This window comes from Scyliorhinus torazame, chromosome 4 (assembly GCF_047496885.1).
Source record: "Scyliorhinus torazame isolate Kashiwa2021f chromosome 4, sScyTor2.1, whole genome shotgun sequence".
NCBI classification, from domain to species: domain Eukaryota; kingdom Metazoa; phylum Chordata; class Chondrichthyes; order Carcharhiniformes; family Scyliorhinidae; genus Scyliorhinus; species Scyliorhinus torazame.
This window is the reverse complement of record NC_092710.1, coordinates 33,133,846-33,422,203: the sequence shown is the minus strand read 5'-3', so window position 1 is coordinate 33,422,203 and position 288,358 is coordinate 33,133,846. Positions and strand designations below refer to the sequence as shown.

At 44.8% G+C, this 288,358-nt stretch overlaps 1 protein-coding gene across 1 annotated transcript; it reads right to left on the bottom strand.

Moving 5' to 3' along the window:
* Positions 1-83,430: 83,430 nt before the first annotated feature.
* On the bottom strand, positions 83,431-282,192 carry LOC140410177 (uncharacterized). The gene is made up of 19 exons (XM_072498160.1): positions 282,065-282,192; positions 248,158-248,222; positions 238,417-238,604; positions 227,832-228,001; positions 218,017-218,215; positions 206,313-206,482; positions 201,089-201,260; positions 177,184-177,264; positions 173,004-173,173; positions 164,978-165,173; positions 153,807-153,976; positions 136,206-136,377; positions 125,767-125,958; positions 124,281-124,450; positions 104,383-104,554; positions 104,052-104,117; positions 99,664-101,386; positions 95,133-95,324; positions 83,431-84,331 (listed from the first exon to the last, which is right to left on the bottom strand). The coding sequence occupies exons 3-19, from the start codon at positions 238,574-238,576 to the stop codon at positions 84,289-84,291; spliced, it is 4,218 nt and encodes a 1,405-aa protein (XP_072354261.1). The 5' UTR covers positions 238,577-238,604; positions 248,158-248,222; positions 282,065-282,192; the 3' UTR covers positions 83,431-84,288.
* Between the last annotated feature and the right edge of the window lie 6,166 nt (positions 282,193-288,358).

Here is a 288,358-nt window from a genome sequence, read left to right as displayed (position 1 = left end):
ACCCAAACCTACGCAGCACCTCCCAGAGGTACTCCCACTCTACTCAGTCAAAGGCCTTCTCCGCGTCCATAGCTGCCACTATCTCCGCCTCCCCTTCCTCCGATGGCATCATTATCACGTTTAAGAGCCGCCGCACATTGGTGTTTAGTTGCTTGCCCTTTAAAAATCCCGTCTGGTCCTCGTGGATTACCCCTGGGACACAGTCCTCGATCCTCGTGGCCAGCACTTTTGACAGCAACTTTGCATCCACATTGAAGAGCGAGATCGGCCTGTACGATCCACATTGCAGTGGGTCCTTGTCCCGCTTTAGGGTCAAAGAAATTGTCGCTTCCGACATTGTCGGGGGCAGGGTCCCCTCCTCTCTTGCCTCCTTAAAGGTCCTCACCAGTAGTGGGGCCAACAGATCTGCATACTTCCTGTAGAACTCCACCGGGAATCCGTCCGGTCCCGGGGCCTTCCCCGCCTGCTCCCTAAACCCTTGCTCAGCTCCTCCAACCCAATTGGTGCCCCCAAACCAGCCACCTCTTGCTCCTCCACCCTCGGGAATCTCCGCTGATCGAGGAATAGTCTCATCCCCTCTTGCCCCGCTGGGGGCTGGGATCTGTACAGCTCTTCATAAAAGGCCTTGAATACCTTGTTTATTTTCGTCGCACTCCGAACCGTGGCTCCCCTTCCATCTTTGACTCCCCCTATTTCCCTCGCTGCCATCCTCTTACGGAGCTGGTGTGCCAGTATCCGACTAGCCTTTTCCCCATACTCGTCGGTCGCCCCCTGTGCTTTCCTCCACTGTGCGTCCGCCTTCCCTGTGGACAACAGGTCAAACTCCGTCTGGAGCCATTGTCTTTCCCCAAGTAATCTTTCCTCCGGGGCCTCTGCATATCTCCTGTCCACTCTCAAAATCTCCCCCACTAACCTCTCCCTTTCCATACCCTCTGTCTTCTCCCGATGAGCCCGAATGGAAATTAGCTCTCCCCTGATCACCGCCTTCAACGCCTCCCATACCACCCCCACCCGCACCTCCCCGTTGTCTTTGGCCTCCAAGTACCTTTCGATACACCCCCTCACCTTCCCACACACCACCTCGTCCGCCAGCAGTCCCACATCCAGCCACCACAACGGGCGTTGGTCCCTCTCCTCTCCCAGCTCCAGTTCCACCCAGTGCGGGGCATGGTCCGAAACGGCTATAGCCGAATACTCCGTCCCCTCCACCCTCGGGATGAGCGCCCTACCCAGGACAAAGAAATCTATCCGTGAGTAGGCTTGGTGTACATGGGAGAAGAAAGAAAATTCCCTGGCCTGCGGCCTTGCAAACCGCCATGGGTCCACTACCCCCATCTGATCCATCAACCCCCTAAGTACCTTGGCCGCTGCTGGGCTCTTTCCAGTCCTTGATTTGGAGTGGTCCAGTGCTGGTTCCAACACTGTATTGAAGTCCCCTCCCATTATCAGGCCTCCTATCTCCAGGTCCGGAATGCGCCCCAACATGCGCTTCATGAATCCTGCATCATCCCAGTTCGGGGTGTATACTTTTACCAACACCACGCACGTCCCTTGCAGCCTACCGCTCACCATTACATATTGCCGTCCATTGTCCGCTGCAGTAGTCTTGGCATCAAATGACACCCGCTTTCCCACCAATATTGCCACCCCTCTATTCTTCGCGTCCAGTCCCGAGTGGAATACCTGTCCTACCCATCCCTTTCTTAGCCTGACCTGGTCCGCCACCTTCAGGTGTGTCTCTTGGAGCATGGCCACGTCCGCCTCCAGTCCCTTTAAGTGCGCGAACACTCGGGCCCTCTTCACCGGCCCATTCGGGCCCCTCACATTCCACGTTATCAGCCGGGTTGGAGGGGCTCTCACCCCACCCCCCCCCCCACCCACGCCCCGCCGACTAGCCATCTCCTTTTCTGGGCCAGTCACGTGTCCACGCCTCCCTCACCCCCCAGTCCCCCAGAGGGAGGACCCCCGTCCCGACCACCTCTTCTGTGTCCCATTCTCTTTCGGCCAGTGCAGCAGCAACCCCCCCCCGCCCCCCTTCCCCCCCCCCCCCCGCTAGACCCGTCTAGCTTTTTTGCTCCCCCCATGTCACTCCCGTAAGTCAGCTGATGCCTGCTGACCCCGGCTCCCCCCCGCCCCCGCCGTCCCATTGACCTCCCCGCGTGGCTTTCTCCCAATTCATATGCATTCCTTCATTTCCCCTTCCCGCCTTTCCAAAGCCCGCTCCGGCGCAGCTCCTGTCGCGGCCTTGTCTCTCTCCCCCAGCCCATGTAACATTTCCTGCACGTGATTGACCCCCTATATACAACAACCATCACACATCAAACCCCAAAACATCCCCCCCACCCTCACAAACCCTCAGTTAGAGTCCAACTTTTCGGCTTGTACAAAGGTCGACGCCTCTTCAGGCATTTCGAAGTAATAGTGTTGGCACTTGTATGTGACCCACAGTCAGCGCGGCTGCAGCATTCCGAATTTCGCTTCTTTCCGGTACAACGCCGCTTTGGCCCGGTTGAAACGCGCTCTCCGCTTTGCAACCTCTGTGCTCCAGTCTGGGTATATTCGGATCTCTGCATTGTCCCACTTACTGCTCCGCTCCTTCTTGGCCCATCTCAGGACCCACTCTCTGTCCGTGAACCGGTGGAACCTCACCACCATCGCCCTTGGCGGCTCATTTGCCTGGGGCTTCTTCGCCAGCACCTGATGTGCCCCGTCCAACTCCAGCGGCCTCGAAGGGGCCTTCGTGCCCATCATCACCTCGAGCATCGTGCTCACGTATGCCCCGGCATCAGCCGCCTCCACTCCCTCAAGGAGACCCAGGATTCGCAGATTCTTTCTCCTCGACCTGTTCTCCAGGTCTTCGAGTCTTCCCGCCCACCTCTTGTGTAGCGCCTCGTTCTGCTCCACTCTCACCGCCAGGCCCATGAGCTCGTCCTCGTTCTGACTGACTCTTTTCTGTACCTCCTGGATCTTAGCTTCGTGGGCCTTCTGGGTGATCCCGAATCCTTCAATTGCCGAAAGCATAGGCGCCAACATCTCCTTGCGCATCTCCTCGCGCTGCTCCTCGAAGCAGCGCTTGCTGAACTCCTGCTGCTCCCCTTTGTCCCTGGCCGCCGCCATTTTGTTTCCTTCCCCTCGCTTCTCCCGTTGCTCCAGTGCCGCTCCTTTGGCCGTTACACTTCTGGTCCGTTTCATAGAAGTTGGAGGGGGACCTCTCTCTTCCCTTCCCCACGGGGTGCGTCAAATAAAAAATAAATAATAAAGTTCTGTTGGGGCTCCTCTAACAAGCCCGAAAGTCCGTGGTAGCGGGAGCTGACGAATCGTGCGGCTTAGCTCCGCATAGCCGCAACTTGAAGTCGAGAGGGAATCCTCGTGGCACTGTTCGCTTCACCAGTCTGCCCCAAAAACTCTATGGAAACTCCTAAAAAAGGTCTGGGAGTCCGTTCCAGACGGGAGCTGCTGAATGCGCGACCTACTCCTCCATGACCGCCACCGGAAGCCTCGTCCCTGCTTTTTCAATGGCCTTGGTCGATCTTTTCACAGTTGTTCCCTCTGCTGCTATAATTCACCTTTGATAGAGTCAAGTCAGATTGCAGCTTTAAGCTTGCCCTTCCCCCGCCTGCATGCTGGAAGAGGCCCTGTTTATCCTGTTGCAGCCAAATCTTTCACTGTTTCTGCCGGGTCTGGTAGCCAAAAGACATAACATTCCTGGGGGACACCGACAGGGGAATGCTACAGTCTTCTTCCCACACCGGCAAATGTCAAACAAATGCCGTGGGGGCCCTGTAAAAGAGCCCAAAAGTCCTTTCCAAGCGGGAGCTACCGAATATGCGACCTAGCTCTGCATAGCCGCACCCGGAGGTCCCCATGAAAACATTGTTAAAGTTACCAGAATTTCTAGAATGTACAATATATTTTTAAAATATTGTTATAGAAGTATTTGCAAAATTTTTATATAACAATAACAAACCAGAATAATAAGAATATAAACATCAACATGGCAAACTCAGCATTTCCTACCCAACCCCTTCTGTACATCCCTTAACCATATTGCACCTACCCTCGCCCTCGTCAGAATGCTGCTTCTGCTGACATTTTAATTTTCCTGAGAAAGTCGACGAAAGGCTGCCACCTCCGAGAGAACCCCAGCATTGACCCCCTTAAGGCAAACTTTATTTTCTCCAGCTTGAGAAACCCAGCCACTTCGCTGACCCAAGTCTCCACGCTCGGGGTTTTTGAATCCCTCCAAATTAAAAGGATCCGTCTCCGGGCTATCAGGGAGGCAAAGGCCAAATCGTCGGCCTCTATCACTCCCTGAACTCCTGGGACATCCAACACTCTGAAGATCGCCATCTCTGGACTCAGCACTATCCACGTACCTAGCACCTTGGACATTGCCTTGGCCAACCCCTGCCAGAATCCTCCATGCTTCGGGCATGCCCAAAACATGTGGACATGGTTTGCTGGGCTTCCTGTACACCTCGCACATCTATCATCTATCCCGCAAAGCTTGATCATCCTCGCCGCCGTCAGGTGTGCCCGGTGGCCCACGTTAAATTGTATTCGGCTAAGCCTGGCACATGAAAAGGAGGAATTAACCCTGCTTAGGGTGTCCAGCCACAGACCCGCCTCTAACCCCCCACCTAGCTCCTCCTCCCACTTGCCCTTCAGTTCCTCCAATATTTAAGTATATTTTTTTTAAAGACAAATGAGCAAAATATTAATCCAATCAATCACTTCTCTCTTTATGTTATGTTGAACTTCTTTTTTTCGTGGCACAATGATTTCTCTCTGGAGCTGAACGCTCCACGATTGGATATGCCAACGAGCATGTGGTTACCGCCACCATTGCCAGTTTCCGTCCTTTAATGTCGATGGTGGCTACTGCATCTGTTGTTGGTATGACCACGGCTAAACACCCACTCCCCCGCCCCATCCACCCACTGATACCATATCCGCCCTTCTTTTTTCACAATACTGACACTAACATCGTGCTATTCGGCGACATACACATCATTATGGAGAAAGCACGGTTAATGTAGAGTTATGGGAAATATGCGTTTGCAATTCATGGGGCTTAAGACGACTGTGACAGCAGGGGCTCTGTAAATGAACGTGGGTGGCACTCGACTGAGGGGAGGCAAAAGCATTCGGCTGGTAAGAAGAAAGGCAAACAATGGGAACCACAGAATAATTAATTGAACATTGCACAGAAATTATGAGTATTTCATGTTGTTCCTTGTGGGAAAACTCCTCTTTTCTTGATATCTCTCCAAATATCATAGCAGCAGTTCAGTGCAGAAGGAAGCTATTCGGCCAATCATCATGTCTGTGCTAATAGGGCATCACAGTGGCGCAGTGGGTTAGCTCTACAGTCTCACGGCGCCGAGGTCCTCGGTTTGCTCCCGGCTCTGGATCACTGTCTGTGTGGAGTTTGCACATTCTCCCCGTGTTTGCGTGGGTTTCGGCCCCACAACCCAAAAGATGAGCAGGCTAGGTGGATTGACCACGCAAAATTGCCCCTTAATTGGAAAAAAAAATAGAAGAAGAAAAAAAAAGTCTGTATCAACACTCCGAAAGAGCACTCTATCTCAGCCGCTTGCCCGTCCCCATATCCCATAACCCTGCAAAGGTCAATGCATCTAACCCGCGCATCTTTGGCTGATCAGAGGAAATTAGTGCACCCGGGAAATCCCAGGAAGATACGGGCGGGGAGACCGTGCAAACGCCACACAGACAGTCAACCAAGCCCGGAATTGAACCTGGTTCCCTGGCGCTGTGGGGCATCAGGATTAACTACTGTGCCACCTTGCTGTTTCAAAAGCTCCCCACTTGTTTCTTCGGGGAGAACTTTTGAAGTTCAACATGACGAAGTGCACCAGTGTCACTTCCACGTGTTTGGCCGATATAGAGATGACCATTCTTTTCTCTTGTTGTATAAGTCTTGGTGACTTACAATGTTATTTCAGAGGACAGGAAATCGTCGCAGGTACAGCAGACCATGTAACAGCGCCAGATTTCCCGAGTGAACCAGATGGCGACCAACATTGGTTTCTATTATCAGATTGATTAATTTAATTAAAATTGTGCAAGTTATCATGGTGGAATGTGGACCCCTGCCATAAGCATAGTAATTTTGTGCTGTACATTACTAACTTACTGATATTATCACTCTATCAACGCATCCCCATAGTTAAAGGAAACATGAGAAAATGAAGAAGTAACTTTTCTATTATGCGGTTTTTAAATCTGCAAGCTGAAGTGACTGAGAAAGTTTCAGCAGAATGTGCAGCACACTATTTGATTGACCAGCATTTTCTATTTCCGATTGATTAATAAGCTGAACACTCGGCCTAGTGTAATGTTCTGTGAATCTCCTGATTATTATCGAGCAGCAACACAAAATATAAAAATATTATGCAAAATTGCCAATACAAATTTGCAACGGGGCAAGGGGCACTGGTTGGAGTAGGCAACATATGGTGGGCTGTCGTGTTGCCCATTATGCTTTGTTACACCATGGCACAAAGTCTGACAACGTTGTGTCAATAATTGCAAGAACACAGTTTGAGGCCACGTTTGCGTATAAATTTATTAGCGTAGCTAATACATTTGCGGTGTTTCCAATGGCTTGCCTGTAAAACCATCCTCCTAAAAAAACTCCTCTCTCTCAAGGATCTACCTCTAATGCAAGGAAACAGGTCCTGTGAAGAAGCCAGGTCCTTTAATACATTTCAACAGACAAAATATTCATCTTCTGCAACAATTAAACAATGCATAGACTTTCGCCGGTGAGCGGTCCTGGAAATTATGTGGGCCTGGAAATTCTGTGGGCAAGATTCAATGTCTTATTTTTCTTTACCTTCCATAGTTAATTTGATTTTGTTGAATTTTGTGGGCTGAGTCTGCAATATTTTATTCAATATAAGAGTTTTTTTTCTGTTTTGGTTTCACAGAAGCTGAAGGTTCCTGGCTCGGTCAGAGTTATTGCCATCTAAAATTGAGAAAGTGGTGGCGAGCCCCGTTTATTAAGGCTGCAGGGATTCCATGTGTGAAACCCTAGTGACTTCTCTTTGCAGGTGGCAGAGAGCCTGCTTTGCAGGCTACGTTGGTGAGATGCCACATTTCATCTTCGGCTGCCACATTTTTTTCATCCTGGATGACTTGAAAGTCGAAGGTTTTGCATGGGGTGCTTTTCCCTGGATTTTGTCATGCTTTAGAGAATTGTTGAATCTGCATAAATCCAGACAGGCAAAGAGTATGTTATAAAATGTCTGCCCAGAGGCTTCTACTTCTTGGCTGGGCTTTGAGAGTCAGAGGATTCCCAGCTTCAGACCAACTCTTAAAATGCAAACCATTTATATAGCTGGCCCAATTCTGTTTCTGCTGAGTGGTAACATGGCAAATGTTGATAGCGCGGGATTTCACGTTCGTCATGCCACTGAATGCTAATGGTTGCATTATTCCATTACTTTGCCTTGTGTGGTCTAGATATTACTATTACAATTACCTGCTCTCATGGCATATGTAGGATAAATAATTATGTACCTGATGAGTGTTGACTATCATTGTGCAATTGTATGTGAAAATACAGACTTCTCGGGTATTGATCGAGTTCAGCTCATTTATTTTGCCGATGAATGAAAGTTGGCCCAAGGGCATTGGGAAATGAATTTTCTGCACTGATGTTTCAGGCAGAGATTGCTGGATTCTGAAAAGAAAACATCTTCCTTTGCGCTAGGCATGACTGCATTACCAAACAAACAACATTCAAATTGCACAGATCTATAAATTAAGTCCAGCTTATGATTACCACACAATACAGGGTTCATGATCAAGTGGGAGACATATTTTTGTGGTCTCTTAACAAATGACTCGGCTTTACATTCACATGGCATAACATCCGCAATTATGTTTTCTCTCCCGGCCACATTGGAGATTTTAAAGCTAAATAGTTGCGAAAGCAAATACCATCGGAATAATCAGCAGGTCGTACCTCGAAATATCTCCAAAAATATCAAAGGGTTGTGGTCGGTATGAACAATTGTCTCTCTTCGTTTGTTGGCAACTTAAACCTCAAAATCATGTAACTACACCGCCAAGCATAGTCAACACATTTTTTTATGTGGTCAAATACCGTTTGGCAGTCCTCTACCTAGTTAAAGTGTTTATTCTACTTTAGCTCTGTGCGTGTTGCTATCCGAATTGTAAATATTGACACAATCGTACGGAAAAAACATGCCCAGAAAAAAATACAATGAAATTTATTTGCTGTTGGTGAGTTCCAGGAAGTCTGTACCTTTGCATCATGTGTTACCATTTGACTATATCCCACTATATTTCCTAGATTTGGATTTGGGTCTTCTGAAATTCGTTGCTTTACGTTCACAGGATTGCATCTTCTAATATGCCGCAAAAAAACCTTCAGCTGGTGTAGATGTTCTTTCCGACTCTGGCTGAACATCACTAAGTCATCAATACATCCGACACAAAAATGCAAACGTCAAATCACTCCGTTCCTAACTGTTCTTCAACCTGAACACCCTAACTTTGAACTGATAAAGTCCTTGGGGCATCAGAAAAGTGGAGATCGTCTTTGCCTTCTCGGTCAAAGGTACTTGCAAGTAACACTTTAGCCTTCAGCAACTCTATTTTGGGGATGAATTTCCACCGTCCAACATTCCAATGTCGTATTCCAAACGCGGAACGGGAAACACAACACTCTTGCTATGGCATTCGCCCCTCTGTAGTCCACAAACTGTCTTTGGGTTCCATCCCGTTTTGTGCACCATAACAATATGGGGCCTTCAGTCACTCAATTTAATAGCGTCATTCTCGAGCACAAACTCGGTTTCCTTCTGTATCTGCACTAACATAGTTGCACCTAACCTATATAGATTTTTTAAAAATTCTAATGGTGTCCCCCAAGTGATGCTTCGCTAACCCTATTTTGCCTATTTATTCCCGAAAATACAGTTGTCCGCCGACAGTACCTATGTCAGTTCGCTCGGTTCTTATCGGGGACATCACATAATACTTCCTCATTGTCCAAACGAATTATATGGAAATCACTGTTTGCAATTGACGACTCGCCTGCCCCTGCTTCATTGCGAACAAGACCACCTGCTTATACTAATCTCCCAACCCTTTACTTCACTAAACTGCTCATGTGGCACACTGTTTTGCGACTATCAGGGGTACGTAACAGGTAGTGTACGTCTCTCAATTCACTTTCAATGTGATATGGCGAACTGAACATATCATTCAGTGGTTCGTTTGACAGGTAATAATACAAGCAGTGAAACCATTGTTGTAAAACCGAGTCTGGACTCTCCTATCAGCTGTTTTTTTTCATTCCCTACTGGGCTCTCATTATTATTTAAATCTTTGCGTGACTCTTCTGCAATTCAATCGACTTCTAGAAATTGATCGCATCAGTCTCGTTCTCTCTGTCGATCTCATTCCCCTTTAACTTGCTGAAAATGTGACCTGATCTGACTGGGCTTGCAACCCTCCCTCCTTTCTTTTAGCTATGAGCCTCTGATCGTGTGACTACGCAATTGAGAACTACACCAATCTGGTTTGTTTGTAATTAATCTGAAACGTGATTCTCTTATCGGTTGTTTGACTGCAGTAGGTCTCACTGCTATCTGGGATTCTGATTCCTTATGCCTCGAATTATTTGAATTACTGTACCAGATAAGGTCTCTGCCATATTTTCCATTACACCCCCATCATCAAGCCACTTTGTGAACTGATTTGTACAATTTTTTTTAATTTGTTTCACTGATCAGAACCTTTTCATTGAATATCCATGCCTGACTACAAATTATTTGATCTGGCAAAATTATGGATTGACTGACTTGTATTTGTGCCAGTTTACTATATTTCCCATCATATCCTGTCCACGTGGAAACATTTACAACTAAACAGAAAATATTGAAACAAATTCACCACCTTTGCTTACTTTATCCTGTGCACTTTGTACACCCATTATCATCCCGAGGGTCTGCCTTTGTTCTTGGTGTTCCAATGTAACAATGTAAGATGCTCCCCACTGAACTAAGTTCCATTTTCCAGATTTAAAATTGGTAACCCTAACCAGGCGTCTGTTTAATTTTCAGCATGATCATTTTGCGTCGCCCAGTTCATTACACTGAAAAAGCTATAATTTTTCATATCCCTGACACCTTCAGCAAACTCTGGATCGTTTTGAGTTGAAGCCTCCTTGGAACTTTCATCCAATCCGTTTCTTGCCTGTTCTCTGTCGCACATTCCCAATTTCTAGTTGTCACCATTTTAAAAGTGGGTCTAAATAAACTGTTTAGTCTCTGAACCAGCTCATAGTCTTTTTCAAACAGCACAACTTATCGGGCCGGTCTAAACTTTTGTTACTCATTGTCTTTTCATCATTGTAGGCAACGGATCTTTAAATTCCTGCAACACAATTACCGCTCTAAGGCTGTCATAGCTTTGCTCTGTTTTTAATGATTGCACCTATTTATCAAATAACTCTGTTTAATACTTAAGAATTCAATGTAATTTTGTCCACACCTTTTCTTAACATTCGGAATTTATGTCACCATGCCTCCGGTACCAGTTCATAAGCATCCAATATAGCTTTATTCACTGTCTCAAAAGAGCCCAGACCTTTCCGCTAACAAGTATGCATAAACTTCACCAGCTATGGCTACAGGTTTAGTCTCTTAAGAGGAGGTTCCAAACGTGTTGGAGTCATTTAATCTTTTCAGCCATTTTCTAAAAACATTCAGCACCTCTGTAATCGATTCTGGGAGAGCTTGTGCACATCTCAAAATTTCTACACTAGTTTTCCATCTTGAACCACCTGCCCACGCCGTCTGCTCTATCCTTCCTGTTGCTGCTGCCTGTGAGTGCTGTTGCGTGTCCCTTTCTCTTTCTCATTCTGTTTTGTTCTTCTGCTCTGACTTGCTCTATTTTCATTTTAAACTTATTCTCCTCTCATTCCCGTTGAACTGCATTCTCCCGTTCTGTTTCAACTATTTCCATTTCTCTCTTCTCTCGTTCCTTCTCTGTTTCCAGAATCTCAGACCTCAAAATTGCTATATCTCTTTGCAGTTGAATCCTCGCCAACTAAGTTTTCGCGCAATTCTCAAAATATTAGGTATGACTACCCCCTTTCGTATATTTAAATCTCTTGCTCAGCTTTTTAAATATTTCAGCCTTCTTAGCTGCCATGCATAAGACAGTTCCAATTGATCTCAGAATTCCATAAATTGGATTTTCGGCACGCTTTTCAAACTTGCTATTGTTATATTGTCTACTTCCAGATAAGATTGAGTTAGAGTTATCTTAAGTTAAATTACACTTTCTTACTTGGTTACACTTTGTCCTAGCTCTTGTTACAGTTGAACAATTAAAAAAATAACACCCAACATCCAAAGACTTACGATTTTTAACATCCTGCACTTCAGCCCTCAATTTTCTGTCATGAACCACGATGACATATTTTGTGGGCTATCCCAAATTATACACCGGTCGTGGGTTGTAAAGTTTTGTTTTCGCAATCGTGTGAAGAGTCAAGTAAAAGCCATTGAGAATAGACAACTCTTCCTCGTATAGTAATTATTGAAGACTATGTTTTGAATTAAATAAAGTATAAATATAATGAACTCTAAAGGCAATTGGGCACATGAACCATTAAACAAACAAACAGTATGTGTAGAATGTACATTTGTTCCAAGATGAGCTATGATCTTTGAACTGATCAAAGCAAGAGGGTAGCCAGGGAAAGGGTTGGCCCACTGAAGGATAGGCAAGGGAATCTATGTGTGGAGCCAGAGGAAATGGCCAAGGTACTAAATGAATACTTTGCATCAGTATTCACCAAAGAGAAGGAATTGGTAGACGTTGAGTCTGGAGAAGGGTGAGTCGATAGCCTGGGTCACATTGAGACCCAAAAAGACGAGGTGTTGGGCGTCTTAAAAAATATTAAGGTAGATAAGTCCCCAGGGCCTGATGGGATCCACCCCAGAATACTGAAGGAGACTGGAGAGGAAATTGCTGAGGCCTTGACAGAAATCTTTGGATCCTCACTGTCGTCAGGTGATGTCCCGGAGGACTGGAGATTAGCCAATATTGTTCCTCTGTTTAAGAAGGGTAGCAAGGATAATCCAGGGAACTACAGGCCGGTGAGCCTTACTTCAGTGGTAGGGAAATTACTGGAGAGAATTCTTCGAGACAGGATCTACTCCCATTTGGAAGCAAATGGACGTATTAGTGAGAGGCAGCATAGTTTTGTGAAGGGGAGGTCGTGTCTCACTAACTTGATAGAGTTTTTCGAGGAGGTCACTAAGATGATTGATGCAGGTAGGGCAGTAGATGTTGTCTATATGGACTTCAGTAAGGCCTTTGACAAGGTCCCTCGTCGTAGACTAGTACAAAAGGTGAAGTCACACGGGATCAGGGGTGAGCTGGCAAGGTGGATACAGAACTGGCTGGGTCATAGAAGGCACAGAGTAGGAATGGAAGGATGCTTTTCTAATTGGAGGGCTGTGACCAGTGGTGTTCCACAGGGATCAGTGCTGGGACGTTTGCTGTTTGTAGTATATATAAATGATTTGGAGGAAAATGTAACTGGTCTGATTAGTACGCTTGCAGACGACACACAGGTTGGTGGAATTGCGGGTAGTGATGAGGACTGTCAGAGGATACAGCAGGATTTAGAATGTTTGGAGACTTGGGTGGAGAGATGGCAGATGGAGTTTAATCCGGACAAATGTGAGGTAATGCATTTTGGAAGGTCTAATGCAGGTAGGGAATATACAGTGAATGGTAGAACCCTCAAGAGTATTGAAAGTCAGAGAGATCTAGGAGTACAGGTCCACAGGCCACTGAAAGGGGCAACACAGGTGGAGAAGGTAGTCAAGAAGGCATACGGCATGCTTGCCTTCATTGGCCGGGGCATTGAGTATAAGAATTGGCAAGTCATGTTGCAGCTGTATAGAACCTTAGTCAGGCCACACTTGGAGTATAGTGTTCAATTCTGGTCGCCACACTGCCAGAAGGATGTGGAGGCTTTCGAGAGGGCGCAGAAGAGATTTACCAAAATGTTGCCTGGTATGGAGGGCATTAACTATGAGGAGCGGTTGAATAAACTCGGTTTGTTCTCACTGGAACGACGCAGGTTGAGGGGCGAGCTGATAGACGTCTACAAAATTATGAGGGGCATAGACAGAGTGGATAGTCAGAGGCTTTTCCCCGGGGTAGAGGAGTCAATTACTAGGGGGCATAGTTTTAAGGTGAGAGGGGCAAAGTTTAGAGTAGATGTACGAGGCAAGTTTTTTACATAGAGGGTAGTGGCTGCCTGGAACTCGCTACCGGAGGAGGTGGTGGAAGCAGGGACGATAGTGACATTTAAGGGGCATCTTGACAAATACATGAATAGGATGGGAATAGAGGGATACGGACCCAGGAAGTGTCGAAGATTGTAGTTTAGTCGGGCAGCATGTTCGGCCCGGGCTTGGAGGGCCGAAGGGCCTGCTCCTGTGCTGTACATTTCTTTGTTCTTTGTTGTTTGATCAAGAGATCCCCTTTCCCCGAATTAAAAAAATCTATGCATTAAACCCAGCATATAATTATCGAACACAATGTTGATGATGAAGTCTAGGAAGGGTATTTCCCTTGTCCAGAGAAGATGCTTAAACTCCCTTTGCGACGATTCTGCACTGCCTTGGCTCTAGAACTTAGAAGCTATGAGATGAAAAACTAGCCTTCTCGTTTGTTAGATGTTAAGGTGGCCTCTGGGCTGTTAGAAGTAAACACGCCTGCCTCCTTCTGGGTGTGCTGGAAATTATACTGTATCTCCCTTTGATCATGCTGCCGCTTGGCAGATTTGCGCCCGTTGCTGGGCAGATGGAATCGTATTAGATCTTGCTAGATCCATGTTAATGATGTTACCAGGCCAGTCGATGAAACAGGGCACGTTGATGCCACACTTGGTCCAATTCAGCCTCTGTGTACTGGCAGTTACTCTGATCTCACAGCTTTTTAGTTCAGATTTTGTGTCTACATGTTAACCAAGGTTAGAACGCGTCTCATGCGCCACTGAACAGTTTGTGCTAAAAAGGTGTCTCTTGACTGCAAGTAGAGGTGACAGCATTCACAAAATTGTTTATTATCATGAGTAGGCTGCGGGACGTTGCGCCGAATGTCTTTTTCTTTAATTTTGTGGAGATGCACTATGATCCACTATCTGTTCAAACTACACGATGCACAGGGGATGTCAATATTACAGCTACCCTGGAGATATATTTTCAGTACACTTCGACTGCACAAGATTCATATTGCTGTCAGACCCTATTGCCTTTCGCATATTGACTATTTTTGATCCTAAATTCATATCCGGTGGACACAATTAATTTGCCTGAATATTGGAATTTGACCTGGGGGGGGGGGGGGGGAGTCCAATTTTTATAATGAAATTGACATGACTGGCCACTTATGGTTGTATATGCTTCAGTGTTCTGTTCTACCCAATTGTTTTGGGATGTTCCATTATTTCAGATGGTTGTAGAATCGTAGGAATCATTGAATTTGAAGTGCAGAAGGAGGGCATTTGATCCACCGCGTCTGCACCGGCCCTTGGAAAGAGCACCCTACCCAAGCCCACACCTCCAACGTATGGCCGTAGCCCAGTGTCCCATCTAACCTTTTTGGACACTAAGGGCAATTTAGAATGGCCAATCCACCTAACCTGCACATCTTTGGACTGTGGGAGGAAACCGGAGCACCCGGAGGAAACCCACGCATACACGTGGACAAGTCAACACAGACAGTGAACCAAGTCGGGACTCGAACCAGGGATCTTGGAGCTGTGAAGCAACTCTGCTGACCACTGCTACCGTACCACCCAATTCTGAATTGTAATTGTGAGAACTCCTCATTCACATTCTTGTGAAATTATCCAACACTATTCATGACTGGATTTGGCAGGACTTTTGGTCATATCCGATGGTTATGGAATTTCTTTGCCCTATCCATGACTCCTTGGAGCCATTTCTGGACATGGAAATATCCTGTTTATTCGGCGTCAGCAGTTGAATACATCAAATTGCAGAACGCCTGTACAGGGAATCTCCCCTTTCACTTTTTACTGAACCATGCTCCAAACCCCGCTTTGATGGCAAAGAGGAGTTGGACACGAGGCCTTGAGGTTACAGTTTGTGGTTGCACACAATTCTGCTTCTGCTTATGGCTAACCTAATCTGTCACTTCGGCAGATAAATGACCTTGCAGAACAATGTGCTCTCCACAAAAACTGCGTAATGTTCATTGCTATCTGTACCATTATGGATAGATAAATCTGCCAGTTGCAGTGCGTGCGCATATTTCAGACGAAGGGAGTTTGCATTCTGATGTCTGAAGATTCGGGGCAAAAATTATCCTGCCTGGCCCGCAGCCATTTAATACTCCGAAAACGTTAATTAACTTCAGGGGGTGACATTGACCAACAACTCAAAAAAATGTTTTGCCTAAAAGAGTTGCCACTCCATCCAATTGGCCATAATATAAACTATAGTGCAGAATATATTTTTGAACATGCAAGGTCCGATGCACGTAAAATGATTAACCAATTATGAATATTGTTTTTGCATTATTGCTTTTCTTTCAACATCAGTTTCCTGTTTAATGAAATTATATGTTTCAATTCAGTGAAAATTTCTATACAAATGAAACTTTTTTTTACGTAACAGCCAGGACAGCGGCACAAGAAAGTTCTGGAAATCGAGACGAGAAGAATTCGAGGAACCATCACTGGAGGAAAACAACAGTAAAGAAGATGTTTATTGGATGAGATGTACACCGACCTAATAATTACCCCGGTCAGTGAACAGGGAGTGATTGAATATCATTTGAAGTCCCTATGGAGAGAGTTTAAAAACACATCTCATGAAGATAATAGTTATTTCTTTGAATTATGAGGAAGCAAACCCATTAAAATAGATGCCGATGGAACAATAGAGCTAATTGGGACCGCCGGTATAGGGAAAAGTACTATGATTCAGAAAATAGCCCGTGACTGTGCCAAAGGGAACGGATACCAGCAGTTTAACTTTGTGTTTGATTTTAATTTGCCACAATTATCTTTTATTAAAGTCCGAACTAATCTAGCAACATTGATCCGGGATTTCTATCCTTATTTCGAAAACAAATTGAAAATTCTATGTAATGATCCCAGTAAAATATTATTCATATTTGATGACTTGGACAAATATGAACAAAAAATCGAATGCAGGAACGTTCTGAGCAACAAGGAAAATGTCAATCCGTGTTTCATTCCTGAGAGTTGTGGTTTAGTCTCGGATATCACGCGCTGGCTTATACAGGGAGAGCTCCTGAAAGGATGCGCAGTGCTGATTGCAACCCGACCATGGGGACTTGAGTATCTGGAAAAAGCAAATACAAAGATGATGATCCAAATCATGGGTTTCACCTTTGATAAAGCAAATGAATATTTTTGCCATTATTTTAGAGATGAACAGTTTGTGCTCGCTTTAACGGAGTGCCTGCAGCAGAATGAAACATTGAACAGCATGTGCTTTAATCCCTTGTTCTGCTCCACCCTGTCTTCATCAGTAAAGTCATACACTAAAGAACTCTTGGAGAAACCATCCTTCGCTCCAACCAGGACGCAAGTGGTGTCCAATGATGTTGCAAATCTTTTGCAAAGAGTCGGGTATGATACTGAAAGCTGCCGCAATGAAATGGTGCAACTAGGCCAGATGGCCTGCCAAAGAACTGGTAAAAATCTCATCAGGTTTCAAGCAGACCAAGTGGAGAACATCAGACATAAACTTTCCAATTTTAACTCTGTGTTTATGATGGAGGTTCACGACATGGATTCAAATTGCTTCTACACATTCATTGATGTCATTATGCAGAACTTTATTGGTGCACTTATGAAGCACCTAACGTCAACCAAAAATGAACTGAGAGGATTGCTTGATGAAATATACAGCGGTACAGATGACAGGCTAAACATATTTTTACGATTTTTGTTTTGCCTTTCAGCGCGGAATTCAATTAAAGAGCTTGAGTTGCAATTGGGAAAAATACCCCATGACATATCCAACATTCTGTCCCAGTGGCTGGGTGAAAATATTGTGAACCGTGGCGTGACCTTGGATGACGGACAAGCACAAAATAAGTTCTTAAAATTATTGTATTATCTTTATGAATTTGGAGACACAGAACTGATTACTTCCGCTTTAGCATCGATAAAGAAAATAGATTTCAGGGAGTGTTCTCTGAACCTTTCCGACTGTGTCGTTCTGTCTGCAACATTAAGCACTGCAGAAATGCTTGAAGAGCTGAATTTCGATACCGACAATGTGCAGGATGGAGGCATAAAACTGCTGGACCCAATACTGCAAAAATGTAAAACACTCTAAGTAATTCAAGAATATTGATCTGACACATTATAGCATTCTAAACATAGATCATAGTTACAGGAGTATATCATTGGGCACTTCACGCCTGCTCCAACATTTAATGATCATCCAACTCAAGAAACTCTTCCATCAGTACCCCCGTACCCTTTGACCTCTTTATAACCCTTTCTTGAAAACATTATGTTTTTATCCCAACTACATTCTGGGGTAGCGATTTCCACAGGCTCGCCACTCCCTCGGTGGATAAATTTCTCGTCATTTCAGAAGAAAAAAGGTTTACTCTGTACCCTTAGACGATGCTCCCTGGTTCTGAACGCACCTACCATCGGAAACATCGTTCCTCCATCTGCAACGTCTAGTTCAAATTGTAAAATTTTCTATGACATTCCCCTAATTCTTCCGATCTCCAGCAAATATCATAATAACCGACTCAATCTCCCTCTCATACATCAGTCACGCCATCGCACGAAACAGACTGGATACCTTTTCTGCACTCGCTCCACAGCAAGAACATCCCTCTTCAGATTATGAGACCAAAACTGAGGCAAGGCATACCTCAAATTGGCTCGCTATGGAGGCCAACATATAATTTGTCATCTTTACCACCTGCTTGACCTACATGCTGAACTTAAGCGACTGGTTTGTGAATATTTTCCTCTCTGTTTGTTTAGAGCAATTCAGTTAATAATCTCCCTTCCACTTGGATCGCCTGCCATGTATATGCATTGTACTGTATCTGTCATGCGTTTGCCCACTCACTGTTTGTCCATATAATATTGATGCATCTCTGCATCTTCCTTCACTTGCTCTTCCACACAGCCTTGTCATCTTCAAATTATAGTTATTGGTTAGTTCAATTGCGCATGAGTTAATATTAAATAGAGGCAAAATCACATTGCATTTTGTCAAATATTGGCGCATTCGTTTAAGTCTTTGCTGTAACACCTGTTATGCCAAGAGCTGTAATAAGATTGTCAAGAGCTGTAATATGATTGTCAAGATATGTAATAGGATTGTATTTCAGGGTAATGCAGCATTATTGAACTTTAGTCAGATAATTTGGAGGTTGGTCATGTAACATCCAAATTTAAAACGCGCTTCTCCCTGCACATCGTTATAATAATAATCTTTATTGTCACAAGTAGGCTTAAATTGACACTGCACTGAAGTTACTGTGAAACATAAGAACATAAGAACTACAAGCAGGAGTAGGCCATCTGGCCCCTCGAGCCTGCTCCACCATTCAATGAGATCATGGCTGATCTTTTGTGGACTCAGCTCCACTTTCCGGCCCGAACACCATAACCCTTAATCCCTTTATTCTTCAAGAACCTAACTTTAACTTAAAAACATTTAATGAAGGAGACTGTACTGCTTTAGTGGGCAAGGAATTCCATAGATTCACAACCCTTTGGGTGAAGAAGTTCCTCCTAGACTCAGTCCTAAATCTACTTCCCCTTATTTTGAGGCTATGCCCCCTAGTTCTGCTTTCACCCGCCAGTGGAAACAACCTGTCCGCATCTATCCTATCAATTCCCTTCATAATTTTATATGTTTCTATAAGATCCCCCCTCATCCTTCTAAATTCCAACGAGTACATCCCAGTCTACTCAACCTCTCCTCGTAATCCAACCCCTTCAACTCTGGGATTAACCTAATGAATCTCCTCTGCACACCCTCTCGTGCCATAGAACATAGAACATAGAACAATACAGCGCAGTACAGGCCCTTCGGCCCACGATGTTGCACCGAAACAAAGGCCATCTAACCTACACTATACCATTATCATCCATATGTTTATCCAATAAACTTTTAAATGCCCTCAATGTTGGCGAGTTCACTACTGTAGCAGGTAGGGCATTCCACGGGTCACTACTCTTTGCGTAAAGAGTACGTCCTTTCTCAAATAAGGAGACAGAACTGAACACAATACTCCAGGTGTGGCCTCACTAACACCTTATACAATTGCAGCATAACCTCCCTAGTCTTAAACTCCATCCCTCTAGCAATGAAGGACAAGATTCCATTTGCCTTCTTAATCACCTGTTGCACCTGTAAACCAACTTTTTGCGACTCATGCACTAGCACACACAGGTCTCTCTGCACAGCAGCATGTTTTAATATTTTATCATTTAAATAATAATCCCTTTTGCTGTTATTCCTACCAAAATGAATAACCTCACATTTGTCAACATTGTGTTCCATCTGCGAGACCGTAGGCCATTCACTTAGCCTATCCAAATCCCTCTGCAGACTTCCAGTATCCTCTGCACTTTTGCTTTACCACTTATCTTAGTGTCGTCTGCAAACGTGGACACATTGCCCTTGGTCCCCAACTCCAAATCACCTATGTAAATTGTGAACAGTTGTGGGCCCAACACTGATCCCTGAAGGACACCACTAGCAACTGATTGCCAACCAGAGAAACACCCATTAATCCCCACTCTTTGCTTTCTATTAATTAACCAATAATCTATCCATGCTACTACTTTCCCCTTAATGCCATGCATCTTTATCTTATGCAGCAACCTTTTGTGTGGCACCTTGTCAAAGGTTTTCTGGAAATCCAGATATACCACATCCATTGGCTCCCCGTTATCTACCGCACTGGCAATGTCCTCAAAAACTTCCACTAAATAGGTGGCACGATCTGCCCTTTATGAACCCATGCTGCGTCTGCCCAATGGGACAATTTCCATCCAGATGCCTCGCTATTTCTTCCTTGATGATAGATTCCAGCATCTTCCCTACTACCGAAGTTAAGCTCACTGCCCTATAATTACGCTTTCTGCTTACCTCCTTTTTTAAACAGTGGTGTCACGTTTGCTAATTTCCAATCCGCCGGAACCACCCCAGAGTCTAGTGAATTTTGATAAATTATCACTAGTGCATTTGCAATTTCCCTAGCCATCTCTTTTAGCACTCTGGGATGCATTCCATCAGGTCCAGGACACTTGTCTACCTTAGCCCCATTAGCTTGCCCATCACTCCCTCCTTGGTCATAACAATCCTCTCAAGGTCCTCACCTGTCACAGCCTCATTTCCATCAGTCACTGGCATGTTATTTGTGTCTTCCACTGTGAAGACCGACCCAAAAAAACCTGTTCAGTTCCTCAGCCGTTTCCTCATCTCCCATTATTAAATCTCCCTTCTTATCTTCGAAAGGACCAATATGTACCTCAGCCACGAGTCGCCACATTTCGGCGCCAGTTCGTGTACACGGAGAATTCAGAATGTCCAAATTACCTAACAGCACGTATTAAGCGAAATATGCATAAACTTTCTGAGTTACCATAATTTGAATCTCCATCGTGGAACTGAACGGGAGCAGCTTTACAAATACTGTTGCGCTGAAGCTGTTCAGACATGATTAATTCCATGGCCAGATACTTCACGCTGACTCCCAAAACCTCCGCACCTGCGGCTACACGTCACAATTCTCCACTAACCTTCAACTAAACATTCCCTTCCAGAGCCGAGACATTATCCTGACTTGATACGATATGGCTGTCTCTTCATTGTCGTGGGTAAAAATCCCGAAATTCACTTCCGAAGGGAGTACGTACACAACACGGAAACAGCCATTAACGATGTCATAGAATCATAGAATTTACAGTGCAGAAGGAGGCCATTTGGCCAGCGCCCTTCAAAAGAGCACCCCACTGAGCCCACGCCATTCCGGCAACCCAACAACCCCATCCCACCTTTTTGAACACTAAAGTCAATTTAGCATGACCAATCCATCTAACCTGCACATCTTTGGACAGTGGAGGGAAATTGGAGTACCCGGAAGAAACACACGCAGAACACAGGGAGAACATGCAGACTCCGCACAGACAGTGACCCAAGACAGGAATTGAACCTGGGACCTTGGAGCTGTGAAGCAAATGTGCTACCGTGCATCCCTGAAGAGACTGGCATTGCAGTGACGAATAGAGAAAACTAGTTTAAGAGCAAGCCGAAACCATCACAGTCTGTTTTCTTTGAAATTTGTTTATGCCTCAAAGCATTAATACATTTTCCAAGGATCAGCAAAGAAGTACTGATGTTTCCAGCTTCTTTCAATCTTTCCCCATCATTCTTGGATTTTGTATTCTGCTCTCATCCCGCATGATCAAAAACGGACAGCTCAGTGTCTCTGGTCACATGAAGCCCACCATTCCTCACTTGCAGAATTCTTACTGAAAAAGTACAATGGCTTCTACTTGAAAGATTGTTGATTTTTGTGGAAGCAATACATTGTTGTTTTCTCCCTTGTTTTAATATTTTATATAACTCTTAACTGGAAACCTGAATCCACCTTAGATCTTTCACAAAAGTGTTGCCATTTGCCGAAGTGCCTTTCTTTTTCTTTGTTTATGTGATACAAGATCAAGTAAATCATCAAGGGTTTTGTTGTATATTTCACAAAATGAAACGGAAACAGAATATCTGATCCTATCTGTTCCAGTCACAGCAACGTGCATCAATTCTTCAGCAAACTTTCACAGACTACCAAATGACTTCAACGAACTTCTTCCCTGAAACGTGTATGTTTTTCCTGTATTGGTGACACCATAAGTCAAAACCAAACAGTTCTGTCCATTCAAAACATCCTCAATAAGTGGTTTTACTGCTCCAAATAATTAAATTTGTTTGGTTTCTGGCCCATCAACACGAGTAAATGCAAAAAAATGAGCTATTTGGGCAATTCCTCGATCACTACATCAACACGGCATCACTACATCGGGAACCCGAAGAAATTTGTGGTTTTTTTCAGGACGAGTTTTCTATTGATACGCTGTCCTGTGATTTATTTTGTGCAACTTCAGCTTCAGTGAAAGGTCTAATACGAATATGAACACACAAACCATCCTGTGAACCTAAACATCTTCGTAGAAGAGCCACATGTGATGTCGGCTCACAGCTACATTTTCTAGAACAACTCTGGGTGGGCAGGAAATCCCGGCCAGCCAATCTGAGATCACATGATTTCTTTTCCACTTAGATGTTTTATTTCTGGGTCTTTTCCACTTAGATGTATTATTTTTGTGTCCCGTAGCCCGATTCCTTTCATGCATCTGCTGCAATATTTTGTTTTTAGTTTTAAAAACACGTTTTAACCTGAACGAGAATAATCCCGAAGTAGAGTCGTACGAACATTTGCCGTTTCGTGGAATAAAATACGAAAGTGCCTATACTGTTGCTCAAAGTGTCGAACAGTCCAACCAGTGTATCCTTAAGCAGTCAAATGCGTGAGCGGCATGTGGCGCAGTGGTTAGCACTGGGACTGCGGCGCTGAAAACCCGGGTTCGAATCCTGGTCCTGGGTCACTGTCCGTGTGGAATTTGCACATTCTCCCCATTTCTGCGTGGGTTTCACCCCGCAACCCAAAGATGTGCACGTTTGGTGGATTGGCCATGCTAAATTGCCCCTTAATTGGGAAAAGAAAAATTGGCTACTCTAAATTTATAGAAAAAAAAAATCAGTCAAAAATGTAATTGCTGTGGAAATTCAAAACAATTAGTCTCAGTCTTCAATATTCAGATACTTCAGGATAATATCGTTATTGCAAATTTTATTGCCTTGAATGGGTTTTGCCTTTAGTTTGCAATAATAGTTTTCTCGATTTAAACACTTCCATTTTGTACAGTCTATGTTGATATTTTTTTCCTGCACCGTAAGGCAATCATCTTTGTTAAATTTAGTTAAATTTTTGCATGCTGTCTCGGTGCAAGCCGCACATTGGTGGGAGCTGGGTCTCAGTAACGGTAATGAAGATTCTGATTCGGCTACCAGATTGACTGACTAAACTCTTCTCAACTCGAGAAACATGAATTTAAAGGAAATCGGCTCAATGCTATTTTAAAACATGCAATAACTGTATCTAATTCACAGAGCTTAATATCTTTTTGATTATATGTGGATGCCATATTTTTATACCTTGCATACAAACTTGGGGCAATAATCAGTGCTCACAATAAAAATTTAAAACAATCACTTGATCCGGCGTTAGAGTGGAAAGTTAATAAATGATCATTTGGATCAATGTTAAAATCACTTGGGAGGAAATGTGGATAAATATTGAAAGTGCTTTATGGTTATTTTAAGGGAACAGACGGTCTTAACTAAATGATTGAATCAGTGTAAACTACTGACAACTGACTACATACACAGGATCTGCTCAGACGAGGAGGAGCGTAACAGACATCTACAGACGATGAAAGATGCCCTCGTACGAACAGGATATGGCACTCGACTCATCGATCGACAGTTCCAACGTGCCACAGCGAAAAACCGCACCGACCTCCTCAGAAGAAAAACACGGGACGCAACCGACATAGTGTCCTTCGTCGTCGAGTACTTCCCCGGAGCGGAGAATCTACGTCATCTTCTTCACAGCCTTCAACACGTCATTGATGACGATGAACATCTTGCCAAGGTCATCCCCACACCCCCAGTACTTGCCTTCAAACAACTGCGCAACCTCAAACAAACCATTGTTTGCAGCAAACTACCCAGTCTTCAGAACAGTGACCACGACACCACACAACCCTGACATGGCAATCTCTGCAAGCCGTGCCAGATCATCGACATGGATACCGCTTTTACACGTGAGAACACCACCCACCAGGTACGCGGTACAGACTCGTGCGATTCGGCCAACGTTGTCTACCTCATACGCTGCAGGAAAGGATGTCCCGAAGCGTGGTACATTGGCGAGACCATGCAGACGCTGCGACAACGAATGAACAGACATTGCGCGACAATCACCAGGCAGGACTGTTCCCTTCCAATCGGAGAACACTTCAACAGTCAAGGGCATTCAGCATCTGATCTCTGGGTAAGCGTTCTCCAAGGCGGCCTTCAGGACACCCGACAACGCAGAATCGCCGAGCAGAAACTTATAGCCAAGTTCCGCACACATAAGTGCGGCCTCAACCGGGACCTGGGATTCATGTCGCATTACATTCATCCCCCACCATCTGGCCTGTGAAATCCAACCAATTGTCCTGGCTTGACACAATTCACACCTCTTTAACCTGGGGTTACCCCATCTCTGGATCTGTAAAGATTGAATCCCCTGCTTAATGGTCGCATTCCAAGCATTATCTGGCATCTTTGAATTTGTCTATATATATGTTACTGGAACATACCTCTTCATTCACCTGAGGAATGAGCAGCGCTCCGAAAGCTAGTGATTCGAAACAAACCTGTTGGACTTTAACTTGGTGTTGTACGACTTCGTACTGTGCTCACCCCAGTCCAACGCCGGCATCTCCACATCATGACAAGATTAATGGTAGTGAAAGAGGCTGGGCAGCTTTCACAAGCCAAAAAATAATGATTAAAAACAAGGATGCATAAATTAGACTACGAGAAAAACTAGCCTGAAATGTGAAACATTTTGGATTGTTTTAAAATCGTTGGATCGAGATTATTAGTTCCTGCGAGAGTAAATTAGGGATTGGATAAAGGTGGATTAAATAAACAAATGTGTGAGGCGTTGAACAGGAATTTTCTGCCTATTTTCACCACAGTCGATAAAATAGAAATTGAAAATCTAAGTGCAGATGATTAAAGTGTGTCTTTCGAAAACTCATTAGATTCCAAAAAGTTTTCATTGGATAGGAAAATTGCAAATGTAGCACTTCAACTCAAAAAAGAAGGGGCGCATAAAGCGTACAACCACATGAGTTAGTTTTGTAGCCGTTGCAATGACAATACCAGAATCAATTATTACGGACTCAATAGCAGAATATTAATGAAAGCAAAATGTTTACAGAAAAGGTCGGCTGGCTAGACCATTTGCTAGTGTCGGAATGGTTTCCTTTCCGCCACTTGTCAATGGGACTTCCTATTGAAGCCACCTCAGCCGCCCAGGTGGGCGTGCGCTCCTGGCGAGAAAGGGGATCGCAATGGCCGCAGTGATTTTGGGGGGAAATTGTAGTTTACTCAGCTATTTTAGTTGGTTGAGATAATAGCAAACCAAATAGATGAAGATGGACTTGCGGTTCCTGTGCAATTGCATTTCTAATATGTGTTTGGCAAGTAACTCCATTCTCTTTGGCAACAGGACAAGAAAAAAAACACACCATATTATATAACAAAGAGACTGCAGACCTCTGCGGTAAATACTGACTCTGGTATCCTGGTGCAGGAACCACAAAAATGTTGGTCTGCAGATACAGCTAGAGGTTGGGATGGCAAGTGGAATACTGGTGAACATGGAAAAGAGCATGACATTGAAAATTCCTGCTCCAATTGTTCATGGGCGAATTTAGCTCATACTTGGAGTACCATGCCTCGTTAGTATCACCTTATTTCAGGAAATACATTGTGGTTCCCCGGATAAGCAAATGAGCTTATGATGAAGAGTTTCGTAGATTAGGGCGACTGTAATTCGAAGTAAACAATGACAGTTGGTCTAAACTAATGATTTATGATTCAAAGGGGTCTTGACCGGAAATATGCTGAGACTGATGCCTCTTGCCGTGCAGTGTAAGTCTAGGAGAAACCGTATTAAAATTCGTTGCCTGAATGTAAGATGGAGATGAATAGTTGTTTATCTCTCTCAGGCAATAATCACTTTATGTTATTTCTATCCCAAAGCTAATTGGAGGCTGACTCATTGATTATGCTCAAGGATAAATTGGAAGGATGTTTGATGGTCAAGAGGTGGGCGATCCAAAGAACAAAGAACAAAGAAAGGTACAGCACAGGAACAGGCCCATCTGCCCCCCAAGTCCGTGCGGATCATGCTGCCCGACTAAATTAAAATCTTCTACACTTCCTCGGTCCGCATCCCTCTATTCCCATCATATTCATGTATTTGTCAAGATGCCCCTTAAATGTCACTATCGTCCCTGCTTCCACCACCTCCTCCGGCAGCGAAATCCAGGCACCCACCACTCTCTGGGTAAAAAACTTGCCTCGTACATCTCCTCTAAACCTTGCCCCTCGCACCTTAAACCAATGCCCCCTAGTAATTGACCCCTCTGCCCTGGGGAAAAGCCTCTGACTATCCACTCTGTCTATGTCCCTCATAATTTTGTAGACCTCTATCAGGTCGTCCTCAACCTCCGTCGTTCCAGTGAGAACAAACCAAGTTTTTTCAACCGCTCCTCATAGCGAATGACCTCCATACCAGGCAACATCCTGGTAAATCTCTTCTGCACCCTCTCGAAAGCCTCCACATCCTTTTGGTAGTGTGGCGACCAGAATTGAACACTATACTCCAAGTGTGGCCTAAATAAGGTTCTATACAGCTGCAACATGACTTGCCAATTCTTATACTCCATGCCCCGGCCAATGAAGGCAAGCATGCCGTATGCCTTCTTGACTACCTTCTCCACCTGTGTTGCCCCTTTCAGTGACCTGTGGACCTATACACCTATATCTCTCTGACTTTCAATACTCTTTAGGGTTCTACCATTCACTGTATATTCCCTACCTACATTAGACCTTCTAAAATGCATTACCTCACATTTGTCCGGATTGTACGCCACCTCTCATCTCTCCGCCCAAGTCTCCAAACGATCGAAATCCTGCTGTATTCTCTGACAGTTCTCATCACTATCCGCAATTTCACCAACCCTTGTGTCGTCTGCAAACTTACTAATCAGACCAGTTACATTTTCCTCCAAATCCCAACGGGCAGCAAAGGTCCCAGCACTGATCCCTGCGGAACACCACTAGTCACAGCCCTCCAATTAGAAAAGCACCCTGCCATTGCTACTCTCTGCCTTCGATGATCTAGCCTGTTCTGTATCCACCTTGCCAGCTCACTCCTGACCTCGTGTGACTTCACCTTCTGTACCAGTCGACCATGATGGACCTTGTCAAAGACCTTACCGAAGTCCATATAGAAGCCATCCACTGCCCTACCTACATCAATCATCATTGTCACCTCTTCGGAAAACTCCATCAAGTTAGTGAGACACGACCTCCCCTTCACAAAACCATGCTGCCTCTCACTAATCCGTCCATTTGCTTCCAAATGGGGATAGATACTGTCTCGAAGAATTCTCTCCAGCAATTTCCCTACCACTGACGTAAGGCTCACCGGCCTGCATTTTCCTGGACTATCCTTGCTACCCTACTTAAACAAAGGAACAACATTGGCTATTCTCCAGTCCTCCGAGACATCACCAAAAGACAGTGAAGATCCAAGGATTTCTGTCACGGCCTCAGCAATTTCGTCTCTAGCCTCCTTCAGTATTCTGTCGTAGATCCCATCAGGCCCTGGGGACTTATCTACCTTAATATTTTTCAAGACGCCCATCACCTCGTACTTGTGGATCTCAATGTGACCCATGCTATCTGCACACCCTTCTCCATACTCAACATCCACCAATTCCTTCTCCTTGGTGAACACTGATGCAAAGTATTCATTAGTAACTCGCCCATTTCCTCTGACTCCAAACAGATTCCCTTGCCTATCCTTCAGTGGGCCAACCCTTTCCCTGGCTACCCTCTTGCTTTTTATGTCCGTGTAAAATAACTTGGGATTTTCCTTAACCATATTTGCCAATGGCTTTTTGTGATCCCTTCTAGCCCTTCTGACTCTTTGCTTAAGTTCCTTCCTACTTTCCTTATATCCCAGAGAGACTTTGTCTGTTCCCAGCCTTCTAGCCCTGACAAATGCCTCCTTTTTCTTTTTGACGAGGCCTACAATATCTCTCGTTATCCAAGGTTGCTGCAATTTGCCGTATTATCCGTCTTCCTCACAGGAACATTTTTTTCCTGAATTCCTTTCAACTGACATCTCAAAGCCTCCCACGTGTCAGATGTTGATTTTCCCTCAAACATCCGCCCCCAATCAAGGTTATTCAGTTCATGCCTAATATTGTTATAATTAGCCTTCCCCCAATTTAGCACATTCACCCGAGTACCACTCTTATCCTTGCCCACCAGCACTTTAAAACATACTGAATTGTGGTCACTGTTCCCGAAATGCTCCCCAACTGAAACGTCTACCACCTGGCCAGGCTCATTCCCCAATACGAGGTCCATTACAGCCTCTTCCCTAGTTGGACTGACCACATATTGTTTTAAGAATCCCTCCTAGATGCTCCTTACAAGCCCCGTCTAAGCCCCTGGCACTAAGTGAGTCCCAGTCAATATTGGGGAAGTTGAAGTCTCCCATCACAACAACCCTGTTGTTTTTACTCTTTTGCAAAATCTGTCGACCTATCTGCTGTTGGGATGCCTGTAGTAAACCCCCAACATTATAACTGCACCATTATTCCTGATCTCTACCCATATAGCCTCGCTGCCCTCTGAGGTGTTCTCCCGTAGTACAGCTGTGATATTCTACCTAACTCGTAGCGTAACTCTGCCACCCCCTTTACACCCTCCTCTATCCCGCCTGAAACATCTAAATTCTGGATAGTTTATAGATCATAGATGATAGAATTTACAGTGCAGAAGGGGGCCATTCGGCCCATCGAGTCTGCACTGGCTCTTGGAAAGAGCACCCCACCCAACCCCACACCTCCACCCGATCCCCATTACCCAGTAGCCCCACCTATCCCCATTAACCAGTCACTCCACCCAACACTAAGGGACATTTTGGACACTAAGGGCAATTTAGCATGGCATATCCACCTAACCTGCACATATTTGGACTGTGGGAGGAAACCGGAGCACCCGTCGGAAACCCACGCATACACGGGGAGAACGTGCAGACTCCGCACAGACAGTGACCCAAGCCGGGAATCGAACTTGGGACCCTGGAGCTGTGAAGCAATTGTGCTAACCACAATGCTACCGTGCTGCCCATAATTTAGGTGCCACTCATGTCCTTCCCTCAAGCAGGTCTCTGCAATGGCAACAACATCATAGTTCCAAGTACTAATCCAAGCTCTAAGTTCATCTGCCTTACCCGTAATACTTCTTGCATTAAAACATATGCACTTCAGGCCACCGGACACGCTGTGTTCAGATACTTCCCTCTGTCTGCTCTACCTCAGAGCCTCACTGGCCCTATTCCCTAGTTCTCCCTCAATGCTTTCACCTTGTGAACTATTGCTCCGGTGCCCAACCTCCTGCCATACTAGTTTAAACCGCCCCGTGTGACACTAGCAAACCTCGGGCCAGGATATTTATGCCTCTCCAGTTTAGATGCAACCCGTCCTTCTTATACAGATCACACATGCCCCGGAAGAGCTCCCAGTGGTCCAGATAACGGACACCCTGCCTCCTACACCAGCTGTTTAGCCACGTGTTAAGCTGCCCTATCTTCCTATTTCTAGCCTCACTGGCACATGGCACAGGGAGTAATCCCGAGATTACAACCCTCGAGGTCCTGTCTTTTAACTTTTTGCCTAGCTCCCTGAACTCCTGCTGCAGGACCTCATGCCCCTTCCTGCCTATGTCGTTAGTACCAATATGTACAACAATCTCTGACTGTTTGCCCTCCCCCTTCAGGATGCCCGGTACCTGTTCGGAGACATCCTGGACCCTGGCACCAGGGAGGCAACATATCATCCTGGAGTCTCACGTCCACAGAAGTGCCTATCTGTGCCCCTGACTATAGAGCCCCCTATGATTATTGCTCTTCTGCGCTTTGACCCCCCCCTGCTGAACATCAGAGCCAGTCACAGTGGTGCCACTGCTCTGGCTGCTGCTGCTTTCCCCTGATAGGCTATTCCCCCGGACAGTGTCCAAAGGGTATACCTGTTCGAGATGCGGATTCCTGCACTGACTGCCTGCCCTTTCTGGAGGTCACCCATTTCTCTGCTTGCATCTTGGCTGTGACCACATTTATATAACTGCTATCTATGACGCTTTCCGCCAACTGCCTGCTCCTATGTGCATCCAACTGCTGCTCCAACCGAACCATGCGGTCTGTGAGGAGCTCTAGTTGGGTGCATGTTCTGCAAATGAAGCCATCCGGGACACTGGGAGCCTCCCGGACCTGCCGCATCTCACAGTCCGAGCCCTGAACCTCTCTAATTGACATTGCGTCCATTAATTAGTAAATTAAATTAAAAAATTTAAAAGAAGTTACTGTTAACTATATATTTCCTAGCACTAGATTTCTACTATAAATGCGAAAGCTAAATACAGTACTCTCCGATCTCTGACTTAGATCCACCTCTAAATTATAAATTAAGTAATTAATTTATAAGTAATTAAGTAATTATGTTTAATTAGTTTAACAATGCTTAATTTTTTTAATTTAGTGTTGCTTCCCAACCAGCCAATCAGGTCACAGCTTTACTGTGATGTCACTTCAGTCCGCCCCCCAATATGAAAAGATAATAAAAATAAATAAAAATCACTTACATTCCCAGGTTCTCAGATGCTCTCTGGTTCTCTCCCTGCAGATTAAAAGTTACAGGCCAGAAGAAAGAGAGAGAACAAAATAGTAGGGAAAAAGCACCTCCTCCCGCTCTGCACCGAATTACCTCACTGCACCAAATTACCAAGGTGCAATTCCCACTCTGGATGTGTCTCCCTGACCTGCGCAGAGCTTACTGAGTGCGCTTGGGTCTGTCTTTTATACAGACTTCAGCTAACCAGGGTGACTCACACTACTTAAGCTTCAAAGAGAAGAATACAATGTGCACCTTTGTTCCACTAAACAAGCCTCAGGTGACTGACAGATAACTGCCTCTCAGCAATTAGGGTGGGGGCAGTTACAGCCAATGAGACACTAATCTACACACTGCACTTTTAACTGAAAAACAGCAGAATTAGATGTACCACTTACCTTTCCTGATTATCTCACTGCACCAAATTAACAAGTTCCAATTCCCACTCTGGATGCGTCTCACTCCAGCTGTGTCTCCTTGACCTGCGCAGAGCATATCCAGGCAAGAAGTTAAAGTTGAGGTTGAATTAGGATCAGCAATTGTCACACTGAATGGCGACAATTCTAGGCACCAAAAGCCATAAACTGGTTCCTAATCATTGTGCTGGTTATCATCGCTGAATCCCCCACAATCAACATGAAGGGGGTTACCGTTGATTAGAAACGGAACTCGACTAGCCACATTAATACTGTGGCTACCACGGCAGTTTCATAGGTTAGGAAACCTACGGCAAGTAACTTGCCTCCTGACCCCCGCCAAAGCCTGTCCACAATCCACGAGGCACAATTCACGACTGTAGTGGAATACTCTCCACTTGCTTGGATGAGTGCAGCTCCAAAAACACTCAAGAAGCTCGACACCATCCAGCACAATGCAAGCAAATTGATTGCTCCCTCTTCCACAAACATTCAGACACTCCGCCACTATCGAGCAGTGGAAGCCATGTGTACCATCTACAAGATGCATGACAGCAACTCACCAAGGATCCTTTGACAGCACCTTCCAAACTCACCTCCACTACCATCTGGAAGGACAAGAGCATCAGGTACCTGGGTTCCCCACCTTAACTTAGAAATAGATCGCTGTTCGTTCGCTGTAACTGAGACAATATACTGGAATTCCCTCACAGCAGCACAGTGGATGTACCTACAACTGAAGAACTGCAGCGATTCAAGAAGGCAACTCACCATCATATTCTGAAGGCCAACTAGGGGTGGGCACTAAACGTTGGCCTACCCAGCGATACCCACATTCCATAAATGAATATAACAAATATTTGCTGATGGACAGAACATTAACTGCATTTGTTACCTGGAATGAATGTCAAGTGAGAGAAACAGAATGGAAGTTTCAAGTTTATTTCAGTCTTTTTAAGAGCTATTGAGAACAGCTTATGTTCAGATTTGAAGAACAAGTACATTATATCACTGTTTTAATAATAATTAATACCATATTGATATCCGCATGACACAGCTGTGGGACCGGATAATCTCACCCCACATGTCTTTGTTTGTTTCGTAACACGAAGACTAAAGAGCTTACTCAAAGCGATCGACCTTGCAAAACCCTCAGTAAATAAAAGTATCTATTGTTGGATCAGATTTTCTGATTGTGAGGAATTTGCTGAATGAAACTGAGTGGCCAATTATCAGACTAAAAAAAAGATAGCCGAATTCCTGAATTGGCTTTGTACCCATTAAAAGTCGTACAGATGTGGACATGCAATACTCGAGACAAACACATGTAATAAGTCGTATTTCAATTACTCACAGGATGAAGCGCCTTCGATAGGAACCCTTTGGCCAATGAAACTCTACTCGCCAAACAATTATCACAGGTTTAGTCTGTATTACTGATTGTTGCAATTGTTTGAAATTGCCTTGATTGCAATTACGATCATTACTGCAAGGTACATTTTGGCAACATTAGCTCCTTTCGTTATAAGCAGACATGTCATAGATGTTTACAGCATGGAAAGAGGCTCTTCGGCCCAACTTGTCCATGCCACCATGTTTCTATCACTCAGCTAGTACCTAGTTGCCCGCAATTGGCCCATATCCCTCTATATTCACCCTGCCCATGTAATTCTGCATTTTAAAAGACAATATCACACCCGCCTCTACCACTGCCTCTGGCAGCCTGTTTCAGATTTCTTAAGTTGTTATGAAGACTGCTGGGCCACAACTGTAGTCAATATATAGGGTTGGATACCAGGTTTTATAATCCCAGCGAGCGCTTCACAGAGGATGCTGAAAAAATATCGTGACAAGTTCGAGCTATGGAGAGGATCGAGAATATGACGTTTGTGTTATGTGATTTAGGAATAGTATTACAATAAATGAGGCCAGGACAGAGGAGATAGGGAGCAATAGGTTCAATTTCACGAAGGTTGAAGAGCCAGGAGAAACTGAAGTAATGCAATTCGCAAAGAAATAGTAGAGAGATGCGGGTTGATTCTCCCTCGCAGGAAGTGGTGAATATTCGGAATGCATACGCGTGAAGCTGTTGTAGGGAGGTTTAGTCATGTCTCAGGAAAGGAATAGGCACAATTTTCTGAAGAGAAATATTTGTGGTGATGGAGCAAAGCGTGTGTGTGTGTTCGACTAAGTGAATCCCTATAATGAATGCTGGCAGATACAAGTCAAGGATCTATTTTTTGCGTCCACTCTAAATTACAGTTTGGTATCGTTCATATTTCAATATCCTAAACCCGGTTCAATTACAATTATTTCTAAATATTAGAGTAACATGATGTTACACTCCTAATGGATTACCATATTTGTCGTGTTTATTTGTTGTAATGTTGCAACACAATTATTTGGCTAAGGAAGGACGTTAAAAACTGCAGTCAGTCGATGCATCCTATCGTTGAACAGTTATTACGGAGGGATGGGTCATGTCCTTGGATAAGTTGGAGGCAAATGTTTCAGAATAAAATATTTGTAGCACATGTAAGCAGGCGTAGAGTGAAAAATATATATAAGGGGAAGCAGTTATTCCAATCCCTCACGTCCATGGGTGATTTTAATCTTCACATAGATTGGGGAAATCAAATTAGTATTAATGTCGGAGAGAAGGAATTCCTGGAGTGAAAACGGGATGGTTTTCTTGACCAATATGTGGACGAACCAACTAGAGAGCAGGCCGTCTTAGACTGGGTACTGTGTAATGAGAAGGGAATCATTGCCAATCTGGCTGCACAAGACCCCTTGGGGATGGGCGACCATAACACGAAGAGTTTTTTTTATCAAGATGGAGAGTGAAGTAGTTGATTCGGAGACAAGGGTTCTGAATCTTAATAAAGGGAACTATGAAGATATGAGGCGTGTGTTGGCCTTGATAGATTGGGGAGTTACTTAAAGGGATGACAGTGGATAGGCAATGGTAAACATTCAAGAAACGCATGGGGGAACTACAGCAACTATTAATTCCTGTCTGCCAGAAAAGCACAGGGGGTAAAAGGGTCAATCCATGGCTTACAATGGTAATTGGAAATAGTATCCAATCCAAGGAAGAAGCATACAGATTGGCCGAGAAAAATAACAGGCCTGAGGATTGGGAGCAGTTTAGAATTCATCAAAGAAGGACAAAGGGATTGATTGAGAAGGGGAAAATGCAGTACGAAAGGAAGCTTGCAGGGAACATAAAGACTGACACTAAGAGTTGCTATAGATATGTGAAGAGAAAGAGATTTGTAAAGACAAATGTAGGCCCACTAGAGACAGAAACAGGGGAATGCATAATGAGGGACAAAGAAATGGCTCAGCAATTGAATACATACTTTGCTTCTGTCATCACAAAAGAGGACACATCAGATACCAGAAATGCTGGGAAATGAAAGGTTCAGTGAGAGGGAAGAACTGAGGATGATCAACATTAGTAGAGAAATGGTGCTGGGAAAATTGATGGGATTGAAGGCGGATAAATCCCCAGGGCCTGCGAATCTGCATCACAGAGTGCTTAAGGAGGTGGCTCTGGATATAGTGGACGCATTGATAATCATCTTCCGGGATTCTATAGACTCTGGAACTGTCCCTGCAGGTTGGAGGGTAGCTCATGTCGAAAAGGGTAGAGAGGAAGCAGGGAATTATAGACAAGTAAACCTAACATAGGTGGTGGGGAAAATGCTTGAATCCATTATCAAGGACTTTATGGCGAAACATTTCGAAAGCAGTGACAGGATCAATCAGAGTCAGCATGGATTTGTAAAGGGAAAATCATGCTTGACAAATCTGTTGGAATTCTTTGAAGATGTAACCAGGACAGTTAACAAGGGGGAGCCAGTCGATGTGGTATTTTTGGACTTTCAGAAGGCGTTTGACAAAGTCCCGCATAAGAGATTATTGTGCAAAAGTAAAGTGCATATGATTGGGGGGAATGTATTGAGGTGGATAGAAAACTGGTTGGCGGAGAGGAAACAAAGAGTAGGGATGAATGAGTCCTTTTCAAATTGGCAGGCAGTAACTAGTGGGGTACAACAGGGATCGGTGCTGGGACCCCAGCTATTCACAATATGTATTAATGACTTCGATGAGGGAACAAAATGTGACATCTCAAAGTTTGTAGATGATATCAAGTTAGGTGGGAGGGTGAATTGTGACGAGGATGCAGCGATCCTACAGCATGATCTGGACAGGTTGAGCGAGTGGGCAAATCAATGGCAGATGCAGTTTAATTTGAATGAGTGTGAGGTTAGTCACTTTGGAAGCAAAAACAGGAAAGCAGATTATACCTGAATGGTTGTAAATTGGGAGAGGGAAATGTGCAGCGGGACGTGGGTGTGGGAGATTCACACGGATGATCCCAGGAATGGTAGGCCTAACATATGATGGACGTCTGAGGATCCTGGGATTATATTCATTGGAGTTTAGGAGGTTGAGGGGAGATCTAATAGAAACTTACAAGATAATGAATGGCTTAGATAGGGTGGACGTAGGGAAGTTGTTTCCATTAGCAGGGGAGACTAGGACCCGGGGGCACAGCCGTGGAATAAAAGGGAGTCACTTTAGAACAGAGATGAGGAGAAATTTCTTCAGCCAGAGAGTGGTGGGTCTGTGGAATTCATTGCCACAGAGGGCGGTGGAGGCCGGGACGTTGAGTGTCTTTAAGACAGAAGTTGATAAATTCTTGATTTCTCGAGGAATTAAGGGCTATGGAGAGAGGGCGGGTAAATGGAGTTGAAATCAGCCATGATTGAATGGCGGAGTGGACTCGATGGGCCGAATGGCCTTACTTCCGCTCCTATGTCTTATGGTCTTATGGTCTTTCTGCACCATTCGCTGAAGGTAAGCACGCAGTTGCAGCAGACAGTAAAGAAGCGAATGGTATGTTGGCCTTTATTGCATGAGGGTTCGAGTATAGAAGTAGGGACGTGTTGCTGCAATTATACAGAGCCTTGGTAAGGCCACACCTGGATTATTGTGTGCAGTTTTGGTCTCCTTCTCTGAGGAAGGATGTTCTTGCTCTCAAAGGAGTGCAGCAAAGGTTTACCAGACTGATTCCAGGGACGACGGGACTGTCACATGAAGAGAGATTGACTAGGTTGGGATTGTTCTCGCTGGAGTTCAGAAGGAATGGGGGGGGGGGGGGGGGGCGGTCTCATAGAGACTTATAAAATTTCAATGGGATTAGACAGGGTAGATGCAGGGAAGATGTTACCAATGATGGGTGTGTCCAGAACCAGGGGTCACAGTCTGAGGATTCAGGGAACCATTTCGGACAGAAAAAGGAGACATTTCTTCACAGAAAGAGTGGTGAGCCTGTAGAATTCATTACCACAGGACGTAGTTGTTGCTAAAACTTTGAATATATTCAAGAGGCGGCTAGATATAGCACTTGGGGAGAATGGGATCAAAGGTTTTGGGGAGAAAGCAGGATTAGGCTATGGAGTTGGGTGATCAGTCATGATCGTGATGAATGGCAGAGCAGGCTCGAAAGGCTAAAATACCTCCTCCTGCTCCTCTATTCTATGTATCTATGTAACTAACCAGATTCACGTCGTCATTTTAAATTTTAAAGCGATTTGCATGTACTTCCTTTAATTTATTCCAGGGCATTCACTGCTGCCGATGTTATGTTGGGAACCATGGCTGGCATTGCTGCGCTGCTCGGCAGGAAGAAGAATGGCAGGGCTATAGTGATACAGGACTCAATCGTAAGTGGAATAGACAGGCGGTTCTGCGGACGCAATCGAGACTCCGGGATGGCATGTTGCCTCCCTGGTGCAAGGGTCAAGGATGTCTCGGAACGGCTGCAAGACATTCTGGGGGGCGGGGGGGGGGGGGGGGAGGGGTGGTGGTGGGGGGGAGGGTGAACAGCCAGCTGTCGTGGTCCACATGGGCACCAACGATATAGGTTAAAAAAACGGGACGAGGTCCTACAAGCTGAATTCAGGGAGTTAGGAGTTAAACTAAAAAGTAGGACCTCAAATGTAGTAATCTCAGGATTGCTACCAGTGCCACGAGCTAGTCAGAGTAGGAATGTGAGGATAGATAGGGTGAATGCGCTGCTCGAGAGATGGTGCAAGAGGGAGGAATTCAAATTCCTGGGCATTGGAACCGGTTCTGAGGGAGGTGGGACCAGTACAAACCGAAATGTCTGCATCTGGGCAGATGGCCTAGCGGGGGTGGTTGCTAGAGCTGATGGGGAGAGTTTCAACTAAAGTGGCAGGGGGATGGGATCCGATGCAGGACGTTGAAAGGTAGTAAAACAGGGACAGAAACAAAAGGCAGTAAGGGGGGAAGTGTAAGGCAGAGAAGCCATCGTCAAAAATTAAAAAGGGCGACAGTACAAGGTACAGTGACTGAGAGGAGCTCAGTGAATAGGACCAGTAATACTAAAAGGAATAAAACGGGAAGTAAAAACATAAATTGTAAGTGACGCGGCAGGTTGTTACATGAAGATATGGGTTCAACGACAAGGAAAATTAGGAGACATGTTAAGAAGAAATATAACTTAGGAGAGGTTACTGATCGAGGTGTTAAGATTCAAAACAGAGGTAAAAAAGCCAACATAAGTGTACTTTACCTGAATGCTCGTAGTTTTCAGAATAAGGTAAATGAGTTCATGGCGAAAATCATCGTCAATGACTATGATTTAGTGGCCGTTACTGAAACATGGTTAAAGAATGGTCACGACTGGGAGTTAAATATCCAAGGGTATCAAATTATTCGGAAGGACAGGGTGGATGGTAAGGAAGCTGGTGTCGCTCTGTTAGTTAAGGATGACATCGGTGCTATGGAGGATAAGGTTGAATCCATTTGGGTGGAAATCAGGAATAGTAAGGCGAAAAAGTCACTGATAGGAGTAGTCTATAGGCCACCAAATAGTAACATTATGGTGGGGCAGGCAATAAACAAAGAAATAACGGATGCATGTAGAAATGGCACAGAACTTATCATGGGGGACTTTAATCTTCATGTCGATTGGTTTAACGAGGTTGGTCAAGGCAGCCTTGAGGAGGAGTTTATAGAATGTATCCGTGATAGTTTCCTAGAACAGCATGTAATGGAGCCAACGAGGGAACAAGCGGTCCTACATCTGGTCCTGTGTAATGAGACAGGTTTGATTCATGATTTCAAAGTTAGGGATCCTCTCGGAATGAGCAATCACAATATGGTGGAATTTAAAACACAGATGGAGGGTGAGAAGGTAAAATAAAACACTTGTGTTTTGTGCTTAAACAAAGGAGATTACAATGGGATGAGAGAAGAACTAGCTAAGGTAGACTGGGAGGAAAGACATTACGGTGAAACAGTCGAGGAACAGTGGAGAACCATCCAAGCGATTTTTCACAGTGCTCAACAAAGGTTTATACCAACAAAAAGGAAGGACGGTAGAAAAAGGGAAATCGACCGTGGATATCTAAGGGAATAAGGGAGAGTATCAAATTGAAAGAAAACGCATACAAAGTGGCAAAGATTAGTGGGAGACTAGAGGACTGGGAAATCTTTAGGGGGCACAGAAAGCTACTAAAAAAGCTATGAAGAAGAGTAAGATAGATTATGAGAGTAAACTTGCTCAGAATATAAAAACATATAGTAAAAGTTTCGACAAAAAAAAAAAAGAGTGGCTCAGGTAAATATTGGTCTTTTAGAGGATGAGATGGGAGATTTAATAATGGGAGATGAGGAAATGGCTGAGGTACTGAACATGTTTTCTGGGTCGGTTTTCACAGTGGAAGACACAAATAACATGTCAGTGATTGATAGAAATGTGGCAATGACAAGTGAGGACCTTGAGAGGACTGTTATCACTAAGGAGATGATTTACATAGATGATTTGGAGTTGGGGACCAAGGGCATGTGTCAACATTTGCAGATGAGTGGTAAAGCAAAAAGTGCAGAGGATACTGGAAGTCTGCAGAGGGATTTGGATAGGCTAAGTGAATGGGCTAGGGTCTGGCAGATCGAATACAATGTTGACAAATGTGAGGTTATCCATTTTGGTAGGAATAACAGCCAAAGGGATTATTACTTAAATGATAAAATATTAAAACATGCTGCTCTGCAGAGACCTGCGTGTGCTAGTGCATGAGTCGCAAGAAAGTTGGTTTACAGATGCAACAGGTAATTAAGAAGGCGAATGGAATTTTGTCCTTCATTGCTCGAGGGATGGAGTTTAAGACTCGGGAGATTATGCTGCAATTGTATAAGGTGTTAGTGAGGCCACGCCTGGAGTATTGTGTTCAGTTTTGGTCTCGTTACTTGAGAAAGAGCGTACTAGCACTGGAGTGTGTGCAGAGGAGATTCACTAGGTTAATCCCAGAGCAGAAGGGGTTGGCTTACGAGGAGACGTTGAGTAGACTGGGACTGTACTCGTTGGAATTTAGAGCGATGAGGGGGGATCTTATAGAAACATATAAAATTATGAAGGGAATAGATAGGATAGATGCGGGCGGGTGAAAGCAGAACTAGGGGGCATAGCCTCAAAATAAGGTGAAGTAGATTTAGGACTGAGTTTAGGAGGAACTTCTTCACCCAAAGGGTTGTGAATCTATGGAATTACTTGCCCAGTGAAGCAGTAGAGGCTCCTTCATTAAATGTTTTAAAGATAAAGATAGATAGTTTTTTCAAGTATAAAGGGGTTAAAGGTTATGGTGTTCAGGCAGGAAAGTGGAGCTGAGTCCACAAACGATCAACCATGATCTCATTGAATGGTGGAGCAGGCTCGAGGGGCCAGATGGCCTACTCCTGCGCCTAGTTCTTATGTTCTTTTGTAAACAGGGGTAAAATACTGAGTATGAAAATCCTGTCATGGGTTCAGGCCAAGGAGGGTGGCCATTCGTGGAGAGGAGTAATAGTTTTGTTTTTTTCTGCATACCATAATAAATCATATGTTCATTTATTCCTACCATAGATTTCTTTGTCTCTCTCTTCGGGTTCTACACTGGCGATCCGGGTAAAGTGGAGCTACCGCAGCATGTTATACTGCCAAACCACTTCGTCCTCGCCCACATGGGCCTCCGCTCCTAATGGTGAGATGCCGCACATTGGGAAACTTGAACAGTTCAATGCTGGTACCGATGATTGGATTCAGTAGGTAGAAGGTGTGCAGTATTTATTTCAATCTAATCAACCGGTTCTTCATTACTACCCTACCCTGTGTTCCTGCTGTCTCTCCCATTGGGTTCTAGAGTCCATTTGTTCCTCAGAACTTCCCAGTGTCATGGCATCCATTCAATGCTTCCTTCTCACATTACTCCTTCCAAAGGGTATCACCTCACACTTTTCAGGGTTAAATTCCATCATCCACTTTTCTGCCCACGTGACCATCCCATTTACATCTTCCTCCAAGATACTCAACCTCACTGTTGACCACTGGCCAATCTTTATGTCACCCACAAACGTAATGGCCATACCCCCACATAGTCATCTCTGTCGTTTCTCTGAATGATAAACAATAACACAGGCCCATGTGGTACGCCACTGGCTTCCAGTCACTAAATCAGCTGTCTGTCATCACCCTCTCTCCTACAACAAAGCCAATTTTGAATCCACCTGATCAAATCACCTGTATCCCATACGCATCTGACTTCTTTATAGGTCTCCTATGTGGGACCTTGTCAAAGGCTTTGCTGAATCTATGTAAACGACATCAATTATATTACCCTCATCGACATGCCTGGTCACATGCTCAAGAAATGCAATTAAGTTTGTGAGAAATTACCTCCCTCTGACAAAGCCATACTGACTATCCCTGATCAAAAGATCGGTTTTCTCCTTCAGCATTTTCTCCAATAGTGATGTGCGACACACTGGTCTGTAGTTCCCTGGCTTATTTCTACAACCTTTCTTAAATAGAGAAACACATTAGCTCTTCTCCAGTCCTCTGGCACCTCTCCCGAGACCAGAGAAGAATTAATTTAAAAAATGGATCTGAGCCCCTGCAATCTCCCTCCTCACTTCCCTCAGCATTCTGGGACACAACTCATGTAGATCTGGAGATATGTTCCACTTTTAAGCCTACCAGCATCCCCAATACCTTGTCAGTCCCTCTGGAAATTTGCTCAAGAACCTCCCGCAGTTCTATATCTGCCTCCTCATTTGCTTAGGTGAAGACAGATGTGAAATATTCATTCAACACCCTACCAATGTCCTCTGGGTCCACCCAGAGATTTCCCTGTTAGTCCATAATGGGCCCTACTATTTCCGTGGTTATCCTCTTCTTATCGATGTACTTACAGAATATCTTGTGAATGTTCCTACTTTTACCAATCGAGCTTTCTGATATGCCCTCATTACTCGCCAAATTGCTTTCTCAAACTCCTTCCTGCACTTTCTGCACACCGCTAATTCCTCCATTGATTTGCTCCCCTTGTCCTTGCTAAAAGTCTCTCTTTTCCTTCTCATCATATCCTGAATGTATCTGGTCATCCATAGTTCTTTCATAGAATTTACAGAGCAGAAGGAGGCCATTCGGCCCATCGAGTCTGCACCGGCTCTTGGAAAGAGCACCCTACCCAAGGTCAACACCGCCACCCTATCCCCATAACCCAGTAACCCCACCCAACACTAAGGGCAATTTTGGACAGTAAGGGCAATTTATCATGGCCAATCCACCTAACCCGCACATCTTTGGACTGTGGGAGGAAACCGGAGCACCCGGAGGAAACCCACGCACACACGGGGAGGATGTGCAGACTCCGCACAGACAGTGACCCAAGCCAGAATCGAACCTGGGACCCTGGAGCTGTGAAGCAATTGTGCTATCCACAAGGCTACCGTGCTGCCCCATGGGCTTGTTATTCCTTCCTATTACCCTGGAGGGAACATGTTGAGCCTGTACCTCACCCATTTCCTTTTTAACACCCCAACTGTTCATCTGTACATTTCCACAGAAGTAACTCTTTCCAGTCTACCTTGGCCAGATTATGCCTTTCTTTACTAAAATCCACTATCCCCCAATCAGCAACCTTTTTTGTCAACTTGTCCAGTTCTTTGTCCATAACAAACTTAAATTGTAGCATTGTGTGGTTGCAATCACCAAAATACTCCTCACCAACACACCAACCACCTGTCCGGCTTCATTATCCAGAATGAGCACTGCACCACCCCCTGTTGACCCTCTACATATTGAGCTAAAAAGTATAAATTTGAAGAACTCCATTCCATCTAAGCCCTTAACACAGTGACAATCCCAATTAAAGCGGGTAATTTTAAAATCACCTAATATAATTTTCATATTATTATTTTTACTCACCTCTCTGAATTGCACACATATTAGATCCTCAACTTCCCGCTGACTATCTGGGGTCAATTATAAACATCTAGCAATGTGGTTGTACCTTTTTTGTTGCTCAGCTCTACCCACAGAGCATTATTTCATATCGCCTCCAAGATATCATCTCTCCACGTTAATATTGAACAAAAAATAAGACAGGTCTGGACGAGCATATCGGCAGCACGGCAGCATAGTGATTGGCACAATTGCTTCACACCTTCAGGGTCCCAGGTTCAATTCCAGGCTTGGGTCACTGTCTGTGCGGAGTCTGCACGTTCTCCCCGTGTGTGCGTGGCTTTCTCTCCGGGTGCTCCACTTTCCTCCCACAGTTCAAAGATGTGCAGGTTAGGTGGATTGGCCATAATGAATTGCCCTTAGTGTCCAAAATTGCCCTTAGTGTTGGGTGGGGTTACTGGGTTATGGGGAGACGGTGGAGGTATACGGTTGGGAAGGGTGCTCTTTCCAAGAGCCGGTGCAGACTCGATTGGCCGAATGGCCTCCTTCTGCACTGTAAATTATATGAATCAATTCTATGAGCATGCTACGGATCTTGATTTCCTGTTCAACTGTGGGCGCAGGTTGACACTCCGTCTCGTTCTTCTACCCTGTGAACAACAAGTCCTGCAAATTTCATTGTCAAAATTGTTGTGTGCTGTGTGCCTTGGTCAGCAAGGGCTCTTTTCCATTAAGTAGTTGCAAGCCACAACCGAAAGCATATTACATAATGTTATAACATTCTGGTTAGCCGAAATGATGCAAGGCTAATTCCTTATTTGCTTTGGGTTGTATGATCAGTCACTGATTTGTTCAGGCAGTGCTTAATTGATTTTTATTTGGTTTCTCAATAGTAATGGTAATCCAGTAATTATATTTCCCTTTCCCGCCAGTCGGACACACTGAATTACTCGTGGTGCAACTACTCTCATTATTGTTGCTGTTAGTTTGCCTATTTCTTGCTAAGATTAAACAATTATTTGAGCTGCTTTACTTTCCAATTTAATAAACACAGGGACAATATGCTGTCATGCCCCCATAAATGATACCTTTAACCCGTTGTCCCAGATGTGTCAGGATCCTCATTAAATCAGAACTTTATCTGTAACACGAGATTGTACCGACTATTGCCTGCGTGATGTTCGTTATCTCTTGGAATATGTAAGCATACTGTTCATTCAAAGAAGAGTGGCAAAGTTTATTATAGTTTTGTTTTGCTTGAGGGGAAAAGTAGTAGTAGTCTGACTTGCGGTGATGGGGGATTGAGAGTTGTCGGGCGGGAAGGGGTGCGATGGGGATGGTGAGTTGTTAGTTTTGTTAAGTGTTGCCATTTTGTACATATGGAAATTGCCTTAAATAAAAATATTTAAGGCAGTTAGCTGTGGGAGTCAGTGGCATCTCTGAATACTGCTGCAGAGTCGATCCACTAAATTGGAGGCACAGTCATGGTGCGGAGATGTCGGCGTTGGACCGGGGTGAGCACATTAAGAGGTTTTACAAGACCAGGTCCAACAGGTTTGTTTCGAATCACTAGCTTTCGGAGCACAGCTCCTTCGAAGGATTTTTCTTTTGTTTCGTGTTTTGCACAGTTAGCTAAATTCTATGATCCTGGGATCACGTTTGACTTTGGAAAATGTTTACCCCTGACTTTGAACACACCGGGCAAAGCATTCTAGAAAATATAATCCCTCACATAGCTGCCTTTGCGGGGCCTGTATTTTGATCACTTGGAACCCTTTTCTGCTGTCCTGTACTTTACTCGTATAGTTCTGCCTCTATGCACCTATAATTCCCATTGTTTATGAACAATTCAACTTGAAGTAATTGATATCAATCATTATCAGTTTTATGTATTCATTGTTACCAGTTAAATATTGCCAATATAGTTGTTAGGCTGCTAAACATCCAGTTGTGAAAGTTTAATTGATATTGATGTCTAACCATTCATATCCTACTGTAGTCTAATCAATTATATTTTCTAGTTCCAACAATCACAATTGCAATCACATTTTGGGGTCCAATCATTTCCTTTTCTTGCTTTCGTTTTCTCTTCTTCAGTTGCACCTTGTACTGTGGAAGACTTGAGTACCCAGTTTTTATCCTCTGTAAAGCTAGGTCTGTGTTATAAGGATAACATAATATTGCCGTACATGTCTCCCCAAAAATAGATATGTTTTTTCGTATGCTAACATTAATAGCATCTTAGTTTTCTCTTCTGAATTTAACCCCGAAAAGTACCTTATTCAATTGAACTATTACGGGATCAGTTTCTGCATTTCACCTCCTTACCTTGGCTCAAAATGTCAAGTCCCCCCTCCCCCTCCCGACAAAGATGACTGGCTTTAGTGGGGTGGGGTGGGATTGTGTTTGGGGTGAAATTTGTAGAATGGTTTCAGGGTCTGTTCTGACCTACCCCGCCAACTGTGCCATTGCCTTTGGTTCGAATGGGTGACGCCCTTGACCAATTGTTGACCATTTCAGGATTGCTTTCTGCCCAGCCTTTTTAGGCTTCCAGGAGTTTAGGGCAATGTAGGAACTCAAAAAATATCATTAAAGCATCCACTCCTTCTTGACGTGTCCTTCCGAAATGTCAAAATACTTTGAATATGCGGTTCTCAGACTTGATCACCGTGTACCTTTTCTGGTTGATGTGATACTTTGTCAATTTCCTTCTGTAAAAATCAGAAGATTCTAACAGCTGGATCCATTTCATCCATTTTCGGTGTTACTTCATCAAATAAGTAATCATTTAGCAAAATTCCCTTTTCAAAAAATATTATGAACGTTTTTCTTATTTGAATTAAGACATTGGTCCGAATACTACGGTTGTTGGATTCTTCTTCTCTGTTGCCAGCACCCCCGCCAGGGAAACCCCATTGGCGAGAGTAGAACATTCCGCCGCAGCAAACGGCGCGTTACAGAGAAAGACTTGCCCTGAAATGGAGCCCTGACCTATGTAAACTCTGACCCACGTGTTTCGAACATTTTCCCAGGAAGGATGTTTCTTTGATCTGCCCGCTCCTGTCTTGAGCTGAACAATAACAATCGCCCTTTGCCAAACTGTTGCGGCCATTCTAGAATCTAGAATCTATGTAGAATTTTGGAACTTTAAAACCAATACGTCTGCTATCTCAGTGGCCACTTATTTCAACAGAGGAGGAGGAAGTCCTTTAGGATCTGGGGATTTCGTAAAATTTATAGTCCAACATATTTGACCACTATCCTTCCTCCCTTTCGCCTCCTGGTGCACGCTTGTTTGGAGACTGTTATTTACATTCCCTCCACTGAAGCAGCATATATCATATCCGTTATTTTAATCCATAAAGTCTATTTATTCATGCATTGATCCACTGTGCTCTGTAGCTGAATACACATTGTCCTTTTTAATGCACTTCGAAGCTCTTGTTGCCGTTCTGCAAGTCCTGATGAAATATTCCTGGCCATTTACAGATGATGGATAATGGCACATTTTATTTATCTTTTGAATAGTGAGTTACCAATCCCGCCATCTGAATCGTTGACAGGGAGCATATTTCCACAGAGGATGCCTGCTACAAATTGATTTCACTCAACGAGCGTTGCTTGGCTGTTGATGGGACTTCACCTCCCTCCCGACACAGGCGCACTCAAGCGCAAGCACAAACATTGTTTCTGCTTTGGATAACTGCTGGCAAATTTGTTGGGCCTGCAATTCCCTGGGCCTGCTGCGGCATACGCTTAGGTGAGTAGGACGGTTAAAGCAATTAGTCCATTCATTCTGGGTAATAGGTTTCCAGAAATATTTTAAAAATAAATTTAGAGAACCCAATTCATTTTTTCCAAATATGGGGCAATTTAGCGTGCCCAATCTACCAAGCCTGCACATCTTTGGGTTGTGTGGACGTAACTCACGCAAACGCGGGGAGAATGTACAAACTCCACACGGACCGTCACCCAGAGCCTGGATCGAACCTGAAATGTCGGCGCTGTGAGGCAGCAGGGCTAACCCACTGCGCTAATGTGCTGCCTTGGATGTCCAGAAACATGTCATTTTATGGGGTTCTCAGGTCATGATGCCCTGCGCAGGCTTGGAAGCAGAGAAGTGAGGGGTTGACGCGGAGTCAAGAGTTGGGTTGGAGTGAGGTCTTGCGGGAAGCATTCTTTAGATGGGTGGGAGGAATGAGGTGAGGGGGGGGGCAAGGATAAAAGAACAAATAACAAAGAAATGTACAGCACAGGAACAGGCCCTTCGGCCCTACAAGCCGGTGCCGAACATTCTACCCGACTAAACTACAATCTTCTACACTTCCTGGGTCCGTATCCCTCTATTCCCATCATATTCATGTATTTGTCAAGATGCCCCTTAAATGTCACTATCGACCCTGCTTCCACCACCTCCTCCGGTAGCGAGTTCCAGGCACCCACTACGCTCTGTGTAAAAAACTTGCCTCGTACATCTACTCTAAACCTTGCCCCTCTCACCTTAAACCTATGCCCCCTAGTAATTGATCCCGCTACCCTGGGGAAAGGTCTCTGACTATCCACTCTGTCTATGCCCATCATAATTTTGTAGACCTCTATCAGGTCGCCCCTCAACCTCCGTCGTTCCAGTGAGAACAAACCGAGTTTATTCAACCGTTCCTCATAGCTAATGCCCTCCATACAAGGCAACATTCTGGTAAATCTCTTCTGCACCCTCTCTAAAGCCTCCACATCCTTCTGGTAGTGTGGCGACCAGAATTGAACACTGTACTCCAAGTATGGCCTAACTAAGGTTCTATACAGCTGCAACATGACTTGCCAATTCTTATACTCAATGCCCCGGCAAATGAAGGCAAGCATGCCATATGCCTTCTTGACTACCTTCTCCACCTGTGTTGCCCCTTGGAGTGACCTGTGGACCTGTACTCCTAGATCTCTCTGACTTTCAATACTCATGAGGGTTCTACCATTCACTGTATATTCCCTACCTGCATTAGACCTTCCAAAACGCATTACCTCACATTTGTCCGGATTAAACTCCATCTGCCATCTCTCCGCCCAAGTCTCCAAACAATCTAAATCCTGCTGTATCCTCTGACAGTCCTTATCGCTATCCGCAATTCCACCAACCTTTGTGTCGTCTGCAAACTTACTAATCAGACCAGTTACATTTTCCTCCAAATCATTTATATATACTACAAACAGCAAAGGTCCCAGCACTGATCCCTGTGGAACACCACTGGGCACAGCCCTCCAATTAGAAAAGCATCCTTCCATTGCTACTCTCTGCTTCTATGACCTAGCCAGTTCTGTATCCACTTTGCCAGCTCACCCCTGATCCCGTGTGACTTCACGTTTTCTACTTGTCTACCATGAGGGGCCTTGTCAAAGTCCTTACTGAAGTCCATATAGACAACATCCACTGCCCTACCTGCATCAATCATCTTTGTGACCTCCTCAAAAAACTCTATCAAGTTAGTGAGACACGACCTCTGCTTCACAAAACCATGCTGCCTCTCACTAATACGTCCATTTGCTTCCAAATGGGAGTAGATCCTGTCTCGAAGAATTCTCTCCAGTAATTTCCCTACCACTGAAGTAAGGCTCACCGGCCTGTAGTTCCCTGGATTATCCTTGCTACCCTTCTTAAACAGAGGAACAACACTGGCTATTCTGCAGTCCTCCGGGACATCACCTGAAGACAGTGAGGATCCAAAGATTTCTGTCAAGGCCTCCGCAATTTCCTCTCCAGCCTCCTTCAGTATTCTGGGGTAGATCCCATCAGGCCCTGGGGACTTATCTACCTTAATATTTTTTAAGACGCCAACACCTCGTCTTTTTGGATCTCAATGTGACCCAGGCTATCTACACACCCTTCTCCAGACTCAACATCTACCAATTCCTTCTCTTTGGTGAATACTGATGCAAAGTATTCATTTAGTACCTCGCCCATTTCCTCTGGCTCCACACATAGATTCCCTTGCCTATCCTTCAGTGGGCCAACCCTTTCCCTGGCTACCCTCTTGCTTTTTATGTACGTGTAAAAAGCCTTGGGATTTTCCTTAACCCTATTTGCCAATGACTTTTCGTAACCCCTTCTAGCACTCCTGACTCCTTGCTTAAGTTCCTTCCTACTTTCCTTATATTGCACACAGGCTTCGCCTGTTCCCAGACTTTTAGCCCTGACAAATGCCTCCTTTTTCTTTTTGACGAGGGCTACAATATCTCTCGTTATCCAAGGTTCCCGAAAATTGCCGTATTTATCCTTCTTCCTCACAGGAACATGCCGGTCCTGAATTCCTTTCAACTGACACTTGAAAGCCTCCCACATGTCAGATGTTGATTTGCTCTCAAACAGCCGCCCCCAATCTAGGTTCTTCAGTTCCCGCCTAATATTGTTATAATTAACCTTCCCCCAATTTAGCACATTCATCCTAGGACCATTCTTATCCTTGTCCACGAGCACTTTAAAACTTACTGAATTGTGGTCACTGTTCCCGAAATGCTCCCCGACTGAAACTTCTACCACCTGGCCGTGCTCATTCCCCAATACCAGGTCATGTACCGCCCCTTCCCTAGTTGGACTGTCGACAAATTGTTTTAAGAAGCCCTCCTGGATGCTCCTTACAAACTCTGCCCCCGTCTAAGCCCCTGGCACTAAGTGAGTCCCAGTCAATATTGGGGAAGTTGAAGTCTCCCACCACCACAACCCTGTTGTTTTTACTCTTTTCCAAAATCTGTCTACCTATCTGCTCCTCTATCTCCCGCTGGCTGTTGGGAGGCCTGTAGTAAACCCCCAACATTGTGACTGCACCGTTCATATTCCTGATCTCTACCCAGAGAGCCTCACTGCCCTCTGAGGTGTCCTCCCGTAGTGCAGCTGTGATATTCTCCATAACCAGTAGCGCAAGTCCGCCACACCTTTTACATCCCCCTCTATCCCGCCTGAAACATCTAAATCCTGGAACGTTTAGCTGCCAATCCTGCCCTTCCCTCAACCAGGTCTCTGTAATGGCAACAACATCATAGTTACAAGTACTAATCCAAGCTCTAAGTTCATCTGCCTTACCCGTAATACTTCTTGCATTAAAACATATGCACTTCAGGCCACCTGACCCGTTGTATTCAGCAACTTCTCCCTGTCTGCTCTGCCTCAGAACCACACTGTCCATATTCCCTTGTTCACCCTCAATGCTCTCACTTCTGACCTATTGCTCCCATGCCCAACCCCTGCCATACTGGTTTAAACCCTCCCGTGTGACACTAGCAAAGATCGCGGCCAGGATATTTATGCCTCTCCAGTTTAGATGCAACCCGTCCTTCTTATATAGGTCACACCTGCCCCGGAAGAGCTCCCAGTCGTCCAGATAACGGAAACCCTCCCTCCTACACCAGCTGTTTAGCCACGTGTTAAGCTGCTCTATCTTCCTATTTCTAGCCTCACTGGCACGTGGCACAGGGAGTAATCCCGAGATTACAATCCTAGAGGTCCTGTCTTTTAACTTTTTGCCTAGCTCCCTGAACTCCTGCTGCAGGACCTCATGCCCCTTCCTGCCTATGTTGTTAGTACCAATATGTACAACAATCTCTGCCTGTTTGCCCCCCCCCCCCCCCCTTTCAGGATGCTCGGTACCTGTTCGGAGACATCCTGGACCCTGGCACCAGGGAGGCAACATACCGTCTTGGGGTCTCTTTCACGTCCAGAGAAGCGCCTATCTGTGCCCCTGACTATTGCTCTTCTGTGCTTTGGCCCTCCCTTCTGAACATCAGAGCCAGCCGTGGTGCCACTGCTCTGGCTGCTGCTGTTTACCCCTGATAGGCTATCCCCCCAACAGTATCCAATGGGGTATACCTGTTCGACAGGGGGACAACCACAGGGGATTCCTGCACTGACTGCCTGCCCTTTCTGGTGGTCACCCATTTCTCTGCCTGCACCTTGGATGTGACCACATTTATATAACTGCGATCTATGACGCTTTCCGCCACCTGCATGCTCCGAAGTGCATCCAATTGCTGCTCCAACGGAACCATGCGGTCTGTGAGGAGCTCCAGTTGGGTGCACTTTCTGCAGATGAAGCCATCCGGGACGCTGGAAGCCTCCCGGACCTGCCAAATCTCACAGTCAGAGCACTGCACCCCTCTAACTGACATGGCGTCAATTAATTAGTAAATTAAAATTAAAAGTTAAAACATTTAAAAAAAAAAGTTACTGTTAACTATCTGTTTCCTACCACTAGATTTCTACTATAAATGTGAAAGCTAAATATAGTACTCTCCGATCTCTGGCTTAGATACCCCTCTAATTTATAATTAAGTAATTATGTTTAATTAGTTACCAATGCTTAATTGTTTAAATTTAGTGTAGATTCCCAACCAGCCACTCAAGTCACAGCTTTTCTGTGATGTCACTTCAGTCCCCCCGCTCTCACACACACAATTTGAAAAAGTAATAAAAGTAAAAATGAGTAAAAATCACTTACTTACCTTCTTAAGTTCTGAGGGTCTTAGATGTTCTCAGGTTCTCTCCCTAACAGAGACTGCTCCTCCTCCTCCGAACGGCTCCCGAAACTAGGCCGCAATCTTTTTAAATCTCCGTTCTGACTCGCAGCTCCCGCGCTTTTTAAGTCTCCGCCCCGACTCACAGCTCCCGCTCTTTTTAAATCTCCGCTCCGACTCGCAACTCCCGCGCTTTTTAAATTTCCGCTCCGAAAGGTTGCTTCTAATTGAGGCGCACTTTCTACTCTAACACCTGAAAGTGAGTTATGATTTGGCTTCTCCACTATCCCGAATCTCATTCTGCGAGACGATTAATTTTGGCTGACCGGTAAACAGCCCTTAAATCAAAATATGCTCAGTTGCAAAGACGGGCGGACGATTGGGCTGAGTCCAACCGAGTCACAGCGTTATTGACCATAAATTCTAAGTAATATGTTTCCAGAAAAATGTAACTTTGTGGGCTGGTTTAGCTCAGTGGGCTAGACAGCTGGTTTGTGATGCAGAATAAGGCCAGCAGCGCGGATTCAATTCCCATACCAGCTGAGAATTCTGAATTATTCCTCTGTGTACCCGAACAGGCGCCGGAATGTGGCGACTCGGGTCTTTTCACAGTAACTTCATTGCAGTGTTAATATAAGCCTACTTGTGACAATAAAGATTATTTTTATTTTTTATTTATATTGCAGAGATGGAAGACCATATGAAGAAGGCGATGCTCAGAACCCAAATTACAAATCCGCCACCGCGGGTGTTGAAAATCCTGCCTTGCGACTTTTCTTGATTATTTGTACAACTTATAAATTTGCAGCAACAGCTTAAATATTGGAAGGTTTCCTGGTGTTGTGTTTCATTCGGGTCTGTTCAATACATGCATTACCATTTCAACAGATGATAGACACTACGAAATCACTATGTGGGCTGTTGCAGTCTCACATAAAACCTACAAGTGCCAGATCCTCATGCTACACTAGTCCAGCATGCTCTCAGTTATATTAGTTTATTTCATGACATGCATTTTTATTACTATCACCTTGATTGACATTGCTACATTATCGCTGACGCATCTATTGCCCTCAGGTGATTGATTTCACAGGTTAAGGTGATATGGATGTCTCTTGCACAACGCTTGGAGGTGTGGCAGGCTCTGCGTGTAAGATTTCTCTCAGTGGTGTTTGAGGTTTTTCGGTGTCTTTTTATCCTGTACGAATTGAAGCATGCCTTACCCAATTAGCTGTTGCAACAATGAGTGGCTGTTTGCATAATTTGGTTCTGGAGCGGTTCCAGAAAGCAGTGATGCATGATTGAAATGAAAATCGCTTATTGTCACAAGTAGGATTCAAAAAAGTTACTGTGAAAAGCCCCTAGTCCCCACATTCCGGCGCCTGTTCGGGGAGGCTGGTACGGGAATTGAACCCTGCTGCTGGCCTGCCTTGGTCTGCTTTCAAAGCCAGCGATTTAGCCCTGTGCTAAACACCCCTCTTCAGCTTCGAATTCAACTTTTTCCCCTTCAACCGTGTCAAAATCAGCATCTGAGGAATTTTCTTCTACAATTCCTTTTTAATCGTTCCAATTCACTTTCAAATTTTTCACAATATTCCATTTTCCTCATTTTTGCTCACTCATCCTTTACAATCTCAACTGCAGTGTAGACGAATTGATTGTTCTGTTTTCATTATGTAGAGCATGAATCTGACTTAAATGCTAATGTGCTTTTTTTCAGTTCTTTTAAAAAAAAAAATTTAGAGTACCCAATTCATTTTTCCAATCAAGGGGCGATTTAGCGTGGCTGATCCACCTACGCTGTACATCTTTCGGTTGTGGGGCGAAACCCATGGAAACACGGGGAGAATGTGCAAACTCCACATGGACAGTGACCCAGAGCCGGGATCGAACCTGGGACCACGGCGCTGTGAGGCAGCAGTGCTAAGTACTTCACCACCGTGCTGCCCTTTTTGTTTGCAGTTCTGTGCGCTGCATTCCCAGACTCTTCACACACTTTCGGCGAAGGTTGTACTTTTCTTGACACTCTCATCTTCATTATCATTTATTCATTTATATCCTTTGATTTGTCATGTTTTGTGGGATTGTTTTGTTGGATTTCTTCCAATGTACAAAGTGTTTCCTTCATTCTTCCAGTAACTCTCCGGTGTACCTCCTGGCTGACTTCTGCATAAAGAACATAAGTGTGTTCTGCAATTTGGTCCGTCAATCCATACTGAATGACATTAAATGAATTTGTGTTCACTTCATTACTTTTCCCTAACGTATATGTATAAATTATGAGGCACCATCAACGGGTTTCCCTTTTTTGCGAAACTCAATTCATCGCCCTGTGTCTTCATTCAATTTAGCAGAGACAACTGTGCTGTTCTTCTTGATCCTTGATTATGTGAGTAAAAGGAGTGTGCATCATGATACTTCGCTGTGCATTATTTTCAATTCGACATTGAACAGCAAATAGCTGTCCTTTCATGTGATTAGTTTCACACAGAGAAAGATGGGCATGCATAGAAAATAGAAGCAGGAGGAGGCCAATCGACCCTTCGAGCATGCTCCGCCATTCATTATGATCATGGTTGATCATCAAGTTCAATACTCTGATACCGCCTTCCTCCCATATCCCTTCATCCTTTTAGCCTCAAGTTTTTTTGTGGCACTGAATTACACAGATTCAGTACTCACTGGATGAAGTAAGTTCCCCTCACCACCGTCTGAAAAGGTTTCCCCTGTATTGTCAAATTATGACCCCGAGTTCTGGACTCTCCATCCACAGGGTACATTCTTTTTGAATCTATCCTGCCTAATTCTGTTACAATTTTATACGTTCCTCTGAGATCCCCTCTCACTCTTCGAAACTCCAATGAATATTAGCCAAAGCGATTTAGTATTTCCTCATATGACAGTCCCGCAACCCTAGGAATAAAGATAGTGAAGCTTTGCTGCGCTCTTATAGCAAGGACATCTTTCCTCTGATAAGGACACCAAAACTGCACACAATACTCCATTTATGGCTTCATCAATGCCCTATACAATTTCTATAAAACATCCCTATTTCTATACTCATATCCTCTCACTATGAAGGCCAACATACCATTTGCCTTCTTTACTGCCTGCAATACCTGCCTGATTACTTTGAGTGACTGATAGACAACGACACCAAGGTCTCGCTGAGTATCCATCTCTCTCAATTTACATCCATTCAATAAATAATCTGCCTTCCTAGTTTACTATCGAGAGAAATAACCTCATATTTATCCGCAACTTACTCCATCTGCACGCATATTCCCACCACTCACTCAGTCTCTCCAAATCCCACTGAAGCATGTCTGCATCCTCACACTTCACCCCATCACTCAACATTGTATTCTCTGCAGATTTGGAGAGACTAATTTAGTACCCTCGTCCAAATTATTAACATATACTGTGAACAGTTGGGGTCCTAGTAGAGATCCCTAATCCCTATGGTACCCCACCAGTCACTACCTGCCAATCGGTAAAAGACCCATTTCCAACTTTTTAGCTATGTCTGCTAATCAGCTTTCTGTCCATCTAAATACAGTGGCCGCAATCCCATGCACTTTAACTTAATTTCCTAGGCGAGACCTTATTGAAAGCCATCACCCCGTCAAAATGAAGCACATCCATCGAGTCACCTTCGTCAACTCTACTAGTTACCCCAAAGAATTCCAGTAAATTTGTCAAACATAATTTCCTTTTGTAAATCCATGCTGAATGCATCAGATTATAACACTGCTTTTCAAATTTTGTGCTATGAAATCCTTGATAATGGACTCATCAACATCCCAACTACTGCCGTTAGGCTTACTGGTCTATAGTTTTCTGTTTTGTCTCTACCTCCTTTTCTGAATAAGCGGGGTTATATTCATTGCCCTCCAACCTGAACAAGCTGTTCCAGAGTCTAAATAATTTTGGAAAATGACTGTCGATGGATCTACAATTTAGAGGGCTACTTCCTAAAATGCACTGGGATGAAGATTATCAGGCCCTGGAGGTTTATCTGCCTTCAATCTCATTAGTTTCCCTTAAACCATTTCTGTACTATACAACTTCAGCTTCTCATTAAAACATGTGTCGCAGAACTTTCAGTACATTATTCATGTTTTCATTTGTGAAGTCAGAAGCAAAGTAACGCATTTTGTTCCTCTGCCATTTCTTCATTCCCCGTTATGAGTTCCCCCGTTTCTGACTTCAAGGGGCCTACATTTGTTTTTATCTATCTTTTTTGCTTTACGTAACCACAGAAATGTTCACAGTCAGTGTTCATGTTGCCTCCCAGCTTACATTTATGTTGTATTTTCACATTTTTAGTCAAGGCCTTCATCCGCCTTTGCTGAATTTTGAACTGTTCCCAATCCTCAGGTCTATTGCATTTTGTTGCTAATTTGTATGCCTCTTTTTTTTTGCTAATTGGTATGCCTCTTCTTTGAATCTAGTACTATCTCTAATTGTCCGTGTAAGCCATGGTTTGGTCACAGTTCCCTTTCTTCTGTTGCACCAAATAGGAATAAACAACTTTTGGAGTCCTTCTATGAGTTGCTTGAATGCCTGCCACTGCCTATTCACACTCCTTCCTTTCAGTAATGTTTCCCAGTCCGTCAACGCCAGGTCATGCCTTATTCCCTCATAGTTATCATTATTGTGTTTCAGGACGCTGCTCTCAGTATCAATTACCTCACTATCCACCATGATAAATCATTCTATCCCCAAGGGTTCCCCCGTACAACTAGATTGCCAATCTTTTCTTGTTGCACAACACCCAGTCCAAGTTGACCAGTTCCTTTGTTGGTTCTTCAATGTATTGGCCCAGAAACACATCCCGTATACACTCCAGAAACGTTTCCTCTATTGTACTTGGCTAATATAACTCACCCGCTCCTTTTGCAGATTAAAATAGCCCATAATCACAGATGTTCCTTTATCGCATACATCTCAGATTCCCTGTCTAATACTATTCCCAACATTACCACTACAGTTTGGTTGCCTATATACTCCGCACACAAATATTTTCTTCCCTGCTAGGGTTTAAATCATTCCATAGCCGATTCCACATCGTCTTGTGCTAATATGTTTCCATAACATAATGATAATCTTTATTGCCACAAGTCGGCTTACATTAACACTGCAATGATGTTACTGTGAAAAGCCTCTAGTCGCCACATTCCGGCGTCTGTTCGAGTACACTGAGGGAGAATTTAGAATATCCAAATTACTTAACAGCATGTCTTTTGGGACTTGTAGGAGGAAACCGGAGCACTCTGAGGAAATCCACGCAGACACAGGGAGAGCGTGCAGACTCCGCTCTGACAGTGACCCAAGCCGAGAATTGAACCTGGGACCCTGGAGCTCTGAAGGAACAGTGCTACCCACTGCTGCAATATTGCATCAATATTTCCTTTAATTAACAAAGCAAATCCACCAACATTTCGTTTCTGTCTGTCCTACCTAAAAATTGAAGAGTCCTCGATGTTTTGTTCCCATTATTGGTCATTTTGGAGCCACATCTCCGTAATTCCAAAATATACATCATACCCCATTACATCTCCCTGCGTAAACAATTTGTCCATTTTATTTCGAATAATCCGATCATTCAGGTACAAAACATTAAAGATTGTCCATATAACTTGATCCGTCTCTACCATTTTTAAAAAAGTGTCATTATCTGATTCTCCCACTACCCCTGCCCCCGCCGTTCAGTTTGTCTAGGTCCCACCCCTCTCAGAGCCGGTCCCCATGCCCCAGGAATCTGACCCCGCCCCCCTTAACATCATCTCTTCAGTCACGTATTTATCTGATAATTCCTGTCATGCCGACTCTGACTCGCATGTTTCCTAATCAGTTCGTGCCTTTTAATTCTGCGTTCAGTGCATTGATATCACAAATGAAGTCGTAATTGTGATTAATAGTTTTTATTTTTGTTTTCAAATTGCTGATCAATTTAGTGAGTCTTCTGTCAGGATCCGGGACCAGGCTGCAACAGTTGCTCGGATATTGGACAGAAACCACTATTTTAATTAGTATTATATGACGATGAGAAAGGGTATTTTTCTCCAAGAATGATATCATGCAAAGATATGGATTTTGTATATTAAAATAAACTTTATTACTAACATTGAATGACTAGCTTTAGCATCACTAAGAAAAGAAGCCGTGATTGATACTACAATGAAACCGTTATCTTTCTGCTTTCTCAAACAAACCCACCTCGGGTCAAAACCCACTGAAATACACTTAGCAGACCCAGGCATAATTGTAAATAATTGTTATTTGAAATTGTTTTAAGAGATAAGACCAGAAGACCAGAAGACATAGGAGCGGAGGTAAGGCCATTCGGCCCATCGGGTCTACTCCACCATTCAATCATGGCTGATTTCAACTCCATTTACCCGCTCTCTCTCCATGGCCCTTAATTCCTCGAGAAATCAATAATTTATCAACTTCTGTCTTAAAGACACTCAATGTCCTGGCCTCCACCGCCCTCTGTGGCAATGAATTCCACAGACCCACCACTCTCTGGCTGAAGAAATTTCTCCTCATCTCTGTTCTAAAGCCTTATTCTAAGGCTGTGCCCCCGGGTCCTAGTTTTCCCTGCTAATAGAAACAACTTCCCTACGCCCACCCTATCTAAGCCATTCATTATCTTGTAAGTTTCCATTAGATCTCCCCTCAACCTCCTAAACTCCAATGAATATAATCCCAGGATCCTCAGACGTTCATCGTATGTTAGGCCTACCATTCCTGGGATCATCCGTGTGAATCTCCGCTGGACCCGCTCCAGTGCCAGTATGTCCTTCCTGAGGTGTGGGGCCCAAAATTGCTCACAGTATTCTAAATGGGGCCTAACTAATGCTTTATAAAGCTTCAGAAGTACATCCCTGCTTTTATATTCCAAGCCTCTTGAAATGAATGACAACATTGCATTTGCTTTCTTAATTACGGACTCAACCTGCATGTTTACCTTTAGAGAATCCTGGACTAGGACTCCCAAGTCCCTTTGCACTTCAGCATTATGAATTTTGTCACCGTTTAGAAAATAGTCCATGCCTCTATTCTTTTTTCCAAAGTGCAAGACCTCGCACTTGCCCACGTTGAATTTCATCAGCCATTCCTTGGACCACTCTCCTAAACTGTCTAAATCCTTCTGGAGCCTCCCCACCTCCTCAATACTACCTGTCCCTCCACCTATCTTTGTATCATCGGCAAACTTAGCCAGAATTACCCCAGTCCCGTCATCTAGATCGTTAATATAGAAAGAGAACAGCTGTGGCCCCAAAACTGAACCCTGCGGGTCACCACTCGTCACCGGTTGCCATTCCGAAAAAGAACCTTTTATCCCAACTCTCTGCCTTCTGCCTGACAGCCAATCGTCAATCCATGTTAGTAGCTTGCCTCGAATACCATGGGCCCTTATTTTACTCAGCAGTCTCCCGTGAGGCACCTTATCAAAGGCCTTTTGGAAGTCAAGATAGATAACATTCATTGGCTCTCCTTGGTCTAATCTATTTGTTATCTCTTCAAAGAACTCTAACAGGTTTGTCAGGCATGACCTCCCCTTACTAAATCCATGCTGACTTGTCCTAATCCGACCCTGCAATTCCAAGAATTTAGAAATCTCATCCTTAACAATGGATTCGAGAATCTTGCCAACAACCGAGGTTAGGCTAATTGGCCTATAATTTTCCATCTTTTTCCTTGTTCCCTTCTTGAACAGGGGGGGTTACAACAGCGATTTTCCAATCCTCTGGGACTTTCCCTGACTCCAGTGACTTTTGAAAGATCATAACTAACGCCTCCACTATTTCTTCAGCTATCTCCTTTAGAACTCTAGGATGTAGCCCATCTGGGCCCGGAGATTTATCAATTTTTAGACCTCATACTTTCTCTCGCACTTCCTCCTTTGTGATGGCTACCATATTCAACTCTGCCCCCTGACTCTCCGGAATTGTTGGGATATTACTCATGTCTTCTACTGTGAAGACTGACGCAAAGTACTTATTTAGTTCCTCAGCTATTTCATTGTCTCCCATCACTAGATTACCAGCGTCATTTTGGAGCGGCCCAATGTCAACTTTTGCCTCCCGTTTGTTTTTAATGTATTTTAATAAACGTTTATTATCATTCCTAATGTTACTGGCTAGCCTACCTTCATATTTCATCCTCTCTTTCCTTATTTCTCTCTTTGTTATCCTCTTTTTGTTTTTGTAGCCTTCCCAATCTTCTGACTTCCCACTACTCTTTGCCACATTATAGGCTTTCTCTTTTGCTTTGATGCATTCCCTAACTTCCTTTGTCAGCCATGGCTGCTTAATCCCCCTCTGATAACCTTTCTTTTCTTTGGGGTGAACCTCTGTACTGTGTCCTCAATAACTCCCAGAAACTCCTGCCATTGCTGTTCTACTGTCTTTCCCACTAGGCTCTGCTCCCAGTCGATTTTCGTCAGTTCCTCCCTCATGCCCCTGCAGTTACCTTTATTTAACTGTAACACCTTTACATCTGATTCTACCTTCTTTCTTTCAAATTGGAGATTGAATTCTACCATATTATGATCACTGCCTCCTAAGTGCTCCCTTACATTAAGATCTTTAATCAAATCTGGCTCATTACATAACACTAAGTCCAGTATGGCCTGTTCCCTCGTGGGCTCCATCACAAGCTGTTCCAAAAAGCGCTCCTGTAAGCATTCAATGAATTCCCTTTCCTTGGGTCCACTGGCAGCTTTATTTACCCAGTCAACCTGCATATTGAAGTCCCCCATGATCACTGTGACCTTGCCTTTCTGACATGCACTTTCTATTTCGTGGTGCATTTTGTGCCCCCGGTCCTGACCACTGTTAGGAAGCCTGTATATAACTCCCATTATGATTTTTTTGCCTTTGTGGTTCCTCAACTCTACCCACACAGACTCCACTCCATGAATCTGACCCTATGTCGTTGAGTGCTATTGATTTAATTTCATTCCTAATTAACAAGGCAACCCCGCCCCCTCTGCCCACCTCTCTGTCTTTTCGATAGGTTGTGAATCCCTGGATGTTTCAATGCCAGTCCTGAACCCCCTGCAACCATGTCTCTGTGATGCCTACCACATTATACCTGCCAGTCACAATCTGGGCCACAAGCTCATCTACCTTGTTCCGTACACTGCGCGCTTTTAAATATAGCACCGTTAATTCTCTATTGACCGTCCCTTTTTGTTTTCTTAGTGTTGTGGACCTTGGTTTACTGAGCCTTTCCATACACTGTGCCATATTTTGTGGGATGGGTACTATCGTAACCTCTCCTGAGTTTTGTCTTTTCGTGCTTTTTTGTATTCCTAAGCAGCTACGATTCCCACTGATTACTTGACCTCTGGGTTCCCTGACGTCCCCCCCCCCCCCCCCCCCCGTCCCCCCCAATCTTTAGTTTAAAGTCCTATTGACCACCCTATTTACTCTTTTCGCCAGAACGGTTCAGGTGGAGACCATCCCAACGGTATAGGTCCCCCCTGTCCCAAAACTGATGCCAGTGTCCCATGAAAAGGAACCCCTCTTTCCCACACCACTCTTTCAGCCATGTGTTAACTTCCCTTATTCTTGCCTCCCTATGCCAATTTGCACGTGGCTCGGGCAGTAATCCGAAGATTATGACAGATGACCAGAACCCTTGCAGAAGAATGCCTCATCTGATCCTGAGTGTTATTGATGCCTGGTCACCTGTCAACCATGGCTCAGGAATTGCGTAACTTGTTAAACTGTTCTTAACATCATGCAGAAAGATCGATTTGTCCCAGGAGCGATCAAGTCAGAAATAGGGCTTGGTTATTTTACAAATAAACTTTATTACAAGAAAAAGCAAATCATATTTAAACTTTTAATCATCAACTCCAACACTAACAGATTACATTCAGTGTCTTAACCGTAACAAACTCGTCCCCAGTAAACACCATTTTACAGAACAGGCAGCTCTCATTCCAGTTACACAGTCAGGAAAGGCAACACTTGCATTTTGGAAGCAATGTTTCTTCAGGTAGGAAATGCGTTCTGAACCCTATTCCAAAGCTTGCCTCAGTGGAAACTTCCATAATCTATCTCGGTCGATTTTAAAAGCCTCCTGATCTATCGCAAGTTTCATGGCCTGTCTTCGATTATTGCTCACATCTTTCTCCCTTAAACCTGATCAAAAAGGATTTATTTCTCTCTCTCGATGAGCTCTGCCCTGAACCTCATACAAAGGTTCAATTCCCGTACCAGCCTCCCCGAACAGGCGCCGGGATGTGGCGACTAGGGGCCTTTTCACAGTAACTTCATTTGAAGCCTACTTGTGACAGTAAGCGATTTTCATTTCATTTGGTGCGCCCTGACACACATCAACCACAACTCCTGTTGTGGCTCCCCACCCGATTTAACTTGATGGAAAGCCACATCCATTGCGGTCCGCCGCCGCCCGTGCAAGTGCCTCACTCTCCTGTTTTTTAAAAATACATTTAGAGTACCCAATTATTTTTTTGTCCAATTGAGGGGCAATTTAGCGTGGCCAATCCACCTAACCGGTACATCTTATGGGTTGTGGGGGTGAAACCCACGCAGACACAGGGAGAATGTGCAAACTCCACACGGACAGTGACCCAGGGCCTGGCTTCGAACCCGGGTCCTCAGTGCCGTGGTCCCAGTGCTGCCCACTGTTCCACCATGCAGCTGTTCACTCTGCTGGTTTGTCAGCTCCCTCCAGGACTGAGCCCTCAGCCCTTTCCAGAGTGACACCACCACTGCACTGATCTTCCCGCGTGGATTGAAACACTCCTCATTTCCTACATCGCCACCACTGGCACCCGATGTCTGAACGCCACCCTAGAAGTGGGGGACGGAGGACGGGGGGACGACACAAAACCCTCTCCAGGTTGACCCAACTTCCTACGTTCCGACCCCTCGCTCACCCTCTTTTTGTGGTTCAATGTCACTTCTGGTTCTGTGGTCCAGCGTATGATCTGACGATTCCGTTCCTGTTAGCCCCCTGCCTGCTCCGAATCCCTCCCTCAGGTTCTACTCCGAATCCCTCCCTCAGGTTCTACCAAATATGTTGGGCCGCCCCTCTTTCTGTCCATCCGCCCCCCCCCCCCACACACACACACAAGTAGGGTGAACCCTTTAGTTCTCCTCCCTACTGATCTGACACCCACATTGGACATTACACCTTACACCCCTGCCCGATCTGACTCACCACTTTCCAGTTCTCTAGCGCCCTCCCTTCAGACAGCCCTCCCAGTCTGATGCTCCCTCAGGGTGCGAACATGAACACTCATTACTTCCCTTCAAGACTGAACCAACCCGCCCCCTCTTGTACCATGCTTCAATCCCCTGCCAACAACCTGCCCCCTTCCAGTTCTCTCCCATCCTTCAGTCAAACCCACCCACCCTGCTTCAGGTCCTCCCCCTTCTTCCTAGTCAGCCGCCTCCCCCCCCCAGACCCCACCCCCATTTGCGTCCTCTCTTTTCTGAACCGCTTATCTTTGTATCTTGCGCTCCTACTTTAAATTAAATCTTTATATGCCTCCTTTAAAGCAGCTGAGTTGTGTCTTTCCCCTCTGCCCCCCAGTTAATCCACGCCAATTCAGACGCCCTTCGATTCACCTTTTTTGCAAAGCCCGAGTGAGGAAGATTTGGTGAGATGGGGACGTTTAGGTTTATAATATGTAAATCCGTCAAGATTGGCAGTTCGCCAGGGATTTCCACTCTGGCGAAATTGTGGGCCTGATCTCTTCCTCACCTCATTTTACATCCTGCAATTAATAACCATTGTTATCTCTTTGTGCTAATGTCTCCCGGAACCAACCGAGCTAGCTCTCCACCGTTTCCAAGGTTCTTGTATTTAGAAAATATTATGCAACTAAAATAGTCAGGAATATTTGACATCGTGTATATATTTCTATCTAATATAAATTTAGAGTACCCAATTCTTTTTTTCCAATTAAGGCGCAATTTAGCGTGGCCAATCCATCTATCCTGCACACTTTGGTTTGTGAGGCGAAACCCACGCAAACACGGGGAGAATGTGCAAACTCCACACGGACAGTGACCCAAAGGCGGGATCGAACCTGGGACCTCAGCGCCATAAGGCAGCAGAGCTAACCACTGCGGCACCGTGCTGTCCTACGTCGCGTGTGTGTGTATATATATATATTATATATATTTACATTTGAACTGTCATTATTCTGTCTCGTCATCAATGCTATGTTCATTTTCTACCTTGCGATGAGCTGTCACTTTAATTATTTTTCACAAGACCGGAGATATCTTATGGTTTACTTGTCGGTTTGCATGCTCAATCAGTTACTGCCGCAGTAGGTTTATCAGGTATCTTATTGCTTCCTCTGTGACTTTCCTCATTATTTTGACATTAGTTGATAATGGGCTGAATTCTCCAGTCCCCCAGAGGCGTACTTATCGGTTGCACGCCGATTGTTGGTCAAGGGATTCTCACCTTCCGCCGTTTGTCAATGAGTTTTCCCATTGAGGTTACCCCGCGGCGCTGGGAAATCTGCAGGTGGAGGCGTGCCCCCGACTGGATAATATATCTTCTCACACTGCGTCCTTTCCACGTGGGATTTAGAGTCAATGTCTCTCTGCCGTTCGAATCACACCATTTGTCAGAACGCTAATTCCGTAAGAACATCGAAGTAGGCAATTCAACTCTTCGAGATCGCTCTGCCATTCATTACAATCATGGCTGATATCCCCGCGACATTAAGTCCGATTTCCTGCCAATTTTCCATCAACCCTTTACTAATTAAAAATCTGTCTATCTCTTCCTTAGATTTACTCAATGTCCCGGCATCCCCACACTCTGGGCTAGTGAATTCCAAAGCCTCATGACCGTCTGAGAGGCAATTTTGCCAAAACTATTGGAAATCTGCTTCACCTCAACTAAAACTATGACCCCCTCATTCTAGATTTGCCCACAGGAGGAGGAATCCGCTCAACGTCTACTTTTTCAATACCTTTTATCATCTTCGATATCTCAATTAGTTGCCCTCTCATTCTTCTAAACATGAGGCAGTACAAACGTCAATAGCTCTAATGTCCCTTCAAATTCCAAGCCTCTCATCTCTGGAAACAATCGGGTGAACCTCGACTAAACTACCTCTAATGCAACTACATTCCCTTCGAACAAGGATTCAAAAACTACATAATATTACACGTTTGGTCTCACCAATGCCCTATAGAGTTGTAGTAACGCGTTACTACTTTTATACGTTATTCTTGGGCAAAAATGGCCACAATGCAATTTGCCTCCCTGATCACCTGCTGGACCATGATACTATATCCCCTTCAAACAAGGATTCCAAAACTACATAATATTCCAGGTTTGGTCCCACCAACACCGTGTATATATAGTTGCAGTAACGCGTTACTACTTTTATACGCTGTTTCTTGGGCTAAAATGACCACAATTCCATTTGCCTCCCTGATCATCTGCTGCACCAAGATACTAGTTTTTTGCCATTCGTACACGGGGAGACACAGGCTTATTTGCAGCACTCTAACGTTTCTCTCCATTTAGATAATAAGCTGAATTTCAATTTATAAATATCACATTTATCCATGTAAAATTCCAACGGACAAATTGTGGCCCACTCAGCCAGCCTATCTCTAGCTGTTTGTAAACGTCTTATTTCCTTATTGCAATTTTCTTTCCCAGCTATTTTGGTGTCATCTGAAAATGTGACTAACATCTTCTATCCCTGTCATTAGTACAGATATTTTATATCTTTTTTAAAATTTTAAACGACCCAATTCATTTTTTGCAATTAACGGGCAGTTTTAGCGTGAGCAATCCGCCTACACTTCACCTCTTTGGGTTGTGGGAGTGAGACCCATGCAGACACTGGGAGAATGTGGAAACTCCACAGGAACAGTGACTCGCATCCGGGATCAAACGCGGGTCCTGGGTGTCGTGAGTCATTCGTGCTAATCACTGTGCCACCGTACCGTCCTAATATAGGTATTGTAAATAGTTTAAGTTCTTTACAAAAACATCTAAAGCTTACTAAAGTTATGCAAATTTCTCACATTGCAATAAGTAAAAATATATATTTTGAAGATAAATGAGCAAAATGTTTACCCAAGATTGAATACACTTCTGAACCATTATTTGGAAATTCCAGATAGCCTATTAACGAATCATAACCGTAATCTGTCTGAAATTCTGATAAGAATCAATGAGCAAAGCACAAATCTCAAGGGGCTAATTTCCCAGGAAATTCTGCTTTCCACTCAAAATTCTAACTGTTGCAGATGTAAAAGTTTCGGATGCTTTCGCGGTGGCGTCTAAACATTCTCCAGCAAATTTTAAATTATTATAACCTTAATGTATAACAGGATGACAGGCAGCAGGAGAGATATATAGATAGAGAGCGAGAGAGACTATTTCGCTAATTTTGTTGAGTGAAATAGAATGAGCAGTTGAAGGCAGAATTATTAAGCATTAGCGTAACTTTATTAAAATTAAGGGCAAAGCGTAGATCTGAAAATGGGAGTTCATGAAATTTAATAGAACAGAGGATGGGGTTCTGTCATTTAAGCCTTCCAACACTGCCTTTTCCCTCCCTACCTATCTTCTCTCCATCTGGTAACCTCAAGTGGAAAATGCACAGAAAAATACACTTTTCGAATCTGAACAATTCTCCTCAATGTGAATCATAAAACAGTCTTGATGAAGTGAATAATGCAATGGGTATCAAGGGGGCTAAGTCGAGGGAGGAGTGGAACGCGAAACAAATATGTTTTCAGCAGGACACTTTGGAATGTAGTATGGTATGAAACAAGAGTTGAAAACACCAACATCTACATAAACAGTGTTCCACCCACGCGGTCCTTCAGTTACAGGCGAATTTGATTACAGAACGGTCTCACGAGCTCTTAGCATCCTCCAGCGCTTCCCTTCCAATCCCATGATGCCTGTCTTCGCTGATTTAACTTAATCTCTGATGGTTCTGTCTTCAATCGTAGCTCGCAAGATGACAGTAGCACAGTGGTTAGCACTGTTGCTTCACAGCATCCCAGGTTCGATTCCCTGCTTGGGTCACTGTCTGTGCGGATTCTGCACGTTTTCCCTGTGAGCAGGGTTTCCTCCGGGTGTTCCGGTTTCCTCCCACAAGTTCCCAATGACGATTAATTGGACATTATGAATTCTCCCCCTGTGCACCTGCACAGGCGCCAGAGTGTGGCGACTAGGGAATTTTCACAGTAACTTCATTGCAGTGTTAATGTAAGCCTACTTGTGACAATATTAAAGATTATTATTTGACATAGGCTCGTTTAATTATGTTTATGGAAAAGTAAATATCTATTCCTTTACAAATATGCAAGCACATAGAATCTCCAAATACCCAAAAATGCTATAGTAAGGAAAGATTTCCTTACCCTTTCACTTTGCGTCATTTTGCTCAATCCACAAACGGAACCATGAGCGGTACAAACCACACGTTATATTTTTCTGAATTTTGACTTCCAGTGACGGGGATGTGCTGAGAAGTCGCACAGCAGGTGACTCGCCTCCCACGAATCTGAACAATCGTTTCTTTTCATCTGAAGTAGCCCGCTAACACAAAGGAAAAACATCCGCTCGCCTCTATCTGTAACATTACAAGAGGAAAATGCCAAACAGTAGCGAATCCAGAGGCCGCGTGGAAACCAAGAGCGGAAAAAGCGTAGAGAAACGCGACTGAGATGGATGACACATGAGGCGGCGTAGATCGGGCCTCGCAAGAGTGAGAAGGACCGGCCCGCCATGCAAGGAGCGTGCTCCATGCCAGAGGATGGGTGGAAGATATTTTTGGCAAGAGATTAGAGAGAACTTCAGGAAGAGATGAAAACAGATCTTCAAGTTGCGGTCAAGGGTGCTGTTGAAGGAGCTCTGCCTACTATGCAGGTGGTGCTGGACAAGCCAGAGAGGCGTCTGGAAGCTCAAGAAAATATAATTAAAGAGCTGGAAAAGGCCGCAACAGATGGTAGTGACTGGATCGTCGCCTTGGAGAAAGAGGTGGCAAGGCTGGTCGCGACTCAGAGGAGCATGAAGGGGAAACTCGATGACCAAGAGAACTGGTCGAGGCACCAAAATCTTCGGACCATGGTCCTGCCATAACGCAAGGAAGGTAGGAACCCTATGGAGTATGTGACCCAAGGGCTGGGCAACCTGATGGGAAGGGATAGCTTCCCCAACCCACCAGAAATTGACAGAGAACACCTATCGCTTTGCCCAAAATTCAGAGCCCGGCGAAAGCCGAGGGCAGTAATCACCAAAATGGCTGGGATTAGGTACAAATCCAGCGCTGGGCGAGCCAAACTAAGAATTGTAAACATCATCGGATTCAGATCTACCAGGACATTGGGGCTAGCCAAGCGTCAGGCAGAATTCAATAGAGTGAAGGCCACGTGTACAAAAGCGGCGTAAAGTTTGGTATGCTGTATCCAGCCATGCTCTGGGTCACATTCCAAGGCAGGGAACGGATTTTCACTGCCCCTGCGGATGCGGACAAGTTTGTTTCGGAAGACAGACTGGAGAAACAGCAGGGGCAGCCATGAAGAGAGAATAGGAAGAGAATTTGACTTTCTGAATTGGCAACTGTGAACCACCCTGTCGAACATTTTGTGCGGGATTGTACTGCCGGGATTGTATTGCCTCATTCTGGGGATGCGGGTGGAAACAGAGGAAGGTAGGAGTGAGGGCAGCAGAGCACAGGCGAGGGAAGCGGCAGATAAAATGCTCGGGGTTCGGGCAATGGGAGGATGCACATCTAGGCCCGGGAGATGGGCCACCACATTAGAGGGAAAGCTAATCGCGGGACACATGCAGGAGAGAGGCCGCGGTGCATCACCCGCAACGGGTGCGGTGCAGACATCGGTAACAGGGGGACGACAGGGGGGGGGGGAAGAAACAGCGGGAATGGAGGGGGTACAGCCACAGGGAGGGAGGGGGGAGAAGACTGGGTGAGGGTGGGAGGGGATAACACCACAGGTGGAACAGTGGAATAGAGTGAGCGAAGGCATTAGACTGGCGACAGCAGGCCACACATGGCGACTTGGAACAAAATGGCACTGCAAGCAACCACTTTTGATGGTGCCTGAGCAAAGGGAGACCACGGAGTGCAGGGGCTCACCCACATGCTATACTCCCAGTTGCCGGCCATGTTGTGTAGCCGCTGGACAATGGGAAACCCCGCAGCGCTGGGATCCGGCCTCTTGGGGAGAACGGTGACGGTAGCCATCTTGGATAGCCCCTTAACAAACAGGTTATGCACTTTGGAAGGGGGAATGGAGGCATAGACTATTTTCTAAATGGGGAAATGCTTAGGAAATCAGAAGCACAAAGGGCCTTGAGGAGGGAGGGGGTGGGGTTAGGCTTAGGGTACTGCACAGAGCGAGAACCATGGGGGCCCTACCCCTCCCAAATCTGCAATATTACCATAGGGAGGCAAACACGGTGAGGGTAAAGGTGTGTAGAAAGAGCCATTATCAGGGTGCTTATGGAGGAGGGCTCCTACAGAGGGACCTCCTTCCGGGCCCTAGCCACGGCGGCACTTCCACCCCTACCGAATACTCGATGTGACCAGTGGTGGTTGCAACACTCAGGTCATGAAACCAACGGCCATAGCACTTCAGGCTACCCAAAATGTCCAACAAGGCCCCAATCTGCAACACCTGTTGGTTCATGCTGGCGACAATGGACGCCACCTTCAAAAGGTGACAAGAGGACGGATACGCTGACAGAGACTTCTACACTGACAATGGACTTACAATGCCCGAGGAACTGACAGCGAAGTTTCACCTTATGGGGGTGGGGGGTAGGGAGAGCTAAGGTACATGCAGGTCAAAACCATCTTACGCAGAGAAATGAGGACATACCCACGACTACCACAACAATCACTGCAGGAGGACCTATTGCTGACATCCTAGGGAAAGGGAACTACAGCGACACGTATGGGAGACTGCTGGGATGGGCTAACACCCAACTGGATGACAGAGAATTGGGAGGACTTGGGGTTTGAAATATGGTGTGGACTCTGGAGCGAAGCACTGCACGGGGTCAACTCCACCTCCATATGCGCAAGAGGTATGTTCTGGTGGTGGGTTACTCCATCTCTGGATCTTTAAAGATTTAATCACCTGCTAATGGTCGCATTCCAAGCATTGTTTGGCATCTTTGAATTTGTCTATATATATGTTTCTGGAACATATCTCTTCATTCACCTGAGGAAGGAGCAGCGCTCCGAAAGCTAGTGACATCGAAACAAACCTGTTGGACTTTAACTTGGTGTTGTAAGACTTCGTATTGAAAAATAGAGACAGTGAAATTGTAATACAGTGTGGACTAGAATACTGACTTGAAAGCAGGCGGTAGACTTGAAGTAGATTTGAAAGTATAGTTAAGATCAAATTCGCTAACATTTAACGGATCAAAGGGTATCCTGTAGCATTCTGGGTATCAGTGAAAACACCTGCAAAGCCTATATGTTTAAAATACTGTGTATTAGCATAAGAATTGAGGGGGCAGCATAAACTGCTGTGGGCTGCAGTAATAAAGAGGATGTGCAGCTATGGAGTGAGCACGGAAGCTGAATGGGCAGTTATCTGATGCGAATCGTGGCTGTTACTGTGGCTTGCGTGGACAGTGATTGAACATACATCCCTGACTCATTCTCCGGAGAGAATTACGACCTCCTGAGAGAGACATGGCTCACAGAGCATGCGTGACTGAAAGACAACGATATGTTATTTCACGTCCTCTATGTACATGCCTGACAGTATGATTCAGTGCCAGCAAATCTGTATAAGAAGGAGAGACAAAGTAACGTGCAGAGCGATAAACTTCAGAAACAACCATCATACGCAGCAGTGCCCCTGACCTAGGGCACAAAGAGAACGCTGGAATGCAGCAAGAAGCAGATGAATCAACTTGTGGCTTAACGGGTGGTGTTTTAATCCAATCTGTACTCTTTGATAGCTTTGTGACAGTGTTTTGATACTTGATTTAACAGATATTTTGATATCCTTTATCGTGGAGTTTTAAGACTTCTATGGGAATTTAGTAAGGTGCCATTAGGAGATTGTTGCACAATGATTTACGAGTTTGAGTGTTTTCTTAATTTGAGTAGCAACACCAATTTCTTCTAGCAAGTCTGGTCTGTGTCAGTTCCTCAAATGCCTTACCATTTTCATGTACATGACATCAAGCGTATCGCCCTTTTTTGCCTTAGAAAGAAAAAAGCTCGACCAGTTATATTATTCATATTTGTGTCAGAAAGATCTACATTGTATCAAAGTCGACGTTATTTCACCCCTCGGTCATTTAATTGGATATGTTTTGCTCTAGATCTTCATCAGTAGAAGGTGGTCTATAGAATTAATGGAGAACTGCAATGATACAACCATTCTTTCTCAGCACTAACCAAACGGTTTTAATACTTGGCCCTCTAGATTACTTCATGTCTCTCCAGGTCATTAATGATACCCTTGAAACAATGTACTTCCCGTTCTCTGTTCCCTCAATGGAAAGAAGCTCAGGTAAGTGACTTGCACAACAATGCATCACAGCGTAACCTTAAATACATTCGGACTTCAAACAAAGCATCAACGTTTGTTCAAGTCATTTAATTTTGTTCGGTATTATCAAGAATACAAGGTTCCCACATCTGTGATTCTATTCACGGAGCGAAAGATGCAGTGCTTAGAGGTACTGATCTTTAAATCTGTTTCATAACGTCCGAAGTGTTAGAGAACTATGGCACCATCTCTTTATGTAACCCAGATAATAAACCGTGCCTCACACAGCTCCGGTATTCCGATGAGCCCCGATGCAGCACGTTTATCTAAAACCTCCCATGTCTCTCATGCAATGGCTCACCCATCTTTATTTTTTTACCATTGTTTCGGGTGCAACTTTACCCTTGGTGGGGAAAGCTGCTAAATACTTACTTCGTACCATACGAATACCAATATATTGATACACATGTCTCCGTTTCAATCGATAACGAGCCAATTCCTCAATTTTCCATTATTTTTATGTACTTATTCCTACCGTGTGCATTTACTTCACGTCTACGTTAGCTGCGAGCCTGATTTCATATTGTTCTGTGCTGCATTTATTCGTATTTTCTACGTTCGCTCTGAATTTACCATTCATGTTCAGGCATGTGCTAACTTTCAATTGTAATAATATATTTGTAACATGCATGTTAATTTTTCTCCTTACTCTTCTTATGGAGATGCGTGCTGTCTCCTTAAAAATCTCGGCTTCAACTCAAGACACTTTCCTATTCAACTTTTCTCCAGGCAAACTGTAATTGATTTTGACTTCGGCCAGATCCTTTGTCATCACTGTGAATTTTCCAATACCAATCTTAAGCTTCTGAAAATGTTACAATTGTGTCCTTAATGGTCCACTGCTAATATCTGATTCACTATATCCATGCCATTCCGAGGAGGAAATCTAATTCTTCATTTTTTCCTTCCAATAGAAACTTCATGGTGACGAAATTATCCTGACAGCACTGTACAAGTGGCGTCATCTCCACCAAATTGCTAATATTGTTATTCAAATCTACATCATTAACATCCACAGTTTAACTACGTACTCTCTATCCTAACCCCGACTATTCTTCCTGATCTTTCCCAGTTGCTCGTGGCCTATGGAATAAAAGTATGTTGCCATTATTGTTTCTCAGCACCACACAAATCGTACCAATTCTTCAACCTTAGATTAAAGCCTCACTCTCTGGATCGTTACTTATACCCTTGCAAAAATAATTTATGACCGAGTCTTCTTTTCTAATTCCCTATATTCTGAGCATCGTGAACCCCAGAATATTTAGATTCTGACTTACTCTCTTCAGGAGATAATTCTCAGTTATCACCACATTCGATTTCCACATGCTTATCTCGGTCTTTTCTTCACCACCCTAATTATCTGCACTTCACATTTTCTCATTGATGGATAAACAACGTACCTTGGATCAGTTGTGTATCATCTGCCGCCAATAAGCTCTAAGATCTACAGTCCTGTCACATCCAGCTGCTAATGGTGCCTTAATTCACTTGAGGTGGAGGTTCCGCACATATCCCCCTCCGTAATGATGGAGCAACTCAGCGTATGTGAGCAAAATACAAGACTGAAGCATTCGCAACAGTCTTCACCGAAAGTGCCATGTGAATTGTTCGATCTGGCCCCCTCTCGACGTTCCCAGCATCACAGTCTTCAGCCAATTCGAAAGCTCGTCGCGACATCAAAAAACGGCTCAAGACGCATTGGTACTGCAAAGGCTTTGGAGCCTGAAAATATTCCGGCAATGATCGTGACGTTTTGCGCTCCAGACTTCCCGTGCCTCTATCCAAGCTGTTTTAGTACAGATACACAATGGCATGTGCCCAGCAATGTGGAAATTTGTATAAATATGTCGGGCACACAAGATATTGGACAAATCTGACCCAGTGGATTACAACCTCATCAGTCTACTCTGGATCATCAGCATAGTGATGCAACGTGGTCAATAAAGCTACAAAGTTGCACTGAGCAGCAATAACCTGCTCTCTGTCGGCCAGTTATGGTTCGGACAGGGTCACCCTGCTCCTGACCTGAGTTCCAGATTAATTCAACCATGGACAACTGAGCTGAATGCCAGAGGAGATGTGAGAGTGTCTGTACTTTACATCAATGAAGCATCTGAAAATCTCGAGTCAATGGCAATCGAGGGAAATCTTTCCATTAGCTGTAGTGATACCTGGAGCTAATGATACCGACTATGGTGCTTGGAGATCAATCATATCAACTCTGGGACATCACTGGCTGAAATCCTTCCGACAGTGTGCTAGGCCCAAACATCTTCAGCTGTTTCATCAATGGTCTCCCTTCCTTCATAATGATAGAAGTGAGGTTGGTCGTGGGTAAATGCAATTTTTTCAGTCAGGTACTATCACAGTTCATGCCCAAATACATCAGGAGTTGGACAACATCGAGATTGATATGTGCCAAGTCAGGTAATGACTCTCTCCAACAAGAGGTGATCTAACCATCTTATATTGCCATTCAATGGAATTAGCATCTCTGAATCCCCCACTGTTCACATCTTTCGTGTTACTATTGACCAGGAATGGATCTGGACATGCCAGGTAAATAATCTGCTACCAGAGCAGGTCATAGGCTAGAATTCCTGCAGCGAGTAACTCACCTATTGACGTCCTAAAGCTTGCCCACAATTTGCAAGACAGAAATGAAATGAAATGAAATCAAAATCTCTTATCGCTTCAAATGAAATTACTGTGAAAAGCCCATTATTGCCATATTCCGGCGCCAGTTCGGGGAGACTGGTACGGGAATTGAACCGTGCTGCTGGCCTGCCTTGGTCTGCTTTAAAAGCCAGCTCGTTAGCCCAGTGCTCAACGAGCCCCTACCCCCTGCAAGTCAGGAGTCTGGTTCAATGCTTTCCACTGGTCAGAATGATTGTAGTCCAACAACTCTCAGGAAGCTGCACACCATGCAAGTCAAAGCAGCTCGCTTGATTGCTACCCCTTCGAGCAATATGTCGTCCCTCTACCATCGACCAACAGTGGCAGATGTGAGTGCCATCTGCAGGAACTCAACGAGTTTCCTCAAGGAAACACAGTCCAAATCTATAACCACTACCATCTAGATGAACAAGAGCAGCTGGCTCCGGGGAACTCTATCATCTTGACTTCGCCTGCATTTCTTTTTTTTTAAACTTTAGAGTATCCAATTCATTTTTTCCAATTAAGGGGCAATTTAGAGTGGCCAATCCACCTACCTGCACATCTTTGGGTTGAGGGGGCGAAACCCATGCAAACACGGGGAGAATGTGCAAACTCCACAGGGACAGTGACCCAGAGGCGGGATCGAACCTGGGACCCCAGCGCCGTGAGGCAGCTGTGCTCACCACTAGGCCACCGTGCTGCCCTTGACTTCCCCTCCATTTCGCTTATTATCCTGAATTGGAATTACATCGCCGTTCCTTCAGTGTCGCTTGTTGAAAACTCTGCACTTCCCTCGCTACCAGCTTTCTCGTGGTACTTGCATCTCATAGACTATAGTCGTTAAAGAAGACAGCTCACCACGACGTTCTGATGGGCAAGTCAGGACGTGCAATAAATGGAGGCCTAGCCCGCAATACCCCATCCCATAAATGAATAAAAGCACATCTGAAATGTTATTAAATTGTGTTCGAGTGCTGATAATTCTACCAATCACAATGTAACGTGGTTGCGCTTAACATATTCCTTATTGCTACAGTCCTGCTACCCCGAAACCTATCTCTAAAAATCACATTGCAAATATGAAACATTTAAGCCAATTTAAGTTACTAACATTGGGTATATGGGAAATGTACATTGGTGTCAGGTTACTCAAAGAAAGAAGGCAAAACCACTGCGCGTCAGGCAAAGACCGACACACTAATCGTCTAATTTTCTTTTGACCTCTGACAAATATATTCCTCTGTGCATCTCCAACCCACCTGTCCGCGTCACACACACGTGTAGTGCATGTTTTGGCGTTCAAACATTCCAGAACCTGATCTCAAGCCCCTTAGCTCCATCCGGTGGCGAATAGATCTGTCCATTATTCTCTCCTTAAAATGTGCGTTCTCATATTCTTCGATTTGACCCAAACCAGAAACTGGAAGCTCGGTTGAGATCAAAATGGCATTTGGATTAATTCAAGGCGTTCCCAATTTCCCTATACCGATCCACAAGGAAAATAAATCATGTTTCACCATTTCAAATCTCCTGGCTTGATCCAAATTCGCTGTTAAATAAAATGTGGCGGCCAGGTTACCTTATCCGAAGGCAACTAAAATGCCCAAACCATGTTCAAGAGTTGGGTAAAATAGAGACGAATCAATCAAAGCAAAATAGAGACCGGCACAGAACTAATCAATGTTATTAAAACATATACAACGTGTTTATTACTGTACAGGGACGAACATCAGCAAAAGTCTCCCCACCAAACCCAGCGGCCTTGGAATGTTGGTACCTAATATGTGGGGATAAAGTGAGATGAAAACTGTCAGCGTAAAGCCACCAACTCCAAATATCGAAAGATCTCCCTGCTTGGCGTAGTGAGCGAAGGGTTAGCAAGGGCATGGGTGCCCGGATATCTGGGATTTGTTTGCAAGTGTGGGTAGGTTTCCACATATCCTTGCATTGACCACGCCTCACAGAATATCAAGCAAATGTAAACATTCAGAAAAGCTGCTCCAACGCACAGTTAGAAGATTTCACCATTTAAAAGTCTAAATTGCTTCCAAACAAGGAGATAGAGCTCAATCTATTTTGTAAGAATCCACAGCAACCATAGAATTCCTCCAGTGCAGAATGAGGATATTCGGTTCATTGAGTTCACTTGGGCCGTAGGGGATCTGGGTGGAGACGGGGGGTGGGGGCAGTGGGGAATCAGGGATCAGGCGATTCAGTTGGATGATCATCCATGATCAAAATGAATGGCGGATCAGGCTCGAAGTGCTGAATGACCCTTTCCTGCTCCTCTTTCCATGTTTATATGACCTTCGGAAGAGCACTGCATTCGAACACATTGTCCCGCCCTATCATGGAATCCTGCGCGTTGATCATAACAGATCCACCGAAAAATGCGGATCTTTGGACTGCGGGAGGAAACCGGAGCATCCGGAGGAAACCCGCGCAGACACGAAGAGCATGTGCAACATCCACATAAGTCACGCATGGCCGGAATCAAAACATGTGCGGCACCGGTGTCAACCATTGTGCCACTCTGCCACACTGTCAATTGATACAGAATGTTTCTTCAAATAAAAATGTGAAACCTTGTTCTATCAAGTTTCAGCAAAAATGTCTGCTGTTAATTTAGTGGTTTCAAGGACATTTCAACATTTTCTCATTTCTGTTGAGTAACACTGCTCCGACCTGACCATTGTCGGCCAACCATCATGCAGTGTTCCTCGAAGAGGAGGCCCAGCATCAGTCACAAAGTGATGTATGGATGTTCCAGTTGATTGCTCCCTAAGAACAAGGACGGCACTGGGATATTCTTGAATACTCGTTTCACAGTTATCGCTGGAATATAATTGAACACATTTATAACCAATTTGAATGGAAACAATATTACGGGATGCCCGGGAAAGGCTGGGGAATGGTGCGAAGTAATGAATCTCATTTGGAGAGCCTTTGCAGATACGATAGGCCGAATGGCCATCTCCTGCGCTGTATCAATTCTGTGCTTTTATGATTCTGCGAGCTGAATATTCCATATGCCGCACATTTTAACGTCTATTGAGATTGTATTGTTTTCATCACGCTTCGTCTGCCTTTTGTTCATCAATTTCCGTTTGCTCTTTTCAGAGCAGCCATTTCCGCTCTTTGTGTATGTTACTATCCCAAACTCTCAGCCAAATGAGGCAACTGATTTATTTTTCCTTTTTATTTTTTCTTTCAGATCTATTGGAATCGTTATCATTTCTATAGTTGGCCATCGCATGGAACAACATTCTCGCAATCTATGCTGACGCCATTTTTCTATGACTCACATAACGATTAATTTCTAACTTGTATGCGCAGCATTGTCCCTGAGGTTTCAGCAATTGACAGTTGCTACAATTGCTGCGGCAATTACTAGGTTAGACGAGCGGGAAAACAGAAACACGGTGCAAAATGTTTAAAAATCCCATTATTGTTTTTCGCAGTCCATTCAACCAGGAACTCAGTTTAGCGTGGAAGTTTCCAGTGATAAAACCTTCACATGTTTACTAAATGACGATCAACTTTCTCGGCTGCAAGCTGGAACAGCTAATGGACATGACGGACGTTTGCACACATCCTGGTGTTTCTTTAATTTGCATGGACGGGTAAATCACCAATATTAGATTTCAATCTATTGTACCTGCTAGTAAGAGTTATTAATAGGAGCACATTGCTAAAGCGGCATTTGATAACATAAGTCTGCATAACACTGAGGGCGGCACGGTGGCGCAATGGTTAGCACTGCTGCCAACGGCGCTGAGGACGCGGGTTCGATCCCAGCCCCGGGTCACTGTCCGTGTGGAGTTTGTCTGCGTGGGTTTTACCCTGACAACCCAAAGATGTGCAGGTTAAATGCATCGTCAAACTAAATTTCCCCTTAATTGAAAAATAATAGTTAGGTACTCCAAATTTATTTAAACAAAAATAAGTCTGCATAATACACTATTTGGACTTCATCGATTATATTTCTGGGCACCAAAATCTAGGAATGGGTTTAAGCTACCAGAGAGCTTGCAGCGAAAGAAGTATGTTTGGAATAATGAGCCACTATAGTCATTTGTTTCAACAGCCTGGGGATATTTGTGAGGGAAGAATCTGTTCACAGGAGAGTGAATTGACTTAATAAATGATGAGCTGTCTATATTTATCTGATAGTGATAATATCTTCCGCAAGGACAAAGTAGCCGAAAGCCAAGGGGCACAGATTGTATGTGATTGCAAGTAGTAACGGACAGACAAAAAAATAGTAATTTAATATTTCATACCCTCTTCCTCTGCCAAACACCAATCTATGCTCAAACAAAGTTCTCCTTTCGCTTTCTCCAGGAAAGCTTTTTTCTGTATCTGAAAAGTTGCATCATGCGGTGCAGAATATTACCCAATAATATTGTCACAAGTAGGCTTCAATGAAGTTACTGTGAAAAAACCCTAGTCGCCACACTCCGCCGCCTGTTCGGGAGGCTGATACAGGAATTGAACGCGAGCTGCTGGCCTTGTTCTGCCTTCTAAGCCAGCTGTTTAGTCCACTGTGCTAAACCCGCCCCGACTCTTCTACTGAATTAGCAGACTCTTCTACTGAAGACATATAGATAGAACTCAAATAGAAAAATGGAACAATCACATTTCTGGGAGTGTTCAATAGTGCCTCGAGGACTGTTAGAGGACCTAGCAGTCCTCGAGGAATAAATGAACAGGTCTGTGGGCAACTTTCAGAGAAGGGTAAAAGTAATCTGGTTCAAATTGTGGGGAATTTCAACTTTTCCAACTTAAATGCGGTAGCCATATGTACAATGTTTAGAGGGAGCGGAATGCTTAAAATGCACACACGAGGGCGGCACGTGGTGAAGTGGTTTGCACTCGGACTGCGGCGCTGAGAATGCATGTTCGAATCCCGGCCTGCGCCGTTGTCCCTGTGGAGTTTGCATATTCTCGCGGTGTCTGCGTGGGTTTCACCACCCACAACCCGAATGTATAGGTTAGGTGGGTTGGCCACGCTAAAATGCCCCTTAATTGGAAAGAAAAAATAATTGGGTACTCTAAATTTATGTTAATATTTTGTTTTTTTAAATGCACTCATGAACTGCTTAATACGCCCGCACGTAGAAGGTCCTACAAGAGAGGGGGCAGTCCTGGACTGAGTTTTAGGTGACGGAGCAGTGCAAGAGGTTGAAGCATCAGTGAATTAGTGAGGGCCGGGAGGGGTGGGGGTGCATTTACTAGCTAGCTATATTAGATTCAAGGTTGTTATGGAGGAATTCTGGGTGAGAAACTGGAGTACCCCACTTTCGTTCTGGACCTAAACAAATGTAATTACGTGAGCATGAGGACAGATTTGGTCCTACTCGTCTGGACAGGAATACTATGAGGTAGGAGAGTTCATGAGCATTGGCTGTACTTTAAGTGGCTGCTCTTTAAAGAGCTATTAAATTCCTCCTAATTAACGTATATTCTAGACAGGAAGATGAACTAGGGGGGAGGAAACTTGCATTGCAAAGCAAGGAAGTTGAAGAATTAAGTAATGCAAAATTTAAGGCATACCATGCTGCCATTGGCAAGCTCGACGATTTGGAAGCTTTTAAAGATCAACAAAGGGTTAATAAGAAAGCAATACAAAGAGCAGTGGAAGATTATTAAAGAACGCAAGTGCAAAATATAAATCAACGATAGGTATAAGGAAGTGAAGACAGTAGTTAAAGTGAATGTTGGTCCCTTTGAGGATCAGACCGTGGAGTTAATAGTGCAGAACACAGAAATGGTAGAGACACTGAATCAATACTCAGTTTTCATACTGGAGGACACTCCCTACTGAAGGCCAGGAATGAGGCGTTCAAGGCAGGCGAACCTGAGCCATACAAAAGGCCAAGGTACGATCTCTGCAAAGGCATCGGGGAGGCCAAGACACGAAAGCAGACTAAGCTTGAGTCACAGACTAACGATGCAGACTCAAGGTCAGCTGTGGCAAGGCCTAAACAACATAATGGGCTACAAAGCAAAGCCGACTAGAAACTTTGACAACAGAGCACTCCTTCCCGCCAATCCCAATGCATTCTATTCTCGCTTCCAGCAGAGAATCAAGAAACCTGGGTCCCTGCCCCAATAGCCTCGGACACGCGCAAACCTACCATCAAAGATTCCGAAGTTAAATCTGCCTTCTTGAAAGTGACTCTTCTGAAATCAACGGGTCCCATTGGAGTCCCTGGTCGTGCACTCCGATCCTGCGTGAACCAACTGGCGTGTATGTTCGTGGACATCTTCAACTTCTCCCTAATCCGTTGCGAGGTTCCCACCTGCTTCAAACAGACCACCATCATACTGGTGTCACAGATGAACCAGGCAATGGGCCTCAACGTCTACCATCCAGTGGCCTTTGTATCTATCATTATGAAGTGCTTCCAGAGATTGGTCATGAGACATATCAACTCCATACACCCAGGATGCCTTGATCCACTGCAATATGCATGCTGCCACAACCGGTCCACAGAAGATGCTATCTGCCTTGCTCTAAACTCATCCCTGAAGCATCTCGACAACAAGGACTCCTATGTCAGACTCCTAATCGTTGACTACAGCTCTGCCTTCAACACCATAATCCCAGCCAAGCTCATATCAAAACTCCAAAACCTAGCTCATCCCTCTGCAACTGGATCATCGACCCTGACCAATAGACACAATATGTAAGCATAAACAATACCTGCTCCACGATAGTCCTGAATAACACGGCCCTGCAAGGCTGCGTAATTATTCCCCTACTATAAACCTATATACACACACGACTGTCTGTCAAAATTCAGCTAGAGCTTCATCTACAAGTTTGCTGATCACACGAGCATAGCGGTATGAATCTCAAAAACCGATGAGTCAGAACACAGGAGGGAGAGAGAGAACCTAGTGGAGTATTGTAACGACAACAAACTCTTATTCAATGTCTGCAAAACTAAGGAGCTGCTCATTGACTTCAGGAAACGAATTGTCTTACATACCCCTGTCTGCATCAATGGTGCCATTTGGAGATGGCACCAAATTCCTCGGTGAGCACATCACCAACAACCTGTCCTGGTCCAGCCACTTCGAAGCTACGACCAAGAAAGCAGGAAACTAAGGACATTCGCATATCCACATTTACGCTTACCAATTTTGATATATGCACCATAGAAAGCATCTTATCTGGCTGCATCACAGACTCGTATGGCAATGCTCGGCCTAAGACCGTAAGAAATCTCAAAGGGTCGGTAACACAACCCAGTCCATCACGCGAACCCGCTTCCTATCCATTCACTCTGTCTACACCTCCCGCTGACTTGGAAAAGGGAGCAGCATAATCAAAGACCCGGCCCACACGGGTATTTCTCCCTTCCAGCCTCTTCAATCGGGCAGCAGATAAAATGTCTGAGAACACGCAACTACAGATTCAAAAACAGCTTCTTTCCCACTCTTACCAGACTCCTGAACGACCCTCTTATGGAGTGAATTTATCTCTCCACGCATCTTCTCTATTGTGTAGTAATGCACTCCGTATCTTCACCCTATGTTTGATGTCTATGCATCTACATTGTGTATTTATCGTATGCCCTATGTTTTTCATGCATCGATCGACCGCCCTGGACACAGAACAATAGTTTTCACTGCACTTCGGTATAAGTGACAATAAATCTAAATCTAAATATTGCGGTTTCCTGGTTGGGAATTTTGATTTGGTAGTCCTTGGTGCCTCACAAAAGTGGAGATCTTCTTCGCCCTCTCGGTCAATGGTAGTTACCAGTAGTCCTTTAAGCAAGTCAATTTTGGTGATTAATTTCGACCGTCTATCGCTTCCAATGCAGTTACCAAATGTGGAATAGGAATCAAATCCCTCTTGACTGCGGCATTCATGCCCCTATAGCCCACGCACAGTGTCTGGATTCCATTATGTTTTGGCACCATGACGATTAACTCATGGTGAGTTCATGGTCTCTAGAACTCTAGTTCAATCATCACATTATTGAGCAAATAATCAATTTGCTTCTGTACATGTGATAACCCAGATGAACATAACCTATATGGACATTTTATGACTCGAACGGTGATCCTCATATCGAAGTCATGCGTCGCTCATCATTTCCTCCCAGTTAATTTATACAAATACATGTATAGGGCAGCAGTAACATTGTCACCTCGCTCCGTCTCTTTCCTGGGAGATTATTTAAGCAAAGGCTTAAATTTTCCACTACTTGCCCATTTTCCAAATTAATCATAGGGAAATCACTAAACGAATTTGACCCTGCATTATTAAGAACAAACTCTCATGTTTTTACGCGTCGCTTGTAACCCTCCAGATGTTATCATGTAACGCTAGGTGTGCTTTTAGTCTATCTGGGGAGCGCATCACACAGTTTACATTTCTTAAGTTTCTTTCAACGTTACACAGCCCAGTGAACCTAGCTTTCAGGCATGTTAGTAACAACATGAACACTCTTGGTCTGGTTGGAAAACTCCCGAACCTGATATTGCTTGTTAGCCCTTGCTTTCATTCTGGCAGGGCTGTCTTTAAATGTTTTACTTTCGAGTCATTCTGCTGGACATCAATCAACATATTTGAATTGAACTCATTTGTCTCGTTCTCGGTTTCAGTCTCATTCTCATTTAACTTGCTAAAGATGGTATATGTCTGTCTCATTTTCATTACCTAGCTAAAGATGGTATCTGACCACAAAATTTCACTTGCCTCGGGTTCGGCTCGCAACTCCTCCCTTCTTTTGTCCAAGGTTTCAAGCCTCTGATCGCATCACCGTGAAAGGCGGAAATACTCCATGGTGGTCTGTTTGCAATTTCTCTTTGGCAGGATTCTCTACACGCTGTTCTACTGCAGTATGCATCACTATCTTCTGGGACCCTGCTATATCATTCCCTACAATTGGCAGCACGGTGACGCGGTGGTTAGCACTGCTATCTCAAGGCACAGAACACCCAGGGTCGATCCCGGCCCCGGGTCGCTGTCCATGTGGAGGTAGAACATTCGCCCCGTGTGCGCGTGCGACTCAGCACCGCGACCCAAAGATGTGCAGAGTAGGTGGATTGGCCACCTAAATAGCCACTCAATTGAGAAAATAAAGAATTGGGTACTTTCAATGTATTAAAAAATAGAAACAAAATCGTTCCCTTGAATGAATTGAATACCTGCAGTGGGCAAGGTTTCCACCATGAATACCCTTATTTCCTCTGCCTTCAAGCTATTCTGTAAGCTTATTTATTTCCATTCACCTAAAAGCTGGCGACCAGCATATTTTCCTTCAATACCTCTTCTGGACAACGAATGACTTTCTCCCATTGTATTAAAAATTGACTTGGACCTGTATGTTAATATCATTTCCCATTGTGTTCTGTTCACAATGGTATAATTTGGCATGACACGCAGAAGTGTTAAACACGTCTTCCACCTGCTGGTCTCTCTGTCTCTTTACAAGTTAGACACACATGTCCAATCGATGGTAACCTCCTGATGTTAATGTTTTGAGATTCGATGATGTCACTACATGTCATGAGTTTTTTTTTAAAGATACTCCGTCGTTGCAGATGGTCATTGCCTCAGAATTGTTTGACGCGCGAATGAAACTTACTATGTGTCAGCCCTAGGCTGGGTATTACCTATTCCTTGCTGAAGTAGAATGTGGATTGATTAAGCATATGTAGAGTCGATCGTCATAGTGAGCATTGCGCAATTATCAGGGAACATACGCACTTTTGACCTCGTGATTTTGCAGGACTAGCTGAAAGTGTAACCCTGCGATTGATCATTTTAGCAGCAGCGCGGCTTCGTGGCTAAATGAAAGGTCTTTCGTTTCCATACTTGGACATTTAAAGACCTACAGGTATGAAACTGAAAAGATCTACAACGTTACATAATGATCGGGTGGATACAAATGCTGGTAAATGGTCAACACTAGAATGGCATCAGTTTTAAAAAGTTGAATCGAGGCCATTTGTGATTAGTTGATATTTTGAGAGGAAGGCACAAGACTGCCTGTTAAATCATCTTTATACCGTTTGCCTTCATTTTGAACATGTTTTACTTTGAAGTTTATAGTGATTGACTTTTCGGACAATTCTGCATGCATTCTACTACTCCTATCTCACTTATGCATTCAGGTAAGATAGTTCACAACCGCTCAGCAAAGTCAGTTATTTCCTTTGTTTGAAACGGGTTTCTGCAAATACCAGCTGAGACAGCACAATGCACATCAGGCACTGTAGCGAGAAGTCAGCAAATGAACCTAGCAATTCTACATAGCCATAGCTATCCGAAATCGATTTGTGTGCAAGATAGCTCACTATATCGTATTTTATTATGTAATTAAAATGAAAACATCAATTCAAAATAAGAACAGAATGCGCGATACAAAAGAAACAAAACAGAAATCAATTAACGACGTCCAGAATTGAAATTGGTCCCTCTTCAGATCATGTATGTATACTTCAGATACCCCTTTCGCCCTTGACTCTGACGGAGCAGAAGTTTTCACCAGGCACAGAGGTTTCCAATTGATCTTTGAATTATCTGTAACAAAGACTGGCATAGGTGTCTTGCCAATAATAATCATTGCCAGCGCTTCTGACTAAATATATGGGGTCAACTGTGACAATGCTAAATGTTTGAATTAAACGATCAGTAGATCAACGATGTGCCCGTCGCAATCGAGAATCTAAAAGACTTAATTAGCTTGACCGACAGAGGAGAGGGTAGGCTAAGTGTGATGGGTGATGACGTCGAGAAATATCAACTGGTGGACAGTTTGGAGGTCGATTTGGCGACAATGTTCAGACAGCCTTTAGCAGATTTGTTTCCCGAATATCGAGATCACTTCTTGACAACTGAACGCGCCATAATGAAGTGGAAAAAGTATAAATACTTTTTCTCAGAGAAGAAGCAGAATGTTTTGTCCCAAAGAACGGTGCAAGAGATGAACTGGAAGAGCCAATTTTGAAGCTGCGACATTCAATCGTCGTTCTCTCCCTCCACAATGCGTTTTATTTTATTTCTAATCCTGATTCAAGCGCGTCAAAAATGTAATTCAAAATGTAAACAAACTAATGACAATGTTTATGTAATAACAGTCAATCGATCTGATACATGGAGGAACTTCAAATTGTTCTGTCCTTTAGCAGACAATTATTGTGTGACATCCTGAAAAAAACAACAGAACAAAGAATTCATTAATAGTCACTATTTCTAGTTAATTTTTATAGCGGTAATGTTAACGTCAAAAATGCACGTTTTTCCCCACTTTTTAATCACCTTTTGTAAAATGTGACGTTTCAAAGGTGTTTTCTTCTTTTATTCATGTCTGGAATATGGCAGCCACTAGCAAAGGCAGCATTTATTGCACCTCGATATTTGAAACTTAGAACGTGATGGTGAGCTGACATATGAGAATGACGAGAGCGAGGGTAGGTCCGACCAAGGGCAGTAGCGGGAGATTGTGTATTGAGTCTGAAGAGATAGGAGAGGTCTTGAACGAGTACTTTTCTTTTGTATTTACAAATGAGAGGGGCCATAATGTTGGAGAGGACAGTGTGAAACAGACTGGTAAGCTCGAGGAAATACTTGTTAGGAAGGAAGATGTGTTGGGCATTTTGAAAAAATTGAGGATAGACAAGTTCCCCGGGCCTGACGGGATATATCCAGGGATTCTATGAGAAGCAAGAGATGAAATTGCAGAGCCGTTGGCAATGATCTTTTCGTCCTCACTGTCAACAGGGGTGGTATCAGGGGATTGGAGAGTGGCGAATGTCGTGCCCCTGTTCAAAAAAAGGGACTAGGGATAACCCTGGGAATTACAGGCCAGTTAGTCTTACTTCGGTGGTAGGAAAAGTCATGGAAAGGGTACTGAAGGATAGGATTTCTGAGCACCTGGAAAGACACTGCTTTATTAGGGGTAGTCAGCACAGGTTTGTGAGGGGTAGGTCTTGCCTTATAAGTCTTATTGAATTCTTTGAGGAGGTGACCAAGCATGTGGATGAAGGTAAAGCAGTGGATATAATGTACATGGATTTTAGTAAGGCATTTGATAAGGTTCCCCAAGGTAGGCTTCTGCAAAAAGTAAGGAGGCATGGGATAGTGGGAAATTTGGCCAGTTGGATAATGAACTGGCTAACCGATAGAAGTCAGAGAGTGGTGGTGGATGGCAACTATTCAGCCTGGATCCCAATTATCAGTGGCGTACCGCAGGGATCAGTTCTGGGTCCTCTGCTGTTTGTGATTTTAATTAATGACTTGGATGAGGGAGTTGAAGGGTGGGTCAGTACATTTGCAGACGATACGAAGATTGGTGGAGTTGTGGATAGCGAGGCGGGCTGTTGTCGGCTGCAAAGAGACATAGATAGGATGCAGAGCTGGGCTGAGAAGTGGCAGATGGAGTTTAACCCTGAAAAGGATAGCAAATGTGGTCCCTTTGTTCAAAAAGGGGAGCAGAGACAACCCCGACAACTATAGACCGGTGAGCCTCACGTCTGTAGTGGGTAAAGTCTTGGAGGGGATTATAAGAGACAAGATTTATAATCATCTAGATACGAATAATATGATCAGGGATAGTCAGCATGGCTTTGTGAAGGGTAGGTCATGCCTCACAAACCTTATCGAGTTCTTTGAGAAGGTGACTGAACAGGTAGACGAGGGTAGAGCAGTTGATGTGGTGTATATGGATTTCAGCAAAGCGTTTGATAAGGTTCCCCACGGTAGGCTATTGCAGAAAATACGGAGGCTGGGGATTGAGGGTGATTTAGAGATGTGGAACAGAAATTGGCTAGCTGAAAGAAGACAGAGGGTGGTGGTTGATGGGAAATGTTCAGAATGGAGTTCAGTCACAAGTGGAGTACCACAAGGATCTGTTCTGGGGCCGTTGCTGTTTGTCATTTTTATCAATGACCTAGAGGAAGGCGCAGAAGGGTGGGTGAGTAAATTTGCAGACGATACTAAAGTCGGTGGTGTTGTCGATAGTGTGGAAGGAAGTAGCAGGTTACAGAGGGATATAGATAAGCTGCAGAGCTGGGCTGAGAGGTGGCAAATGGAGTTTAATGTAGAGAAGTGTGAGGTGATTCACTTTGGAAGGAATAACAGGAATGCGGAATATTTGGCTAAAGGTAAAGTTCTTGGAAGTGTGGATGAGCAGAGGGATCTAGGTGTCCATGTACATAGATCCCTGAAAGTTGCCACCCAGGTTGATAGGGTGGTGAAGAAGGCCTATGGAGTGTTGGCCTTTATTGGTAGAGGGATTGAGTTCCGGAGTCAGGGGGCCATGTTGCAGCTGTACAGAACTCTGGTACGACCGCATTTGGAGTATTGCGTACAGTTCTGGTCACCGCATTATAGGAAGGACGTGGAGGCTTTGGAGCGGGTGCAGAGGAGATTTACCAGGATGTTGCCTGGTATGGAGGGAAAATCTTATGAGGAAAGGCTGATGGACTTGAGGTTGTTTTCGTTGGAGAGAAGAAGGTTAAGAGGAGACTTAATAGAGGCATACAAAATGTTCAGGGGGTTGGATAGGGTGGACAGTGAGAGCCTTCTCCCGCGGATGGAAATGGCTGGCACGAGGGGACATAACTTTAAACTGAGGGGTAATAGATATAGGACAGAGGTCAGAGGTAGGTTCTTTACGCAAAGAGTAGTGAGGCCGTGGAATGCCCTACATGCTACAGTAGTGAACTCGCCAACATTGAGGGCATTTAAAAGTTTATTGGATAAACATATGGATGATAATGGTATAGTGTAGGTTAGATGGCTTTTGTTTTGGTGCAACATCGTGGGCCGAAGGGCCTGTACTGCGCTGTATTGTTCTATGTACTAAGTGTGAGATTGTCCATTTTGGAAGGACAAATATGAATGCGGAATACAGGGTTAACGGCAGAGATCTTGACAATGTGGAGGAGCAGAGAGATCTTGGGGTCTATGTTCATACATCTTTGAAAGTTGCCACTCAAGTGGATAGAGCGGTGAAGAAGGCCGATGGTGTGCTAGCGTTCATTAACCGAGGGATTGAATTTAAGAGCATTGAGGTGATGATGCTGCTGTACAAAACTTTGGTAAGGCCACATTAGGAGTACTGTGTACAGTTCTGGTCGCCTCATTTTAGGAAGGATGTGGAAGCTTTGTAAAAGGTGCAAAGGAGGTTTACCATGATGTTGCCTGGAATGGAGAGTATGTTCATTACCCAGAGGTAGGTTCTTTACCCAGAGAGTAGTGGGGGCATGGAATGCACTGCCTGTGGAAGTAGTTGAGTCGGAAACATTAGGGACCTTCAAGCAGCAATTGGATAGGTACATGGATTACAGTAAAATGGTATAGTGTAGATGTATTCGTTCTTAAGGGCAGCACGGTAGCATTGTGCATAGCACAATTGCTTCACAGCTCCAGGGTCCCAGGTTCGATTCCAGCTTGGGTCACTGTCTGTGCGGAGTCTGCACATCCTCCCCGTGTGTGCGTGGGTATCTGCTGTTCCAATCCTTCTAAATGTCAATGGCTGGAAGGTGCTGGCTAAGCAACCTTTATGTTCTTGCAGTGCATCGTGGAGATGATACACATGACTGCCACTATTCGTCGGTGGTGCAGGGACTGGATGATGTAGGAATGGTTTGGTAGCATTCAAGCGGGCTCCTTTGTCCTGCATGCTGACGAGCTGCTTTCGTGTTGTTGGAGTTGCAACCATCCAGGCAAGTGGAGAGAATACTATTATATACTTGAGATGTACCTTGGTAATGGTCGACATGCTTTGGGGGACAGCAGGTGAGTTACCTACCACTCAATTCCCAGCCCGTAACCTGCTATGGCAGCAATAGTATTTATATGGCTAGTCCAGTTCACTTTATAGTCAAGTGTCGCTCCCATGATGGCGATACTGGTGGATTCAACGATTTAATGTCACTGAATGTCAAGGTGCCATGTTTCGAACCTCTCTTGGCGGAGGTAGTCATTGCCTGTGACTTGTGTGGCGCGAATACTACATGAGTCCCGCCGGCCCAACCCGGATATTTCTCATGTCCTGCTGTATTTGAACATGATTTTTTTCAGAATCTGAGGGGCCTTCACTGGTGCTGAACATTATGTAATGAGCAACGAACATCCGCACTTCTTACCTAATGACCGAAGGACGTCATTCATGAAGCAGCTGGTGATGATAGAAGTGAAATCACTACCCTGGGAACGTTTTGCAGTGATGTCTGAAGCTCCGCTGATTGAACTCCAAACACCACAGCCATCTTCGTTCGTGCCGCGTTAGACTTATCTTTTTTCTTGTGTACAGAACATACCTGGTCAATTTTCCATCCTGCCAGGCATATTCCCGTGTTGTAACAGTACTGGAACAGCTTGGCTAATGGTGAGGCATGTTCTGCAGCGCAATTCTTCAGGCAACTGCCAGAATATTTTCAGGGACCATAGCCTTTGCCGTATCCACTGCCTTCAATCGTTTCACCCCTATAGACTGGGACGATGCAGGGGAGGACCGAGGTGTTTTGAGATCATAATATAGTTGCGGCAATGGACCATCAACTCAGCACTTCTGAGTGACAATGATTGCAAATGATTCCAAACTCGATTCGGCATTTGCGCAGTCTGACACCAATTAATGACTCACCTGATGAAGGAGCAGTGCTCCGGAAGCCAGTGATTCGAAAAAAACAAGTTGTACTTTAACCTGGTGTTGTAAGGCTTCTTACTGTGGCCACCCCAGTCCAATACAGGCATCTACACATCCTGACCAATTAATAACAGCGAGGATCCTTGTAGAGGTACGTTAATTGATAATTTCTTACATGATTTACTAAGCCTCAGGAACCAGAATTTCTAATCGAAATAATGGATGTAGGATCGCATTGATCATTCAGTTGATTACGGCTTCAATTGTTTACTATTCATGGCGCTCTTGTAGGTTCAGCAGGTTGCAAAATTAAGATAAGTTACCCTTAGCCGTCGCATGCTTTGCTACATTCTTCAGTGATCCAAAATTAGTTCACGCCATTGTTGTTAATGCTCGCATGACTGAAATGTATTTATTTGTCTTCAGTGAATACATTTCTGTCGCCTCTGAGAGGACATGTTTCCTTCTGGATGCCGCGTATTTCGATGATAGATGTTATCAATTTGCCCCGTTTTGGACACCTGCACTTTAGCACACCCATTCGATGGTACCCAAGTGCGCTTTTTGTTTCAACAGTGCTGACCACGCTACCACTACATCGATGGAACAACATATTCCTTATACAACAGCTTGCTTGCTGGGAACCGAACATGTATTGTTTTCTCTCCAATTGCAATACATTGCTTTCTTCAGGGGACGCTTCTGAACTTTCTGCCAGGCAAAATCTGTCGGAATGGTGTTTCTGAAATCCACGTTGTCATCAACATTTACGTTCCTCACCTTGCATGAATTCGGTATTCTTGTTACCCTAAGTATATCTTCCATATTTTGGTGGGGCAATGATAACACACTCCATTGAGAAAAGACTGATTAAGCGTTCCTGTAGGAGGCTGTACACACATAACCTTTGTAATTACCCCAATTCTGTGCCACAGTCATTATGTGATTACATGAGAACATAAGAAAATAGGAGCAGGCCCTTCGAGCCATTCAATGAGATCATGGCTGATCTTTTGTGGACTCAGCTCCACTTTCCCGCGCGAACACCATAACCCTGTATTTCTTTATTCTTCAAAAGACTATCTATCTTTACCTTGAAAATATTTGATGAAGGAGCCTCAACTGCTCCAATGGGCAGAGAATTCCATAGATTCACAACACTTTGGGTGAAGAGGTTCCTCCTAAACTCAGTCCAAAATCCCTTATTTTCAGGGTATGCCCCCTAATTCTGCTTTGACCCGCCAGTGGAAACAGCTTACCCGCAACTATCCTATCTATTCCCTTCATAATTGTATATGTTTCTATAAGATCCCCCCCCCCCGCATCTTTCTAAATTCCAACGAATACAGTCCCAGTCTACTCAACCTCTCCTCGTAATCTAACCCCCTCAACTCTGGGATTAACCGAGTGAATCACCTCTGCACACCCTCCAGCTCCAGTACCTCCTTTCTCAGGTAAGGAGACCAAAACTGAACACAATACTCCAGGTGTGGCCTCACTAACAGCTTATACAGTTGCAGAATAACCCCCCTAGTTTAAAATTCATCCCTATAGCAATGAACGACAAAACTCCATTCGCCTTCTTAAATATCTATGTACCTGTAAACCAACTGTTTGCGACTCATGCACTAGGACACCCAGGTCCTTCTGCACAGCAGCTAGTTTTAATACTTTATCATTTAAATAACCATCGCTTTTGCTGTTCTTCCTACCAAAATGTATAACCTGACATTTGTACATGTTTTCCTTGTTTTTCTCCTCCTTGATTACTTTTTACTTCAAGGTGTGCGAGCATAATTTGGGAGAATCAAAGTCGCCCTCCATCCAATCAATATATTATTCTGTCGCAAAATCTAGCTTGCCTGGAAATTTTTGGAAAATCACGTATCCAGGAATGGGGATGAAATAATATTCAGCATTGGGTCTGTTTCAGTGAAAATTACTATCGTCCTGTTAATTAGTGGTCCATTTTTCAACTCTGCTGCTCCTTCTTTGCATAATTTCCAAGACGTTAATGAAGAGATTTAGATGGGTAACTGTAAGAGGGACGGGGAAAAAACAGTCAGTGCAGGGATCCCCTGCGGTCGTTCCCCTGAGAAACAAGTATACCGCTTTGGATACTTGTGGGGGGGACGACTTACCAGGGGTAAGCCATGGGGTACAGACCTCTGGCACAGAGTCTGTCCCTGTTGCTCAGAAGGGAAGGGGGGAGAGGAGCAGAGCATTAGTAATTGGGGACTCTATAGTCAGGGGCACAGATAGGAGATTTTGTGGGAGCGTGAGAGACTCACGTTTGGTATGTTGCCTCCCAGGTGCAAGGGTACGTGATGTCTCGGATCGTGTTTCCCGGGTCCTTAAGGGGGAGGGGGAGCAGCCCCAAGTCGTGGTCCACATTGGCACTAACGACATAGGTAGGAAAGGGGATAAGGATGTCAGGCAGGCTTTCAGGGAGCTAGGATGGAAGCTCAGAACTAGAACAAACAGAGTTGTTATCTCTGGGTTGTTGCCCGTGCCACGTGATAGTGAGATGAGGAATAGGGAGAGAGAGCAATTAAACACGTGGCTACAGGGATGGTGCAGGCGGGAGGGATTCAGATTTCTGGATAACTGGGGCGCTTTCTGGGGAAGGTGGGACCTCTACAGACAGGATGGTCTACATCTGAACCTGCGGGGCACAAATATCCTGGGGGGGAGATTTGTTAGTGCTCTTTGGGGGGGGTTTAAACTAATGCAGCAGGGGCATGGGAACCTGGATTGTAGTTTTAGGGTAAGGGAGAATGAGAGTATAGAGGTCAGGAGCTCAGATTTGACGTCGGAGGAGGGGGCCAGTGTTCAGGTAGGTGGTTTGAAGTGTGTCTACTTCAATGCCAGGAGTATACGAAATAAGGTAGGGGAACTGGCAGCATGGGTTGGTACCTGGGACTTCGATGTTGTGGCCATTTCGGAGACGTGGATAGAGCAGGGACAGGAATGGATGTTGCAGGTTCCGGGGTTTAGGTGTTTTAGTAAGCTCAGGGAAGGAGGCAAAAGAGGGGGAGGCGTGGCGCTGCTAGTCAAGAGCAGTATTACGGTGGCGGAGAGGATGCTAGATGGGGACTCATCTTCCGAGGTAGTATGGGCTGAGGTTAGAAACAGGAAAGGAGAGGTCACCCTGTTGGGAGTTTTCTATAGGCCTCCAAATAGTTCTAGGGATGTAGAGGAAAGGATGGCGAAGATGATCCTGGATATGAGCGAAAGTAACAGGGTAGTTATTATGGGAGACTTTAACTTTCCAAATATTGACTGGAAAAGATATAGTTCGAGTACATTAGATGGGTCGTTTTTTGTACAGTGTGTGCAGGAGGGTTTCCTGACACAGTTTGTTGACAGGCCAACAAGAGGTGAGGCCACATTGGATTTGGTTTTGGGTAATGAACCAGGCCAGGTGTTGGATTTGGAGGTAGGTGAGCACTTTGGGGACAGTGACCACAATTCGGTGATGTTTACGTTAAGGATGGAAAGGGATAAGTATACACCGCAGGGCAAGAGTTATAGCTGGGGGAAGGGAAATTATGATGCCATTAGACGTGACTTGGGGGGGATAAGGTGGAGAAGTAGGCTGCAAGTTTTGGACACACTGGATAAGTGGAGCTTGTTCAAGGATCAGCTATTGCGTGTTCTTGATAAGTATGTACCGGTCAGGCAGGGAGGAAGGTGCCGAGCGAGGGAACCGTGGTTTACCAAAGAAGTGGAATCTCTTGTTAAGAGGAAGAAGGAGGCCTATGTGAAGATGAGGTGTGAAGTTTCAGTTGGGGCGATGGATAGTTACAAGGTAGCGAGGAAGGATCTAAAGAGAGAGCTAAGACGAGCAAGGAGGGGACATGAGAAGTATTTGGCAGGAAGGATCAAGGAAAACCCAAAAGCTTTCTATAGGTATGTCAGGAATAAGCGAATGACTAGGGACAGAGTAGGACCAGTCAAGGACAGGGATGGGAAGTTGTGTGTAGAGTCTGAAGAGATAGGCGAGATACTAAATGAATATTTTTCGTCAGTATTCACTCAGGAAAAAGATAATGTTGTGGAGGAGAATGCTGAGCTCCAGGTAAATAGATTAGATGGCATTGAGGTAAGTAGGGAAGAGGTGTTGGCAATTCTGGACAGGCTGAAAATAGATAAGTCCCCGGGGCCTGATGGGATTTATCCTAGGATTCTCTGGGAGGCCAGGGAAGAGATTGCTGGACCATTGGCTTTGATTTTTATGTCATCATTGGATACAGGAATAGTGCCAGAGGACTGGAGGATAGCAAATGTGGTCCCTTTGTTCAAAAAGGGGAGCAGAGACAACCCCGGCAACTATAGACCGGTGAGCCTCACGTCTGTAGTGGGTAAAGTCTTGGAGGGCATTATAAGAGACAAGATTTATAATCATCTAGATAGGAATAATATGATCAGGGATAGTCAGCATGGCTTTGTGAAGGGTAGGTCATGCCTCACAAACCTTATCGAGTTCTTTGAGAAGGTGACTGAACAGGTAGACGAGGGTAGAGCAGTTGATGTGGTGTATATGGATTTCAGCAAAGCGTTTGATAAGGTTCCCCACGGTAGGCTATTGCAGAAAATACGGAGGCTGGGGATTGAGGGTGATTTAGAGATGTGGATCAGAAATTGGCTAGCTGAAAGAAGACAGAGGGTGGTGGTTGATGGGAAATGTTCAGAATGGAGTTCTGTCACAAGTGGAGTACCACAAGGATCTGTTCTGGGGCCGTTGCTGTTTGTCATTTTTATCAATGACCTAGAGGAAGGCGCAGAAGGGTGGGTGAGTAAATTTGCAGACGATACTAAAGTCGGTGGTGTTGTCGATAGTGAGCAAGGAAGTAGCAGGTTACAGAGGGATATAGATAAGCTGCAGTGCTGGGCTGAGAGGTGGCAAATGGAGTTTAATGTAGAGAAGTGTGAGGTGATTCACTTTGGAAGGAAAAACAGGAATGTGGAATATGTGGCTAATGGAAAAGTTCTTGAAAGTGTGGATGAGCAGAGGGATCTAGGTGTCCATGTACATAGATCCCTGAAAGTTGCCACCCAGGTTGATAGGGTGGTGAAGAAGGCCTATGGAGTGTTGGCCTTTATTGGTAGAGGGATTGAGTTCCGGAGTCAGGAGGTCATGTTGCAGCTGTACAGAACTCTGGTACGGCCGCATTTGGAGTATTGCGTACAGTTCTGGTCACCGCATTATAGGAAGGACGTGGAGGCTTTGGAACGGGTGCAGAGGAGATTTACCAGGATGTTGCCTGGTATGGAGGGAAAATCTTATGAGGAAAGGCTGATGGACTTGAGGTTGTTTTCGTTAGAGAGAAGAAGGTTAAGAGGAGACTTAATAGAGGCATACAAAATGATCAGAGGGTTAGATAGGGTGGACAGTGAGAGCCTTCTCCCGCGGATGGAAATGGCTAGCACGAGGGGACATAGCCTTAAACTGAGGGGTAATAGATATAGGACAGAGGTCAGGGGTAGGTTCTTTACGCAAAGAGTAGTGAGGCCGTGGAATGCCCTACCTGCTACAGTAGTGAACTCGCCAACATTAAGGGCATTTAAAAGTTTATTGGATAAACATATGGATGATAATGGTATAGTGTAGGTTAGATGGCTTTTGTTTCGGTGCAACATCGTGGGCCGAAGGGCCTGTACTGCGCTGTATTGTTCTATGTTCTATGTTCTATGAAGAGGAATTTTCAACTTCAGCTAGACGATTCGTGACTTGTCCTTCACGCTGGTATTTTTGCTGCTTCTGTTTTTAACTTTTTTATAGAACTGAATTGCTCGATGGATTATTTCTGGCAGGACGTAATATTCAACCACATCCCACTGGATCTGGACTCACATGCACATGAGACCTATTATGAAATTAGTTTTACTCTTTGATGGCAATTTCAAACAAGATGTTTCGTTTCTTTCCGTTTAACATATTCCCATTGTTCATGGAGGGAAGTTTTCTCAATTGCCTTGGCCTGTCGCAACTCAACATAATTGCACTAATGTAGACCTCTTTAATTATTACATTATACTCGTTAAGATACTCTTGCCACGAGTTTGAGGTGACATTTTCTGCACATGGAAATGCATTAATTTTCAGAAAAGAAATATTACAGCTTACTTACAAACAATATGGATTCCTCGTTCCGCGTTGCCCCACCGGCAGCGGAATTTTCCGTCACGCCAGCTGGCCAATGACATTTACCATTATGGTCAGCCCCCACGCAGTTGGGAAATCCCCGAGCATGGGTGAGCTGCTGGCGCAAGGGAGAATCCGAACAGCGGAGAATCCATATCCAAATATTAAATACGCTGTTAATCCATTAAAAAAAAAACGGAACTCACCTGATCTCCTTCAGATTAGCAGAACTCTGCAATAGACGCTTCAATGCGGTAACAGATTTGTCAGTCAGTCGGTTTGCCCGGTCTTCATACAAATCATCGTTACTCAGATCCAATTCCTCCAAAGTGCAGTTTCCCTTGAGAGATGAAATCAGCATTTCTACACAATCATCTGCCAAATTGTTGGATTTTAACCTGCAGTGACAAAACAAAGTGAGATAATATTCAGCTCGCTACATAAACTGAATAACATTGCAAATCATAGCTGCGAATTTTCTTAAATCAAGGTGTGGGACGGAGTGCAGCTAAACTTTCTAACCAAACATAAAGCCAAAATTGATATTCTATGATCATCAGTAATTTCATATTTAACAGCCTCCTAGATAGTGATTTGCAAATATTTGTTACTCACTCCGAACGTTGTATTTTGCAATCCCTTTTCCTCAGGATATCCAATTCAAATCCGAATCTCCCAATTTGTTATAATTGAGTCTGAACATTAATACCTTTCATTGGCCAGAAAATAATCATCAATATTATTAAATATATATATATATAGACACACGCTCACACACATATATATATTACGCATATATATATATATATATATGTCATTTATATATAAATCTTCATGGGTTTTCTACGTCCCTAGCAGAACCCACATCTGTTGCCTATACATTTCTCTAATTTCCCTTGAAAATAAGGTAACGGGTATTCGTCTTTGAACACTGAAAGTCATCTGATACAGGTACACATACAGCGATATTCATAGAATCATAGAATCCCAACCGTGCAGCAGGAGGCCATTCAGCCCATAGATTCTGCACCGAGATTCTGAATGAGCACCCTGCCAAGGCACCCCTGCCCTCCCATGTACACTCAGGTAACCTGATCATCCCTGGCCCCTAAGGGACAATGTAACATGGCCAATCCTCCTCACCTGCCCGTCTTTGGACTGTGGGGGCAATTCTGAGCCTCCGGAGGAAAGCCACGCAGACACGGGGAGAAAGTCCCAACTTCGCACAGAGAGTCCCTATGCCAGAATTGAACCCGGTCTCTGATGCTGTGAGGCAGCAGTACTAAACAGTGTGTCACCATGCCGCCAAATGAAAATGTCATTATACGCTATGGTGGGATTCAAACCCAGGTCCTGAGAAGATTATCCTGGATTACTAGTACAATGACAATACCTATGCCATCACTTCACTATATTAGCATGCTAAGAAGGAGGTCTCCAAAATGCTGACTGGCATTATTGAAGGTAGCACACGTGGTCCCAGGTGAGAATGGCTAGTGGTCTAGACGGAATTTTGCCGTGCCCTGGTGCTCCAAGGTCTAGTCTACGTCTTGTTTGAAGGTTTGTGTGATTTGGGAGACATTTTTGAAAACAAAATAAACTATTGCTCAGCAGCATGAGTGCAAAAATGTACTTGGTGCATACTGATACCACTCCATCGATGAATGCTTAATGTGATGGATGACGTGTCAGTTGATACTGTGTGCTGGGTTTGATGTTGTTATTGTGTGATGTTATGTAATGTCACTCAGGCACAATACATAGAGGCAGAAGTTCCGTCACACGTCAATAAAGCTCCCTGCCTCAGACGTGCTATTATATAAATTCATGTATCTCTCCGTCCATGTTAAGTTTCGGGTCAAATCTACTTTCACGTTATGCTAGTGTGGAATTTCGTCCGGGCATTATGTTGAAAATTAAAATGCAGAACATTAGTTGAACCGTATTTAAGGAGGACAACCTTTTGCCAGTTGTCTGACTGAATATTTACTTGCCACATATCAAGCAATCTCATATGGATTGCACGTATTTAGATCAATCTGATTTGATTTCAGATTTACTCAGTCTCAGAGAAGCAGCATGTGCTACTGAGCATTGTGTAATCATCTGCTGAGAAACCTAACTATACCTCATATTGCAGGAATGGTCGTTGATGAAGAAAATGAAATGTTTGGCTGAGTAACTGATTTTGAACAACACTACAGTAAGATTTTGTCCCTGACAAGCAGACAAAAATATCATAATTTGTTTTTCCTGTCATCTAACCTGGGCAAAAATCCGTCTGTTTGCAATTATTCCCACCAGAATATAAATCACTTGCTCGTGCAGACAACCAGGTGACGCAAAATGCGCTTGATTCTGAAATTATGTTTTCAACGTCCAAAGTGATCATACCGAAACATCAATTATAGCAAGTTCACGTTCTACCGGAGCAATTTGATGCTTTTGTTTCTAACTTTTCGATTTTGTGGAGTAGCGAGTTTTATAGCAGAATAGGTTCCTGAATTGGTTCCATAGAGGCGATACATTCAGATTCACGTAAACCATTATCAACCCACATATTGTCAAAATTAGTGTGTCTGTTCTTCCATTGGATTTGGGGCAGCATTTACTGCATATACATACTTTACCAGAGGTGATTGGCTTGGGAGGCAATTTCATGGAGCGTAAGAGTAAACCAATTTGCTGTGGGTCTGGAGTCACACGTAGGCTCGTTCACACACATTGGTAGTTGTCATTCTTTTAAAGACATCAGCAAAGCAGATGGTTTCATTTTCTAAACATAAATGGTGGTTTCATGGCTTTTATTCCGTTTGGATCGTATTCGGGGCCCAGAACCAATTACACTGTGTCTCTAGCGTTTCGGCAGTTGTGGTATAACCACTACACCACCTCCTCCACATTCTGTTATTGGCTGTAGTCATACAGCCATATAGTTTTACGACAAAGAAAGGCGCCTTTTGTCTCATCGTGTCGCCTCTGGCCTTCAGGCACCTATCTATTCTACTACCATTTTCCAGAACTTGGCCCGTAGCCTTGTATGCAAGGGCATTTCAATTGCTGATCTAAATGTTGTTTAATTGTTGTGAGAACCAGCCTTTCACTCAGTGAGTTCCAAATTCCCATCTTCGTCTGGTAGAAAATAGATTCATCAAATTCCAAATGAATTTCCCGCCCACTATTTTAAAATGATGCCCTCCCCCACCCTGGTTACCAACCTCACTACATTGTCTCTTCCTATCAACACTATTTATGTCGTTCATGATTTTGATGTGGAGATGCAGACGTGGGACAGGGGTGGGCACAGTAAGAAGTCTTACAACATCAGGTTAAAGTCCAACAGGTTTGTTTCGAATCATTAGCATTCGTCATCAGGTGATTCATGACTCACTGTCCTGTAATTATCTGTTTTTCCTGCTTCCCTTCCTGAATAATTGCACCACAATAGCTGTCGGTCATTCCTCTGGTACCATTGCTGTGGCAAGGCACGTTTCGAAAATTTGCGTCAACTCCCGTGGAACCATTTCCCTTGCCCCACACAACAGCCCGGATTAGATATAATTTGGGCAAGCGGATCTCTCCACTTTGAAACCCTCTAAACACTCTAATAACACCTCGACCGCATTGGTCAGATCTTCAGTTATATATAAACGCTTATTGTCACAATTAGGCTTCAATGAAGTGACTGCGAAAAGCCCCTCGTCGCCACATTCCGGCGCCTGTTCGAGGAGGCCGGTACGGGACTTGAACCCGCACTGCTGGCCTTATTCTGCATTACAAGCCAGCTTTTTAGCTTACTGTGCTAAACCAGGACCTGGTTTCTGCTGTATGGTTTATATTATTCCTCTTTTTGCTGCACAGTGAAACAAATACAAAATGCACCTTTAAAACTGAACCTCCGCCTTTCGCTTCCACACACAGTTGCAACATGTGTCCACAATGGGCCCTCCTATTTCCCTCTTCACCGGCCTAACTTAATCTACATATAAAACGACTTTGGGATGTCCATTTAGTTTGTCCGCCAACGCCACCCATCAATTTTTTTCAAAGTATCCCAGACAGGTTTTATGCATTTCTTCGACATCCATTGTTTTTACCTTCCACCGCCCCAACACCTCCCGCACAATGACTCTGTGAAAAGCATTATTTTGCCCTTACACAGTCCTGTATATGCTTTGACATCCAGATTTGGCTGAACTCAACCTTCCAGCTTTTACCTTTAAGGGACTATGTTGGTTTTGTGTCATCACTGTTTCCTTTTTGAATGACCCCGCCGCACTGGTCCACATCTTCTTACAAGTCGCTGTTTCCAGCCCACATTGGCCAGATTCGAACTTCTCCTATTAAAATCGGTCTCTTCCCAATATAGAAGCCTAATTTGTCCTTTTGTCCAGGGGTTGGTTTAGCACACTGGGCTAAATTGCTTGATTTTAAAGCAGACCAAGGCAGGCCAACAGCACGGTTCATTTCCCATACCAGCCTCCCCGAACAGGCGCCGGAATGTGGCGACTAAGGGTTTTTCACAGTAACTTCATTTGAAGCGTACTTGTGACAATAAGCGATTTTCCTTTTTCAAAACTATCTTTAATTTTGCCGCGTTATGTTGGTTATCACCGAAATTCTCCCCCGCTACCACATAATTTTGACAGTTCTCTGAGATATGTCTAAATAAATGCTTTTCTATCTCTCCGTGTCTGTTTGGGGGTCTACAGAACACATTCAATTACGGCGAATTACCTGAAAATTTTACATTTGGATAGTAAGCGTTTCAGCTGATGGATACCCTCAGCTTGGATGGTGCAAGCACTGAGATCCAGCTCTTCAATCCGCTCAGCGTTCATCATTGCAGCTGACAAAACGAAACAGTCAGTAGATGTAAGATGGCAATTTCTGAATTTTACTCTGCTTATCGGCGTTAATGCGGCCGTCATCAAACCTGAATCGCCGAGTTCAAAAATGTAATGTAATATGTTTAGAAGCTTTCTTTGACTGTTCCCGTCCTCCAAATTCTGAACATATGTTTTGACATTTTCTTTGAGCCAGTCTGTTACGTACTTTGATGCCTCAGTGCTAAATTTGAACATTTTGCCCTCAAATTGATCCGTTGAGTTTAGTGATGAGAGGCCAACAAGGAAACAGGAAGCTTTCGTAAATCTACCATCCCTGCACAAGTTCCATTCACTGAGCAATCGTATAAGTTCATTCCCTTGTGTCATTTTAGATTTAACAAATGCAGAGGCGAAGTGTTGCAAAATGGAATGGGTGAACATGCACACATTTCTATTTCTATCTCTGTCGCGAATCTCCATCATAAAGGCTGAGGTAATATTGGGAAAGTTGAGTTCATGCTGATTTAATTGTGGTCTCATAAAAACAAATTTTTGATTACAAATTCCCTGGAAGGCCATCTCACCGATTTTCAGCAAGGTAGGGGTAGCGTTTCCCCGATCACTGCCGTTTCTCGCTAAAAGGCTGGTCACATAAGCGCAGACGGCCTTTGTATTGGTTATCTCGGCAAAAGGTCTCCGTTCTGTGGCTTGTGGCAGGTATGACGCAAACAATAAAAAGAGAACTGAGCAATACAGAGGATTATAACACATGGTGTACAATGGTTCGTTGCGCTTAATATACTCGGTTACCTCTGCTGCAAACTGTTTATCCTCATAACATTGGCGAAAATATTGATCAATTTGTTCAACACCAAATCCCAGGATTTCGACAGTTCGTTTTTTGTTTGTTTTTTCAAGTAACTCCAGCTGCCAGGGCCGAGTTGTTATCAATACTGAACAGCCTGCTAGTAACTGTCCTTGGACAAGGCAACGCACGATCTCTGACACTTCACAATAGCACTCGGGATCTAAATAATCCTTTTGCTCTTCGTTGCTATTCTTATCATCAGTGAACTGGATTGCTTGTTCAACTCGGTCAAAATCATCAATTACAAACAATAACTTCGCTGGTTCCTGCCATAGATGCTGCAATACATTTGCCAAGTAAGGGTAGGAATCCGAAATTAAGTTCGTGAGATTTGTTCTGACTGTTATTAAATTTAATTCTAGAAACTTAAAATGGAAAACAAATGCAAACTGTTTGTAGATTTTCATTCTCGCCCACTCACGGATCATCTTCTGTATGAGGGTACTTTTTCCAATCCCTGCAGCGCCAATTATCACTGTTGTCTCAGTCGGCCTTTCTTTGCAGCAAGTGCTTGAGAAAAGCTCATCGAGTTGAAAAAGCTTAAGTTTCTGAATGTTTTCTTGTTGTATCTCGACACGCATTCTCCCTTGGGCCTGCGCTTCATATTCGACAAGTGACCGCTCACGCGGTGAGGCAGCAATGATTATGTTGGTAAAATTATCATCCAGGAGATAAGTTCCATGATATCCTTTTCTTCCATTTATAATGGCGGCCAGCCGCTTGGTCTGTCCAAGAATATGTTCTTTGTGCTTGAATTCTGCCTCTTAGGGGAGAAAAATATATGTTTAACACAAGGAACCTGATGCAGGTGCCAATAGATCACTCTATTGAATTTAAAATTAATTCTAAATGAAAAAAAGTAATCCTTGAATGTTAATGTTCTATGAATCACTCCCCGGTCCTGTTGCACTTTTTGCTTCGAATTTAGAAGAAAATATTACTTCATTGCTACTACATTTGACAAATGTAACTGAATTCCTGGAAGGTTCATTCCGGACTCCATGCAGTTTGCAGGGAAGTTTTAAAATAAAGGAGGACATACCTATCGAAACTAAAGCAAGTTTCAAATTTGTATTATAACCTTTTGCTCATCGCCAAATATTCATCTGGACGATAAGAAAATTAGTGGACTGGATTTACCCCTCCCAAGACGCGTGTTCCTCAGCAACGCGCCAAACATGAGGTGCATGGGCCGGAGATCTCGGTATTTGCGACTCATTTTTTCCGCTGGGAGCGCATCCTTACCCGCGGATTTCCTGGCGCATTGGAGCGATTACAGTCGGAAATCCAATTGACACGCACTGGAAAAATATAAATTCCCTGCCAGCGAACTGCGTGCCGCCGCGAAACATGCCACGCGGATCCGGGGCATCCCGTCCATGATCTCTTGTTCTGCTCTCATATTTCGAAGTCTTTCATTCTTGCAAATGTTTTTGTATTTTAGTACGTTTCCACAAAAGGTCCGACAATCATTAATATCTCCATTGAGGGGCAGCACGGTAGCATTGTGGATAGCACAACTGCTTCACAGCTCCAGGATCCCAGGTTCGATTCCGGCTTGGGTCACTGTCTGTGCGGAGTCTTCACATCCTCCCCGTGTGTGCGTGGGTTTCCTCCGGGTGCTCCGGTTTCCTCCCACAGTCCAAAGATGTGCAGGTTAGGTGGATTGGCCATGATAAATTGCCCTTAGTGTCCAAAATTGCCCTTAGTGTTGGGTGGGGTTACTGGGTTGTGGGGATAGGGTGTAAGTGTTGTCCTTGGGTAGGGTGCTCTTTCCAAGACCCGGTGAAGACTCGATGGGCCGAATGGCCTCCTTCTGCACTGTAAATTCTATGATAATCTGTGATGTATTTAATTTATTAGACATGGAAGTTCTACAGTGGAGAAGGAGGCCATTCGGCCCATTGAGTCTGCACAAACCCTCTGATAAAACATCCCACCTAGAAGGCTCACTCACACCCTATCTCCATAACCCCACCTAACCTATCTATCTTTGAAAGCCCCCGGATTTTTCTCCCCCGGAGGAAACCCAAACAGACATGGAGAGAACATGGAGACTCCGCACAGACAGCGACCCAAGCTGGGAATCGAACCTGCGACCCTGGAACTTGGAAGCAAGTCTACTAACCACTGTGCAATTGCACTGCAATGAAATTACTGTGAAACCCCTAGTCACCACGTGTTAAGGCCAGGACTGAATTTCATGTGGTTCACGTTCCCATTGGGGGCGCTACCTGTGAAGTAATGCAGGGCATGCAAATAGGCCAACACGTTGCTCGCGCGAATACTGAGCAATTCCTAGCCCAGCGAGGGAAGGTTAGCGTCAAAATGCCTTACAGCCGGAGCTGTGTGTAAGCTCCACTAGTAGTACACACTGCAGACAGCAAGATGCCTCAGAGAAGCCCGGCCCAATGAGATCTGAAGTCCAAGTTGGACCCAGAACTCCATGACAGTCAGGAGCGGAGCGACACCCTCTTCCACTGGGTGGGCAGCAGGGTGAAGTCTGCCATCCTTTAAGCTGCGTTGGAGATGTCGGTTGGGGAAGTCTGTTCAGCCATTCTCACCAGGACGATACATCTGGTATTGCGGAGGGCTGGGGGCAACTGGTCTGGTCACTTCCCTGAGAGGGGCAAAAACCATGGTGAGATGGAAAGGATGGGGCGCAGGTATCCTCTGGTCTGGATGGGCTGTGCTGACCTGCGTCCTCTGCAATTAAGCAGCACTCCTGAGGAGTGCGAACAACTGCTGGGATACTGATGGAGCTTGGCTCTTGATGAGAATACTGGGGAATGAAGAAATCTAGAGAGTCGGTGGGCGTGGGCACCCAGATGACCAGAGACCATCTGAGAATTTGAAGGACACAGGTAGCAATCAGCATTTTGAGGAGCCAAGAGCCTGTATGTAGCACCAAAGGGGTGTATCTAACTGACGGACTATAGCAATGGCGGCCTGAGGCAGGCCACCATCGATACCGAGGGGGAAGCCTCAAATCCACACTAAGTCATTAATCGCTTCTGAGCCATCCCCAGCACGCCCGACAGTTTTCAATGGTTTTCAGTGTGTTTATTTTTGCCTCGATGCGCTTCCACAGCATTATTCATACTGGTCGCAATTCACTCGAAGGAGACGTCCAGAATATCTCAGAAGAGTGGAGCATACTGCGTCCAACCCGCTAATCACATCTAAATCCATGTAAATGCCGCTTTTGCATGTCGGCGCAAACCTCCTTATCGCTGTCAGCCAGGAATCAGCGCCGGGCGTAGGTTTTGGCCGGACGCCCGATCCTCCGCTCGATCGCGGATCGCTTTTGTGGTTTCACAAGGTGGAGAATTTATGCACTTGCGAACTATCAAGCAATGACCAAGACTATTATAAAGTTTAACTGCTGACCGGAAGACGACATGAAGCAAATTACTTTGGAAACTTACCATGAATACGATTTACTACTTCTGGAGAAAATCTGTTCCACATCGATTCCGCTTGGAATTTGGAACCTGTTAACACACATGCCCGCACATTTTAGTACAATATCAGGCAATATATTGTTCCTAATATTTAAATGTATATTGGTCGAGATTGCCCCCCTGCTACTGCTGCTAGCGGTGGCCGAGTATTAGGCCGCAGCGTTTGCTGGCGACGGAATTCAGTACTGCCGCCACCACGCCGCCAAGAACCCTTCCGGCGTCGGCGCCTGCGTAGAGAATCCCGCCGCCAGCAAACCACCGAAAGATCCCTTTGATAAGCACACTTGATAGTCACCTTTATCGCCTATTTCAGATAATATATTTTTCAGTTCTCGTATGCTAGTCTGCATTTTTGTAAATATGTTCCACATCGTTCTTCCTCCTTTCGCTCCGCTTTCCAGCACAATATCGAAAATCATTTCGGTTGCATCACTTGTGAAGTTTTTTTCAGCCAGGTTGCAGATTTCCTAAAATTAAAAAAAATGTTGCAGTGTGGAGGACGTGATTTAATACACGTACTTAAACATTTATTACCTGCCCTTCCCCCATGTTTCATTTGTAGACTAAAAGCCATACAGTTGGGAATCCATTTTCCCAGCACACCTCAGCCTGTGTGTGTCTCGGCGGCGAGGAGTGACTTTAATGAAAAATCCCATTGATAATCATGGGGTGGATACAATCCGCTGTCAAAGAACTACGCACGGCGGGAAAAAACGCGGCTGGGGGCCGGGATAATTCAAACCTGATTTTGCATTGGTAAAAAATCGACTTACCTTAAATAACATATTATGTTCAGAGTTAGAAATCGTTCAAATCTTCACTAATTTCAGTTATGATTATGTATGCTTTCTGAAGGCAGGACTCGGAATGTGTTGTAGATCGAATTGGCATTTACGAAGCATGAAATAAACATACCCAATAAATCCAGTTCTGGCAAATGCGAAGTACTCAGCATTAAAGTTCAGTGGAACTAGCAGCAATGTTTTGGATGAGAATAATTCCCAAGGTAGATGTCTGATAATGTAATGCAAACGAACAACAAATGTAATTAAGTCCGAAATATCATTCGAATTTTGGAAACCTAATTAAGCCAAATAAACTAAAGTTTACACTTTTGTCGTCACACGTTGTGCGAGATGGCGAAGGATGGTTGGCAAATATCACGAAGCGACGCATAAAGGCAGTATTAGACTGTTTCTCCTGCCCTCCCTTCCTTCTACAGTCTTCTTGGATCCATTGAACATTGCAAATGTATCCATGTATCTGTTCCTCTAGTATGTTACCGTCATGTTGCTCATGATAAAATAGTTTTGACGATTCAGAAGTCATTCAGTATGTTGTAGCCATAATTGAGAGCGTTGTGAATTTCACGTTGCACATGTGTTACGTTTTCATGCTGCAATTGCTTTACGTGATGTAGGCATCGCTGACTTGACGAGTATTCATTTTCCAATGCCATTACCAAAAGCAATGGTGGTGGTGAACAACCTTCTTTCATTATTACAGACCCAATCGTGTGTGCGCAATATATACATATATATATACATATATTCAAGACAGGATTTGGGGTGCTTGGAATATAAATTCCACTTGGTCACCTTACATGTACCTGCGGTCTTTGTCCTCCTCTACGGTATTGCCCTTCCCAATGCAAAGTGTTTCCAAGAGATTCTTCTTTCAGTACATCTTACTAAGGGTGAATACTGCTGTTATTCTTTGTCAGTGTGGGAGGGAATTAACTTTTGTGGAAGAGGCACCGATAAAGTGGATTCGTATCCTGGATAGTGGCAAGATTATTAATTGTTGAAAAGAGCTGCAGCAATCCAGGTAGGCGAAGATTGTTTCACCACATTACTGACTTACCACTTGTAGCAGTTTGGCAAGCATTGGCGATTAAGGAGGTTTGGGATTCTCTCAGGATTTAAAACCTCTAATGTTCTTTTGTAGTCATTCTAGTTATACAGTTAGCCCAATTAATCTCATGCTCAATCGTCACGCCGAAGATGGTTATTGTGTGCAATTCAGCGATAAAAATTCCATTCAATCCCAAACGTCCATGGTTTAATTATTTGCTGGTGGTTGTGTTCATGACCTGGCACTTATGGGGCACGAATGTTCCTTTCCAAATTTCAGCCGGACCCTGGATATTGTTCCTGGTCTTCTCGAAAATGTATATGTTTCAGAAGTTCAGAAGTTGGGAATGGTGCTGAACAGAAGCAATCATCAACAGTCATCCTGATTTCCGACCTTGTGATGTGATGAGACTCATTAGTGAAGCATCTGAAAGCCGTTAGGATGCAGATCAGGGCATTTAGAAACACATAACATAATCAAGCTTCTTGAAGTGGAAATCGTGCCTGATAAATGTATTACAATTGTTTAAGGTGCAACCGAGCAGGATAAATAAAGGCAAAATACATGGATTTCCAACAAAAACACATCACCACGCAAAAGTCTACTGAAGGTGTTCAAGGAGAAGATTAGCATGGTTAGAGCACTCGTTACCTAATCGAAGACAGAAAATTAGGATATGAACGACAATATCAGGATGACAATCTGTAACAATGGAGAACCACAGCGATCCGTGCTGGGTCCACACATATTCACCATGTATACTAATGAATTTGAAGGTGGAAGTGAATATTTTATTGCTACGTTTCCACATAACATAAAGAGAAATGGGAAGTCAAGTGGGGAGGATGACACATAGAATCTCCAAAGGGATCAAGTTAAGAATTGTAGACATAGATTAAAAGTGAAATTGGTATCAAAGAAATTAAGACAGGGAGTTAATTACAGCTGCCCAATGAAGTGTTGTGATGCGAATTAGCATAGCAGTGCGAAAAGCAATCGTTTACCTACTTGACTATCGGAATACAGTGGCATAGTGAAGAGGTCATCTCGAAGTGGACGGATCAGGAAATTTTCTGGCCCATGCTAACAGCCGTTTCCCCAGGGTGGGGAACATCAAAGGAAAAATTATATAGCGTAGTACAATCGCTGGGAAAATGAACACAGTCAGACAGTGGAAGCTGTATTACAGCCTCAACCAGTTTCAGAAATAGTCTTCCCATCATTATTGACAAATTATGCCTTCACTGAAACTGAAGTTGTTTTTGTCCAAATGTAGACATACAGAGAATCCAAACGGATCGATTTAAGAATTGTAGAAATCGATTAAAAGTGAAATTGGGATCAAAGAAAACAAGGCAGGGAATTAAGTACAACTTAACTGTGCGTGGTTATACATTGCTGGATTTAGGTCAGGCAGTTAATAATATTGGATGTTTTTTCGGAACAAAGCGGTGTCTCAGTGTTCAGTCAACGTAGATAGTTAGGGGAAAAGGGCCAGTTCCATGAAATGCCCTCTCTGTATAGCCAAGGTGTACTGAGGTGTGGTAGTTCATTATAATCCTTTTGTCCTGCGTGTGCTTTTTACGTTCACAAATATTATTTATTAATTGTTCACACAATGACTGGACTATTACTTCTTTCTTCACCCCCACCCCCCGCAGTATACCAAATAGAAACTATACACCATGAAGTTCCAAGACCCTTGTCATATGAGAGTCCCTTTAAGAAAAGTGTGTTTTATTCAATAGCAGCAGCGATGTCATTGTGTAGGTGCAACTGGGCTCTGCTCTGCTTTTTACTTTCGTTTTGAGCTAGAAGCTGCTTTTTAGCAGTGTGTTTAGTTACGCTTTCATATGGAGAGCTGCATTCAAACCAAGCAGATGTGTGTATTGATCTCTCTCTCTGCATGAAAAAGAATGCCTCTAGATCACTTGATGATTTCAAAGTAATACCTGTTTCTGTAAGGAATACAAACCTACTGTCTTTGTTAAAAAGTGTTTTGGCTGATGGATGTTGTTAGGGAAGTTACTAAGGGTTACCTATTGAGTACTGTATCTTTTGGGGGGCTTATCAGGGTTGGTAGTTGATATGATGTTTACTGCGTGTTTCTAAAATGTTTACTGGATTCATAGAATACACATTGTTTTTGTTTTAAAATAGTTTTAGTTCCCTGTTGCATCACACCTGTAAAGTGGGCCCTTGTGCTCTCCATAACCAAAATCGATGAAAGGTTGTGGGTCAGGTGTACTCCATAATAGAATCTAGTGTTCTCTAAACCCAGGCCCATAATGCACTACTGTGCTTTGTTATAACCTTGATGTGGAGATGCCGGCGTTGGACTGGGGTGAGCACAGTAAGAAGAATTACAACACCAGGTTAAAGTCCAACAGGTTTGTTTCGACATCACTAGCTTTCAGAGCGCTGCTCCTTCCTCAGGTGAATGAAGAGGTATGTTCCAGAATCATATATATATAGACAAATTCAACGATGCCAGTCAATGCTTCGAATGCGAGCATTAGCAGGTGATTAAATCTTTACAGATCCAGAAATGGGGTAACCCCAGGTTGAAGAGGTGTGAATTGTGTCAAGCCAGGATAGTTGGTCGGATTTCGCAGGCCAGATGGTGGGGGATAAATGTAATGCGACATGAATCCCAGTTGAGGCCGCACTCATGTGTGCGGAACTTGGCTATAAGTTTCCGCTCGGCGATTCTGCGTTGCCGCGCGTCCTGAAGGCCGCCTTGAAGAATGCTTACCCGGAGATCAGAGGCTGAATGCCCTTGACTGCTGACGTGTTCCCCGACTGGAAGGGAACATTCCTGCCTGGTAATTGTCGCGCGATGTCCATTCATTCGTTGTCGCAGCATCTGCATGGCCTCGCCAATGTACCATGCTTCAGCACATCCTTTCCTGCAGCGTATGAGGTAGACAACGTTGGCCCAGTCGCACGAGTATGTATCGCGTACATGGTGGGTGGTGTTCTCACGTCTAATGGTGGTATGCATGTCGATGATCTGGCACGTCTTGCAGATATTGCCATGGCAGGGTTGTGTGGTGTCGTGGTCACTGTTCTGAAGACTGTTAGTTTGCTGCAAACAATGGTTTGTTTGAAGTTGCGCTGTTGTTTGAAGGCAAGTAGCGGGGGTGTGGGGATGAACTTGGCAAGATGTTCATCTTCATCGATGACGTGTTGAAGGCTGTGAAGAAGATATCGTAGTTTCTCCGCTCCGGGAAAGTACTGGACGACGAAGGGTAGTCTGTCGGTTGTGTCCCATATTTGTCTTCTGAGGAGGTTTTTGGTGTGGCGCGTTCGAACTGTCGATCGATGAGTCGAGCGCCATATCCCGTTCGTACTAGGGCATCTTTCAACATCTGTAGATGTCTGTTACGCTCCTCCTCCACTGAGCAGATCCTGTGCATACGGAGAGCTTGTCCATAGGGGATGGCTTCTTTAATGTGTTTCGGGTGGAAGCTGGAGAAGTGGAGCACCGTGAGGTCATCCCGTGGGTTTGCGGTAAAGCGAAGTGCTGAGGTGACCGTCCTTGATGGAGACGAGTGTGTCCAAGAATTCAACTGATTTTGGAGAGTAGTCCATGGTGAGTCTGATGGTTGGATGGAACTTATTGATGTCATCGTGTAGTCGTTTCAGTAATTCTTCGCCGTGGGTCCAAAGGAAAAAATTGTCATCGATGTATCTGGTGTATAACGTCAATTGAAGGTCCTGTGCGGTGAGTAGGTCTTGTTCAAACTTGTGCATGGAGATGTTGGCATATTGGGGTGCGAATTTTGTCCCCATGGCTGTTCCATGCGTCTGGATGAAGAACTTGTTGTCGAAGGTGAAGACGTTGTGATCCAGAATGAAGCGGATGAGTTGCAGAATTGCGTCTGGAGATTGGCAGTTGTCAGTGTTGAGTACTGGGGCTGTTGCAGTAATTCAGTCGTCATGGGGGATGCTGCTGTAGAGTGCCGAGACGTCCATTGTGACGAGGAATGTTCCTGGTTAAACTGGTCCATGGGTGCTGAGTTTCTGTAGGAAGTCCGTCGTGTCACGACAGAGGATGGTCGTACCTCGTACGGTGGGTTTCAAGATGCCTTTGATGTAGCCAGAGAGGTTCTCACTCAGGGTCCCATTGCCTGAAACGATAGGACGGCCTGGTGTGTTGGCCTTGTGTATTTTCGGGAGGCAGTAGAGATCTCCAATGCGGGGAGTACATGGGATGAAAGCACGTAGGGTGCTCTGAAGATCCAAGGTCTTGATCAGTCTGTTAATTTGGGGGATGTGTTCCTTGGTCGGATCTGCGGGTAACTGTCTGTAGTGTTCTTGGTTGTTGAGTTGTCGGTATACTTCTTTGCAGTAGTCCATTCTGTTCAGTATGACAGTGGCCCCTCCTTTGTCTGCTGGTTTGATAACGATGCTGCAGTTGGTCTTAAGAGCGTGGATGGCATTGCGTTGTGCTTGGGTGACGTTCGGGGCTGTCTTGTGAATGCGACTGATGAATCTGGCATTGCTGCGACTCCTGACGGCTTTGAGCATACATGTTGAGTCTAGGGCAGCGGCCTTCCGGAGGGGTCCAATTCGACTCTTTCCTCTTCGGTTTCCACACCGCAGATCTCTCGGTCTGCTGTTCCAGTTCATTGGTAGTCTGCTTGGGTTCGCTGTTGGCCTTTTGGGGTCTGTGTAAGAATTCCCGGAGCCCCATTCGCCTGATGAATTCCTCCGTGTCTGCCGCGCATTTGACATCAGCCGGGTACTTAACAGATTTGGAGCCTCTTTTGGATTGGTTTTAAAAATCTTAGCCCTTAGCTCTGGAGGAATTTGTGACACTTAATTGTAACACGAGTAGGGCAATTGTTGAACCAAGTGGAGGTGTGTGATTTAAAGTAGGTGACTGCAACGTGACTCCTACCATACCTAACGCTAGCTAAAGGTGGACGATGAAAATTGCCTTAGTTACAGAAAGACACAAAACGCCAGTTAACTGAATCAACCGTTACATTGGAATCAAGATAACCTGCAGGGGTTAAGAAAGGCGGGATAATTGGAATTATAGCGAAACCTATAAAATTGCAAGGTCTGCCTGATAGGCCATGTACTCCGTAAACTGAGGCAATTGAATTGGCTAAAATTCAATTTTTAAAAACGACAAAGAAATGAGGAAGTTTGAAATGCAGGAAAAAGAAAAATGTGAAAGGAATAGAAATGAGATAATCTAAATTAGAGATGCACGGAAAAGACAAATAGAGACCTTTTTCAAGGGACTTGGCAATAAAGAAGTTAAGAGTAGAACAAAGTGGGAGGGAAAAAGGGAAATCGATTTAACTTAAAACGTTGGAAGGCAAAAATAGACCTAGAGAAGGGTGAGAAACCAATTAGTTCCAGACACGAACATAGTCGGGAGATGTTTAGAAGTGTTTAGTCGTTTATATTATTTGACTAAAAGAGGTTCGAGGAATTTTCGAATTAATCTGAGAAGGTAGCGAGACAAGAAAATGGTCCCAAGATGTCTGGGCGCTGGTGTTATTAAGTAAACGTGTATGAAGAACTTGTGAAGTAGATATATCTTTGTAAGACGAAAGGTCTGGGGAGAATGATACCCTGAAGAATGCTGTATTGAGTGCTTCTGAGCTAGTACCAGAGGATTACAGCCAGAAGTTTCTAAATGTTAAAAGACAGTTTGGACGGGCTTATGTTGAATTTGAAAGTGTTAATCAAAAAATGTTGATAAGTGGGTGAGAGCGTTAACAATTGAATTAACCTATGTGGCTCTCAAATAAGTCATTCTGTTGGAATAATTCAAAATCCATAACCTGCAGTGACAAGAACTCATTTGAAGGATTGAAGAGGTAAAACTGGGAGGCAAGCCACGGAACTTGCAAATGATTTTGATCTTTCTTTGATCAAAGCCTTTCTTTAGACACGCTTTCAAATCTGAGGAATGTCGACTTTATATTAACGTAAACGTCAATGGTGCTGTAGGAACGAGAGATATGAGGAAAGTTAGATGACTTAACTTTAGTAAGCAGGGCTGCACCACCACATAGTCATGGGAAAACGCAGAAATAAGCTTGGTTGTAAGCCGTAAGAAAGAACATGTTAAATCAGTGCGGTAAAAGAGAAGGTAGCATTTGTACACAATAATTTAAAAAAAAAAGTGGGAATGAAGGAAGGTATGTATAACGGGCACAGAAGCAGAATTAACAGCAGGTGGATTATACGGTTAAGGATTTTGTATGTGTAGGCAAAGCTGTAGGAAGAGATTTGGAGTGGTGTATTAGCATGTCAGTCAGAAAATCATTGCAATGAGAGAAAACCAATGGAGTATAGACCAGGGACTATTATAGTGAAGAAATAAGGAAATTGACAAATATATGCTAAAAACACTCTACAAGATGGATAACATCAAATGGAAAGAATGATATATCTATCGCACAATTAATGGATAAAGGGACATAGCCGCAGTGTGGCTCCATCACGGCCACATCCTGCAGAAATGTACTCCCAAAGAAAATAGCAAATTTACCCTTTCCTGAAACTGAAGATGTTTTGTTTTCATAATGAACCAGTGTGCGGTAATTATTTGCTGAATTTTGCTCAGATCATTACATGACATTCGATGTAATTTGGGACCAATGTGGCGTTTCAGAACTCAGTGGAGGTGGCTGCTTGGGAACAAAAGGTTAGTATTGTAATCCTGCGCGTTTAGCCATCAGTGTAATTACGCGTTGTAGTTTATTATTGTCCTTTTGGTCCTGTGATTTTTACATATTATTTATTAATAGTTCACACGATGACTGGACTAATGGCAGCACGGTACCATTGCGGATAGCACAATTGCTTCACAGCTCTAGGGTCCCAGGTTCGATTCCGGCTTGGGTCACTGTCTGTGCGGAGTCTGCACATCCTCCGCATGTGTGCGTGGGTTTCCTCCGGGTGCTCCGGTTTCCTCCCACATTCCAAAGATGTGCAGGTTAGGTGGATTGGCCATGATAAATTGCCCTTAGTGTCCAAAATTGCCCTTAGTGGTGGGTGGGGTTACTGGGTTATGGGGATAGGGTGGAGGTGTTGACCTTGGGTAGAGTGCTCTTTCCAAGAGCCGGTGCAGACTCGATGGGCCGAATGGCCTCCTTCTGCACTGTAAATTCTATGATTCATTCTGATTCACGTTTATGTTTATCTCACACAGCACCAAATTTATATTATACACTACGAAGAGCCAGTTTTCGAAGTTACCCTTCCGGGTTTTGGGATATACTGGCATTCAACAGCAACCATGTTCTTGATATAAACTTTTAATTGCGTGAGCAAAAGCTTGACAGATGTAAAATAATGTAGGAAAATGTGAACTTATGCGTTTTGGTATGTAGAATAAAGGACTGTAATATCGTTTAAATCGAGAAAGACTGCCGAATGCTGCAGGTCAGGTAGATATCGGAAATTCGTCGATAACTCGAAAGCAGCAAACATGCAAATCCAGCAGGTAATGACGAAAGATGGGCATAATAGCCTACATTTGCTCCTATGTAAAAACGAAGGAAAATTGAACGTTTGCTTTTATTTAACAAGGAATGGAATATAAGAATTGGATGTTATGCTAACTCTTTACAAGGCACCAGTTGGACCACACCCTGAATATTCTGAGAACTTTTAGTCCCAACATTTATTGAAATAAATATCGGCATTGGAGGCCGTCCAGAAAATATTCACTACATTGATGTCAGATATGGAGGAATTGTCTTATGTGAAGAGACTGAGAGGTTGGAATTGTGTTCAGTGGAGTTGAAAAGAACGAGAGGCGAACTTATTGAGATGCAAAGAATTGTCAGTGGTGCTGCCAGGCTAGATGTTGAATAAGTGTTTGCTGCAGAGCAATATTCCAGGACCAGAGAGCACATTCTAGGGGAAGGGTCGTCCATTTTAGAAACAGATGAGGAGGAATTTACTCAGTTAGAGCGCAGCGTATCTTTGGATTTTCTTAACAGCAGGGGGCAGTCGAGGAGGAGTCATTAAGTATGTTCAATGTTTAGATTGTTTAAATTAGCAGTGGAATCAAGTGTTACGGGACAAGACTGGAAAGTAGAGCTGATGACTATGTTTTCAGGTCATTAACTCCATTAATGTCAGAGCAGACTCGATGGGCATAACAGCCTACATTTATTCCGAGGTCGATTGGTCTTATGTTCTATTATTTTGAGGAAAAACCGCATTGAAAACCTGGAAGAGTGTTGATTGACCTCAAACAACCACATCCATCTCATTGCTGTTAAGAATTACTCCAGCCAGTCTACAGATTCCCCACATTCCTATTGAACAGAATTGTGTTCCGGTTTCTTGTAACAACACTGGACAACTTTCTGCTTTGGCCGTAAGGACAGTCCTGTATTTGCTTTGTTTGGCCCCTTGCTCCGCACAGTAAACACTTACTGTTTGTCGATGTTCCATTTGTCAATGTACTGTCTTGATTATTCTTTTGTGTACTATGTACGTACTGTGTACGTTCCCTCGGCCGCTGCAAAATACTTTTCACTGTACTTCGGTACATGTGACAATACATCAAATCAATCAATCACGGTCGCCTCACCTCTGGAGATCATTTCGTCACTCCATGTTCGATTCAAGGCTAAGATGTGGTCAGAAGATCAGTCACGACTTCCGGGTGCGGCGATGACCAGCTGAATCGCACGTTTCGGCAGCTCCCGGTGAAACGGACTTTTGGGCTCTTGATAGGAGCCCCAACGGCAATTTTGACGGCTAAAAACACTGTGCGGTAAACCAGAAGGGAATCCCCCCTGGATACGGATGAAAAAAGGAGGAGAAAGTGGCCGGATTGCAGTGGATCCTTTAGAACAGCGGCAAGGAAGGCAAGCATAAACCAAGATGGCGTCGGAAGGTGGCAGTTTAACATGGGGCCCTGAACAACAAGAGTTCTTGAAATGCTGTGTAGAAGAGCACAAAAAGGAAATGAAGAAAGAGCTGTTGGCCCCGATACTACAGGCGATCGAAGGGCTTAAGGAGGAAAAAAAGACCCAGGAGCGGGAGCTTCGGGTCGTGAAGGCAAAGGCAGCCGAGAATGAGGACGACATACAGGGCCTGGTGGTGAAGACGGAGGTGCATGAGGCACATCAGAAACGATGTGTGGAAAGGTTGGAGGCACTGGAGAACAACGCAAGGAGGAACAACTTGAGGATTCTTGGTCTTCCTGAAGGTGCGGAGGGAGCGGACGTCGGGGCACATGTGAGCACGATGCTGCACTCGTTAATGGGAGCGGAGGCCCCGGCGGGTCCGTTGGAGGTGGAGGGAGCATACCGAGTGATGGCGCGAGGACCGAGAGCAGGAGAAATTCCCAGAGCCATAGTGGTGAGATTCCTCCGTTTTAAGGATAGAGAAATGGTCCTTAGATGGGCAAAGAAAACTCGGAGCAGTAAATGGGAGAACGCGGTGATCCGCATTTATCAAGACTGGAGTGCGGAGGTGGCGAGAAGGAGGATGAGCTTTAATCGGGCCAAGGCGGTGCTTCATAAAAAGAAGATAAAATTTGGAATGCTGCAACCGGCAAGACTGTGGGTCAAATATCGAGGGAGGCACCACTACTTTGAGACGGCGGATGAAGCGTGGACTTTTATTGTGGAAGAAAAACTGGAATGAGCGGGTTATAAAAAAGAACGTTTGAACAAAGTGGTGGGGCGAATGTGGGGGGCGAAGAGGGGGGTTAAAAAGGGGGGAAAGAGGAGTTTTATGTACTAATCCTGCGATGTGGTAACTTTTCTCTCTTCCACAGGTGGTGATGGGGGGAGGAGGGGAGGTGGAGGAGATGGGGCGTTGGCCATTGGGGGCGGGGCCAAGGGAGAAGCGCGGGCTTGGTTCCCACGCTATGATAATCATGGCGGGAATAGAGAAGCAGGAAGGAGGGGGCGTCGCACGGTGCGAGCCGAGGTCACGGGGGGAAGCTGAGGTCGGCCAGAGTTTGCTGACTTCTGGGAGCAACATGGGGGGAGTAATTACGCTAGCGGGGGATCTAGCGGGGGGGGGGGATCGGAGGGGGGAATTACTGGTTTGCTGCTGCTGGTGAGAGGGGGGAGCTGGTGTGGGAGGGGATGGGCGGGGGGGGGGGGGGGGCACCGCCTCGGGGAGATACAGCTGCGTGGGAACCGGGTGAGGAGCTGGAAAAAGGGGATGGCTAATCGACAGGGGTGGGGGGGGGGGGGTAGGAAGCTCCCCAACCCGGCTGATCACGTGGAACGTGAGAGGGCTGAACGGGCCGATAAAGAGGGCACGGGTACTCGCACACCTTAAGAAACTTAAGGCAGATGTGGTTATGTTACTGGAAACGCACCTGAAACTGATAGACCAGGTTAGGCTACGCAAAGGATGGGTGGGGCAGGTGTTCCATTCGGGGCTAGATGCGAAAAACAGGGGGGTGGCTATATTAGTGGGGAAGCGGGTAATGTTCGAGGCAAAGACTATAGTGGCGGATAACGGGGGCAGATACGTGATGGTGAGTGGCAAACTACAGGGGGAGACGGTGGTTTTGGTAAACGTATATGCCCCGAATTGGGATGATGCCAATTTTATGAGGCGGATGCTAGGACGCATTCCGGACCTAGAGATGGGAAAGCTGATAATGGGGGGAGATTTTAATACGGTGTTGGAACCAGGGCTGGATAGGTCGAAGTCCAGGACTGGAAGGAGGCCGGCAGCAGCCAAGGTACTTAAAGATTTTATGGAGCAGATGGGAGGTGTAGACCCGTGGAGATTTAGCAGACCTCGGAGTAAGGAGTTCTCGTTTTTCTCCTATGTCCATAAAGTCTACTCGCAAATAGACTTTTTTGTGCTGGGAAGGGCGTTGATCCCGAAGGTGAGGGGAACGGAGTATACGTCTATATCCATTTCGGATCACGCTCCACACTGGGTAGACTTGGAGATAGGGGAGGAAACAGGAGGGCGCCCACCCTGGAGAATGGACATGGGACTAATGGCAGATGAGGGGGTGTGTCTAAGGGTGAGGGGGTGCATTGAAAAGTACTTGGAACTCAATGATAATGGGGAGGTCCAGGTGGGAGTGGTCTGGAAGGCGCTGAAGGCGGTGGTTAGAGGGGAGCTGATATCAATAAGGGCACATAAAGGGAAGCAGGAGAGTGAGGAACTGGAGCGGTTGCTGCAAGAACTTTTGAGGGTGGACAGACAATATGCGGAAGCACTGGAGGAGGGACTGTACAGGGAAAGGCAAAGGCTACATGTAGAATTTGACTTGCTGACTACGGGCACTGCAGAGGCACAATGGAGGAAGGCACAGGGTGTACAGTACGAATATGGGGAGAAGGCGAGCAGGTTGCTGGCACACCAATTGAGGAAAAGGGGAGCAGCGAGGGAAATAGGGGGAGCGAGGGATGAGGAAGGAGAGATGGAGCGGGGAGCGGAGAGAGTGAATGGAGTGTTCAAGACATTTTATAAAATATTATATGAAGCTCAACCCCCGGATGGGAGGGAGAGAATGATGGGCTTTTTGGATCGGCTGAAATTTCCCAAGGTGGAAGAGCAGGAAAGGGTGGGACTGGAAGCACAGATCGAGGTAGAAGAAGTGGTGAAAGGAATCAGGAGCATGCAGGCGGGAAAGGCCCCGGGACCGGATGGATTCCCAGTCGAATTCTATAGAAAATATGTGGACTTGCTCGCCCCGGTATTGACGAGGACCTTTAATGAGGCAAAGGAAAGGGGACAACTGCCCCCGACTATGTCTGAAGCAACGATATCGCTTCTCTTAAAGAAGGAAAAGGACCCGCTACAATGCGGGTCCTACAGACCTATTTCCCTCCTAAATGTAGATGCCAAGATTCTGGCCAAGGTAATGGCAATGAGAATGGAGGAATGGTCCCGGGGGTGGTCCAGGAGGACCAAACTGGGTTTGTGAAGGGGAGACAGCTGAACACGAATATACGGAGGCTGTTAGGGGTAATGATGATGCCCCCACCAGAGGGGGAAACGGAGATAGTAGTGGCGATGGATGCCGAGAAAGCATTTGATAGAGTGGAGTGGGATTATTTGTGGGAGGTGTTGAGGAGATTTGGTTTTGGAGAGGGGTATGTTAGATGGGTGCAGCTGTTGTATCGGGCCCCGATGGCGAGCGTGGTCACGAATGGAAGGGGATCTGCATATTTTCGGCTCCATAGAGGGACAAGGCAGGGATGCCCTCTGTCCCCATTATTGTTTGCACTGGCGATTGAGCCCCTGGCGATAGCGTTGAGGGGTTCCAAGAAGTGGAGGGGAGTACTTAGAGGAGGAGAAGAACACCGGGTATCTTTGTATGCGGACGATTTGTTACTATATGTGGCAGACCCGGCGGAGGGGATGCCAGAAATAATGCGGATACTTGGGGAGTTTGGGGATTTTTCAGGGTATAAATTGAACATGGGGAAAAGTGAGTTGTTTGTGGTGCATCCAGGGGAGCAGAGTAGAGAAATAGAGGACCTACCGTTGAGGAAGGTAACAAGGGACTTTCGTTACCTGGGGATCCAGATAGCCAAGAATTGGGGCACATTGCATAGGTTAAATTTAACGCGGTTGGTGGAACAAATGGAGGAGGATTTCAAGAGATGGGATATGGTACCCCTGTCACTGGCAGGGAGGGTGCAGGCGGTTAAGATGGTGGTCCTCCCGAGATTCCTCTTTGTGTTTCAGTGCCTCCCGGTGGTGATCACGAAGGCTTTGTAAAAAAGGATTGAAAAGAGCATCATGGGTTTTGTGTGGGCCGGGAAGACCCCGAGAGTGAGGAAGGGATTCTTACAGCGTAGCAGGGATAGGGGGGGCTGGCACTACCGAGCCTAAGTGAGTATTATTGGGCAGCTAATATTTCAATGGTGATTAAGTGAATGGGAGAGGAGGAGGGAGCGGCGTGGAAGAGATTAGAGAGGGCGTCCTGTAGGGGGACTAGCCTACAGGCTATGGTGACAGCCCCATTGCTGTTCTCACCGAGGAACTACACCACAAGCCCGGTGGTGGTGGCTACACTGAAGACTTGGGGACAGTGGAGACGGCATAGTGGAAAGACTGGAGCCTTGGCGGGGGGGGGGGGGGGGTCCCCGATAAGAAACAACCATAGGTTTGCCCCGGGGGGAATGGATGGGGGATATGGAATGTGGCAAAGAGCAGGAATAACGCAACTGAAAGATCTGTTTGTGGATGGGAAGTTCGCGAGTCTGGGAGCGCTGACCGAAAAATATGGGTTGCCCCAAGGGAATGCATTCAGGTATATGCAACTGAGGGCTTTTGCGAGGCAACAGGTGAGGGAATTCCCGCAGCTCCCGACACAAGAGGTGCAGGACAGAGTGATCTCAAAGACATGGGTGGGGGATGGTAAGGTGTCAGATATATATAGGGAAATGAGGGACGAAGCGGAGACTATGGTAGATGATCTAAAAGGGAAATGGGAAGAAGAGCTCGGGGAGGAGATCGAGGAGGGGCTGTGGGCAGATGCCCTAAGCAGGGTAAACTCGTCGTCCTCGTGTGCCAGGCTAAGCCTGATTCAGTTTAAGGTACTACACAGGGCGCATATGACTGGAGCACGGCTCAGTAAATTTTTTGGGGTGGAGGATAGGTGTGCGAGGTGCTCGAGAAGCCCAGCGAATCATACCCATATGTTTTGGTCATGCCCGGCACTACAGGGGTTTTGGATGGGGGTGACAAAGGTGCTTTCAAAAGTAGTGGGGGTCCGGGTCGAACCAAGCTGGGGGTTGGCTATATTTGGGTTTGCACAAGAGCCGGGAGTGCAGGAGGCGAGAGAGGCTGATGTTTTGGCCTTTGCGTCCCCAGTAGCCCGGCGCAGGATATTGCTAATGTGGAAAAAGCCAAGCACCCGGGGGTGGAGACTTGGATAAATGACATAGCAGGGTTTGTAAAGCTAGAGCGGAATAAGTTCGTTCTAAGGGGGTCGGCTCAAGGGTTCACCAGGCGGTGGCAACCGTTCGTCGAATACCTCGCAGAAAGATAGATGGAATCGAAAAAAGAAGGCAGCAGCAGCAGCCCAGGATCGGGGGGGGGGGGGGGGGAGGGGGGGGGGGGGGAGGAACCAGAATGACTCTCAGTGTTGTTAATATATACTGTATAATATGTATAGGTCGTTGCTACAGATAATTATATATTGGACTGTTAAATTATATTTTTGGAGAGTGTTATTTGTGATAAGGCAGTTGCCAATTAGGGTTAGTTTTCATTTTTGTTATTTATTATTTATTCATTTTCTGTTTATAAAATATGTCATTGTTATTTGTGTTGTTATAATATTGTGTAAAGGATGCACAATGTACTGTGTTGGTTGACCAAAAATTTTCAATAAAATATTTTATAAAAAAAAAGATCAGTCACACCTGCAGAATTTAGGCATGACCGTGGGTGTTAGTAGGACCTTTGCGATCGTATTTATAAAACAGGACTTTCTACGAGTTAGTTCGCCCATAATTTTAACCGATAATTGTAAAGTTCTTGATTTACGCTGGGTCGCATTTACTGGCTACACCGATAAAGCGCAGGGAATTCCACTCGGAAGTTTCAATACAAGACAATTCCACAATTGCCCTAAAGAGCTAACTTCCTCTGGGCAACTTCGCGGAACTAGGAACCATCCGGCAAACCGGTTTAAATCGCTAACCTCGGGTTGTTGTTGCAGTTGTAATTTGATGGTCAATGTAAAAGTCATAGATGAAAAAAAAACAATTCCAGCTTCTAAGTAATTATTCATACACCTATACCGAGCTTCGCACGGGACACCCGCACACATACAACACCCAAGAACCCACCACACCACGCCCACACCCTATCCCCGCATTCCACAGCGGGCCCGAAACAAACATCCGTGGACTTCAATCGACTTCCCCCCCCCCCATCGGCCCCACAGGAACCCCGCTATACCCCATCCTCCATCTGACACCCCCCTCTCCCGCCGCCCATCTTCCGGCGGACCAGACCACATTCGGGCTTGCCAATTTGTTGGTTGATCAATGACGTGAAAGAGAAAATATCAGAGAGAGAGGCGGAAATGGCTAACATTCTCCGAATTTCACAGAAGGGAAGTGAATGCAACGATATGTATATGCTCGGTCGAAATTCCTCAAACTGTCTCCCACATGCACTGACACAAATCACTCGTACGGTTTAACGTTAATGCTGATCTTCTTTGAAATATACAAATTAAATTCAGATCGCAATGTCGGTGAATATGGGATGCCTGCATCGTACATTTACACGTACTTGTATATTTAAGTTTCATTTATGTTTTCCATTTGGATTAGACGTATATGGTTTGGGCAAGATTTAACTTGTTCGAGTTATGGTGCCAGTGATGTACAGATGGTGTATGACCGCAAGACGGCGAGATGATTCTTTTTAAATTAGTCATGTAAACTTCATAAAACATGGTAGGTATCGTGAAAATTCGAGACATTGCTTTGTTGTTTGCAATTCATTGAAGGTGGCTTTATGAAACTGAAATATAGAAAATCATTTGCAGCAGTTAGTTTACAGTGCGACGGGCAGCACGGTGGCGCAGTGATTAGCACCGCTGACTCACTGCGCCGAGTACCCGGGTTCCATTCCCGCCAAGCTCACTGTCCGTGCAGAGCTTGCACAATCTGCCAGTGCCTGCGTGGGTCTCACCCCGACAAAATAAGGTGTGCAAAGTAGGTGGATTGGCCACGCTATATTGCCCCTTATTGGGAAACAATGACTGGCGGCGAATCGGAAAAATAACATCCATGCAGTTTAATGGCTTAATCGCCATTGGCGAAGCAACGGGCTGCCAGACCGGAGGGAAGGACGGGGTGTGGGCGGAGGGTCTCTGAGGGAGGGTCTTCCTTACAATCCTAGGAGTTAAAATTAGTCATGTGGTTTCAATGTTACTTCTGGCATACAGCAATAAGGTGGGCCACAACTTACAATTAGCGTGCGAAAACCATGCCCCACCCCTCTTAATACAAGACTTCAAAACGTACTTGCTTGACTCTGAATACGTCCATTGGCTAGAGCGTCACGCATCCTGAATAGAAAAAGATCCCGCTGTCCTCAGAGTAGTCCAAATGCATCGCATTCGAACACCGTCCCCTTCATAACTGCATGAGTCGCCTTAAAGGACGTATCTTTAAAGGGCCCACCGAAATTGACAGGTCATGGAAATGGTGAATTTATAAGGTAAATGGTGGGAAGTGTAGGGGGTCGGTTTCATGGGGGAGGGTGCGGGTATCTGGCTGTTTGGCTTGTCAAATTTTGGGGGATGAGTTCCGACCCGAGGTCTGGGTTGTGTGCTGGTCGTTCTATAGCGATAGTGGTGGTTGGAGGTCTGGTGGGGATGGAGGGCGTGTAGGTGCAATTCCATAGATAGTGTCGTCGCAGGTAGTTTGACAAGGTAGAAGTTGTGGGAGGAGTGGTGGGGCTGAGACGTCAGAAGTGTTTTTTTCAGCTGTTGGGTGTTGGGGTACGAAGTTGGTTGGGTGTGGCTGGGCGATCAAAAGGGTGGACGAATGATGGGATTCGCATATTGTAAGGGTAGAACGATACGAGGTCCGATATGCTGCGGGCATTGAATCTTCGCAGTGTCTGTCAATGTGGGTCAGAATTTGAGGACTACGGTAGAATTGGGCGTTGTTCCTGATCGGGGTTGTGGATGGTGTAAGATTAGACGTCGGGGGCGTGCCGACTCGAACATCTAGGGGTTGGTTATAGAGGATGAAATCGGAGAGGGGGGAGGGGAGGGTAGGTGGGTGTCGTGTCGGAGGTCGGTTTGTATCGGCTCCAGCTGTCACGTATAGACCAAAATTTGAGTCGCGAGAACGAGTTGGGGGAGTTGGTTCGGAGTTCGGGGTGGAGGGAAGTTTGCGGGCGGACGTGGTGGAAGTTCGAAGATCGATGACGGAGGCCGCTGCTTGAACTTTCGGAGAGTGCCAAGTAGATAACCCCTTCGGCAGATAAATAGAAGTAGGAGTGAAGTTTTTCTGTCTTGTGAGGCTGGGTGGTCGTGTCGAGTTGGGAATGAGATTGAAATTTAAGTATGCGCGAGGCGCGTTTGGAAATGACGTAAATCACTTCTGCTGCCATTGTGCGGGGAAGTAAGTGGGCGCGAAGTTTACTTGGGTGGTGGATGAGAAGGAGTTCCCTGAGGGGTGGTAGCGTGTGGAGTGTCCAGCGCCGGTATCCGTTTAGCTTTTTCAAAATAGTTACGCAGAACTAAAAACAAGACTTTCAGCTGGATTCTCAGGTCCTTCGTCCACGTGTTAATCGATGGCGTGCAGCTTGCTGGCGGCGAGATTCTCTCTTCCCGATGCTAACCAGTAGAATTTCTCATTGAAGCCACCCACGCCACCGGGAAACACCCTGGCTACCCAGCGGGGGCAGAGAATGCCGGCCTTAGTGTATCCCTAACAGAACCCTCCCACCTTAATGATTGAAGTCGAGTTCCAGATGGTTCACAGCGCAGCGAAATTGCTCGAGGCCAGTACTTTTCGACTATAGCCTGCAAACGTTTATATAGGAGTTCCGAGAGGGATTCCCCAATTCGTCATTGGAGTACCTCTTGAATCCTACGATGGCTGGCCAGGAATTTAAGGCCCAATGTTTTATATTAGCGTTGTCTTGTTTCATCTGGGTGATTTATTGTCAGAGAACATCATGGAAAATTGTGATGTCAGCGATCAACCCCAATTGTGATCACCTGAAGGAAGATTGCCGATGAAAACAAATGTGAGACCATTTGCGTCCAATACACATGAATGGAGTTTTCATTATTATATCACGGTATGCAATCAGGCTATTAATTAATGCATGACTTGAAACATCGAAAACAAATAAGTTAATGTGTTCGATATCTCAAAAGAGCTGCCGAATTTTACTTTGGGAAGCAGTGGTCCATAAATTCAAAATACCGAATTAAATTAATCCGGTTCAAATTCATTTTTTAATTCATGTACGGGATGTGAGCATCGCTGGTTAGGCCAGTATTTATTGTCCATACCTAATTGACCTCCTGCAGATGGTGGTGAGTTGGTTTCTTGAACGGCTGCAGTCCGCATGTCCGCAGTCCGCACTGTGCTGTTAGGGAGGGAGTTCCACGATTTTCCCCAGCGACAGTGAAGGACAGCGTTTTTCCCAAGTTAAGGTGATGAGTGATCAGAAGGGGAACCTCCAGCTGACGGGGTTCCCAGGCATCTGCTGCGCTTGTCGTTCTCGATGGTAGTGGGCGTGGATTTGTAAGTATTGCCCTCTTCTGCGTCAATCATTTCAGTGGACAGAATATTGTAAAACTGGATATTCAACCGTAATACTAATCTAACTCTATCTGATTCTAACATAAATGTCACGTACCTTATGTTCTCTTTCAGTAAACACACAGGCATCTAAGAGCGATCGACTGACTGCCTCTACATGTTTTTCAATTGATTTCACCAGTTTGAAACGATGGTCATAAGTAAGTTTTCGTAATTCGGCATCCGTGTATGTCGGCAACATTAGCAAGACTGTTGTATTTGAAATACCTGTCAGGGTGTAATTGAAAGCAGTTTCAAATACCATACCCGATAGAAATATTGAATATGATATATCTATAATTAAATCTCCGGACGTCGGATGGGCCCATCACATTGAAACGCAAAAAACCCGATAATATGGCCCGCATCAAATGCTTCAGATGGTTCAGACGCTCTTTGCAGAATAGTTACCCAGAAGATGTCAGAAGAAGTAAAAACACTCACAAAGTTGGCTGTCTATACTATTGAACCCCCCACCCACCCCCCCCACCCTCCCCCCGCCCTCCTTCAATCATCCCCATCCATGTCCCCAACACTCATTAGAACCTCACGAATATAACCACTGCTCAATCCCATAAACACCCGAGCACCTTCACCGACTATCTCGCAAATTACACTCACAAATCCCCAATACCCTCCACGACCTGCTCTGGTCCGGCTCTCATACCGGATCACGGAGGATAGCCCACCTCGCGACTATCCCGCGAAAATGCAAATAAAAGCTTATCACTCGCCCACCACACACTTCTCCCAACGCTACTACCTTGCACTGAAATATCCTCGAGATGAGAATTTTCATATATTCTTATCTGGCTCAAAATAGAACGGTGGACTGCTGTTGTGCAGCTGCAGGCTGAACTGAGGACAACAATCGGAGTGACCAATTTACTTTTAATAAAACTTTACAAAAAATTGGTCTTTGCGAGGGCAGCACGGTGGCGCAGTGAGTAGCCCTGCTGCCTCACGGCGCCGAGGTCCCAGGTTCGATCCCGGCTCTGGGTGACTGACAGTGTGGAGTTTGCACATTCTCCCCGTATTTGCGTGTCTTTCGCCCCCACAACCCAAAGATGTGCAGATTAGGAGGATTGGCCACGCTAAATTGCCCCTTAATTGGAAAAAATGACTTGAGTATTCTCAATTTATTTACAAAAAGAATTGGTCTTTGCGTATTTCACGGCCGTTTTCCATTATCAACCCACGAGTTCAGAGCATCGAGGGGAAAAGTGCGAGAGGAAAAATATGACACACAAGAGCAACACCAACGGGTGACACCAGGCTAAAGGAAGCTGGTTTCCTCCCTTAACCCCCTTTCTCATCCCATTCCTTACTGCCTTCCTTCCTTCCCTTTAGAGGACTAAGCCTATGTACAGTCGATGCACAGACTGAATCAATTGCGTTTAAGCAGGGTTTATGTAGATTGAAATTATAATGTATCCCTCAACTATTTGCTTCAGAAAAGGCATGATGATGTTACCGGTGTTATTCAGTTTCTTGTCATGTGTTACATGAAATTCCTTTTCAACTTATGCACAGGTCATACTCACCTGCAGCTTTATTATTGTGCCGAATACGGTTGGCTATGTTTTCCCTCGTTTGCCAGAATTTGCCTTGGCTGCCCATTGGCCAAAGAAATAGCGTAATAACTTCCAGTAATGCTCCCAGTAGAAATGTAGCCATGATTGAATAAGCGAGGAGAGTTCTGCATTGTTCCCTCATTATTACTATATCTTCCAGCACTGTAAGTTATAGAAAGTATTTTGAGTAGTCGTCATCACAGCACTCACGTTACACATTATAATATGAATTACTTATAAACAACTCAAATTCAGTACCAATAATTAGTCGTTATGTCAGCGAATATTGCACCTTTTTTTTAGCGTCGTGCGCTTCCCTAACAGGCTATTTCTCATCATATGACCGCAATATGTTGCGTTTCTGTGCTTAGCGAAAATAATGAATTCATAAAGTGTAAACTGACAGTATTTCTGGGAAGAATGCATGGACTGGTTGAGTTGTTTGCCGATTTGTACGTGTTGTAATAATTCAACAAAATTTCAGAACATCCAGAATTGCACAAATACGTGTAACTGTCATTGTCCTTCTTCTGGATGTTTTCACTTTTTTCAGGGGAATTAGCCATAATGACCGCTTGCGTTGAGTTTTTCTGATTCCGTTAAAAAGTAACATACGCCCATAACTTATATTTGTAGAAAGGCAGAGCGGGATTCTAATGCTTCGTGTGCTTCTTCAAGTGTGACTCGTTAGCCCAGAATTGTAACTAGCTTTATTTAAATACCTACATATCCAAATAACTGGACTGTAGGCAGAACAGAGAAGCTGAAAGAGCTATGTCTGCAAATGTGCGTGTTAGGCGTGTGCATGTGAGAGAGGGAGAGAGTGAGAGTGACAGCGAGAGAGAGAGAGATTACAAGAGATCGTCCGTTGACATCTCTCAGGTATATTCTTATTTTGGCGAGCAGACAAAATCGTTAGTTGTTCTTCAATTCTTCAATCTGAGGAATTTACGAAATCTGACTCGAAATATAATTTTGATCTCTAAAGCCAATGCTGTCAACAGGGAGTCAAGCTTACGCAAATTAGTGTTAGGATTGAGGAACAGAGGGTAACATATTGACTCTCATTGTCAGATAATTTCAGAAGATCGTTATAAGTGCAGTCCCCAAAATAGAGAAAGTACACATAATAACACATAAAAGTCAGAATTGCAATACAGCAGCATTCCGAAGTTTACCTCGATTTTATGTTTTGTACTTTATAGTTTTATGCATAAATTTAAAACTGAAAGTAACACTCATTACGCTGAAAGACATTTTTATCAATGTCAATGGTATTACATTCTCTCGTCATTCTGCCGCAAACCTTACAATGTTCAGATATTCTCCTGTACTTCACTTTACTCGTCATTTGCTGCACTGTGCACCCCAACTGGCAGCCGATCAAGCCAATTTGAATTATTGATAAAATTGCCAACATTGTTTTCAGCGTTTTTTCCTCCTTTTGATCAATATTATCAATTTCTTCCCAGTTGTGCCCTAATCTGTTTCTCGAAAATTATAACTTCGCATGTCATGTCATCCCAGACGCAGTTCAAACCCGCATTATCGAATAAAAATCGATTTAGCTTCCTGCAGTCCTGTGTAAGCAACATGGATGGCTCAGCGATAGCATCGCAATGCTGAACGATGTATGGCCGTAATACACAACAACTCCACCTGTGAGCAATGACAGTTAATATCAATAATCTATTCATATCAAAAGTTAAATCGAATTCTGCGCTTTTCTAAACTATTGTTTTTGTTTTTGTCGAGGAAGTCGATCTTTCTGTCACACTGGACGTGAACATTTCCTAACTGAGCTCTTAAAAAATTGTTGTGGGTGTAATGTTAACTTCACCTGTTCTCGTTACGGTTTCGAATGGAATATAGCGCTTCCGTTTAATTCCCATCTAAAGAACCTGAATCGAAATTTAACCATTACAGAGAGTTGTCCAAACGAATTCATGGCTACTTTTTGAAATTCCTTGATTAAAAATAACCTTTCAGGAGCAGGTAACTCTGCAGTGTACGCATTCGCAGAACAATATATTAATTAGTAAATGCCATAACCTGATTGTACAGTGGCACGTTGTGATCGAAACAAGCGTTAATACTGCTTTAATAGTACGTGTTCAGTCCTCTGCTGTTCGCGTCTATTTAATTACATTTGTTCCGCTGACAATTCTAAATCGTCTTTCAATGTTGCCCGTAACGAATTGCGTCTTTGGGCCGAAAATCACTTTTAACCTCCACGCCTACTATTTTAAATATTCTAAGTAATGTAAAATGCTCGGGTGTGGCGTATGTTGTATTTGAGCTGAGTTGAGAGTTGCCTATCCTCTAATTCCTCTACTACAGTTTACCAATTCATTTATTCTTTCAAAGTATATTAATAATTTTCCCGAGGGATGAATGTCCCCTAAATCTTTTGTTTCGTCGGAAATATCTGGCCGGTTCTTTGTTATGAAATCGAAGGCGTCATCTCATTGAACTTCATTGGCAAATTATGCAATGATAACGTGAGGCGTAAAATTATTTTTTTAAACTTCAAGGCATAGGATAGGGAATGTGATGCCTTAAATTTTTATGGGGGTAGATTACATTCTGGTTTGTCAAACAGCATTGGATAATTAACGAGATGGCAAAATGTACGGCTTTACGGGGACAAGAAATATTTAGGGGACATCAATTGTGTTTTGCTCTGGTAGAGAGGCTACACTGAACCAGCTCATTGCAACAGACTGATTAGCCTCTTTACGTGTTATAACCATTTTATCATTCCCTTAATACAGCTAATGGCAGTGAATGGTTGAGCTGGCAACGTGCATTCTTGCTAGAATCAACGAACCACTTTCTTCCTATTTCAAAATTAGGCACTCTCTTAACGCTGTTTCTTCTGCTGTCTGAGAATCTGCCAACTAGATCAAATCAAATGCAAAGCATAAAAATGGGGTGCGGCAGCTGAATTTCTGAAAAGTAGCATACTAATATTGGGAAGAGGAGACACCGCCATCAAAATACAAACAGAGAGCGCTGCTGCATACACATAAAACATATGACAAATCACTCTGGATGTTGTAGAAGTAAAATTGGACAATTGTAAAAACTAGTGAAACACAAGGAAGTAATAGTCATGATCAACATAAGTTACCAGTACTTAAATTGTCAAAATAACAGATCTGGCAGCGTCTGTAGGGATAGAAGAGATCTGACGTTTCGAGTCCAGATGCCACTTTGTCAAGGCACGTCAGCTCTTTTCGCTCCATACAGATGCTCCAGACTGCTGGGATTTTCCAGCATTTTCTCTTTTTTTTATACACATATATAACGTTTGGATACTGTTGCGGGGATGACCTTCAGGGAAAAACAGCAGCAGCAGCCAGAGCAATGACAACACGTCTGGCCCTTTTGTTAAGCAGGAAGGGACAAAGCGCAGAAGAGCAATAGTTATAGGGGACTTTGAAGTTAGGGGCACAGAGAGGAGCTTCTGTGGACCTGAAAGACGCTCCAGGAGGTATTTTGCACCCCCTGATGCCTGGTCAGGATGTCTCTGAATGGGGAGGGGGGCATTCTGGAGAGAGTGTGAACAGCCGGACATTATGGCAAATATTGTTACTAATGACCTACGCAGGAGCAATGACGAGGTTCTTCAGCGAGTTAGGCAGGTTAAAAACCAGGACCTCTAGTTGTAATCTCGTGACTAATGTATTCCACGTGCCAGTGAGGTGAAAAATACGAAGATAGTACAGCTAAACACGTGGCATATCTCAACCATGTCTCTGTAATGGCAGTAACGCCATAATCCCAAGTACAGATCCAAGCTCCAAGTTCAACTGCCTTACTGTTTTACATCTCGCTTTGACACAAATGCACTTCAGACGCTCAGTCCCACTGTGTTCAGCAACATCTCCCTGCCTGCTCTTCCTCTGAGTCTTACTCAGCTGATGGCAAAATAGCTGATGTAGCAGGGACTGATTCAGATATGTGGACCGTTGGGATCTCCTCCGGGGCAGTGCGACATGTAAAAGAAGGACTCTTGCATCCAAACAGGAAGAGCATAAACACCCTGCCTGCACGGTTTGCTACTGTCACACGGGAGGTTTTAAATCAGTGTCGAGGGTGTAGGGAGCCTGAGAAATAGATCGCAAGGTGAAATTACTGAAGGGGAACGAGAGAATAGGGCCAGTAAGACACAGAGGAAGAGCAGGCAGGGAGATGTTGCTGAACACAGTGGGACTGAGCGTCTGAAGTGCATTTGTGTCAAAGCGAGAAGTATAACAGTAAGGCAGTTGATCTTGGAGCTTGGATGTATACTTGGGATTATGGCACTGCTGCCATTACATAAACATGGTTGAGGGAGGGACAGGATTTGTCAGCTAACCCTTCCAGGATTGAGATATTTCGGGCGCGATACAGCGGGATACAAAATGGGTGGGGGACGTTCACTACTGATTGAGGAGAATACCACAGTTGTACTGCGTGAGGACACTTCAGAGGGCTCATGCAGCCAGGCAATATCGGTGCAGCTCATAAATAGGAAGGGTGTAGTCAAAATGTTGCAGGCCTACAACAGGCCCTCTCAACAGCAGCGGGAGATATAGGAGCAGATGTGTAGGCAGAGTTTGGAAAGGTATTGACTGGTACTCGCTTATTGCTAGCGGCTTGGATGGGGCAGGACTTGTAGGAAGCATCCATGCTGGCTTCCAGAAACAATATGTAGATAGTCCAACAAAGGAACTGGATCTTGTATTGGAGAATGAGCAAGGCCAGGTGCTCGAATGTTGAGGGGGAAGCATGTTGGGATCAGTGACCGCAATCCAATAAGTTTTAATGTACTATTGGATGAACATAATAGTAGCCTTTGGGTGAATGTGATAAATTGGGGAAGGTTAATTTTATCAATATTAGGCAGGAACTGACGAATCTCAATTGAGGACGAATGTCTGAGGCTAAATCAATCTCTGGCATGCGGGAGGATTTGAAACGTCAGTTGATTGGAATTCAGGACCGGAATGTTCCTGTGAGGAAGAAGGATAAGTCTGGCAATACGAGGGATATTGTGAGTCTATCAAAAGAAAAAGGAAACATTTGTAAGGGCTAGATGGCTGGGAACAGACGAATCCCGTAAAGAATATAAGGAAAGTAGGAAGGATCTTAAGCAAGGATGTAGGAGGGCTAAAAGGGTTCAAGAAAAGTCATTGGCAAACCGGATTAAAGAAAACCCCAAGTTGTCTTTATACGAATATAAATAGCAAGAGGGTAGCCAGGGAAAGGGTTGCCCCACTCAAGGACAAGGGATAGAATCTGTACGTGGGGCCAGAGGAATAGCTCAGGTATTAAATAAGTACTTTGCATCATTATTCACCAAAGAGAAGGACTTTGTGGATGATGAGTCTGGGAAGGGTATGTAGATACTCTGGGTCACATTGAGATCAAAAAGGAGGAGGTGTTGGGTGTCTTGAAACACATTAGGGTAGACCAGTCCTCGGGGCCTCATAGGAGCTATTCTGGAATACGAGGGATGCAAGGCAGAAATTGATGGGGGCTTGACAGAAATCTTGGCATTCTCACTGTCTCCAGGTGAGGTCCCCGAGAACTAGAGAATAGCTAATGTTGTTCCTTTGTTTAAGAGGGATAGCAAGGATAATCCAGGAAATTACAGGCCGGTGAGCCTGAGGTCAGTGTAGGAAAATTATTGCGGGGATTCTTCGAGACAGGATTTACTCCCATGTAGATGTAAGTGGACGTATTAGCGAGAGGCAGCATGTTTCTGTGAAGGTGAGGCCATGTGTCACTAACTTGATCGAGTATTGACGACGATAATTGACCAAGGTAGGACAGTGTTTATTGTCTACCTGAATTTCAGTACGGCCTTTGACATGGCCCCTCATGGCGGACCGGCACAGAAGGTGAAGTCACATGGGACCAGAGGTGATCCAGCAAGATGGAAACATAATTGGCTCGGTCATGAAAAACGGACGGTAACAGTGGAAGGGTGCTTTTCTGACAGGAAGGTAGAGGCTAGTGGTGTTCCACAGGGATCAGTGCCGGGACCGCTGGACGACACAGAAGTTGGTGAAATTGCCGATCGTGGTGAGGACTATCTGAGAGTGCCACAATATATAGATTGGTTGCAGACTTGGGCGGAGAGATGGCAGATGGAATTTAATGGGGGCAAATGTGAGGTAATGCATTTTAGAAGGTCTAATGCAGGTGGGAAATATCCAGTAAATGACAGAACACTTCAGAGTATTGACAGACAGAGGGATCTGTGTGCACAGTTCCACAGGTAACTGGAAGTGGCAATGCAGGTGGAGAAGGTAGTCAAGAAGGCATACTGCATCCTTGCCTTCATCGGCCGGGGCATTGGGTATAACGATTGGTATGTCCTGCTGCTGTATAGACCGTAGTTAGGCCATATTAGGAATATAGTGCTCAATTATGGTCGCCGCACTACCAGAGGGCTGTGGAGGCTTTGGGGAGGGGACAGAAGTGTTTACCTGGATGTCGCCTAGTTTCGAGGTTTTTACATATAACGTGGGTTGGGTAAACTGCCTTTGTTCTCACTGAAACGACGGAGGTTCAGGGGCGACTTGAGAGAAGTCTAAGAATTATGAGAGGCATGGACAGAGTGGATAGTCAGATGCTTTTTCCAAGGTGGAAGAGTCAATTACTGGGGGACATAGGTTTAAGGTACGAGAGGCAAAATTTCGAGGAGATGTGCAAGGGAAGCCTTTTGCAGAGAGGATAGCGCAGACTTGGAATTCGCTGCTGGAGAAGGTGGTGAGAGCAGCTACAATAGCAACTTTTAACGTGCGTTTTGACAAATACCTGAATGGAATAGGAAAAGAGGGATACGGACCTCGGGAGTGTGGAAGGTTTTAGGTTCGACGTGTAGCATGGTCGGCGCAGGCTTGGAGGGCTGAAGGGGCTCTTCCTGTGCTAAACTTTTCTTTGTTACTTGCTCTTGTTATCCATTACTGTCATTAAACTTTAAATGCGCACGGTCCATTTTGATGGACAAAGGATTTTTATTTAATTACGTCATGTATTTAAATTGTGATGTGCTAATTCTCATTTTCTATGCACCTCTAATTTATAAATGTTGAAGAATCATTCGTCAGTTTTTCGTTGTCATATAAATATAGTGCTGATAATTAAAAAGTGATATGGAGGGGCAGGTGATCGTGAGTTTATCATGTAGATAACCGAGTATAACCTGAGTTAAAGACCCAGTTCCAATAAATTAAGCTGAACTGCTTTGTGAAAGGAGTCGGGAAAATAAAATTAGTCATCTGCGCGAGTCCCCACACAGACGCAATTCAGAAATGTATGTTAAAATTAAAGGAAATCGACCTAAATATTGAAAATATATTTTTATTCCACCAGATGATGCATGATCTGAACTCGATATGAACCCCCATTTCCGTTGTTGGGGGCAGTACGCCTCTGGGGGGTGCAGTAATAGGATTTTGATTGTGCGGAGGCTGGCCAATTAGCGACTCAGAGACTGCAGGGTGTTCTGCCAGGATGCGTGAGAAGCATATGATTCCGTGGCCAAAGCTGCTGTTGCAATATTGAACACCTGCCACAGAAGGTAAAATAAGAAGGCCTGTCAAGTAATCACAATTGATCCGCCATTGCTTTCAACAGCCAACGATTGTTTGTGGACGGGAAGAATAGGTCGTCTCCCAGACCCTGGAATCTGGCGGTTATGGCAGATGTGATCAGTATCTGTTGGGTCTCCCGAGAAGTAGTCTACTGTGCCACACGTGCTGAGGATTCTCGCGCAAACTGATTGCACCTCATTTAGCGTTGTTAAGGGTTTAGCTTTGGATACGCGCGAAACGTAAAAATTCTGGAACAGAAATATGAAGCACGTAATGGCCGTAGTGTCAGGCATCAGCATAGGTATCGTTTTACCATCGAGAGTAGCACAAGTCCGTCAGTGTTGGTATACGCACTGCATCTGCTAGGAGGTCAAAGTCAATCATGTGCCAATATCATGGAAGGTCAAGTTGTCTCCATCAGAGACCATTAGTCTGCCTTTGCCTTTGTCTTTGACAACCAATAGGAAGCTATATACATCGGCATTACCAAAAGGGCGGGTACAGCAATCGGTGGAATCTCGTACCTGGCAAGCCGGCCCCCATGTTAGGAAGCTTTGGAGGATTAGTGGTGCGCTGACTATACTGTTTCACTTGTGAACCGGATTGGCCGGAGAGTGCAATGGACGTGGGTTCACATTATAGACTGACCGGTGGTGGAACTAATATTCAGTTTCAAAAAGGAGTCTTGAACTGACAGATCTACTCAGGTTTTCGGACGATGATCTTATAACCAATTGTTCTAAACACGAAACATTTGTCCATTCACATCACTTAAGTTCGTTGACGACCAGGAACAACAGATTGGCAAAAAATGTTTTTTTTCTGAGTGGCATGAAGTGACTAGTGGAGCACCGCAGGCATCGGTGTTGGCCCCCAGCTGTTTATAAATAAATGCATGACCAGGGTGGGGGAGCCATATGTAACATGTCTAATTACCAAGGACACAGAAGTGGGCTGATTGAATGTTGTGAGGATGATGTAAAGAGTTTTTAATGCGATTTAGACAAGTTAAGTGAGAGTGCAAACACATGGCTAATGTAGTACAACATGGCTACCTGTAAAGGGAGGGTGTACGAAGGGATATTGGTTTCGTTGTCCACCATTCAGTGAACAGGGACAGAAGCTGCAGTAAGTAATTATGAAGGCAATCGGCATGTTGACCTTCTTTGCGAGAGGATATCAATTCAGAAGTACGGAGTCTTTCTGCTGTTATTCAGGGATTTCGTGAGACGACATTGGACTGCTGCGTGTAAATTTGGTCTCACTACATAGTAAATCATATACTTTCCACAGAACGAGTGCAGCAGATGTTCACTATACTTGCGAGACTGTCAAATGAGGAAAGATTAGTTCGAATGGGCGTGTATTCCATGCCATTTCGAAGGATGGGAGGAGATCTGATTGCTGGGTATAAGCTTCTGACATGGATGGACAGACTAGATGCCGTATCATGTTTTTCCTGGTTCGAAAGTCTAGAACCAGAGGACACAGTCTCAGGATACGGGGTACACCATTTAGGAACGAGATATGGAAAATTATTCACTCAAGGGTACTGCATCCGTGTAATTCTCTGCCACAGAAAGCTGCCGAGGCAAAGCCACTGCATGTATAAATAAAGAGATAAACTCTAAAAATGTTGGCATCAAGGTTATGGGAAGAGTGCATTAATATTGCTTTGAGACCGATGATCCCCATGATTCCACTGAACGGCGGAGTAGGTTGGAAGGTCCGAAAGCTCTATTTCTGCTCTTAATATCTATTCTCTATGAAATGTGTCCTCTGGTCTGGCCTACATGTTTTACCGGTTATGCAACATATTTCTGACTGTTGACTGTCCACAGACATGACAAAACAAGATCCTCCATTCCAGTCTAGTTAGGGATCCTCAAAAAGGGTAGTCTCGCCACCGTGCAAGTGCAGAGTAGAAGAAACGCAACAGGAACGTCAATAAGGAATCGTGCCGTTTGAGATGGTGAGATGAGATTATGGCTCCGAGAGAGTGTATTATTAAACCTATGGTCAAAATGAATCGTTTGGAGATAATGGAGCAACCTTCACTTGTCCACCTCTAGCCTCAGGATGCTCCACAACTAGAGCATTTTGAATGAAGTGACATGTTGGTCTTTTATCCTCGAATTAACTGTCCCCCTCACAAAGCTCAAAGAGAATAATCGACAGTTTTAGGGACTGTGGAATGCTAATAAACATTGGAGTGAGAGGATACAGAACACACATTCGGACCACTTTGGTGTTTAGTGACGTCCAAAACTTAGGTTGCTGGCATATCTCTGGAATCATAAGAAGATTATATATCTCTGGCAATATTAGGAATGCGAGAATAGCTACAAATAGTCTGAGCTGAGGAAAAATCTGGCGGAGTATTTAAAACGCATGCAGTCTGGCACGTACGATGAAAGTCTAATTACAGCACTTCCGCTCACTTTGTCTCCTGTTTTTGCACTCAACGATGCGCTGTGATTCACGCTGACAGCTCGCTGGGGCCAGAAATATATGACTCCCAGATGAAAGCCTTATACATGAATGAATTCGAAGCACTGTGATTCCTTTGCATTATTGAAAAATAAATAACACCTGAATGGCATTAAATTCGATTATTTGCCTAACATTCTCAAAATTATCTCTGCATGGAAGATACGGGAACGTAGCTTGTAACGTGCCCTTTAGAATACCTGGTAAGACGTACAGACGTCGTGTTCCCTAGTTTCGTGCACGGTAATATTCTGACTTCATCTTGGCCCCTGGTTTTCCAGAATATTCCTTTTCAGATAACATTCTGATACATTTCTGACAACGTACCTATGTTCTTTATCTTCGATAATGTCGCTTTAATCCTGGGTTTGACTTTCTGCAGTTGAAATAACGTGTTCCACATCACTCTTTCTCCAGGAGCTTTCTTTTCCAGCATAATATCTACAATGGCTTTGGAAACTTCGTTGCTTGAATGACTTTCGGCTATTTTTGTGATTCTCTAAGAAGAAAAAAATGTAAACATTTACATAGTTGCATGCCTAATGTATTGTGAAACCTGAAGGTGTTTTTCTGTATCTGATCCTGTCTATGAGAATGTACCTAGTGCACTTCAAAGTCCCCGTTAATAAGGGGAATGTGACATTTTCCCAACGCTCTGATTAAAACGGCACAGCTGGGAAGAATTTAGAACAATCAACAACGTGGACCTAATGATGTGTTAAGTTATGCATCTTAATGCATGCAATACAAAGGAGTTCAACCCCGGAGAAAATGTGCCACATAGCCGGAGGAAGAGATTTTATGCAGGAAATGAAACATTTGTTAGAAACAGGAGGTTTGCGAAAACAAAAGAGAAAGAGATAGAAAGCTGCAGGTCTGCAGTGAGTGCTGACCACAATTTGATATTTGGCATCTGGTTCCCACTTAAATTCATACCACTCCACTGAGAAGAGTAGCAAATAAGAAAAAAATACATTATCTTGTCGAGTATGGAATTTGACTTTTTCTCTTCTACCTTGTCCATTGTCATTGCTATTTCTGTAAGCCTCCAGATGTTCGTTATGCCAAACTTTAGCTCAGTTTCATGGCCTTAAATCTCCAAGCAATAATTAAGTAAGACTGTACACTATTCCACGTCGGTTTAAGTTATATTTAAGTAGCCACGAAGGCAACAGTTTATCGTTTGGTGTGCAGGTGTGTCAACAACCACTGGAAAGCGTTCACAGCGAAAATGTTTTAACAAAGTTCAGAGAATAGCAAAATTATAATTATAACTTGGGACGTTAATGAAAAGAAGACTGAGTGGATGGTAATGGACAGTGATGGGAAAATCCAGAGGATCATTGTGTGCGTCACTCCTTTTGCAATCCAGCAGAAATGAGGGTATTGCTAGCCTTGTTTATTGGGATTGAGGTGCACTATTTACTTCAAGGTACCATTGAGGATCAAGTGCAGAATACTCATTAATGTATAATAACATTTTATGGTCGGTATGGAAAATAACAAGGTGCAATGTAAAATGTAATTAATTGCGAATGGCAAAAATCAGTAGAGTGAGATCGAATCTGTTCCAGTTAAGTTGGAATCAAATAGTCACAGAGAACATTTGATAGTCGACAGTCTTAAAAGACTGGAGAGTTCATCCAATGCTGTGGTGCAGGGAGATGGGGAGTTATTGTCAACAACTCCAGGACACGCTGCCTGTAATTAGAGATAGATGATAACATGAAACCGAACGAAAAACTGCTTATCACAGACATCAGACGAAACATAGATAGGTTACGGAAAAAACTGATGAATAACATCAATGGAAATCCAAACATATTTCATATGTACACATATTGGAAAACTGGCCATGAAAGAGTGGCTGAGACTAGTGAACAAAAAAAGGAAATTTATGCCTGATGCAATAGCTGATTTTTGCATCTGTTTTTTCAAAAGGCAAGTTCCATGGCATCCTAAAACATTTTTGTTAATAATAAATTTAGAGTACCCAATTCATTTTTTTTTACCAATTAAGGGGCAATTTAGCGTGTTCAATCTACCTACCTTGCACATCTTTGGGTTGTGGGGGCGAAACCCACGCTAACACGGGGCGAATGTACAAACTCCTCACGGACAGTGATCCAGAGCCGGGATCGAACCTGGAACCTCGGCGCCGTGAGAGTGCAGTGCTGCCACTGCGCCGCCGTGCTGCCCTTACATCTGAAAACATAAGTTCATTGCGAATGATCTGTTAAATCAAACATCAATACATAACGGAACATACAGGTATTAGCTACATTGGCTAGACATAGACAATTGCTAATTGTCCAAGGCTCCAAAGATAGCCCTCAGCAGACTGTGGGAAATAGGATAGAAATTGGAGAGATCCTACCATGGATTCGTCTCATTGCAGCAGTGGTATAATGATAATTGACGATTGCAAATATTACACACATTCTGAGAAAAAAATTGCTTCCATAGCCGAGCACAAACAGGTTGAATGTTTAACACATTTGGTACAGGCAGCTTATGGAATCGCTGAATTAGTAGAATGTTCGCAGATGTTTTGAGAGACGTCAGTCGTTTTAGTAGTCCAAAGGCTCAAACTAATGTTCCACGGACAGGCGTTCAAATCACACCACGGCAGCTGAATTCAATTCATTCAACTGGAATTGAGAGCTCCCATTTTCATAGTGACAGTGATACGACCATGAATGCAGTACAAATCCATCTATTAAACCAATGTCCTTCGGTGAAGGGAATCTACCATCCATTCCAGGCCTGGTCGACTTGTAACTCCACACTGACAGCAATCTGGTACAATTTTGAACTTCCCAGCGACTGTTTTCGCAACTCAATCAGTTCAGCTAACAATAAGGATGGACAGAAATGACAGCTTTACCAGCGATGCCCGTATTCAATTTTTTCAAAACTGTGGAGTATTTTAGGAAAATTACCACAACTTTGCGGAGTTTCTCTGCGATTTTTGATGATCTAACAGATATGAGATGAAATTAAACGGATGTTTTGCGGTGCGTGTCGTACAATAGTATGGACAAAAGTACAGCTTTTGCGATAACAGAGATAGCCGCAACATGTAAACTGAATTGGCCGAGAGACAGTAGGCAAAGTCGTGAAGAAGTCTTTTGCTGGTCTCGAAGTTTATGACATACAACGTTGTTCGGACAAATTCTCGTCTTGCTCTGAATTGATGCTATAGTCCTTGGTGGACAAGCCACAGTTTCACAATTTGCGAATTACAGGAAACATGAAATTATTTGAAACTATTGTAAAGATAATGTTAAATTTAAGTACCCAGTTCGATGGCATCCGAGGTCAATTTTGTAATTAAATGTAATGAGGGGTAGTATGAAGCTATTCATTTCGGTAAGATGCAGGGCAGTCAATCTATCTTAAAAAGGACAATCTGAGCAGAAGAGCCTAGGTACAAATGTAAAAGAAAACATTGCGGTAACACTTGGATTGGGAGAGAGGTTAATGATGAACACCATTTCATTGACTTCATAAATAGGGGGATGAAGTAATCAATGAAGCTCCGGTAATCCTGCATAGAACACTGTTTCGGCCTCACATACAATATTTGACCAGTTCTACCCATGATGCCTTAGGCTGGTTTTATGAGATGGTCTTCAGAGAAACCTATTACTCAAATTTCTCCAGTAATCAGGAGTTGATGTTAGCAAGCTGACACTGGCGTGTGCCTTTGGACTGCAGTAGCAGTCATTAATATAATCTAAGGGTTACATAATATGTTAAGTTCTATTCGTTATTATTCAGTAAATTTGGCAAGTAACTAAAAAGCAATCTTTGGCATAGAAGAAGGTAAACGTTAGCTCAGCGTTAAAATAGGGATATGTTGGATCTGCATTCGGCTGCAACATTTTAATTGAATAATTGGCTTACGCAGCTTTCCAGAGGTTAGAGTTAGTTGAAGATCAAAAGTAAGTTACAATAAAATGTTCTCTTCGCCTGTCCTGGAGTGTGCCTTTGGACAGCAGCAGAGTACAAAATGTTGAAGTTTGGTCACCGAAGGATTTTGGTATGAGACGGGAGAAATTAGCCATTCCTTTCCCAACATTGCTCAGAAAGAAGAACGGCAGCTTCGGTAAGTAGGGTCTGATGAGTTTTTATAGCTTCCCTAATATAACCGAACATAGAGGAAGTTAAATAAACGTATTCCGTTAAGTATTAGACATGGCAGGGTAGCCCGGTCATTAGGAATATCCCTTGTGTGCAACGTTGGAAATCACGGAAGCTTCCAGTGTCCAGGGTTACCACGTATGAAGAAATGTATGCAGTTGCGGTTCGGTATTTCGGAAGTGGAGCTGTGCGGGATTCACTGTAGAACATCTTCATATATGTCTTTGTGATTATCACGGAAGGTATGGTTGTGACATTGCAGCTAAATGTACACGGCACCAAAGGCAATATGTGACACTCGGACAGGGTCCCTGTGGGTCAATTTACATATTTTCTGTTTCGATACTGTTAGTGAGACGGCTTCTCGGAGAAAACAGAAATAAACAGTTCCATGGGGGCACGAGCAGCTGAACTGCACAGTATGTGTGTGTGTGTGTTTGTGCAAATTGGGAGGACAGTACAGGGGGGCTGAGAAGGAAGCGTCGAAGACGAACGCTGATGCGAAATTCTATCGTGTTGCGTTTTCTGCGGTGACACCAGGATGAAATGTTGCGTCCCTGGTTCCAGATTCAGGGATGTCACTCAGCGGCTGCACGTCATTCTGATGGGAGAGGGCGAACAGTCCGCGGTTCTGTTTCAGATCGGTGCCACTGACGTACATATGAAGATAGATGAGGTGCTGAAATTAGATTATATGTAGCTGGGAAATGCAATTGAAAAGCAGGTACTCAAATCAATTAGTATCAGTATTACACTCTGTGCCACGTGTCAGCGAGTGCAGGAATAGGGAAATTGTCCAGCTGAATGCATAGCTGGGGAGATGGTGTAGGAGGGAACCATTTGGCTTTCTGAGGCATTGCGCACTATTTTGGTGAAGATAGAACCTCTCCAAGCTAAACACGTTGGACGCAAGCAGGACAGGAATCGCCATACTCATGTTTTCTAGTACTCTCTGGAGTGCTTAAACTTTACTGCCAGGAGGATGGATGCCTCAGCGTGGAGATACGAGAGAGGGAAAGAAACATATAAATGAAAGACAGAGGACTGGAAAGCAATAGTGGAAGGCAGAGGAGCAAATACTATCAGCAAGTAAAGTCATAGTACAGAAAACGCAGTGGGAAAGTGTCAACAAAGAAACGTCGACAGGGATTGTATCTTCATGCACAGAGAATTGGCAATAAGTTGGAAGATGTAAAACTTCAGTTTGGTATACAAAGGTACAATCTAATTGCGACAAAGAGACGTGTCTCCAGGCTACCAAAGGGTGAATATCCAAAAGGTACTCGATATTTGATGGTCAGGGAATACGGAAAATTAGTTGTTGTGTATACGTTAAGTATGAAAGACTTCATATCGGAAGAGAAAATACTGTCTCAGAAAATCATTATTGAGAGTAGTCTGCAAGCCTCCAACCTGTAGTAGTGTATAGTGTATTAGGGGATAGATTAAACATTGAAATGGCGATGCATATGACAAGGATGCTACAATAATCACGGGTGGTAACATCTATATAAAGATTGGACCATCCAAATTATCAGCAATACTGAGACGGAGGAATTCCTGGAGTGTATAAGTCTTAATTGAAAGCCAGCATGCCAAGCAAAAACGTGGGGACATTTTACACAGAATTGGTATTATGCAATGCACAGTTGATAAGTAATGATTTTTTTGGTTACAGAACTGTCAACATAACATCATATCATTATTCTTGCGAATGGTAAGTGAAGAAGTCTAATCTCAGTGAAAAAGTCCGGTTTGAAGCCCCGGCGGTTACGCAGTGGTACGTTTACTAGACTGGTGATCCAGAGACCTAAAGTATTAATTTGGGGACCAATCCTGATACGGCAGATGGTGGAAATTAAATCCAAACAGCTACAGTGTCAATAAAAGATAAAATAAACTGAACGGACCTCCTGGCCACCAGGCATTGGAAACGACATCGGAAAACCAACACTATCGACGCTTTAATACCCCCTTACTAATATTGGGGACTTGTACCAAAATTAGGAGAGCTATCTCACAGGCTAGTCACACCTGATGTAGTCACACCTGATAGATATTGTCACCATCCCTGTGTACGCCCTGTCCCTCCCGCTAGGAGAGACCCAGAAAAGGTGGCTGAACAGTGGTATACACCCTCAGAGAGCTGTCCAGGGAGTCTTCAACATTATTTCTGCATCCCATGAAGTTTCATGGCTTCAGGTCACAGATGGTTAAGGAAACCTCCTGCTTATTCCAACGTGCCGTCCACCATCAGCTGACGAATCAGTACTCCTCCATGTGCAACACCACTTGGGGGGAGCACTGAGGGTGGGAAGGGGACGGAACGTACTCTGAGTGAGGGACTACAATGGCCATCACCAAGCGTGGCTCGGTAATACCATTACTGACCGAGCTGGCCGAGTCCTAAAGGACATTACTGTTAAACGGTGTCAGTAGTGAGAGAACCAACAGAAGGGGACGACGTACTAGATTTAATCGTCACTGTCTGACTGCCACAGATGCATCTATTCATGCCAGTATCGGGAGGACTGACCGCTGTATATTACCTCAATTGTGAGGGAAGATACACTGAGGGGTAAGCATTCAGTGGAGACAGTGTGCGCGCAACTGAGGAACAATACAGCATTTAAAATCGTAATGCATGCTGTGTATCAACTCCCGGTAGCAGTTCTCAGGCGAAAGATTGTATCAATGCAGAAATAAGATAAGGGCGTGGCAAAGGCCAAGTACTATTAATGGGGTTTTTAACTTACATAGATTGGGAGAGGCAGACAAGTACCTGTCAGAAAGTTGGTGAATTTCTGGAATGTGTACGGGATAGTTACCTGCATCAATATGTTCTCGATGCAATATTAGGTTTTGTTATGAGCAATGAGTCAAATTCAATTAGTAGCCTAACTGTGCGGGAACATTTGTTGAATTGGATTCACAACATGGTTGAATTCAGTGTAGCCTTTGAAAGTGAAAAGCACGAATTAGATATTAGAATTTTAGACTTGCATGAGGCTAACTACAATGGAATGACCACAGTACGAAGTCTTAAAACACCAGGTTAAAGTCCAACAGGTTTGTTTCAAACACTAGCTTTCGGAGCACTGCTCCTTACTCAGGTGAATGAAGAGGTGAATGAAAATACCTCTTCATTCACCTGAGGAAGGAGCAGTGCTCCGAAAGCTAGTGTTGGACGTTAACCTGGTGTTGTAAGACTTCTTACTGTGCTCACCCCAGTCCAATGCCGGCATCTCTACATCAATGGAGTGAGACAGAGACTGTCCACTGTGAACTGAGATAATTGGTTAATGGGTCAAACGACTGCAGGTCAGTGGAGAATAATAAAAGAAAGGTTTAATAAGCTACAGAGCGAAATTGTAACTCTGAGGGGAAAAGGCCCAATTTTATTAAAACAAGCAGCGCTGGACAACTCAGGAAGTTTTTTTATTATAAAATTGGAGTACCCAATTATTTTATCCAATTAAGGGGCAAATTAGCGTAGCTAATCTACCTACCCTGTACATCTTTGGGTTGTGGGAACAAAACTCACGCAGACACTGGGAGAATGCGCAAACCCCACACGGACAGTGGCCCAGAGCCAGGGTTGGAACCCGTGTCTTCAGCACCCCAGACAGCAATGGTAACGAGTGTGCCGCCATGCTGCCCCACAACTAAAGAAGTTAGGGACAGCATAAAACTAAAAGAAAGAGCTTACAAAACGCAAAACATATGACAGATCTGGACGAATGGGATAGATACAAAAATCATGAATAGGTTCACAAAACAGCTTATACGAGCTACTAAAAATGATTTTAAAGGAAATTTACAATGGACATCAAGATCAATAAAATATATGGTGTAGTTATATAAAGGGAAAGCAGGTGGTGAAGAGCAATGTAAGCCCATTAAAAGCTGAATATTAAGATATTGTATTGATAATGTGGAAATGGCAGATATGTGAACTAAGTATTTTGCCTCCATATTTACGTTGAAATGGAGGATAACTGGCCGGGAGTCCCGAATAACTAATACTCGATAACGGATATGGACACAATACAAGTAATGTAAGTACAGTGTCAATAAGCAGGACATAAATAAAACTAAAGTGTGACAAATACCTAGGAGCTGACGGTTTCCATCTGTGGGTATTAAAGTAAGTAAATAAGTCATTGTAGATGCCCTAAATATAAACCTTCAGACTTCCCCACAATCATCTGTGGTCCCTCTCGATTGGAAAATTGAACATGTCGCTCCACCTTTTAATAAGGGTGAAAGGAGGAAAACAGGAAAAATAAACCAGTTAACCTAACATCTGGAGATGGGATTAAGTTAGTTGTCAGGGGAATACAGATGGGTGTTGTTTAGCAAACTTCCAGAAGGCATTTGAATAAGGCGCACATAAAATATTGTTAAAGAAGGAGGAACCCACTGATTTGGGGGCAAATTATTAACATGGTTAGGCAATTGGTTGAGTGGCAGGCCTCAGACAGTGGCGATGATGGGTGAATACTCTAATTGGAAGGATATGACTAGTGGTGAAACACAGGGATTTGTTTCGGGGCCTCAATTATTCATATTTTTCATTAACGACTGGGATGATGGCATAGAAATTCATGTGTCGAAATTTACTGATGATAAAATGTTAGTTTTCGTTGTAGACAGCCTACATGATGGAATTGAATTGCAAGGCGATATTGACAGGTTAATGAGCAAAATTGGAGCAAATGGAGTGCAATATAAGTGCGACCAAAAAACAATAGAGCAGAGTACTTCCTAAATGGAAAGGGGTTAGGTACAGTCTCAAAGGGGTTAGATTTAGATTTATTGACATGCGTGTCAAGGTGCCATGAAAAGTATTGATCTGCGCACAGATCGTTCCATATATAAAAAACATAGGACATATGCTAAACGCACAATGTAAATACATAGACATAGAAATTGGGTGAAGCATACGGAGTGTAGTGCTCCACATTAGAGAAGTTGCATGAAGTGATCAATTCAGTCCTTAAGAGCGTCATTCGGCACTCTGGTAACAGCGGGGATGAATCTGTTATTTAATCTGTTAGTGTCTGTTCTCAGACGTTTCTATTTACTGCCCGATGAAAGAGAGAATAACGCAGGTGGAATGGGTCATTGAATTTGCTGCCTGCTTTCCCAAGGCAGCGGAAATGTAGACCAAGTTAATGGATGGGTGGGACGTTCGTGTGATCGACTGGGCTGTACTTGCGACTCTCTGTAAGCTTCTTCCGGTCTTGGACCAAGTAATTGCCATACCAAGATGTGATGCAGCCAGGTAGAATGCTTTCTATTTTGTATCTGTAAAAATGGGAAAGAGTCAATGTGCTCATGCCGACTTTCCTTAGTTTCCTGAGGACGTATAGGCGCTGTTGGGCTTCCTTGGTTGCAGCGTGGACGTGGGTGGATCAGCTCATATTGTTGGTGACGTGTACACGTAAGAATTTGAAGTGGTCAACCATTTCTACCTTGTCACCATTCATGCAGACGATACTTCGCTTCCTGAACTCAGTGACCAGCTCTTTTGTTTTGCTGACAGAGGGGAGAGATTTTGTCGTTGCACCAAGCCACTAGGTTTTCTATCTCCCTCCCGTACTCTGACTAATCGTTGTTTGATATCCGACCCATTACGGCCTTTTCATCAGCAATATTTTACGTGGAGTTGAAGCCGCATTTTGCCGCACAGTCATGTGTGAATAGGGAGTACAGTGGTGCTGAGTACGTAGCCTTACGGGGCCCTCTATTGACGATTATCGTGGAGGAAGTGTCGGTGTTTATCCTTACTCATTGTGGTCTATGGGTCAAGAAGGCACAGATCCAGTTACAGAGGGCGGAGCCAAGTTCTCGGTTTTGGAGATGCGATATGAGCTTGGCTGGGATAATGGTGTTGAAGACGGAGCTGTAGTCAATCAATAGGAGTCTGACGTAGGATTCCTTGTTGTCGCGATGCTGCAGGGGCGAGTATAGGGCCAGAGGGGCATTGGCTGTGGATCGGTTGTGGTAGTATGTGAATTGCAGTAGATCGCGACAATCTGGGAGAATGGAGTTGATATATCTCATGACCAACCTCCCAAATCCCTTCTTAATGATAGATGTCACGGTCACCGGACGGTAGCGTTGATGCACGTTTCCTGATTCTTCTTTGGCATCCGTATCATGGTGGTCTTCCTGAAGTAGATGGGAACCTTGGAATGGAGAAGGGAGACGTTGAAGAGTGCCCGCAAGCACACCCGCCAGTCAGTCCACGCAGGATCTCAGTGCATGAGGAGGGACTCCTTCAAAAACCATTGCGTTCCGAACATTCCCTTTCAAGAAGTAGATCTAACCTCGGTGGCTGTAAAGGTAGGCATGTGTGTGTCCGTAGCTGTTGGAACAGTTGGCAATGTGTTTGGGTTTCCGGCTCGAAACGAGCATGGAGTGCCCTGAGTTCATCGGGGAGGGGTTCTCTGTTGGCAGAAATTACACACGGCTTTGCTCTTTATCCCATTACATTGTCACAACCTTGCCACAACCATCGAGAGCCCGTGTCGTTAGTCTATGGCTCTAGCGTAGTCTGCTTAGATTCAGCTGCATTCCTCCTTTATATGCCACAAACCAGTACACATAATAATCAAAAAGGCTAATGAAATGCTAGCCGTTATATCGAGAGACTTAGAGTATAAATGAACAGAAGTTATGCTGCAGCTATTTAACCCCTGCTTAGACCCTTCCTGGGGTACCGTGAGCAGTTCTGCGCACCACACCTCAGGATGGATATTTTGGCATTAGAGTAATGCAAGTACGTTTAGAAAAATGGTACCTGGACTACAAAGGTTAAGTTAAGAGAATAACTTGAAAACATTTGTTGTAGTTTAGAATGTTAAGACGTGGTCTGATCGAATTATTCAACATATTAATAGGGAAAGACAAGATAGATAAAGATAAACTATTTCCATTGGTTGGAGAGTCTAAAACTAGGGGACACAGTCTAGAAATTAGAACTAGACCGTTCAGGAGGGATGCCAGGAAGCATTTTTCACTCAAGGGATGAGAGACGTGTGGAACTCTCTCCTACCAACAGGAGTTGAATCTGGAACAGTTGTTAATTTTCAACCTAAGATGGATAGTTTTTGCCAAACAAAGATGGTAAGGTATATAGGCTAAAAGCAGTTATATGGAGCTAAGCTATAGAACTGCCAAAATCTCATTAAATGGGTTGACAGGCTGTAGAGCTGAATTTCCTACTCCTATTCCTATGTTCCTGAAACCAGGGTCCAAATTGAGGACAAGTGTTCTACGCAGTCAAAATTCTTGCATTTGCAAAAATAGACTGTGATTGCACAATAACGGGTATAGTGGTTGATGGCTCCTTTTAAAGCAACGAATGTAGGAATTGTAAACTGTTGCATTCCTTTCTGGCGTAAAACACCAGAAGAACAGCTAACCCATTCAATTAAGTCAGTGGGATTTCAATTGAAACCACCGAAAGCCGTCGGGAAACGTCGGGGCTGGGATGCGCTGCAAACTGAAAAAAAGAATTCCAAAAACCAGAGAATTTTGGCTAACCTTTTTTTACTCGTCCTGCTGAAGAAGGATATAAATCACATTTGCATATAAAACCTTTGAGCATCTCTCTACGTTTCCCTTTCGAAAATTCTCGGGTTGTTTGTGAACACATTCCCAACTCTCTGGCTACTACCGATTCGTCCGTGTCCCCCTTTACAACGGCGAGTCATCTGTCTTGCACAAGATCTAGGAAAGCACAGCGTTCCTTGCAGAGTTCTACTGACTTTCTATTACTGCAACGTGTGTTCCCTTTAAACTCCAAGTGTTTGAACTTGCATGTCGACCTTCCTTTCTTACAATACTAACATATTACGTTTCTTCCTTCACCTCTTCTTTGCACCATTCTATCTTTTGTCATCTTGTGCCCTTCAGATTGCACATTATTAGCAACGCTACAACGACCATTCGATGTCTTATATCGCAAATGTCCTTGCTCTATTTCCGTAACGCCAGTATCCTGCACTTAAATGCTTATTTATGATGTCATTATTATCGGCTAAAGCAGCAGCTTCCCTGATCTTAATAATTTATCTTCGATTTTAACATGACTTCACAGTTTCTGGAAAGCCATAGTGAAAACAATCTGTAAGCATCCCCTCTCGTACAATTCCAAAACCTTTATCTAATTTAACTTCTCCGAACAATTGTTCCCCGATTTGCTGTATTCCCTTGTAAGATTTCCAAATGGCTGATTTCGTTGTCTTCCTTATTGTCCTAAATTTCAATTGATGACCTTCAGAGATAAGCTCACCAACGTTTTATGTTTTCGTTTTTTTCAGGTCAAATTCTGAAAATTGTTCCTCTGTCAAAGTTCCATTCATACGTTTAATTATATCTGACTAAACAGTCTGTAACTTTACATTCTAACGAGCGCTGAGTACACAGTTCCAAAGCCACCCTTTCAAATGATGTGACATATCTTCAACGCCACCTTACAAAAATTCGTAGGTAAATCAAATAAAACCAAATGGAATCAATATCTCTACTGTCTATATTCATGTTATATATCTTTTTAACTCATCCGAATTATGTTGTTTTACATCCTGTCCTCTCAGATGTACGAGCAAAAGCTTTCTCGCGCAATTAATTTTAAAAAAGTTTGTTGCTCTTATTTTCTCTATTTAATCATTTTAATTTCTATTGATTTCAATCTATCGCTTTAGTTTTTCCCTATCTTTCTGAATTTAGATTTCTTTCCATTTATCTTTCCTTTTTAGCCTTTGAATTTCAATTTTATTCATACCTTTGTCTTGTCTCTTTCGCATTGTCATGTTTTTCCTTCAGTTTCGCTTTGTTTCCATTTTATCTTTATGCCTTCACCTATCTCATTCTGTATCAAGCTGCTTCATTTGCAAATTATGGCTTTCAATTTGCTGCTGTCAGACAGTAGATTAAGGTATCTGATACACTCTTCTTAAATTATGGATGAGAAATCTAACCGTACCAGCCTTACAGAATTTTGTTTGAATTTCCAGAAGCACTTTAGCTGCGGATGCGCTCAGCTTAATCTTTGTCAAATATTTCAAATATTCCATAATCATATACTCCATATGATGTGAAAAATCTCAGCAATTTCAAAATGTATTTTCCAATCCAACCGCCGTAAAATCTCCATCAACACAAAACTCCGATGTATTTTCCTCGCACCTTGTATACTCTTAATCCAAATTAACGAACGAGCTTTAATGTCCCTGGTCAAGTTCAAAACGTGTCACGACCACAGCAAGTGTTATTTGCACAGCATTTCAAATCATCGAGGCAAAGTTAAATTACTTATGGGTCCTGTTGTTATGTTTGGAAAACAAAGAGATAACTATTGTCCCACGGAAATGGAATTCCAGTCGCAGATAAATAGCATGTTTACTTCGAAGAGGAAAATACTATCTTCGAATATATTCGAAGTAATTACACGTTTATCATAATCACATAAAACATTGGGAGAGAAAAAATTAAATGAATTTGGAGAGGCAGGGTTTAATCGTAGAATTTGCAGTGCAGAAGGAAGCCATTTGGCCCATCAAGTCTGCGCCGGCCCTTGAAAAGAGCACCTTACTTAAGCCCACACTTGCACTCTATCCCCGGAAACCAAGTACCGGACCTAACCTTTTGGACACGAAGGGACAATTTAGCATGCCCAATTCGCCTAACCTGCACATTTTTGGACGAGAGGAGGAAACTGGAGCACCCAGATGAAACCCACGTAGACACGGGGAGAACGTGCAGACTCGACGCAGACAGTGGCCCGAGGCTGGAATTTAACCCGTGTCTCAGGAACTGTGAGGAGCAGTGCTAACGACTGTGCTACTGTGCCGCCGAGAGCACACGTTCGAGAACACGCAGCATGGTTTGCCATAGCGCAGGTCTTATCTGACCAACTTGATTGAATTTTTGGAAGAGGTGAGCAGGTGTGTAGATGGGATCAATGCATTTGACGTAGTGTACTTGGACTTTAGCAAGGCTCTTGATCAGGTCCCAAGGGCGGCACGGTGGCACAGTAGCTCGCAGTGTGTCTCACAGCTTCAGGGACCCGGGTTCAATTCCGGCCTCGGGTGACTGCCTGTGTGGAGTTTGCATTTTCTCCTTGTGTGCACATTGGTTTCTTCAGGTTTCCACCCACAGTCCAATGGTATGCAGGTTAGGTGGATTGGCGATGTATATTTGTCCCTTAGTGTCAAAACATTGAGGTGGGGTTATTGGGTTTCGGGGCTGAGATGGTGTGGTGGTCTGGGCTTAAGTCGGGTGCTCTTTCCAAAGGCCCGTACAGATTCTATGGGCTCAATGACATCCTTTTGCACAGTACGGATTCTATGTTGGAGATTATTAGCGAAGCTAAAACACCACGGGATCTAATTACATTTGGCAAACTGGGTACATAATTGGCTGAGTGACATCATCAGTGTATGATGGTCGAAGGGTGTTTTTCTGACTGGAAGCCTGTGCCCAGTTGTGTCCCGCAGGGTTGGGGATCTTGTTGTTTGAGGCTTATTTTAATGATTTGGACATGATTGTAGGAGGGATAATTTGTACGTTTGCAGACGATATTAAAGTTGGTGGGCTGATAAATCGTAGGATCATAGCCTTCAATGACAAGAGGATACAGATGACCTGGTCAGAGGATCTGTAAAGTTCCAAATAGTCTTCAATCTGGACAAGTGTGTGGTAATTCACTTGGTAGGACCAACAAGGTAAGGAAATACATGATGAACGGCTGGAGCGTGAGCCGCACTGAATATCAGAGGGACATTGTGTGCATGTAGATCCCTTACGTTAGCAGGGAAGATGGATACAGTGGTTAAAATGGATATGGTATACTTGCCTTTAGCTAAGGCATAGAGATAAAGAGAAGGCGGTTACGCTGGAACTGCAGAGAACATTGTTTACTCCACTGTTAGAGGACTGTGTGCAGTTCTGGAATCAACAGTATAAGAGGGATGTGATAGCACTGGAAAGTGTCCCAAGGAAATTTAGAAGGATGTTACCTGGGCTGAAGATTTTTAACTATGTAGAGTGATTGGATGGACAGGGGTTGTTTTCTTTGAAGCAGATGAGACTGAGGGAGTAAATGATTGAGGTGTATAAAATTATGAGGAGCACAGATGTAGGAAAAAGTAAGACGTCATTTTCCCTTGATGGAGGGATGAAGCCCCAGCAGACATAGATTTTTGGTAAGGGTCAGAACGTTTGGAGGTGATTGAGGCCAAACGTTTTCACCCACAGAGTGGTGGGAGTCTGCAACTAACTGCCTCAAAGTCAGAGATCCTCATACCATTTAACGAGTATTTAAATGTGCCTTGCTATACCACGGCATACACGGTTATGTTCCAAGTGCAGAAAAATAGAACTAGAATAGTTAGATTGTTGTTTCTAACCGCCACAGGCGCGCGATGGACTAAAGGGCCTTTTCTTTGCTGTAGATCTCGATGACCTTCGGTGTCTAAAATTAAACTTGGTCAGTGAAGATAATTAACATATGTTCGGCAACATTCCCTTACACTCGTTTAACAATGCAATTCCTGAAATGATAACCAAGGCAGAATTGCATTAACTACAATAACCGTATACCACAGACCTCTCAACCTGTCTTCCACAGCCATCGAATGCCAATACATTTCAGAGGAAGCCTACTATTAGAAACACAATGCACCATAGAAAGTATGGTATCTGGTTGCATCATAGCCTGGTATGCGAACTTCTCGACCAAGACCGTAAGAAACGAAAGATAATCGTGAACACAGCCTAGCCCATCCCGCAAACCGCCTCCCATCCATTGACTCTGCCGACACCTCACGCTGCCTACGGAAAACGGGCCCGTCCCGCCCGGATTGATCTCTCTTCCAACTTCTTCCATAGGGCAGAAGAAACAAAAGTCTAAGAACAGGCACTTACAGATTCAAAATCTGCTTCTTCCACGCTCTTACCACCATCAATGCCGCTTTTATGGACTAAACTGATCTCTCCACGCATCGTCTCTGCTGAGTAGTATTACACTCCGTATGTTTCACCCGATGTCTATGTAGTTACCTTGTTTGTCTATAACATGTCCTATGTTTTTCATGACTAGAACCATATGTCTGGACTGCACGCAGAACAATAATTTCCACCGTGCCTCGTTACACGTAACAATAAACCCAATTCTATCCAATACTTCCCTTCTTGTTTTGCATGGCTTATTAACACTTCGCACCTTTCTCAACACACAACTTTTTTTCTGGAAACCTACCCAAAACGGCCAACTCAATTCAACTCTGCGTTTCACCTCAACTATATATTTCCCTTTTCATCTATGATATAAATGCCTTCAACTGCTATTTGAAACAATATTTCCAATTCTGAAGTTTATGGCATGCTTCCATTCTGGCACTATTTCGGCTACAAACAATTTTTTGACAACCTCCCCTTGTAGCTCATAATGCATTCGTAAGTTCAAACGTTCTTTATTCCCCTTCAAAAGTTAATATCTGAGAAGTTAGCTGTTGTCCTATTGCAAACTTAACCTGGTCTATGTACCTTAAAACAGACTTTAACATGCTGTCTTATTCCAAATGTATGCATTTAGCATGTTGACACCTTTGGTTTCTTCACTCTTGCAAAAAGGTTGTCACTCATAGCCATTACCCAGCATTGGTAAATAAGGCATTCACAAATACACACAACTTCCTTGGCAGAATAACACAATACTCGTGCAAAATGATAATGAAATTAAATCAAGCATCACAGTCATCTTCATTCTATGAGCAAACTTCAAGTTGACTCATCACTGTGTCAATAGTATCAAATAATTCCAAATCCACCTTTATGAGGAAAAATTATTGATTGAATACCTCACGACAAGAGAGCCAGGAAAACAACCATAGATGTCCTAAGCAACAGACTGAAGTGCTAAGTCATAATTTTAAGAAGGACATAATGAATATGGTTTATATTTTACTGCTATTAGGGAAATAGCGACTGTAGATTATGAAAGGATATTTAAATACAATTACATCAAAAGGGACTTTGGAATCTCTGTAATTAACTAAAGGAGCTTTTAAAGGGGATTGGTAACGATATTTGATTTCATTTCAGTTATGTCACGTGTTCCGAGGTTCAATGAAAAGTATTGTTCTGCGTACAGTCCAGGCAGATCGTACCACACACCAAAAAATATGGGATATACATAAATACACAATTTAAATATATAGACACAGATATATGGTGATATTACGCAGTGTAGTACTATTCAGTCGGGAGGATGTGTGAAGAGACCAAAAGAGGAGCCTGGGAACAGCTGGGGAGAAGCTGTTTTGAACCTGTCAGTGCGTGTTCTCACACCTTTGTATCCCCTGCCTTAATACGTGTAATATGAAAGGTTGAAGTAATATTCCTTACAGGGTACAATATACCTAACCCGCTGATCTAACTAAGTTATAGCGGCAACACTTTTTGGATGCTTATGTGGATAAACAACAAATATGAGTAAACATCAGCAGTCCTTAGAGCCGGTATCAGTAATCTGTTGACCGTTGATTCCAAAAAGGCTGTGCCGCCCTTAACATTATTATGTTAATTAATCTATTGAAAGGTCCAGAGAGAATCAATTTAGCAGAAACCACGAATAGAGACGTTAATATAGCAAAGGGCAAAGTGTTTTTTTTAACTCTCTTTAGTTAACTGAATATATTTAACCTAAATCGTGACCCATACGGGTCTCTAAACATTTAACTCGGGTCCAGCAAATATATGGCATACCTTCTGATCTATTTTCGTGAACACATTTGCTCTTGATAAATGCCGCCTTACTTCCTCCACGTAATCTTCAATTGTCTCTTCTAGTGTGTGCCGGTAGAAATCCGTAAATCTGCGGAGCTGGTTATCCGTGTATCTCGCTACCATTTGTAAGATTATAGCATCTGAAGTTTCTGCAAATATTTACAAGGCAACAAATCAAAATGCAACTCATTTACAGTCACTCTAAAGTAAGCGTTATCATCAATTCATTTTCGAATACAAAAACGCAACTGGATGGCAGTGGCACGCTTTGGGCGAAAACAATTATGAGTAATGGCATTTCATTTTGTGGCATAGTGGAAACGGAATGGTGCACATATTGGGAGAGTTTTTGTTTACTTTAACGAATCATGGAGTCCAAACAGGGATGACAATATGAAGGCCATCAAGCTGGTTAACCTGACTGACATCATTGATTGCAGCTTGTGGTTAGGTGTCAAAAAACTTTAATACTGGCAGCATAATGGAGGTTGAAATAATCGAGCCTCATGCTCACAAAAGCAGCCGATAATGTTTTCACAGAAAGATATTAACATTGAACAATAATTGTTCCAGCCCATGATCTCGGGCTCTCTGTTTGGTTGAAGGGATTGGGTTTGCCGGATTAAGATTAAGAATATTCGTGACATTTGATGTTTTTTTTTGAGACCACAGCGGTGGATGCTTCATTGTTTTCATTGAGTGCATTCTTTGGATCGACTTTTCTGAAAAAAAATGATCGATCTGAACACCAAAAATGAAAGAAATCTTGTGAAACTAATAGTATTCAGACGACCATTATGGATACCAAAAGACCATGGAAACGAAAGCAACATTTGTAAATCCGTTATCGATGATAATGAGGTACAGCTATCCAAGAATAATTTAGTGTAATAATAGTTAACAATGAAATAACAAGCGTGAATGTTGATATTCTATTCTTTAAGGTCTATATGCATGCCACTCATGTGTTTATAGACTATAACTGCAAGTGTTACACCTGTTATGGAGAGAAACAACCTGTTTTCTGAGCAACAGAATTCCACGCACATGCGCCCTGGATGGAATGAGAAAGTATGCAGGCCTGGTGGGCTTGTTTAGCACACTGGGCGAAGCAGCTGGCTTCTAATGCTGAACAAGGCCAGCAGTGCGGGTTCAATTCCCATACCGGCCTCCCCGAACAGGCGCCGGAATGTGGCGACTAAGGGCATCTCACCATTACTTTATCAGAGCCTACTTGTGACAATAAGCGATTATTATTACTTCGGCTAATTCACTGAAATAAACAAGACCGGCATTTTCCATTACCACGGAAGAACGCCCCCGCCGCGGGGTTCCCAAGGTGCGCTACCGGGGGGCACAGAGAGTCCTTACTGCCGGCGAATTTGGCATGGGTACAGTTTACCGTTTAGGTGGTCGAATTTCAGGCGAAACTTTGGAAGAGACTCGCGGAGTAAGATGCACTTGTGAATGACACAGGTGCGAACGAGATGCAGCTTTGGATAGTTGATGCAGACACCGTCAGCCAAATTGGCTCCTTCTGCGCCTTGACAATTCTAAGTTTTTTCTCTTTTTCCACTTCAACTGAAATTGGTTTTACATGTGATAATAAGTGCTAATTAGATCAAATTTATGCGTTCATGCATATGCTCGTCTGACATTGCGTGGTATGTATTAGTGTGTTGTGGATTTAAAAAAGGAGGTTGTTGGGTCAGATTGCATGTAGAATCGAATGGATGAAACGTGAATAGTGGCATCTTCTGCTTTTTCTAATGCGGTCTTGCGCAGTGTTTTAACTTAAACGCAAACAGATTAGATCTGAAACTTGAGATTTTAATAAAATGAAAATCGTTGTCTATGTGATGCACACAAAAGGAGCTTTAAGGTCCAAGTGCTTTTTCCACGAGTAAACGGAGCGGGTGTTTCAAATTGAGTTGACTGAAAATATTGGTAAACCATGAAAACAATTGAGAGATTGTATGAAAGTGATGAAACGGTATTTATTAAAAAGTGTATTAAGCTCTTCATATTGACTGTAGGGAACTATCATTGCAAGCTCAATCTTGTGCTTTGGAAGTGTGATACAAATGTGATTGTTTCTTGTTTTACCTGACAGAAGCAACACAGTTCAGCGGTTTTACTGTAATGGACCGAAGAAAATGTTTTGAACAATAAGTACTGCAGCATGGATTTGTCCTGGGAATTCATGGATTACGTTTGTGGATTTTATTGTTTATCTATGAAAATGTAATTCGGATGTTATTTTACAATCTTTCGTTCTAACTCTGAATATTTTATCTTGTGTGCTTCGGATATATAAATATATATATACATACACATTCTTCCAATTGGTCAGCATTTATTAATTCAAATCTATAAAAGTTATCACTGAAACCATGTATTTTTGAGTTTGATAACTTCACCCTCGTTTCTATAATGTGTGCTCTAGCTTGCTCGGCCTTAATATCAGCTGCGGTCGGCACTGTAGAATTTTCTTGCATTAAAGAATTAACACAAGCGCGCAACTGCACATGGCAACTTTTGACTGCAGTTGGCCTGGACGGCGGCGGTGGGACAATGATAACGTCACCGACCACGAATCATGAAGCCCAGGGTAATTAGCTGCAGGCAACGTATGTATGTCGGAACGGAAGCTGTTGGAAATTAATGGTCCAGATGATGGCATACTGGCAATGCACCAGTTGGAAAATAAAGTGAGTATTAATCCGGCGTAACAGTCTTCTGCTCTTCGTGCACGGGTCCGAAATCCATTGTGACAAATGGTAGGTTTCAAATTCAACTAAACAAAAGCTTTTAGAAGAGAACTCAGCAGCAGCAAATACATACGAAGCTATATCTAACCCAATCCCCGCTGTGGACCAAGAATGGGTCAGCAGAGGTGCTCAATAATACAAAGAGAAACATCAAAGGGAAACCGGGCAATTATTGTTCAGTGAATATTGTGCTCCCCCTATCTACAAATATCGTATTATTTATTAGTAATTGTGAAGTTTCCTTAATTGTGGTGAAAATTACTTGCAAGAGTGAAGACTGTTGGGCTGTTTTTAGATTTTTATTTTTAGTTGTTAAAATTATAATTTAATTCAGAAAAGAAATTGATCGATCCTAATGATGGCAGGACAGTTGAAGTGTTTTGAGGGCAGATTGTGGAAATTTTTGAATACAGACATGACCGAGGGAAAACACCTCTGCAGTAAATATTTACAAATTGAAGATCTTTCACTCAGAGCCCTTGAACTGGCCTAGCTTCAGACAGTGCAAAGTCTCACAGAAGGGACGGCTCATTGGACAGTTTGTACCTGCAAAAATCTGCGTACTGGGGAATGACAACAAAATAACATGATAGTAAAAGCAGCTACAGCCATTCAACTCCAGGATTCCACCCTAAAGATTCATTTAGACCAAATCTGATCGTATGCTTTAACAACATTTTTTCTGCTATATCCGTGTATCCTTGACACTTCGAACATGTACACATGTTTCCATCTCTGTCTTGAGTGTACTGAACGAGTGATTTAGCGCTGGCCTCTGTGGGTGCGAAATACAAAAATTAATCACCGTCTGAGTAAAGAAATCCATATTTCCCTCATCTCACTTCTGACACCGTAACCATTGGTTCAATGTTTCAAAAAATACTTGACGTTTCAATAAAATCACTTTTTTTCAACTGCAGAGCGTAACAACCAGGTTCTTTTTTAAAGCGAATCCCTCCATCCCTGCAAGTAATTTCCTTACCCTTTGTCGCTTTAATCTGTAGTAATCACATCTTTTTCTTGTTATCATGCCAGCAAGCTGAGCACAATTCTTCACACTGCTGTTTCGCTGAGGGTTTTTTTACAATTGAAGTGAGGCATTTCTGCTCCTATGGTGAACTCCTGCTCCACTAAATGCCTTTTTTTTTTAGCAATTGTCTTCTCAATTGCTTGCTGTGACTTTTTGTTAACATTTAGTGACTCAGTGCCAAAGTTGAAGTTTGAAAATCGCCAATCGTCCAAATTTGTGGCCTTATGTTCGCCTCTCCAAAATATATTGTAGCGTCTTTCTCATACACATTTATTTTCACATCTAAACTAGTTCTCCGTCATCAGCAAACTTCGAAATATTTACTGCATCTTCCTGGCTCGCAAGTGTCGGATCGTGAGAGGGGGGGGGGGGTCTCCAAAAACTGCGTTCAGGACTCCCTCTCAGCATTTGACAGGAAATCATTTTTATGGCAATTGCCGGGAAACGTAAACCTCTCAGTAATTACCAGGCGATGTGAAGTATCCTAAAAGGTGGGAGAAATTGGAAAATTTGGAAAGAAATGCCAAGGTCAAACTAATGGTTACTCAGAAAAAGTCTGCAGAATAAAAACCTGTTGCAGCATCTGGTAAAATATTGTAAAGATTGTTTGCCCGAAACACGGAGACACATGGGATTCACCGATACCTTTGAGAGACGGCAAACATCCCCACTCCCTGTCACGAGTCTCAACACCTACTGGCCGGGTCATGCACCAAGCAAGCCCGTCCCTAATCTCTCCTCATTCGCAAACCTCCACCCTTCCCTCTCCTGCCCACCGATGACCGGACTCACCCACTCCCCAAACACAACACCTTTCCGTCTTGTTGGTGTAATAATTTCAATGGGATATTTAAGCTTAGCTGGTTACATAGAAACATGGAAAACGCAATGGGAGGAAGCAATTCTGCCCTTCGAGTCTGCTCCGCCATTCACTATGATCATGACTGATCATCAAGGATAATACCCTGATCACGCCTTCCCATCATATCTCTTTATCCCTTCATATGTGGCGCAGTGGCACGGTAGTTAGCACTGCTGCCTCACCGCCAAGGACCTGGGTTCGATTCTGAGCTTGTGTGACTGTGCGGAGTTTGCACGTTCTCACCGTGTCTGTGTGGGCCTCCTCCAAGTGCTCCGGTTTCCTCCCACAGTCCAAAAATGTGCAGATTAGGTGGATTGTCCACACTAAATTGTCCCTGTGTCCAAATGTTAGGTATGGTGACGGGAATAGGGCAGGGGATTGGGCCCTGTTGGGGTGCTCTCTCTGCAGGTCGCTGCAGATTCGATGGGCTGAATAGCATGCTGCTTCACGAATTCTATGATCCCTTCAGCCCCAAGAGCTACATCTAATTACTTCTTGAAATTAAACAACGTTTTGGCCTCGACGTCTTTCTGTGGTTGCAGCTTCAACAGACTCACCACTCTTTTGGTGAAGAAATTTCTCCTCACCTCAGTGCTATCCTCAAAGTATGACCCCTCGTTCTGGATACCCCACCACGGGACATTCTTTCCGAATCTATTCTCTGTAATCCTGTTATAATTCTGTACGTTTCACTGAGATGCCCTCTCACTCTTTTAAATTGGAATGAATATAGAAATATAGAGAAAAGAAGATGGTAGAGGACATTCTACCAGTCTATTCTACTCCGCCATTCATTATGATCAAAGTTGATCATCAAGTTCAATAATCTGATCCGGCTCACCCCCATATCCTTCGATCCCTTTGCATGAAGAGCTATATTTAATTCCTTCCTGAAATTGCACAACGTTTTGGCCTTAACTACTTTCTCTGTCAGCGAATTGCACAGACTCACCACTCCCTGTGTGAAGAAAATTCTCCTCACCTCAGTCCTAAAAGGTTTACTGTTTATCCTCCTACTATGACGCGTAGCTCTGGACTCCTCCACTATCGGGAACATTCTTTCTGAATCTTCCCTGTCTAATCCTGTTATAATTTTGTAACATTCTTTGAGATCCCCTTTCATTCTTCTCAACGACCATGAATATAATCCTAAACGACTTAGTGTCTTCTAATATGACAGTCGCCATCCCAGGAAACAGTCTTGTAAACATTTTCTGCTGCACCCCCCCCCCCCCCCCCCCCGCACCCCCATAGCAAGAACATTGTTCCTCAGATAAGGACACCACAACTGCACACGCAGTCCAGGTGCGACATCAGCAATGCCCAATGTAAGTTTAGTAAAACATTTATATTCCTAAACTTAAATCCTCTCACTATGTCGCGTAAAATACCATTTACCTTCCTTACTGCCTACTGTATCTGCACGCTTACTTTCAGGGTCTGACGCAAGGGGACATCAATGTCTCTCTGAGTATCCACCTCTCTCAATTTACACCCATTCAAATGGTAAATGCCTTCACATCTTTGATACCGAAGCGGATAATCTCACATTTGTCCACATTATACTGCATCTGCCATGCATGTGCAGACTCACGAAGCGTGTCCAACTTCCGCTAAAACATCTCTGCATTCTCCTTACAGCTCACCGTCCACCCAACTTTGTCTTTTTTCAAATTTGGAGATAATAAATTTAGTTCTCTCGTCCACATCGTTAGTATATAATGTGAAAGGTTGGGGTCCTGGCACAGATACGTGTAGTACCCCACTAGTTACTGCCTGCCAATCAGAAAAAGACCCTTTAATGCCAAATATTTTCTTCCTGTCTGCTAATCAGTTTTTTGTCCATCACAAGGCACTTTCCTTAAACTCATGCGCTTTAAAGGGGCTGTTTAGCACAGGGCTAAATCGTTGGCTTTGGAAGCAGACCAAGGAAGGCCAGCAGCACGGTTCAATTCCCGTAACAGCCTCCCAGAACAGGCGCCGGAATGTGGCGACTAGGGGCTTTTCACAGTAACTTCATTTGGAGCCTACTTGTGACAATAAGCGATTTTCATTTCATTTCATATTAATTTACTACGTGAGACCTTGTTGACAGTCTTCTGAAGGTCTCAATGAACCACATCCAGCGGTTCTCTCTGTTCAACACTACTAGTTACATCTTCAAAGAACTCCAATAGATTTGTCAACCATGATTTCTCTTTTGGACATCCATGCTGACTTTGTCTGATTACACTACTGCTTTCCAAATGCTGTGCTATGAAATCCTTGATAATGGACTGCAGCAACTTCCCTACTACCGATATGAGGAGTGCTGGTCTACAGTTACCTGTTTCTCGCTACCTCCCTTTTTCAATAGCAGGATTACATTCGCTATCCTCCAATCTGTAGGAACCGTCCAAACGATTTTAGAAAATTACGACCACTGGAACTACTATTTCTAGGGCCACTTCTTTTAGTACTCTGGGCAGAAGATTATCAGGCCCTGGACATTTATCTGACTTCAGTCCTATTAATATCCCCAAATGCATTAATTTACTAATACTAATATTCTTCAATTCCTCACTAACGGTTGCGTTTCTCAGAACATCCCATACGTTATTCATGTTTTCATTTGTGAAGACATAATTAAAGTACCAATTTAGTTCCTCAGCCATTGCTTGGTTCTCTATCAAGAATTCCCAGATTTCTTACTGTAAGGGTGCTCCGTTAGTTTTTATTAATCCTTTTCCCTTTACATACCAATAGAAACATTTACAGTCTGTTCTTATGTTACCCGCTAGTTTACTTCATAATGTATTTTCCCCTTCTTAACCATTCTGTTGATCTACCTTTGATGAATTTTAAACTATTTCCAATCCTCAGCTCTGTTACTTTTCCTCGCTAAGTTGCATGCCTTTTCACTGCATCTAATATTATCTCTAATTTCCCTTGTAAGCCATGGATTGGCCACAGTTCCATTTCTACTCTTGAGACAAATAGGAACAAACAACTTTTGGAGTTCACTTATTCATTGCTTGAATACATGTAATTTCCTATCCCCTGTCATTTCTTTCAGTCGTGTTCCCCAGTCCGGAATAGCCAACTTATGCCTCATACAATCATAATTACCTTTATTGAGCACAGTAAGAAGTCTTACAACACCAGCTTCACGTCCAACAGGTTTGTTTCGAAGCACTAACTTTCGGAACAGTGCTCCGAAAGCTAATGATTCGAAACAAACCTGTTGGACTTTAACCTGGTTTTATAAGACTTCTTAATGTGCTCACCACAGTCCAACACTGGCATCTCCACATCACCTCTATTGAGTTTCAGGACACTAGTATCAGAATTAACTACCTCACTATTCACCTTGATAATGAATTCTATAATAATATGATCATTAATCCCCAAGGGTTCTCTCAGAACTAGATTTCCAACTAATCCTTTCTCATTGCACAACACCCAGTCCAAGATGGCCTGTCCCTTGTTGGTTCCTCAACATACTGGTCCAGAAAACCATCCCGTATACGCTCTAGAACTTCCTCCTCTATTGTACTGTGACAAATTTGAGTCATGCAATCTACATATGCAATCTATATGGTTTACGGCACATATTACTTTAAAATGTTTAGCGGCATCATTAACCTAGACTCTCCTGCACTTGGAGGCTACGCTGCACAGACTTATGTCGTGTTGGGATCTCAGACAGCCTGATTCGAAATGTCGGGCGAGACTGGCACAGGTGAAATTTGGCGTAAACAAGTCGTGGAAGTCACTGTCCATGATATTAATATTCCATGAAAATAATTGATATATCTTCTAAATAGCTGGTGTCAAGCATTGAGTATCATATAATTCCTAGAGTCTCAGGCAGCCATTATGAAAGCGATCAATTTATTCCAGTTTCCCACTCCAGTTACCATGCACGTTAATCTCCTCCTTGATTAGAATGATGACGCCGGGCAGCCATTATCTCTCTTATCTGCAAATGAGAGGGTACATTCCTCTAAATAAACTGCCACGTAGTTCGACTCTATTCCGGTTAATTTATCCACTTAAATGACTTCATATAACGCAATACAGTGGTCAGTATTTCATGACCCAATATCGCCCACATTCGTGTCCAGACAGAAAAAAATGACAGTTATTCAGTTGCAATAGATGGACCTTCTCCACTCCCATGCACTCGATTCACTTAACTGCATGTTTCCTACTCAGTCGTCACTACTGACCAAATCAGACTAATATAACATTAGCTTTGTGAGTGTCTTCTTCAGGGAAGTATCTGGGTAAAGTTACCTTTCCTGGTGTCACTCTGCAGATCGGCCTTCCGCTCGTTAACTTTGAGCCTAAACTCCCCTACACTTTGCTATCGATATGGTTGACACGGATTACAGTGATACCTACAGTTCCCCAAAGCAGAGGTTGTGACACATCATCAGGCCGACCTTCGTTGTTGGGTTAATTGAATTACATTTTATAATTGATAGGTCATCTCCAAATTGAACTCCCTTATTCAACAAACTCGTTGCTCCATGTGCAATCGTGCAGAACTTAGTGCATAGAAGCAGCAATGAGATATTCCTATCATTATACTCCACGAATAATTATGATCCGTCAGTTCTGCTGAAGCTAAGGTACTGACTTCAGCCAATACCCAATTAAATTGCCATAGCTGCTCTTCGCCAGCTTGTATTGGAAATAACTTAAATGGTCTATGAAATTACCAGCATTTTAAACATTTATTTTCCAAATATAAAACAGATCATACTCGGAGAAGGAGAGTTGAACCCTTCAGGTTTTTTTCATTAGCCATCTGGTAACGTCATACACTGTGCGTGCAAGCAAGGTTCAGCGCAGTAATACACAGTTTTCTAGCAGATAGATCAAGTAACGTTAGCAGGTCATAATGCACAGCCAGCAATTGAATATCAAGGCACATGCAATTATATGCAATTATCAAACCCTCCACCAACGAGTAACAGTGGCAGCCATGTGTACGATCAACAAGATGCACTGGAGTAACTCACCAAGGTTCCTTAGACAGAACCTTCCAAATCCACGATCACTACATCTAGAGGGACAAGAGCAACATATACCTGGGGACCCGACCGCCTGGAGGTTCCCCTCCAAGTCAGTCACCACCCTGACTTGGAAATATGTCACAGTTCCTTCACTGTCTCTGGGGCAACATCCTGGAACTCCCTCCCTAACAACACAGTGAGGTAACTATACTTTAAGGACGGCAGCGGTTCAATAACTTTCTGAAGGGAGACTATGAGCGTGCAATAAATGCTGGTCTAACCAGAGACGCCCACATCCCGGAACAGAAATTTAGAAATGTATTTGATTTTTGACGGAAATGAAAGATGAGAGTATGGATATATTCTACTGTTGTACTGTCAATTGGCAGGACAATTTCTGGTGTATTGTGTGCAATTTTCTTGGCCTTAATACAAATGAATATAAATGCAATGCAAACAGCTCAGATAAGTATGACCCGATTGATCCCTGGGGTGGGGATCGGTGGGGTGGTGCGCTTTCTTACGAGGAAAGCATGGACAGCAAGGAATTTGGCCCTTGGATTTTATACGTCGTAGAGGTCATCTTATTGAAAAATGCACGGTCCTGACGTCGTTTGGCATTGTGGATTCAGAAAAGATGTTTGTCTTTTGAGCGAGATTAGAATCAAGGGACCGATTTTCAAAATTGTAACATCCTATTTAAAACGGAGATGCAAATATTGTTGTTTTGTTTCTCTCACAGTGTTGTTTTCCTTTGGAACTTTCTTCCCTGAACTATGTTTCTGGTAGGGAAACTAAATATTGCACGAAGATAGGTAGATCTTTGACTAACACGTGGGTAAATATCTAAGAGAGAATGTGGTTTCAAAGCCACAATGATATCTGACATGATCTGGATTAAATGTGAAGGTAGTACATCTGCTCCTTTCGTGTATGTTGGTAATTTTGAATCGTCCTAATGTAGACTGTTAAATTCATAAAGCATGTTCCAGACATCAATCCAATTACCAATAATTTTCCGGGTCTGCTAATTTTAGGGCATATGCGTGTGATTGTTCATTCCAGAAATATAAGCCTTTGCAGACACCAAACCGAAATTGATTGACACCTGAACTAGTTGCGAAGTTTAACACCAGAACAGCCAAGGAAATATAAGACCAGATAAAATAAATAAGCATAATCGAGAATATATTTGATGGGTAGAGGTGAATAAACTAGAGGAGAGTATGTTAAGAATTGAGGCCTGAGGTACGTCACATCTAATCAGCTACTATGGAACGAAAGATGACAGAGTTGGTGATCAATAGCTCTTTGACGAACACAAGAGTAAATATTTAAGAGAGAATGTGGTTTCAAAGCCACAATGAGGTCTGACGTGATCTGAATTAAATGTGAAAGGAGTACATCTGCTCCTTTCGTGATAATCGAATGTGTTGTTATGTCCCGGAAAAAGCATTTTAAACCGAATTTGGAACACCACCAACCTTTTAGATAATTTTCTATCAATATACTCCGACCAGTATCTGGTACTGTCCCCTTTTGCTTGTGGCTGGAATCCTGCAGTTTTGGAAGTAGAATCCAGAACTGTCTTTCTCCCTGGGCTCCCTTTCCCATCAACGTATCGAAAATCAGCCGGGAAGTGTCGCATCTTGCTTGAATTTGCGATTGAGCTTTGATAATCTTGAAACCAAATAAAATAGCGAAGAGTCACATGATGGATACAACATGTTTCCTTTTCTTTTTAGCGTATTAATAGTACCAAAATCAACGATCAGGTCATAATAATTAAAATACATACATGAGCTATTAATACTTTGGAGGACTACACATAAATCAACAAAGCAAAATAACAGATTGCCGTTGTACCATGCCTTAAAGGCATCAACATGTCGCCCAACGTTTCTTAAAAGAGATTAGCAAGAAAAGTGCCATCAGTAGAACCGCATAGGAGCTTATTAGGGCAGGAAAGCAAAGGATTAATCAAATGATAGGAACTGGGTAAGAGAGAACGTGTGCTGATAAATTGAAGATTTGGGACATGGATTTCTGAAGTTTGGTACATTGGAATTATGGAACATGCCTGGCAAAATTAAATTAATGATACTGGAAATGTTCAGCAGATGTATCAGTATCTGATGAAAGGAACATGGGTTAAAGTTTCAGTGATAATTTTTCAGAACTGTGAAAACATTTGCCATGACGAGACCGTCAACTTCCGAAATGTGTCGCTTGGGAGCTGAACACATTTACTGGTCCATAATTAAAAAGTGGCGAAGTGTTTATTATGGGTTGCTCGCATTTTGGAAAGATCCCTCAATGATTTCAGAAATTCATAAAAGCAGAATAAAATACACAAAATGAGCATGGTTCGACCAGATGTCCCATCGAGCCTGCTCGGGAATTCAATGCGACCATGGTGGATACTGGCTTCAACGTCCTGGCTTTCCGCCCAGCTGCTATATTCATTAATTTCCAGAGAGTTCACAAATCTTTAGATCCAAGCATTAAACGTGTTTAATGATGACTCACCAACCACCATCTGTAGAAGAGAATCCTAAACATTCAGAACCGTTTGCGTGAACGGCCTGCGATCCTGACAGTGTGTCCCGTCGTTTTAGAAGCCCCGAGCAGCAGCAGCTATCCCCATGAGACCATAAGACATAGGAGCAGAATTAGGCCACTTGGACCATCGAGTCTGCTCCACCATTCAATCATGGCTGCTTTCTTTCTCATCCCCATTCTCCTGCCTTCTCCCCATAACCCCTGATCCCGTTATTCATCAAGATTTATCTATCTCTGTCTAAAAGACACTCAGTGATTTGGTCTCCGCAGCCTTCTGCGGCAAAGAGTGTCACAGATTCGCCACCCTCCGGCTGAAGAAATTGCCCCTCATCTCTGTTTTGAAGTATCATCCCTTTAGTCTGAGGTTGTGTCCTCTCGTTCTAGTTTTGCAAGTGGAGACATCCTCTTCACGTCTACTCTATCCAGCCCTCTCAGTATCCAATAAGTTTCAAGAAGATCCACCCTCTTCCTTCTTAATTCCAACGTATCCAGACCCAGAGTCCTCAATCGATCCTCATACGACAAGCTTTTCATTTCAGGGATCAGTCTTCTGACCATCTTCTGGACCCTTCCCAAGGCCAGCACATCCTTCCTTAGATATGGGGCCCAAAACCGCTCACAATACTCCAAATTGAGTCTGACCAGAACCTTATACAGCATCAGAAATACATAATTTGTCTTGTATTCTAGTCCTCTCGACATGAATGCTAACATTGCATTTACCTTTGTAACTGCCGACTGAACCTCCACGTTAGCCTTAAGAGAATCTTGACTAAGGACTCCCAAGTCCCTTTTTGCTTTTGATTTCCTAAGCATTTACCCATTTAGAAAAGCGTCTGTGCATAATTCCTCCTTCTAAAGTGCATAACCTCACACCTTTCAACATTGTATTCCATCTGCCACTTCTTTGCCCACTCTTCCAGCCTGTCTAAGTCCTTCCGTAGCCCACTGCTTCTCTAGTACTACCTGCCCATCTGCAGATCTTTGTATCATCAGCAAAGTTAGCAACGGTGCCTTCAGTTCATTCTTCTACATCATTTATGCATATTGTGAAAAGTTGTGGTCGCAGCAACCCCCCCCCCCCCCCCACTCTCGAGGCACACCACTAGTTACCAGTTGCCTTCCTGAAAATACCCCTTTATCCCCACTCTCTGCCTTCTGTCAATCAGCCAATCCTTTATCCGTGCCAGAATCTTCCCCTAAACACAATGGGCTCTCAATTTATTTAACATTCTCCTATGCATCACCGAAGGCCTTCTGGAAATCTACGTAATTCATATCTACTGGTTCTCTTTTGTGTAACTTCCTTGTTGCCTCATCAAAGAACTCAAACAGATTTGTCAGACATGACCTCCCTTGACAAAGCCATACTGACTCAGTCCTATTTGATAATGCACCTCCAAGTACTTCGCAATCTCATCTTTAATAATGGACTCTGAAATCTTACCAGTGACAGAAGTCAGGCTAAGCGGCCTATACATTCCCGTCTTTTGCCTCCCTCACTTCTTAAACAGCAGTGTTACATTAACCACTTTCCAGTCCTCTGGGACCCTCACTGCCTCCATTGATTTCTGAAAGATCATCACCAATGCCTCCACAACCTGCTCAGCTATCTGTTTTGGAACCCTGGGGTGTAGTTCATCCAGTCCAGGTGATTTATCCACCTTCACACCTTCCAATTTGCCCAGAACCTTCTCCGCAGTGATGGCCACTACACGCACCTCTGAACCTGACTTTCCTGGAACTCTGGCACCCCACTGGTATATTCCACCGTGAAGACTGATGCAATGCAGCTATTCAGTTCCTCTCCCATTTCTTTGTTTCCTATTATTCCTTCTTCAGCCACATTTTCTAGTGGTTCAATGTTTATGTTTGCCTCTCTTTTACCTTTTATGTATATTGAAAAATCGCTTCCTGTCCTCTTTTATATTACTAGATATCTTGCACTCATGTTTCATCTTCTCCCCACTTCTTGCTTTTTTATTTGTTCTTTTCTCGCTTTTAAAGGCTTCCCAATCCTCTAGCTTCCCACTAATTCATGCCATTTTGTATGCTTTTCTTTTGCTTTATGAGTCTCTTAATTTCCCTCGTAAGCCATGGATGCCGGGTCCTCCCTTAGCATGTTTCCTACTCCTTGTGATGAATTTCTGGTGTGCCTCCCGAATTAACCCCCAAAACTCTGCCTGTGCTGTTCCACTGTCTTCCCTGGTAGGCTCCTTTTCCAGTCAACTCTGGCCAGGTCCTCCTTCATCTCTTTGTTGTTACCCTAATTTAATACCGTTACATCTGATACCAGCTTCTCTCCCTCAAACTGCAGGGTAAATTCTATCATATTATGGTCACTGTTGCCTCAGGGTTCCTTCACCTTAAGTTCCCCAATAAAGTCTGCCTGATTATACATCACCAAATCAGAATTGCCTGTTCCCTAGTAGGTTCTGTCACAAGCTGCTCCCAAAAAACATCTCTTAGACAGTCTACAAATTCTACAAATTCCCTTTCCTGGGACCCACTTCCAACCTGATTTTCCCAGACAATTTACATTTGGAGTCCACCATTATTATTGTAATATTGCCTTTTTAACACGGCTTTTCTATCTCCTGGTTTACTTTCTGCCCCACATCCTGACTACTGCTAGGGGGCCTGTACATAACTCCCATCAGGGTCTTTTTCGGGTTTCCACCCTCCTGACATAGTTGTGTAAATCTTCCTGAGTGTCTCTCGCAAATACCCCAGCCAGGATACTGGTGCCCCTTCAGTTTTGATGCAACCCGTCCTTCTTGTACAGGTCCCACCTGCTCCAGAAGAGATCCCAATGGTCCAGAGAGTTGAAAATCTCCCTCCAACACCACCAGTTTAGCCACGTATTTAGCTGCTATCTCTAGCCTCACTGGCACAGGGAGTAATCCTGAGATTACAACCCTAGAGGTCCTGCTTTTTAAATTACTGCCATCTCCCTGAACTCCTTCTGCAGGACCTCATCACTGTCCCTGTCTATGTCGTTAGTGCCTATGTGTAATATGGCCTCTGTCTGTTCACCCTCCCCCTTCAGGATGCCCTGTGTTCGTTCAGAGACATCCTTGACCGTGGCTCCAGGGAGGCAACATACCATCCTGTAGTCCCTTTCACGTCCACAGAAGTTTCTATCTATGCCATTTACTATCTATAGAGTCCCCTATACTATCGCTCTTCTGCACTTTGCTCTCCCCTGCTGAGCAACAGAACCAGTTGCGGTGCAACTGTTGTGGATGCTGTTGTTTTCCCCTGATAGGCTGTCCCACCACAACAGTATCCAAAACGGAATACCTGTTAGAGCGGGGGACAGCCACAAGAGATTCCAGCACTGCCTGCTGCTGAAGCACCGGAAAACACTGAATATTGTCGTTATTGGGATACAGGATGAGACAAATTGTTGTTCGCCAAGGGGCAAAAAGAAATTGTTCATTCATGCATCGGCATTGAAATTAGCTCCCATGCTATGGTAGAGAAAAGGACTCAGACATCATTTTGAGGATAATTGAACATAACGAGTGATCTCCTTTGCAGGCGGACCAAGAAAAATCAAAGAAACATGCCACCTGTGTTCTGCCTTAAGAATTAGACATCTCATCAGTTGGTTGTGTCTCCCGATAACTTCCTGGTGATAGGGGTAGCGCTATTCACGTGCAATTGATACACAATAACTTCAGTTAAATGTGGAAATTGCGTTAGAGATGCAAGGCGACCTGGACTGCACCGTGTAACTGTCTCTGTGATGTTTGCACATTCTCCCCGTGTCTGCGTCGGTTTCCCATGGTGCTCTGCTTTTCCAGGGCAGTCCAAAGATGTGCAGTTTAGGTGGATTGGCCATACTAAACTACCGCTTTGTGTCCAAAGGTTATGAGACGTTACGGGGATCGGACGGGCGATTCGGCCTGGGTTGTGGAGCCCAATCCGAGCGGCAAAGCAGACTCAATGAGTGGAATGGCCTCGTTCTGCATTGTAGAAATTCTCCATTAGAAGAGAAGCAGAACAACTAAATCACCTATTTCAGTAGAATCCTGTATAGACTCAGTCAATTGGCGTGTGCCAGAAATCATCAGACAAACATTGGTGATTTATTTAATGATTATTTTCGAGGCACATTGCTAGGTGCCTCTATTTAAAGTCAAATGTTTCAATGATGGGATGGCATATGTCTCGGCCTCAGAATTTGGAGCGCACAAAAAGGGTCACTGCGATTGTCTCCACTCAGAGGCATTTGAGAGTGTATAATTAGAGATGGATTGTGATTGGGGCTTCATCGAGGTATCTGTTGTCCGCATGTGTGCGAGAAAAAATGGGATTCGCTATATTTTCTGGTTCACCAATATTATGAAAAATAGCTACCGAACTTTTGGCACGACTTTCACATGGACATGGAAATCCTCTGATAATGGCTGCAAATAAATCATTAAACGTAATTCAGAGCGGTGGACATGGTTCATGACCATTAAAATTTGGCGGCTCACAACGTGTGGGCGACACAGTATCATTGTGCTTCACCACTCCAGGGACTCAAGTTCGATTCCCGGGTAGGGTCAGTGTCTGTGCGGAGTCTGGACGTTCTCCCCGTGTCTGCGTGGGTTTCGTTCGGGTGCTCCCGTTTCCTCCCACAGCCCAAAAGATGTGCAGGTTAGGTGGATTGGCCATGCCAAATCGCCCTTAGTGTCCAAAAACGTTAGGTTGGGTTACGGGAATAGGGTGGATGTGTGGGCTTGGGTAGAGTGCTCTTTTCAAGGGCCGGTGCCGACTCGATAGGCCGAATGGTCTCCTTCTGCACTGTAAATTCTACGATTCTATGAAAGAACACGGCGATAGTGAGGAGAAATGGTAAAGGTTACGATATGCAGGTGATGATTTGAAATATGAGAAGAGAGAATGCAAATCGAAAGGTCACACCAGCAAATTAGATAAACAAAGCAAGCACGGACACAAAATATACAAATAAAAACTATGAAGGTTTGTGCATGCAGCATTATCAATGATGGATAAATTGGTTGCATAAATGAGAATAAATGACGATGATATGATAGATGGAAAGTGGAATTGCAAAGCCGTTGCGATTTACTGTTCCTGCGTGTTTCCGGCGGCGCGAGTTGGCGTGAGGTGGTAAATAATGATGACATGAAAATAATCTACTTCTATAAGAACGTCAGTAGTGCTTGAAATTTAATTTCCCAGCGACCCATGGATGTTGGGGATTGAATGTATCAAAGGTGCAGTTAGGTACGTCATTTGGAAGGGCGAATAATGCTGTTAGTAACTGGCAGTAATGTGTCGTTCCAGCAAATGAGAACCATCATTGCCTTACTAATCGGCAAGGAAGGGTCGTGGGTGAGAACGGTTCACTTCCATTTCTTGGCAGTGATTCTCCATTGTGACTCCGTCGCGCCACGGCTTCTAGCAAGGTGTTTCGCGCTCAGCAAAAACTCCATCGGTGCAGCGGAAGCGGATAATCCTACTGGCGTGAACGGAAAATGGGCTGATTTAGCACAGTCGGCTAAACAGCTGGCTTATAATGCAGAACAATGTCAGCAGCGCGGGTTCAATTCCCATACCGGCCTCCCCGAACTGCCACAGGAATGTGGCGAGTAGGGGCTTTTCACAATAACTTCACTGAAGCCTACTTGTGACAATAAGCTATTATTATGAAGAACCCAGCCTCTTCTTTTATCCTATGTTTCCATGGTATAGCGTGAAATATATGCCCGGTTATTGTTTTTTTTTAAAAACAGGATATCGCAAAAAAATCTTCCTTTATCCAGACATGTTGGGCAGGATTCTCAGTTTCAGCGGCTAAGTGGTCGCTGAAACGGAGAATTCTCGGTCGTTTTACGACGCCAAAATCGGCTCCGAACCCTCATCGATTACAGGTCCTGTGAGGAGCTAGCAGCGGCACCTGGTAAAAATTCCGGCGATCAGCATGGCCGGGTCCATTGCCACGCATGCGCACGGCTACGACCTGCAGCGGTTGAGCCGTACAACATGGCGCCGGCCATATAAGTAACCGACCCGCGAAATTGTCCCTCACAGTACACCCTCGGGCCACCCTCAACAGTTCCCCCAGCCTCTGCGGCAACCACCCCCCCTCTCCCCAGTCAGCGGCTGGAAACCAGGCCGTGTGTGGCTACGCTGGACAGAGTCCGTAGCCGCCAGGTCGGGTTCCCGACCGTCCAGACGACGCGTCAAGTGGCGGTCTAGAACTCGGGTTGGAGCATCGCGGGAGGGCCATCCGATGATTCGCCAGCGCCGTTGCACTGGCGTACAGCGCGCCACGCAATTGCACCATTTCGGAGGGGGTGGGTCCCGATTTGGGCGTCGGAAGGAATTGCCGATTAAAATATCGGCGTCGGGCAATGTTGAATTCCGCACGTTGATTTTCCAACTGGCAGCGCACTGCACCAGTTGGTTTCCCGGCAGTGTGGGATTGCTTCAATGCGAAAACCTATTGACAATCGGCGGCAGTAAGAGAATCCCGCCGCCGGCAAACGACGTGAAGCGGAGAATGACGCTACTGGGAATCCAGCCAATTTTTGTCTCAGACACAGAGCCCAAAATGTGACCTCATGACGTAAGCGCTTTGAGGAGCTAGCTGGGAGTTATTCGTTCAGATCACTACCAGAGTGTGTCTACGTGCGTGACTGGGCGGGAGGGTTGGGGGGGGGGGGGGGCGGGTGGAGGGGGGGGGGTATATCACATGGTTACAGCAGAGCAGAATGTCGTGCAATCGTTCAATTAAGGAATTCACATTGTCAGATGAATTTTCCAACATTTAAACACAAGTACACGTTATGTTGCGTCAACAGCCACTTACCAACAATTTAAGGACATGGTTGCAGCTAAGACTGTATTGAGGTGATGTGCAGAATACCGTCATTGTAGTTTTAATCGAATGTCTCATTCAGTAATTCCATCAGGTATGTAACTCACCTCATAGTCTGATTTATTAAACACGTTTTCATTCCAAAGAAACGCATTAGCAGTGTCCCCGAATTCTTCAATCGCCTTTTGTAGTCTGTCACGGCTAAAATCTGTGATTCTTCGCAATTGTGCATCAGTGTTACTCGCCAGCATTTGCAATATTTCAGCATTGGTATTTCCTGGGAAAGCGAAAATGAAAACAGATTTAAACGCAGCGCTGTTAATAACAACATGTATATGATGAACTAACTACAATTATTGGAAGATTTATTTGTAAATTGCCAAACCAGGCAGAGACACCTCACCAGGCGTGGATCAATAATTTATACAGCTTTTTAATTGGAGCTAAAGGGTCCAAGATATAACTTGCATTTTTGGAAGTGTTTTCACCTCATGCTCACATAGAAAAATTGCATGACATTAGGAATAGATTTGCATAAAATCGAGATTTGGCTTTCAAGCGTCAGCAGCAGAGGGGCGATATGTCCCAAAATCTCAAAAGGGAGGGGTGGGAGGCTTATTTGCTCAGTTGGATGGCCAGAATTGGATGCAGAATTGGATTGGTGAGATTCAGTTCGCGTACTGGCTGAGGTTATTCCTTCAGGCCCGCCTACTCAGCGTTGCCCCTTGCTCAGATGTGCTGTTCCTCAGATTAATCAACACCAGTGAATCCTGCCCCTCGGCGAAGGTGGCCTATGGTCATCTGGGACGATGGCGACTTTACTTATATCTCAAAATGGATACCCGAAAAATTATTACAAATAAAATACGGAAAGAAAGTAGGAAGTGGTCAGGTGCGGGCGGCGACAAATCAAATATGTACTTAAAGAACAATTTAACAATGGATCAAATTATGCTCGATGTGTTCGAGATTATCGTGTCGTTTTCGAAAAAAAAAAGCGAATATTGATATTAGTGAATATAAATAGACCGAGCAAATGAAAATGGCGCCCGTGTTTCGGCAAATCAATAATAAATGACTCCAGTCGTGAAAATTGTCGCTAAAGCTGAAGTGCAAGTAGTGTAGAATCTGGACTAAAATAATTGTGAATATAATTAGAACAGAAGGACAATAATGCAATATGAAGGTGCAATAGATATAAACTTCCAAGTTCATCATTATTGGATTGTGTGGTGGCCCAAAAATGTGCTGCAAGATCCTTTGCGAAACTGCACAGATAAGTGCTGGCACCAGAATTGCCCAAAAAGGCTAGGTTCTTCCAGATTACTGCCCTGAGCTGGGTGCCGCCCGTAAATGTGATTTAAGTCGCTCAATTTGGACCGTCCCACCAATGTTTCAAAATTAGCTCAGTAAATAAAATGAACAATTAAAACTACCAACATCTGATCAAAGGTTAGAAACACTGTATTCCGCCGACCCACGGGCCACCATTCACATCCCCAAACTGACCCAAGTGAACTTCTCAATCACAGACAACCATATGAATTACGAGCAGTGGTAGGGCACTGGGTCCCACGAACCTGCGCCGCCAATCAATATCATGGCAGAGTTGCTTGTAACTTCAGTTATATACTATCTTCCCGGATAATATTTTACCCCCTGGGTACTCAAATATATATCCAACTCTGTCGTGAAAAGGTTCAAGGACCCTGCTTTCACTGCAATTTCAGAAAATAAAAGTTCCACAGATTCACGACTACCTGAGTGAAAAAATAAATCTCCTCATCATTGCCTTAAATGAAAGGCCCTTTATTTATAAAAATGAACTCTTGTCCGATATTCTCCAGTATAAGGAAACATCCTCTCCACCTTCAGCTTCTCGCTACTCTTGGGACCCTGAAGGTTTAGATCAAGTCGCCTCTTACTCTTCTACACATCAGTGGACACACACCCAGCATCTCTAACCTGTCCTTATACTACAACCCTCGCAGTCCTGGTATTCGTTTAGAAAACATTCCTTGTACTGTTTCTAAAGGTTCTATACATTTGATTAATTGAGGAGAAAAATGCTGCACGCAATACTCCAAATGTAGTCTCACTATTGGCCCGTAAAACTGCAACAGAACGTCCCTACGATTTAATCAACTCTCTTCACAGTGAACGAGAGCCTCCTCTAGCCTTTCATAATTACTTGCTCGACCTGTATACCAGCCGCTGTGATTAATGTACAACGATTCACAGGTTCTCCTGCACCTCAGAGCACCACAGTTTCTCACCATTCGGGTAAAACGCTTCATGTTATTATTCCTGCCAAAGTAGACTATTGCACATTTGCCGAAATCATAGTCTAGATTGATTTCTACCCACTTACGTAATCTATCTATATCCTTTTCTAACCTCCTTACGTCTGCTTCATAATTTACTTTCTACTTATATTTGAATCGTCAGCAATTTTAGACACCATAAATTCAGTTCATTATAAAAAGTACTGCACATAAATTGTAAAAAACTGGAGCTGTCGGCACTGATCCCTATGGCACACCGTTCGACATACCCATGATACCTTACCCCTCACATTTCAAAACATCAGTACAAATGGATTACCCACAACAAGTGGGCACGCACATCACCCGACCCATCCCCTCGCTTTAATCTCGAACCGACCCCGCGGGTTTCATCTGATCAGATAAATGCCCGAATCACGACCTGATCAGAGCACGCCCGCAATTACTCTAACCCGCCGAGCCCACAGCATCTGACATCTTAAACCCACATGCTCCCGATTTCAGAGCAGACCTAAGACCCCACCCATGAACTCGGACTTCCGTCACCCTTTCTGCCTACGAGGTTCTCGATCCTCCAGTCATCCGTTGCCACAACCCTTGCTGGTCACCACGACATAAGGGACACCTGACCATCACCGTAAACCCACCCGATATTAACCCCCTAAACCCCAATCACACCTGACCCCACAATACCCGATCCTACAGATTCCCGAAACCCGCGCTAAGCGAGGCCCCCACCAACTCTGACAAACACGCCAATCCGATCCTCGCAGCAACCAGACCTGTTGCGTCCCAACGACCGCCCAGAGCGTCCCTGCTTCCAATACTATTCGCACCCGATGTCGGACACCACCAACTGTGAGCTCGGAACGCTCACCCCGAACTGTGAAGCCTGTCCATCCTCTAAACACCGAGCCACCAGTTCAGGCGCGTGGCAAGTATTTCCGGTAGTCGGAGCTTTAAGCGCAGATTTCATAACAACTTAAGCGTGCATTAAATTCATCCAGTATATTCAGTGCTTCTCTTTACCACGATTGGCTGAAATTATATTAGAACATATCACTAAAAACTGCTTGAATTAATCCGCGACTTGGGCATGTTGAACGTGCCATTTTATCGATTTATTTGAAATATGCTGAAAACTGACAAATCGAATGATTGAGACGATTTTAACAGAATGGGCGACCTCTAATGCGGAAAAATCGTCAAAGAAATTACTCAAGCTATTTGAACGTAGAGTTACGAAACAATCCGAAATAAAATGTGTGGTCTAAGGTTGAAAACCGGAGCGGAAATATAGAATTAAGACCAGAATATTGTTAAGTCATATTAAGGGGGCGGGGGGGGGGGGGGGGGGGGAGGGTTTTGCAATGCCAAACAAGCTTGCACCTTAAGCAATCGAAACAAAGAACATAAACCAGAGATTGCCAGAGTTCTATTAGCAAATGGATATATGGACATGGAGAAAGATGTTTGGAGTCATAATATTGTTCACGAACTCAGTAAAACCTGGAACAGGCAAGATTGTGAACGGCAAAAATTAGAAACTCCTGATCTCTTATGCTGCAATCAAAAGCGCCATTGACGAGGCAAAATTAGTGCCATCCTGCAAACTGTGGAAACAGTAAACATTGAGGTCACCACACTTCATGCAAAGAGTATCCGAGACTCGGCTCTCTTGCAGTGAATGCTAAAATAATGAAGGGACCTGTACAAAAGTCTGAATTTGGAGAGGGAATCCATCGAATACGGCATGTGTTACATTCTCAAGCTGACCGTGAACCATTCCCTGTCTCGCAACCACATGTTTCTCGGAGGTGCGCCGTTCGCTGGCGACGGGATTCTCTATTGCCATAGCTTGTAAATGGGATTTCCAATGGTAGTCACCCCACGCCGCCGGGAAACCTGTGGATGGAGCCGCGCTTTCGGCGTGAAAAGTGAAGTGCAACGGCCGGATAAATCCGCTGACCTTTTTAAAATATTCACTCCTCATCATACTTACGCTTCACACTGGTGTCCCTCTTTTCTTCAGGTTGGCAGAAGTCACATTTCTCTTCTTGGGCATTCATAAACGTTCCTCGTTCTGGTCAAAATTAAAATGTAATAATGAGTTGACACAGGAGGAAGATTTCATCTTATCCCTTAACTATGGGAATATTACAATCACTATGAGTTCGAAATAATATTTAAGTTATTGTAATTGGAATATTCATTGCCAGGCAGTTCCATTTGACTCGATTGTAAAATATGTAAAAGCGTTCACATCTGCCATATCAAGGTATCCTATATTATCATCATACATTTTCAAATGATCTCCCGCTTTCACGGTCGAAATTGTTCATCATATTTCTGACGTGACCGTAATGTCGCGTATTTCTGAATGTGGACTTAATAACGGATCGGTAATTCGTCGATGAGACGACTATCAGACAAGATAAAATAGATGTACAGGGATGTGCAGAAGGATGATGTACATATAACAACTGAAAACATGCGTTGCTCTGGAGTATTGGTCTGGGGACATAGCTTTGAATACAACCATGGCAGAGGATGGAATTAAAATACAATACAATATCTGGAATTAAAAGTCTAACGATGACGATTAAACCATGTCGACTGTCGTAAAACCTCAACTGGTTCAAAAGTCCTTCAGGGAAGGAAACTTGGCATACTTATCTGGCCTTTTCTACATGTGAATCTAGACCCAGAGAAATGCGGTTCACTCTACAATGTCCTCTGAAATGGCCTCGCAAGCCATTCAGTTATATTCGACCGCTACGAAAACACCAAAATGGATTGCAATGGAATGGACCAGCCGGCAGCGAACCAGACACCGAAACGACAATGGCAAGCCCAGTCCTGTCGACTCTCAAAAGACCTCCTTTATCATCTAGTGACTTGTGCCAAAATTGGGAGAGCTGTCTCACAGATTAATTAAGCAACAGCCTGACATAGTCATACTCACGGAATCATTCCTTACAGACAATGTCCCAGGCACCACTATCACCATTCTTGTGTGTGGCTTGCCTCACCGGCAGGACAGACCCAGCAGAGGTAGGAGCACTGTGGTATACCGTCGGGAACGAGTTGCCCTGGGAGTCCTCAACATCGAATCGGGACCCCATGAAATCTCATGCCTTCAGGTTAAACATGAGCTAGGAAACATCCTGCTGATTACCACGTACCGGCCACCATTGGCTGATGAATCATGACTCCTCCATGATGACTGCCAATTGGAGGAGGCACTGGGGGTGGAAAGAGCGAAGGATATGCTCTGGATGGGGGTCGTCAATATCCATCACCAAGTGTGACTCAGGGGCACCACCACAGACAGAGTTGGACGGGCCCTAAAGGACATAGCTGCTAAATTGGGACTACGACTGGTGGTGAGGGAACGAACAAGAAGGAAAAATATACTTGACTCCACCCTCACCAATCTGACTGCTGCGGATGCACCTGCACATGACAGAAGATACAAGTGACAGCCACATAAGTCCCGGTGGAGACAAAGTCCCCTCTTCACCCTGAGTATACCCTCCATCGTGTTGTGTGGCACTACCAACAATCTAAACAAGATAGACTTCGAAAAAAATCTAGCACCTTAAGACTGGGCATCCATAAAAATAATTGAATAATCTATTTTTTTTTAAATGAAAAAAAAAAGACTGGGCATCCATGAGGCGCTATGGACCATCAGCAACAGCAGCAGCATTTTAATCAACAACAATCTACAACAGCATGGCCCGGCATATCCCCCACTCTACCAAAATCACCAAGCCAGGGGATCAACCCTCCTTCATTGAAGAGTCCAGGAGAGCATGCCAGGAGCAACATGACTCATACCGAAAAAGTGAGCTGTCAAACTGGTGAAGGAGCAACACAGGACTACTTGTGTGCCAAACCGCATAAGCAGCAAGTAATAGATAGAGTTAATCGATTGCACAACAAACGCGTCAGATCTAAGCTCTGTTGTCCATACACATGCAGCTGTGAATGGTGGTGGGCAATTAAACAACTCACTGGAGGAGGATTCTCCACAAATATCCCCATCCTCAATGATGCAGGAGCCCGGCACATATTTGCAAAAGACAAGCCTGACGAATTCGCAACAATCATCAGCCGGAAGTGCCGAGTGGATGATCCATCTCGGTCTCCTATGGAGGTCCCTAGCATCACACATGTCAGTCTTCTCCCAATACGATTCAGTCCACGTGATATCAAGATACAGCTGAAGGCACTGGATGCTGCAAAGGTTATGGGTCCAGAAAACATTCAGGCAATGTTACTGAAAGCTTGTGCTCCAGAACCGGCTGCACCCCTAGCCAAAATGTACGAGTACAGCTACAACACTGGCAATGTGGAAAATTGCCCAGGTGTGTGCTGCACACAAGAAACAGGACAAATCCAACCTAGCCAATTACTGCCTTGTCAGTATCCTCTGCATCATGCACAAAGTGATGAAATGAGTCATCTACAGTGCTATCAAGGGACACTTACTTAGCATTAACCTGCTCACAAACGCTCAGTTTGTGTCCTGCCAGGGTCACTCAGTTCCTGACCTAATAACAGCCTTGCTTCATACATGGTCAAAAGAACTGAATGCCAGAGGTGAGGTGAGAGTGACTGCCCTTGATTTCAAGGCAGTCTTTGAACATGTATGGCATGAAGGAGCCTTAGCTAAACTGGAGGCAGTGGGCATCAGGGACAAATCTCTCCACTGGTTGGAGTCATACCTGGTACAAAGGAAGATGGTTGTGGTGGTTGGATGTCAATCATTTCAGCTCTAGGACATCACTGCAAAAGTTTCTCAGGCGAGTCCTTGGGCCCAATCATCTTCAACTGCCTCATAAGTGACCTCCCTTCCATTATAAGGTCAGAGGTGGGGATGTTTGCAGATGACCACACAATGTTCAGCACCATTAGAGACACTTCAGATAATACAGCAGCCCATACCCAAATGAAGCAAGACGGACAATATTCAGGCTTGGACTGAGAAGTGGCAAGTTACATTCACGTCACACAAATGACAGGCAATGACCATCTACTACAAGAAAGTATCAAATCACCGCCCCTTTAATTCAGTGGCATTACTATCGCTGATTCCCCCACAATCAGCATCACGGAGTTACCATTGCTCAGAAACTGAACTGGAGTAGCCAGATAAACACGTTGGCTACCAGAACAGGTCAAAGGCTAGGAATCCTACGGCGAGTAACTCACCTCCTGACACCCCAACGCCTGGCCACCATCGACAAGGCACAAGTTGGGAGTGTGATGGAATACTCTCCACTTGCCTGGATATGTGCAGCTCCACTGGATTTGAGATCACCCAGGGAAAAGTAGGCCGTTTGATTGCTCCCCCTTCCGTAAACATTCAAACCCTCCAACACCAACGAACAGTAACAATCCTGTGTACCATTTGCAAGATGCATTGCATTAACTCACCAAGGTTCCTTAGACAGCACCTTCCAAACCCGCGACCAATACCATCTAGAAGGAAAAGAGCAGCAGAGACTTGGGAACCCCACCACCTGGAGGTCCCCCTCCAAGTCACTCATTACCTTAACTTGGAAATATATCGCCGTTCCTTTCCTGTCGCTCGGGTAACATCGTGGAACTCTCTCCTTAACAGCGCAATGGGCGTACCTACACCTCAACGACTGCAGCTGTTCAAGAAGGTAGCTCACCACCACCTTCTGAAGGGCAACTAGGGATGGGCAATAAATGCTGTCCTAACCAGCGACGAACACATCCCGCAAATGCTGTAGATTTAAAAAAAACAATCAGGAAAACAGCATAGTGGGATGAATCGGTATTCAGCACCTGCCTTGTCGTGTTTAAAGCGCTGGAGGCTGTTCTCCATGCGACGGCGGCGGTGTCTTCTGATGCCGCCGCTGTCAATTGGGGGACTGATGTTGTTACGCCCCACCGCGCCGAACCTGCAGCGCGTGTTGTCGTTGGCTGGATTGAAAGAGGCCACTGGCGGGAATAGCTGTAACATATCCCCAAGTGTTTAAAAAAAGACTCGAGAGAATTACACGTCAAGCTGCAAACAAACCTGATTTTATTTTTGTGCGAATATGATTGTTGGGTGAGTTAAAATTAAAACGCAGCGAATTAGTTTTCTCTTTTGCTTTTGGGTTAATGATGGTAAGATTTGAATTCGTTGTGTGCAATTTCTCAGGAAACAAATGTCGCAATTATAATGGGGGAGAAAAAAAATATCGTTTCACAAAGAGTAATAAAAAAAAAGTTCCGCAACATCGCTCCTTCAGCAGGATTCACTCGTCTCGCCCATACAGATCCACCGTTGGGACTGGCGTCGATATGGGGTGGGGGTGGGGGAGGGGGGGCTGCTGGGGGTTGGGGGGTGGGTGTCCTCGTCTGCGTAACATTCCCAAGCGTCGGCATTCATTAGGCTCGTCACTTATCAATGCATTTAATAACGACGCCAACCTACACTGCCAGCCGGAACAGTGAACCGCAACGGCGGAAGAATTCTGGCGGATGAAGAGGATATCAAAGTGGCTCAGCTCTCCAACCACCACCACCCCCCCCCCCCCCCCCCCGCCACACGCCTCTCAGCCGCGTGTTTCTGGGCTGCTGGCCTTTCGCAAGCTGCGCGATTCTCTCTTCCCACCGCTTGTCAATGGGATTTGCCATTGAAGACACCCTACACCGCCCTGAAACGCACGTGTCCACTATCCAGCAGAAAATCTAATAAAAACATATCCACACCACATCCAGTTATTTTTATTATTTCGGAGAATCGTTTCGTTTGAGAAAACTCCATTATAGACGCAAATAAAAAGGTCGAATGCAGATCTAGGGTGATTTTTTGTGTGGATATTGCACCATTGTCCTGTGACGGCGTGCGTGCTTATTGGAACTTTTAATGACAATGGCCGGGTTTCTCCATTGCGATTCTGGCCCACTGTTACCAAGGACGGATAATTTGGCGTGCCGTTTGCTGTGGGCGAGATTCTCAGCTCCCGCGGATTGCTATTGTCAGGGTGTCGAGGGTGGATTCTCGGGCCTTTGTAATTCACTGTTCCCGCCGGAAGCGGATCACTGGCCGCGAGCTTCTCGGCTGTGTGGGGGTGGCTTTAATCGGAAAACCTATTGCAAGCTGCCCGCTGCCGGGTAATGGTGCGCCGCCGAGAAACTCGGGGCTAGAGGGACCAAAGAATCTCGCCCCCCCACAAACTTCCGGTTGAAATCCCCCCCCCCCCCCCCCATCACGAAACCCCGAAACACGTGTGCTGCAGGAGAATCCCGGCCAATATGCAATTTAAAATCGAGACTTTAATTCGATAAATTGCTTTTCAGAAATTGTAATTTTATCTAAAATAAAGAATAATGAAGCTAATCCTACGGCCTGGAATGAGATACAAAACATTTTGATTTATATTCTAAAATATACCAAAGGCGATAATGTTCTGAACTGTAAACCTTCTCCAGAGCCCACAGTGTTGATATTGCATGCCTAAACAATATTAGGACATGGAAAGAAAACTGTAACAATTAATTTTGGGTGTTGTTCAATGTATGAATTTGCTATTGAAGTCCGGACCCGAGGAAATACATTTTAAATGCGACGTAACATACGCCTGTTGCAGATATTTGTGTAATTTGCAAGGTTTATTGCACAGGAAACTGAACTATATTGCCTGGCGGCAACATGAAACGCCGGTACAACAGAGAGTTGAGTAACGACTTCTATATCTTTAATACAAAGATCACCCGCGAGTCATAATTTGTTGGTGTAATATTGGGACAGTGCACGTGGATGGGTGAAGTAAGCAGCGGAACTTTCATGAACATAGAACATAGAAAATACAGCACAGAACAGGCCCTTCAGCCCACGATGTTGTGCCGAACCTTTGTCCTAGATTAATCATAGATTATCATTGAATTTGCAGTGCAGAAGGAGGCCATTCGGCCCTTTGAGTCTGCACCGGCTCTTGGAAAGAGCACCCTACCCAAACTCAACACCTCCACCCAACACCAAGGGCAATTTGGATATTAAGGGCAATTTATCATTGGCCAATTCACCTAACCCGCACATCTTTGGACTGTGGGAGGAAACCGGAGCACCCGGAGGAAACCCACGCAGACACGGGGAGGAAGTGCAGACTCCGCACAGACAATGACCCAAGCCTGAATCAAACCTGGGACCATGGAGCTGTGAAGCAATTGTACTATCCACAATGCTACCGTGCTGCCCTTAAGAACAAATAAATCTACACTATATCATTTTACCGTAATCCATGTACCTATCCAATAGCTGCTTGAAGGTCCCTAATGTTTCCGACTCAACTACTTCCAGGCAGTGCATTCCATGCCCCCCACTACTCTCTGGGTAAAGAACCTACCTCCGATATCCCTCCTAAATCTTCCACCTTTCACCTTAAATTTATGTCCCATTGTAATGGTTTGTTCCACCCGGGGAAAAAGTCTCTGACTGTCTACTCTACCTATTCCCCTGATCATCTTATAAACCTCTATCAAGTCGCCCCTCATCCTTCTCCGCTCTAATGAGAAAAGGCCTAGCACCCTCAACCTTTCCTCGTAAGACCTACTCTCCATTCCAGGCAACATCCTGGTAAATCTTTTTTGCACCTTTTCCAGAGCTTCCACATCCTTCCTAAAATGAGGCGACCAGAACGGTACACAGTACTCCAAATGTGGCCTTACCAAAGTTTTGTACAGCTGCATCATCACCTCACGGCTCTTAAATTCAATCCCTCTGTTAATGAACGCGAGCACGCCATAGGCCTTCTTCACAGCTCTATCCACTTGAGTGGCAACTTTCAAAGATGAATGAACATAGACCCCAAGATCTCTCTGCTCCTCCACATTGCCAAGAACTCTACCGTTAACCCTGTATTCCGCATTCATATTTGTCCTTCCAAAATGGACAACCTCACACTTTTCAGGGTTAAACTCCATCTGCCACTTCTCAGCCCAGCTCTGCATCCTATCTATGTCTCTTTGCAGCCGACAACAGCCCTCCTCACTATCCACAACTCCACCAATCTTCGTATCGTCTGCAAATTTACTGACCCTCCCTTCAACTCCCTCATCCAAGTCATTAATGAAAATCACAAACAGCAGAGGACCCAGAACTGATCCCTGCGGTACGCCACTGGTAACTGGGATCCAGGCTGAATATTTGCCATCCACCACCACTCTCTGACTTCTATCGGTTAGCCAGTTCGTTATCCAACTGGCCAAATTTCCCACTATCCCATGCCTCCTTACTTTCTGCATAAGCCTACCATGGGGAACTTTATCAAATGCCTTACTAAAATCCATGTACACTACATCCACTGCTTTACCTTCATCCACATGCTTGTTCACCTCCTCAAAGAATTCAATAAGATTTGTAAGGCAAGACCTACCCCTCACAAATCCGTGCTGACTATCCCTAATCAAGCAGTGTCATTCCAGATGCTCAGAAATCCTATCCTTCAGTACCCTTTCCATTACTTTGCCTACCACCGAAGTAAGACTAACTGGCCTGTAAGTCCCAGGGTTATCCCTAGTTCCTTTTTTGAACAGGGGCATGACATTCGCCACTCTCCAATCCCCTGGTACCACCCCTGTTGACAGTGAGGACGAAAAGATCATTGCCAACGGCTCTGCAATTTCATCTCTTGCTTCCCATAGAATCCTTGGATATATCCCGTCAGGCCCGGGGGACTTGTCTATCCTCAAGTTTTTCAAAATGCCCAACACATCTTCCTTCCTAACAAGTATTTCCTCGAGCTAACCAATCTGTTTCACACTGTCCTCTCCAACAATATCGCCCCTCTCATTTGTAAATACAGAAGAAAAGTACTCGTTCAAGACCTCTGCTATCTCTTCAGACTCAATACACAATCTCCCGCTACTGTCCTTGATCGGACCTACCCTCGCTCTAGTCATTCTCATATTTCTCACATATGTGTAAAAGGCCTTGGGGTTTTCCTTGATCCTACACGCCAAAGATTGTTCATGCCCTCTCTTAGCTCTCCTAATCCCTTTCTTCAGTTCCCTCCTGGTTAGCTTGTATCCCTCCAATGCCCTGTCTGAACCTTGTTTCCTCAGCCTTACATAAGCATCCAAAACGGTATACTTGTTTTGAAGGGGAACGGCCACGAGGGATCCCTGCACTGTCTGCCTGTTTGTTTTTTCCCCCTGACTGTAACCCAGCTATTCTTGTCCTGTACCTTGGGTGTGGTTACCTCCCTGTAACTCTTGTCAATCACCCCCTCTGCCTCCCGGATGATCCGAAGTTCATCCAGCTTCAGCTCCAGTTCCCTAACACGGTCTTTGAGGAGCTGAAGGTGGGTGCACTTCCCGCAGGTATAGTCAGTGGGGACACCGGTGGTATCCATCACCACCCACATCCTACAGGTGGAGCATGTAACTGGCCTAGCCTCCATCCCCTCTTACCTTACATAATATAGCTGCCGTGTGGACTAACTAGATCTCCGCCCTCCGACTCTGCTCCCAGTCAGCTGCACTTCCTGTAAACTCCTGGCTCTCTTCGCACTCTTTGCGGAAATGTCGGAAACAAAATGAAAGGAGCACCTTACTCCCTCCTCACCTAACTCCCTCGGTCACCAAACTCTCACTATCGCACTCAAAAAACACCAAATTCAGTACTCAGTGCAAACAAAGTCTGCACTGTAGGGGATCACTTTTATACTGTGAATCTAGCCTCTGAAAAACTGGCCTAATCCAATTAACTAATTAACAAGCTCCAGCTGCAAGTGCCTACAAGTAGAAGCCTGTTTAAAGCTGATTGAAAAGTCACCTTCTTCTAAACCAAACAGCAACTTTTAAGTTAATTAACTAAATAAAAGAAAGACTAAACTTTAGATAAAAATGAAGCCTTATACTCCCTCGGTCACCAAACTCTCACTATCGCACTCAAAAAGCACCAAATTCAGCACTCAGTGCAAACAAAGTCTGCACTGTAGGGGATCACTTTTATACTGTGAATCTAGCCTCTGAAAAACTGGCCTAATCCAATTAACTAATTAACAAGCTCCAGCTGCAAGTGCCTACAAGTAGAAGCCTGTTTAAAGCTGATTGAAAATTCACCTTCTTCTAAACCAAACAGCAACTTATAAGTTAATTAACTAAATAAAAGAAAGACTAAACATTAGATAAAAATGAAGCCTTATACTCCTTCGGTCACCAAACTCTCACTATCGCACTCAAAAAGCACCAAATTCAGCACTCAGTGCAAACTGAGTGAGCTCAAGTATTGGATTGATAATAGGCCAGGAGATAGTTAGGCAAATGCACTGAAAAAAGCCAAGGGATATACTTTTCCCGCTGGAAGCGCACCAACGCCAGCGGGTTTCACGCCGGCGTGAGGAGATTTCGATGGGAAATCACATGGACAAGAAATCAATGGATAGAATCACGCATCTACCGAACGGAGCGCGGCTGAGCAACATGTAACCAGGGGTCCGGAGAATCCCACCCCAGTTCTTAGTCATGTGGAACTACTTCAAAAACGGTAGCGTATGCTCAATATGTCCCGCAGAGTGAGCTTGCCTTCTGGAATAAACAAGGCACTGAAACATACTGCATAGATAAACTGATGGAAAAAACAGAATGGCAGCTTAAAGCGGTGCTTTTAAGGGAGTCAATATTAACAGTGAAACTAATTTTGGTTTATACCACAAGGCCATTGCATCACAAAATGTATGAGCAGGAGTAGCACATTCTGCCCATCAATTTATACGCTATTCAGTGAGATGAAGACTTTTCATACTAGATAGTTGTTATTTCTGAAAGAGAACCTCAAAATCTCTCTGCGCAGCAGCTTTTTGCAGTTTTCCTTCATTCAAATAATTGTCAGCTCCTATATTCTTCCCACCGAAGTGCATAGCTTTACATTCCATGAATTATATTCGATTTGCAAAGCTTTAGCTAACTCACCAACCTATGTATATCCCTCAGTAGACAGTTTGTCTTATCCTCTAGAATTTTCATCCCATTCATTTTTGTGCAATCTACAAATTTGTCTTTGCTAAATTCACTACCCGCGCCTGAGTCATTCATATATATGCACATATGGAAATAATTGGGACCACAGCACTGATCACTGTGGGAATCATTATTTACAGATAGCCATCCTGGAAATGCCCCAATTATGCAAATTATCTACCTTCTCTAGGTTCGCAAATCATATATCCAGGCCAACATAATACCCCCCAAAAGAATGGGCTCGTATCTTATGAAATAGACATTTGTGCGATAATTATTGAAGCCTTTTTGAAAATCAAAGTTCCCCTTATAACTTTCACCCTCGTTAATACCTCAAATAATTCCTTTAAATTTGTCATCCATGATTTCCCCTGCTTTAAGTCAGGCTCACTCTGTTTGATTCTATTATGTATTATTAAATGCCCTGCTAGTATCTCCTTTATAATAGAATCCAACGTTTTACCAATGAAAATTGTTAAGATACTTGGCCGATCGTTATCAAACATTTCGTGCCTTCCACCCCCCAAACCCCCCCCCCCCCCCCCCCATCTTGAACAATTGTGTTGCAAGAGAAGATTGCTATTTGTCTGGAAATTAGCACAATTAAAGGACTCTTAGAAGAGTACCATGAGTGAAGCCATTATCTCGGCAGCTAAATCCATTAATTATCTGTGATGAACCCATCAGCTCCCAAACATCGATGAGCCTTTAGCCCCATTAGTGTGCCAAGTACTTTATTCTCAAGTGACAGTTATTATATTGATTTCCTAACTCCCCAGCAGTTTTGCCCGTGCTCGTTTGTTATATTGGGAGCAATGCATAATTGTTCAACTCTCCTGCCATTTTCTGCTGCCACATTATTTTTCCCCAGTCCATCTTCTACAGTTCCGATGTGGCTTTTGGTTTCTCTTTTCTTCTTTTGAAAAACATTTAAAGAAACTCGTACTGTCCGTTTTCATATCACTTGCTAGTTTCCCCTCGTAGTTTATCTCTCCTTTATTTTTTGCCATCTTTTGCTGTTTTGTTTAATAACTTCCACAACCCTGTGACTTACCACTAATCTTTGTCACATTATAAGGTTATTTACTTCCAGGTTAATAAGATACTTAAGATCTTTGATTCACCAGTTCCTCCAATGCTTCTCCCCAGACGAAATATCTCATTATTGAGAGTCATAATCTATTTTCATGAATGTCTTCAACTGCGAATTAATTTTGTTTCTGCTATTCTCCTTTTCTAGTCCACTTAAGCCAACCGTAACCTCATTCACTTATTATTACCTGAGAAATTAAAAATTGGCAATTCGGTTGTGCGAGGCCACTTGGGGAAGAGCGACGGCAATATGATACCATTCTTAATCAAGGTGAACAGTGACATTGATCATTCTAAACCTCATGTCATGAACCCAAGTAAAATAAACTATGATGGCATGAAGCGAGAGTAGGCTATGATGAATTGGGAAACGTTACGTAAAGGGATGACGGTACAAAAGCTACGGCAAACATAGGAGGAGTGATGGATGAACCGCAACAATTGTTCTTTCCTGTCTGGCACAATAACAATTGGTAAAGGTGGCCAAACCATGGCTTACAAGGAAAAAGGAGACAGTATTAGATCCAAGGAAGAGATATACAGTTTGACCAGAAAATAACAGCAGTCCTCAGGATTGGGAGAAGTTTAGAATTCAAGCAAGTAGGAGCAAATGATTGATAAAGAAGGGGGAAATAGGGTACAAGAAAATGCTTCCGGGTTACATAAAACCTGACTGCAAACGCTTCTATAATTATGTGAAGAGAAGAAGGTTGGTGAACACAAATGAACGTCGCTTGCTTTCAAAAACAGGACAACGTGTGTTCGGTATCAAATAAATGGCTGACCAACTATAGACACACTTTGGTTCTGTTTTCACAAAGGAGCACACAAAGAAAGTTCCCGAAATTTTGGGGAGCACAGGTTTTACTGAGGGGGATGAACAGAAGGAAATTTGTATTCGTAGGAAAATGTTGTTCAGGAAATGAATGGGACTGAAGGGAGATAAAGACCACTGGCCTTATAATCTTCATTCCTTGGTACCTAAGGAAGTGAGCACAGAAATATTGGATGCACTGTTCGTCATCTTCCAAGTTTCCATAGACTACGGCACAGTGTCTACGAACTGTAGGGTAGCTAATGTAACCTAATACTTAGAAAAGGTGTGTATGTCAAGAGAACACAGGGAGTTATAGGCCAGTCAGTCTGAATCGGTAGTGGAGAACATGGGAGATCCCATCATGAATTATTTAATAGCAGAGGACTTGCAAAACTGTGGCAGAAACGAACAATGTCAGCGTTGATTTACGAAAGGGTAATCAAGCTTGAAACAACTTTTATTTGGAATACTTTGAGGTTATAACGTTGAGGGTAGAGTTGATTGGGTGGGGGGGGGGGGTTGTAGTGGTGGTGGTGGTGGTGGTTGGGGAGGGGGGGGGGGTTACGGAACCAATGGATGTGGTATATTTGTATGTTTAGAGGGCTTTCGTTGAGGTTAGAGATTAACGTCTAATATTAAATGCCAAAGTTGGATTGGCGATATTTTATTAGACGAAGAGACAATTGATTGTCAGACACGAAACAACGAGCAGGAAAAAACACGTATTTTGTAAACTATAGGCAGTGACAAGTTGGATGCCACGAAATCAGTGCTACGATTCCAGCTATTCGCAATAAATATGAATGAGTTTGTTAAGGGAACCAGATGTCATATCTCCAAATTTGTTGATGACACAAACGTCGGTGGAAGTGAGCTGTGAGGAACAAAGAACAAAGACCAAAGAAAAATTACAGCACAGGAACAGGCCCTTCGGCCCTCCCAGCCTGCGCCGATCCAGATCCTTTATCTAAACCTGTCACCTATTTTCCAAGGGTCTACTTCCCTCTGTTCCCCGCCCGTTCACATATCTGTCAAGATGCACCTTAAATGATGCTATCGTGCCCGCCTCTACCACCTCCGCTGGCAAAGCGTTCCAGGCACCCACCACCCTCTGCGTAAAAGACTTTCCACGCACATCTCCCTTAAACTTTCCCTCTCTCACCTTGAAATCGTGACCCCTTGTAATTGAAACACCCACACTTGAAACACGCTTGTTGCTTTCCACCCTGTCCATACCTCTCATAATTTTGTAGACCTCAATCAGGTCCCCCACAACTTCCGTCTTTCCAACGAAAATAATCCTAATCTACTCAACCTTTCTTCATAGCTAGCACCCTCCATACCAGGCAACATATTTGTGAACCTCCTCGGCACCCTCTCTAAAGCATCCACATCCTTCTGGTAATGTGGCGACCATAACTACACGCAGTATTCCAAATGTGGCCAAACCAAAGTCCTATACAACTGTAACATGACCTGCCGACTCTTGTACTCAATACCCCGTCTGATGAAGGCAAGCATGCTGTATCCTCTGATCATCTTGTATGCCTCAATTAAGTCACCTCTGAACCTTCTTCTTTCTAGCGAAAACAGCCTCAAGTCCCTCAGCCTTCCCTCATAAGATCTTCCCTCCATACCAGGCAACATTCTGGTAAATGTCCTCTGCACCCTATCCAATGCTTCTACATCCTTCCTATAATGCGGCGACCAGAATTGCACGCAATACTCGAAATGCGGCCGCACCAGAATTTTGTACAGCTGCAACATGACCTCATGGCTCCGAAACGCAATCCCTCTACCAATAAAAGCTAACACACCGTACACCTTCTTATCAACCCTCTCAACCTGGATGGCAACTTTCAGGGATATATGTGCATGGACACCGAGATATCTCTGCTCATCCACACTGCCAGAATCTTACCATTAGCCCAGTACTCTGTCTTCCTGTTATTCCTTCCAAAATGAATCACCTCACACTTTTATGCATTAAACTCAATTTGCCACCTCTCAGCCCAGCGCTGCAGCTTACCTATGTCCCTCTGTAACTTGTAACATCCTTCCGCACTGTCCACAACTCCACCGACTTTAGTGTAATCTGCAAATTTACTCACCCATCCTTCTACGCCCCCTGCAGGTCATTTATAAAAATGACAAACAGCAGTGGCCCTAAAACAGATCCTTGTGGTACACCACTAGTAACTGGACTCCAGGCTGAGCATTTCCCATCAACCACCACCCTTTGTCTTCTTCCAGCTAGCCAATGTATGATCCAAACTGCTAAATCACCCTGAATCCCATGCCTCCGTATTTTCTGCAGTAGCTCACCGTGGGGAACCTTATCCCGTGGGGCTGGTTTAGCACAGTGGGCTAAACAGCTGGTTTGTAATGCAGAACAAGGCCAGCAGCGCGGGTTCAATTCCCGTACCAGCCTCCCCGAACAGGCGCTGGAATGTGGCGACTAGGGGCTTTTCACAGTAACTTCATTGAAGCCTTCTTGTGACAATAAGCGATTATTATCATTATATTATTAAACGCTTTACTGAAATCCATATACACCATATCAACTGCTTTACCCTCACCCAACTGTTTGGTCACCTTCGCAAATAACTCAATAAGGTTTGTGAGGCCGACCTACCCTTCAAAAAACCGTGTTGACTATCTCTACTCAAATTATTCCTTTCCAGATGATGATACATCCTATCTCTTATAAACCTTTCCAAGATTTTGCCCACAACAGAAGTAAGGCTCACTGGTCTATTGTTACTGGGATTGTCTCTACTCCCCTTCTTGAACAAGGGAACAACATTTGCTATCCTCCAGTCTTCTGACACTATTCCTGTGGACAAAGGTGACTTAAAGATCAAAGCCAAAGGCTCACCAACCTCCTCCCTCGCTTCCCTGAGAATCCTAAGATAAATCCCATCCGGCCCAGGGAACTTATCTATTTTCACACTTTCCAGAATTGCTAACAGCTCCTCCTTATGAACCTCAAGCCCTTCTAGTCTAGTAGCCAGAATCACAATATTCTCCTGGACAACATTGTCTTTTTCTTGTGTGAAGACTGACGAAAAATATCCATTTAGCACCTCTCCTATCTCCTCGGACTCCAAGCACAACTTCCCACTACTGTCCTTGACCGGCCCTATTCTTACCCTAGTCATTCGTTTATTCCTGACATATCTGTAGAAAGCTTCAGGGTTATCCTTGATCCTACCTGCCAAAGAATTCTCACGTCCCCTCCTGGCTCTTCTTTGCTCTCTCTTTGGATCCTTCCTAGCTAACGTGTAACTCTCGAGCGCTCTAACTGAACCTTCATGTCTCATAACCCTCCTTCTTCCTCTTGACAAGTGTTTAGATTGCTTTAGTAACCACGGTTCCCTTGCTCGACCACTTCCTCCCTGTCTGACAGGTACATACTTATCAAGGACACGCGGTAGCTGTTCCTTGAACAAGCTCCACATTTCCATTGTGCCCATCCCCTGCAGTTTTCCTCTCCATCCGATGCATCCTAAGTCTTGCTTTATCGCATCATACTTGCCTTTCCCCCATATATAACTCTTCCCCTGCGGTAAATACCTATCCCTTTCCATCTCTAAAGTAAACGTAATCGAATTGTGGCCACTATCACCCAAGTGCTCAGCAATCTCCAAATCCACTGTCCTGGTTCATTACCCAGTACCAAATCCAATATGGCCTCGCCTCTCGTTGGCCGATCTACATACTGTGTCAGGAAACCCTCCTGCACACATTGGACAAAAACGGACCCATCTAAAGTACTCGAACTGAAGCGTTTCCAGTCAATATTTGGAAAGTTAATGTACCCCATTACAACTACTCTGTTGCTTTCGCTCCTGTCCTGCCGTGCGGTCGTGAAAAGAGAATCGTAACGGCCGGTGAATAAGTATTGGAGAAATTAATGGGTTTGAAATCGAATAAATCCTCAGGGCATAATCATCCACAGGGTGGTAACGGAAGTGACTATGCAAATAACGAATGCGTTCGTTGCCGTCTTCCAAAATTCTGTATTCTAGATCTATCTCAGTAGATTGCAGAAGTCCGAGTTTTACCCCACCATTAACCAGAAAACAAAAGCCGAAAGTTTAGAACATGCAATTCCAGCCCGGTTAGGCGAACTATAATAGTCTGGAACATGCTGCATTAGCTCAGGTATCTACGGTATTTATGTGGGAGGGAGGTGGCGTGATCGCAACTGTATTCGGCTCGTACCTCTTCGACCAGGGTTCACATTCGAGTACGATTTGAAATCCAAAGACTTAAAATTATGTTATTTGTCTTCTTTTTTTTAAATGGTCTCAGTAATGGTGACCATGAATCACTTCCTGGGTTGGTCAATGGAACGCAAATCTAATTAGCTGGTCTTGCTCACGTGAGACTGCAGACCCATAACAATGCTTCTGACACTGAAAATCTCTCTAAAATGCTGGAGCACGCTGCTTGACTGCGTCAGTAATGCATCAAATCGAGAAAGCAATTAAATTGGAACAACCACCCCCAATGTTCTGTGCACCTGAAAGTAAAAATACAACCCCAGCCTTGTTGAAGGTGAAAGTCAATTTACTTTCAGCTGGGATGTACATCCAAATCTAGAAAGTTGTTAAAAATTAAAGACTGCCGTATTCTTCTTGAGAAACAACCTCCTATTCAACGTTATCACCATATGCCGGTAAACTGGAGTACAATCGGTAGGAAGAGTCCCTGGGGGTCCACAACTTTGAAACCAGACCCCGTAAAGTCTCATGACATCACGTGCGAAATGAGGAAGTCACCTTCCGTTCATTACAACCGAGAGACTGCAATATGCACCTACGCAGCTTCAGAGTTATTATTCCTCCACTTTGAAAAACAGTGGAGGTTAGAGAGGTACATAAGTGGACAAAATATTCTGTTTTCGGGCATATATGTCATTTAAGGGAAAAATACGATAAAGGGATAGCTTTTCCGCTTGCCCAGCCATGAAACCCTCGGCGGTGTGACATTGTCTGGTGGCGGGATTCTATCGTCCCACTGCTTCTCAATGGGATTTCCGCTGAAGCCCACAGCACAGCACCAGGAAACCCACAGTTGGTGTGCCCTTGCGGCAGGAAAGGAGACTCGCAACGGCTGAAGATTCCGGCCCTGATGCTGCACTGGTCTCGGTAACATATAGGCCGGAGAAGTCCGAGGTAGCTGCAACATAAGAAGCGGAATCTCTGGCACTGCAAATCTCTTTTCCTGCCTGCGATGGACCTCAGCGAGTTGGAGTTAATCCCATTGACAAGCAGCGCGAGTAGATAACCCTGCACCAGCGATCAGCACACTGCCGAGAACCATGCTTCTGGGGGACTGTTAAACAAGCCATAATGCACATGTGTTTCTCGAGAGCACATCGCGCCACAACGTACAACGCTCTCTGCCGGCTGGATTCTCTGGGGCCTTTGTTTTCAAGTTTCCCATTGAAGCCACCTGAAGATGCTGGGAAACCTGAGGCGGGGATGCACTGTCGGCAGTTCCAGAGAATCCTGCGCCATCGAACGGCCGAAGAATCTCGGCCATTGGTCCGCCGGCAAAGGATCCTTGCTAATGTGTTTGCCGGCAGCATGGGGTGGCTTCAATGGAAAATCCCATTGACAAGGGATAGGAATGGAGAATTCTGCCACCAACGAATAGCACGCTGCCGAGAAACATGGGGTTGGGGCCCGGAGAATGCAACCTAATGTGTAATCTGTGCTAACCTTCAGATCTGTGCATATTTGTGAATCTCAGGGGGGAGTACGGGAGTATTGCATCATAGCAATACTTTTCTTGCTTAATAGATGCTTTCTTTCTCTTCTTGTTAAATCGAAATTACATTCTGTGCCTCTGTTCTTCCACGTTTTCCAAAATGAAAAATTTACTGGCTTGCCCGGCCAGCAGTGCACCCTGCGCCAGGGTTTTTTTTCGGCAGCGTGAGGTGACTTCAATGGGAAACCGACGGGAATATAGACTCACCTTGCCAGCAGAGAACCCTGCCGCCAACGAATGATGCGCCATCATGAAAAAGGTGAATCGGGGAATGTGGACTCACGCCCATTGGGCGCAATTTACGGAAAAGTTCGAAGTGCTGTATCGGGCACGCCTTAGCTGGTGCTCTTTCTGGCTGACCCAGAGAGACCGCGACTCATACTTAATGACATCTGGTCCCGAAAATGATTCCCATGAGCTTCACGGCACAACTGACTGTCCCGCCAGCTCCTCCCTATAAAGGGGGAGAGACTCATAAATGCTCCCTTTGAACAAACTCCAGTGAGCACAGAGCCATTCAACCACGTAGATCTGCTTCGCTTTCTGGGAATGCTGAGCTGGTAAAGGTGTTAGCTGTTGTGGAGGCGACATGGGACACCCTGTTCCTCTGAACGAGTTGGAGGACCAGCCACAGGGACGCCGAAGCCGCCTGGGAGGCAATGACCGTCGGTTCAGGAAGCGTGAGCCGAGGACCTCTGTCCAGTGCAGTAGGAGCAATGGCTTTCGTCGAGCCGCAAGTGTAAGTTAACACCTGACGCATTGGCATCGGGCTCGCCTGCCACCATGCTGATCGCCACATCCACCCACAAAATATCAGTGGCTGGCAACATATCCCACCCACCAACATACCAACAACCACGATTGTGCCCAAGTAGACGCTGGCACAAACCAGCACACGTAACAGCCTCCCTGAACAGGCGCCGGAATGTGGCGACTAGGGGCTTTTCACAGTAACTTCATTTGAAGCCTACTTGTGACAATTAAGCGATTTTCATTTTCATTTTATACTCCTTCATGCCCAAGAGTGTCCCCACGCCCGTACATTCAACTGTCATAGGCCGCACCCCTCCCCCCTGTTGGATCTAACGTGTTGCGCACAATGCCCTCTTTGTCCCGGCAGCAGAAGTTAGCCCATAATAGGCGGCACAGGGTCCAGGCGGCCGTCGAATTTCCAGACAGAGTCCTCACCACGTCTGGGGAACGGACCTTGGAGATGGGGGGGGGGGGGGGGGGGGGGGGGGGCGGATGGGGGCGGGGATTTACAGGGGAGAGATAAGTCACTGACCGCGAGTTTGGCCTGTGCTGCAAACGTGAGGATCCACTGCCTACTTGCTCGTGAGAGGTTCAACTCAGACAAAATGATCCTGTGCTCTCACTGATCACATCTATTCTCTTGCAGCATCTCCAACTGATGGGATCGTGCCATCAGGGGTCACCGCTCCTGCGCCCAAGAAAATAGCTCGAGGGAGAGTTCCAAGAATGGCACTATTGATTTTCAGCCCCACGCTCCACAGTGCAGAGACAGAAACCTTGGTGGGCAGCAGTATTGGACAGGCTTCAGGGGCACAATCCGCTGAGGACCACCCAGTTGCTGAAGCACATGATGTGGAGGCAGGAACATCCAATGAGTCTAGCTCTGCTGCATCCCAGGACTAAGCTGACTCCCAGACAGAAGCCGAGCATGTGGACAATGCAATCCCAGAACTGATGCTAAACCGAGCGTACAGACTTGAGCAGGATTGAATATCAAAGTCACTCTGGCGAGTACACAGCCTATTGGAGGAATTTCAAAGCCTACTGGAGCAGCAGATGATGCTGACTATGCATGGCACCGACTCCAGCACTGCTCGGTGGAGACCGCAGTGGAAAGCCTGCAGTGCAAGGTCAGCGTGCTGAGTGGGGTATGCAAGGTGTGGCTCAGTTAGTGACGATCATAGCTCAGTATCTCGATTGCATGGCCAATGCTGGAGAACGTATCCCAGACCCAGCTTGACATCGCCCAGGCATTCCAGAGCATATCCCAGGTGCAGCTGGACATTGCTAGAGAACGCCAGCGCGTGGCCGAGACGCAGGTGGACTTCGCACAGGGACTCCAGAGCATTGCCCAGACTCAGAGGGTCATCGTCAACACTATGATACATTCAACGCGGAGGCGCCACAACTCACTCCTTCAGCCTCTCTGTCCCATGGAGACAAGCAGGCCCCGAGGGGCAGTGTCCCGAACGCCGGATCAAAGGAGCGCGACCCGGGTCCTGCAGCCAGGGAAACTACGTCATTCTCACCCTCACCCGAATCCCGCCCCCTTACACTAGCCATCTTAAGATCAGAGGGTAGAGCAGCATGATGCCAGTGACATTGGTAAGTCGGTAGTGGACCTCTGGAGGACCTTCACGATGGGCATCAAAGGCCACAGGCCATGACAAGCAGCAGGCTAATCCCACCTGTGATTTGCATTCTGGAGAGACACTTAGACGCAGCGGTGGATAATGAAAGCTGAAGAAGATTGAGAGTCACTGAGTGCGCTCTGGGGTGTGGGAGGGCAGTCTCTGTAGCTAAGGGCCGTGAGGATTTCGATTGTTCAAATTAAAACATGTTAAACCTGATGAATATAGAGCCCATGGAACATTATTCTTCACAGCATGTTGACCCGCACCCCACCCCCTGTTGCGCTGCCCCCCACCCACTTCCACACGGGCAGTGTTCATGCAGCAAGAGACGAGATGTGTGTGAGTGTGCGGCCGGTAGCAAGACATGAGTTAGAATATGCCATAAAATGAGGTACACATGGCTTACCTGACAGTGGTTTACCATCACTCTGCTGCCTCATTGATTCACCTGCTAAACGTGCAGCCACAGGCGCAACACGTTGGGATGATAGTAGCCAGACGCTCGGAAGTTGCAACAAGGTAGTCGGGGATAGGGATGTGTGGAAAGGTCAATGAATTGGGGGGAGGGAGGGGCGACATTGATAAGAGGTTTTGTGATGTCACTGAGGGTGGTCAATGGGGGTAGGGCTTATTCACGGCATTTGGTGAGAGGGGATGGGGAAGGAGGGATAGCGAAGGGAGTATTGAGGGGTAGAGATGATAAGCTGACATGAATAGAAGTGGGTGTGGATGAAGGCCTCCCTCGCACTGCGGGAAAGCTGAATCATCGCCGCCGCCTGCACCCCTTCCTCCGCCTGCTACCGTGCGTCCTCCCCAGGCTCGTCCTCCAGCCCCTCCTGGTTCATCCTCCTCCACCTCAGACGAGGCCGCGATTCCCTCTTCCTTCTCCGCCTCCAGCATTTCGCCCCGCTGCTGTGTCAGGTTGTGGAGACCACAGCAGGCTATCACAACGCGGGAGACGTTCTGGGGGTGTACTACAGTGCACCACCAAAGTGGTCCAGTCATCCGAACTGCATTTTGAGCAATCCGATTAAAGCTCAATGCCAGCATGTATGACAGCAGGGGCGGTTGTTGTATCTGATCTCTGGCGCGGTCTCTGGATTCCGCACTTGTTCTATCATCCAGGAGCTCAGCGGGTGCCCCTGATGCCCCAAGAGACAATCCGGCATTTTGGGTTGATCTCAAGACGTCGGGGATCTCTAAGTGGCAAAGGGTGTAGCTGCCATGCACGCTCCTTGGGAAACATGCACACATGTGCATGATGTGGAGGGGTGGTCACGCGGACGTTGAACATTCAGGGAGTAGAACCTCCTTGCGTTAATGAAGGGCACTTTCTGATGCCACGGTTCGCACAGGACTATATACGTGCCATCCAGTACCGTCTGAATCTGGGGCATACGGGTGACGGTGCAGATAACTGGTTCCCGGTCACCTTGATGAGCTTACCTCTGCTGACATGTAATATAGTCAGCTGCTCGGCACACAGGGTGTCTGGGATTTTACATTGTGTGGGCTCTTGCTTTACCAATGATGCACAAGTCGCCGCTTGAGCCCTGCAATCCAGTGGCTTAAAGGTTAAGGGCTGTGGTGGCCTCCATGGCTATCAGGAGAGGATGATACACGCCTCCGCCAGCTACCACGTCCACACGGGTAGGCCACAGGTGGCACACAATCTTCATGTTGAGAGAGGGGCATCCTGCAGCATATGCTGACCGTCAACATCTCAAACGACCAACCATGGCTCTACACCTTCGCCGATTATCACCACCCGCCTCTGGGTCCCTCCGCGGTCTGACGGGTGCCAGGGTCTGCCGGGTGTGCAGTGGCCCAATGCCTATGCGTCGTGCCTCAGTCCACATTGTTCTCAGCTTTTCCTCTGTCTGGCCACCTGGGCTGCCTTGAGCACCATGGCGGCTGCCACTACAGGGTCAGCAACACCATGCATAGCGTTATATCTGTGAGGAATTGCGAAGGAGAGAGACTGACAATCAGTAAGAGCTTCCACCCCGTGAACCTCAAATTTCCGAAGCCACACCGATCGATACGTACCCGTCTTCTCTCGGTAAAACCAACCAACCACCCTCTGCACACACACTCCCACAGCCACATCTCGAGACACCTGCGGGAAACCACTCGGGGGGGGGGGGGGGGGCATTCACGGGTACTCTTCTCCAATCCATACCTATTACCTGATTGGCGGGATAGCCTCAGTGCTCAAATCCTGCTCGAGGGTGTTTGATCGTTGGCTGCTGCCTCTGTGTCGCTGACGTCCCCAGGATTCAAGCAAATGCCCATGCCTCACTGTCTGATTTGAATGCTAGGCAATAAAGCCCGTTGGTAACATGGCACCTGAATATTCGAGAATGCGCTTGAGAGCTGTGTCGTGCTGACATAATAATGGTGCCAATCTGTGATAAGCAATAGCCTGCAGCTGTGCAGCTGGAGTCTGTTCACCGTCAGAGGGAGTTAAAGTGACGTTCAGCTTAGAGCCGAGTACAGGGCTTTATCCTGGAAGTGTTTGGTTTGAGAGGCAGGCAGCACAGAGGCAGTCATCACTGCTATGAGTTTACACAGCCAGGTGCTGAGCGCAGGGCCATCTCCCCCAGACCAGGGGTGTCCCTCGACAAATGATGTACAGCCCCCTGCCCAGGATCGACCCCTCGAGGGGGGGGGGGGGCTCCCCCCAGCATTGCTGAAGCAGCTCCAGTGGCCCCTGGATGCATGAAAATGAATATGTCATATATCGAGCAACCATTGTGGCAGCCTCACGTTTTTCAATCGGAATGCTGAACGGCGCCCATATACCTCTCACTGGGGAGTCGGTTAGTTCCCGAGAAGCCGTTAGATTAGACTTCGGTATAGCTAATGAAATAGCAATTACCATTTATTGGTGTCCAACCACGTCTGAGCACAATCCGCAATGGAGACCCCGCCAACGGGAGAGCGCCGGTTAGATAGCGGACCAATTTGTGTCCAGCAGGGATGTAGATTTCGTGTTCTCCCGCGATTTAACCGCTGCACGGATCAACAACAGTTGCGACAAGGCTGCTAAATCGTGCCCTTTTGTCTGTTGCGCTAGGGAGCGGTATTCACCATTTCCGCAGGTGTGTCTTTCTCTGCGGCGCATCGTTTGCTGACTACGGGAAGCTGCTTACCAATGGGAGGTGAGCTGCAGATGGGAAAAGCGTATCCCACCGTTCGGAGAATTCCAGCCAAGATTATGCGTTCTTCCCGTCCAGTTACAGCACCAACTGGGATTGGAGGTGCAATGTCATGATGTCCGTTAGAAATGAATGTACGAGAACATAATAAAAACGGGACACGACTAAAGCTGCCCTGTATAGCCGTGTTGATGCGTATGACAGATGGCCAATGCACACCATCCGTCTGGCACTTAGGATTTTCAATTGCCATCAAAATCGTTTTAGGACTGTGCTGTATGTGTTTCTTTTACAGATCCATGGTCCATCCGAGCATTCAGTATTTCCAAGGGAGCGACGGTAGTCACGCATCAAATGATGACATTTCAATATATTTGACTTTTAAATTGCGCCATGTCAAGGTTTTTTGTATTATGCCTAAAGTTTAGCTTTAACTTGCAGTGATAGTTTTGAAAAAAATATCGAGCTATCTGGGACAGCACGCACCCAATATTCAGTTCAAGTTGCCGAACTGAACCCAATGATACGCCTATTTGAAACAACTGCATTGGACAAAAACAATAAGGTATTTTTTACAATTCGCTTGTTCCAAAAATGAAATTTGCCAGAAGCAGGATATTTTGTAACTTTAATTTTGACATCACCTTGGTATGGTTTACATTATTTTCTACCACCTACCTTCGGTTTGTAACTCTACGAATGCTGCCTTTAGCTTGGGCTTTATGTTCTGCAGTTGAAATAGTTCTTGCCAAAGCATCCTTTCACTATGTGCTCCCTTGATAAGCAATATATCCAAAAATGCTTGTGAAGCATCATTCGTGCGGTTCCTATCAGTAAGCATTCCGATTTTCTAAAAAAAAAATGCAAACATATTGATACAATTCCTGACCATAATTATTCAAGAAATGCATACCCCATTTCGCCCGCAGTTTACGGATTTTGGAAAGGAAATTATAGAATTTTCTTTCAACAAAATAAACACTTAAAACATCAAATAATGAATCTGATAATCGCGTCAAATAAACATTATCACCTCCCGCAACGATGGGGCGGGGTTGGTGGTAGGTTTGGAGAGGGCGGAGGAAATAAATGGGGTGGCGTCCAGCATTTCAGTGCAAAAGACAAGACTATAGATGTTAGTTGACCTCGGCCGCCTCTTGTGTTTCTTAAATTAATAGATGTGTGTTCTCGGCCAATTCGATTCCCTACAGGCGATATCAAGGAAAGTTTCGTTTTTTTAAGTGGCAATTTAGCGTGGCCAGTCCACCTACCCGACACCTCTTTGGGTTGTGGGGGTGGGACCCATGTAGACACGGGGAGAATGTGCTATCTCCACACTGACAGTGATTCAGGTCCGGTATTTAACCCCTGTCCTCGGCGCTATGAGGCAGCAGTGCTAACAAGTGCCCACCGTACAGCGCAACGAAACGATGTTTCACGACGTTTTCTTTTGCCCTGACAGCACCCAACTGACGAATTCTCTTCTAGAATTTGCTGATACGGGAACCAGATTGCTCCAGTAAAACTACAAATATGTCTGGACAATTTTACAGCAATATCCTGTTCACAGGAGAGACATATATGGCCATTATTCGTCATCAGTCTATCTTCAATTATGAGAGAATGATAACGGACATGTTTTCCACAGTGTTATCAATCGTTAATTAAGCCTCAATAACTTGCATACCAAAGTTCCGTTTTGGTTCCACTTGTTCCACACTTCAGTAGAGACTTCGTAAAGGTGTAAAACGTGTTTTCTCCTCGAAAGTAAAATCAGATTATTGTCCTTCAGTTCCATACAGCATTTTACCAAGCGTGATAACAAATGTCCACAAGAAAGTTAAGTTAAGATGAATTCTCGAGCTGCAGTCCACTGCCTGGAGCGCAACGTCAGATTTTTGCGATTTTTGTTGCTGGTTAACTCAACTCCAATGCATCACTGCAGACATTTCTCACGTTTCAACTGAGGCTAATAACCTCATCTGGCTCACAAATCGACATTCACCCGTTCTACGTTTGTTAGTTTCAATGTACAGGGATGATTCTGCAGTGTTCCGCAAAATGTAGGTGCAGGGCGGCCATATACAGCAACACGTGATAACCAGTCAGGTCTGTGCTGATATATGGAACTGGAATGCAGAACTCAGAAGGGCTAAGGCAATTGCTGTATGCATGCAAGGAAAACGGAACATCTGCTTCTTATGTTAAAAGCATTTGGCAATTGAGTTTCAACAGCCACCGCTGGGTACTACAATTCGCATTAACTGAACTCTACATGCCACATACATCGTATGGGGATAGGAACAGGTCGTGTGAATCCTTTACAAGACATATTGCTGGAGGCCACCAAATGTCCTTCGGCCATCATAAAACAAACCATTGTTCTCCAGAAGGATAAGTGCAGCAGGTATATGCGAACACTACCAGCCGGAATTTCCCCTATGGTCGTACTGCAAGAACGCAGAAATTCACTGTTACTTCGCATTCGGGGGCCGCAAACTATGCTCAATATGATTCCCCGAATTTACCTCTGAGTATGAACTCCCGTGGTAATTGGGTGTTATTTTCCCCTCAGCAAGAGGGGGCCTTTCAGCATAAAAATCCCGACATTGTTGCAGGTCAGGGAGGGTGGGCCTTCGGTGAGAGGCGTTGCTACTTCGCAATTTTGTGCACATCATTAAATCCATGTTCATGCCTATCCTACTGTGCGTTCCTGTGTCTCTTACGCTGGATTCTGCACTGGCGACGATGGTGAAGTGGAACTTCCGCAGCCATCGTTCATTGTACCGCCAACCTGCTTCATCCAGGCCCAGCGAGGCTTTCCATCTGAAAGGAGAGATGCCAGTCAACGGAACGCTTGAACAGTTTGATGCAGGTCGAATGGCTGCATCCAGTGCGTCGAGCGGCTACAGTATTGTTTCGGTCTAATGCCATTGTGGGGAAATAGCGACAAACTGTTATACTGCAGTCGGGGACGGACAAAAAACTCATCCATCCGGACAGGCCAGACTCCACGTCTGCAGCCTTAGAAATGAATGAAAATCGCTTATTGTCACAAGTAGGCTTCAATGAAGTTACTGTGAAAAGCCCCTAGTCGTCACATTCCGGCGCCTGTTCGGGGAGGTTGTTATGGGAATTGAACCGTGCTGCTGGCCTGCCTTGGTCTGCTTTCAAAGACAGCGATTTAGCCCTGTGCTAAACAGGCCCTAGTAGCCCTGTTGGAGGCACATCTGCACCCACAGCCTCCAATTATTATCCGCCGGTTCGCGTTCCACACAGCGTCCTAGGCCCAAGTGAAATCCAATGGTGAATTGGAGGATTCCAATGGTGACTGTTTGGGCTTGAGAACACACGGCGCATCTTGTGGTTTGGGCCGCACTGTTCAAAACACCGACTCACTGAGGGATTGCTTCGTCTATGGACTCGGCCACACCAACACCCAGAGGCTCACTTAATCCTCCAACGGGGGTTAGGCATCGCCATTTCCCGGGAGAGCACAGAGCGCAGAATGCAGGAGCTTCAGGGTTTGGGTGGCCGTGTGCCTGCACGACGTGCTCGTCACTAGTGCCCCGGACAAGGAGTATTTAGAGAACCTGACAGAAGTCCTCTGACGTTCTGAATAGGCAGGCATCCGCCTTCGCAGGGGGATATACATGTTAAATGCCCCGGAGGTCACGTCCTTCAACGGAGGAAGAAAGGTCCGCGTCATCCGACAGGCTCCCATCCCTCATGGCCAAATCGATGTCAGGTCCTATTTAGGGTTCATCAATCACGATGGAAACTTAATCCCCAACTTCTCCAGGCTGCTGCATCCGCTCCAACAATTGTTGAAGAAAATGTCTCCCCTCCCCCACCTTCACCGCAGCACCAGTCGGCGTTCCAAGAGGTTAAGCATAGGTTGTCCTCCAAGAAACTGTTCAGGCACTTCGACCCTGAAAAAACACTCCTGCACTTCCCCTTATGTTGTTCGGGCAGGTAGAGCACACCGGATGACCGGTGAATCAGAGCGGTCGATGACTTTCACGTCTCGCACATTTCCGATGTCGAGTGTAAATATGCCCAGTTGGAGAAGGCCGGGACGGCGGTCGTGTTCGGAGTGCTGAGGTTTCACTAGTCCGCCAATGGCCAGACGTGAACTGTCTATACGGACCCAAGCCCCGACTATGTCTGTTCAAGGATGATCAGTTGATTCCTTCAATTGTTTCTGGAAGCGCCCATCGGTGGCGTTTCTCCTGTTGGCTTACAAGTACGCATTGGGACACCACCCGGGAGTCCGGATCCTGCATGCCAATGCAGTGAGCAACCTCCCCAAGAGGGCGCCAGTACTTGGTTCAGCAACGGAAATCGTAAAGGCCCTCCACTTAATCTCCCATTGCCAGTCACGGATGCTCGCATTAAAGAGTGGTCCAAGATGGACCGCAAATCATCCTGGGTCTGACGCATGGTCCAGTCCGGTCCAACACAGAGCTCTGCCCGGGTACCTGCGGGTTTATACGACGAAGCCCCCGGAGTTTAGCGTTGAGGACGGCGTTATGTTATGGGGGACTCGGGTGGTCATCCGAGAATGCGGTCGCGCACCATTGCTGCAGTAACTCTTCAATGGACACCCAGGTGTGTCCAAGATGAAGATGCTGGCCTACAGCTGCTTTGGTCGCCCGGGATAGACTAGGACATGGAGACTGTGGCGCAGCTCTGTTGCCCGTGTCAGGAGATCCAGCAGGCTCCACATGCTGTTCCAGTGCACCTTTGGGAGTGGTTGGTAAAATCTTCGTCCCACGTTCACAAAGACTTGACCGTACCAGTCTAGAAGGCGACGTTCCTCCTCATGCTGGTTGCCCAGTCGAAGTGGCTCGAGGTCCACGAGGTGCAGAACTTAACCACGACGTTGACCAGCTGAGGCACACGTTCAGTACCCATGGCATTCCTGAAGAGTTAGTGCCCGTTATTCACCAGCAACGCGTCCGAGCTGGCCTATGATTCTATGATTCCAGGTGCCGGAACAGCACAAATCCTAAACCATTGTGTTGATCAACCTATGCGTAAATTTGGAATTGTTCAGCAGTGCATTGTTCAGCCTTGCACAAGAGGTCAGTATGGATTAGAAGATCCGATGCACGACCATAATTTGAAAAGAAGGCCAGCACGGTGGCGTGGTCGGTAACACTGCTCCCTCATGGCGCTGTTGCCCCAGGTTCGATCCCGGCTCTGGTTCACTGCCCTGTGGAGGTTGCACATTTCCCCCGTGTTTCTGTGGGTTTCACCCCACAACCCAAAGATGTACAGGCTAGGTGTATTACAGAATCACAGAGTTCACAGCCTGAAAACAGGCCCTTTGGCCCAGCTTGTCTATGCCGCCCAGTTTCGATCACTCAGCTAGTCCCACTTGCCCGCATGAGGCCCCATATCCCTCTATATCCATCTTTCCCACCATGTTAAATTGCCCCTTTCATTGGAAAAAAAAATGAATTGGGTACTCTAAATGTATTAAAAAGGAATCATTTTAAAAGCTGAAGAGAATTCAGGAACACCGACCGCCCGCACCCCCACCCCCTCGAACTTCCGCCGCCGCCCAATACACATGCGAATACAAACTGGTTATTCACCACTCTTCATGCAGTACATCGAAAAACCTGATTCACCCGCAGTGAAAATTCAATGTTGCAAGAGTCTGTTTTCATAATTGAACTTATTGTCAATTCCAGCTAAAATTTGTTTCCGCGATAAACATTGGAGCAACACTCAGTTAAATTGGCTTAGAGTGGCAACTTCAGAAACAACTGTGAAGTTGAAATTCTGTATTTTACGACCCTACATTGTTGGGTTATACCAAGTATATTCAACTTAAAAAGTCACTGCCGTGTCGCATTTAACATGATGCGTGCCCATCACATAATTTGCGTACCTTATAATCTGTTTTAGTAAATGCCGTTGCATTTAAGACGGAGTGAGAAACCTTCTCCACAAATTCTTCAATCGACTGTTCTATAGTCAGACGATAGAACGTTGTTGCACGGTGCAGCTCAATATCTGTCCATGTCGCCAATATTTGTAAAAATTTAGTGTCAGAATTTTCTGAAAATAAACAAAGAAGATCAGATCAAAATGTGACTTCTGGAATTAATAACACTTGGACGCGATTCTTCGGCCTCGTTGCACTCCCGCTCAAGCGTACCGATGCCGGTGACTAGTGGAAGAGGGCAGAAACGCGCGGGGGCGCCAAACAGTTTCGGATGCAACCGACCCGTTCCCAAAGGCAAAATCGGTATCTTGCCGTAACGTGGCGAGAAACCAATTATCACAACTTAAGTTCCATTTCCATACAAGCAACGAGAGCGACCCCAAATCCAATGGCTGCCTGTCATTCTGCGGCCTCCCCAGCAAGTGTTCTTTCTGGCGCCAATTCGTACTCCTTTTTAAAAACGTGAACCTGGCGGAAGTGCTTCTTTGGTGAGCTGAGGAGGTGAGCAGTCACCTTTTCTCGTATCAAAGAGCCCGGTGGCGCTGTGCTTCCCACCCCAGTGCTCGGATTGTGTGTGTGTGTGCGTGTATGTGTGGGGGGGGGGGGGGGGGGTCTCGGCTAGGGGCGAGGGCCCCCATGGAGGAGGGCGGGTGGAGCTGCTGGATGGGAGGGGCCAAGCGGATGAACACCGCTCACCACTACCATGTGTACCCATTCCGGGAGCAACCCCGTCCCTTCAAATAAACTATGACCCCCCCCCCCCCCCCCAACTGACTGCTGAAGCCTCTGGCTGCGTGGCTGAAGGCTATTGCGGATAGGGAAATGACAATCGTGGTTAAGCGAGCACTTTGCACATGCCAAGTGAGTTCCCGTGTGTGGGCGGCACGGTAGTACAGTGGTTAGCACAGTTGTTTCACAGCTCCAGCGTCCCAGGTTCAATTCCCGGCTTGGTCACTGTCTGTGCGGAGTCTGCACGTTCTCCCCGTGTCTGCGTGGGTTTCCTCCGGGCGCTCCGGTTTCCTACCACTGTCCAAAGTTCTGCAGGTTAGGTGGGTTGGCGATGCTAAGTTGCCGTTAGGTTCGTTGGGCTTACTGGGTTGCGGGGATATGGGGGTAAATTGCCCTGAGGTTAGGTGGGATGATGGGGTTACGAGGTGTGGGCTTGGGTAGGGTTTGCTTTCCATGAACCGGTGCAGACTCGATGGGCCGAATTGCCTCCTTCTGCACTGTAGATTCTATGATTCTTTGTAGCATGTGGGAATCGTTGCCTGCAATCACAATCACACATCAATGCCTGGGCACTTTGACTGAACACTGCGGGAGTCAACCCCTCCCACACAACCATCCAAAATCCCAATGGTGAGACACAGCGTCCGAGAAATGTCCACGGCCGGAGGGTGGGTGAGAGGCATTGGGAGGGGGGATGCCCGGAGAGATGGACAATGGGCCCTGAGGTCAGTCCGCATTGCCCTCAGTAATCTTCAACGCACCTGCCCCTCATAGCTCTACCACTATGTCCAGGTATTCCCCCAGGGTGCAGAACTGAGGCGGAGGCTGCCAGCTGCCTACCCCGTCCCGTGGCCTTCGTTGCCCCTGGTGAATGTTGTCTGGGAGCACTGGGGCCAGAGGGCCCGGCTCACTTATTGGTGGCACATGTAAAGCATGGGGTGTTGGGGCGTGAATGCTTCCTTTGGAAGGTGGTGTTGGTATCTACGCACTCGTGCTACTCTGTGTACGTCGATGACATTCCTGCACTGCTGGCCAGTCCTCTTGGTCTTACTGCTCGAGTTTACGGCCGCCGCACCTCATCCCAGCCAGCACTGGGCACGTTGTGGCTCACTCTCCGGGACTCTGGGTGAATAGGACATCCCTCCTCGCCTCTACCGCGTCCAGGAGCCTCACCAGGTCAGCGTCCCACAATCTTGGGCTGGTCCCCTGGTTTTAGTTGTTGCGAGCTGACTGGTGTTGGCTGAGCAAGTGCTGCTTAAGTGCTTGTTAGCGGGGGCTGGGGAGTACAATGCTAGCGAATCAGCTGGCGAGCCAGTATTTGCAGGGAGAAGCTCGTGAGGCCTCGTAAGTGGACCAATTAACCATGAATTGTGTTGGCAGCCTCGCTGGGCCATGCGCCATGAAGCTTGCGGCAATTCAAGCTCACTACCACATATAGAATTTTTCCCAGAGTATTGCGACCATATCTCCAAACCACAATCAGAATATTACTTGTAATCCTTCCTTGTAGTTATGGCGCATCACAGATACGATATGCTTAAGTTACTCCATCTCTTTTTGCTAGATGGTAACCTTGGAACATTTGTAGGGTGTTTCATAAAAATACGAAGTACAGAGATCCACGTGAAGATCACCATAGGGCGTGAAGACATGGTGTGGAACATGGGCCAGAAAAACCGGTAGAATGAGGGCCAGAGGAATGGGACAGTGTATTAGAAGCATGTCAGTGGTGAAGAAACAAACAGTGTATGGTTAACATTTTGGAAGGTTTAAATGTTAGCAGTTCAAAATGATGATATGAATGTGGACAAAAATGTGGATGTGAGTATGAGAATAAGATGATTGCGACTACATGGAACTAAAGGTCGTTGTTTTTTTCTTTTTCGAAGTTGTGCAATCGAGCTATACGGAAACACGTCTTTGCGACTGACGTTGCTTCACTGTATTTTGAAGATTCAAATATGACGCTGATAGATGACTGGATAACGTTCAGCATGAGAAAATTATTTGTACATAAAGTCAACCCATGTTTGTTCCAGGTGCTCATCGGCGATTCCAACTTAGATTTGATACCTTGGGACTTTATTGACGTGAACGTATGGACAGAATGATTTGATTCTGGAATGAACAAATGATATCAGTAGATTTCTGCGACTATCAATGACTGCATGTTTTCCCACTCCCATTAATTTGATATTGTTTTGTTTTTTACTTGACATATATAATGGACACTGAAAGCAAAGAGTAAATATTATACATTGATTTACAAACAACTATTACAAAATCAAACTATTTTAGTCATAGTTATAGATGTCAATAGCGAAATCTCACACCATCACCCACTGAAGCATGGAAATATATCACAGAGGCATACAAAATGGTATCGCTGAATAGAAGATTTATAGTGAAGTTGAAGGAACACGCCATGAGAGGTCGTGCCATTAAGTGAACAAAAGCGCTAAATAACTATATATATTTCTTAATCTTAACTTCGAAATGCAGATGATCAAATTAACCACAACACACGTTTAACGGAGAAATGTATGGCCGAAGATGACGTGTTTCCATGAGAACTGGACCCGAGTTTCTCGGCGGGGTGCCATTCGCCGACGGCGGGACTTCCCACACCAGGAGTGTGCTGCCGGCGGAAAAAGTGAATTCCAATGACCGAAGAACAGGCCTAGATTTCTAGGTCTCGCGGATGCTACATTTACAGGCAGGAATGTAGAGTCAGGAAACAATATTTATACAGAGAGTTGTATACGGTCAGTAAAATGTTATATTTACAGGGTGCGTCGTCTCTGGATCATATTACATGGTTACAGGAAGGTTTGTCGGTTATTATCGTGCCAGAGTTACTGTATTGTCAATAATTATTTTTCACAGTGAAATAAAACTGTTTAGTGAAGGTGAACACTGAATTTAAACAATGATGGAAAGGCACGAGGCAAGTACATTGACAATATTTAGACTTCGTAAAAATTGCTTGTGTTCCAATGATATGTCCTAGCCTTTGCACACAGAAGAGACGCGAGTTTCACTTTTGCTGTGCTAAATTGCCTCTAGTGTCCAAAAAAAGGTTAAACTGGGTTACGGGGATAGGGCGGAGGTGTGGGGCTAAAGTGGGGTGCTCTTTCTAAGGGCCGGCGCAGTCACGATGGGCCAAATGGCCTGCTTGTCCACTGAAAAATCTATGTTTTATGTTCTGTGCATTTCGAAGTATCCACACGAAGGGAAGGCGAGGAATCAGTACTCCATGTTGAATACCGCTTGGATGTAGCACTGAGGGCTCAGCATATGCTCTGGGTGGGGGACATCTATGTCCATCAGCAAGGTTGGCTCGGTAGTAACGCCACAGAGCGAACTGGACGGATCCTAAAGGCGATGTCTGCTAGACTGGGACTGCAGCAGTTGGTGAAGGATCGAACAAGAGTTGAAAACATACTTAAACTCATCCTCGCCAGTCTGCCTGTTGCAGATGCATCTGTCCATGAGGGTATCAGTAGAAGTGACCACCGTTCAGTTCTTGTGGAGACAAAGTCCCGTCCTAACGCTGAGGATACCCTCCATCGTGTTCTGTAGCATTACCACGGTGAAAAATGGGATAGACTTCCAACAGATCCAGCAACTCCGTACTTAGTGTCCATGAGGTGCTGTGGACCATCAGTTTCAGAATTCTATTCAGCCGCAATGTGCAACCTCGTGGCCTGGCATATCCCCCACTCTACCATTACCATCAAGCCAGGGCATTAACCCTGCTTCAGTGAAGCCGGGAGCAACATCAGGCCTAAGTAAAAATTAGGTGTCCACCTGGTGAAACTACAACATAGGACTGCCTGTCTATCAACCAGCATAAGCAGCAAATGATAGACGGAGCTATGCGATTCTACAACAAATGCAGCAGATCTAAGCTCGGTAGTCCAACGACATCAAGTTGTCCAGTGGCAGACAATTGAACAACTCACTGGAGGTTGAGGCTCCACAAATATCCTTATCCTCAGTGACGGAGGAGCCCAGCACATATGTGCAAAAGACAAGACTGAGGCATTTGCAACAATCTTCAGCCACAAGTGCTGAGGGATTACTCACCTCGGTCTCGTGTGCAGGGCCCATCATCACAGATGTCAGTCTCGAACCAATACGAATCACCCACGTGATATCAAGAAAGTGCTGATGGCACTGGATAATGCAAAGGCTATGGGCCCTGACCATACGGCAGCAAAAGTACTGAAGACTCGTACTCCAGAAGTTGGCGTGCCCATAACCAAGATGTTCCAGGACAGCTACAACACGAGCATCTACCCGGCAATTTGGAAAATTAGCCAGGTGTGTCTTGTAAACAAAGAACAGGATAAACCCAACCTAGCCAATTACCGCCCGATCAAGCTACTCTCCACCTTCAGCGCAGTGTTGGAAGGACTCGCCAACAATACTACGAATCGGCACCTACTCAGCAATAACCTGCTCACGGATGCACAGTTTGGGTTCCGCCAGGTCAGTCAGCTCATGACCTCATTACAGCCTCTGTTCAAACATGGCCAAATGAGCTGAATGCTATAGATGGGGACAGAGTGGTTGCCCTGGACTTTAAGGTATCATTTGACCGAGAATGACATCAAAGAGCCCTCGCTAAACTGGAGTCCATGAAAATCAGGGGAAAAAACTCTCCGCTGGTTGGAGTCATTCCTGCCGCAAAGGAAGATGGTTACGTTGATTGGAAGTCAATCATCTCAGGTCCAGAATATCACTGCTGGAGTTCCACAGCGCACTGCCCTGGGCCCAACAATCTTCAGCTGCGTCATCAATGATCTCGCTCCGACCATCAGGTCAGAAGAGAGGATGTTTGTGGATGACTCCAGAACAACATTTCAAACTCCTCAGATCATCAAGCAATCTATGTTCAAATGCAGCAAGTTGAGGATAATATTCCGGCTTTGGCTCAGAAGTGGCAAGTTACATTCGGGCCGCACAAGTGCCAGGCAAAGGCCAAACCCAATAAGAGAGGATCTAACCACCGCTCCTTGACATTCAATGGCATTAGCATCTGCATCTCCCACAATTAACATCATACAGGTTATTATTCATCAGAAACTTAACTGAACAAGCCATAGTATTACTTTCGTTGCCTGGGAAGGCCAAAGGCTAGGAATCCTACGACGAGGACCTCGCCTCCTGACCCCTCAAAACCTGTCCACCATCTACAAGGCAAAAGTCAGGTGCGAAATGGAATACTCTCCACTTTTCTGGATGATTGCAGCTGCAACACCACTAAAGACGCTCGATGCAATCCAGGATTAAGCAGTACTCTTGATTGCTCCCCTTCCACAAACATTCAATCCCTCCACCACAGTGCCAGCCTTGCATACCATCTGCACGATGCACTGCAGGAACTCACCAAGTTTCCTTGGACAGTGCCTTCCAAACCACGACTACTACCATCTCTAAGGGCAAGAGCCGCAGATACCTGGGAACCACACCACCTGGATGTTCCACTCCACGTCACTCACCATCTTGAGTTTGAAATGTATGGCCAATTCCTTATTGCTGCCGGGGCAACATCCTGAAACTTCCTCCCTAACAGCACAGTGGCTGTACCTGCACCTTATGCACGGCAGGGTTTCAAGAATGCAACTCACCACCATCTTCTGAAGGGCAAATAGATATGGGCAATAAATGCTGGCCTAACACCTTAAATTAATTTTAAAAGGCGTACAGGTCATCGAAACAATCAACTTGTCAAGTTTCCTCAGCAGGATACGTGTTGCAATAAAGTAACCTTTCATTTTTCTGCACTCAACTACGTTCTTTCAAACCTGCCCAGCCCTTCCGTTAAGGCAATATCTTCAATACACAAATCAGCCCTTTGAGGAATTTCTGGAATGTATCCATCGAAATTCTATTTTTCCCCAAAGCAAAGGGATCAAACTATTGCAACAAGTTGCGCAGTTTTTCCAATGCAGGATAAACTTATAACACGTCTTCCCTACTGTCAACGGTATCTCAATTGCAATAAATGTCATTATTCCAGTTGTTTCCTCGATTGATAGACGTGCCAGAACTCGTTTATTGCTGGTTAACGTGGAAGAGTACCCAGAGCATCCTCTCCGCAGCTTTTTGTAGTGCCTCCATGTCTAAATAGCATCCAGCTTTTATGTTTCTTCGCCAAGGTCGACAGCCGCATAATATTCCATATTATGCTTAATTTTCCACATTTCTTCCCATGCATTTAATATTTCGATGTCCAGGCTGTTACTAACCTCATCATTCCTTGTTCTCCATCCAAATGTCAGAAATATGTTAATTTATTCAATCGGTTTCTTTATCCAAGAAATTTCGGTTGAATAAAGTAATTTGCCAGCACGGAGATTGGAGCCACTACACAACGAAAATTTGTCATCCTGAAGGTGACTAATTTATCCCGACTCCTCATTACATGTTCGTATTTAAGGGTTTATATTAATATCACACGCCATGAACCGAGAAGAATCCCTGTGGTTTACGAATTGTGTTAAGTGGTTATCGCGTGTTTTTTCCAAATATATGTAGACACGTTATGCTGCTTCCTATTCGCTACATCGTTAAATAACTCTGTTAACATGCGAAAAAATGCTTTGACTTTCATTGCACCTTCTCTTCTTTTTCTGACTGTGTCAATATTTGGATCAGCGTGTTGCTATCTCTGTCGTAGTGGATATTAACACTTCCACTTGTATAGTTCTTGGGTTAGCTTCCCCATTGCTTCTGAATTGTTTCAGAAGCAATGGGGCTGCTTGCTTGAACAACACGTTGGGCTGGATTCTCTGATCCGCCTGGCGCCTGGTTGTGAGCTGCACGCAGTTCGCTGGCGGTGGTATTAATCGGATAACCCCCGCCCCTCATTTAAACCATATCACGCCGACGGGAAACACGCGGGCGGGGCTGCAATTTTGAAAACTCCAGCATATTGTGTTCACTACTGAGCACCTGAGTAGTACCTGAGCACTACTGAGAACTGGATGCATATTTGAAAGTTATTAATTTAGAGGGTTACAGAGATCGGGATGGGCAATAGGACTAGCTCGGCGCTTTTCTCGGAGCTGGTACAAACATAATGGGCCGCAATGCCTTCGTCAGTGCTATAAATGACAAATAACAAAATAGCAAGTATCCTTTGACCTGCTTTAATTTCATTTGACGGCCATCTCCGACAAGGTAGCATCAATGTAAGACAGTTGATGTTCAATTCGAATTCCATCGCTGAATCCCCTATCCTCGGGTGAATCATTGCCCTAGAATCGCAACTGCACTAGCCAATATATTCTCTGACTACAGTCGCAGGTGAGAGGTTAGGAGCACTTCGGCGACGAACTCTCCTCCTTACTTTCCATAAGGCTGGTTTCCCCGGCTCCCAAGCCCCGCATTTCTCGGCTGCACGCTACCGTTCTCTGGTGGCGGGATCCTGTCTTTCCGCCGTACGAAAACCCAAGGAAATGGGTGAGCTGCCCGCGTGAAAAGAGAATCCGAACAACCGGTGAATCTGGCATAACTGCACAGAGCTTCTCTGGAGTTTGATGGGCTACTTTCCACTTTTTTGATTGAGTGCATCTCCAGTCATTCTCAACAAGCTTGACACCACCAAAGACAATTGAGCCCTGTTGAATGGCACCCGTTCCACAATAAACCAATTCCCCCACCACAGACGCTTAGTGGCAACAGTAGATACCATCTGTATGGACTGTAGGAAATTACCACGGCTTATTAGACATCACCGCCGAAAACCATGCACTAAACCATCTAGATTGTCAAAGACAGCAGATGCATGGGAACAGCATGTCCTGGCTGCTCCGCTCCTAGTCACACATCATTTAATGGAAATATATACCGTCATTCATTCACGAACTTTGGAGAAAATCCTGGAACTCTACATCAAACAACACTTTGGGAGTAAAGGGACAAACAGAATGCGGTTCAAAAGCCCAGCTAACCAGCACCTTCACGAGGGCAATGCGACGCAGAAAACATATTGTGGCCTGGTCAGCAAAGTTTAACTTCGGTGACTGGAAAAAAACAATGCTGAAGTTTCAGTTAGAGACCCAAGGGACTGATACCAGTAAGCTTTACCATTCCTTCCTTCGTAATTACTCTGAGGAACTATTTGACCACTTGAGTTTCAGTGCTTCACCATTTCCATGCTAATGCCCCTGTTCCTTTTCAGGTTCTTGGCTATTTATTCGAAAGATTAATTTTTTTTCAATGTTAAATTCACTAACAGGCCCAACTTGCAAACATTTTACCATTCTGCTCATTCATTTAAACTATATCAGTTCATCTTTCGCTTAACTTCATCGAACCATATTCAGCGACGTTGCAGATTATATGATGGTGCTTTTAGATTTTAGCTGCATATTAATTTTCCTTCACATCATCATAATCATTAGTCCGCTAATAACAATATTTTCAACCAGAGACGCCCTGTTCTAAACTACGTGTTAACAGAACGATGCAATGTTGTAGAGCAGGAGGTTTGCCTTGCTGCATTTGAAATGTCCCTTCTTTGAATTCCGCAACCATGCTCCGTCACCACCACCCCACCTCACCCAGAGACCACCGGACGTATGAAGAACCAACCTCCTCCCCTGGCTAGTCTCTGCAGAACAAGAGATCCAGCGCCCATTATTGTTCGGAAAAACACCCACCGAACAGTTCCATCTATAGCAGCAAGTTTGTCACCAACTCAGTCAGCAAAATTCCAAACTTTCACATGAATGTTTTCATCCATGTATTTAACTTTATTTTAAGGTAGTTATCCCATACTAAATAGTTCTTAGTTCATCCACATAGCTCGTTATTACCGCGTATTTGTTGGCCAAAGTCCAGTGCTGGTCGCCTAAGCACCTACATCCCAATGGCTGCATGTTCTCAATATACCAACCACACTCCGATCATTTACACACTTTTAAGCTCTGGAATGCCGAATTTGTGAAGCTGCCTCATGGAATAATGTATACACACAGCTCTCATCTATCCTGTAGCTCTGACTCCAGCTCAACAACTTTGACAGAACCTCACTCAAGCCCCAATAAGGGAAAGGTAATTAGACTCACATCTGAATGCTGAAATGAATATATTTGGAATGACTGATATTTCGGACATAGCCAGATAATCTTCGGTTTTCGCAGTTTAATACAATTGTGATAAATGTGTACGGCATCATTTTTATTCGGATCTCAGCAGCTGTTCAGGATCGTGTCGCGCATATACGTTTTCCACTTGATATATTCCTTCAGAGGAACGTGATCTATTTGTAGGTCTTTGTGGGCCAGCATCTATTGTCCATGGGATCTATTATGCACCAATCTTTGACATATACCTGGCCTTCCATTTTACCCCGCACCCAAAATTATACAATTGATTACATTTTCACTCCTCTTCAGTTCTGCAGAAGGGTTCAATAGACCGAAAATATAACCCGTTTTCTCCCCGCCTGGTAGCTGCCTGAATTGCCGACTTTTTTCAGCATTTTGTGTCTTTCTTTCAGATTGACAGCCTCCGCTGTATTTTGCTTGTATTTATTATCTATTGTTCATTCCAGTTGTCCTGACAAAGTCGCTGTTTAACAAAGATTCGAAGCCGATCATTGTCCACCCACAAGCTTCTGCTATTTGTCATACCGAGGCCGTGCCAGTGTTCGTTTTTAATCCCATGTGCTGTGTCATACCGGATGAGTACTTTGGTTAAAATATTATACGGATCTTGACAGATGATGTTTGGTTTTACAGGATCTTGCAATTTGACTCGATGTTTTTGATGTTTCACATTGTATCACAATTTCGTTAGGTGTCTATGGGATTTCAACTTTCATCAGAATCGCATAAGAGATTCGTATTGATTCACAGCTCGTAAGGATACTGATAATTGGTTAAGGCTTCTCTAAGTCAATCCGGATTCTAGCAAAAACATCTGTTTTACGTCTGTATTGCTTTAATGGAATTGAAATTAATTAGGGTTCTTTGTTTTGAGATTACATGCAGATTTTGCCGGGTGGTTTCAAACTGCAATTAAATCGTTTTTAATTTATAAAGGTTTCCATGGTTTTCCATATACTGGATTCGCCCGGATGACATCTGATACGAATGGTATACTGTGATCATGCCAAGGATTTTAGGCCCTCCACATACAACCATGCATGATGTGCGTGTAAGTCAGTAGACCAGGAAACTGATACATAGCCGGAATTCTCCCTTTGTCAGAAATCACTTTTCCCGCGTCGGGCTTCCGGTCGCCATGGACAGCTTTCAATGGGAACACCAATTGACAAACAGCAGGAGGATAGAATCCCGTCGCCAGCGAACGATGCGCGGCCGAGAAACACACGGGTGGGTGACCGGAGAATCCCGCTCATGAAGCAGCAAGGCGGAGATGCTCTGCTTCAGTCTGCATTCGAATGTCATCACGTGCATTCGGATTATACTTCGGCCTCTCAATTTCCCACGCGTGTGTGAGGATTATTCGGCTGTGGTAACGCTCCCGTGGACCGCTGGCTCTGTTGCGGCGTGGGGTGAATTAAAAGGGAAATGCTGCTGTGAAGAGTCGGGAATTGATAGACACGCGGCTCGGGGGCAAGAAAATCCAACCGAAATTAAGTCAGAAGTATTAAACGATTTGGAAGCAAGCAGATTTTGTTGCTTAGATTTTCATGAAAGTCAGGGTTTTCTTGCTTCAGGCCTGTTTGCGACCAGTTTCTGGTTTGTACGTTTTTTCCTGGAGTATCAGGAAGCTAAATATAAATGCTTCATACATTTTCGAATGTTAGCGAGGTCATGCATAGTGACTTCCGGACCGCCATATCGGTCATCTTTAAAAATATTATACAGGTATGAAAATGTCTTATAACACCAGATATGTTTGCAAAGTTCAGGGAAGTGAAGTAAGTGCGTACCTTTAACTTGCATTCCTGCGTCCGGAAATCGTTGCTGTGTCATTACTAGTGACTCACGCAACTTGGGTATCACATTCTGCAGTTGAAACAATATTGTCCAGATGATTCTTTCTTCCCGCGACCCCTTTTCTAGGACGGTGCCGAAAATTATTCGTGAGGCATCCTCTGTACGGTTACTTTCAGCTAGGATTCTGAGACTCTATAAAACAAATATCGGGATTATATGAAGAAAGCAACTATACAATTTACTTAAAATTCATTTTTCCTCACGCTCTCGCTTTAAAAAAAAAATCATTTTTCCGGGATGTGGGCTGCCTTCACTCGGCCAATAATTTACTATCTTTGTGCTGCTAGATGGCCGTGGTCGTGTGTGTGCCAAGGGCTGCATGAGGACTTTTGGTAGTTTCTGCAGTGCGCCTTGTACATGATACACACTCCTGTCACTGTTCGCCAGAGCACAAAGTCTTGCATATTTGTGAAAGACGTCGCCGTTAAATCGGCTGCTTTTCCGGGGAAGCTTTCGTGCTTCATGAGTATTGTTGGAGCTGAACTTATCCAGGCAACTGGGGAATCTGCCACAACAGCCATGACCTCTCTGTTGTAGGACGTCGACTGCATTGAGAAGGGTTTCCAGTCTCTGCCCTGCTCTTGTAACCGCGGTATTTATATGGTTTGCCCTTTTCAGTTTCTGGTCAATGGTAAACCCCAGGATGTTTATAGAAGGAGATTCAGTGATAGAAATGTCATTGAATGTCAAGGGGCAACGGTTCAGTAATCTCTTATTGCCGATGTTCATTGCCTGGCACTTGCGCTGCGCCAACGTTAATTGCCACTAGACAGCCCAAGCCTGGATATTGTCCAGGTGAAAAATGAAATGAAAATCGCTTATTGTCACAAGTAGGCTTCAAATGAAGTTACTCTGAAAACCCCTAGTCGCCACATTCCGGCGCCTGCTCGGGGAGGCTGGTACGGGAATTGAACCGTGCTGCTGGCCTGCCTTGGTCTGCTTTAAAAGCCAGCGATTTAGCCCAGTGTGCTAAGGTGTTGTTACATTTGCATGTGGAATGCTTCGGTACCTGAGGAGTCTTGATAGGGTCTGAAGACTTCGCAAGCATCAGGGACTATCCTCATACCTGACCATATCCTAGAAGGAAGGTCATTGTTGAAGCAGATGAAAATAGTTGGGCCTATGTCACTTACCTGTGGAAAGCCTGCAGTGATGTCCTGGCACTGAGATGACAGACATCCATCAACCAAAACCATCTTCCTGAGTGCGAAGTCTGATTGCAACAAGTAAAGTTCGGGGATCGCCCTACTCGCATTGATTCCTGACTTGTTATGGTTCCTTGATACCATAATTGATTAAACGTGACCTCGATGTCAAGCGCAGGCACTCTCACCTCACCTTTAGAACTCATTTCTTTTGTCCATGTTTGAACCAAGGCTGCAATGAGGTCAGGAGGTCAGTGACCGTGGTGGAACCGAAAATGCGCGTCAGTGAGCTTATGGATGCAAAGTAACTGCCACTTTACAACACTGTTGATGGACCCTTCTATAAGTTCACAGATGATCGCGAGTAGAGTGATAGGATGGAAATTCGCGGGGTTGGATCTGTCCTGCTTTTTGTTTGCAAGAAATACCATGATAATTTTCCACATTAGCGGGTATGTCGCTGTATTGTTGTTGCGTTGGAACAGCTTGGTTAGGGCCCTGGCAAGTTATGTCTTCTGTAGTATCGCTGAAAGGTTGGCAGATCCCTTAGCTTTTGCAATTTAGTGCTCTTCGCCGATTCTTGATATCATGTGTGGTGAATCGAAATGGTTGAAAATTGGCCTCTGAAATTCCGGGGACCCCTGGAGGAGGCCAATATGGGTAATCCCCTCGACACCTCTGGCTGAAGATTACTCCGAATGCTTCAACCGTATCTTTTGCACAAATGTGTTGGGCTTCTCCATCATTCAGGATGGGGATATTTGTAGAGCCTCCCCTTCCTTTGAGTTGTTTTGTTGTCCACAACCATTCACGTGGTGTGGAAGAACTGCATAGCTTAGTTCTAATCCTTTGGTTATGGGATCGTGTAGTTCTGTCCATCACTTGCGGCTTATGCGTTCAGCGTGCAGATAGTCTCTTGTGTTAGCTTCACCAGGTTCACACCTTTAATTTCTGTATGTCTGGCGTTGCTCCTGGTAAGCACCCCTGCAGTCTTCATTGAGCAAGGATTTATCCTCTGACTGTGTGGCAATGGTAGAATGAGGAATCCGCCTCTCCAAGAGTTAGAAATTGAGGCTGAGTACAATTCTGTTGCTGCCGTGTGTCGTCGGTGCAACATTGAAGCACTATAAATGCTCCTTTGGCCGAGTGTGAGTGCATTTTAAGCTCAGTGGAAACAAGGAGTTAGAGTGGTAAGTTACAAGTGAGTAAGAAGTAATTAAACTTGCCTTCAGGGTAGCTCAATTAGGTCACTAGTTGGGTAATTTAGCTATCTAGTTGGGTAATTAAAAGCTGGACTCTAGTTAGTTGCAGTCTTGAAGCAGGAGTCATCTGAGTTTCACTTAACTGTAGCTTTGGTTGATTAATTCTTCAACTGGTTCACACCAGTTTCAGGACATTGTCATTTGAAACCTATAAAAACAAAATCTGTTCAGGCAGTTTGCCTGAACTGTAAGTGCTGGTGGGGCTGAGTGAGAGTGCATTTGGAGTTCGGTGGGGACAGGGATTTTGGTGGAACTGGCAGAAGGTACAACTGGCAGCTGAGGCTACAATGGAGAGAATTGACTGGCAAGTCTCCAGGGAACAGAGACGGAAATAGGAGTTCCAGACACCGGTGAGGAAACAGAGTAACTGACCTGAGGTAGTAAAAAAAAAAAATTCGAAAAAAGTGACGTCAGCTGGAAGGGTTCCCTAAACCAAACGCAGGGAAAAAAGTTTAGAAACGAATTGTTTACTTTAACTTATATAGCTTAATCTTTTGTAAAACGAAAAGGAGAGTAAGTAATAGGGCTAGTCATGGCAGGAGAGCTCACACCCGTGATAGGCTCCACCTGTGCTATCTGGCAGATCATGGAAGCTCCTGTTGTCTCTGGCGGCCAGGTGTGAAGAAAGAGTGTCCAATTGCAGCTATTGACTAAACACATTTCGGAGCTGGAGCTGAGGATGGATAGACTGGAGCATCCACGAATCTGATAGCACATTCAGTGAGATGGTCACACCGCAGCTGAGGAGTAAACAGGAAGAGAGGGCATGGGTGGCCAAAAGGAAGAGTAGATATAGGTAGGTAATGCAGGAGACCGCCGTGACCATCCCCCTTTCTAACAGATATCTGGATACTGTTGGGCGGGTTGACTGCACAGAGGAATAGTGTGGCATCGAACTTAATGGCACGAGGGGTGGATCTGCTGCACAAGAGCGCTGGGAGGAGAATGGCAGGGCTATAGTGGGAGGGGATTCAATTGTTAGGTGAATAGATGTGCACTACTGTGTCCTGTAACGTGACTCTAGGATCATTAAATTATAGAATCAAAGTATTTATAGTGCAGAAGGAGGCCATTCGGCCCATCACGTCCACACTGGCCCTTGGAAAGAGCAATCTACTCAAGCCCACGCTTGCACCCTTTCCCAGGAAACCAGAATTTCCAACTAACCTTTTGGACACCAAGGGCAATTTATAACGGCCAATCCACCTAACCCGCACATCTTTGCACTGTGGGAGGAAACCGGAGCACCCGGAGGAAAAGCATGCAGACACAGTGAGAACGTACTGACTCCGCACAGAAGTGACCCAAGCCGGAAATCGAACCTGGAAACTTGGAACTGTGAAGCAACAGTGCTATTTACTGTGCTACCATGCGACCCCACAGATTGTTGCTTCCCAGGTGCCAGCGTCCGAGATGTCACTGAACGGCTGCAGGCTATCCTGAATGGGGAGGATGAAGGGACACAAGCCATAGTACATAGATAGAAAGAGGGATGCGGTCTTGTATCTGGAATTCAGGGAGCTAGGCTGTAAGCTAAAAAGCATGGCCTCTCCGGTTGTAATTTCCAAATTATTCCCAGTTACGTGCACCAGCGAGTATAGAAACAGAGGAGTAGCGCAGATGAATGCGTGACTTGAGGTGGTTCAAATGGAAAGGTTTTAGATTCCTGGACCACTGGGACCGTTTCTGAGGCAGGGGGGCCTGTAAAAGTGGGACAGTGTACAACTGAGCCAGAGGGGGACTAACATCCTTGTAAGTGGGTTTGCTCGTGCTGTTGGGAGTAAATTAAACTAATTCGACAGGGTGAGGGGACGCAGACTGTGAGCGGAATAGGGACACAGTGTATCACAGAAAAACAATCAAGTCAGAGGGAATACAGCGGTTGTCAGTTTCCGGAGAGTAAGGCAAGGCTGGATGATATCTGCTTGAATGCCTGGAGTATTACTGGTAACGCGGATGAGTTAAGGTAGAGGGTTCACACGTGGAATTGTGATATAAAAGCCATCACAGAGATGTGGTTGAGGGAGCGACAGGATTGGCAGCTTAACATCCCGGGATACAGAATCTTCGGAAGGGACAGGGGATGGGGCAAAAGAGGGGAAGGCATTGCCCCACTAATTAAGGAGTCAATTACTGCAGTAAGGAGTGATGATATCTTGGGGGTAGAGTCAAATGAAGGTTTGTGGATAGAGCTTAGGAATAAAACAGGGACAGCCGCAAAGCAAGGTGTTTATTAGAGACCTCCAGATAGTCAGCGGGAAATTGAGGAGCAAATATGTTCGCAACTTACAGAAGTGAGTGAATTATAGTGGGTAATTATAGTCGGTGATTTCAACCTTTGCAACATTTACTGGTATCATCATTGTGTTAAAGGCTGAGATGGAGCAGAGGTCGTAAAATATATTCAAGAGATTTTTTTTAGCTCAACACGTGGAGGTCAAACAATGGATGGTGCTGGACCTATTTCTGGGGAATGAAGCCGGACAGGTGGTTGATGTAATTGTCGGCGAGCATTTCAGTAATAGCGACCACAACATGGTGCAATTTAAGTTTGTTATGGACAAGGAAATAGATAAATTGCAGAAAAACGTATTGGATTGGGGTAGAGCAGACTTCAGTAAAATACGGCAGGATCTGGCCAAGGTAGATTGGAACGAGTTACTGATGGGTTGATCTACAGAAGAGCAGTGGGGCGGGGGAAGTGTTCAGAGGAAATGGAGAAGGTACAGACCCAACATGTTCCTTCTAGGATAAAAGGAAGGAGTAACAAGCCAAGGGAACCATGGATGACCAGAGATATTCACGATACAATGAGAAGGAAGAGAGAGGCTTTTACGAAGTACAAGGGGTGAAAATTAACAGAGGCAATAGTGAAGTGCGGAAAGTGCAGGATGGAGCTTAAGAAAGCAATTTGGAGAGCAAAGAGAGAATATGAGAAATCTCCAGCTGCTAAAAGTAGGGAACATCCTAAAATATTCTATAAGCATATCAATGGGAAGAGGATAACGAGGTAAAAAGTAAGGCCCTCAGGGACCAACGGTGTATGTGTGTGTGGGGTGAGGGGAGTATCGATGGGTTGAGCCAGAGTACACTAGTAGATGTTAAACGAATATTTCTCACCTGTCTTCACCCAACAGAATGAGGAGGCAGATATGGAACTCGGAAAGAGAGACTGTGAGCTTATTGAGCAAGTTGTCATAGGGAAGGACAAGTTATTGGAGGTGATGGCAGTCTTAAAAGTGGAGAAATCTAGTGACGAATTGTGTCTCAGATCTCTGTGGGTGGCAAGGGAAGAGACCGCATGGGCCCTGATCCAATTTTTAAATTTCTTTCTGGCCAAGGGAGATGTGCCAGAAGGCTGGAGAACCGCGAATATATTCCCACTCTTTTAGAACGGCTGTAGGGATAAGCTAGAGAACTACAGGCCAGTGAGTCTCACGTCAGTGGTGCAGAAACTAATGGAGAAGTTTCTGAAGCAGAGAATCTATTTCCACTTGGAAAGGCAAGGTTTGATCAGGAATAGTCAGCGTGGCTTGATCAGAGGGAGGTCATGCCTACCAAATTTGATTGAGTTTTGAGCACGTGATTAAGGGCGTGGATGACGGCAGTGCAGTTGATGCAGCTTACATGGATTTCAGTAAAGCAATTGACAAGGTCCCACATACGAGACATATAAAGAAGGCAAATGCACATGGGATACAGGGAAACTTGATGAGGTGGATTCAAAGCTGGCAAAGATGTGGGAAATAATGATAACAGACGGCTGCTTTAATGACTGAAAGCCAGTATCCAGTGGCGTACCACAGGAATATGTGCTGGGTCCCCTATTATTCGTCGTTTATATAAATAACTTAGATGATTATGTGGTGGTAGGATCCGTATGTCTTCGGATGACACAAAGATAGTCGGTCGGTTACCTGTAAGACTGAGAGTCTTAGATTAAAGGAAGATATCGACAGGATGTTTAAATGGGCAGAATAGTGGCAGATGGAACTTAACACTGAAAATCGTGAGGTGTTGCACTTTGGAAGGATCAATTTGACAAAGAAAGATTCAATAAATGGCACCACACAGGGAAGTCCGAAGGAACAAAGAGACCTTGGTGTGTTTGTAAATAGATCTCTCAAGGCAGAAGGGCCGGGTAATAGGCTGGTGTAACCGGCATATGGTACACTTGCCTTTATCAATCGTGGTATAGATTACAAAGGCAAGGAAGTCATGTTGGAGTTATATAGAACATTGGCGAGGCCACAGCTGGAGTACTGTGTTCAGTTCACGTCGCCACATTATAGGAAGTATGTGTTTGCACTGGAGCGGTGCACAGGCGTTTCACCAGGATGTTGCCTGGTGTGGAACGTTTAATTTATGAAGAGAAGTTTGATAGGCTTGGATAATTTTCGCTGGAGCAGAGAAGACTGAGGGCCGACGTTATCGAGGTGTACAAGACAATGATGGGCATTCACATGGTGGATAAGGAGTAGCTGTTCCTCTTTCATAAATGTGCGTTTATGAAGGGAAACGAGTTCAAGGTGAGCGGCGGGAGGTTCAGGACGTATTTGAGGAAAACCTTTTTACCCATTGGGTGGTGACGGACTGGAACGCACTTCCTGGGAGTGTGGTAGAGGCGGGTTGCCTCACATTTTTAAAGCGTTCGCTTCCTTAAAAGTGTACCTGGATGAGCGCTTGGTACGTCATAACATTCGAGGCTATGGGCCAAGTGCTGCCAAATGGGATTAGGATTCGCAGATTAGTTACCCTTCATGCGGCAGTGCAGAATCGATGGGCCGAAGGGCCTTTTCTGCACTGTATGTTTCTGTGATTCTGTGATAATGCACAAGAGGGCAGCATGCTAGCACAGTGGTTTACACTTCTGTCTCACTGCTTCAGAGATCCTGGTTCGATTCTGACCTTGGGTGACAGTGTAGAGTTTGGACATGTTGCCCATGTTTTCCAACCGGTACTCCGTTTTCCTCCCACAGTCCAAAGATGAGCAGGTTACATGCATTGGCTATGATAAATTGCCCCTTAGTGTCTAATAAGTTAGTTGCAGTTATGGGGTTACGAGAATAAGAAGCGTCCGTGGGCCTAGAACGGGTGGTGTTTCAGAGTGTCGGTATAGGTTCGATGGGGCGAATCACCTCCTTATGCACTCAATGGATTCAGTGATGGATATGATTCTACAACATTTAATCCAAGTTCAAACTGGTTTTGTTAAGGTGCCTGCTAATTGGTCATAGTACCGTTGATATTTAGCGAGACAGTTTCAGAGATAAGAAACAAAGGCAGCCGAACCTCGGCGATACACATTTTGGCCACCATAATTTTTAAAGATTGAACAGCCAAGCGAATTATGCCATTTTACTTGATGTTATCCACAATGCCCTTTTCATTTATTTCTACCATCATTAATAACAACAGTCGTCGAAACTCATCAGGAAATTCTTGATAGTCTAGATGAGCTATTTTGCTTCATGTAGTTCTATCATTAAACTTCTTTGTCTGTTTCTTTCTTGAGCCTGAGATCCCTATATTTACCAATTAAATGAGTGTCCTATATAATCTAAACAATCCTAGATTGTGCTGCCAGTCTCTTAATCTCACAAGATTTATATATTTCAGGACAATATTTTGCTGTTGGCCCGTTCTTTTGGCAAACCTCTTTAGTTATTCAATCTTGCTCCTATGTGCGTGCGCTGAAATTTTCTTTCACTTTTCATATTAATATGATGTAAGTGTTATTCCAAAAACGCGCATATTGCTTAACTTATTCCGTTAAGTTTTAACAATGGAATGTATGCCATATCTATTCTTGTTTACGATGGGTTTCATCACCCTCAATTCGCATATGATAACTGTTTATGCTTCTAGTCTGTGATCCAATGTACATTATTCATTCTTATCCTTGAATTGGAACACCATAAAAAATGCATTAATGTTTTGGATAGCCACACAGTCCATTACTTTCAATAGTTCAATACACTAACACCCTTTATGGCTTTCGTTTTTTATTTTTGCCATTTGTCTGTATATGTTTCTCTGCCTCAGCGTATTAATACGTACATGGTCCATTATGTTGGAAATGTAACCAACCTCAACACCCCAGCGCCGCCTACCCATTATACTGCACTCACATCAGTCCTGCGTTCTATATATAGAACTGAATGGGCTAAATAGTCTTATTCAACATAATATGTTGTATCTTCTAGTTCTGACGTTATCTCAGCCTTGCGACTTCTGAGAGCTGGGAATAATTGTGAAACTCTGCGTTCGCCCCGCCAGCTGTTGGGCTGTGTTCCTGGAACAACAACGGTGGGTGTTCATCGGCGTTAAAAATGTATAGATACTAGATCAGAAATAAAACAATGGAAATCACAGACTAGTCTATGGAATTAAAAAATAAAATGCTGTGGTCCAGTTGATATAACAGTAGGATGTCTGTGAAGAGATCGTTGTCAGTGCTGGTACTCGTTGTATGCCACAATAGTGGCAAAATTGGAGATGGCCTGATGTCCTGGGGACGTGAGATGAAAATGTGACTTGCTAAATTCTGTTTGTTTGGAAGCGTCTCAAATGTGTAAAATACATTGGGGAAAAAGGAGTAAATCGAAATCCTTGATGAGGTTATGATTTTTTTTGCAACTCACAGCATTCCAGCACGATTTATATGAATCATACCAAACTGGGACGACAGGCAGGTTCTGTTGCATTCAATTGTGTATTACGACTTTATTTGACGAATTATGAAATAATTTGAATTTAAAAAAGAACATGAGTGTGCACCCCAAACATAAGTTTATGGATGCGTAGGGCAGCACGGTGGCACAGGAATTAGCACTGCCGCCTCACGGTGCAGCTGTTCTAGGTTCGATCCCGGCTCTGGGTCACTGTCCGTGTGGAGTTTACACATTCTCCCCGTGTATGCGTGGGTTTCACCCCCACAACCAAAAGATGTGCAGGGTAGGTGGATAGGCGTGGCTAAACTGCCCCTTAATTTGAAAAAATGAATTGGGCGCTCTAATCAATTTATTTACGTTTATGGATGCGTTTCCTTGCTCAATGAACCTAAACAATCAGACCTGTGACACAGAAAAAATAGTGATACTAAAATGTGGCATTCTATGAATATTTGATTGTTTTGCAGGGGAAAAAATAATTTGCGGACAACTGATGTGCAAAGAACATTTCAATATTTTTGGGGTACCTCCAGGCAGAAATCTTACTTTCAGGCCGAGTAAAATACGATGAAGCATGGAACACCACTTCAATCATTGCTTCTCCAGACAATATTTAAATTGGATGACATAGTTAACATTAAGTAATTACAACAGATGTTAAACCTACCTTATATTCTTTCTTATTAAACGCCTTTGCATCTAAAAGCGATGCACTCATAACTTCCACAGAACCTTCAATTGATTCTTCTAGACTTTGGCGGCTGAAATCTGTGATTTCCCGCAGTCTTTTGTCCGTATTGAACGCCAGCATTTGCATGATATTAAAAGATTCATTTACTGCCAAAATGGAAATAAGAACAGATAAAATACATTAATTGATGTGAACAACATGAACTTGGCACCAACTGTTATTGCAATTAATTTTTTTTGAACCTGCCAAGCAGCGAGATGTACAGTAGTGCGAAAAAAAACCAATTGCTCACATTTTGAATGGTAATTTAATTATTACGAAGTAGTGACGTGAAATCTATGAGAATGACATTTAGCCACTGGGATAACATTTTGGTGAAGAAGAGGAACAAATATGTTGGTACGAAAAAAATTGTGCGAAATAGGTTAAGACGTGCAACGAGGAAAGTTAAACAACAACCGTCTGATATCGTGGGAGAGATACATAAATATTTTGGTTCCAGGTCGGAGAATTTTTCGACAAGTTTATGTATGATATGGCAGTGTAAGAAATATTGCAACGTGATAATAAAATCTGGAAATTAATAAGACTTGCAGTGAAGTTGAATTTGGTAATTGTCAGTGTGGAAAGCATCAGCTGAGGAGCGTGTCCTGCAGTAAACATTGAATTTTGTAAGGTTTTCGGGCAATTCGGCCCTTTTTGGACTGTTCAAGAGTAAAACCCAGAGACTGGAACATAACCAAATTTCGCAGCAGGCTTGGCCTGCTGAGCTGGGTAGGTGTATGGATACTTCCAACCCCCCCCCCCCCCCCTCCAGGAGCTACAAGGAAGAAGGAGCCAGGCAACTAGATAAGATTAAAACACAGAGACAAAGGGGCATGGTAATGCTGTAAGGGGCTTGCCTGCAAGCAGGACAATGGGATGGTCATAGCCCCATGCAAATGTAAATGACTTTGCCTCCACCAGAGCAGGAATATCTCCACTGCCAGATAGTGGAGGGTAAGACAAAGGAACGGAATCTCCAGGAACTCTATGCTCGGAGTACAGAGCAGTGTAGGAAGCTGGAGGGGAAGTACCGGGACATCCAGGCAGCGTACCGAGTGGCTCGCGAGGAAGTAGGGGACTGTGCTCACGGGCAGTACCAGGCACGGATAATGGAGTTGGTGGAGACCTTGCCCAAGGTCAGGGGACAGGTACACCTGGTAGGTCCAGGGGGGTTCCCAAGGGGCAAGGTGCTCCTCGCAGCGGATGATTCCCCGAAGGCCAAGGGGGATAGACCGCCTGCTGAGGCGCTGGGATTGTGTCCGGGTCGGCAGTGGGGGATCGGACTGCACGTTCAGGGGCAAGTCCAAGGGGGGTCGACAGGGTACCCCCAGCTAGCGGCGTGCCCGCCTGGTTTCGTATGTGGGTCCCCATGGGATGGGGACAGACCGCTGCCTGGGTTGCCGGTGATGGGGCCGGGTCAGCAGGTAGGGTTCGGACCGCCCGGTCAGCGGCAGGTCCAAGGGGGGTCAGTGGTGTATCCCCAGATAGCGGCGTCTCCTATATGGGTAGGTAGCCCCGGGACAGGGGGGCTACCCAACGGGGCAGGAGAGCTGGACGCCGGGGAGGCGGAGGGGCAGGAGCCCCAGGTAGGGCAGATGTGCCCTGTCAGGCAGAGAAGGTATGGTCCCCCAGCGGGGCTGGCAAATAAGGGACTGGTTGAGGGCGACATTATCATTCCTCATGGGGCATCCGCGTTCAGAGGGATGGTGGCCCACGTTCCCAAACTAACTCCGAAAGGGGATCCGTCGCTTCATTTTATGGAGGTGGAACAGGCAGCCAGCATTAATGACTGTGACGAGGGGGAGCAGGTAAGGATGCTCCTGATGACCCTAGATGCACTGCTATGCAGGGCAGTGACCTCCGGGAATGGGGGAAGACCTGACACATGGGCGGCAGCACAGACTGCTGTTCTGGAGACAATGGGATTGAATCTGGGGTGCCCATTCATGAGGGTGGGGGAAACCAAGCAGCAACCAGGGGAATCTCCCACTATGTTCGCAGACAGGCTGTGGACTGTCTATGTGGAGGCATGCGGGGTTCCCGTGGATAGACAGAATTTAGGGGAGAGAACAGCCCACTGGCTAAAGACCCTAGTAGCCAACTGTCTCCCTAACGTCAGGGCCAAAGCAGAACACTGGTTCGACCCGCAGAGCTCGGCCCATAATGAGGCAGAGGTCCTTAGGAAACTCACCCTCGCATATCGCAATGGGGAGAGGAGTGAGGAAAAGCCCCTTGAGGCTAAGGTGCATGAAATCGCGCCAGCACCCCCTAAGAGAGAGTGGAAGCATGAGGGCACCCGGACCTCCGACAAGAAACCGGTATGCTACGGGTGTGATAAGGCCGGGCATTTCAAGAGGGAATGCAAGAACCCTAGCAAGGAGGAGAGGGCTCCCGCAGTAGAGAATCAGACCCCGGCGGCAGGAGCAGCTGCCCCGGAAACCATCGATTTAAAAAAACGTTTAGCCTTTTTGCAGAGCCTAGCAGCTGGGTCGGGACAGGTGGCAATGGCAAAGGGCCAGGACCTGCCCGCACCCACACCACAAGAACCCGTATGACTACCCAGCGAGCAGCCTCAGGAAAAAGGGAGCACAGGGGTAGTTCTAGCCCCAGACCCTGGTCCGGTCCAGGTGCAGGGTCCCATTCTGGAGGCTGCCTCAGCGGCTATTGGCAGTTTAAATCCCTTAAGGTGGGACCCATGCGAACGCCACATCAGTCAATTTAAATTGTTCCACCCCATAAGGGCAAGAAAGAGCAAGTTGGGGGGAAGACTGGGGGTGGTAGTGGAGACCCCCCCGTAGAATTAACGACGGTGGGGGAGGTCCCTGACTCCACGGTCACACAACCGGTGACAAGTTGCTGACCCGAAGGGGCAGTCCCAAAGAAACCGACAGTGCTGCAAGCACCCAGCCCAGGGACAGTAAAGATTCCCAAGCCCTTGCCTGTGGGTCAGGTGGCCTGCCTTAGTATAGAGGCTAGGGAGGCAGAGGAGAGGGAGGTATCACCTTGGGCGTGGGAACCATCCAGGGGACGAAGGAGCAATCGAGTCTCCAAACGGAAGGGAACGCTGAGGGATGTAGGACATTACCCAGTGCTGCCACAGGTAGCCCAGTCTCCGGAGGGAGCATAGAACATAGAACATAGAAAATACAGCACAGAACAGGCCCTTCGGCCCACGATGTTGTGCCGAACCTTTGTCCTAGATTAATCATAGATTATCATTGAATTTACAGTACAGAAGGAGGCCATTCGGCCTTTTGAGTCTGCACCGGCTCCTGGAAAGAGCACCCTACCAAACTCAACACCTCCATCCAACACCAAGGGCAATTTTGGACATTAAGGGCAATTTATCACTGGCCAATTCACCTAACCTGCACATCTTTGGACTGTGGGAGGAAACCGGAGCACCCGGAGGAAACCCACGCAGACACGGGGAGGACGTGCAGACTCCGCACAGGCAGTGACCCAAGCCGGAATCGAACCTGGGACCCTGGAGCTGTGAAGCATTGTGCTATCCACAATGCTACCATGCTGCCCTTAAGAACAAATAAATCTACACTATATAATTTTACCGTAATCCATGTACCTATCCAATAGCTGCTTGAAGGTCCCTAATGTTTCCGACTCAACTACTTCCACAGGCAGTGCATTCCATGCCCCCACTACTCTCTGGGTAAAGAACCTACCTCTGATATCCCTCCTATATCTTCCACCTTTCACCTTAAATTTATGTCCCCTTGTAATGGTTTGTTCCACCCGGGGAAAAAGTCTCTGACTGTCTACTCTATCTATTCGCCTGATCAGAGGTTTATAAGATGATCAGGGGAATAGATAGAGTAGACAGTCAGAGACTTTTCCCCCGGGTGGAACAACCATTACAAGGGGACATAAATTGAAGGTGAAAGGTGGAAGATATAGGAGGGATGTCAGAGGTTGGTTCTTTACCCAGAGAGTAGCAGAAAGGGATCCCCGAACCCCTTTGGGGAAGGAGAGGCAAGGGGCAGTCCGGACCCCCGGGAGGGGGAGGTCTGGTCCGAGCCGTTGGTCCAAACAGGGAACAGCCCCAGTATAGCGGGGTCCAGTTTTAATTTGGCCACCCGGAGACGGGTGGCATTGTATATAGCATTCCCCCCCCCCCCCCCACTGTTAGTTCTAATGAGTGTTTAGTGGTGTGTGGGTTGTTTAGGATCATGGGACCACAGAAGCGCATAATGAGGTAATATAATGAATGAGCAGCAGGCACTAGGACCCTGGTGGAGCCGGGCTGTGGACACCGAACCACAGACAGGCTGCGGCAATTTCATGTTGATTTCCCAACGTCAAAGCGGGAGCTGCCGCTGCCGCTGGATAGAAGCCATGTACTTTAAGGTAGGTAGTTCTGTAGAGGCAAGGATGTGTTTTGTCTGTTTTACAGATGGGGCCCCCGACGATGTGGAGCTTGATGATCTTGGCGATGGTGGGACCGGGAGAACTCCGCAGAGGCGAGACAGAAGAGTCCTTTGTCTATGGGTGCTCCGGCGGCAGAGCCCCTCTTGTCACTACCGGACAGGGAGACCAGGTGGCCACAGAGCAGACCCGCTACTCACACCTGGGGAGGTGGCCTGGATGGCTGGGGTCGAACTCGACCAGGTACTCCGGCCACCAGAGCTTCACCTATGGAGAGGCCTCTGTACTCTGCGAGAGATACAGGTGGCGACTGACCGGGTTAGGGTGACTGAGGGCAGGCGGGTGTGTTTAACCTGTAAGGGGGACGTTCCTTTGGGGAGATGGTGGTGGCCCAGGAAGCTGAGCCTGGACATGAGGGATCGGTCCTCGGACTGGGAACGCCTGGACAACAACACCTACCGGACCATCACGGGGTCACCGGGTAGGATCACCATTTGCTGGGATAAGTGGTGGGGTTCTGACCAGGGCATTTATTTGTGTTTATGGGGGTCTACCAAGGCATGTCCACAAGGGGCATCGATCAGTTTTGTAAGGTGGTGGCAGAACCCAGGGGACGGGATGAATTGACCGCAGTGGGGAGGGATGTGTAACGCCCAGGGAAGGGATGACTGTAAAAGCTACCGAACTGCTGGTTCAGGTAAAGAGACCCCTGCCCACAGCCCAACCAATCGACCCTCACGACTGTCCGATCACCACCAGGGGGCCTGAGAATGGTTTAGTGTTTGTCCCCACAAAGAAAATGTTGTACCAGGGGGTACATTATGCTGTCGCCTCAGTTGTACTGAATCTCTCAGCTGCAGGTATCGACGACGGAGGAAAATGAAGAGCCTTCAACGGGCTTTTGGGAAGAAGCGAAGTGCAGCCCAGAAAAGAGGATCCTTAGTGTAATAAAGAGATTCAAATGTAAATAGTCGTATGGATTCGCGGGTTTCAGTTATTTGATTGTGATATATGTACAGGGACCCTTACGTTTGGGGTTCCGGTGAAATGTGTGTATGTTATTGTGTGTTTCAATTAACTATGGTCTTGTCTTTCCCTTTCAATGAAATTAGGGGTAGCCTAGATTAAGGGAACTGTCTTGGGACTTGTAGTTTCGCATGTTGTTGAGGGGGGGCCTACGGTCCACACAAAAGGAAATGATTGCCTTCACCTGTGTCGATACGGTCCAAGCAGGTAGGGACGTATCGAAGGGGCATCTGTAAGGTTTTCGGGCAATTCGGCCCTTTTTGGACTGTTCAAGAGTAAAACCCAGAGACTGGAACATAACCAAATTTCCCAGCAGGCTTGGCCTGCTGAGCTGGGTAGGTGTATGGATACTTCCAACCCCCCCCCCCCCCCCGCCCCCAGGAGCTACAAGGAACAAGGAGCCAGACAACTAGATAAGATTAAAACACAGAGACAAAGGGGCATGGTAATACAAAGGGGCCTGCCTGCAAGCAGGACAATGGGATGGTCATAGCCCCATGCAGATGTAAATGACTTTGCCTCCACCAGAGCAGAATCCAATCAACACCCCATCAACATAGCGAGGTGAGAATAGCAGCGATCTCCGGAGCAGATGGAAGACTTTGAAAATCTTCACAAGGGAGCTCAACTTCGTTATCTCAAAGAGCAGACTGTCTGGGCTTAGTATATTGCGCTGGAAAAGCCCCGGAAAGATAAATGGTAGAAAAAAACAAATTGGAGGCGGACCTGGGGGTGGTACTCCAATCTTGACAGAAGCCACGGGCAGGAACTCACTGGGTGGAGGGGGCGGAGTCTGCGCCAAATTCAAATTGGGACAGGTCTGCCTGGCTGGAAGGAGCGGACCTGCGAGGAAAATCCGGAAGTCGACAGGCCTGCCCGGCTCAAAGGGGGCGGGACCAACGGGAACTTTAAACCTTACCAATTCAATGCAAAGGGGACTGGCCGAACACAGGAAAAAGCCAGGCAAAACAATATAAAAGGGGCTGTGTTTCGATTGAGGGTCTGTTGGCTTGACTTCTCCACCTTCGACTTGACCTCCCGCAGCCTGTGACCGTAAGTACCCTGCAGCAGCTTGCGAAACTCCCTTGACTTTGATAGTGGTTGAGGCTTTGGGGTCGGGGGCTTGATTTGTGTTTTGTGCCATGGTTAAAATTGTGTAACAATAAGATTTTACGTTGTGTCCGTTATAGTACTTCCTGAATAGACTTAGTTTGTGTTAGAGCTTAAGATTTTATTATAATTTCTTCTGTTTGATGATTTTGACCTGGGTTTTGCAATAAACCTCGATTTGCTGATAATTGGAGTCGTTTAAATTCTTCAATCTCTCACCAGCGATCTCTGACCAAGTCATTGTTAAGATATTCCTCACCTTAATTCCGGGGTCGAGAATCTAGGGTCATCTTGAACGATTCGAACCCGTTCACTCAGGACAGGCTGCTGGTTAGGTAATAAACAGCAGTGTCCTATTCTCTCTCTTGGGAAAGCTACTCCAGCGAAGTAGGAACCGGGTGGGTGTTGTACCACCGGCAAGAGAGAGAATCACCTGGGCATTGGTGGGGGTCTGGATTTCTGTGTGATACAAGCCTCAGGCTTCTGGTTAGGGATAAACGGCAGGCTTGATTCAGTGCTCTCTCCCGTGGAGATGTCCCAGTGAGGCATCCCCTGGCCTCTGAAGTTTCAGTGCCAGCTGGAGAGGCACACATAGATACTCAAACCCCAGATATCGGCCCAGTAGTGGAGTAGCAGAGATGGAACCCTCTACAAGTTAGGTAATCGGGTTAAATGCTGACAAATCACTAGGGACATGATAATCTACATCCCAGAGTATTAAAGAAAGTGGCCCTGGGAATCCTGGAAGCATTGCTGGTCAAGTTCAAAATACAGTCGACTCTGGAGATGCTCCTACAGATTGGAGAATGGCAAATGTAAACCCAATATCTAAAAAGGGAGGAAGAGAAAATGGAAGAATAACAGGCATTTTGGCTTGACACCAGTAGTGGGGAAGACGATAGATTCTGTTCTAAAATATGTAATAACAGAATATTTGAACAGCGTTGACGGGATTGGGAAAAAATACAGCGTTGTTTATGAACGGCAAATCTAGTGGAGTACTTTGAGAATGCAGCTAGTATAGTAGGTAAGGGAGAGACATTGGATGTGCGGTAGTTGAATTTTCAGAAGACTTTTGCTTAGGATACTCAGAAGAGATTAGTGGCAAATTTAAAGCACAAAGGATCGTGAGCAATATCTTGACATGGATCGACAATTAGCTGGCACACAGGAAACAGAAGATGAAAATACATGGGTCTTTTTCCACATGGTAGGCAGCGACGAGTGCGCTACCTCAGGAATCTGTGCTTCACCCTCAGCTCTTTACAATACATATAAATTACCTGGATGTGGGAACCAAAGGTAACATTTCAAAATTGCAGAAGGCACTAAACTGGGAGTAATTGTCCGGTTTGAGCAGGATGCAAGAAGGCTTCAAGGTGATTTAGATAAGTTCAGTGAGTTTGCAAACACATGGCAGATGCCTTGCAACGTGGATAAATATGAAATTGTACACTTTGTTATAATAGGCAGAAAGGTATTATTTAAATGTTATAAAATACTTGTTTATTGTCACAAGTAGGCATCAATTAAGTTACTGAAAAGCCCCTAGACGCCACATTCCGGCGCTTTTTCGGGGAGGCCAGTACGGGAATTGAACGCGCCCTGCTTGCATTGTTCTACATTACAAGCCAGCTGTTTAGCTCACTGTGCTACACCAGCCCCTAATTATATTGGAAACTGTGAATGTACAAAGGGTTCTATGTGTCTTTGCACACGTAAATACAAACTGAGAGGCAGACGCAACAAACAATTAGGAAGGCACATGTTATGTTGGCCACCATTGCAAGGGGATTTGAGTTCAGAGGTAGGGATGTCTTCCTTCAGTTATACTGGGCCTTGGTGAGACGACAACTGGAATATTGCATGCAGTTTTCGTCTCCTACCTGCGAAAGTGATACACTTGGCAGAAAGAAAGCGTAGCAAAAGTTCAATCAGCTGATACTTCACCGCCCGATGTACACTACAAGGAGATATTTATTCCACCCCGCCTGTATTCACTGGAATTTGGAAGCATTAGCAGTGAACTGTTTGAAACGGATGCAATTCCAGCAGGCTTGCCGGATTAGTGCGAGAAAAGCGATTTCCATATTTGAGTAATCGAGAAGCAGGGAACAGTCTCGGCATGGGGGAAACCAGTGGTACTGATTTGCAGACATGTGTATTCACTCAGAGGGCAGCGAACCTCTGAAATTTTCTTCTGAGTATGGCGGCGGACAAGTGACAGAATGTTTTTAAGACAGAGACAGATAAATGTTCAGCTTTTATTAATATCGAGAAGCGCGGGCAGAAAGCAGGAATATTGCATTGACATAGATGATCAGCCCTGATCATATTGAATGGTGGGCAGCCTCGAAGGAGCGAACGGCCTAGTCCTGCTCTTATTTTCTATGTCTCTGTAAAGACATGTGCGGATGAATGAGTGAGTAGGTAGGTCGGGTAGTTAGTGAGGTATGTGGTAAGGTTGGCCCGCTAAATATAAGGGCGTAGGTGAGAGTAATGGTACAAGTAGTAATGGCTTCAGGAATTGAGTCCATAAATTGATATGGGTTTCGGCTGGCAGGTGATTGAAGTGATAGGTTTTAAGTGTGCCGATTGGTCGAGATGGTGTTTGGAGGAATCAGTCAGCGGATACAAAACCATAGAATCACAGTTCAGAAGGAGGTTTTCGGTCCCTCAAGTCTGCACCGACTCAGAATCACTTCCCTACGCTATCCCCGAAGCCACTGCACGCTACACATCTTTGGACTCTAAGGGGCAATTTTTAGCGTGGACAATCCATATCACGTACATATTTTTGAAAGTGGAAGGAAACAGGAAACTCGAAGTGAGCCACACAGGAACCAGGAGAACCCTAACCAGGAAAGTCCACTCAGTCACCCAAGGCCGAATTCAACCCGGTGTCTGGTGCTGTGTTGCAGCACTGCTAGCCACAGTGCCATGCATGTCACCGCACCCCTCCCCCCCCCACCCCCGCACAAACACACTGATATGTGGGCGGTCATGAGGGTGAGGTAGTAGGTCGGTTATATGCTCAATGGCTGCAGATGTAGATGCGTCAGGTGAAAGATGCGTGAGCTGACATGCGCATTGAGTACTTGTGTCACAATTCGACAAGTGGATGTGATATTTTGGGAGCATGGCAAATGGATCGGGGTAGCCGGATGTCAGCAGAGGTGGGCAGAGGTAAGCGTCAGTGAATTGATTTCAGATGTTTAGTTACACTGATTTATACAAATACATATTGGTCTAACAGATCGTGTGTAATTATTCAGCTACACGGCAAGTCGTCAGTTAAATCTTCAACTTATCTCAGTTCTGGAGACTTCTGTGGCGGTCAAAACGAAGCAATGTAATTGGCCTTTAGATATCCAAACTTTCTGTGAAATTCTTACGTGGTGAGCCCATTGAGACGTCCTGATGGCCCCCTGAGTACAGTTTGGTTTGTATGCCTGGTCGTCGAAGGACACGTAGCTACCTTGGCCATCACGGGAGAATGGTAATGTGTATTTGAAACTAGAAGCATGTCTCCTACTTGGGGACAGTCGGAATCGGTGGTAAAAGTTTTTAGCAATGTATTTAAATTGATCATCTAAAAGCAAACTGTATTTCAACATGTATTGACAAATGATAAGTGACACTAAGTCAATCATGAAGCTCATGTCTGCACTTCACGGAAAAGTATAAAGCCAGAATGTTAACGGGTATTAAAAACTTGCGTGTCAAAGATTAGCTGTGATTAAATTGATTTGCAGCAACAAATAAGTAAATGGTGTATGCATGTTGCACGTTGTAATTACACAGAAGGTATGTTATCCGAGAAGCCGAATGCTGATGAACTTTGAGTAAATTGTGCATCAACAAATAAATAAAAGCGAATTTATTGGGGCAGAGGCGAGCGAAAGGAACGGATTGCGGAGGTGGTCTAATTTAAGAATAATATTCCGATAAAGAGATTTCATCTCTGGAAGGATAACCAGTAATAAATGAATTTTACCTCCTGACTCAGTGGTAGGCATAAACGTGTTTGTTGTTTTCTCAGCAGATGGTGGAATGTCAACAGTTTGCCTGCCACGATTCCCAAAAACTGTCTGTGCAACGAGCAGAAGTGCAGTAGCATGCTTCCACAACTGGCGGGCTTTGATTTCTTGTTTCATTGTTCTAATATCAACATTCACTGAAAAGCTGAAAGATATTTTTATCTGTTGTTATTCAGATATCCATTGACAAGCAAAATGATCTGCACTGATTAAAAGCAACCACCCGTTTTCGTCAACTTTGCATATGTATAGCTAATTTCCAGCGTTTATTTTGGTATCGTCAGGAGTCCTGATCGCGTTTTACCTCATTATATAACCTGGAAAATATGCACTTCAGAACCTTAATTAATGAACAAAATCAGAAAGCGAACGTACAGATTTGTCATCGAAATTGCAAGTTGGCAATTGTCTGACTCCATTGAACAAGTTCTATATCTGAATAATCCATTTAAATACTATGGCTATGAAAGCACGTCAGAGGAGGGAAATTCGCTGAAATGTAACTCAGCTCTTGATTCCCCAAATCCCGTGCATCATCTACAAAGCACGTATCAGTTTTATGATGGAACGCAGTCCAGCTGTCTGAACGAGTGTATAAACAACAGCAAAAACATCGACACAACCCTGGACAAAACAGCCCGCGCGATTGGCACCCTACTTACCATGGTGAACATACACTCCTGCCAACACTGCCGCACCTTGTCAAATATGTGTACAATGTTCTTCACCGCGCTCTGGCTCCTTCGACAAAACCTTCCAAACTAGCGACCTCTATCACCAACAAGAACAGCAGATGCATGGAAATCGTAACACGTGCAATATCCCTTCAAGGTTACACACTAGCCAGCCGTCCAGCTATAGACATAGAACATTACACCGCAGTACAGGCCCTTCGGCCCTCGATGATGCGCCGACCTGTGAAACCACTCTAAAACCCATCTACACTATTCCCTTATCGTCCATATGTCTATCCAATGACCATTTGAATACCCTTAGTGTTGGTGAGCCCACTACTGTTGCAGGCAGGGCATTCCACACCCTTACTACTCTCTGAGTAAAGAACCTACCTCTGACATCTGTCTTATATCTATCTCCCCTCAATTTAAAGCTATGTCCCCTCGTGCTAGACATTACCATCCGAGGGAAAAGGCGCTCACTGTCCACCCTATCCAATCCTCGGATCATCTTGTATGCCTCAATTAAGTTATCTCTTAACCTTCTTCTCTCTAACGAAAACAGCCCAAGTCCCTCAGCCTTTCCTCATAAGATCTTCCCTCCATACCAGGCAACACTCAGGTAAATCTCCTCTGCACCCTTTCCAATGCTTCCACATCCTTCCTATAATGCGGCGACCAGAATTGCATGCAATACTCCAAATGCGGCCACACCAGAGTTTTGTACAGCTGCAACATGACCTCATGGCTCCGAAACTCAATCCCTCTACCAATAAAAGCTAACACACCGTACGCCTTCTTAACAACCCTCTCAACCTGATGGGCAACTTTCAGGGATCTATGTACATGGACACCGAGATCTCTCTGCTCATCCACACTGCCAAGAATCTTACCAATAGCCCAGTACTCTGTCTTCCTGTTATTCCTTCCAAAATGAATCACCTCACACTTTTCTGCATTAAACTCCATTTGCCACCACTCAGTCCAGCGCTGCAGCTTATCTATGTCCCTCTGTAACTTGTAACATCTTTCCGCACTGTCCACAACTCCACCGAATTTAGTGTCATCTGCAAATTTACTCACCCATCCTTCTACGCCCTCCTCCAGGTCATTTCTAAAAATGACCAAAGAGCAGTGGCCCCAAAACACATCCTTGTGGTACACCACTAGTAACTGGACTCCAGTCTGAACACGTCCCATCAACCACCACCCTTTGTCTTCTTCCAGCTAGCCAATTTCTGACCCAAACTGCTAAATCTCCCTGAATCCCATGCTTCAGTATGTTCTGCAGTAGCCTACCGTGGGGAACCTTATCAAACGCTTTACTGAAATCCATATACACAACACCAACTGATTTACCCTCATCCACCTGTTTAGTCACCTTCTTAAAGAACTCAGCGAGGTTTGTGAGGCACGACCTACCCTTCACGAAACCGTGTTGGCTATGTCTAATCAAATTATTCCTTTCCAGATGATTATACACCCTATCTCTTATAAACCTTTCCAAGATTTTGACCACAACAGAAGTAAGATTCACTGGTCTGTAGTTACCGGGGTTGTCTCCACTCCCCTTGTTGAACAAGGGGACAACATTTGCTATCCTCCAATCGTCTGGCACTATTCCTGTTGACAAAGATGCCTTAAAGATCAAAGCCAGAGGCTCAGCAATCGCCTCCCTGGCTTCCCAGAGAATCCTAGGATAAATCCCATCCGGCCCAGGGGACTTATCTATTTTCACCCTTTCCAGAATTGTTAACACCTCCTCCTTATGATCCTCAAGTACCTCTAGTCTACTAGCCTGAATCTCAGTATTCTCCGCGACAACATTGTCTTTTTCCTGAGTGAACACTGACGAAAAATGTTCATTTAGCACCTCTCCTATCTCCTCGGACTCCAAGCACAGCTTCCCACTACTGTCCTTGACTGGCACTAATCTTACCCTTTTATTCCTCACATATCTATAGAAAGCTTCAGGGTCATCCTTGATCCTACCTGCCAAAGACTTCTCATGTCCCCTCCTGGCTCTTCTTAGCTCTCTCTTTAGGTCCTTCCTAGCAAACTTGTAGCTCTCGAGCGCCCTTACTGAACCTTCATGTCTCATCTTTACATAAGCCTCCTTCTTCCTCTTGACAAATGTTTCGACTGCCTGAGTAAACCACGGTTCCCTTGCTCGACCACTTCCTGCATGCCTGACAGGTACATACTTATTAAGGACACGCAGTAGCTGTTCCTTGAACATGCTCCACATTTCCATTTTGCCCATCCCCTGCAGTTTTCCTCTCCATCTGATGCATCCTAAGCCTTGCCTCATCGCATCATAATTGCCTATCCCCCAGATATAACTCTTGTCCTGCCGTATATACCTATCCCTTTTCATCACGAAAGTAAACGTAATCGAATTGTGGTCACTATCACCAAAGTACTCACCTACCTTCAAATCTAACACCTGTCCTGGTTCATTACCCAGTACCAAATCCAATACGGCCTTGCCTCTCGTTGGCCTATCTACACACTGTGTCAGGAAACCCTCCTGCACACATTGGACAAAAACGGACCCATCGAAAGTACTCGAACTATAGCGTTTCCCGTCAATATTTGGAAAGTTAAAGTCCCCCACAACAACTACCCTGTTGCTTTCGCTCCTATCCAGAATCATCTTTGCAATCCTTTCTTGTACATCTCTGGAACTTTTCGGAGGCCTATAGAAAACGCCTAACAGGGTGACCTCTCCTTTCCTGTTTCTAACCTCAGCCCATACTACCTTAACCGACGAGTCCTCATCAAACGTCCTTTCTGCCACCGTAATACTGTCCTTGACTAACAATGCCACCCCTACCCCTCCTTTACCACCTTCCCTGAGCTTACTGAAATATCTAAACCCCGGCACCTGCAACAACCATTCCATTCCAGTTTTTTTGCACGGAGTGCTGAATTTGGTGCTTTTTGAGTGCTATAGTAAGAGTTTGGTGACCGAGGGAGTATAAGGCTTCATTTTTATCTAAAGTTTAGTCTTTCTTTTATTTAGTTAATTAACTTAAAAGTTGCTGTTTGGTTTAGAAGAAGGTGAATTTTCAATAAGCTTTAAACAGGCGTCTACTTGTAGGCACTTGCAGCTGGAGATGTTAATTAGTTAATTGGATTAGGCCAGTTTTCAGAGGCTAGATTCACAGTATAAAAGTGATCCCCTACAGTGCAGACTTTGTTTGCACTGAGTGCTGAATTTGGTGCTTTTTGAGTGCTATAGTTAGAGTTTGGTGACCGAGGGAGTGCTGAATTTGGTGCTTTTTGAGTGCTATAGTAAGAGTTTGGTGACCGAGGGAGTGCTGAATTTGGTGCTTTTTGAGTGCTATAGTAAGAGTTTGGTGACCGAGGGAGTTAGGTGAGGAGGGAGTAAGGTGCTGCTTTCATTTTGTTTCCGACATTTCCACAAAGAGTGCGAAGAGAGCCAGGAGTTTACAGAAAGTGTAGCTGACTGGGAGCCGAGTCGGAGGGCGGAGATCTAGTTAGTCCACAGGGCAGCTATATTCTGTCAGGTAAGAAGGGATGGAGGCTAGGCCAGTTGCATGCTCCTCCTGTAGGATGTGGGTGGTGAGGGATACCACCGGTGTCCCCGCTGAGTATACCTGCGGGAAGTGCACCCAACTTCATCTCCTCAAAGACCGTGTTAGGGAACTGGAGCTGAAGCTGGATGAACTTCGGATCATCCGGGAGGCAGAGGGGGTGATTGAGAAGAGTTACAAGGAGGTAATCACACCCAAGGTACAGGACAAGAATAGCTGGGTTACAGTCAGGGGGAAAAAACAAACAGGCGGACAGTGCAGGGATCCCTCGTGGCCGTTCCCCTTCAAAACAAGTTTACCGTTTTGGATGCTGTTAGGGGTGGGGGGGGGGGGGGGGGCGGGGTGGGGATGACCTACCGGGGGAAGGCCCTAGCGGCCAGGTCTCTGGCACTGAGTCTGGCTCTGGGGCTCAGAAGGGAAGGGGGGAGAATAGAAAAGCAATAGTTGTAGGAGATTTTTTGGTTAGGGGAATAGATAGGATATTCTGTGGTCCCGGAAGCTATGTTGCCTCCCGGGTGCCAGGGCCAGGGATGTCTCGGATCGTGTCTTCAGGATCCTTAAGGGGGAGGGCGAGCAGCCAGAAGTCGTGGTGCACATTGGTACCAACGACATAGGCAGGAAAAGGGGTGTGGAGGTAATAAACAAGTTTAGGGAGTTAGGCTGGAAGTTAAAAGCCAGGACAGACAGAGTTGTCATCTCTGGTTTGTTGCCGGTGCCACGTGATAGCGAGGCTAGGAATCGGGAGAGAGTGCAGTTGAACACGTGGCTGCAGGAATGGTGTAGGAGGGAGGGCTTCAGGTATTTGGATAATTGGAGCGCATTCTGGGGAAGGTGGGACCTGGACAAGCAGGACGGGTTGCATCTGAACCAGAGGGGCACCAATATCCTGGGAGGGAGGTTTTCTAGTACTCTTCGGGAGGGTTTAAACTAATTTGGCAGGGGAATGGGAACCGGATTTGTAGTCCAGCAACTAAGGTAGCCGATATTCAGGACGCCAAAGCATGTAGTGAGGCAGTGGGGAAGGGAACACTGACAAAGGAGAGTACTTGCAGGCACGGAGATGGGTTGAAGTGTGTATACTTCAACGCAAGAAGCATCAGGAATAAGGTGGGTGAACTTAAGGCATGGATCGGTACTTGGGACTACGATGTGGTGGCCATCACGGAAACTTGGATAGAAGAGGGGCAGAAATGGTTGTTGGAGGTCCCTGGTTATAGATGTTTCAATAAGATTAGGGAGGGTGGTAAGAGAGGTGCGGGGGGGGGGGGGGGTGGCATTATTAATTAGAGATAGTATAACAGCTGCAGAAAGGCAGTTCGAGGAGTATCACCCTATTGAGGTAGTATGGGTTGAAGTCAGAAATACGAAAGGAGCAGTCACCTTGTTAGGAGTTTTCTATAGTCCCCCCAATAGTAGCAGAGATGTGGAGGAACAGATTGGGAAACAAATTTTGGAAAGGTGCAGAAGTCATAGGGTAGTAGTCATGGGCGACTTTAACTTCCCAAATATTGAGTGGAAACTCTTTAGATCAAATAGTTTGGATGGGGTGGTGTTTGTGCAGTGTGTCCAGGAAGCTTTTCTAACACAGTATGTAGATTGTCCGACAAGAGGAGGGGCAATATTGGATTTAGTACTGGGTAATGAACCAGGACAAGTGATAGATTTGTTAGTGGGGAGCATTTTGGAGATAGTGACCACAATTCTGTGACTTTCAGTTTAGTAATGGAGAGGGATAGGTACGTGCAACAGGGAAAGGTTTACAATTGGGGGAAGGGTAAATACTATGTTGTCAGACAAGAATTGAAGTGCATAAGTTGGGAACATAGGCTGTCAGGGAAGGACACAAGTGAAATGTGGAACTTGTTCTAGGAACAGGTGCTACGTGTCCTTGATATGTATGTCCCTGTCAGGCAGGGAAGAGATGGTCGAGTGAGGGAACCATGGTTGACAAGAGAGGTTGAATGTCTTGTTTAGAGGAAAAAGGAGACTTATGTAAGGCTGAGGAAACAAGGTTCAGACAGGGCATTGGAGGGATACAAGATAGCCAGGAGGGAACTGAAGAAAGGGATTAGGAGAGCTAAGAGAGGGCATGAACAATCTTTGGCGGGTAGGATCAAGGAAAACCCCAAGGCCTTTTACACATGTGAGAAATATGAGAATGACTAGAGCGAGGGTAGGTCCGATCAAGGACAGTAGCGGGAGATTGTGTATTGAGTCTGAAGAGATAGGAGAGGTCTTTAACGAGTCATTTTCTTCTGTATTTACAAATGAGAGGGGCGATATTTTTGGAGAGGACAGTGTGAAACAGATTGGTAAGCTCGAGGAAATACTTGTTAGGAAGGAAGATGTGTTGGGCATTTTGAAAAACTTGAGGATAGACAAGTCCCCCGGGCCTGACGGGATAATATCCAAGGATTCTATGGGAAGCAAGAGATGAAATTGCAGAGCCGTTGGCAATGATCTTTTCGTCCTCACTGTCAACAGGGGTGGTACCAGGGGATTGGAGAGTATCGAATGTCGTGCCCCTGTTCAAAAAAGGGTCTAGGGATAACCCTGGGAATTACAAGCCAGTTAGTCTTACTTCGGTGGTAGGCAAAGTAATGGAAAGGGTACTTAAGGATAGGATTTCTGAGCATCTGGAAAGACACTGCTTGATTAGGGATAGTCAGCACGGATTTGTGAGGGGTAGGTCTTGCCTTACAAGTCTTATTGAATTCTTTGAGGAGGTGACCAAGCATGTGGATGAAGGTAAAGCAGTGGATGTAGTGTACATGGATTTTAGTAAGGCATTTGAGAAGGTTCCCCATGGTAGGCTTATGCAGAAAGTAAGGAGGCATGGGATAGTGGGAAATTTGGCCAGTTGGATAACGAACTGGCTAACCGATAGAAGTCAGAGAGTGGTGGTGGATGGTAAATATTCAGCCTGGATCACAGTTACCAGTGGCGTGCCGCAGGGATCAGTTCTGGGTCCTCTGCTGTTTGTGATTTTCATTAATGACTTGGATGAGGGAGTTGAAGGGTGGGTCAGTAAATTTGCAGACGATACGAAGATTGGTGGAGTTGTGGATAGTGAGGAGGACTGTTGTCGGCTGCAAAGAGACATAGATAGGATGCAGAGCTGGGCTGAGAAGTGGCATATGGAGTTTAACCCTGAAAAGTGTGAGGTTGTCCATTTTGGAAGGACAAATATGAATGCGGAATACAGGGTTAACGGTAGAGTTCTTTGCAATGTGGAGGAGCAGAGAGATCTTGGGGTCTATGTTCATACATCTTTGAAAGTTGCCACTCAAGTGGATAGAGCTGTGAAGAAGGCCTATGGTGTGCTCGCGTTCATTAACAGAGGGATTGAATTTAAGAGCCGTGAGGTGATGATGCAGCTGTACAAAACTTTGGTAAGGCCACATTTGGAGTACTGTGTACAGTTCTGGTCGCCTCATTTTAGGAAGGATGTGGATGCTTTGGAAAAGGTGCAAAGAAGATTTACCAGGATGTTGCCTGGAATGGAGAGTAGGTCTTACGAGGAAAGGTTGAGGGTGCTAGGTCTTTTCTCATTAGAACGGAGAAGGAGGAGGGGCGACTTGATAGAGGTTTATAAGATGATCAGGGGAATAGATAGAGTAGACAGTCAGAGACTTTTTCCCCGGGTGGATCAAACCATTACAAGGGGACATAAATTTAAGGTGAAAGGTGGAAGATATAGGAGGGATATCAGAGGTAGATTCTTTACCCAGAGAGTAGTGGGGGCATGGAATGCACTGCCTGTGGAAGTAGTTGAGTCGGAAACATTAGGGACCTTCAAGCAGCTATTGGATAGGTACATGGATTACGGTAAAATGATATAGTGTAGATTTATTTGTTCTTAAGGGCAGCACGGTAGCATTGTGGATAGCACAATGCTTCACAGCTCCAGGGTCCCAGGTTCGATTCCGGCTTGGGTCACTGTCTGTGCGGAGTCTGCACGTCCTCCCCGTGTCTGCGTGGGTTTCCTCCGGGTGCTCCAGTTTCCTCCCACAGTCCAAACATGTGCAGGTTAGGTGAATTGGCCAATGATAAATTGCCCTTAATGTCCAAAATTGCCCTTGGTGTTGGGTGGAGGTGTTGGGTTTGGGTGGGCTGCTCTTTCCGGGAGCCCGTGCGGACTCGGGGGGCCGAGTGGCCTCCTTCTGCACTGTAAATTCGATGATAATCTATGATTAATCTAGGACAAAGGTTCGGCACAACATCGTGGGCCGAAGGGCCTGTTCTGTGCTGTATTTTCTATGTTCTATGTTCTGTCCCTGCTCTATCCATGTCTCCGAAATGGCCACAACATCAAAGTCTCAGGTACCAACCCATGCCGCAAGTTCACCCACCTTATTGCGGATGCTCCTGGCATTGAAGAAGACACACTTTAAACCACCTGCCTGCCTGCCGGTACACTCCTGCAACTTTAAAACCTTACTCAAGACGTCACTACTCTCAACGTCCTCTATACTGGAGCTACAATTCAAGTTCCCAAACCCCTGCTGAACTAGTTTAAACCCTCCCGAAGAGCATTAGCATATCCCCCCCCCTCCCCAAGGATATTGGTAGCCCTCTGGTCCAGCTGTAGACCATCCCGTTTGTAGCGGCCCCACCGACCTCAGAATGAGCCCCAATTATCCAGAAATCTGAAACCCTCCCTCCTGCACCATCCGTGTAGCCACGTTTTCAACTCCTCTCTTTCCCTATTCCTCTTCTCGCTATCACTTGGCACGGATAATAACCCAGAGATAATAACTCTGTTTGTCCTAGATCTAAGTTTCCACCCTAGCTCCCTTCCTTACATCCCTATCCCTTTTCCTACCTATGTCATTGGTACCTATGTGGGCCACGACTTGGGGCTGCTCCCCCTCCCTCTTAAGGATCCCAAAAACACGATCCGAGACATCACGCACCCTGGCACCTGGGAGGCAACACACCAACCGCGAGTCTCTCTCGTTCCCACAGAATCTCCTATCTATCCCCGTAACTATGGAGTCTCCAATGACAAATGCTCTACTCATCTCCCCTTTTGAGCAACAGGGACAGACTCTGTGCCAGAGACCTGCAACCCATGGCTTACCCCTGGTAAGTCCCCCCCCCCCAACAGTATCCAAAGCGGTATACTTGATACTAAGGGGAACGACCACAGGGGATCCCTGTACAGATAGCTTCCTCCCAGCCCCTCTCACCGTCACCCATCTATCTTTATTCTTTGGAGTAACTACATCCGTGAAGCTTCTATCTATGACCACCTCTGCCTCCCGAATGATCCGAAGTTCATCCAGCTCCAGCTCCCTAACGCGGTTTCTGAGGAGCTGGAGATGGGTGCACTTCCCACAGATGAAATCAGCAGGGACACTGTCGGCGTCCTTCACCTCAAACATTCTGCAGGAGTAACATTGCACTACATTTCCTGCCATCCCCTCTAGATCAAAAAAAGAAAAAGAAAGAAAGAGCTTACCTGTTATTCACTCCCCTTCTCAGCAAGCACTCACTCAGCAACCTCTGCGCCCTGCACGGTAACACCTGCGAGAAAAAAAAAATTAAAAATTACTTACCAGTCACCAGCCAATCGCTTACCTGCAGGCTGTGGCGTCACGGTTCAACTTCTTTCTACTTCTACCTGACCTCGAGCCTTCCTCTTGATCTTTACAGCGGTTGTTTTTATTTGGTTAGAGGAGGGGTAGGGAGGGAAACACTACAGAAGTGTTTCTGGTTTAAGTGTAACTTGTCAACAGCTCCTCCACAAACCACCTTCAAGTTAGGGTGACCACAACCGAGGTATGCAAATGTCCCTTGCAACAGCCAATCAGCAGCTCCGCTCTACTGCCCTCTGTTGGATGCTTGTCTTCACTCGAGCAGCTAGGGTCTCTAACTCAGGTACACATTCAAGTTAGGGTGACCACAACGGAGGTATGCAAATTTTCCTTGCAACAGCCAATCAGTAGTTCCGCTCTACTGCCCTCTGCTGGATGCTTGTCTTCACTCGAACAGCTAGGGTCCGTAGCTCAGGTACACCTTCAAGTTCGGGTGACCACAACGGAGGTATGCACATTTCCCCTGCAACAGCCAATCAGCAGCTGCGCACTACTGCCCTCTGCTATTTCGCCGTTCACTGTCGATTGGTCGTCATTCTCGAATTTCAAATTCCTAATGTCATAGTGGCGGTTTCTACAATCGTTAATGAAGGCACCACACGATCACCTTCTCAAGTGCGTTTTCTGAATGACAATAAATTCTGCCCGTGCCACACAAACCCAGAACCTGTGAACGAATTTAGAGGGAACAAAATATCTCTTATCAGGAGGAATGCGTGATATATTCTAGTTTGCCCCAATATCCATTCGGATATTTTATTATTCTATATTCTTTATCCATTTATTAGTCAGGAGAATGAACTCGACATAAAGGCGTTGTCTCAATTGCTCAAGGATAACAGCACGTGGTTGTCGGACCTGCGCGGATCATCTTTTGTCCAGTTTCTAGTCTCTAACAGCTGTGACGTTCAGTTAAGAGGTTTGCTTTGATTATCAGTGAGAGATAAATAATACAGATCAGCATTTTCGTATAATATTATTATTTACCAAATAAATGATGTTGAATAAAAATATATTGTGCTCCAGTGAAAAACTTGCCATAGCGGATTATGATGTCGCTGTACAAATATGTGACGAAATGTAATCGAAGCTAAACTTGGGCAGGTTCTTAATACACACGAAATTGAATTTTCTCGCCATATGCCTGACTTTGATAGCATGATATCAAATAAATTTCCAAGTCACATTATCTATTACAATATAATGGTATCAGTAGGCTAGTACTTTGACCTGTTGTGTATTTGAGCGAGATAACTCGTTTTCATTTGCTAACAGGGCGTTTTGGAAGGAAAATTAGAGATGTACGGGTATGGAAACTGTCTCTCATTATCTGACAACTTTTTAAAACGAAGGATAAAAGTGTGTCGTGTCAGCAACGAAATAATTCTATGGAATCATCATAACTGTAATACTGCAGCTAAAGTAATTATACATGTCTTAGTTAATAAACACAGGTTGCTGAAAACGGAAATATAAAAGCAGGTATTGCACGCGAATTCCAGTGGAGTCATACAATCCGTATGCGCGCAAGTTTCGATAACAATGCATGGACAACACTGTTTAGGAGATGCATTGCATGTACGAAATGTGCAGCTTTAAATTGGGTGGACATATAATATTTCGCAATGCATTGTGGAACCAAATATGGAGATTTGTAGAGCGTGATGAACGCAGACGATGGTGTAGCGATCTTGTCAATGGATTAGTAATCCAGAATAATGTTCAGGGAACACCGTTTCGAAACCGAACAGAAATCTTACTTTGTCGCCAGCGCCGCAGCAATGTGGTTAGCTCAGAAATGATGAAGCATGCAGCTCAATACGGGCGTTTAGGAATTCTGGCCTTTCCCGAGAAGCCCACATTCCTTTGAATACATAAAGAAAACTCAACTGTCCATAGATATACACATTTCGCAAGATGTACAGAAAGGAACAGCTATCAACATATACCGATCTACCAAGCAATTTTGCTCAATCAACAATTCTTCTGTACCCGTAATGTAATCTGATGACGAAAACTGTGAAGGAAATCGATGGACAGTCTGATCGAGTTAGCTTTCATGTTTTCTGCAGAATATTCCATCGTCTCATATCCAGAATGTAGATGATCCGAAGAAACCATGGGCCCGAATTGCATGTTGGCCTGTCGGCGGTGTTCTACGTGTAGGGTGAGCAGCACAGTGGCATAGTTAGCACTGCTGCCTCACGGCGCTAAAGACATGTGTTCAATTCCGGCTTTTGGTGACTGTTTGCGTGGAGTTTGCACATGCTCCCCATGTCTGCCTGAGTTTCCTCCGGATGTCCACTGTTAAAGTTTAGATGGGTCGGCTGTGCAACAAGTTGAGCCTTACAGGCATAAGGTGGGATATTGCGCCTCGCTAAAATGCTCTCTTGGGTGTCGGTGCAGGCTCGATGGACAAAACGGTATCCTTCTGCATGTTAGCGATTATATGATTTTTCTCTACGGCTTTGTTTGTTGTCCGATCTCATGTAACTGGATGCTGGTGTAGTGTGAATGCTCGGTCCACTATTGAAATCGTTGACATGACCAGTTATTTACAACTCCCTCGCGGACGATTTTCCACATGAGGTGGAAGCTCGGAACAGAATCGAGTTCGTTCTTCATGCGGGAAAAGGGAGGACGCCTCTATGGATTCGTCATTCTTTTCTTCTCAACTTTTAAAACTAAGGGGAAATTTAGCGTTGAAACCCACCTACCCTGTACGTTGTTGAGTTGTGGGGGTGAGTCCCTCTCAGATACGGGGAGCTGTATGCGAGGGGGAGGCATTGACCCCGGGTTGAAGGGAGAGTGAGGTAGTAGCGCTTGCCCCTGCACCACCGTGTTGCCCCACGAATCCGCATGCTGACTTCAAGTGAATATATCTTAGCTGCTCTTTTTGAGCCCGTGTCGTCTCTGGAGCTCTCCCTCTTCGGCCGCCCAAAAGCTCGAATACCTTACAGGTTATCACACTCGTGGCCTCCCGTACCCTCCACACCCGAAACCCCCAAAATTATCTCCTTCTGAAATTTGGAACGCTGACTCCGGGGACTAGATGTACTTCCAGTACTGTCCATAGCAGTTCCTGGAGGTGAAGGTTGTGGAGCTCTACTGTACAATCAGATTTCCCAGCAGTTGTCTCTGGCGGAAATTCTTCAGCGAGCAGATTACAGCTTGGGTCAATAAACGCTAGTTGAAGAGTGCAATCCCTGGAGTCAGACAGTTTTGGGGAAGTGTGCCCTGATGTCCTGAGATATGTTGGACCTTAAATGCAACCGCAGGCGATATCTGCTGCACTATGTTTGAATGTAATGACACCAAAGTTTTTGATTAAGGTCATTTTCAACCTAAAGCATTTCCCCCTATTTCAATGAAATTAATAGGACGAGCATGTTCTGTCTATCTCATGCAATGAACAAGCTATTTTTTGTAGAGGCGGATGCAAGTCCAGCAGGTAATCTGAACATCGAGGGAAACTCGGTTTTCCCCAGTCAGAAATCGCTTGGTCGAATAACAAGTAGTTAATTGTTACTGAAAACGTGCTTTTGATGTTGTCCAAGAATACTAAGTAGTGTATCCAGATTAGAAATATATCATGAACTATATTTGATCAATATTGACTTAGATTTATATCTTTTTATTACGTCCACTATTGTGAGGCATAGGTATATCTCCGACCGGGTACATTAAAGAACTCCGCTTTTTCATGTAATTTAATCTTTCTAAATGATATTACAATGCATTTCGACTAAGTTCTCAGAAAAATGGCTTTGTGGGAAAAATGCGTTAAAAAAAAACATGCACCTGAATTCTACAATTCCCGGCTGGAAGGTTTGCAGACAGATGTGGACCGTGCCGTGGTGGATGCCTGAATTAGATGAAACTGGCTGACTCGGTTTCCCGCCCTTGTGTTCAGGACGTAGAGGGCATTCTAGATATGGGCTACTGAACAGCTAGCTTTTGGGATTTCGGGACAGAAGTCAAGGAAGGGAGGAGTTCCAGTTGCCATGGGGTCGTTGGGGGGGGGGGGGGGTGGGGGGGGGGGGCAGGTGTTCCTGAAGGCGGCGTCTAACATAAATCCTTCTTTTCTGCCAAAGATAGAAGCCCGTGTACTCTCGGGTTCTCCAGGGACAGCTAAGTCCGCCCGTCAGCGTACAAATTACGTCTGGGTGATGAAGTCCCGTAACAGCCTCCCCGAACAGGCGCCGGAATGTGGCGACTAGGGACATTTCACAGTAACTTCATTGAAGCCTACTTGTGTCAATAAGCGATTTTCATTTCAAGTGCCCTGAATTGGGCAAAGGCAGGGAATCCTTCGAGGCCTTGCCGACACCAGTCTAAAAAACTGTCGCATCTCCTGGTGGGCGGGCACCCAGGATGGATCATATTCATTCAGTTTCAGGCTCTCTCCGCCTCTCGCCATCCCCCACCCCTCTGGCCGCCCTGCGGAGCTCACATACCCGCCTGTGTGAAAGCGCGAATTGCAAATATGGCAATATCGTAGGGAGAGTCAGCCATTAGTAATCAACAATTATGCAAACGGGAGCCGAGTATGGAGGGTGTAAGACAACTCACACTAAGTTATAATTGGCCTCGGGAGACAAGGCGTGAAACAAAAATACAATGAAATCAGGGTCAAATAATTATCTCTAGAAGAACGCCTTCTGCTGCCGCTGATGCAGGTCTGAAATAAGTACAAGAATAAACAACATTCACTGATTCAGGGAGTTTTTGTGGACTGAAGCAAAATTGCACTTTCAGTTGGATGACCTTTTTCCTGTACTGGTCCTGATGGTGAACTAAATGGCATTCCACCTCCAATCATCATAATGCACGATTATTGCAGCGCCGAAGGAAACTAGTCGCCTTTATGTATCCGTACCAATTCTACTAATGCGCAATTTACCTAGGCCCATTCTCCTGTCCCGTGAGGCAGCACATGCATCATATTCCGGTCACTGTCCAATTCCCTTTTGACAGTTTTATTGAACGTGCCCCACTATACTCTGACACCGTGCATTCCAGACCTTAAACTACTCGCACTTTTGTTTCAATATCAAATACTTCGAATCCGTGCTATGCCTTTCTCCGACGTTTAGCCAGTGCGAGCAGCTTATGCCTATCTCTTAGAACTGACATTTTCTGATTTCGAACACGTCCATCAAATATCTAAATGGCATTTTTTTTACAATCGATCTAATGACAAATAATACTCTCCCATAGAACATTTCCCTATTCGCTCCAACGCCTTCACATCTTTCGTCAAGGCCACAACTAATGTTCCTTACAGCTTCAAATTAGCCGTGGTGCTCTTGTAAACGTATGCCCTGTTAACAGATGCACGGTCATGTTGCTAATTGCGATCTTTCTCTGACCACTCAATCAGATATGAACATATGCATATTCAATTGATTAATGTTCTTTATTTGCCTTCTCATTCCATTTTATTCTCGACTTAATTAATTACTTCACCCTTCTTAAATCTTTGAAATTCTGCCATGTACAGCAAGGTCAAGGTTATCAATATGTATTCCAAACGGCAAGGGTTCCAACACTACAGGAGCAAACGAGTGACTAGGGAGAGGGTAGGGCTTGTTCAGGATAAACAAGGCCATCTATGTGCGGATCCACAAGGGATGGGAGAGGTCTGAAATGAACATTTCTCATCACTATTTACTGTTCAGAAAGGCAAGAATGTTAGGCAAATTGGGGGAATAATAAGTGATGTCTTGAGGAGTGTCCCTTTACAGGGAATGGGGCGCTGGAGGTATTAAAGTGCATCAATATAGATAAAACCCTGGATCCGAGGAAATGTATCCAAGGACGTTGTGGGAGGCGAGAGACGAAATTGCCAGCCTCCTAGTTGAGATATTTGCATCATCGACAGCCACACGACGGGTGCCCGAGATTGGAGTGTCACATATATTGTGCCCTTGTTTCTGAATGGCTGTCGGGATAAGCCTGGGAACTACAGACCGGTGAGCATTACATCTGTGGTGGATACGTTGTTGGAAGGTATTCTGAGGGACAGGATATGCAGGCATTTAGGCAGGCAAGTGCTAATTAGGGAAAGTCAGCGTGGCTTTGTAAGGGGAAAGTCATTCTCACCAATTTGATTCTGTTTTTAACGAAGTAACCAAGATGGCAGTGAGCTCAACGTTGTCTACATGGACTTTAGCAAGATCTTTGACACGGTTCCGCATAGTAGATTCTTGCCAAAGGTTAAATCTCAGGTAATCCAAAGCAAGATAGCCAATTAGATACAAAATTGGCTTGGCGACCGAAGCCAAAGGGTGGTAATGGGGGGTTGTTTGTCATACTTGAGGCCTGAGGCCAGCGGTGTGCTTCAGGGATCGGTGCTGGATTCAGTGTTATTTGCTATATATATAAATAATTTGGATGAGAATGTAGGAGACATGATTAGTACATTTGCAGATGACATAAAGATTGGTGGAATAGTGGAAAGTGAAGAAGGTTGTTTAAGATTGCAACAGGATCTTGACCAATTGGGCCAGTAGGCTGATGAATGGCATATGGAGTTTAATTTGGATAAATGTGAAGTGATGGATTTTGGTAGTTCATATCAGGGCAGGGCCTAATCAGTTAATGGTAGTGAATTGGGGAGAGTTACAGAACAAAGAGGTATAGAAGTACAGGATCATAGCTCCTTGAAGGTGGAGTCGCAGGTGAACAGGGCGATGAAGAAATTATTCAGCATGATGGGTTTTATTGGTGAGGACACTGAGTACAGGAGTTGTGACGTCTTGTTGAAGTTGTACAAGACATAGATAAGAGCACATATGGAAAACTGTGTTCAGTTCTGGTCACCCTATGATAAGAATGATATTGTTCAACTAGAAAGAGTGCAGAAGAAATTTACGAGGATGCTGCCAGGACTTGATGGTCTGAGTTCTAAGGAGAGGCTAGGTAGGCTGGGAATTTGTTCCCTGGAGCCTAGGAGACTTAGGGGTGATCTTATAGAGGTCTATAAAGTAATGAGCATAGATAAGGTAGATATTCGACATCTTTTCCCAAAGAAAGAATAGTCTAGAACTAGAGGCCCTCAGTTTAAGGTGAGAGGGGAGTCACACAAAAGAGACCAGAGGGAACATTTCTTCACACGGAGGGTGGTAAGTATCTGAAACTGTCTGCCAGAGACAGTGGTATATGCGGGTACAATTGTGTCCTTTAAAAAGCAGTCATATAGTTACGTGGGCAGGGTGGGTACAGAAGGATCTCGGCCAAATGCAGGCTAGCGGGACTAGCTTAGTGATAGGAACTGGGAGGCATGGACAAGCTGGACCGAAGGGCCTGTTTCCATGCAGTAAACATATATGACAATGAGACTATAACACTGACCATTGGAGAACAGTACTTCCTCTAGCACTCAAAACATCCATTAATTACTACTATGTTTCCGGTCAGTTCGGGAACTCCAGATCCATTTTGCCGTTGTCCCTTTTTACTCTGTGAGCTATGACATTGCCCGCACACCCGCATCGCACAAGATCAAACACCTTTTGAAAGCAGACGTACACCACTTCAAATGCCTTTCCTCCATCAATTCTGTTACCTCTTCATAAACACTAACAACTGGGTTAAATCTCATTACCCTTAAGAAATAGGTGCTTGTTTTACATAATTGACTGACATACCCATTAGACCATTAATTGTGTCCTAAATCATGTCATCACTTCTGGGTTCGTCGGCGTCATACTAAGGTGGTACCCCTCCGATGTGTGCGGAATCCCTCGAAGAAGTTTCCAGGTGAGAGTTTACCGGTAACTGCCCAGAAGCTCTAACTTCCTCTGAATAAATGTGCTGCGCTCGGAATCAACCAACAGAAGCTGATAAAGTTGTTGACTTTGGATGGTTCTGCTCGATGTACCCCGAAAGTTACTTTGAGGGAGTTAGAAGGGAAAACATCCAACTCCAGAGTAACATTTAAACAATCAGACCCAGCCTCATTCGGTGCATGCGTCAGAAACACGAACCTCCAGGGGATCTATCATACCACCCCTACCACTCCGACTCCTGGCACGGCCCGTCGGCGGCACAATCTTCCCGGCCGCCAACTAGACCTGACCCCACCCCCCTCCCGTACTAACACGTCCACCTCTCCGCCCTCCATCTCGGATTTACACTGTTACGACCGTCCCAATTCTCGGAATGAAATCCTCCTGGTCTCACCCGTTTCCCGGAATGACCCCCTGCCGGGTTAATCCACACCCCGTATTGACCTCTCTCGTGAACCATCCTCCTTCCACCTGGGCTGAACCGACGCCCGGACTGAGCTCCATCCCGATATACCCGCTCTCGGACCTACCCCATCCATGACTGAGCACCATCTCTTCCTCCCGACATCCATACCGACCTGATTCCCCTACCGGCCAAAGCCCGTCCTGGACTTTCCCCTATCTCCTTCTCTCCCTCTCTCCTGCCTTCTCCCTCCCTCACGAAACCGTCCCTTCTCCCGGTCCAGCCCCACCGCTTCGTGACAAACCCCTCCTCGCCATAACCAACCACCTCCAGCTAAAACATCGGGTTTAACAACCCCCAACCAACCATGCCCTACCGCCACTCCTAAGCACTCGGGATAGTCCACCCCCCCCCCCCCCCCCCCACCACCCATGTTCCCACAAGCCACTGGTGTCGGTTACCCCCATTGTGGTTCGAACGGACCCCCTCTGTTCCCACTCCATTCACTAAATTTCATAATCCAGCTCTCCCTGTACGTTGTCCCTTGAAACCTCCTATTCAGGACAGCTCCTGCCGATAATAGGGGGAGTGACGTATCTCCAATTAGACCGCCACTATCCTGCCGGGGGCACGCTTCGCTGCTTTTGCGACGATTGGGCTGAGTAAGGAATGTCGGGCGATATAAGGGTTTTGGAATCCCAGCGCAGGTTAATTGGTCGAGAGTGGCATTCCGACGGAGATGGCCAAACTTTGGAAGTTCCAGGCTGCTTCTAAAAGGTTCCGCAACACTGACGTTAAACTTAAAAAAACATTGGTTCGACCCTTATCTCACACTTTCTTCCGAATGATACTTGTCATTTTAGTATTTCTGCAGACCTTCGGCACCGTCAACATGTTATGCAGATTGGTAAATTATGGTGAGTGGCTCCTGAATTGAAAATGAACATCTCTTAGCATCCTCAATTGCATTTCGTCCGCTCATGGTGCCCTATTGAACTCGAAAGCATACAGCCTATTCATATACTTTCTCCTTTACAATTTAAGTAGGGTCTACGTCTGCATTATTTACTCTTACTCAATGGTATTGGCAGAATCCATTTTCTGGCGATAAAGCATGACGGCCCACTGCGACCAGTTGCACACTGGTTTGTACTGCTGCATCACAGCGCCAGGGACCCGGGTGCAATTGCGGTCTTGGGCAACTGTCTGTGTGGAGTTTGCAACTTCGCCTTAGCTGTGCCCCTGTCTCTTCTCTCCTTTGAAGAGAATGACATATTCAACAATCGTTTTTGCTGTTAAACTTTGCGCCAATTTAATTGGCCCAAGACATTTCTTTCTCCACTGAAGTTCGCTTGGAGCTATTTTTACTCTGAATCGTGTGATGACGTTTCCAGATAGATACCATAAGTATTTTCGCTGATGTGGAGATGTCGGCGTTGGACTTGTGTGAGCACAGTAAGATGTCTCACAACACCAGGTTAAAGTCGAACAGGTTTGTTTCGAATCATTAGCTTCGAATCAAGTGCGAGGTCTTGCACTTTGGAAAAAAGAATAGAGGCATGGACTATTTTCTAAACGGTGACAAAATTCATAATGCTGAAGTGCAAAGGGACTTGGGAGCCCTATTCCAGGATTCTCTAAAGGTAAACTTGCAGGTTGAGTCCGTAATTAAGAAAGCAAATGCAATGTTGTCATTTATCTCAAGAGGCTTGGAAAAGAAAAGCAGGGATGTACTTCTGAAGCTTTATAAAGCATTAGTTAGGCCCCATTTAGAATACTGTGAGCAATTTTGGGCCCCACACCTCAGGAAGGACATACTGGCACTGGACCGTGTCCAGCAGAGATTCACACGGATGATCCCAGGAATGGTAGGCCTAACATACGATGAACGTCTGAGGATCCTGGGATTATATTCATTGGAGTTTAGGAGGTTGAGGGGAGATCTAATAGAAACTTACAAGATAATGAATGGCTTAGATAGGATGGACGTAGGGAAGTTGTTTCCGTTTGCAGCGGAGACTAGGACCCGGGGGCACAGCCTTAGAATAAAAGGGAGTCACTTTAGAACAGAGATGAGGAGAAATTTCTTCAGCCAGAGAGTGGTGGGTCTGTGGAATTCATTGCCACAGAGGCCGGTGGAGGCCGGGACGTTGAGTGTCGTTAAGACAGAAGTTGATACATTCTTGATTTCTCGAGGAATTAAGGGCTATGGAGAGAGAGCGGGTAAATGGAGCTGAAATCACCGATGATTGAATGGTGGATTGGACTCGATGGGCCGAATGACCTTACTTCCGCTCCTATGTCTTATGGTCTTATGATTGTGGGAAATAAATTGAGTTTAATGCAGAAAAGTGTGAGGTGATTCATTTTGGAAGGAATAACAGGAAGACAGGGTACTGGGCTAATGGTAAGATTCTTGGTAGTGTGGATGAGCAGAGAGATCTCGGTGTCCATGTACATAGATTCCTGAAAGTTGCCACCCAGGTCGAGAGGGTTGTTAAAAAGGCGTACGGTTAGCTTTTATTGGTAGAGGGATTTAGTTTCGGAGCCATGACGTCATGTTGCAGCTGTACAAAACTCTGGTGCGGCCTCATTTGAAGTATTGCGTGCAATTCTGGTCGCCGCATAACAGGAAGGACGTGGAAGCATTGGAAAGGGTGCAGAGGAGATTTACCAGGATGTTGCCTGGTATGGAGGGAAGATCTTATGAGGGAAGGCTGAGGGACTTGAGGCTGTTTTCGTTAGAGAGAAGAAGGTTAAGAGGTGACTTAATTGAGGCATACAAGATGATCAGAGGATTAGATAGAGTGGACAGTGGGAGCCTTGTCCCTCGGATGGGGATATCTAGCACGAGGGGACATAGCTTTAAATTGAGGGGAGATAGATATAGGACAGATGTCAGAGGTAGCTTCTTTACCCAGAGAGTAGTAAGGGCGTGGAATGCCCTGCCTGCAACAGTCGTGGACTGGCCAACGTTAAATGCATTTAAATGATCATTGGATAAACATATGGATGAAAAGGGAATAGTGTAGATGGGCTTTAGAGTGGTTTCACTGGTCAGCGCAACATCGAGGGCCGAAGGGCCTGTACTGCGCTATAATGTGCTATGTTCTATGTTCTAAATGTTCACTACCTATCAATGTGAAGACAATTACGAAGAATGTAAAAATGTCATTGACAGCAGACGTATTTGTTCACCACAAACGGCTGGACTGACTGGACAGTAAAGGCCTGTTAAAGAGTGTAGCGGCAGGAGGAGTGGGATTTGGGTTGGGGGCGGGATTCTATTGCATGCTTCTGTGGACTGGAAAAGACCGCGCTGGAAACTGAATGTAGGTGACAAACGTTCATGTACAAACTGGGCTGAATGGGAGCTCCGACTTGTCGCCTCGGTAATCTTGCGCCAGGAAGTCTGCTGATCTCCTTGCCCAGATAATCAATGCAATAAATAAAGACAATCCAACTTTCGTGCACAATAAAAAACGGATTTTTTTTTTTTTATGAACTGCCTTTGACGATTCATATTTTGAAAGCGCATTTTTCCGCTAATACACCCGCCATAAGCCTCGGGAGGAAACTATCTGTCAGAAAATGTCTCAGTTCAGTTACATTTGGTCGCGAAAGCCAGAATTCGAAGTGATTATTACTTCAGTTAATAGTTGATCTAATATCTTGAAGCTTAATCTCCACACCTGTGGATACTTAAATGTGAACTTCTCAAATATGTGTGACGGGAGATGCTGCGGACAGAAAGCAAGATTTTCAATATGCCCGAGAAGTGTTCCCTGGATTTATGTGGTTCCAGAATTCAGGAAGAAAAATCTGTAGGCGCCAACCCATGCAAACACCCTATATCCCCCTCCCTCCACACACGCCCCTCCCCCCTCCACACATCTCGCCAGTCCCACTTCCAGAAGCCGGTAGCCCTCCAACCGACCTTCCACTGCCCATTTCCCGGCCGGCCTTCACAACAATTAATTTTCAGGCTTCCTTCAAGGTGGCAGCCACAAATGTGGAGATGAGTGGCAGCACGGCGGCGCACTGTTTCGCTTTGCTGCCTGATGGCGCTGAGGTCTCAGGTTCGATCCTGGCTCTGGGTCACTTTCGGTGTGTAGTTTGCATATCCTCCCCGTGTTTGCGCGGGTTTCGCCCCCACAACCCAAAGATGTGCAGGGTAGGTAAATTGGCCACGCTAAATTCTGCCTTAATTGGAAAAAAATAATTGAGCACTCTAAAATTAATTAGAAAATCAAATGTGGAGAATGCTGGGCGACGAATGTTCCTTAGCTGGACTATATTTGGCAACTTAATGCCCTCTATTGAGGCAAATGCGGATGGTTATTTCAAGGGCATCTCTACCCAGTGTACAAATTTAGCGAGGTCGTGTGGGAAACCAAAGGGGTCCGTCCCACTTACCTCAATTTCACTCTCGCCCCACACTCCAATACACCGCATCCCCTACTACCACCACCGTACCACATTTAAATGCGTGCAGGTGTAGCGTATAATTCTGGTCATCGTTTATTTTTATGCAATTTAGACATAGTATTAAAATAGTTCAAGCGAATCCAAGAATGAATTACCCAGGCACGCGAACACATATTTCTGTGTGCTCACTATATTTCTCTCTCAATTCCCTTTGCAGCGCCACCTTCACTTTTGTGTTACTCGTACAAGAAAGCAGTTTAAGTTCACAAAGTTGCATTGTAGTCGGGAGGCAAACCTGCCTACATGCGTAACTTCTTGATTACCACGTCTGAAAATAGTAAAAACTATCCGCGCGCAACAAAGATGTTATCTCACCCATCGACCCACCGGCCCACTGACCAGCTCCACCCCAAATACCATTATCACCACCACCCCACCAGCGAAACTACTAAAGTCAGTTGCAATTCAATGATAATGGACTCCGTAACGTGCACCAATCTGCATTATCCTGTTCGAATTAATCATTTTCTAAAACGGAGATAAGATTAACATACCAAGTTTAGAACATAATTTCTGAGGTCATTTTCGGGTGAAGTGTGCAATTAAATGTAGGCAGTGATTAACGGTTACATTTTACAGACAAAGGCATATAAAACAGATCACACATTGCACATTTCTCACCACTCAAATTGCAGTTTGCGCCACAGAGCAGCAAAACTGATTTCAAACCTTCCTGTAATAAGTTTATGGATGACCTTACGTTTCAAGTAACGTCCAATTAAGCTCTCTCACAACAATCGGATCAAACTTTGAACAACAGAAAATGTTTCAAAATAAATGTCAAATAACGTTCTCCAAATGGGACCATATTAATTGAGCTCCTGTCCCAGCAGAATGAGCAGAATTTATCATAGATTAACATAGAATTTACAGTGCAGAAGGAGGCCATTTGGCCCATCGAGTCTGCACAGGCTCTTGGAAGGAGCACCCTACCCAAGGTCAACACCTCTACCCTATCCACATAACCCTGTAACCCCACCCAACACTAAGGGCAATTTTGGATACTAAGGGCAATTTATCATGGCCAATCCACCTAATCTACACATTTTTGGACTGTGGGAGGAAACCGGAGCACCCGGAGGAAACCCACGCACACACGGGGAGGATGTGCAGACTCCGCACAGACAGTGACCCAAGCCGGAATCGAACCTGGGACCCTGGAGCTGTGAAGCAATTGTGCTATCCACAATGCTGCCGAGCTGCCCTAAATTCAATAATAAATTTAGAGAAAGCACTTCATATTATTCTTACGTGGAAATATACCAGCAGGTTAAATTACATTGTGCAAATCGCTGTTCTCCTGTAGCGTTTTGTTTTCCAGAAAATATATTCCAGATAGGGTAGAATTCACTATTGTAACTTTATAGTGCAAACTGCAACTGGAGGTGTTGAGGAATGCGTAATGTGTCTTCTGGTTTTATCAGCTTATGTCTGCAAACTGTAAACCTTGATCACCTCAAACGTCTAACTGTACGTCACACCTGCAAACGATCTCAGAAACTAAGCTGTTAAATTGGCCACCTTAAACATATCTAAATTTTCAAAATCCATTAATCAGAATATAGGGCTGATGGTGGATGGTAAAATCTATGTTTACAAAAAACTATATGTGAATTCAGCTGCAATATGACACGCGATAGCAATCAGTGAATCTCTGTAATAGGAAACACTTGTTTCAAGTCCAGCTGTCGAAATTGTGTGATGCCATGAGTAAATATGGGAAAACGATTTTAAAAATCCGGGCAACTTTTTTCCTAATCGCAACAGGAGATGAATAAAGGCATTCTAGATAAGAAGAGCATTTGCTGCCGTTACGGAACACGTCCAAACGCAAATTTTCAGCACGGTAACACAGTGGGTAGCACTGTTGCTTCACAGCTACAGGGTCCCAGGTTCGATTGCCGGCTTTGGTCTCTGTCTGTGTGGAGTCTGCAAGTTCCCATCGTGTCTGCATGGGTTTCCTCTGGGTTCCTCCTTCCCCAATTCCCGAAAGACGTGCTTGTTAGGTAATTTGGGCACTCTGAATTCTCCCTCTGTGTTCCCGAACAGGCGCCGGAATGTGACGACTTCCAAAGTGTATATCCTCACACGTTTCAGGGTTAAATTCCATCTGCAATTCTTCTGCCTATTTGACCATCCCGTGTATATTTTCCTGTAACCCAAGACACTCAACTTTACTGGTTTCGACCCGGCCAATCTTTGGGTCCTGAGCAAACTTACTGATCCTACCCTCACATCGTAATGCACGAGTTTTTATGAATCAAAAACAATAGCGGACCCAGCACTGATCCCTCTTGTATGCCACTGGAAACTGGCTTCCAGTCACTAAAGCAGCCATCTGTCATCACACTCTATCTTCTACAGCGAAGACAATTTTGAATCCACCTTATCAAGTTACACTGTATAGCATGCGCCTTGCCGTCTTTATAAGTCCCCATGTGAGACCTTGTCAAAGGCTGTGCTGAAATATGTTAGTTACATTCACTGCAGCACCCTCATCGACACATCTGCTCACACCCTCTAAAAAATCATTTTGGTGAGTCGTGCCCACCCTCTGGCAAAGCCATGCAGAGTATTCCTGATGAAACCTTGCCTCTGAAAGTGGAGATAGATTCTCTCCTTCAGGACTTTCTCCAGAAGTTTCCCTACCACCGTCGCGAGACTCCCTGGGCTGTAGTTCCCTGACTTGTCTCTGCAACCTTTCTTAAGTAGTGGGACCAAATTAGCTGTTCTATAGTTCTCTGGCCCTTCCCCCGCGCCAGAATTTAAAATGTGCGTCCTCTCCCGGCAATCTCCTCCCTCGCCTCTCACAGCATAATGGGCACAATTCATCTGGACCAGGGGATTTGTCTACTTTTAAGCCTGCAAACACCTCTAACACCTTGTTACTCACTATGACAATTTGCTCAAAAAACCCAAAGTCTCTCTCTGCGAGTTCCATAACTACGTCCTCATTCTATTCGGTGAAGACAAATGTGAAACATTCGTTCAAAACCTACCAATTGCCATTGGCCCCAGCCACAGATTGTCCCCTTGTTTCCTACTGGGCGCTACTCTTTCGCTGATTATCCTCTTCCCATTGATATCTTTATAGAATGTCTTGGAACGATCCATACTTCTACCAGCCAGGGCTTCCTCTTACTCTCTCTTTACTCCCGTATTTTTTTCTTAACCTCCGTCCTGCACGTTCTGTATTACACGGTCATCTCCGTTGATTCCCTACCCTGGTACTTGCTAAAATAATCTATTTTCCTTCTTATATTGTCCAAAATGCATCTGGTCATCCATGATTCTCTGGGCGTGTTACTCCATCCTATTGTACCAGAGGGAATAGGATGGGCCTGTACTCTCCCAATTTCGTTTATGAAAGTCCCCTCCCTAATCCCCCCTCCACCCCCACCTTACTGCTCTTCTGTAGAAGTCCCCACAAGTAACTCTTCCCAGTATACCCTGGCCAGATCCTGCCTCATTTTACTAAAATCTGGTTTCTCCCTATCTAAAAACGTACTTTTTTTTGCAACTCGTCTATTCCTTTGTCCAAAGCGAAACTTCAATTGTACCATGTTGCGTTCGCGATCACTAAAATGCCCCCCCCCCCTGTCAGCACGCCAACAACCTGTGTGGCTTCATCCCAGAATTAGGTCCAGCACAGCACCGTCCCCCGTTCTGCCTTTTGGGTATTGACCTAAATATTTGTCCGGTATACATTTTAAAAACTCCTCTCCGTCTAAACCCATAAAACGATTACTATCCCATTTAATGTTGGAAAAGTTGAAATCACCTAATATAATTACCCTATTATTATTTTACACACCTCGGTGGCTGGCACAGTGGCGCTGTGTTTAGCACTGCTGCCTACGGCGCGGAGGACCCAAGTTCAATCCCGGCCTCATGTCACTGTCTGTGTGGAGATTTCACATTCTCCCCGTGTCTCCGTCTGCTTCACCCCCACAGCCCAAAATATGTGCAGCGTAGTTGGAATGGCATTGCTAAATTGTCATTTAATTGGAAAAATAATTGGGTGCTCTAATTTGTGTTTTGAATTACATACATCCTCGAATTGAGACATATTTGTTCCTAAATTTCCCACTGGCTATCTGCTGGTCTATAATAAGCATCTAGCAACCCACCTGCCCCGTGTTTTATTCCGAAACTCGACCCACTAAGCTTCATATGATGCCCCGTCCAAGATATCATCTCTCCTTTCTGCAGTAACTGACTCGTTAACAATAATGCAATGTCTGCTCTTCTTTTACCCCTTTTTCGGTTGGTAGATGTCAAGTAGTGGAGATCCACAGGTATCAGTGCTGGAAAATAAGACATTGACAAGCTATCAATGTCATGAATGAAAGTACCGAATGTGTGGTAGTTAGAAATGTCGTTGACACCAAGGGTAATACATTGTAAGAAGATAAACGTAGGATACAAATATGTTTGGAAAGGCCAGAAAATCTGGTAAGCACGCCAGATGGATGTAATGTGAAAAACTATGCACATATGCAATTTGTCAGGAATCTTACACTCTAGAAATGTAGAAAGCTTGCAAGGCTCAGTATTACAGAACGATTTGCGTGATGTTATATATGAAGTAAGATAAACGTTGGGTGTGAAAGGTGCTGTCCAAGGAGCTTTGGCGAGCTCCTGCAGTGCATCTTCTCGGCAGTACACACTGATGCCACTCTGCATTCATGGTGGAGGGATTGAATGTTGTGCAGTGGATGTTTTATCCTAGATGGTGTTCTTGGAGCTGCACTCATCCCGTCGACGGTATAATATTCCATCGCACGCCTGACTTGTGCATGTGAGATAATGGTCAGGCTTTGCGGAGATAGGAGAAGAGCTACATGCTGAAGGAGTCTTCCTTTCTGAGCTTCTCATAGAAACCCTGCAATTCAGAAAGAGGATGTTCGGCCCATTGAGTCTGCTGAGATCCTCTGAAAGAGCACCCTGCCTAAGCCCAATCTCCCACCCTACCCATAAACACACTAGGGGCAATTTACACAGCCAATCCCCCTAAACTGCACATCGTTGTTCTGTGTGAAATTTAGCATAGGTAATCCACCCAACATGCACATCATTAAACAGTGGGGGGAAACTGGAGCACCCGGAGAAAACCCACGCAGACACGAAGATAATGTTCAAACGCCACACAGACAGTCACCCGATGTAGGAATCGAACCTGCCGCTGTGAGGAAGCAATACTAATATACCGCCCTACTGCCCATGTAGGCGCAGTGTTTAGATGGGCAGACCGGTTGACATTCTGGTCAATTGTAACTCCCATTGTGCTGATAGTGGTAGATTCAGTGATAGTGGTGGCATTGGATTCAAAGGGCTCTGGTTATATTTTCACATATTTGAGATGGAATGTTAGCGGTACTTGTGGCGAGAATGTTTTTTGCCACCGATCAGGCAGACACTGAGAATTTTCCAGGTACTTCTGCCCTTGAATGTGGATTGTTGCAGTAAATGACAAATATGGTGCTGAACATATTACAATCTACAGCGATGGTCTTTGATTTAGCAGCTGAAAATGTTGGCCCCAGGCCGCTCCACTCAAGAGCCACTGCAGCGATGCCTGAGCTGAGATGATTGACCTCCAAAAACAGCGCCGATCTGCTTTGTGCAATGTATGTCTTCAATCAATGCACCGTTGCCCCTCTGATTCTATTGGCTCCAGTTCTTTGTATCGCTTTTCGTGACACAGTCGGTCAAGTGCGGGCTTTCTATCAAGGACAATCCCTTTACCTCAACCTGGTGTTCAACCGTGTTGCCCATATTTCATGCAAGGATGTTTTGAGTTCAGGCTCAGCTTCGATTTGTTCTGTTGTTGTGCATAGAACATTAATGGACATGTTTCCACATTTTCGGCTCGATACCATGTTGCAGCTCGTGGAACGTCGTGGACTACGATGGCACAATTTCAGGATCATAACCTTCAGTAGTATGTGTTATATTACCTTTGGTGGTAAAATGTCGTGTTCTTTGTCTTTTGATCCAGAATGGTCGGTTAAGTTGGTGACAAAGAATCCACCAATCATTAGATTAAAACAAAATTAATTTATTGGATAACGATTAATTAAATGATTCGCACATACTACTGAGCTATAGTTAATAATAAAGTAATACTGAATCTGTCTAACAGTAATCAATAATATACATAGTCACTACTAATAACCTCGTGTTAACTCTCTCTAATCTAATACTCTCCTCGTGCTGTTCTCGTGTCTTCTTCTTCACTAACTTCCCGGCATTCCCTGAGGTCTGATTTATATACATAGGTATAATGGTGCCCTCTCGTGTTTGAATTATACAGAGATGTAATAATTAACCATTCACTAGTTTGCCTATATCCATATCATTGCCTCTCCCTTTTTTAACATTTATTTTCTATGTACAGAGAAATAAATGTTATCTATGTGACTTTGACATGTAGTGAAAAATCAATAATGGAAAAGTTCAACAGGTACCATTCACAAATTGAGTCTGCTCGGCTTCCTTCTTTTCCTGGTTGACCTTCTTAAACCACAAAGAGGAGACTCAGCAGTTGTTGCAGTCCTCTGTGAATCTTCACAAACTTTGGAAGTTGTGAATATTGTCACGGAGATGTAGATCTGGAAAAATGTTGTTGTGTTGTTCGAGTTTCAATAGTGCTCGGCGGTTACGTCGAACATTTGATCTTTCATCTGATTGAATGACATAGGATCGTGGTGCTGCTTGTCTAATAACTGTTGCAGGAGCAGACCAACCTCCATCAGGTGTTTTGATCCTGACTGTGTCACCTGGAAGCAGTGCGTCCAATGTATTTGCCTGCTGATCGTAATACATGTGTTGTTTATCTCATTGATGTTGCATGTTTTGCATTACGGGAAAATGACCTGGATTAGGTAGCAGAATGAACGGTAGAGTAGTCCTTAACTCCCTGTTCAGCAACAATTGCGCTGGTGATAAACCCGTGGCAAGCGGAGTTGCTCGATAGGTAAGTAACGCAAGATACATGTCTGCATTAGATTTAAAAGCTCGGTAAAGAAGTTGTTTGATGATATGAACTCCTTTCTCCACTTCACCATTTGATTGAGGGTAGTGCGGACTCGAAGTTATGTGAGCGAATTTGCAGTTTCGAGAGAATTCAGCCCATTCACAACTATTGAAGCACGGCCCGTTGTCAGAAATGATAGTGGTTGGAATTCTATGCCTGTCAAAAGTTTCATTTGTCGCTTTTATAACAGATCTGGATGTGAGATCGGAGAATTTGATGACTTCCGGTTCATTCGAAAAGTAGTCTTTGATTAACACATAATCATGACCATTACAGTTAAACAGATCGATTCCCACTTTCAGCCATGGAGATGTCTCTAATGCATGTTGTTGAAGTTTTTCCTTGCATTCTGCAGGTTGAAATTCCTGACATGTTTCGCATCCAAGTATCATATTAGTGACGTCACGCTTGAGACACGGCCAATACACAGCTTGTCTTGCTCTTCCATTGCACATTTCAATGCCAAGGTGACCTTCATGTATCTGGTTAAGAATAATGGGTCGGAGAGATAATAATATAAATATCCGATCAAGTCGAAGTAACAATCCATCCACAACTGCTCAGTTTGCATAAATATTCCTGATCTTGGAGCAATGCACTTTCGGCCAACCATTGTTGAGATGGTCTATGACTCTTTGAAGCATTGAATCCTTCTTGGTTTCTTCATGGATGAGGTTCAGTTTCACATCTGAAGCAGGAAGAGTTTCAGCTCGAAGCTGCACTTGTGCTTCTATGTGATGTATGAATTCATGAGGTTCTTCTTCTGAATTGATTGAACGTGATAGAGCGCCAGCTAGTATCAAGTCCTTGTCTGGAATATAGATGAGATTGAAGTCGTATTAACGAAGCTTCATCAAGATCCTCTGTAATCTCGGTTGCATATCATTTAGATCCTTTTGTATGATATGGACAAATGATCTGTGGTCAGTTTCAACAGTAAAGGTAGGGAGACCATACACATAATCATGAAACCTCAAAATATCTGTCAGCAATCCCAAGCATTCTTTCTTTATTTGTGCATACCGTTGTTCAGTCGGCGTCATTGCTCTGGAAGAATAGGCAGCTGGTAACCATGACGAATTGTCATATTTCTGTAACAATACTGCTCGTATTCCGCTCTGACTAGTATCAGTCGAGATTTTTGTCTCTTTGCCTGGGTCAAAGAATGAAATAAGAAGTGCAGTCGTCAGTTGAGACTTTAAATTGAACCATTCCTTGTAATGAGTGTGGGTCCAATCAAAAGTGGTAGACTCTAACTGAGATTTCTGAGAGCAGAAGTTCTGGACCAGAGGTTAGGAATGAACTTTTCTAGAAAATGCACAACACCTAAAAATCGCAAAAAGGCCTTTTTGTCCTCAGAGACTTTCATTTGTTGTATAGCAGCAATCTTGTCGTTGTCAGGTCGCACGTCATGTTCTGAAATGTGGTCTCCAAGGAACTTCAAAGTCGAAATATCAAAACTACATTTGGTTCTATTCAGTTTCAAACCAAATTAATGTACTCTTTGAAATATTTTTCAGAATCTAAAATTGCTTCCTTCTCTTGTGGATGACCAAACGATTATATCTTCCACATATACATGTACACCTTCAATACCTTCAATTATCTGTTCCACTACACGATGAAAAATCTCTGATGCTGCGATAATACCAAATGTCATCCTGTTATAGCAGTACCTACCAAAAGGTGCGTTGACAGAACATAACTTTCTCCTGGATTCATCCAGCTGCATCTGACAGAATCCTCTGAAAGTATGCAGTTTGGAAATTCTTTTAGCGTTAGCCATTTCGCGAGTGATTTCTTCTCTCTTGGATCTGGGATAGTGCTCTCTCTTAATGTTCTTAGTAAGATCTTTATTGTCGATGCATATCCTCAAATCACCAGAAGGTTTATTTACACAAAACATGGAACTGACCCAGTCAGTCGGTTCTGTAATTCTTGATATAATGCCTTGATGTTGTAATCTTGCCAGTTCAAGCTTCAATCTCTCTCAAAGTTCTGCAGGAACTCTTCTCGGCCGGTGGACCACAGGTTTGGCATCCGGTCGTAGCTGAATTTTGTAACGGGAGGGGAGAGTACCCATGCATTCGAGGACGTCTGGAAAACGATCCAGAATCTCTTGAATGTTGTCTTGATCCGTGGTTGAGATGAGGTCGCACTATATATTCTCTGGATAAGGTGCAGATCCTTGCAGCTGAGAGTGACGATTTGCTTGAATCAACATTCTGATATCTCAGAGATATCGCTGCGTCATGATTGGTAACTAACAAGAAGCAAGATCCAATTGAGGTCATGGCATTGCCACTGTAGTCGCGCAGATGACAAGTCAATTTATTGATTTCAGGAGTTTGCTTCAGATATGAGAAGTCAAGCATGTTGAGAAAATTTGCAGAAGCGTCAGTATCAAGCTTAAATTTGTTTGGAGAATTGTTAGCGTGAAGTACTGTCTTCCATTCCGTATCTGTGTTGATAGAGTGAACTAACTTGAAAGGAGATTAGACTTCTGTGGTTCCATCATACTTCTCAATGATGCCTACAAAGAACGAGTCTTCCAAAGAATAAGCATCTAAATCATTGGGAAAGAATTCTTGAAAACCTTCTTCCTTTGTATCCACACTTCTAACATTCATTTGTTTTGAATTTAAATTCGAAGATTAAATTTGAGAGTGGATCTGCACTGAACAGCGAAGTGGTTGTGTTTGCCACATTGTTATCAAATCTTTCCTCGAGCTGAGCATTTATTTAGAGTGTGGGCGTTTCCACATCTTCCACACGTCATCGCGTACGCGTCTTCCGCACAACTCGTCTTCGCGCATGCGCAGATAGGTCTTCGTCCGCCTCGCATCTTTTTACGAAGTGCGCACGTGTAGGTTTAGAATGCGTGTGTGCAAGATAGCTGCAGCCCGTAACGCGCATTTTTTTCATCTAGGACACTGCCGTAACACATTCTACTTGGAGTTTCGTTTTCGCAGCCTTTTCTCTGAGAAAAACGTCACTATACTGTCTTTTGGATAATTGATGTAAATGGCACATTTCGATCCTGTTTTCAAGCGCGAGGCCTTTCTGCCTCAGCAAACGTTCTCTGAGCTAATCATATATTATTCCGAAGATAATTTCATCTCTGATGATTGAATCATTTAACATAAAAAAGTGACAATACCTAACAGTTTGAGATCGGCCACATAACAATGATTTGATTCAGCTTTGTTTTGCATTCTTCTGTTGAAAATAAAATGCTCAAAAGTCAAATTTGTCTGAATTTTGCAATGCTGATCGAACTTCCCTATAACAACTTCAAATTTGGTCTTATCTTGATCCGCAGAAAATTGAAATACATTATATAGTTCTACGGCTTGTGGGCCAGCCATTGTTAGAAACAGCTATTTTGTGTTCATTACTCTCATTATTTAAATCGAAAGCAGCCAAATATAACTGAAACTGCTGCTTGGACACTCTCCAGTTAACATGAAGTTTACCGTGATCCGGAGTTGTATCTATCGTCCTATCTATCTGTGTATCTATCTATCTATCTATCTGTCTATCTATGTATTTATCTATCTATTTCTAGCGTTCTATCTTTCAATCTATCTATCCATCTATCTATATATCTATCCATCTATCCATCTACCTATCTATTCATCTATCTATCTATCTATCTATCTATCTATCTATCTATCTATCTATCTATCTATCTATCTATATATCTACCTATCTATCTATCTATCTGCCTGTCTGTCTGTCTATCTATCTATCTATCTATCTATCTATCTATCTATCTATCTATCTATCTAACAATCAACCAATCTATCTATCTATCTATCTCTGGATGTATCTATCTCTCTCGATCTATATATCTATCTATCCATCTATTCATCTATCCATCTATACATCTATTCATCTATCCATCCACCTATCTATCTATCTATCTATCTATCTATCTATCTATCTATCTATCTATCTCTCTATCTCTCTCTCTATCTATCTATCTATCTATCTCTGTATGTATGTATCTATCTATCGTCCTATCTATCTGTGTATCTATCTATCTATGTATTTATCCACCTATTTCTATCGTTCTATTTATCTATCAATCTATCTATCCATCTATCTATCCATCCATCTATCCATCTATCCATCTATTCATCTATCCATCTACCTATCTATTCATCCATCTATCTATCTATCTATCTATCGTTCTATCTATCTATGTATGTATCTATCTATCTATCATCTACCTGTTATCTATCTATCGATCTATCTGTCTGTCTCTCTCTGTCTGTTTATCTGTTTGTGTGTTTGTCTGTCTATCTGTCTGCCTGCCTGCCTACATGTCTGTTTATCTGTGTATCTCTCTGTCGTTCTCTCTGCCCATCAGTCTGTTGATCTATGGTTATGTCTAACATATCTGTACTTGGACATGTTATGAATTGTTTTAAACGTATAACTGTTACTTTACAGAATAGATGAAGAAACTGTCCTTCCTCTTTTGGAGACGATTGACACCTGGCTATCATTTATAAACATGAAGCACCAAGAAATTAAGTACAGTACAATGTGATGTACTTGAGCAGACGGAGGCGAAAATACGAATATGTCATCACAGGAAGTGGTCGAGTAAAATAGATCTCTTTACGAGAAGCAATTATAAATATATCTTAGCAGCAGGTTTTATGTTTCACGTGCAGGAAGATCATCAATTCGATCTGCCCTAAATTCTCCACTCTCTAGTTGTCGGGACACAGAAAGTTAGTTTTAATTATATTCTCATTGCGCCCTTTTAAATCGGTGGTGTGTTTCCCCCAAAGTCTGAATTATGCACAATTAATGACTTACACTGAAAATTCGATGTGAGCAAAATGAATAGTTTTTTTTTAAACAGGTGCGCACATAAATGAGAGTTCGTTCGCAATGTACACTCATCCTGCATTCACACAATAATTGGGGAAAAGGGAAAGTGGAAGAGCCTTCAGGACACGACCACAATAAAGTGCAAGTTTCCAAATTCCAGTATCTGAAGGCAACTGGAATTTACTTCCGAGGGAATGTTAACTGATTGTGGGGCTGGTTTGGGTGACACGGTGGCACAGCCATTAACACTGCCAACTCACAGCACCAGAGAACCGGGTTCAGGTCCAGCCTTGGGTCATTGTCTGTGTGGAGTTTTCACTTTCTCCCCGAGTCTACGTCGGTTTCCCCAGGTGCTCAGGTTTCCTCCCACAGTCCATGGAAATACAGGTTAGATGGATTGCCCATTCTAAATCGCCCCTTTGTATTCAACGACGTGTACGTTATGTGGTTATGAGTTTGGGGCAAAGGACGTGAGGTTGGGCCTCGATAGGATGCTCTTTCAGAGGACAAAGAGAACTAAGAATAGAGAAAAGTACAGCAGATGAACAGGCCCTTCGGCCCACGAAGCCTGCGCCGACCATGCTGCCCGTCTAAACTAAAATCTTCTATTCTACCGGGGTCCGTATGCCTCTATTCCCATCCAACTTATGTATTTGTCAAGACACCCCTTAAACATCACGATCATCCCTGCTTCCACCACCTCCTCCGGCAGCAAGTTCCAGGCACCCACTACGCTCTGTCTACAAACTTGCTCGTACATCTCCTCTAAACTTTGCCCTCGCACCTTAAACCTATGCCCCCTAGTAATTGACCCCTCTACCCTGGGAAAAATCCTATGAATAACCACTCTGTCTATGCCCCTCATATTTTGTAGACCTCTATCAAGCCGCCCCTCAAAGTCCGACGTTCCAGTGAGAACAAACCGAGTTTATTCAACCGCTCCTCATAGCTAATGCCCTTCATACCAGGCAACATCCTGATTAACCTCTTCTGCACCCTCTCCAAAGCCTCCACATTCTTCTGGTAGTGTGGCGACCAGAATTGAACACTATACTCCAAGTGTGCCTAACTAAGGTTCTATACAGCTGCAACACGACTTGCCAATTCTTATACTCAATGCCCCGGCCAATGAAGGCAAGCATGCCGTATGCCTTCTTGACTGCCTTCTCCATCTGTGGTGCCCGTTTCAGTGACCAGTGGACCTGTGTTCCTAGATCTCTCTGACTTTCAATACTCTTGAGGGTTCTACCATTCACTGTATATTCCCTACCTGCATTAGACATTCCAAAATGCATGACCTCACATTTGTCCGGATTAAACTCCATCTGCCATCTCTCCGCCCAAGTCTCCAAACAATCTAAATCCTGCTGTATCCTCTGACAGTCCTCATCGCTATCCGCAATTCCACCAGCCTTTGTGTCGTCTGCAAACTTACTAATCAGACCAGTTACATTTTCCTCCGAATCATTTATAAACACTACAAACAGCAAAGGTCCCAGCACTGATCCCTGTGGAACACTACTGGTCACAGCCCTCCAATTAGAAAAGCATCCTTCCATTGCTACTCTCTGCCTTCTATGACCTAGCCAGTTCTGTATCCACCTTGCCAGCTCACCCCTGATCCCGTGTGACTTCACCTTTTGTACTAGTCTACCATGAGGGACCTTGTCAAAGGCCTTACTGAAGTCCATATAGATAACATCCACTGCCCTACCTGCATCAATCATCTTTGTGACCTCCTCGAAAAACTCTATCAAGTTAGCGAGACACGACCTCCCCTTCACAAAACCATGCTGCCTCTCACTAATACGTCCATTTGCTTCCAAATGGGAGTAGATCCTGTCTCGAAGAATTCTCTCCAGTAATTTCCCTACTACTGAATTAAGGCTCACCGGCCTGTAGTTCCCTGGATTATCCTTGCTACCCTTCTTAAACAGAGGAACAACATTGGCTATTCTCCAGTCCTCCGGGACATCACCTGAAGACAGTTTCCCTAGCTACCCTCTTGCTTTTTATGTACGTGTAAAAAGCCTTGGGATTTTCCTTAACCCTATTTGCCAATGACTTTTCGTGACCCCTTCTAGCCTCCTGACTCCTTGCTTAAGTTCCTTCCTACTTTCCTTTTATTCCACACAGGCTTCGTCTGTTCCCAGCCTTTTAACCCTGACAAATGCCTTCTTTTTCTTTTTGACGAGGCCTACAATATCTCTCGTTATCCAAGGTTCCCGATCATTATTTAAATATCATTTAAATGGAGACGGAGTGCAGAAAAGTACACTACCGAGGAATTTGGTACTCCTCATGCATAACTCACAAAAAGCTGGCATGTCAGTTCAGCAGGTTAGCGGGGAAGCAATTGGAAACTTGGCCTGGATTTGAAAAGGAATGGAGTATTAAAAAGCACAGTTCTGCTCAAACTTTGTATGTACTAATTTGACGATATCTGGAATAGTGTGAACGGATTTCAATGATTGGATTTCAAACTAAGCCTTTATGTACTATCTAATATTAAGTATTCATGTTATTCCTTGTTTCAAAAAAGGACAGGACTGGCGGCTAAATAGTCCAGCATATAGGTATTTTAGGCGAGATAGGGAGGAAGGTAAAAGAGGTGGGGGAGTTGCAATACTATTTAGAGAACATATTACAGCAGTACAGAGGGAGGACACCATGGAAGAATAAAGTAACGAGGCACAGTGGGTATATCTCAGAAACAGGAAGGGGGCAGTCACTCTGGTGGGGGTGTACTACAGGCCTCCCAACAGCCCACGGGGAGTTGTAAAAACAGATATATAAGCATATTATGGATAGATGTAGAAATAATAGGGTCGTTACAGTGGGAGACTTTAATTTTCCTCATATTGACTGGAAATTCCTTAGGGCTAGGCGTCTGGATGGTGAGGCATTTGTTTGGTGTGTCCAAGAAGCTCTTTTAGAACAATATGTGTATAGTCCGACGAGCGAGATAGCTATACTGGACCTAGTACTAGGGAGTGAGCCCGGCCAGGTCATCAAAGTTGCAGTGGGTGAACATGTGGCGAACAGTGACCACAATTCCGCAAGCTTTCGGATATGCGTGGAAAAAGACGATTGTTGTGCTAGGCTTAAGGTGCTAAATTGGGGGAGGGCTAACTACAACCAAGTTAGGAAGGATTTGGAGGCTGTTGTTTGGGAGAGGCTGTTGAAGTGTAAATTTACATTTGGCATGTGGGAGTCTTCTAAGGAGCAGTTGATGGAAGAGCAGAACAGGCATGTGCCCGGTGAAAAGAAAGGACAGGTAAGGTAGGATTCTGGAACCATGGATGACCAGGGAAATTTGAGGTATGCAAGGGAAGTAGAAAAGAGCTCAATCATGGAGGGCAAAATGGCGTCACGAAATGTCCTTAGCAGACAGGATTAAGGAGAATCCCCAGGCATTTTATATATTAGGACCGAGAGGGTAGCTAGAGAAAGAGTTGGTGCACTCAACGACAAAGGAGGAAAATTATGTGGAGAACCAGAGGAAGTAGGCGAGATCCTTACTGAGTATTTTGCATCGGTATTCACAAAGGAGAGGGACACGTTGGTTGGTGGTGTCTCAGAGGTGTGTGTAAACATTTTAGAACAGGACGTTATTACGAGAGAGGAAGCGTTATGTGTGTTGAAAAGCATTCAGGTAAACCAGTCCCCAGGGCCAGGTGGCATCTATCCCAATTACCGAGGAAGACAAGAGATCAAATCGCTGAGCATTTTACAGAAATATTTGTTTCCTCATTGGCCACAGCTGAGATCCCAGGGGATTGGAGAATAGCCAATGTTGTACCGTTATTGAAGAAGTGTTGCAATAATAATCCAGGTAATTATAGGCCAGTGAGCTTGACTTCAGTGATAGTGAAATTGTTGGAAAAGAATCTCAAGGATAGGATCTAGGCACATTTGGAAGTCAATGGTCTTATTAGCGACGGACAGCATGATTTTGTATGAGGGAGGTCATGTCTCACTAATTTGATAGATTGTTTTGAGGAGGTGACAAAAATGATTGACGAGGGAAGGGCTGTGTGTGTTGTCTACAGGGACTTTAGTAAATCATTTAATAATTTCCCCGTGGCAGGCTGGTGCAAACGATTAGATCACATGGGGTCAGGGGTGAACTTGTTGGATAGATCCAGAACTGGCGTGGCCATAGAAGACAGAGGGTAGCAGTGGAAGGATGTTTTTCCAAACAGAGATCTGTATCTAGTGGTGTTCTGCAGGGATTCGTACTGGGACCTTCGGTCTTTGTAATATATACAAATGACTTGGATGGAAACGTAGCGGGTCTGGTTAGCAAGATTGCAGGAGTTGCAGATAGTGATGAAGATTGTTAGAGAATACAACAGGAAATGCAAAATTGGGCAGATAAATTGCAGATGGAATTTATCCCAGACAAATGCGAGGGAATGCATTTTGGTAGATCCAATTCAGGTGGGAGCTATAAAATAAGTGGCAGAACCATCAGGAGCATAGAGACACAGAGAGATCTGGGCGTGCAGGTCCACAGATCCAGAAAAGTGGCAGCACAGGTGGAAATGGTGGTAAAGAAAACATATGGCATGCTTGCCTTCATCGGACGGGGTATCGAGTATAAAATTCGAAAATTATGTTACAATTATATATAACGTTATTCAGGCAACATTTGGAATACCGTGTCCAATTCTGGTCACCACACTACCAGAAGGACGTGGAGGCTTTGCAGAGAGTGCGGAAAATGTTTACCAGGATGTTGCCTGCTGTAGAGGGTATTAGATATGAGGAGAGATTGAATAAACTGGGATTGTTCTGCCTAGAGAGACGGAGGCTGAGGGCCGGCCTGATAGAAGTTTTAAAAAATCATTAGGGATATAGGTATGGTGAACAATTGGAGGCTTTTTCCCAGGGCAGAAATGACAATTACAAGGGGGCATTAGTTCAAGGTGAGGGGGAAAGGCTCAGTGGAGATGTGCGGGGGAAATTTTTTACACAGAGGGTGGTGGTGGCCTGGAATGCACTGCCAAGTGAGATAGTTGAGGCAGATACGTTAATGACTTTGAAGACGTATCTGGATAGGCACGTGGACAGACGGGGTGTAGAAGGATACAGGCGTTTGGTCTAGATAGGACACGTGATCAGCGCAGGATTGGAGGACCGAAGTGCCTGTTCCTGTGCTGTATTGTTCTTTGCTCTTTGTACTGATGTGTTGCCATTTTTCTCTGATCATTCCTGCTTATATGTGCTGAACATTCCAGTCTGGTGCCCCCTGCTAGGTGTATCTTCTCTCCCATCAACTCAGTCCTTGGCTTATGACATTCGCTTCCTTCTGCCACGGGTTCCATATGCATTTCTTTATTTTTCTTACCCTCGGCTGTACGCCTGATTCAGTTTTAACTTTTCATGCATAATCGATATTTTCAGGTTCCTCAGCCGCGTGCATCTCGGCAGTGGGCAATTCGCTGGCGACGGGATTCTGTTGTCCCGCCTCTTGTCAAAGAGATTTGCCATTAAAAGCAGTCCATGCCGGCGGGAAATCCGTCGGCTAGGGTGCGCTGCTGGAGGGAAAAGTAAATTGGAACGGCAGGAGAATTTTTGATTCAAGCGCTCTGGCCTTACATTTGTCTGCCATCTGTCATTAACTACAAATCTACAGGCGTGTTTTAACCGTCACCCGCGAGCGCTTCAATTGTAATTTGACAAGGTGCCGCATGGGAGATTGTTAAATCAGTTAAGAGCCCATGGTGTTAAGGGTAAGACCCTGGCATGGATAGAGGATTGGCTGACTGCCAGAAGGCAGAGAGTGGGGATAAAGGGGTATTTTCCAAGATGGCAACCGGTGACTAGTGATGTGCGTCAGGGGTCTGTGCTGGGACCACAACTTTTCACAATAGGCATTACATGATCTGGAAGAAGGAACTGAAGGCACTATTGCTAAGTTTGCAGATGATACAAAGATCTGTAGAGGGACAGGTAGTATTGAGGAAGCAGGGGGGCTGCAGAAGGATTTGGACAAGCTAGGAGAGTGGGCAAAGAAGTGGCAGATGGAATACAACGTTGAAAAGTGTGAGCTTATGCACGTCGGAAGGAGAAATGGAGGCATGGACTATATTCTAAATGGGGAAATGCTGAGGAAATCATAAGCACAAAGGGACTTGGGAGTCCTTGTTCACGATTCTCTCAAGGCAAACGTGCATTTTCAGTCAGCAATTAAGAAGGCAAGTGCGGTTAGCATTCATGTCGAGAGGGCTAGACTACAAGAGCAGGGATGTACTTCTGAGGCAGTATGAGGCTCTGGTCAGACCCCATTTGGAGTACTGTGAGTAATTTTGTGCCCCATATCTAAAGAAGGATGTTCTGGCCTTGGAAAGGGTCCACAGGAGGTTCACAATAATGATCCCTAGAATGAAGAGCTTGTCGTATGAGGAATGGTTGAGGACTCTGGGTCTGTACTCCATGGAGTTTAGATGGATGAGAGGGGGGGGGGGTCTTATGGAAACTTACAGGGTACTGCGAGGCCTGGGTAAAATGGGCATGGAGAACATGTTTCCACTTGTGGGAAAAAGCAGAACCAGGGGACACAATCTCAGACGAAAGGGACAATCCCTTAAAACAGAGATGGGGAGGAATTTCTTCAGCCTGAGGTGGTGAATCTGTGTAACTCTTGGCTGCAGAACGCTGTAGAGGCCAAATTACTGAGTGTCTTTAAGACAGAGATAGATAGGTTCTTGATTAATAATTGGACTGGAGATTATGGGGAGAAGGCAGAATGGGGATGAGAAAAATATCAGTCATGATTGAATGGCGGAGGGGTCTCGATGGGCCGAGTGGACTAATATTGCTCCCATGCCTTATGGTCTTATGGTAATTGACACATCATGAATTACCTCCTTGTCACTGAACAACATTTTTTCGCATCTTTCCCCAGGTTACTGTATGTACGATTCTCGCTTCATTTCCACCAACACTTACATAGTTCACTACCTCATTAAGTACGCCATTCTCCTACAAATATGACCTCTCATCAACTGTGTTTGCATTCGGTAACTTTACATGTAAGCACGGGGTGCCGACAATGAGAAACGTCATTGGCCAGCCGTGGAAATGGCGAATACCGCTGCTCGCGACGCGTGCTCCCAAGAAGCATGCGCGCTGGCAGGTGGATCGTACACCACTTTTTATGCATACAATATGACATTAATTCTACCGTGAACTCGATGTTATCATTGTAGTTTGTAGTTTTAGATTTCATAAATACTGAACACATCCCTGATTATTCCTTCTCTTCAACTTTCATTTCAGTTGTGCATTATATAACAATTATCAAAAGTGAATCATTTTCAAATCACCGACTTCAGTTACCATTATATCCCTCTTTACGTGGTCAGAGAAAACAGTTTGTTGATCTACTCTATAGAATAGCAATAACATTTTGACCAGTTCGATAAGGTTCCATCCGCGGCTTCTATGCTCAAAGTACCACATGTCAACTTCGTCCACTTGTTCAAGCTAGGCACGGATCCTTGGTCCCCAATTTGCTCCTTGCGTTCTTTATGTTATGAGGTTTTCACTGTTGTTTCATTTTCTTACATTGCAGCACGGTGTCACAGTGGTTAGCACAGTTGCTTCGCAGCTCCAGGATCCCAGGTTCGATTCTCGGCTTGGGTTACTGTCTGTGCGGAGTCTGCATGTTCTCCCCGTGTCTGCGTGGGTTTCCTGCCGGTGCTCCGGTTTCCTCCCACAGTCTAAAGATGTGGAGGTTAGCTGGATAGGCTCTGCTAAGTTGCCCTTAGTGTCAAAAAAAGGTTAGGTGGGGTTACAGGGATAAGGTGGAGGTGTGGGAATCGGGTGGAGGTATGGGCTGACGTAGAGTGCTCATTCCAAGGGCCGCTGCAGACTCGATGAGCCGAATGGCCTCCTTCTGCTCTTTAAAGTCCGTGATTCTGTGCAGAATGTTATCTGGATGTCCAAAAACGTGAGAACTAAACATTTTCCTGTGAAACTTTACAACGATTTTCTCATTGTTTTCAGTTTGATAATTCAGGCTAGATTTTCATTTAAGAGATATGCTAGCTTTATCTGCTTAGTTTACAATTTTTCAAGTTGCCAGTAAGCTATTATTATCTTTAATGTCTTAGTTGCTGGTTCCCTTTACTTGACACGAGAGAGGTATAACTGATTTGCATGTGTTCTCTGTATTGCAGTCTTAATCCATCAAGCAAATTTGTCATGTATCCAGCGTTTAATTCATGTTAGATTTAAGGAAAAACTATGGAAGTTGTATCACCTGCAATTCCCAACATAACTTAATTTAATTAGCTCCCGTCAATACCGTCGCCGTGTAGGAACTTGCCAAATGCTGGGCAACTGATAATGTCACTGAATTGATTGAATCTTAATATAATCTATATAATGCCATGAATGGAAACTATCATCCATTGTTGCAAAAACGTATCTCGTTCACAAATGTCCTGTTTGGAAAGAAGCCTGCCATTTTTACCCGATCTGGCATACACCACATTTTATTTGTGCCCCTTTTTTTGTATAATTATTTACCTAGTTAAAACTGACACATTACTGGGATGTTGTATGAAATTACCTCGTTATTATTTCTAAATGTTGGCATTGCTTTCCTGAATACGTGAAAACGTTGCGTCATAGGGATAAGAACAGATAAACAGACGTATAAGATCAATTAAATTTTAAAAAACAGATTGATGCAATAAATTAACAAGTGATGAGTCCTCTCAAATTAATCCCCAAATGGAGGGCATACTGAATCATATGAACTCATCAATAAACTGAGCAAAGACGCTCAGTTTCAGAGGGTTGTGGGATCCACGCAGAACAACGTATCTAATGAAATTACTAACACCGACTCCCATAAAACTGAGGGAAACGATGGACAATGCATTAGATTTTAGTGGCTTAAGAAAATAAATATCTGATTTTTTTTTCGGCACCTCATTTTTGGAAATTATTGAACTGCAGCTCTGATTGACACCAGTCGTCTTTGATTAGCAGCATGAACGTTCTGAATTGATTATCTTTTAAGCGACATTGCTGAAAATATGTTAATTTCAATAGACAAATGAATTACATCTTATCCATGACAATGATTGTATTTAATTAAGGTAAAATGCTCTTACTTGTTGATGCGTGCGCTTGGGTATAGAGCGACAGCATTTTGAACGAATTATTTTCGAGATTCTTACCTTTAATTTTTGTCCTTGAATCTGAGTTCAGTGAGTTTCTGTACGTTAGCTTTGTGTGTTGAAAAGTTCAATGAAATTATTGTTCAACACGCCCTGGGTAAAGAGCAGTTCCTCCTGACAGTCATAAATGTGACCTTCAGACTCAAATATAACGTCCCTCCCTAGTCTGGTATCTGCTGGGAGAAAATGATGAATTGCTGTTATTGTACACAACATGATTGTGGCAGCAATGATTTCATGTCGACCTGTTCTTTCATTTTGTTTCAGAAGTTCCCTGTTCAGTTTTATGACTCACCATAAAATCTGTTGATCATTGCCAATTAACAAACAGTGAAACCAAAAACAGAACTGGACAACGAATAACATTAAGTATCTGAGTTGGCATGTCAAATGATGGGAATTATTCCATTCAAATTATTATCAGTACAATGTTTTCTCCTTCTGGCACATAAATGTCCGGTGAGCAGCCGATGAGAAACATACGTTTCAAACCATGCATGTTTGCAGCATTCAATCAGCTCGTGTATAATCTTCATCGTTACTCTGACCAACTACGTTTCTCTTGTTTTAAGTAATGCATTTGTCGAACAACAGTATGTCAATCTCAGGTTTTGCATTTTCAATTGACCAAACTCCAAAGAAGATTTTTTGGAAAGAATTTCAGTAAAACACAAAACTTTTTTTCAGTGAAGATCTGATTTCTGAAATTGGTCAACGATAAATTAACATTCTGCTGGGAGTTAAATCATCCTCGGCTAAATATAGTGTCCGCATATCTGAATTGCTCGTCATGAGTGGATCAGTGTGCCTACACTATGAAGGCTTTGAAAAACGTCAGTGTGCACAGCGCTCTTGAGTCAGTAATGTGATTGTACCCTGGGCTATTTTGTCGTGCAGTTGATCAGAGTATAATTAACTGTTGAGTCTCGAGTGTTAAGATATTCTTGGCTATGCAGAGTGGCTGCTGTACGTCTCAAATTGATCTTCCATCTGACTGTTTTGGTCCTTCGAAGAATAAGAGTTAGCTGAAATGCAAAATTTCCGAGGAACCGAACACATTGAATCACTGGAAGGCTTTAATCCAAGGAGATATTGCATTTCCCTCCATACATTAAATTTTTGGATCTTCAGAGCATAACCTTTTCTTCGGTATTGGTGCCGTCACAAGATTAAAAGTTCCTGCCAGTAAGATGGGTAATGCATATTAAACCATTCTTGCTTTGTAAGTCGACTATTGGACATTTGACCCTTGAGGTTTGGGACCATACAAGGTCAGAATTACCTGCAAAATACATAGTTTCCAGCTATCCTCTCAAATTGAGTACCTCGCTCGCAATGAGGTGCGTCACACATTTGATGTAGATATTGTAAGTATAAAAATGTTTTTGATTAGGAATAGTGAACAAGATAGTTATTGCAACATATAACTGCAACATGAGCTGTTTTTCTCTGCAAATTGAATTTGTAGGGTATAAATTAGAATTATAATTCCTACATTGCAGCAGGAGACCATTCGGCTGATCGAGTCTGCAGCGACCTGCTCAGCATCCTTCCTGTCCTGACCCCATCACCCCACCTAGCCTGCACAATTTTGGACACCAAGGGGCAATTTTCCATGGCCTGTTGACCGACGTGCATATCTTTTAGATGTGTAGAATAATTGTACTATTATATCTGTATGTAACAGAGTATACAAGGCTTTCGAAAACGTTCAGGAGCATAGCTGACAATTCGAATTACAGTGAAAAAAAATGCGGACCTTTCAATGTGCACAGTATCAGACTCGCCTTGGATAATTGACTTGTAGTTGATCAGACTTTGTTACTTTTGAGTAATTTCGGAGATCTCGTCTGCGCTACAGAACAGATGAGAGCAAGAATAATCCGGTGCAACGAAGTTGAAAAATGCCACAGTAACCTTGCCGTCGTGGCCAGCGGAACAATGTATGCACAGCTATGCAGATTCTCAGTAATACACAGGAAACAAAATTGCACTGATATGTCAGTGGTTTGAAGAATCGAAATAGTTTGGAAAATCGGGCGATTGCAGGACCTGAGTATCTTTAATTCCCAGCGTCTGTGAATACAGACCAGCGATTATATTGTCCCTAGAATGTATCTGGGCAAACTTATATTTTTCATGACTGCTGGACTGCTGACTGAGGTACTAAATGAATACTGTGCATCAGTATTCACCAAAGAGAAGGAATTGGTTGATGTTGAGTCTGGAGAAGGGTGTGTATTTAGCCTGGGTCACATTGAGATCCAAAAAGACGAGGTGTTGGGCCTCATGAAAAATATTAAGGTAGATAAATCCCCAGGGCCTGATGGGATCTACCCAAGAATACTGTAGGAGGCGAGATTGGGAATTGCTGAGGCCTTGATAATATCTTTGGGTTCTCACAGTCTTCAGGTGATGTCCCAGAGGACTGGAGAATAGCCAATGTTGTTCCTTTGTTTAAGAACGGTAGCAAGGATAATCCAGGGAACTACAGGCCGGTGAGCCTTACGTCAGTGGTAGGGAAATTAAAGGAGAGAATTCTTCGAGACAGTATCGACTCCCATTTGGAAGCAAATGGACGTATTAGTGAGAGGCAGCGTGGTTTTCTGAAGGGGAGGTCGTGCCTCAGTAAATTGATAGAGATTTGCAAAGAGGTCACAAAGATGATTGATGCAGGTAGGGCAGTGGATGGTGTCTATCTGGACTTCAGTAAGGCCTTCGACAAGGTCCTTCATGGTAGACTCGTACAAAAGGTGAAGTCACACGGGATCAGGGGTAAGCTGGCAAGGTGGATAGAGAACTGGCTAGGTCATAGAAGGCAGAGAGGAGCAATTGAAGGGTGCTTTTCTGATTGGAGTGCTGTGACTAGTGGTGTTCCGCAGGGATCAGTGCTGGGACCTTTGCTGTTCATAGTATATATAAATGATTTGGTGGAAAATGTAGCTGGTCTGATTAGAAAATTTACAGACGACACGAAGGTTGGTGGGATTGCAGATAGCGATGAGGACTGTCAGAGGATGCAGCAGGATTTACATCGTTTGGAGACTTGGGCGGAGAGATGGCAGATGGAGTTTAATCCAGATAAATGTGAGGTCATGCATTTTGGAATGTCTAATGCAGGTAGGGAATATACAGTGAATGGGAGAACCCTCAAGAGTATTGAAAGTCAGAGAGATCTAGTTGTATAGATCCACAGGTCACTGAAAGGGGCAACACAGTTGGAGAAGGTAGTCAAGAAGGCATACGGAATGCTTTCCTTCATTGGCACGGGCATTGAGTATAAGAATTGGTAAGTTATGTTGCAGCTGTATAGAAACTTAGCTAGGCCACACTTGGAGTATAGTGTTCAATTCTGGTCGCCACACTACCAGAAGGATGTGGAGGCTGTAGAGAGGGTGCAGAAGAGATTTACCAGGATGTTGTCTGGTATGGAGGGCATTGGCTATGAGGAGTGATTGAATGAACTCGGTTTGTTCTCACTGGAATGTGGGAGGTTGAGGGGCGACCTGATAGAGGTCTACAAAATTATGAGGGACATAGACAGAGTGGATATTCAGAGGCTTTTCCCCAGGGTAGAGGGGTCAATTACTACGGGGTATGGGTTTAAGGTGCGAGGGGCAAGGTTTAGAGGAGATGTACCAGGCAAGTCTTTTACACAGAGGGCAGTGGGTGCCTGGAACTCGCTGCCGGAGGAGGTGGTGGAAGCAGGGACGATAGTGACTTTTAATGGGTATCTGGACAAATACATGAATAGGATGGGAATAGAGGGATACGGACCCAGGAAGTGTAGAAGACTTTAGTTTAGACGGACAGCATTGGAGGGCCGAAGAGCCTGGTCCTGTGCTGTTCCTTTCTTTGTTCTTTGTTGTTTGAACCTCCCACAGTCCAAGGAAGTGCACCTTCGGTAAATTGGCCATAGTAAATTGACCCTTATTGTCCAACGATGTGCAGGTTAGATGAGGTTACAGGGTTAGGGGGCAGTGCTGCGCAATGGGCCTGGGAGGGTGGTCTTTCAGATGGTCGGCACAGATTCTCTTGGTCGAGAGGCCTCTTTCTGCACGGTAATGATTCTATTGGTTCAATGGACCTACATCGTTAATGGTTATTCACATACTCTTTGTGTTACAGCATGTATACTGGTTCAGATAATCTACATAATACTATATATGAAGGATAAGAATACTGCATTTGGCAGAATGCAGGGGGGTGGGGGGCACTTGGCTTGTGAGATGAATATTGACATAATATGCTTATCACTTGCATTTTCAGACGGTAAAATTCATCCAACATTTGCAGAAGTTAAGACTAATTTTCTTGGTGGCTCACAATCACCATGTCTATAAAACATACATTAGCAGTCGAAGATTTATCATGTGCAAAGGAGGAACCATGGTGAGATTATGCTGTTTATCTTGCACACAAGGCTGCCACTGTTCGTCTGTGGTGGCGGTGGGGTGGGGTGGGGGGGGGGTTGACTGTTTGTGGATCGGCTGGCACTGGAGCCGGCTGCTTTTCCCACGGCCTTGCTAAGCTTTGTTATTGCTGTTCCAGCTGCACTCATCTACGCAAGTGGGTAGTAAAATATCACACCCCTGTCTTGTGCCTTGTAAGTTATGGGGCGCCATTGGGAAGTCAGGAGGTGAGTTACTCGCCACAGAATTCCTAGCACTTGCCCTGCTCCTGTAGCCAATGTACTTATATTGTTGGTTCAATTGCAAGGATACTTCGTGTTTGTTCCTGTTTATTCCATTATTCCCACTTTTTTATTGTTGATGTTTTCCCCCATTCATGATAAATGGACCTGTGATTATAAAGCAAAGCAGCCTCTGAGCAGTCGGTTCCTTCAATTCAAGCAGAAGGCTCCAGAAGTCTGTGCAGTTTTAGGCTCGTGTTTGCAGATTGTGTGTCTTGAAGGATGACTCGGTTTGATTGATTTTGCTGATGGTCACTGAATTGTCGCAAAAGGCTGCCTTCTGCCTGGTTAACAAGTTCGTTTTGCAACATCGGAGGAAGGACTTCTGTGCTCATCCCTCTCCGTTCTCTTCAGAAAGACTGTTCTTCTGAACTGGCAGAGAGTTTGGATGAACGTATGCACAGGAGAACCATTACAGGCTGTGCAAGCTGGAGACCGACTAAGACCCCCTGAGGAAAAGGCTGTTGAAAACCAACCAACTCTCTATCTAGAAACGGCAGAGGCTAGAAAATAAACCAAGAACTGAAAGCAGAATTTGATGTGAAGCAAAGAGGCCTCTCCAGGAAAAACTGCTTGAGTACATTTCTAAACTACGGAGATCATTACCAAGGACGTTGATCAGCCAGCATGTCACGGAAAATGTGAACAAAGGAACAAATATCCAAGCAAAGACTCTTACTTTCTGACCTGCATCCTTACTATTTTCTCCCCAATCCCTACAACGCCCCCCCTCCCCACCCCCGTCCGCCCCCGTGCTTGTGTGCCATGTGTGTGTCGGTAGAGGGTGGAGCAGTTAAAGCGAGTATTAGGTTCGCTTTTTATCCCGTTGCATTTGCTGCACGCCATCATTATTCCTGTTACAAAGACACAGTAATTGAGTAAGTGAGCACTCCCAGGGAGCCAGCGGACACATCCAGAGTGAGAAACAAGGAAGAGTGAGTTTGGGAGCTGGGAATTTGAAGCTAGGTGGGAATTGAATTTGTAAGACTTCCTTTTTAATTTTCCTTTTTAATTTCCGGAGTGCAATTTCATCCACAAGTGGTGCACTAAAGGGGCTGCACCACCCACTCACATAACTGGCTGTCAATTAACTGTCAGTCACCTAAAGCCTCACCAGGACTCACTGATTGGAACTGCTTTGATCAAAAGTTACTTGGTGGGTCAGTCATCTCAGGCCTATTTAAAAGAGTGATTTGAAACTCACTCCCAGTGAGCACTCTCAGTGAGCGAGCGGACACATCCAGAGGGAAACATATCGAAGAGTGATTTTTGAAGTTAGTAATATTAAGCTCGGTGGGACTTCGATTGGGAAGACTGTTCCTTTTTGATTTTCCTTTTTAAATTTCAGGAGTGTAATTTAATCGACAGTGGTGCAGTAAAGGGGTTGTGCCACACACTGACATAACTGGGTGGCAGTTAACTGTCAGTCACCTAAAGCCTCATCAGGAGTCACTGATTGGAACTGCTTTGATCTAACGTTACTTGGTGGGTCAGTCATCTCAGGCTTGTTTAAAAGATTGATTTGAAGCTCACACCCAGTGAGCACTCCCAGTGATCCAGCGGACACAGCCAGAGGGAGACAATTCGGAGAATGATTTTGG

Excerpts from the sequence above, each read along its gene's own strand:
- LOC140410177 (XM_072498160.1), bottom strand. The coding sequence starts at position 238,576 with ATGAAACAAGAAATCAAAGCCCGCCAGTTGTGGAAGCATGCTACTGCA. Across the intron at positions 218,216-227,831 it reads TTAATAAGAAAGAATATAAG|AGTCTCAGAATCCTAGCTGA; the intron begins GTAGGTTTAACA and ends TTTGTTTTATAG. Across the intron at positions 124,451-125,766 it reads GCACAATAATAAAGCTGCAG|GTATTTCAAATACAACAGTC; the intron begins GTGAGTATGACC and ends ACACCCTGACAG.